Here is a 248,123-nt window from a genome sequence, read left to right on the forward strand (position 1 = left end):
CAACTCGAAAAAGCTGCACACTTTATATTTAGGACCTTTTTCCACAGCACTAACCACTTTTTCTAGTTAAAACCGAGTTTTTTACAGCTGAGGCCAAAAAACGCACGCAATTACGCGACAATCCGCAAAAACACGAAATTCAAAGGCGACTTGATTATTTCACTAAAAACTGATATTTGACAGTTTGAACAGATGTACCTCTCTTTCTTTCACGCACTAAACCAAATCGAACAGACGAAGAGAAAATATTACTGACTTGCCCAATTATTTCCAATGTAATTTGAATGTGAAAATTAAAATTTATGAAGTTTTTAGTAAAACCACTTTAGTTCACTTTAAAATACTGCAAAATGGTTTTAGAAGCATATAAATATCCATTAAAGCTTTTACGAGACGGCTGAGTGGTTCGAACTAGTGCTAGTATTACCCCAACATTAAAATTGACAATTTGCTTACCTTTAAAGCTTTTAGCTGCTAATTATGGTCTTAAGCCTCCAGAAACTACCCAGTAAGGCTTGCGCTAGTTTAAATTTAGAGTTTATCTTGGTTTCGGGTTCAAACCGGCACAACTTACTAGAATAAACAAAAACTATTAGTTTGACACAATTGACAGAAGAACCTTGCCTTCTTTTTTTTTACACGTTTGACAATGCGTTACGTCACGTGTTGTCCCTGCACGCTATGAAACCAAAAAAGAGGCAAAACATTTTGAATTACGACAAGCATTTACTTGTTATAAAGTGTAAAATAAACAATACACTAAACTTCTACAGTCTAATGGCGTGCAACTTCCGGTTAAGATCTTCAAATTTCAAGATTTTTCTTATGAAAAAGTCCCCGTAACGGTGCGCCACTTTCGTGTCAGCAATATGGATCATATCATTATCGATGTAAAAGTCCAACTGAAAGGCAATTTCCAGTTAGTACCGTGCTAAAAAAAATTGAACGAACTTACCTCACTTCCGCTCTGAAATTTTCCATCCAAACCGGACGCTCCCTTCGACCAAACCACATTCTTCATTTTATGTTTGAAGCACAAGAGATGGATCAAAAGCGCCTGCGTTTCTTTGTCCAAGTCCCACTGCACGTCGTTGCGACTGTTTTGCGCCATAAAAGTGGCCAACTTGTTCAAAGGCAACGTGGTGTACAGCTTCAAGTAGCTACGAATAGTGGGGAGCATTCTTTGCTGTTGTACCTCGTCCATAAACACCTGAGTTTGATGTTGGATCGCTTCCTTGGAATAATCGTCCGGTATGGCACCGATGGGGGGCGCACACGGCGATAAAAATTTCGGACAAGCGTACACAAAACTGCTCTCAAATTCCTGAAACCCAGAAAGTTATTTCCAACTGTCAAAAGAACTTAACATCATGGCTGCATCGTTTCCCTCACTCACCTGCAAATCACCATACTGCATCTTGTACATTTTCTCATGGTACGATTTCTCTCTCAAAGTCTGCTGGATGCTCTCATCAATGCACTGAGGATGTAGTACCAGACAAATGGCAAGTAAATGATACATTTGATCAGTTTGCTTATTGATCTGATCATGTTGGTAGGTTTTGGAGGCAAACAGTTGTTTTGTGCGCTGTATGTACAGTAAAATACTGGAAAAAGTACGTATAGCGTCCGAGTATCTACGCATCATCATATAAGCGAATCCCACGTAGTAAGAAGTTGAAATTTGACAGGCTGGAATGTGGGCGTATTGAGATTTTTTGTGCACCTCGATGTTTTCCAGCACTTTAATAGCTTGATAGTAGTCACCGAGCAATGAGTGCAGCCTAAGCAAGCCAACCAGACTGAAGTAACCCAGCATTTTGTAGAGAGAGTGACTGCCAAATTCCCCGGCAACTGAGTCCGGATCCCCTCCATTTGCGTACACCTCCAACTGTTGTTTAATGTTGCTCTTATCTACCAAAGAGTGCAGAACATTGAGCACGCAAAGAACATTCCAAACTTTGTTGTTGGAGTTCAAAGTGTCCAGCTCAGTTTGCGTTTTCTTTTGTAATCGAGCGCGATATTGCGAAAACGACTGAAACTGGTACACAAACTCGTCGATTAACTCCCACAGCCACAGGTCCGGTAATTCGAGAGGCACCGGTTCAGAGGCGCTCAGAATGTAATTGAACAAATCGCAATAGTTGAAAAACGAGTTGAAACGTTGTTCTAAGGTTGGCCCACCTTGAATTCTGGCATAGATGTGCCGGAAGTACAGCTCTTTGTAGAGAATCATAAAAACCTGTCAAAATTGATTTTATTTCATCAACTAATCAAATATTAACTGTGAGTTATGAATTTTTGAGTTGTTTTAATTATTTCACATAACTGTGATAGGTTAAAGGTAAAATGTCACAGTCAAATTAAACAGCCCACTGAGAGTAATTGGGCAGTGTAACTTTACATTACAGGGCAACTCTCATAAAAATAATGTCCTCAAACTTATTAAACAACAAATATTGATTCAAAATGAATAAAAACTTACAGCATCTTTATCCACCAGCTCGGCCACTTCAGCCTCTTCAGGCCAGGGCCTTTTCTCAAAATAGTCCTCAGTCAACTTAGGCCAAGACAGTTCGTAGAGAGACTGCAGCTCAAACACCAAACCCTCATTGATATTATTCCGGAAGTAGATCAGAAAGTTTTTGACGCTTTCTGGCATCGAATGTTGCCGATTGTACTCGGCGTCCTGTACCGGATCACCGGTGTGGCCCCCGTAATCATCGTAATCGTAGCCCTACCATAAACATCAACAAATTAGTTTTTTTTGGCATATACCAAAACGTCAGAGTTGTCGTAGTAATTTTTTAATTTTTGGTGCCTGGATATGGGTTTGGTTCCGGCCAAACATGCTGGTAAGTAGGTTGGAATGAATTCGGGGGGGCTATCGCGTATTGACATAGGAGGTTAGGTTAGCAGGTGCTTCTGGTAGTTTTTTTGAAAAACTTACCTGCTCGTACTCGTCGTTGTACATGGTTCAATCACGTTTTAAAGGTGTTTTGTGGATTTTAATATCAAAAACTACCAAAATGAGGTATTGTTCGGGCACTATTTTATGACTATTTTGGAGTTTTCACTTTTGAGGTTAACTAACTATCAAATGTCAGTTGTCATTTTAACGTTGTTGGAAAGATTTGACAACTTTGTTTTAAAAAGCATTTTTTAACGCTTCTGGTTGTTTTAACACCCAATTTTGCATTGTTGTAGATATCTTAAGGGTTGTTGAAGGGTTTTCAAGCTTACCGTTACTGAAATCAAATAATTAGGGCTTAATTTTTGTGGTTAATTATTTGGTTGGCATACTGACAACTGACAGTTGGGCATGTTGGGATATGTCGGATGATGATGTTTGGGGTGTTCAAAGTTCATCATTCATCACAACAAATTACCCTTTTCCCTACTAAAATAATAAATACCTATGCCAGGCTATTGCCAAAGTGTTGTTTAGTGTAAATTTGTGACAATAGTGCACGTAACATGAGCCTTAACATTAACGTCATCCAAGCAGGGTTTGATGGTAAGCAGGGCCCCTTTTTTTCTTCCTGTTTTAAACTGTAGTTTTCGTTCTAGTATTAAGGAGCTTGCTGACCTCAGACAATCCTCCAAACAAAGTGATTGAGAGCAAATCGGAAAACTATGCTTCGCGTCAGATACATTTGCGTGAAGACGGTCTGGTGCTGTATCTACCACAGAAAAACAACAGCAAAAACAAAACGGACAAGCTGACTTTTGAAATTGTGTTACACCGACCCACTACAGAAACTTTGGTGCAAACTTTTAGGTATTGTACAATCTCTAAATTAGGCAGACTCTGTAGCTGTATTTTTGTTTAGTTTGTACCGAGCTACCAGTTTGGATGAGGCTGAATTGAAGTTTACAATCTATCACGACAAATTGCCTGTATTTATTGAAATAGCCAAAGAGGTTAGTGTGGTAGATTTTTAATCTTAGTCTAGTTTAAAATAATATTTCTATAGTTAGCAGTGAAGTAATGTGATGTTTAGAGGTTAGGTCTGTTACATTTTGTGGTTCTAATAATAGGAACATTAAAGTTACAATTTTTCTGGCTAAGAGCTCATATACACTGTGTGTAAAAAGTCCGGCAACCCTGAATTATTTCGCAAAATATACAACTTATTGAAAAATATCCTATATAAATATTGACGCACTTTAAACGTTTTACCGTTAGGTGACATTCAGGAATATACAGGGTTAGCCACAATATGGCAATGAATTGAGGTTATGTTTTTTCTTATGGAAGGACCATGTTTCAATGACATTTTCTGATTCGCTCTCTTATTCTAATCACATTTCATGTAACATGTTGTATGGTTATCTTAAACAGTTTGGCAGCTATTTAATTAAATAAAAAAAATAAAAAAAATAAAATTAAATTAAATTATTAAATAATATTAAATTAAAATTAAATTAAAATAAATTAAATTAAATAAATTAAATTTAAATTATATTAAATTAAATTTAAATTAAATAAATTAAATTAAATTAAATTAAATTAAATTTTAAATAATTAAATTTAAATTTTATTTTAATTTAGCTCATTGTCAGACAGTTCAAGGGGCACATTTTCAGCATTTAATCAAATAAAAATTTTTTACTTATTTAAAGTGTAGTTTTCTTTAATAATTAAATAGCTGCCAAACTGTTCAAGATAACCATACAACATGTTACATGAAATGTGATCAGAATGAGAGAGCGAATCAGAAAACGTCATTAAAACATGGTCATTCCATAAGAAAAAACATAACCTCAATTCATTGCCATATTGTGGCTCACCCTGTATATTCCTGAATGTCACCTAACGGTAAAACGTTTAAAGTGCGTCAATATTTATATAGGATATTTTTCAATAAGTTGTATATTTTGCGAAATAATTCAGGGTTGCCGGACTTTTTACACACAGTGTACTGGTAATGCTGGAAAACAATGACAATCCAAATATAGGTATACTAAGTAATGTCAACAAACATGAATGAGCACAATAGCCTGAATGGTCTTGAAATCTCCTCATAATAAAAAATAAGGAGTGCTTTCACTAAATGATGAGACATAATTGAGTCACCTGTTATAGATGTGTAACATTAATGGGCTACAAAAAATCTGCGACATATTGGCGGAACATCCCTCTTGGACCCTGGCACATTTGGCGGCATACTTTGCCCTTTACGACTCGTTTAACAACCCGAAAATTAACTGTTTTCTGAATAGTAGCGATAGTGAAAAGGGCGTGTCACCCCTCCAAGTCGCCATAGTGACCAACAATCTTAAAACGGTGCGAATGTTGGTCGCGGCCAATTGTTCTTTAGAACACTTGGACTACGACGGTAATTCGGTGTTTCACTACGCTGCCAGCACAACCAAAGACATTATTCTTGTAAGTTAGCACAAATTTGTGGATTAGGAAGTGGAGGTATGTTATGATTGCAGGCCCTAACGCAAGGCAATGATCCCAAGTGCCTCAATTCGCGCAATAACGCCGGCCACACTCCTCTACACATGGCCTGTCGAGCTGACAAACCTGATTGCATTAAAGCCCTCCTTTTGGCGGGGGCTGACGTAAACAAGGAGGCTGGGACGGGAGATATAAACTACTCCGAACCAGGTTATGTAGGAAACTTTTTACTGGACAACCCAAACACCCTCTATCACGAGGATATGAAAAATGGCGGCACTCCGTTGCATTGGGCCAAGTCCCGGCAAGGAATGGAAGGTCTTCTCGAAGCCAATTGCAACATAAACGCGTTGAATTTCCAGAAAAAGACTGCGCTTCATGTGATGGTGGAGAGAGAGAGGTGGGTGGGATATGGGGCGGTGTGGTTGAAGTGAACAGGGTTTTTTTCCAGGCTGGACTGCGTCGTGACCCTTTTGAGTAGGCAGGCGAACGTCGATCCACCTGATCAGGATGGCAATCGGCCCATTCATTTGGCGGTGAAGCGCGGCAATTTGCCTATTTTACAAGCGCTTATTGTGTTTGGAGCCTCCCTGGATGTGCTGAACAATGAAGGAGAGTCTCCCAGACATTTAGTGACCAAAGGTATGTGACAGAAGCAGGGAAAGTTTGTTAAGGCAATCACTGTTCCAAAGATTTCCTTTCTTAAGTCTAATTGCAAAAATATGTCATTGAAACTGTCTGGAGAGTGATTATCTTGATTATACTTTCTAATATTAAAACTACCAAAAATAAAATAGATTCCAGGGATGCCAAGTGACTTTATAAATGGAGAAATAACTAAACTTAAAACAAAATTAACCTAACTACTCTACTACAGTAACTTTTCCTTTCTGAAACTAACAGGGCAATTGTTTTGCCGTTCAATGACTACTACTAAATGCATGGATCGGATACAAGAAACGAGTTTCTAGATATATGAACTACTGTCTATACAGGGTGTCCCTGAAATGACTATACAAAGCTTAACCACAAATTTCTTGGCCAAAAATATGGCAATCTAGGCAGAAAGTTGCTTAATATGCCGTTACAGGGCGCCAAAGTTCTCAAATTATTTTTTTTTGAACACAAATTATGTTTTTATAACTTTGGATATAGGTAAGTTTGCTTAGATCGTCTTATTTTTGACCAGGAACATTGTGATTAAGCGTTTTACAGTCATTTACAATTTACATTATTTTTTTCAGTTTACGATGAAAAATAAATTATCTTTTATAAAATTCTGATTTGAAACTTCCTTTACGATGTAATTCAGATTACTTTCAAAGACCCAAAACTAACCCAACCCAACTTAAAAATTGTCTTAGAAACAGAAAATTCACTTGAGAAGCTTAAAAAATTTAATTGTAGCTAGTTTTCATAGTTTCCAGACAAACTGAAAGACTTTAGTTTTGAAAATTGACTGAGAAACGATAAAAATTTATTTCAGAAGCTTAAAAATTGTGTTTGTAACCAGTTTTCATGCAAATTGAGAGACTTTAATATTGAAAATTGATTTGTCCTTGTAGACATAAAAACTGCTTTTTCTAGAATTTTTTACTACAAATTCATACCATTTAAACCTTAAAAATTGACTTGAACACCGAAAAGTGACTATGAACTAATGAAAAGTAACATCAGAAGCTTAAAATTTGCATTTGAAGTAAGTTATCATTATTTTAAGACAAATTTCAATATTTTACTTTTGAAAATAGTCTTAGATAGAGGACATTGACATTAGACAATTTTCATGAATCTAATGACTCTTGAAAACTAACTTTTCTTGCTTTTTACTTTGCTTTTAATTTTCTTAGAATTCTGGACTATTTTTAGTGTTTCAAAACTGCTTTATACATATCTTTACCAATTTATTGACACAGCAAATTTAAAAAACAATTTTCACATTCTTCATAGACTTAAAATGGCATTCCAAGCTTTGTCACTATTCAATCGACTTCTAGACACCTCAGTGCTAAAAAATTGAGTTTTTCTTAAAAATCTAGATTGTTTTTAGTGCCTTAAGGCTGTTTTCAGTGCCTCAAATCGAGCTTCAAGACTATCTTTACAAAGTTTTTGACTTATCAGGTCTGAAAGCCAATTTGTACACTGTCCACAGTCTTGAAAATGTTATTTCAAGCTTCTTCACTATTAAATTGACTTCTACACCCATCATAGGTGCAATAAATTGTAGCATCTCTAAGAAATTCAGCCTGTTTTTAGTGCTTTTTAAGACTGAAAAATCGAGTTTAAGAGTGTTCCCTCTTATAAGTCTTGAATGTTCACTTTTACACTATAAAACGATTTTTTTAATTGAAATTTGAAGGACTGTAGGTTCCTTAGATAGTAAATAATTAATAATATTTAATAATAATTAATTGCTCCACCCTGTAGATAGTAAAGTGTCACTTTGCATGTAAAAATTAAAAATACTTATTTAATTTACTGATTTTTAAGTTATTTAACGATTAAACTCTTCATGTTAAACGTCTTACATTGTTTGGCAACGTTGCACATTTCCAGTAGTAAGGGGGAGGAATTTTTCGTAGACTTGGTGTAACCTGACCACTTTCAAAGCGGTTTTTTTACGATTTTTTTCTCAAAAAACCGCTTTTTCCCCTCCTTTTTGGGTTGAACTAAGTTAAACAATCTGACATCAATTTTTTGAATTTTCTTTATACAGATCTAGCGCCAAAAATTCTGTACTATTTGCACGCGGTCGGAGCACGCCGATGTAGAGCGGACATGAAAGGTTGTACGGACGGTTGCGTGCAGCACGGCACTTATGACGGGGTGCCGCCCCCCAAAGTGATCGGGCCGACCAATCGTGACGTGCTCAATCAAATGTTGGCGGTGGCCGGGATGGAGGTGGCGGCCAAAAAGCATAAACGCGGCGAATTTCCGAAAAAGGGGCGGTTGCTCTCGTTGGACGGCGGCGGCATCAGAGGACTGGTGCTGGTACAGATGCTGTTACAACTAGAGACGGTGTTCCAGAAACCGGTTAATACGTTGTTTGATTGGTTGGCCGGTACTAGTACTGGTGGTATTCTGGCTTTAGGTGGGTTTTGATTACTTTTTGATTGGGTGTGTGTTAAAAAAACAATTGACACAGGTATTGCTTCGGGTAAAACGATGAAAGAGTGCCTGTGCCTGTATTTTAGACTGAAGGAAAAGACTTTTATTGGAAGCAGACCGTACTGCAGTGAAAATTTAGAGAATGTGATGAAAGAAACCTTTGGCTCGGAAACTGTCATGTCCGACATTAAACACCCTAAAGTGAGTCCAAATCACCTACTGTTCTCTCGGAGTGAGTTTACCCGTGCGTCACGTAGGCTACGTCATTTATAATCATATGAATCAAATCAAGTTTTCGTCAACAAACCTGTTGTGTTCATATTATAGAAAAGGGGGTGTCTAAAGCTTCGTCACGTTTAAAATTTTGCGTGTATTGTCAGTCAGAAAGTAGAGATCTTTGGCTGCAAATTTGCACTAAAACAACCTTATACCAAAGCAAATCAAAAATATCTTGACCAAAATAACATTTTTTATTTATGAGAAGTCTCCGTTTGGATCATAGAATTCCGTCTAAATTTGAAACCTAATTTATTTACCAAAATTCGCAGAGATGTATCACCAATATTAATAGTATTTCTTTAACTTTTAACTCTTGATTTAAGTTCTGGATGGTTACATGTTTCTCTAAAATAAATACAACGAATTAAAAATTTAATAAGACAGTCTGAGTGATGCTGTAGTATCTCATATCTCATTTTCAGGTTGCAATCCACTTATTTTATTTTAAACCCCCTGGAAAACATTTTAGACGCTTATTTTATTTTTCTATGACTTTATTATTAATATGTTTCAAGAAATTTTTATGAAAAATCTCTAATGCGACCCAAAAATCTCAGTCTCTAGAAACAATGAAATGTTAATAGATGTTTCTTACAAAAGTATATATATTTTGCTATTATTAACATACTATCGTTGTACATATAATGTATTTCGAACATCCATTTTAATACTTTCAGATAAATCAGTGGTCTTGACCCGTCGATAACGTCTCGATTTAGGTTTTCTAGGTGAAGAAATCATAAGATTACTTGCTTGTTTTTTCCGAATCGAATAAACAGTTTTGCGGGAAATTTTCAAAGCAGCTGCAACCTTCTAGTATCAAAAAAAATACATCAGTAAGAATATGTAAGGTCTTAAAATAAAAGCTTCTAAAGGTCCTCCATTGGTTTTTTCCAATTCAAAATATTCACAAAGGTTAAGAATTAACTGCTGGGCTTGTCTGTGGAGAATTTTTCCAGGCATTTTCTAAAAAAATACTGTAATAGTAAGTAATTCCGAATTTAGGAAAAACCAAATGGCTAAATAAAAACCATAATAGACACTCCCACTTTTTTTTCAAAACAGGTTAGTAATTGAGCCAATTTTGGTTAGAACGTGAAAGCCGACATAAAAAAATTAATAATAATATTATGAAAGTACTTACAGAATGTTAAAAGCGTAGAAACAATAGCTCTTAAAAGAACTGTGCTGGTGTGGTAAATAGAAAACTTTATAAATGATTAACAACACAAAGAAACGGAAAAGAATTAATAGTAAACAAATCAAATAAATTTCGATGGTTGTCAAACTGACAATGACTGAAATAGAAGCGCTAATCAGTAAATGTTTTTTTTTTTGGAAGACATTCACTTAGATATTTACCCTTTCTGAAAGTGAACAATAGACAAGGATGAAGTCAATAATGCATGTCTACTTCTGAATCACAGGGGGATGACGCACTGGTAAACTCAGCGAGAACAGTAACAGTGTGGGCTCTGTATGGTTAGTTTGTAGGTTATCGTCACTGGACTGTTAGCGGACAGAAAACCGGCCGAGCTCCATTTGTTTCGTAACTACAACAGTCCCGGCAAATTGTTGGGAGTGAAACACGATTCTCCTTACGAATTGCCACCCCCGCCCGAACAACAGTTCGTGTGGCAAGTAGCCCGGGCGACTGGTGCTGCCCCCACTTATTACAGGTTGTGTACCATTTTTATGAATGGATTCAAATATAAAAGTTTCTAGATTGTTCCAGAGGTATCTGGATGGGGGTCTAATAGCCAACAACCCCACTTTGGACGCCATGACGGAGATTCACGAGCACAGTTTGGCCTTGAAGGCGGTCGGTAGGGAGGATGAGGCCAGCCCTCTTTCGGTCGTAGTTAGCTTGGGAACCGGTAGGTGGCGATGTTGATTTGAACAGTCACGTGACGTTTTTTTCTACAGGTGTCATTCCTGTAACCGAACTGAAAGACATTGACGTGTTTATGCCTGAAAGTCTATGGCAGACCACTAGGGTTGTGATGGGTATCCAGAATTTGGGCACCTTGTTGGTGGATCAGGTACGATAACCCTATTATTCACACTTTAGCGCTGACTGAGTGATCATTTAGGCGACGTGCAGTGACGGTCGTGTGGTGGACCGAGCGAGGGCGTGGTGTTCCTCCCTGGGGATCCCCTACTTCCGGTTCTCGCCGCAGCTGTCCGAAGAGGTGGCCATGGACGAAAAGTCGGACGAGAAACTGTGCAACATGCTGTGGGAAACCAAAGCGTACATGTACGAAAATATGAGCTTGATGCGCGAACTCGCCGATCTGTTGAATCGCGGCTAGCGCCATCTACATTCCCCCCATTCTGAGCGCACAAGCGCCCCCTTTTTTTTCTTGTGCCGTACTTAGTAGTTAATTAAAAACAAAATTACTATTACGTTTGCGGCAATTCCATGACGTTTGTTGTTGTATATTAGGTATATTTATTAAATGAATGTGATTTATTTAGCTTTTAACTAGACATTAATTTTTGTTTTTTAATATTTATATTAGTTTATTCCATCCCCTTTATCTGTTGATTTATAATTAAAATATACAAGTTTTTTTAAAGATTATTTCCTTCCTATCAATTTTGACCAATCGCTATCAAGAATTAGTATAACAAATGTAAATTTTAAGTGGAAAAATCCATTGACAACTGTCAACTTAGCTGTCAGCAGTTTTTCCGGAAAAAATTCGAAAAAATTTCACACTCCTCACAGCAACATAAAGAATAGTGTTACCCTTTCTAGCTTGAAAGTTATTGTTCTTATTGTTTTAATTAAAATAAAATGTTTATTTAACTCAGGAAATAATCTTACCAAATATCCCTCGTGCATACTCGTTTCTAAGTAATTTGTTTTAACAAATAGCATGAGCGAGAGTGGTTTTAAAAATCCTCGACTTAGAAACTCGTTTTTCCGGAAGAATTAAATGCACTAGGGATATTACCCCCGAAAATATGTTTTATGCTTCCATAAATCCTAACACACAGTGGGTAGCAAAAAATAGTAGTATTTGACCAATCACAAACAACCAACAGTGCTGTGATGTACGCCAGTACTGCCATTTGAGGTTCCACGAAGCAAAGCGAAATTGACGTCACGATAACGTAATTTGACAGTTGGTTCGATTAAGACATTGTTACGTCACCGTAACGTCAAATTCGCTCTTGTTTTCTCCTCGAAGCGTTAAAACAAAAAACAGAGGCCACATTCGTTTTCAAGCTCCATGGAGCGAGCAGAGCGTTTTTGACGTCACTATGACGTAATTTGGCAAAACCATAAGTTGACCATTTGTCAAATTACGTCATTGTGACATCAAAAAAGCTCTGCTCGCTCCATGGAGCTTGAAAACGAATGCGGCCAGAGATGATAATTCAAGCAACACTGTATTGCTGTCACTTGTCAGTTACTTGATTCCTTGATTGTGACAAGTGTCTCTCAGGTAAATCAGTTATTTTTACTATAGTTGACAAATTTATTAAAACTATAGGAATAATACAAAAATCATCACAAATACGAATCAGTGCCGAAAGGAAACAACTCCTTACTGTGTGTAAAGTTCAATTCTGAAGAAGTGTCTTCAGGATACTTAATAACTTCTTCCTCTTCCTTCAGCTTGGGACGTCCTTGTTTCCTAACAATTTTATCTCCCTCCACCGTTCCAGCTTCCTCGCTCCCACCATTCAAATCGTCCCGTTCACTTCCCCCTTCCTCTCCCTCTTCCTGCTCCCCCTGTTCTACATCATTAGTCTCCTCTAACTTCCCAAAAATGTTACTTTTCACCAAAGGCAAGTAATGGAAAACTTCGTCGCGTTGATCTACTTTGGGACAAGAAACTTCACTGTCGTCAAGCATAAAATTGTAAAATCTCTCCTGGATGATGGTGGAACCAAGTTCTTCATAGTCTTTCTTAGTCACCAGGTGACTTTTAAAGTCGTGGGTTTTCAACAAAGCGCTCCCACCTTGCCAACTGTAATTAATTGGATCATCTGGTAGGGTGACTTTAACTAGCCACGTGTCCGGTAAGGAAGCGCGCAGCTCTGCATAGATTCGGTCCTTAAAGCCTGGAAACTTACAGTTTCCCCCCGCCAGTATAATATTTCGGGCTAGCGACTGTCGGTACTCTTTGGGGCAACTCATGATTGATTTCACTGCCGCTTCCGCGATTCCCATGCTCTTCATTCCAATATCAGAAGGATGGAATAAAATTTCTGGAACCACAAATCTTTCATTGTTAAGTCGTAAGATTTGGTAGCTGTCATCTACTTTTTTGGAGTTTTCGTCCTGAATGAAGCCACGTCGTATAACGTTAAAGTCAGGGAGGACGTAGTTGCGCACTATTGAGTTAGTTGTGGCAGCCTGGTGGAGTTCTTTGCGCACATCTGGACACACATAACATGTATCTTCTTTAACTTGGTTTATTACATAAGTTTCCTCCATTACATTGTATTGTCTGTAGGAGATGATGTCTTTCAGGTGATTGGTTAAGAGTTTGCCCCCCACATTGAGTCGTCGCACTGCTCTCAGGAACTTGTTCCCCTTAATGTAAGGGATGATATGGGTGAAACTGTAGCCAGTGTCAATCACTAAACAGGCACTTGCTTTGGTGAGTTTATTCTCCCGCGCGTAATGTAGGTATGCTAGATCTGAAGGGACCACCCGAAATAACATAGGGACTTCATATTCCTCGAAAAAAATCTCATCAATACAGTCCTGGATTGATTTGAAGTTAAACAAAGGCTGGGTTAATATTACAGGATAGTCCTCGAGAGGGCACACGGTTTTACTGAAAACCTGGTCCCACACAGGTTTCTGCACCTCCCAACGCGTAATGTACCCTTTTTCACAGGGCAACAAAAAGTACAACCCTGAACAGTCTCGACATTCATCAATTTGCTTCCCTACAAACATACGTTTACGTTCGGATTTCGCTTTCATGATACAGTTGGGTATATTTTGGGGCTGCTCGTCAGTGGAGTGACCCACCTTGATTGTGTGAGCCCCATTGTCCATTATCAGAGCTTTTATTGTATTGGCTGGTTTTGGCTGTTTAGGGGGTGTTTCCCATACCATACCACCACTCCCTCGTCTTTTAATCGTTCTGACCGGTCTGGGTTCCCAAGCTTCCATGATTTCAGTTGGAAAACTCTTTTTTCGGCTTCAAATTTGATTTTTTTTGTCAACACAAACAACAACATAACCTCACCAGACTAACCTAACCTAAGTTTTTCGTTTGACAGCTAGGGATGTGTTAGTAGTTAGTATCAAGGACGTTAAAATAAAATAAAACTTTATTTACTTAAATTTGTATTTTATAGCGTATCAATCAAAATACTTAAATGTTAGTTGTTGCAGCATGCAATTCCATTTATTTTTACGTTTCAAAGGAATGAATGTGACGTCACAATGGCGTAAATTGACTGTTATTCCACCGCCTACTATACTTAAGAAAACCTAGATGCTTGTCAAAATTTCCAATATGGCGAAAATAATGGTGACAGTTTGTGTTGTGAAAATTGTTTTTCTCCGAAAAAAGAGGTGTTTCGTGCAAGAAAAAGCTCCATGGAGCGAGCAGAGCGTTTTTGATGTCACAATGATGTAATTTGACAGTTGGTCAAATTATGGTTTCCCCAAATTACGTCAATAAAGTTTTGCTCGCTCCATGGAGAGTACAAACGAATGCGGCCTTTTCCTAAATTTGAGGAGGACCGTGAGGGTCTGGACCTAGTCGAAGGAGGATCGGGATAGAAAAAGAATCGACTACCAGGTAGATTAAACCAGTTGTTTTTGCAAAAGTGATCATTGTATTGGAAGGGTGTAAAAGTTGCCAAAGCTGCCATTAAAAGTAACATTTTAAGCTTTCTAGTATAGAGGGCGGGGTGTTTTTAGAGCAAGATAGGATTAAATAAAAAAGACCCGTTAAATATGATAATTTTAATTAACAAACCAACAAACATTGAACTTAATTAACCAGTCGTGATTTACGTTCTTTCTCCATATCTTGTGCTTTCCGTAATACATCCCTGCTCAAACTGTTTTTGCCCTCAGACAAACTCAACAACCTCCCCAAAACCAGTAGATTGTGTAAATCCTCCACTTTAACGCTGTGATCTTGCCTCATCCGAACAAACTCCTCCTGCACCAGTTCCTGGATTTCTTCGTTCAACTCGTACTCCACTAATCTGGCCTGGGTCAAATAACGTCGAATGTTCAGCAGCATTTCGGGGTTTAAAAAATGCTTGGCGGCGTCCAGGATCTCTTTAAACGAGTGAACGCACTCTGAATCTGGCTGGAGGGGAATTTGAATGTCGTGGGGCAACAAACTCACTCCTTCGGAGAAGACGATAACAGGCAAATCGCACTCTAATTCGATGGAGTAGAACTTAAAGTCGTAGGGGACTCTTTGGTAACGTATCGCATTTGAGAGGGCTTTCAGATTGTGCAGCCCTAAAGTATCTAGTTTGCCTTCTTGCAATTTGGTTTCGTCCACCACTAAATGTGTGTTTTTGCTCAACTGTAGGACCCCAGTTATTAAACGGTTGTTTTCGTAGTCTTTTTTTGGGGTGAATGTTGCAGTGTTCATGTGGTCTAGGCTTAAAGGAATGTAGCTGCTTTTAGGCAACAATTCTTTGAGAATGTTGTATAGTTCTTGAACATAGTCCAGGTCCATTTCTGGGATTTTAGAGAAGTTTAGGCAGAACTTACCTAAGGGTAAACAGTCCCTTCTTGTGTAAATTTCAGATAGGAGATTGCAAATCAGGTATTCTGCACTCAAAGTGTCCCCTAACAAGAGTTGAGTAAAAAGGATTTGTAGTTCTTTTTTGATTGAACTTATTGGGGTTATGTCAGGGGTTTGTAAGTAAGGGTTTAAGTGGGGTAAAGGGGTGAAATGCACTATATGCAAACAAGGGCTTTGTTGTTCCGTTAGGCTGTCATCCTGGAAACTCAAAAACCCTACAAACTCAAACACTTCATTCAGTTTAATTGAGTCACTGTTTTGGTACACTTTTACTTGACATGCCTTGACCTCCTCAAGTGGGGTGGTTTGACGGGTCACTACCTCCTTTTTTTGAGGTTCCACCGTGAGTTTCTTCCTGTCACTATCCTCTTCAACATCCATCACATCTTCAATCCCCCTTTTTAGCCCGCGAGAAGAATTCTCATTCAAAGGTTCCTTAAGGGCACAGTGCTGACTCACCCATGAGTTTAAACCAGGTACTGACACCACCACGTAACAATAGCGGTCGCCTTTAGGGCTGCACTCCTCAATACACTCGCTGAGGCCCTGGCACTCGATTGTATCACGGTACTTACCACTTTTTGTGACTCGTTCACCAGTGGTATTATTGGTAAAGTGGTACGTTTTCAAATACAACTCGGAACCGTACATGTCCTGCACCATACCTTTGAAACGCACCAGGGCACCTTCGGCATAGTTTTGAGCATCTTTCAGGTTAATTAACGGTACTTGAGCGTAAATTGAGGGACTCAGTAGCTGTTTCAGGTGCTCGTCCTCGTTTGTTAACCAATTTTCTACCGTTATACTGGCAATATCCATGATTATTCACTTGTATTTATTAAGTTATGTGGTAAAGAGGGTTTTTTTTTATGTTTACTCAGTTTGAGGTTAGTTTTGGCGGTAAATTGTTTGATGGCTGTCAAGTGTCAGAAATATTGCACACAGTGTTGCCAAACTTTTAAAGGACGTAAAATTCATCAAATAAATTAATTTCTAATATATAATTCTCTTTAAATTTTTTAATTGATGAATGGGTTATTAAAGTGGACTAGACTGCTATAGATAAAGGCAGCCAATTAATTTTACAGAAAACTGTAAAGTTACATTGAAAACTTCTGGTGGTTTACCAGAATGATGTAGAGATGGCGCCAAAACCTATATTTGATTTTTTTTATATTTTCTGTGGTGTTTCCTTTAACTTGCAATGTGGACATAATAAATGAAGTGAAACTACCAAATGCCTTCCCTTCTCATTTTTCTTGGGGTCTTGAATAATGGAAACTCCATCTACCCTAATAAAACATCGCGGACTTATTCAGGTTAAAAGGGGTTGAAAGAGCACGGGGGAGGGAGGGGTAACGGTCTCTTTCCCCTCCTGTTTAGAGTGTCAGTGTGTCACGTGAGTGAAAGGGTCGTCATGGTTACGGCTCGGCCTAAATTCCCTACCCGGCGCTTATATTGATCCGACTTTTCCCCCCTTCAGCTCTCTTGGTTATGGGGATCACCAACCCCCCCCCCCCCCCTTTTCAGGCTTTATTTGGTACACTCGGAGAGTTTTTTGCTATTTTAAATTAGCCATTACCCAATCTCGTCCATTATTCAGTTAAAATTGCCTGACTCATAAGTAAAAAGTGGTTTTCCTATTAATAGAGATTTCACAGTTTAAATCGTAAAATGACGCGATGAACAACGTGGCAACGTTGCGGACATTTTGATGTTTCACGATGATGAATATTCTCTAGGAAAAACAATAAAAAGAAAACAACGTCCCAGATTCGAAAATATTCGGACAAAGCGAGTGCACACACACAGGAAAGAGATAGATAAAAGCCCATTCTAAACCGCCTAATAATCATCATTACGGTCGAAAGTTGCTTTGAATGTTCGTGGCGGGTCGTTGACATTTCGGCGACCAGTTACGCGACATAGTAGGCCAGTGAAAAACGATTTTTTTGTTGATTTCCCAGTCGGAAAAACAGGAAAAATCGCATTGATCTAGAGGCGGCTCCAGAACAAAGAAAACTGGGAAAAATTTAACCGCGGTGACGTCACTGGTAGGGGTGACCTCATTGGCAAAGCCCGCTGCGCTTAGATAACTGGTCGACGGACGTCAGTCAATTCGTCCCAATCGAAACGACGAAAAACCAGTTTGAACGCTTTTCAAGGTCAACATTAGTTTGTCCCTAAAGAAAGTTTTGATAGCTCGATGGAATCAGTTTTGACATTTGTGACGTCTGTATACTTGAGAAACACGTGACTAGGTTTTATCACATGATCCTGCTAAAATTTAGTTGGATTGAACGAGAGAGAGACAAAGAGAATGTGATTGGTGGGAGATTTAAACCGATAAAAGGCGAAAAACACCATTTAAAAGGTTCCAGGAAGTCACAACCTTGAAAGCTCGTTTATATAATAATATTATATACACATAGAATGAATCGGTTGGGTTTTTGCATCTCCGACTAAAACGTGGGATTATAAGCGAACACCTTCGATCATACCAAGTGCATAGATCAAGCAATCCGCACAAATTGATATAAGGCACGATTGGGCGCTCTACTTCAGCGATGGTCTTAAGATTAGAGGTCCAGAGCAAACCTGTTTGGACCTTACGTAATCGCTATTTGGAAGGTCACATTGTGTGGGGCACGCCACTGGTTTTTCGAATTTGATTATCTCTTAGAGTGTGTTGTTTGGTCCCCCGGAAATATCCGAAAAACGAGGTCACAAACGGGTTTCACAATAAAAATACTATCAAAATTTACTTCCATACAGACAATATTACAGGATGTTTTAATTACTTAAATGTTTACAAAAAATATTACACCCACGACGATAATACAGTTTTTCTGTTTACTTGACCTAATTCTAGCTACTGAGGGTAAAAATAGTGGAAGCGGCAACGTGGTTAAAACAGTGACGTAACGGCAACCAATCACGCTCACCCCTATCCGTCATCCCTGTCGCCCGACCGGAACGGCGTTGCCGGACTGCACTTAACAACCAAATTACGGAAGCTTTTTTGGACTGACCCGGTTCGGTTATTATTATTAGACTTAATAGAAATGTGGGCACTTTCGACCTATAAAACGCACACGGAAACGTTTTCGTTTGACCCGTTGAACTGGACAAGATAACGGGGCAATCAATGTTTGTTGCGTAAAGCAAATTGATACGCAACGTGTGACGTTGCAGTGGATGCTTCTTTAACGGCACTCGGACATGTGTACTGTTAAAACTGGTTTCGGTTACCTAGACGGTGTCCCAAATGTGGGAAATTATAAAATGTCAAACAAGGAGCCAAATTTGACAGTTCTGACTGTCAAAACTCGTCCCATCGAGCTACAAAACTGTCTATTTTAATTAAGGTTGTGTGTGGTTTGTGATACGTTTACGTGTGCAATCATTTGTTTGTAATGTACACGTGAAAACCGCGTAAATCATCGCAATTTTCAACGAACAAACAACCTAAAGCCGGAATTACACTGGTGGAATAGTCGAAGGTCGCTTAATGTGTGTTATCAACAAATAATTTAAGTGGGAACGCAACCGATTTATCATCACACTCTGTAGAGTAAAATGGCTTGTTTTGTGTATCAGGAATGTTAATTTCGAGCTTTCAAAGGCCGATTCAATGAGTGTTTCGATTATCTTTTCAATGGTGCTTGCGTAATGTTGATTAATGTTTTTTAGGTTAAATCACTCGGTAAGGAGTTAGTTACGCTCTTCTGGAATACTCCAGGGGGCCTATTCTTCAAAGCAGGAAACGGAATTTTCAAGAGGTTGATAGAATGTGACAGAAAAAGCTGACAATGAGTCTGTCACATTTTACAGGTCTTTGATAATTTCCTTCCCTCGTTTTAAGAATTGTATTAGTTTAAAAATTTAATTTTTTTTTCCACCCTGTATTACGACAATTGTGCCTTTGGAAAATACCCGAGGAATCACCCTGTAAAATACACCTCGGTATATGATACGTTTTACTCTGAAAACTACTCAAAACCGTTGATACACTGTTGCCAAATTTATGTCTGGGATAATGATAGTAACGTCGTTTTAAGTGACAGGATATTATTTATCATTGGAACTAAAAAAATAAATGAAAAAAATAAGTCAGAAAACGTTACAGTCACGTGAGCATTCAACCAATGAAACTTGACGTTTTTGTGTTGGAAATCAGTTCAGTTGGAAACAGAACAATTAGTTCTGCTGGAAAAACTGAAACTTTGACAACGTCGCATTACTGCTCACATACGAAGTTTTCTGCATTTTTTTAGAAAAGTAGCAATTTGGCAACGTCGTTTACTTTTCCCAGTCTTACGTTACTATACAAACTACAGAAGTTAAAATTTGATTTTCAACCTATTGGATGACGCCATTTTGATTTTTACTATACTTGGAGAGATGGTGAAGGTGACGAAACGTCGGACAGTAAATTTGGAAATTGAAAATCATTTCTGTGTAATTGTTAAAGTAATCTTAAATTAATTGGTATTATTAAAACTAAATTTTTATATTTAAAAAACTTTTTTTTTAAGTTTTTTTTGAAAATCAGTATTTTACAATTTTTAAAGCTTTAAAAAATCCAAAAAAAAGATTTTAAAAATCGTGATTCATTCTAAAAAAAATTGCTAAAAATTTAAAATAAGTAACATTTTTAAAATCACTGTATTCCAAATTTACAACCTAATTAAAACATTTGATTGAAATCTAAATTTGGTACACTCTGTATAGGACAGTGACTCACCCTGTATACCATAAAACCCAATTAACTGAATAAAAAAAAAAACGGTTGCACGGTAATCGGGCTGTTCTAGAATTATTATTAGGTGAAAAGCATAACGAGCGGAATTGACTATCGTCCGCTGTTGCTATGGCGAACTGGTCCGAAAATCCGGCGTTCCCATTGGCCGAAATTCGTTCTCCCCAAATAAAAAAAAAAGCGCGTCACACGACACGAAACGACCGCGTGCAAAAATTCAACCTTGAATGTCGGGACTGCGTTACATCATTTTGCCGCTTCATTGTTTTGTGCGGCCCCAACTGAAACTGGTTTCTGGACGACAAAAAACAGGCAAATAGGAGAGAGAAAAAGACTGACCAGTTTCAAAAAACAGTTAGCCTGAATCGCTCCCCTACTCTCCTATCAATCTCCCCATACACGCACTGTGGTAATCTGTAAAATAATAGAAAAAAAAAAATAAAAATTGTAAAAACGCCACGCAGCTTGATTACATCATCGCTCAAGATGGCGGCCAACGCGGAAGTAGGTCGACGAATAACAAGCGGCACGACTACTACGTTGTTGTTCACGTTGATTCAAAAACCCTTTCAGAAACGACTCAATACATTTCCCCCCAAAAAAAAAAAAATAATTCAAACAGGAAAAAGTTTGAATCAGGAAATCGCGAACGCAGCTGACCGACCAACTGGCACTGTCAAAGTCTACGCGAGGAATGAGAAAATTTTCTGAAATGCGGATCTAGAAGGCCGCGAGGGGAGGGGAAAATGTACCGCGATTGGTCGACGGTCCCCCTGCACGCGGTGACGCAATGCGATAGCCTCATTCCGGGCGCGCACGCGCTGACGTAACTAGGACAAATATGGCCGACCCATTCTCTCTCTTTGCTTACTACACCTAAATAATCAACACTTACCAGTTCAATCACTTTACGAAACCGTAAAAACGATCACACAGCTGACTTGATGAAAATTATGCATAAAAATTAGAGACAGAGGAAAAAATATAAAGAAAAAGCGATTGCGTCACACACACACACACACACAGTTGAAAGCGCGGCAAGCCATGGAATAAAGAGGGAATGATGAGGAATTCGAGGGGAAATCGAGTTGGCCGCGCTTAAATTCAAACCACGTTGCCGTCGTTACTTTTTTCTAATCACACTGACTGACATTGTTACATCAAAATGGAAAATTTCTTAATGTTGACAGCACTATCTGTCAAACGTCAATTTAATGGATGAAACAGAAGAAGAAAGTTGCTAAAACAACAGTGTGAGTGGGAAAGAAAAAGATGAATATAAGAATGAGTGAAATAAAGCATAGAAACAGTGTGCTAGATAGAGAAGGAAAAAATGATAACTTACTAGTGATAAGTCTGTAATGTGCAAATCACAGCACAGTGGTTGGTGGTTTGTGATTAGTCAAAAAATCAGGTTTTTTTTACCAACCACTGTGCTGTGATTTAAAAACAGTCTTGCTGTGAAACTGACTGGAAACATGACAGGACAGCCATTTTGTGTTTAACGCGTGTGTGTGTTTAGTTTGGCAACGTTGCCTAGACGAGCAAACAAAGGAAAAGCGCAGTTCTGTAACTTTCGGTTTATCGATCGCCAGAGGTCGCTGACGATCGTGGATTTCCGTTAGGCGCGAAATTAGGTCAGCACAGTTGTACACGTGCCGAGATGTCGATTGGCCTTGACTCAGTCTTGGAGCCCTGATAAAAGGGGGGAGGGAGAGGGTACAGTGATGATAATGGAGGGAAAAATAAAATTACACCACTGAACCCAAAACTACTGATGATTTAATAATATGGAGGACAAGGATTGTTTCTCTCTCTCACACACACACACTGTGTAAGTGAAATCACTTTACTCACCCTTGAAACGTGCACAATATACACACGACCAGTGAGCTTTAGAGAGTGATAATCAAGTCGCTCTAGAGCCACGCGAACAACTGAAAATCGACATCCTCAAATCGTTTTGGCGCGTAATTATGTGCGCGCACCCTATCGGTCACATTCCCAACCCTCATTCCCCCCACCACTGTTCGGTGTCACGCTCTTTAGACTATAAACAATTTATAGCAGAAATGACGTTTCAATTGTCATTGATGACAGTAGTAGGTCCGCCATATTGTTTATATAGTTTGTTGTTGTGTTTCTCACAAACTACGAAAATTAGTCTAACTTGATTTCAGTATAGTTTTGAGTGACAGTTATGTAAAATGGACGTCACCACTGAATTTAATTAGTTGAAAATCATTCTAACTCCATTTTTTTAACTTAACTAGTGGGGCTGTTTTGTACTCATTTTCTCGACTAATTTGGTGACGGGGAATCCATTTCCGCTGTCATTTTGACAGTACCTTTCACCCAGTGCGAGTAATTCACTAAAATCAAAAATGCGGCTTGTAATAGGGCTCTTACAAATTCACTTGCTACCGCGTGTTGATATTTTTAAAAATACATCACACACAGGGCGTTCACCTTATCCGTTCCAGCTGAGGTGCTTTGTACAGGTTCAAGCACCCGAAATGGTACTTTCACCTGAAACGTACAGCGTGTTGTCTTTTTTCGTGCCCGTTAAGCCTTGTGCCGTACAGTTTTTCGTGGCATTAACGAAATTAGCCCCCCAAACTGATCTGGCCTAGATCCCCCTCCCCCCCTCTCTAAGACCACATAATTTATCGTTGGCGTCCCGGATGGCCCGAAATGGGGTCAGTGGAACGATCGATGCGGATCAGGGAATCGTGCCGCAGTTTTGGGCGCGGTCCTCCCCCCTCCTGACACATTTACCAACCAAAAATTCCACATAGAAACACTCTAAATATAGTTTTTTTGCCATCCTAAAGAAACAAAATCAGCCACCATCTTGAATTTGAATTGTCTACGTGTGATTCAAAATGGCGTTCAAACAGCAAGAAAAAATAGTACTAAATAAGAACAAGCTGAATATTTGGCAAACCACCAAAAATTATGTATCTCATATATTGTTGAAGTGGCACTAGCAATATTTCTGGGCAATTAGCCAGCTTTTAATCATTTCAACACATTCTTCTACTCTTCTTTTATTGTTAAGCTCTTCTTTATTTGTTAAAAGTTGTCATGGCGTGCTATAAAACGTGTTATTTTGTTATTTGGCAACATTGCACTCTGCAAACTTCACTCCTGATCGCAAGATGCTGTCAACCATCAGACAGCCATAGCCAATAAAACTGCCGAAAGTCGTCTACGTCATGTACGCGGCAAAACTGCCAATTTGGATTTACTTATTTCAAAGTCCAGTACATTACCAAAAAAATCTTATTTTTTTGTAAATAAACTGCAAATTCCGACATTTCAGATTCAGACTAAGCTGTCGGATGACCCCATTAGCTAAAAATCTTCTTTATCTTCCGCTCTTCTTTCTTAACAATGACAGAACAAAACTCTTCTCTACAATTTTGTAGATGTTCAGCTGTCATTTTGTCTCTTAAAGTCACGTGATTTGAACATGTGACGAATTCAAAACACTGTTTTGCATTTAATAGATGACTATTATTATATATTTCAAGAATTTCAATCACGTTAACCGCATTTTTTCTGCTTTTCTGCTGCTTTACTTTTATAAATCACGTGATCTCTTGACACGTAAATTTCATCACGTGACTGTTAAAATATTTTCGCAAGAATTTTCAGTCACGTGACCCACTACAAAGTGTTACATTATCACGTGACAATTTTCTGCAACTTTCAACTGACATTTTCTTGATGTTTTTTTTTTTACGTATATTTGCTTGCCTACATTTCGACACTCGCGTAATAACATGGGTCACGTGACAGTTTAAAAAATGGCTGGCACTTTTACCGTGTGTTTCAGTCACGTGACCTATTAGAGAGTTTGACATTGTTACGTGACACTTTATCACATTTTTAGCTGCCATTTTGTTTGTTTCTTAAAGTCACGTGATTTGAACTTGTGACGATTCAAAACATTGTTTTGCATTTATCTGTCATTTTCAAGAATTTCAATCACGTTAACCACATTTTTTGCCATTATGCGGCATTTATGAATCACGTGATCTTTTGACGCGCAAATTTCATCACGTGACCCACTACAAAGTGTTAAATTATCACGTGACAATTTTTTCAATTTTCAACTGACTCTGTTACTCTGACGTTACACTCACGTAATAACATGGGTCACGTGACAATTTAAAAAATGTCTGTCATTTTTACCGTGTGTGTGTGGTCACGTGACCTATTAGAGAGATTGCCATTGTTACGTGACACTTTTTTTGCGCTTTTTTTTTAGGTCACGTGACTGTTTTTTAATATTTGTTTGGTTGACATTTCGACTGAAATTTAGTCTTTTTAGCTGCCATTTTGTAATGTAAATACAAATTGTTAAATTCAGAAGTCATTTTATTGTAGATTCTACTAGTTACTACTACTTAGTTTAATGGGGTTATGAGGCTTTAATGACGTTTCTAATACGTCACAGCGTTGTTCTTTTGTTGTTTTATTATAAAAACTGTTTGGCAGCCACAAAAGTGGGAAAACTAAATCAGGCCAAAAAGTGAAAACTGAGCTTGCTAACCTGTATCGATTGAAGGGGAGGTTAGGGCGCAGGCGTTTCCCACCCCCCCAAAAAGGGGGGAAAACAGATCACGTTCCAAAAGTGGATAACCAGGGCAATTGCGATGAAATATTAAGTTTGAAAACCCCAGTTGGGTTATCTCTCGACACACCACCCCCAACCCCCTAAAACTATCACACCCCACCAATCAAAACCTTGACCTGCCTCACTGTGATTGGCTGACAAAATAGTTACCAGAAAAAGGGTCCTAAAAGTAGGTAAAAGGGACGAACCAATCTCCTTGTAACAGCAGCATCGTAAATCATAGAACAAATGGCGTTTATAGGGGCCCCTCTTCGGAATTCTCCTATCGTTTTTACGATTCTAGTTTCGAAACTATTCGGGCATCTAGGCCAGCGCAGGCCGGGGATTGCATCATCGTAATTATATCCTAACGAGGTCGTGAGAGCGCCCCCCCCACCCAAAATTTTATTAAATTTTCGTTTGTTTCATGTTCCAGCTGCAACGAAGGCCGTTGTTACAAACCAACACATAAATAACTGTGCACAGTATAAATTTTACTGTTTAGGAACCGCCTTGAAGCTATTTTACTTGATCAATGTACCAGGCGCCATCTATTGGGCACAGTTCGAACGCTCAGCACACCTCTTTACAGGTGGCGCCATCTAATTCAATGATCCATTATCTAAGTTAGACAATCCCATTAGGTTTTAATTTACAGTGCCACAAAACACACGCACCTACATTTTCGATTTTATTTTAATCAAAAAAGTGATATTTTTGCCAGGAAACTAAAAATATTTTAAATAGAAGATATATGGCAACGTCGTACAAAAACGACAGTACAACCAGTTGAGATCACGTGATCTGAACACTGCCAGTGAGTTTCAGAGGTTAGATAATGCACTGAATTTTAATAAAGCAGCACAAAAGCGCTATTAATATATACGATAATAATCTAATTTTGTGCGTAAATACTGTAAATCAAACCCTTTAAGTCCGTTAATTTCTCCCACACTCAATTGAGTTTAACTTGGATTACTTACATTATTTCCAATGCAAGCGGAGCGGTTTACTACATTGCCAATCACACCACAGTTTTCACTTTAGTCACCATATAACACTTATACCACAAAAGTAATCATTTTAAACCACAAATTCGCACTAAAATCAACAAAAATAAAAAAAACAATCACTTCTTTGTTGTTGAAATGTCAAATAACAAATTGAAAACGCAAACGTCAACTTGCCGCCGCCGTGTTGCCGGATTGTGCGATATTTGGTTATGATAACACGTCACGTGATAGCCAATCTGATACTAATTATCTATGGGTTTTCCCTAATCAGTGTACATTTTTAATAAAAAAAAGGTAACAAATGAGATAAAATCTATATTGAAAATTGTAACAACCTTTGGTAACCCATCACACTTTATCCTAGTATTGTAAGAATAAACAATAATTAATACTTAAAATGCCAAAAAATCCCTATTTAACGGTATAATTTAATCGGAGAAGGCACCCAAAAAGGCCCTACAATTCGGACAGTAGTGTTTCCTGCTCTGGCACGAGTCCATACAATACGGGATGCAACAACAGGGCCAGCAGCTGTCAAAAAAAAAAAAAAACACTTTACAGGACACACTTAAAAACCACTGGTACCAACCCAAAGACGCATAACAGCAAAGCAAACAAATGGGTCTTGGTATTGGCCTCGGTTTCCATGGTGGTGGTAATGTTGGCGTGACAGTACGGGCACATGGTGATCATGGGTTCCGGTCCGACCATCACCGGTCCCGCTACGGTACCGGTAGTCACAATCACTGGAAAATTACCATAAAAATAATCGATTTTTTTAGTTATCGTAATTTGTATAGAAACCTCTGTGTTGGTGCATTTGAGGGCCTGGCGGCGGCCCAGCGGGCGGCATAAATCCAGGGGCTGGGGGGGGTTGCGCACTGTACGGGGGCGGTGTTTCTTTACTCATATTTTTCTTCTAGTCTGAAACACTCTGGATGTTTTTAGACGAGTTTATCTGGATAATGCTGCCTATCACTAGCTGCTTTATTACACTTGATAAGGTCTTATCAGTGGAAAATTCAACAGCTTAATGCGATAAGCATCAGTTCTTTGAAACAATTTCGCAATAAAAACATCTTGATACGTGGTGAATGCGCCCCAATCATTAATCATACACATTATAAAACAAATATCACCTTTATACTGCGTATTAAAGATTTAATATAAATTAATCGAAATAGCGTTATCATAATACGGTTAATCTTTTAGCAATAATTATTTTTTATTTTAAAATTCGTATTACCCCATAAATTACCTGAACTGACATCTGAGTTAATTGTTTATTATTTATACACTTCTAAGTAATCTAATGATTAAATGGGACATCATGTATAGTTAGTTATCTGGCATATAGAGTGCAATAAAATTCATACTGTTTTCAGTTGACAAAAGTACTTAAATTGTTTATAACTTTACTCTCAATGTAACAACTTTTATGTCCTCTGGTGGCCAAACGGTAAGTAAAGGTAAAGTAAAGGTGCATTAGCATATAATGCATTTATAGTAAATGTTTTAAATAAGCGAGTTATTGTCAAACCAAAAAGTGCCCAAAAATTTCCTCTAAACATGGCTAAAACCTACACATGGGCTCATCCACCAAATATCAAGAAAACTTAAATACAATTTAAAATTCTGGTTTGACGTTTATTTACACAGTTTGAGAAAATCAAAGTGGTTTCTAGAACCACAATAAATTGTAGACAAAAAAACACTATTTTTACATAAAAAAAACGGAAACTTTATATGCAAATTAGTGACAGAAGGTATTTAGTACTGATACACATCCACCAAGTGTCAAGAATTTTTATAACTACAACAATCCCAAAAATTCAGTTTTCGTTGCATAAATTTGGTTTTTCATGGGAATCACCCGGTTACGGTTTTATTTACTCGGAAATTCTGATCCGCACATTTTTGGTTTTGAATTGTACGTACTACATAGAGGAAGTTGAATAATCAATAAGTAACATTGTTTTGATGTAAAATACGGGCGATTCTCTAGAATGTGAATCATTTCAGGTTTTTAGTAATTAATTAGTGATATTAGTAAATCAGTGGTGCTATATTTACTTGATAATTTAAATTAGTAAAATGCAAATATGTCAGGGATTACCCAGATAATTAAAAAAAAAAACAAATAAATGGGTACTAACCTTGATGCAATGTAATTACTAGTACCGCGACAAGTACGACCAAAATTCACTTTAAAACCGGAGAAAATTTGCTGTTGTCGCTGGTTTTGCTTCTCTAACACACTCTCTCTCTCTCTCTGTCCTCACGTCTTATTCCAAAGCAGGACCGTATTGAATTACCACACAGTGACGTATTTTGATAAAATTACCTTCTCAGAATCAAATAATCACAAACTGTGTGTTAAGCTATAGAGCTTAAGCTGCACAATGCTTGCAGTCTGAAAACCCAATAAACTGTGCCCTTGTTTGTTTCCTTATCGTTCAGTGAGTCACATATTACGTTATGTATATCGATTAGTAGCTAAATATGTGGTGGTTTAAATAATAAAGCGACAACAGAAGCTTTGATTGATTGGTTTTGCTGATAATGATGGTAATACCAATAATAATAGTAGCTGCACCCTTTTACTCATCCAGTCCACATGTGTAGCAAATTGCATAAATTACAGATAGAGAGTTATACTGTTGGAAGCTTGTGATTGGTCAAAAAAAGCAGCTTTTAGCTTGCTACTCCTTTTGACCAATCACCAAAGTATAATTCATCAATGATTACAACCCTGTGAGTTTTAGTTTATTTATTTTTTTCAAAACAACTTTTTTATACACTTGACAAGAATATCTAATCGGAGAAAGAGCCCAAATACGCCCTACAGTTGGGACAAAAATGCTTCTTGCTCATGCAGGAATTGATTCTGTACGGAATCAAGCAGGCGCAACAAGGCCACAGTCTGAAACAAAAAACCCAAAAAAAAAACCTTAAAAATTACCCAAAAAATCCACTTACCCCACAAGACAGAGAGTGAGGGCAAACAGATGAGTTTTCGTGTCCGCTTTCTTTTTGATGTTGGTGACGATTTTCTCCTGACAATGCGGACATGTGGTGGGCATTGGCTCGGGCCCCACCATAATAGGCCCCACAATAATCACTGGAAAAACCAATTGGAATTTTTGGGAGTACAAAATTTGAAAAAACCAACCATTTTGGTTCGGGTCTTCCGCCGATTCGGGGGCTGTTTCCACTACTTCCTTTTCTGGTGCGCTGCACGAAGTCGATGGAGTTTCAGCGCTCATCTTGCTTTCCTCGTTACTGATTATTGCAATTTCTTAATTGTTACATTTCTGTTATCTTTTATGTATTTAGGTATCTAATAAGTGTATTACCGCAATAAATAATTCTGGGTATTACAATAATCTATTATAGTAAGATGATTAAAAAATATTTAAAATAAATTATTGACGAGTACGTCCCTGGTTGAAAAATCGCCAGCTCAGAGCTGGTTTAAATGAAACAAAATGGTACTAATTACACCAAAAAGTGGTACCATACAATACCAAACAGTAAATAAGTTTGAAAATCAAGCTCAATTTTGGCTTTTAAAGGAAGCAACTTAGTACCTATCCAGTCGTCTCTAAATATTCTCATTTCATTGACTCACTGTGACAAATGGCTGAATCTTGAAGATAACCATGTGACTACTTATACACCGTTGTATTAAGGATCACGCGCTTGAATTCATTCTTAACCTATTATTTTTTTAGGTTATGTTTGTTTGAGTGGTTTGAATCTTTTATTTACCTTGTAGGAACAAAAAGCTTCTTATCAGAGTTTAGTAGATTAGTTTTAGTTTATAGTATAAATAAGCCCCTTTCTTAATTGGTAAGTTGATTTGTAAATCACTTTGATTTAGTTGTAGTCAATTAGTATAATTCGGTTATGAAGAAAAAAATGAGGGGAACCCCCGAAAAACTTCATGGTAATCATGGGGCAACCTTCTAAGTTGAGTAAATTAATTTAATCAGCTGACAAGTTACAAAATAAACACTATTCAGAAAATAAGTCTCATCATAAAATCCTCTTTGTTTTGCAACAACCAAAGAGGTTATATTTTAGTGGTTATTTTTGAATCGAATCCATTTTAATGCAGCAAAAAAACTGATTTTGGCACTTGCAACCTTGTTTATTTTAAAATCGGCCACAGTTTGTTGCTAGCTAAATGCAAAGTAACTACTTTTAGGAGAATATGGAGAACCTGATTGAATTTGTGCAACAAGTGTGCCCGAATTGCACAAACAACCAAATCATTGAAGTGTTTACCATGATAAGGGATGAAAACCCCTCCATTAATTCTGAAGAACTGGTGGACACAGCAGTTGGCATGTTACTGGGTCAAAGCAATACATTTGTCCCACCTGATGAGGAACAATTGTGGAATGATGAAGAAGGTGCTTCAGGTTTCAACTCCAATGAGCACTTTAACAATCTGATAAGCATATTTCCTGACGCCAAAGAGGAGTTTGTGTGGAATTATTGCCAGCAGCAGGGGAGCAATTTCTATTTGTCTGAGGCTATCGACACTTTTACTAATGGTAATTTTGATGAACTGGTCTGGTAGGGTTGTAATGGTAGCTTTCAGATGGGTACGAGCGTAAAGTGGTGGACGCTGACGCCATCTGGACTAGACTGAAGGAGGCTTTGCCCTTTGCCGATCCAGACTACTTGAAGAAAGAAGCAGAGAAGCTGGTTTATCAGGATCAGAATAGTTTACAAGTATTTGTCAATGCAGCCTTGGAAAATAATGATTTACCCACAATGCAGGATTTTTTAAAGTAAGTTTTTTTTTTGAAGATACCTAATTTTGCAATAAAATTGCAAAATTTATTATGGGAGACTGTTTGGTTAGGTTCAGGGTTGCCAGATCAAGCCAAAAAATATTTTTATAGAATATAATTTGTTATTAGTGGATTTTAATTCATCAGTCTCTCTGTCTTTGCTTCCTTCAAGTTGTCACTTTTCCACTTCCACAATTTTTGCAACAATCTCTGTTGCCAAAAAAACAAAAATTCTGAAAAAATATAGGGATAATCTAGAAAGTCAAGGCTACGTGTAACCAAAAAAAAATCAAGAAGGTGACCTTGAAACTGTCAATTTGGTGTTAAAGTTGGTTTAACCTAGCACTTCCACCATTTTTGCAAAAACCTCCCTCTTCAACCAAAGAAAAGTTCAGGGTTAATCTACAATGTCAAGGCTACCTTGGCTTTCACTAGAAAACCCAGTGACAGCTGTCAGTAAATTGTTCAAAAAGACAGTGTTGTCACTTGTCAGTGGTTCTTTTGTATCAAAATGTTTTGGAATGGTTTTAGGCGTGAACGCGAATCTAAAAAACTAAGCGAATTCACTACGGACTTTGATTGCAAACAATTTTTGGAAATCTTCTCGGACCCGGAGGGCCATTTTGAAGATCCCAACCGGGTGCACCCTTTAAGTGATCCAGACGTGTCGCAAGCCGACCTGGACTACGCCCTCGCGTTCCTCTACAACCAGTACCGAAAAACCCGTAAACGTCACATCCAACAAGTGTTCCGCATGAAACAGCGTCGTCTGTGGCAGTGTTGCCACTACCTCAACCAGTTTCCGGGCGGCATGAGATCGGAACGACCTGAAGAACCCGCCGGTCACAGTCAAAATCTGGAGCTGGTGCAGGAGGTGGCTTATTTGAAACATCGCCGACTGCTCCGAGCCCAAATCAAGTATCGCGATCAGAGCTACGTGGAACTGAAGGAGCAGGCGCGGGCCTGTAATTTGCTGGTCACGTGCGCAGTGTGTCAAACGGAAGAACTGATTCCGGAAGAGTGTTTCTGTTGCCATAAGGGCTGCAGGTTTTGCAAGGAGTGCGTGATGCAGTACGTGCAGGTTAGGATCGGTGATGGTTTCACCAATTTTCCTTGCTGCGTCTGTGACTCTGATTTTGATCTACATACGTTGCAGGTTAGTAATAAGACCTGCTTGAAAATATAGTTTTGTGTTGTGTCTGTTTTTTTTGCTTGTCTAACCTTGTTTGTTTGTCTTGCCTGCAAGAAAATAGTTGACATTTATCACGTGATTGCGCTAATTGTGCATGCAACGCTTTAGTGCTAAAATTAGGACTTTTCTGCTTTATAAATTCTGTTTGGTGTAATATAAAGTTAATTGTAATGAAACAGCTGGTGTTGAGTCACGATCCGGACACGTTTGAGAAACTAGTGCTGAAAATCCAAAGCGACCAATTGCAAAAGGCCCGATTGGACGGTTTGGAATCGTGTCCTTTCTGCGACTACACGGACGTGCCGCCTGTCGAATCGAAAATTTTCATCTGTCAAAATCCGAACTGTGGCAAGAATAGTTGCCGATTGTGCCGGCACGAATCGCACGTGCCACTTCGTTGCAACGAGATCGAGTACGACGAAGACGTACGCAGACGCACCCACATCGAAAATATGATGACCGAGGGTCTGGTGCGCACGTGTCACAAGTGCGGCAAAAAGTTTGTCAAATCGGACGGGTGCAACAAAATGAGGTGCACGTGCGGCTCGCTAATGTGTTATTTGTGCGACCAGCCCATTACTGGTTACGAACACTTTGGCGCCCCGCCCAGGTCAGTACTTTTGGTATTTATGTTGTGTTTACCTGACTGTTGTTATTAGGTGCCAACTGTTTACCAACGACGTGGAAATCAACTTGAACAGGGTGAGAACGCAAGCGCAAAAGGCCAGAAACGAGTTGGGCGACGTGGAGATCAAATTCGATCCCACCGTCAACTTGGAACAGTACTACAAGGTCTAAAGAAATTATTTGCTCAACTTTTTTTACTTTTTATAAAACCTTTAGATTTGTTACCAGAAAATATTTTTCTGCTATTTACCGTTCTTTCTTCATATAATATAATATAAAGTTTGACAAGAAGTTTCAAAAAGTACCACGTGAAAAAAGTTAAATCCAGTTTCCTGGTAGGTAGCCTGGTAAGTATTGGATGATGCTATTAATTCAATGGTAGGAAGCGAGAACCATTACAAATCGATGGGCTAGACAAAGATGGAGAAAAACGTGTTAGTCTGTCAAAGCAAATCTGACGTCATTTTGTCATTCATCTTCTGAATATTAAATCCAGATATCTCAAAAATGACTGCCCAAATAATATACTATTATTGAAAAATAAAATACAGGTGTCATAGGTGGCGCCCTCTACATTTTACACCACAAAAACCTTCTCAGTTGAACTTTTGATACTCTCTGTATCTGCGAAATTATCGACTTTTGGATTGAAGTAAAGTTGAATTATATCGTCATATTTAAGCAATGAGAATTTGTGGTAGCACTTTTCAGGAACGCCCTGTATATTCAGTAGACTCACGCATTTTTGTCTAGCCTTTCTTACCCTTGATTTACTATACTTATATGGGTAATTTTGAATTTTTGTGAAGAACACACAAAAAACCGTTACTACTTTTAATGGAAACTTAAAACACTAGATTTACTCTGTTTCTTTTTATAAACTACAGGAAATTCACTAGCAAATTGATGGTGCATGATTAATGTTGTAGGCGCCTGTAGCAGGACAAGGGGGACACTTCATTTGTCCAGTTTTCCTGTCGTACTCTCCTAGAACATAAATTAAGCTAAATAGTATTCTCAGTGAAAATTTGACTCGTACCGAGAAAAGCTCCGCACCGTTTGCAAAACAACTGAATCTGACTGCTTTCGGGCATCAAAAATGGCAAAAAACACACGGGCCAGCACACCAAAAGACAAAGGGCCCCTAACGGGGAGTAGGCCACCTGTTTGGCGTCAAGTCCAGTGACAATTTGACAGTCGAATTTAAGTTAAACTTACTTCAACTTACTCTGTTTCGTTGCCTTCGGATGCAGGGCCGGTCCAGGTTGTTACAGTGCGGACAGGTTACTCTTAAAGGGCCCGGTTTCCACGTTTCAACTGGAATTTTACGCTTAAGTTGGTTGTTAATTTCTGACTTGACTGTTCTGACCTGTGGTTTTAAAGATGCACTTGGGTGTCGTTTGTTCTGCGGGTATGAAGCTGGAACAGTCGCAGGGCAAACCAGTTTTGGGGCCTGCAAACACCTACTGTAAGGAGGATACTAATACAAAGGCGACTTACAGGGTGGTAGTTTTTTCGAGGTGGCGCTACAGCAACAGCACAAATTGTCGTTTGAAAAATGGGTCATTTCCACGTTGGGGTGTTTCGATAGTAAGTGTTGGCCCAGAGTGCACGGGCATTCTGGGTTAAAAGCGAATTTTTCACCGCATATTTGACAGACCAACGAGGCTTCCATTCATTATGAAGGAACCCTCGAGTTTGTCTTTTCCGATTTTTTTTTTGAGTGACGGTGACTTTCGAGGTTATTACAATCCAGTGTGATTGGTCAAGAAAAACGCTGAAAGCTGCTTTTTTTGACCAATATGACACACAGATGTGTTCAAACTAAATATGGTTTCCTGGCACGTTGTACAATCTACACGCCACTGGTATTAGTTATACAAATTAATGGTCACATATCACTTATTAATCACTTATTCTCATGTGATTAATGGTTTTGAGTGTTTTTGTTTCAGGTGGTGTGTACGCTTATGATGAAAATTCGTCTTTAAGTTGTCGACACGGTTCTCTGAAGATTTGGAGCGTAAATAGCGCGGAAAATCAGTCAAAAGCTCCGTTATCTAATCGAGTTATACGGCAAATGTATCCGACTGGGAGAGACGACAAATTATCTGAATTGCGCCCCATTGTTTTCCCGGGATCGCCTAGTTGATTAGCCTATTCAAAGTCCCTGGATCTGGTTATAGCTAAAGCGGGATTTTTCGTTGATTTAGACGACGCGTCGCCCGCTTTCTCTGGCACGAGACAATATACACGACAAAGCGAGCCCTGACCGAGGAAAAGGCTAAAAATACCCCACGTGGTCTGTGGGAAAATGCGCTATTCAAAGGGGTGGGGGGGGGGCCAGCCAACATTTCCGGCGGCTCAAGCTTTCGTTATAGTTTAGTTAATAATTTTTACATCAAACCTACGCTACACGTTTATTAACGCTGAAACTAAAACAAAAACAGGTAAGCCAACTAAATGACGTCACACCAATTGCATCAAACTGTACGATGACGTATTCAGCAGGCTCTGATCGGAGCAGGATGCTCCTCCGGCCATGGATGGATCAAAACCAGCCCGAGAGAGTCAGAAGGGCAACGTCCTGCATCGGATAAGGGAATTTGAACTTGAGAAGGTACTAACAATTTGAAATATTAAGGTCAAAGTTGAGTTTTTGTTTTGGGAACGTCACTGGCTTTAAAACAAACCGAAATTATGCCAAATTATTTTGTTTAGTTTTTGGACAACGTTCTGATTACACCCAGCTTAATAGTGCATTTTTCTGTGTAATTTACAAAGTAACAATCTATTTCTAGTCATTGTCCAGCCTTTTATATCTAATAGCTTATTATGTACAAAAAGTGTGTTACAGTGTTTACTAATATTGGAATAAGCGTTATTTTGAATGGAACACCCTGTATGTTATTACAATTTTAGATTCCCCTATTTAAAACCTACATTTTGTCATAAATTTGCAGACAACCTAGGAATTTTGAGATATTTAGCAAATTTGTGTTTGTCCTCTAATAGAAAGTGCTTACTTAAGCTTGGTTTAAAGTACGACTGTCTAAAAATGATTTCTATAGGTTAGTTTGGTTGAGGAATTCGACATTTTACAAATAGTCGGTGAAGGATGGTTCGGCAAAATTTTGTTGGTGGAACACAAAGCCACCGACACCGAAATGGTACTCAAAGCGTTACCAAAACCCTACACGGCCCTCAAAGACTTTTACCGCGAGTTTCACTACGGTCTTCACCTGGGGGCGCACAAACACATTGTCAGTGCGTTCGATGTGGCCTTCGAAACCGCCGGCTTCTACGTCTTCTCTCAGGAGTACGCTCCGCTAGGAGACTTGACGTCCAACGTTTCCGACACTGGTATTGGCGAGTTGCACACCAAAAGAGTGGCCAAACAGTTGGCGTCCGCTTTGGAGTACATACACAAGATGGAGCTGGTGCATCGCGACATCAAACTGGACAACGTTTTGGTGTTCAAATCGGACTTTTCCAGGATTAAGTTGTGCGATTTTGGAGAAACGCGACCGGCCGGATCGGTGGTGATGCGCAGAAACGAATGGTTACCCTACGCCGCCCCTGAAATCCTTCAAGTTCCAACCGATGAGAGTTACATGTAAGTTCACACTGATGGACGAGTAGTATTTTTATTGTGTGTTGACAGTTGTAATAGCTGTCAAGACGTTTGGCAGTTTGGCGTGGTGATTTTCGTGTGTTTGACTGGTTGCCTACCTTGGCAGAAGGCGGCCAAAGATGATCCGCGCTACGTCCGGTATTGCACGTGGCACACCAGCACTCTACCCATGATCCGTCAACCCAAACTGTTTAAACTAGTCTCGAGCAAGGCTCAACGATTTTTCAAACACTACTTGGAACCCAAAGAAGAGAGACGTCCCACAAATTTAAAGGATGTCTATAGGTTGGTTCAAATTCCAGTGCAGTGTACCGAAATTTGAAGATTCTTTTGTAGGTATCTGGAAGACCGTTGGATGTCCAAAGGCATGGAAAAAACCAACGAGGAACTGAAAGAAGAGGAAGGACTATGTCCCTCCATGTACAGTTTCCACAGCTCGCCCGAAGAAAAAAACAAACTGTTGCGCTGTCTCACTCAATACGGTCTGGAAACCACCGTAGACCGGGACGCTAAAAAGGACAGAATCAGGAGGTGGATAGAAAACAGCGTGATTGTCGAGGAAGGTGAAGAAGAGGGTGAGGTTGGGGAGGAGGAGGAAGATGAACCGCGGGTGTCTTTAAGAACGCAACAAGAAGAGAAACGCAACAAATCACGACGACGTTCAGGCCGCAGGCGACACCTGGTGGAGGAGAAAACTTATAAACCGCCGGTAGATCCCCGGAAACCACTAACCGAACAAACTAGTGTGGAGGTTAAGAAGATTGTGAACGTGCTTCCGTTCAAAAATGTGTCAGTGGGTAAGGGCGCTTCTGTTACGTCATCGGACAGTGCCTTTAGTAGTGACAGTTCGACGGTGAAACCGGTAACTACCGGTATGAAAGGAGAGGCTAGTTGGAGAGGGAAGTCTGGACATTTCCATGTTAATCACAATAAATAGTTTTCTTTTTTCGTATTTATTCTACATTAAATGGTTGTATTGTTTTTAGTTTGTGATTAGTTTTTTTTTTACCAATCACAAACTAACTAACTGAAGCATCCTAGTATACGTCATTAATAAGTTTGCCACGTTTCTGTCCAATTTAAACGCCGACAAACTTATATAAAAGCTTTTGCTGTTTTTCGTTAATTCAGCCAATCGAGAGTGTCGATAGGAGGGGGTGGACGTCCCTTCCACCCCGGTATAAAATCCCCCCGATAGGAAATCGTGCCCTTATTTCGCAACTATCCACTAGAACGTAAAGATGAGCGGCAAACCGCTACTCGGTCTGTGGCTCTATCGAAGCGGTGAAGAGTGGAACTTTAAAGAGGAGAGCCCCATCGTGCTGAAGAACCAGGTAGCTAAATTAGTACACTCAAAAAAGTAGTGATTTAAGTGGTGTTTTCAGGAAACTAGTTCTAGTAACGAGTCCACGCCGGTACAAACGGAAAAAATTTCTATTATTTTCACCCTTAAAAACCAAGTGGGTGGTTTGGTGAGGGCATTACAATCTTTCCAAGATTTGGGCATCAACGTGCAGCATATTGAGTCGCGTCCAAGTCAAACCGCTGACAGCCAAGTGGATTTTTTGGTGGACGTCGAGACTGACACCAAAAAGCTGGAACAGTTGGGGCGGATGCTCAAGGTTGGTGGAATTTTCCCTTTACAGTGGCAATTAGCAGTAAAACTGTTTTCTGATCGTAATATTTATAATGACCATAAACGTTAATGCATCATATAAATCTATTGTTGTATTAAAGTGGTTTTGGAAAATCATTTTTTTTACAGAGAGAGGTGCTCACCATGGTGATAGGATCTTACGGGAGTGGTACCGAACAGTTTCCCCCTCCCACCCCTTTGAGTGCCACCACAAGCTTTGGTAAGTGATGACGTCAATCCATTCTTCGTAAAACGGTTCTAATCTTTTAGTCTAACTAAAACAGCACACTTAAAGTAAATCATTGAGAAACCGATTCTCGCTGAATTTAATGAATACGGAAGTAAACACTCCACATTCGCTAAGGAGATAAAAGCCTCAACTGGTCATTTATTTGCCCTCTGCTCACCCTCTTTTATTTCAGCCTCGTGAAAAATAATAGTTGTGTTTGACTAGATTTACTTCAGAAGGCCATTCCTTTGATTTTTTAGTTTACTCCAGTTAACATTAATTATGTTGAAGGTATTTTTAGTATACATTTGCACATTTTACTGTTGGTGTAAACATAGCATGGGCATTCTCAGCACAGTGGGTAGTTTGTGATTGTGCTACAATTTACGCAAATGTGGACAATTAACTCGATTTTTTTATTAGGTTTACTCTGAATTAATTGTAATTCTTGACAATTCTTGCATAGACTTTAATTTATTCTGGTGTTAACGTAGTTATTTACAAACCTCTTACAGCAGATTAAATGCTAGGCAACCAACAATACTTCTGCGTCTAGTTTGCTGAAGTTGTCTATGTTTACTCCCAGAGAGGGCTTTTTGTGGTATTTAAACTTTCTGCTGGTATAAACGTAGTCATTTGTAAGACACTTTAATCGCTCTAGTCGTTGGATTTCCATTTTTAGAAATTTACCGGAAAATTACTTTATGATTAAATGAACATTTTCCTTGATAGGGAAAAAAACTGTCAAAATCAAACTTTACAACAAACAACTCAGTTTTAACAGTAAATAACTCAGTTATTCGACGTTTTAAGTAAAAACACTGTACAGGGTGGTCAAAAGAGAATTTCAACGGCTACAAATTGGTATATTGAACCACCCTATAATTGTCAAAATAATCGAGTTATTGACAATACAATGGAATAGTTTACAGGGTGACTGAATTAATTTTTAACATCCTTGTAACTTGTTTAATTTTATTTTATAAAAAAATACCAAATATGAATCTTGTAGATATTTGCATATACTTTATTCCTAGATAATCCATCAGTATACAGGGTGTCCCAAATTTTAAACCAAACTTATAATTTTTTATTCGATTTTTAAAATCTACGTCAAATTCTAGGCCTACTTGATGTAAAAGGTATCGATATTCAATTGTTTTTGCTCTAACAGCCTTACTTTGACTACCCTCCTCGAAAGCAGAAATTCCCAATTTGAGCAAAATTTTGGTGCACTTTTCCAGAAAATCGTCTATAACTCGCTTATTTGAAACACCCTGTATAAAACCACCGTATAACAAAAGAAAGCTAATGAATGGAGCTATCACGTGACGTTGAGCGGGCACGGCTAAGTTGCGCTGTTTAGCCGCTAAAGGGCGTCAAAGTTGACTTTTGTTTTTTGCAGTTTTTGCTCAATATCTCAGGAACTTTTCAGGTTAGAAGTCTGAATTTTTTTACCACAAATGCACCTCGATGGGATGCAACTTTTACCTTCTATACACTTTTTTGGTACCATGCACTGTTTTACCTTAAAAAATTAAAAACTACAATTGTCAAGAATTTTCAAGGGTGCCTCTTTTTTATTTTCAAAATTAACCTCAATTGCTTAAATACCTTTGATACACACTTTTCCAGAAAATTGTCCATAACTCGGTTATTTGAAACTCTCTGTATAAAACCACCGTATAACAAAAGAAAGCTAATAAACGGGGCTATCACGTGACGTTGAGCGGGTACGGCTAAGTTGCCCCGTTTAGCCGCTAGAGGGCGTCAAATTTGACTCTCGTTTTTTGCAGTTTTTGCTCAATATCTCAGGATTTATTACCACTTTTTTTGTACCATGCACTGTTTTACCTTGAAAAATTAAAAACTAGAATTGTCAAGAAATTTCAAGTAACAATTTTTCTTCCTTGTACAGGTATTGTAATGTAAAAATCAAATAATTTTTGAATTTACAGATTTTTCTATTTTTCCGGAAAATGACCCAAATTTTTCCATAAATTTAATTTTCTGGAAATTTTACCTCCCTGGTCGTTGGGATTGACTCAATTTTACATGCGTAAAAGTTAACCTCTGGTTAGCACTTTCAAATTTTAACATTTATTAAGATTTCGACGAGATGCCGTGGTTTCCGAGAAAAATATCTGAGCTCGACAACGCTCAGAACGTTCTGATGTACGGAAGCGAGTTGGACGCCGATCATCCCGGTTTTAAAGATCCTGTGTATCGGAAGAGGAGAGAGCAATTCTTCCGGATCGCTATGAACTATAAACAGTACGTCCATTCTTTTTTGTTTATCACAAAATATTGCATTAATTGCTTTGTGCAGTGGACAACCGATTCCTAAAGTCAAATACACTGAAGAGGAAGTGAAAACTTGGTAAGTGTTGTTCATATCAAATAAGCCGATTTACACTATACTATAATAGGAGTGTGGTGTTTCGCGAGTTGCAAAAACTCTACCAAACGCACGCCTGCAAAGAATACTTGGAAAACTGGCCTCAGCTGGTCAAATACTGTGGTTATCGTGAGGACAACATTCCTCAGTTGCAAGACGTCAGCGTGTTTCTCAAGCGTAAAACCGGCTTTCAACTGAGACCAGTAGCCGGTTATCTCACCCCTCGGGACTTTCTCAGTGGTCTCGCTTTCCGAATTTTCCACTGCACTCAGTATATTCGACACGCCAGCGACCCGTTTTACACTCCAGAACCGTCAGTTTTTTTTTTACGTTCATTTAGTGTAATTTTGACAGAAAGTTTTTGTTAGGGATTGTTGCCATGAGTTGTTAGGTCACATGCCGCTGCTAGCCAATCCGAGCTTCGCTCAGTTCTCCCAGGAACTAGGTCTGGCCAGTTTGGGGGCCTGCGATGAGGACGTCAATAAGCTGGCCACGGTAATTTTTTTAATCACTCACAGAATTTGTCAAAATGGCAGAGCTGTCAAAATTGCAGCTGTACTTTTTCACCGTGGAATTTGGGTTGTGTAAACAAGATGGCGCTCTCAAAGTGTACGGGGCGGGGTTGTTGAGCAGCGTTGCCGAATTGAGACACGCAGTGACCAACGCCGAAACTAAAGTGAAACGTTTCGATCCGGAACTAACGTCACAACAGGAATGCATCATTACCGACTATCAACTCGGGTACTGGTACACGGACAGTTTCGAGGAGGCTAAGGAAAAAATGAGGTTAAACCTTTCCTCACTTGCCGTCTCTTAAAAACTAAGTTAAATTGTTTATCAGGACCTTTGCAGAACAGATTCAACGACCTTTCGGCATCAGATACAATCCCTACACTCAATCCGTAGAGGTGTTGAGCAACGCTCAGAAAATCACCGCAGTCGTGTCTGAGCTGCGTGGTGATCTTTGCATCGTTAACAGCGCTCTGAAGAAGATCAGCGCCAGGGACTCGACCTTGGATATAAATCGTATCACCACTTTACTTCAGATCGGTTTGGCAACGCAGCACACAGCGAATGAGAATGAAGGGGAAACACCGGAAAACAACCCCAAACATGCTTAAATATCTATTTAACCTCAAAGTAAATGTATAAACTTTTGAAAAACATCACAGAGATTACATTGTAATGTGTACAATATTAGGCAACACACAAAACAAGGGCTAAGTTTTTTTTATGTGTAGTGACTAGGTTAGGTTGGTAGTGCTGATTGTCTGACAATGACACTGGTGACGTTTGTCTTGTCAGTATTACCGGTGTCATGGCGGGTGGCGTCTTTTGAATCGGTTGATCTTGCTAAATTTGGTGATTTTAACGGAAAAACTGTACTTTTGGGGTCCCAAAGTAGTGATCAACGTTTACGATATCTGCCTAGTCGTTTTGAGTAACATTTAAACCAGGTAAGTAGTCTCAAACCATTCCTTAATATGCTTCACGAAAAGTTACTTTTGTGGCTTTACATGCATACTTCCTTTGAGTTTGTTTTGCTATGAGAACGTTTTGTGATTCAAACAAGTAGTACAAAGCATAAAATAGCAATAAACTTAAAAAAAACACTAATAAATAACCTAGAAACGTAAACGTTTTTAAAAGCAAGTAGTGCTGCCATCTATAAAGTGATTGACATAGGTTAGGTTACCAGAAAATCCAAACTACACTCATCAGTCTTATAATTCAATAGTACAACAAACTGTTGGCAACTAAACAAAGCTAAAACAGCAACCACAAATCCTCAAACTCCTCATTAAGCCGACTAATCACGTTAATATTGTTTGTGAAAATTAACGCTTCGAAATTCTTGGACAAAGCTTGAGCGGTCAGATTCACGCTGCCAAAAAACACTTTAGCAGCCCCGCCACTCGTTTCATCCACCAGACAGTACTTGTGATGCATCAGTTCATTTTCAGAAAAGCTCACTTTAACCGCGACTCCATTTTTGCGTAAATAGGCCAAATTCGACTGTTGTGAGACGGTTTTGCTCATCCCTTTATCGGTAATCAGTCGTACGGTCACACCGCGTTTATGGGCATTCACCAACTCGGTGGCCACTTGTTTTAGTGTTAGCATGTACATGCACATGCTGATGCTCGTTTTCGCGCTGGCTAGAAAGTGCAACAGTCGTTCTAGGTAGGAAAAGGCGCAGTGCGGTCCGCACTCTTTCTCATTGATCAAATGGGACCGGCATCCGAAGTTTTTATAGTCTACAAAGATACACTCATAGTAGCTTTGATTGTTGATTTCTTTGAGCGATTGTAGACGTTTCTGCTCGCGCTTTTCCAGTATGTAGTGCAGCACTAAGGGGGCTAAGGTTAAACTTACCGAAACCCCTAAAATATAGGGATAAGGCCACATACTGGTTTGTTTACCAATTTGCCGACTTTGTTATGTTTTCAAACATTAAGGTTATATGTCAACTGTCAAATATATATTGACAGTGGATTCGCTTTCTTTAGTCAGAGAGAGAAAACAGTAAGAAATTTTGAAAATATAAAGCCTTTATTATTCTACTACAACCAACTTAATTGAACATTACATAGTCAACCCCTTCGGTCAAATTTAGTGACTGTAAATTCGCCTCAAATTGGCCGCCAGTCAAGTCCTACAACACTAAAAGTCAGCCCTCTTTACAGCTTTGCTGCAACCACCATTACCATTTTCATACAAATCACAAAAGGGGGCGCAGCCTTCTTGAAATGAACAATATCAACTTCCCTTACAAATTTCCGTTCAACCTCGTCAAACTCCCGATATTTGGTTCCAATTTTCAGTGGGTCAACATCACAAAAAGCTTTCACTTTATCCTTGTCTGATGGTGACAGTGACTTGTAAAACTTGCGGCCCTGCCTACCTGCATTCCAAATTGTGAATTTAGGCCATTTGGACAATACCAACCTGGCCAAATGGGAAAAACGAATTTCCCATATAGCCTCCCTGTAATATGGTTGTTATTTCACTCATTTAGTGCCTTAATAACTTAACTCTTTGATTGTGAAAGTGGTTTGATTAGGGTGGAATGTGTAGACTAATAAAACTTCATCAACCCTACAAACTGTTCCACCTAAGTCTAAGTGCTGATAGAAAAACAACAAGTCTTCAGGGCAGCCATGTAGTTTTTCTGTAAATCCCCCAACTCTAGTCAAACAGTGTAAAATGTAGTTCTGTTTATAATTGGAAGAATACCTGTCATAAACTTTTCTATGGCAAAACCAAGTAGGCATTATAACTGTAGGACCATGGGAAGTGAAAATCTGAAGGTGCAACTGCTCAGAACTCAAACTGTTAGCCCACTTTGTGTATCTTGCTGTAGAATCAGGGGGTTCTCTCCTAAATTGACAACCTACCAACTTCCACAGCACTGTCACTCCCCCACTTTACAGCTAATCAGACTTACTGTATACTGTGGTTCTTTCAAAGCCCTCTGATACTGTTTTACAACCCTGTCAGGAAGCATCACATCATCCTAACTCTACACTTTTAATAACAAGTACTTCTAACCAAATACAAAGCAACTCACAATATCTTGGAAACACAAATAGTCCCCAGCACTAAGCCCTACCGCTCTGTTTTTGGAGTAGCCAACTGAAAACAATAATTTGTAGCCAGACCATCAGAATCTGTACAAGCTCACCTCCTCCTTGCATTTGGTTGTGGTTGTGATAAACTTTCAGTGCAACCCCAAAAGATTCGAAGGTGTTTTCCCATTGTTGCAACAGTTGGGGGGTTTGGTCAGTGCTACGGTCGTTACACACGCATATTTCTACGTCCAAAATACCGAGGGCGGTTTGTTTCACGATGCCCTGGAAACATCTGTCTATCCACGGGGCCCCATTATGCACCGGCACTATGATACTCTACAAATTTCAATTTGAATTGGTTACAGTAGTAAAGGTGGTTGAAATACTTACGATAAGGTGTTTGTGTGGCTTCGGACCCGGCATTTTTGCATTTTGTGCTTGTTTTAAACCCTCAAAAACAAATATTGTTATGTTGTTGACATTTTTGCTTATTTGAGGTTAGGTGACTTGAATCAAAGTCCGTAGGTGACAGTGGTCACATGACCGAGTAACGTAAGTGGTATACAGGGTCACGTGCGAATGAAATTTTATATTCTACTGTCATTGATTCTAATTTCTAACCTCCAATTATTAATCTGTGATTCTGTGAGTGAAAAAATGGTGAAATCAAGTGAATTAAAAGACTCCCTTGGCTTATTGATTGTAACGAATGATGGAGACAAAGACAGAAACACTTCTCAGTTTGCTACTTTTAAGGAAGCCAAGTTTTCTACAGTTCAAGCCCTTCAAGGTACCACATAAAATTTGTCAAGTCACCCTACCTACAAGCATTCATTGTAGATTTTACCCCTGGTAGCATAGAACAAGCCTTAGTGGATGTAAATCCTGCCCTTATTACAACCCAAACATGGGCCCAACTATTAAAACTCCTTCAACCCGAAGGACAACTGCACCTAACCAATTTGAGTGATTCTAACACAACTGAATTTAATTTGAAAACAAACGGATTTGTGAATATTTCGGTCAGTGACACTATAACGGCCTCAAAACCCAAATATGCTGTGGGGTCTTCTGTGAAATTGAACCTGAAAAAACCTGCTCCTGTTTGGAAACTTGATGATGATGATGATGAACTTATTGATCCTGATGAGTTACTTGACAGTGACGACTTGGTCAAACCTGACGCGGCAACTTTAAAGGGTAAGCTGCACTTGAACAGTTTCAGTTAAGCTAATGTAGTTATTTCTAGTTTGTTCAACAACCGGAAAACGTAAAGCTTGCAAAGACTGTTCTTGTGGTTTGGCTGAGGAGCTTGCCACTGAAGTTCAAAGTGGTAAAGTTGTAAATACAGGCGAAGCCCCTAAATCTTCATGTGGCAGTGTAAGTCAATGGTCTAAAAGTGAGCTAAGGTTGAAAGTAAAGATTATTTGTTTTAGTGTTACTTGGGGGATGCTTTTCGATGCGCCAGTTGCCCATATTTGGGTATGCCTGCATTTAAACCAGGAGAGAAAATACAGCTTTCTAGTAATCTGTTGAAAAATGATGTTTAAATGTATTGTTTACTGTATTTTTTTCAAAATTGACATCTCTAAAACACCTTGTACAAATTCAAAAAATTAGTGTAATTAAACTCAAAAAACTTAACAAATCAAACAAATTTTTAGTATTTATGCCTTGCAAAATTCTGCTTTGCAATCTCAGGATTGAATTGAGAATTGTATTTCCCTATTCTGCTTTCTGCTGCTACTTTCTTGACTTCTGCCCCGTCCCCTTTAATTCTAGCTAGTAATTGTTCAGCCCTTGCCTTCTCCTCCCTTTCTCTCTTTAACCTTTGTGCTCGCAACACTTCCAGTTTTCTCGTTTTTTCTACCTTCTCCTCATCAGCTTCTGACTCATCACTAGAACTTTTTCTGTGGTGTTTGTGATGTTTTCTCCTTCTCTGTTCTTCTTCATCTGAACTAGACCGTCTTTTCCGTTTCTCGGGACTAAACACCATTTTTTGGTACTCTTTATATTTTTTTGTAGGGTCTTGACTCTTTTCACAGGCTTTCTCATAATGGCTGGTCAATTTTTTGACCAACACTAATGGGTCTTCGCGTTTTTTAGCCTTCAAACCAACCTCAGTCTTGTCATTTTTAGATCGTTCAGGGGCTTGTTCATACCAACTTTTCTTGCCTAGTGCTTCATTGGTGTCCTGACCCAAATAGGTTAGGTAACCAATTTGTTTTTCATACTTTTCCTTTTCTTCTTTAGCTTCTTTGTCGTGTTCCTTGTTAGTTTGCTTCAGATCGGCGTTGCCTTCTTCCAATTCTTCGAAAATGTTGATGTGTTGACTGCTTTGTGCTGTGGTGTCCAAAGGCAGGAAAGTGTCAGTTTTCAGTCTTGAGCGTGATTTTTGCAGCAACAGTTGTCTTCTAGCTTCTTTTTCCTAATGAAATGTGTGTTTGAGTGGAGTGAAAGCGGTTTTTTTTTTAGGTACTTACAGCTAGTTTAGCCCGTTCATCTCTCACTCGCTCTTCTTCTTTGGCTTTGGCCTCATCTCTGCGCACTCTGGCTATGTTTTCGCGTGTTCGAACATGCCACCTGAAATATTTGTTGATTTTAGAATAGCAAAGAGTTTTGATTTTGAAAAGGGTGGGTTTTAGTAAAATAGGTTTTCTTTACTATACTGGAAGTTTAGAAAGGATTTTAGACATTTAAACCATGAAAAGTATAGATTACGTTTTTTTTCACTAGTAAATTAAGCTTTGCTTACCTTTTTTTCGGTAGAATATTCATTTTATTCCTTTATTTTTCAATAAATTAAGCCACAATTCTCTTAATTAAATATGCACCATTGACAAAAAAGAAAACAAACAACATAACCTAGTACTTAATGACAGAAGACAGTGTACCCGTCACTTGTCAAACACGTCAAACGGAACGTCAATGAAAGGTGTTTTTACTTTTTTAGTATGGGAAGTGTTTATCGTCGGGGAAACAGTAGTTTTCATTGTTCGGTAATTAATTAATATGTAGCCCCAAATTTGGGCGAAACAAGACTGCGTAACTGAATCGTGACGATGAGCGTGTTCGGCGACTTCCAGCAAGTGTGGCTGCAACGGTTCCCCGAAAGTCCGTTGCCAGGCGCCTGGGAGGAGGACGTGAGGGCGAACCTGGCCAAACACAAGCAAAAAGTTACCATCCTCAAGGAGGAACTCGAAAAGGAGCAGTTCTACGTCGAGTACCTGGAACGGTTGCTGTCCGACGTGGAGCAACACAAGAGAAAATTGGCCAAGGAAAAGGTGATTAGTGATGATACACCTCAGTCTGACCTGGGTGTCATTTCCAGACTGGGTGGGGAAGATGTCTTATCAAAGGTAAATATTTATGTTAGTTTAGTGTCAGTTTTGTTTATTCTGGGATAATAATGTTGTAACAGGGTCACTTTGTTGTTGCTACTTTAAAAATCATTGTGAATTACACTGAATTCTGGTCAGAAACTGCATTACATGTACTTGACTCTGTAACTTATTTTTTTTTTTGTATGTTGATGTAAAAGTGGTTATCCACCAGGTTTTAACCACATGAGACAATTAAAATTAGTCACCTCAATTAAATGTCAAACTACAGCTGGATGGGCATTTTTCAAACACATACAGAAACCTTTTAATTTGGTTCTTTTGGTAACACAGTGGTTACACTGAGAATTCATCTAGTTAATTGGAAAATGTATTTTTTAAAAGTTTTTTATTGTCTTGAGCTTCTTCACCCATTTATGTTAGAAATAACCCAGAAAAATTGAAATATAGTATCAAGCTTTAAACAGCTGTGGTTTGCAGGTTTAAATGCCTTTAAAGTATTTAAATTGTTTTTTGCATAAATCACTTGTGATTAGTCAAGAAAAAGCAGCAAGCTGAACCAACCAAACTACTCTTACCATAAATCAAAGTTTTAAAATTAAATCTTACTTTAGGACTCACCAACTGACTTGTCCTTACCTCAAGAGGGTAGCACTGCAAACGAATCTTTATCGGCGCATATGTGCGTCAACGAAATTTCCAAACAGATGCGTAAATCATCTGTGGAATCACTGGATGACGGTAAATCCGGCCAGGAACAGGAAACCTCGTTTGTTACTGTGATTGCAGTAAACGGATTGAACAAAAAAGATCCGGTTGTCGTAAAACAACCCCCAAAGTAGGTTTAATTTTTCTTTGTGACAAATTTTTTTTACAAGTTTGTGCAGGGTTCCAGCCCGACCCGACTCAGTCAAAAACTTTGACACTCAAAGAAGTAACAGTGATTCAGTATCGTCTAGTTCAGAAATATTGAATCACCTCGACGAACCGTACTACGACATGGTGGCCCCTGAAGAAGACTACTTGGCGACGCGTAGCGATCATTCGAGTAACGAGAACGTGTTTGGATCGGCGAGCACGCTGCCGATCGACTTGAAAACGCAACATTCCATCGAACCCCAAAGTCCGGGCACGTCGAATTACGTGAACATCGAGTATTTCATTGGATCGTCCAAGAAAAATGGGGAGGATCATAGCAGCAGCGAGGACGAACAAGAAGAGGTGGCAGCACTGCGCAGACCCGCCACTGATGCCAGTTCCTATGCTAGTTCCAGTTCTTTGGAATCGTCAACGCCGAATCCCAAAAGAAAGTTCAGTCATGTAAGTTTTAATTCAAAACTGTCTTTTTTGACTTAATTAGGTCGTAGTATATATTTGTAATTATTTTCTAGGAGGATGACTCAGACAAAATGTACCGGAACATACTGCGTAATATTATTGACCACGAAACCAATTACGTGGAATGGCTGAATGTTTTCTTAAAGGTCTCTTTAATTACTCTTAGGTCTGAAAATTTTATTATTTGATTGTTATATTTATAGTACATGAAAGGCATTCAATCTACTCTTGGTTCGTCGCAACCAATACTAAGTGAGGCGGATTTCAGTACGATTTTTTTCAAAATCCCCGAACTGCACCGGTTACATTCCAATTTTCTGGAAGAGCTCAAAAAGCACGCAGTCAAATGGGACACTAGGATTGGGGATAGTTTCAAACACATGGTAGTTTGTTACGCATTTTTGAGGTTATTTGGAAAGTGATTTGTTTTGTTGGTTTTAAGGCTAACAATCTGGTCCTTTACGGGGCTTTTTTGAGTAATTACGGTCAGGCTTTGGACACTGTAAGGAAATGCAGTTCAAACAGCGCCCATTTCTACCAAATCGCTCGTAATATCATCTGCAAAACCTTATCAGAACAACCTATCACTTTGGAGGACCTCTTACATAAACCGGTGGCCAGGTCGGTACTGCGTTATTTTATAATTTGAATTTAATCCAGGTTGGGTTTTAGGGTGCAACAAAACGCGATGGTTCTGCACGATTTGTTGAATCACGTGAACCAAAACAATCCGGACCATCACAGCCTATCTGAGGCTCTGAACATCACTCAGAACTTTTTGGATCAGTTTAATATGATCCAGACCAAGTCGATGTTTCCTGTAAGTCTATTTCAACTTTTGTCGTGTAAACTAAACTTTGATTTAAACAGGTTACAGACAGGGCTCAGAGGCGTTTGGTGAAAAACTCCTTTATCGTCGAATACGCGGATAATCATCGCAAGTTGAGGCATTTATTTTTGTTTAATGACGTTATAGCTTGTGCCAAATACAAGGTAAGAGTTAAGCTTAGTTCTCATAACTGCGTTTTGCGTCTGATACGTCACTTATTTCCTATTGGTCAACAGTAAATTTTCAGCTGAAGCGAAACTTTTTTCCCTGTTCACAGTAGTTGTCTCTAAACACGATATTTTTAATTGTCACAATTTTTGTTAATATTTTGTTTATTTTTTTAATTTAACTGTTACATTTTTAAATAGGTATTCTGCTATTCAGCTAATTCTGAGGTTAATTCAGCATGTTTTGCAGAAGTGTATTCTTCATTCTTGTCGCCTTGGAAACAAGGATAAATATCTTCTATTCTCAAAGTTCCATGGCAATTGCCACATAAAAACTAAAAATGAATTTGAGATATTAACCTAGTTTTGATATGAATATAAACATAGGGAACCTACCTCATTTGTGGTGCTGTGACTGCCGTGTTCATTCACTTTTTTTTTCGGTTTTGCCATTCAGTTGTACAACTCAGGTAGATTCGACCGTCGAAACGATAATTGCATAGTGTGTGATGCTGTCGTCCAACAAGTCCCCGGACCCGGTCGAATCGTACGGTAGTTTGACTGGAGAAAAATTTATCGTACGACAACGTTTGATATACGACAAGTCGGACTCAATTCGACATAAACTTAAAAAAATAACTTAAAACTCTCGAAAATATGGAGACTAATACATTTTGGACAATTTATTGATCTCTATCGTGAGCAGGTTTGTTTGTAGGATGTGAAATCCAATGAATATGCCAATAAACATAAACTTTTTCCTTTCTTTTCTTTTTCCTAACTTTTCTTTCATCATGAACTAAAGCGACCACTATTGCTGCTGTAATTGTTTTTGACAACGTACGCGGCATGTGCCCTGTGTGCTACAGAAGTTTAAAAAGTACAACAAATCTTCAAGACCGATTGATGCTCAGATTGTTTGTATTTGTGGCCAAAATCCTGTGCAACTTGTCACATAAATTGTATGTTCAATCTATCGTACAACTAATTGTATAATGTATGGGCCGTTTAATGCGTCGTCCAAAATGTCAAAACACTAGAAACAGACGCTAGAAGTTGAAAATTTTCAGCTTATTGCGGGTTGTCATTTTCAAATTTTGCTTCTTCCAATAGGAAATAAGTGACGTCAGACGCAAAACGCGGTTGTGAGAACTAAGCTTTAGGCCCAAATTAACACAGTGATGTTACAATGTGAGATTTACTATGAATAGGAATCAAATATTCTTACAGTAAGTATAGACTAAATGATAAGTATAGACAAACAGTGGCAACGGAACTGAAAATTAATTTAAGTAAGCAGCGTGAGATGGCACCACTAAACGCATATTTGCGTAATTTTAAAGCCAGAGACAGCAATTCCAATCTTTTGACTGTTGGAAAACATCAGTTTTAATGCGGCGTTGTCTAGTTGACAAATCACATTTCTTGTTTTGTTTCTAGGCAAAAAATAACTGGATTTTGTGTGTGTTCTTTAATTATTGTGTTTCACTTTGTTGTATTTTTAGTTTAGTTATTTGCTATTAGTTTATTCTTAATATTCATCAAGGGGGGTTATTTTATACTTAATACATTATGAATTCCATGTTTAATCTCTAACCAGTCACGTGACCATTTGTACCTTAAAATGAGTCAAGAGATTTAGAGTTTAAAACTAAAAAACGGTTACATAATCTTTAAAATTAAATTTAGTTATTGAAATTAGTCACGTGACCCGTCAAATAATATTTTGCCATTTACAGTCACGTGATCTTCAGGGTTCCGTTTTGGCATTAAATAGGAGTCACGTGACCTTTAAAAATAAAATTTGGTTATTGAAAATCGTCATGCGACTTTAGGAACTGTAAAAAGAGTCACGTGACTCTTCAAATAACATTTTGACATTCAAAACTGTCATGTCACATTATAAAATCCATTTTCAATCTTAAAAGAGTCACGTGGACTAAAAAAAATTAAATTTGAGTATTTGAAAATCATTACGTGACCATTTGCACATTAAAAAAGAGTCACGTGACTTTTAAAAAAATGTTTAATTATTGAAAATCGTTATGCGACTTTATAAACTGTAAAAAGAGTCACGTGACCTTTAAAAATATATTTTATTTTTGAAAATCGTCACCATTTACACATTATAAGGAGTCAGGTGACTCTTCAAATAATACTTTGACATCTAAAACAATCACGTCACCTTTAGGTTTTCGTTTTGACGTTAAAATAATTGAAAATTGTCACGTGGCCATTTGCACTGTAAAGAGGGTCACGTGTCTTTAAAAATATCAGTTAAATTGAAAAACGATTACGTGATCCATCAAATGACATTTAAAACTGTCATGTGACATTATAAATTTCATTTTTGTGTTTTTTTTTGTGTGTGTCAGTATAAAAAATAAAAAACGGTCACGTGACCCTCAGGATAGTGTTTTGACGTTAAAAAAGAGTCCTGTGACTTTTAAAATAAATAAAATCTTTATTATCGATACCTTCTTTAGATCTTCGACCGATCTTCTTTAGTTTTCAAAATACGAGTAATTTAACTCAAATTTATTTGAAAAAATCAAGCTTTCTTAGGCAGTTCAGATCGGATAGCAAAAGAAAGCGGATTACAAGAAATGCTGCAAAAGGTGGCAACTATGTCTGCAATGACGAACTGTATTAGCGCCATCTCTTAGAGTTTACCTCTACAACTGAAGCGGCCCAAATACATTAGGAAGCCCTTGAAGCGCAAAAAGGAAGCCGTTTATTCTTTTTGGGTGCCACTTTAATTACATTGCCCTGGTTGTCTGTATTTATCATTTAGTCTATGCAGTAAGTTACAGTTTACTGCTGGTAGTGCAGAAACTGATGTAATTTTAGCAAATACTGCACAAGTGGGCTTACTATTACCCAACCAAAATCAATTTTCTTGGCCTGCTTAAATCAAACATAATAGAATAACGGTTTTTTTGTTATTGACAGTCGTCGGGTCGTAACGAAAAATACACTTTCGAACTGAAATGGTTCATTCCTGTTGAGCACGTCCTGATTCTGGAAGAAAGAACAGCCAACATTCACGAAATTTCCCAGTCCAACATTGTCGCCTTAAAGTCTCAGACCAGCAACATGCGTGATCAGCTGAGACAAGAAGAGAAGCTGAACGAGGAGAAGGTGAGCAAGTGGTGAAACATTGTGATTGGTTGGACCAAAGTTGTATTTTTTTTTAGCGTACTAAATCGAGTCGGGGTTCGGACAAGTTCCGAAAGCGACTGCTCGAACTGGAAAGCCAGTTGGTGCTAGTGTCGCCCAATTTGGTATTCCGGATCAAGCACCGGACCGCCGGACGGACGTATACATTTTTTTTGTCCAGTGACTTTGAACGGACGCAGTGGGTCGAAGCTATACAAACTCTCCAGGTGAGTTTCTGGCTTTTTTTAAGAAAGAGTTATTACGGTTTTTCTTTTAGGCAACCGAACGTACAGGAAAACAACCAAACAACGTGCCGCATTTCAGCATGTTTGAGCTACAAACGTGGATAACAGCTTGTAGACAATTCCTGAAAACCAACATGGGTTCCTACCTACTCCGAAGCGGGAAAGATGAAAGTTTGCTGGTGGGCGATCTTCATTTGTACGTTTACGACATGACTGGACTGGAATTTACCTGTGGTAAGTTAACAATTTCACTCGTTTTCATCGTAACTGGGTAATTTTTGGCGTTGCAGATATCTACGTGTGCGTCGAGGTGGATTTCTACGGCCACTTTTTCCAAAAAGCCAAAACGAAAACGGTGAAAAACACGCAGAATCCGCACTGGAACGAAAACTTTGTCATCGACCTGGAAGGGTGCGAAAACATGCGCATCCTCGTTTACCGGGAGACCGGAACTCCGCATGACGCCCTATTCGGCAAACACACGGTCAAGCTGAGTCGCAGTTGGCTCAACGAGCAACAAATGGTTGACAAAGTGTTTAGAGTAAGTCTCCATTTGTGATTGGTAAAAAATGTTTAATGATATTTTGTAACCATACAAAACATTTTTTTAAGGTTAACGGCGCCACCTTGCGGATGGGTTTGAGGTACCTGCCGTGTGAGGTGAGTTTGCGCAGAGTGCCAGCGGGGAAAGTGGGCTCACTGTTTGGTGAAAAAATCCAGGTCGTGTGCAAGTAAGTAATTAAGTTGCAGTATAAACAGGGTGGTCTAGTAATACTATTTTTTTTAACAGGAAACAGAAACGAAACATTCCATTCATTATAACTGCGTGTATACGAGAGGTGGAGCGACGGGGCATGTGCGAAGTGGGCATATACAGGGTGTCCGGCTCCCAGACCGATATAACCAAACTTAAAAAGTCCTTCGAAACTAGTGAGTTTTTGTTTTTTTTACATAAATCTGAACAAACAACATTTACATTCACTTCAAAGTCAGCTTTGTTATGAAATTGGCAAACATGACATATGGACCTCTAAAGTGACTTTTACATTAAAAATAATTCCAATTTGACTTCAAAGTGCGTCAAGCTGACCAATTTAGTTAATTTACTACATTTTGCGTTTTTCAAGGATTTTTGTCTTTTAAACTTTTGAGGCGTATTTTGGTGGCAGCATTAACTTGAATTTTAAGTTGTTCTAGTAACATAGGCCATCTTTTTTCATCAGAATGAGTTAAAATGAGACAGGCATTGTAAACACTCCAGTAAACACTGACGCCAAAACACGTCTTTGTATTAGATTAACTATACCCTGATTATTATGGCCTCATTCGTTTTCACGCTCCATGGAGCGAGCAGAGCTTTTTTGACGTCACAATGACGTAATTTGACAATTGATCAAACTATGGTTTTGCCAAATTACGTCATCGTGACGTCAAAAACGCTCTGCTCGCTTCATGAAGCTTGAAAACGAATGCGGCCTATAACTTTAGTTGCACGTCATCAAGGTGAAAATGAGCGGCGTTGTCAATGTTATAAAAAACAAACCAAAATTGAAGTATATAAGATTCTACTCTCAAATGTGACATTTAATGTCAGAACCGTTGTTTTGAAATGCATTTACAGAAAGGTCTGAGTGGTTTTTACTGTTTTAATTAACCTTTTGGGGTATTGGGAGCGAGGGAAGCTTAGTTTAAGCTTGTTTAGGAGATCCTAAGTTGAGGGTTTTGAAATCTGATGTTTAATAATGGAGACATGTTTATTTGCGTAAATTTTCACGTAGGAGCTGTAGTATTTAGCAAATTGTAAATAGCGATGCAAATTTGCTTCAGCTTTTCAATGACAAAACTAATGCAAACAGTTACGTTGCTTCTGAACAACCACACATTTTGATTATCTAATTATACAGGATGTGTCAATAAATAAATGATTTTCACCATAGATGAGGTATTGTTCTTGTTGTTTCGGAATATTCAGGAATTATCTAGACACAGTTTAGAAATTAAAAAGACATCTAAAAATCACGACAAGTATGTTAAAAACATTAGTAATAACTGACGTGTATCTTACATTACGTCTATTTTTAATATCAGAATTCAAATTGTTAAAATTCTAGGCAAATTTTGACAGTTTTGACACTAGAAAGAGATGTCACTTGGTGTTTGGAGAATAATTTAGCTAGGCAGAATTGTGACCACGGTCAAAATAACTGTCATAATTCTCGGAAACACGTTTTGTAGCGAATACAGCAAGAAAACTTTTCTAAACCTCGATTTTTGCAACTTTTGAGCACAGTTTGTAGTAGTACAGTAGCTGTAGTTTTTTATCGGTTGAATAAGCTTACTGATGCTAGTAAATGGTAATACTTAGCTTTAGTACTGCAGACACATTTTTAGATCAAACTACAGATGTCAGTAGTCAACTCCATGTCATTGTAAATGGTTAATAGAAAACTGTCAAATTTGAAGTGGACTTGGTAGTGATTGTAAATGTAGCTTTATGGTAGGTGATTCATCACATTTTAACTTTGACACCCTCTAACACCTGAACAATATAACCTATCAATCCATGTTGTGGTTATCTATAGATATTATCGATTAAATACAACGCGTTTTAGATTCGTACGAAGCTGAGCAGTTGTTAAAAGAAGTTGACGTTCATTCGGTGACCGGTATATTAAAGTTATACCTTCGAGAACTCCCCGAAGCGCTGTTCACCGATCAGCTCTATCCGCAATTGCTCGAAGCGTTCAATCAGAGCAACGGGAATCTGAAACGACGCACCGAACTGCTCAAAGAGTGTTTCGATAAGTTGCCGACGCCCAACAAAGAGAGCATCAAGTTTATTTTGGACCACTTGATGAAGTAAGTTTCTTTTGTCGAACCAAAATAGCGCTTGAGTTGACCGTTTAAAAAAAAAAACAGAGTGCACGCCTACGAAGACGATAACAAAATGTCGTTGCACAACTTGGCAACGGTGTTCGGGCCTACGTTGCTACGACCGGCCTTATCAAAAGTGGACGGGACGAAAAAAGACGGCCAGAAACATCGCGAGAGTTTGGCCACCGGCACCGTTGACGTGATGGCCCAGGCCGGAATTCTGTACTGTTACTTGCAGGACCTCAACGGGTCGCAGAAACTTAATCGAAGGTAGTTTGTCCGTTAATTTAATAATTTTTAGTATGTGAAACGATTTTCTTCCATCCATTATTCATGGTTCTAGCAATAAAACCAGTAAGTTATACGTAAACGTCGACATTTATGACTGAATTTGACGCTTTTATACCCCCTATTATATTATGGGCCCTGTATGTATATATTTATAATACACAAAATTTACCAATATATCTTTTTAGGCTGGCTTTACATTATTCGGACGTGGCTATTTTTCATATAAGCCCTTTTTTACCACTTTTTTAGTGTAGATTTACACTGTTTGTAGCGTATACTGTGCGATTGTCGCTTGTTCAATTTCTGGTCATGTATGGATTGTATATAGTTAGTTAAGTTTGTTTACTCTTAGACGTTGACTGACCTACCTGGTGACAGATTGAAGTTTCAGTATTCAAAATGACAGTCTCAGTAAAACGTCACACCACTTTATACATAACAATAATTATAATGTATACACATAAATGTGATTGTACCTTTTTAACGCTTAAGTATTAAATTAATATAACCTGAACAAAATGCCGAAAAGGGGGCGCTTTACGATGTAGTTTTGTTTAAGTGCCCCGACCTTGTATATACGTTATGTACGGTAGTGCAGCACGTATATAAGGGCCGAACAGTGCTTCCCCACTATATACATACATAATATATTTTGTAAACGCGCCATTACTCTTTAAGGATGTTTTATACAATAAACTTGTAAGTACACACCCTAATATTGCTTTTTTTGGTTAGGTTTTTGTGGTCAAGATGATCGTTTAGGTCGGCAAAGAAGAATTGTCGGTGGCTGTCAGTTTTAGAAGAATGTCAAGAAAATGATTCTAGAAGATATTATGGATAAACGTAAGATCACTTTTCAGTTAATTATAATTGCTAAATTGTTTAGGGTCAATTGCACCGGCAAATTTTAGTTTTAATTTGACTGTTTTGGTCACAGTCAAATCTCAATTTTGGAAACAATTTTAATTTTTAGGTTCCAGTAAAACAAAGCATCAACTCCAGACATTTAATTTAAAAAATTACACAGTGTCCTCAATCAAATCCAAATTAACTAAATGTCGAATAGTTGGTCGACCGTGCGGACAATTCCACGGTTGTTCAATGTCGGCCATATGATCGACCAGTTTGCGCATGTCACTTTTAGCCAACGCTCGTCCAATCATCACGCTCTTTCTGCACGCCCTTGAGGCGAACATGTCCCTGATTCGCGATGGTCTGCACGACGTAGCGTTACTAGCGTCCTCTTGTAGCATAAAAATCATTTCTTCTATGTCGCCTTTACCGAACACCATTCGTTCGCTTATCGGCACTGAGGTTAAATAGACTTGCGCCCCATCGGTTTGTAGATTGGTAAATGTGAACCCGTTTTTAGTGAAAATGCGTTCGTATTCTTGTAGAGTACTTTTAGCGGCAGTGGTTAGTTCTAGAAGTTTTGGCGTGACCAGTTTTTGACTGTCCAAAGTTGTAGTTTTTTGTAGTTGCTCAAAATTGTACTTTTCGTCAGTGGCGTGCTGGTCGATTAAAAACAAATCACTGCCCAGTTTAGTGATAATAAAACCCAAATTAAACTGTCCGATTATTTGCATTTCAGTGAAGTTTTGTTGGGTTAAGTGTCGGTTTAATTCTTCTTCAGCTTGCTGATTTAGTGACGGTGTAATTTCGCTAGCTCTAAACTTCACTTTGTTAATAGATTCTTCCGAGTCTTTTGCAACGTCCAGAAGTTGCTTTAAACGTGTCAAATCCAGCTTTAATGGTACTTCATTTCTTTCACGGGACTGACTAAGGTCTTCATTATCAATTGTGACATCCATAACTTCCTCCTCTTGAGTTAGCTGACAGGCCAGAGTCACCAGTTCATCCAGTTTACTGTCAGCCTCCTTCACAGCTTCTTCACTCTTAGATACATCAAAAATTGTCCCGCACTGTGTTTGACGTACTCCCAAAGACTTTTTGCTGGTAACACTCATAAAGCTATCCAAGTTCCTGTCAGCTCCTTGAGACTTGCAACGTTTTTTGAAAGTGTCAAAAATACTCCCACCTACCACTTCCTGGCTTAACGGCCTTTTAAAACTTTGTGAGAGTGTTTGTACCTTTAAAGTGGAAGGGAAAGACTTAAAAGCGTCCATCATGGAAGCCTTGACAGCGGCTAGCAGTAGTTTCTCTTCCTCTACAAACACCTGCCGTTTATCTGGAGTGATATTCACATCCACTAAACATTTTTTAGTAATAACGTTCAGATACACAAAAGGGTATTGTTTACTGTTGAACTGTTTGTACACTTCATTTACTAGTTTAATCAACTTGGACGGTTCACAGGGTCGGTTGTTAATATAGTAAAACTGCCGGTCGGACGAGCTACGGCCACTTCCGTGTGTCGCGGAGGAAATTAGGAATTGCTGGAAGTCAAACGGCAGTTCCTCCTCTACGTAGTCTTTAAGTCCAAATTCTTCACAAATTACCGGTTCAGGCTTAACCAAACTGACGTCAACCAAACTGGCCAATTGTTTCACACCAAACACGCTAACGATATTCTCCTTGACGTCTGCCAGGCCTTGGGTGGCCAGCACCAAAGTGGAGGGGCTCTTTAAAGTGGCATTGGTGCAGTTATACCTCACTCTGTTTGGTAGCAAACAATAGGCGTACAAAAGTCCGCACATTTTCGAATATTCCCTCTTCAAATTCTTCGTAAACTCCTTTTTTCGTACTGGCAACGTGGAGAAGAGGTTCTTCAATCTTACAGTGGTACCAACTCCGCGCGCTGCAACTTCCTGACTGACAATCCTGCCCTCAAAGTCATACCTTTAAGAAAACTGTGAGTTTGTAAACTTAGATCAGATTGAAGTGAAAAAACTGAAAAAGCACCTTAATTTAGTTGCAGTAGGGGCAGAAGTGTGTCTAGTGACCACTTCCACGTCAGCTAAGGCGCACAGTGAACTTAGGGCTTCGCCCCTGAACCCTAAAGTTCCAATACGTTCCAAATCGTCAAACTGCCTCAATTTGGATGTGTAATGTTTCAAGGTCAATTTCTAGAAGCATTTTATTTTCAACTTAAATAAGATGGTTGGAGTGTAAATTACTTGAACTAACCTGAAAATTATCCTCCTGCACCCCAGTACCATTATCGGACACCTCCAACAGTTCAGAGCCATACTCTTTCAAGTGTATATCAATAATACGGGCTCCGGCATCGATAGCGTTCTCCACCAGCTCTTTCATGGCAATGGCCAGACTTAACACCACCTGACCAGAACATATTTGGTGCACTGTGCCTTTGCTTATGGGCTTAATCTCAGTACACTCCTCTTCAACGGGGCTCAAATCCATTTTGTCCATGATGGGACACGGATTTAGTGTTTGTGGGTAAAATACGATTTAGCACGGTTAATTTTGACGAAACACCAGAATATTGTTTAAGATTTTCGAAAAATGTATTCAAGGTTTGAGGTTAGAACGTTGTTTATGTTTATTAGATTTTTTTAAGGTTAGGTAAATATAAATAGTTCAATCCAGGACAGCGTTGCCAAGTCACCTGTATTTCAGGAAATGTAAGTAATATTGCTGACTTTTGTAAGTTTTGCGGGCTTCTGTCTTCATTTAGAATTCCAAATTGCTTTAGAATTATGAAACGTTATTAAATTTAGGTCATGTTGTTCAAAAAATGCTGTTCATTTGGTTTTTAAAACTGGATGAATGATGATATAATAGCTTCAATCAAAGCGTGGCAACACCGCACTGTCATGCCATCTGTCAAAACCATCAAAACAAATGCAGTTTTGTAGGTTAGGACTTTTCTAGTAAATAAACAAAAGTTTTTCTTTGCAATTTTGATCAAGATAACCCATTAAAAAGCGAAAATGGACGATGAGGAAGACATTAAAAATATTGATGACCTTATTGCCAAACACCTAACTGAGGTTTGTATTTTTCCTCTAAAGTGGGGGCTCAGGGGGCTGACTCAATTTAACTCATTTTTAACAGGAAGACTACGATTTTGTCTATGAGGAGTACCCGAGTGACGATGAAGATGCACTTCTCGACTATGAAACCACTGAAGTGAGTCTCAATCATTTTACATAAAAACTTTTGACTAACAATAATTGTTTTAGGTTGGAGAGTTCAATGAAAATAAGGCCTACATTCCAAAAACTGACGTAACTAAACTGGAAACCTTCCCAGATACGGCCCATATAACAGAATATGAAAAATCAATTATCAACTCATGCACGAATCCACAACTTAAACAGTTGCTACTATTAAATCGCCAAAAGAACCTACAACTCAAAGAGATGTACAGCACAGTGAAGGAGTTGTTGTTGCAGTGCCACGCGAACATTGCCGAAAATGAAAACAACATAAAAATTAAAAAAAAGACTGTTATGAAGGTGGGTAGCTAAAATGTGTGGGCTCTGTGAAGTTAAGGGCATGTTTTAGAGGACTTTTGCTCGAGTATGGAAGATGGGGATTCCATATTTTAAAACGGCCGACGGTTTTCCTTGTCCGCACAATCCTGAAGCACTGTCAAAGGCTAATAATGGGGAATTGTTGTTTTATGATATGACGCCAGTTAAGTTTTGGACTTCTCTGGATATCATCAGACTTCTCAAAGGTATGTTAGGTTAGGAGTAAACAGTAGCTATACAAATCCCTACTTGATATGTAAAAATGGTGGTTGGAGGACACACAGTTCATTTAGCTTCTTCCACCTGTAATTCTAGTTTTTTAACGGTAGGTGTTAATTTCTACTATAAAACAAGCAAAGAAACAGAGTTAAAGACACGTTTAGCCGTCTTGGAACAAAACAATGGGGACAAAACAGAAATAAGCAAGTTGTTTGGTCAAATTGAACAGCTAAAAAGCAAGGACACTGTGTTATATCCGGAATTAGGGACTGAAAAAGACTTAAATTGGCAACGGATCGCCTTAAGGTTTCTTAAAGACAAGTAGGTTGCATTTAGGTTTTTTTTTTGGCGTTTACTATTTGGAGGGACATTTTTAGGTATTGTGTTGAGGATTGCCAAATTTTTTGGAAGGTTTTTGTCCATCCTAAAGTAAACAAGGGACTGTGGAGAAAGGAGGAACTTGACAGGTTAAATGATTTAGTTGCTGAGCACCATTGTCAAAATTGGGACCTAATTGCCGAAAAATTAGGTACAGTCAGAGTTTTTTTCTACTCAAGTAGGTTTTTTAAGGATTTTTTTATTGGGCGCAGGCACCGGTCGTTCTGGTTTTATTTTGTGCCGCCATTACCTGTCCAAAGTCAATCCTCCCAAGCTTATTGGCAGATTTACACCAGAAGAAGACCAGAAGTTAATTCAACTGGTTAAAAGGTACTCTGAAGGTGGGTTTTTTTTTTCTAATCATTGAAAGGAATTTAAGGTGTAATTTTCAGGTGGGGTTACTCCTTGGGGTAAAATAGCCCGACAGTTTAAGGGCCGTACTAGAGGGCAACTTTTAAGCCGATACAAGTACTACCTCAATTTAGGGGATAACATTTCGAGAGACAAATTTACGGAAGCGGAGGATATTTTACTTTTAGCGCTAATTGACAGGTAATATAACCACTGTAGGGGCAGTTACGTAATGAAACGTATACAGGTTGATGACGTAACTGTCATTTGTTTTGGTTTTAAGAATAATAAAGTTCTGTTGCATTTAAAAACAGATTTGGACAGACGTATTCAAAGTGCGCGCAGTACTTCCCGAACCGAACCATGCTCCAATTGAAAGCCCGCTTCAATTCCACGTTAAGACTGGGAGTGAAAAAAGGTGGGCAAAATCAAAAAAAATGCGATTGGATCGTGAAATTGGGTAAATTTGCAGGCTATTTTGACGAGAAAGAGGACGAGATGATACTGCAGCACGTGGAAAAACACGGGGAGACTTGGTACCAGCTGGCGCCCATTTTGGGCAGACGGAACGATCAAGTGCGTCAGAGGTACAAGACTTTGGTGCGTTTCATGAAAACGAATCCGTGTGCAACGATTCGTGATGCGCCCAGAAGGAAGTTTCTTGGTGATTCTGGCCAAAATGAATTTGAATGGTTAAAGTAGGTTTATCCTGTAATTTTATTCCTTTACATCACAGAACTGTTAGTTTGTGAGTAACATTTAGGCCGTTTTGTCTTTAGGTTTATGGCTAGTAAATTTAAGAATAGTCCCTCAATTCCCACTCTTAATGACGTGGAGCGTCTACTTGAAATCACACCCAAACAACGCGATTTACTACCTAATCGAGGTGTGGGTTCAACCATTTTGGGCGTGGTCCGAAAAACTGATGAACAGGTTTGCTTGGTTTGTGACGGGTCTGCAAAATAGTATTGACTATAATCTCTGTTACAGGAGGAAACTGCCATCGATCATCCTTCAGTAAATAAATTGGAAGAAGATGAAACGTTGCCCAGTCTGTCTTTTGATGACTTAATCACTGAATACTTTGTTAATTCCTATAAAAACCAGTTTGAAGAGACTTGGTCTGCAGGGGATATTTGGCAAGGGACGGCAGGTAAATGATCGTTTTTAACTGTTAACACTCGAAAATAATCCACAATTTAGCCGCTGTGGGGAACGTTTTGACAACACTGCAAGCCAACCTGTACGTGCCCACCAACTTTGACAAACTAAATCTTGACCAAATCGACCTGAAAATTTTGGAATGTTTGGTGGACGGCACGCCAACCACGAGCAACAACGAGTACGAGTTAAAAAGCGATTCGTTAGAGGTCGAGTGGGCGGTGTCTCCTACTTTAAACACAGTGGTAGGCATGCGCAATTTACTGCTGAAAAATCAGTCGTTTAAATCGGAAAGAACTGTCAAAAAGCAGCATGCAGATCACAAGTGAGTTACTTTTTTGTACAAAATTTGTTTTTTTTTTCGCCGATTGTCAGTAAACCTGTCGTTTTAGTGCCTAACGACAGGCTGTAAACAACCACTTTTACTGCCTGCTCAGTAAAAATTTTGTACTGCCGCTTACCTGGCGCAGGGACAATATAAATATGATATCGTTTATACAACATAAAATTTAACATTTATTAAGAAAAAACACCAAACACTATAACATTTTTGGAGTCAAACATTCAAAAGTATATATAATTATTTATAAACATTAACAGTAAAATGAGAACATCCTTCTATTATTATTATTGATTTGTCGTTCACTTCGTTAGAACTATTTTTCAAATACACCGATGGACTAGAAGTTTCATCTTTTCTCTTCCCACTGTCACTGCAGGTGGGAATATTCGCTAGAATTTTTTCACTAATCACACTTTTGCTTTCGACTGAATTCTCTATGTAGCCTTCAGCAACACTTGTGGACTTCCATCCTCCATGTCTTTTTAGCATTGTGATGAAGAATTAACAAGCCAAGTAGCAGACGTCCTTCTAAAGCAATGTCCATGTGTACTTCTGAGCATTTGGTAGTTTTAAATAAGTTGCTATCTCTTGTGGCATAGCACCAAATTTATGAATTCCAATAACTTGTTTTAATGCTTTACCCCTCCAATATCTGAAGAAAAATCTTCGGCTTTCAAATCCAGAAGGACGATAAGAAGCATATTTTCTATACATGTCCAGGTGTTTTGATACCACAAACGATCTCGGTCTCTTCGTTTTGGTATCAGGAAGGGAAACTAATAGCTTATTTCCCATATCTTCAATATCATCTAATTGCATTCGCACAAGTTCGTCACTTTTACATGCTCCGGCAATCGCAAGAACCGCCGCAACCTAGACAAAAAAACTTGGTTATTCACTTAAAATTCGATCCAAAGTTCTGAAACTTACTTTGGTTGATAAATAGTTGGCATCTGGAGCTTCCGATAAAAATTTAATAACTTCCTCCTTCTCAAACACCTTAGATTTTTTTGGTTGGTATCTTTCTGCCTTTTTAAAAAAGTCCTTAGTTTCAAATACTTTGCCAAATCTACATTATGATGAGTGCTTAAGGTGGATTTGAGCATAGAATATACACTCCACAATGTAGAAGACTTTAGTTTTTGAGACAGCTCAGCAAATTATGCGACGTTTTCTGAAAACGAACCGATGTTCTTCTTCCGGTAATCCATAAATCGGCAGTATGTGTCTTCATATATTTTTTTCGATTTTCCGGTAGGAGATTAATTTCTACATTCCTGGCTGCTTCTCGCACCTCCGGAGGCGTTAGTGGTACATCGTCGTCACTCTCCATAGTCTCCATCATGAAGAAACAACTTATAAATTTGACGAAACTTTTATATGTCAATTTTGGCTTATTTAAGATCGTAATCATAGCATCCAAACAGGTATAATTATTGTTGTAGCTACATCATAGGTGGACAGTTTTCATTATTAGAAATAGGAGAGGTGTATTACTACTTAAATATAAAAAGTTATTCTGATTGACAATAATCGGCGAAAAAATTATGTGTTTGACTCGGCGAAAATGCACATTTACTGCCTCATCTTTCTTCACGGCGCTGCGGCAGTAAATGTGCTACTTTTTCGCTTTGTAAAACAAATAACTATTAATTTGTGATGTTTTTAAGGAAAGAAAAAAGCGAAGAACAAATGTTCTGGTGCATCAACAGTTATTTGACAAGTAGACCGCCACATGTCCAAATCTTGCTAAAAAAAGAGAGACAATTGTTCACTCGTCGCTACTTTTCACTCTTTAAACTGCCGGCGGTGATGTCACTCATCCAACCACATCGCCATCTGACAGAATCCATTTTTGAACCAAGCATAGTACCGGCACCGGTTAGTAAATCACAAAACTTGTTTATTAGTCTTTAAACATTTTTATCTTCTTACAGAGAATGTATGGAAAGAAAAACAAAGTTGCCCCACCAACAACCAAACTAAATAAACCCAGTCTGGCTGAGGAAATGCGACGTAGACTGCACGAAACTTTGAATAATCTCCAACCGAAAAATCGAGCTGGTCGAAGAACGGTTTTTGCAAAGAAAGAAACGACGGCTACTATCACCGACTTAGCTGAAGAAACCACAACAAATGAGCACAGACTGAAAAGAATAGGAAAGCATTCGAAGAAGGAGGTGAAACGAGCCAAAATTGAAGAAGTCCAGGAAGAAAAAAAGCCTTGTATCGTCAACCAACAGGATGTCGAGGACTTAAAGCTGTTGGAAGCGGTTCTCTCAACCAAACCTGAACAGGAGGAGGAGAATTTTGATATTGACTGATAATGTAAGTGTTTCAACTGTGTAACTTTACTTGTTTGATAAACAAAACCTTATATCAATGATTCCAATCAATCTATTAACGAAGAAAGACACTAAACTATAAATTATAAACACACATTTGTATTTCCAATATTAATATGTGACTTATTTACTCTTAACTAACTCTACAATTAATACACTTTATGTAGGGCTTTTTTGCACTTGAACAACTGATTTCCTTATTTATTAAATGTCATCTACTGGCTCTAAAACACGCACACGCACACAATTATAAATATATATCATACAGGGTGAAGTAAAGTAACCCTGTATGTGTTGTAACAAGATGATTGACGTGATATTAGTAAAAGACAAAATCAGTCCTCAAAACTCTTCTTTTTGAAAGAAGTCGCACGATGTAAAAAAATATATAAAATAAATTTGTAAAGTGAGAGATAAAAACAAGATTCATAAAATGAGTAACATTAGATTTAGGATAACGATGATGAGCTGGCAACGATGGCAAGGGCGGCGACCAACACGGACCAAAACAGTAAAGTCGCCTCAAACTTGTTAGCGCCGAAACGGGCAGCGTCCAAGCCTCGTTGCCAAACTTCGTTTAATTCTTCCGGTTTGTTGGAAGGCCACAAGTTTCTAGCTCTCAAATAATCTTCCAAAGCTGGCGAGTCCTTGGAGTAAGGTGGGAAGTACTCGCTCACCCTTTCTCTTATCCACCAAGCAGGTTGAGACCTGATTAAGTTACATCAGCAACTCTGCCACTGTCACATTAACAATCACTTACCGGTGGCTCCAGGTAGGAAATTTGTACTTGTACAGCACACCCCTGATGTATTTGGGTGGTCGGCTGGCAAACGGCGAATGAGCGTGATCAATCAGGGCGGACACTTCAGGCCGCCCAATCAGTAGCCGGTGGACCAGTGAGAGCAGCCACGGCTGTTTGTCGTAAGTGCTTTGAGCCGCCCAGTAAAACTGCCAGTCCAATCTGGGCGAATACGGTGCTGCCCATAAATCAAATTTAAAAAAAATGTTAGTGAAATGCCAAACGTCACTCACCAACAAACGACAAGGAATGATTAACGTTTCCGGGTTTGTACAAGAAATTGTACTCCCTCCAAGGTCCTTCAAGGTTGTCAGCGCCTTCTAGGATAATTTCAGGACGTCCCTCGATTCCCGTAATTGTCGGGAATAAATTGTACTGATTGACTATGCGCGCTTTGTGCAAACGATTGTAGATCGTGTGTTGGATGGAGTGAATTGAGGAGTTTGTTCTAGGATGAACTGACAATAAGGTAGTCTAAAATTGACAATTAAAAATGATGACTTAACCAGAATACTGCGGTCATCTCAAACAACCACTTACCGAACTCCCAAAGAAAATTGCCAAAGCCACAACAGCATAAATGGTGGTTGCAAACACACCAACCACTTTCTGCCTCAAGTGGTGTTGTTTGTACAAAACTTGTATCAGACAAGCCAAAATGGCCACAATCAAGTTAACCAAAAACGCAAAGGTAATATATGGCATGGACAGTTCCACCCAATGATTGAACTGAGTTTTAGTAAAACCTTAAAAAAAAAAGTTTTAACACAGCTTTTAACTGGCAAAAATGAAATTTTTACTGATATCAGCTTGTAAAATTCCTCCGTTGTACTTCAAACCGTACAATTTGACCAGACCATAAATCGCTCCAGCCCATAAAGCTGCATTAAAGATTGTTGCCAAAGTGTCCGTTTTACCGGACTCGTCCTTTTTAGTGTCGTAGAAAAATCGGTCATCCAACAAGGACAACAGTAAGGCCACCATTAAGATGTTGGAATGCCCAAAGTTGCCGGTGGCAACAATGCACGTTTGCAAAAAAAGCTGTACAAAAAAATTAATTTTAACCAACTTTTCCAATGCAACTTACCTCCAAATGGAAGGCTGTTATTCGGGCAGATCTCATTGGCATGAAAAAGAAAAATGGTACAAACAACTCGCAGAAATTTGAATAAACGGCGCCCAATCGTAAAATCCAGGCAGGCAAATGATGCGCGTAGAACGAGAGAGGATTCGGCAAGGGCATAGTCTCAAAAAAGTGTCCCAGACCTGTTAAAAACTGTTTCAGAACCAAAACGGTTGAAAGTGTCAACTAAAATACCTGACAACGTCCACCATTTAGGACAACCGCTCAGTAGCTTGCCTAAACCAGTTGAAAACAACACGCGGAACAACAAAAACCGACACAGCCACAGGCTGATCAGTTCAGTGGTGAGCACTTTGCTTTTTCGCTTAATTGGCAACAGTGGCGCCATAAAAATGGCTAGAAAACCTGCTTCTAGCAACAACTCATCACTGAAATATACACAGTGCTGTAATAACTCAGGCAAAATAACAACTACTTACAAGCCATTGGTTACAAACACCTGTCCAACCTGATACAAGGAAAAGAACAGGGACCACAAAGCAGTAAAGACAGGAATAATGCAAAACTTTTGTGACACAACCCTAAAGTTTAAAAAAAAATAAGACCCTATTGACTTAACCTCATTTGGAAGAGTTCTCACCCACTGAAAGCCAGCAGAACCCCCAGTAGTGCCAAAACATCCACAGCGGCGCTGGTGCTCAGCCCCAAATAAGGCGCCAACCACAACAAAGTAGGCTGATAGTGGATTTTAGCTGAAAGGGTTTTGTGTTTGCTGTTTTCCAGCACGGACCGAGCTGGCAGTACCCCATTATCCCCATACAAACCTGTAATAGCAAAGTACCCTAATTTTACTAAAAATTAGTTAAATTACATAAGTGACTAAAAATAGAGAGAAATAACAATTCCAAACGGTACAGAATAACGGTACCCACCGCTGGTCTACATGGACGCTTACCTGGGGCTTGGAAATACAAGGAAATAAACGCAGACAAGTAGACGGTGCAGAAAGCCCTTAAGAACAGGTTCCGCGTATAGCGGACCGGTACCAAAGGAAGCATTTCCAAATCACTAAAATTTACGCTCCGGCACCACAAGAAAAAAAATCACATAAATCGCATTGGAACCTCTTCAACCTGCCCAGAACCCAAAAGGTAAAAAAGAAATGACGTAAGCCGTAAACAAAAACACGGTGACGTGACGCCAAACAACAATGGCCAGCTGAGCACGTGACAGCTTTTGTTTTTTGCAACTGACTCGTCATGTGACCCAATGAGATCACGAAGAAGCCATGAATTTAAACTTGTAACTGGAAAGGGTACATACATCCCATTTGAGGTTAGGTTATTGTTTCCCTTTTAAACCTTTCAGTAAGTTTTTCTTTAACTGAAAATGTCTGGAGAATCCGATGAAGACGTCCCCCAATTGTCTGCTAGCACGTTCGCGGCCCTTCAACAGTTCTACGACGAACAGGAGCAGCGGGAAACCAAAGAAAGGCAACTGCATCAGTCACTTCTGAAAGGGGACCATACCAGTTTTAATGAAGATTGGGTAAAACCCAGAAAACTACCCCTCAATTATACAAAGTAACCGGTTAATTTTAGCAATTAAGCCAGTTCTGGTATGATCAAAACACCATAGAACAATTGGTTCAGATAGCCATAGATAGAGTGGGGCTCGACGCCCATATAGCCCTAGTGTCCTGTCCGACTTTATACCAGGAAATGAAGAAACGGGCAGGCTCTAACGCTGAAGGTTAATTTAAAAACAACGATTGTAAAATCTATTCACCTTAGATTGTAATTTCAGTGACTTTGTTTGAGTTTGATGAAAGATTTGCAGTGTTTGGCCACGATTTCGTGCTGTACGACTATCGGTCGCCCTTGAACATTCCTAGGGACAAAAGCAGCTACTATGACATAGTACTGGCTGATCCTCCATTTTTATCAGATGACTGTCTCACTAAAACTGCAGTAACTGTTAAATACTTAACCAAAAAAGATATGTTACTTTGCACAGGTTAGTTGGAACCCTTTGTCAAAATAGGGACTGGATGAGTGTGTTTCAGGTGCTGTAATGTCAAGTTTAGCAAAAAAGCTCCTAGATTTGGAGAAAATCAACTTTGAACCCAAACACAACAATAACTTAGCCAATGAGTTTTGGTGTTTTACTAATTTTCCAGTTTTGGATAATAGGTAGCAATGAAATGGTTTGTTAATATTAACATACATAGTTTTATTCTACCTTATGATGTGAAGGGTGCCGTTTCTTAAAAGAGAAACACATTTATAGACTCTTAAATTTGTAATGGCTACTACTAGCAAGGTGCTCTATGTGATGTTGATGCCTAATAATCTAACTATAGACAATTAACTAGGGAGGGTGATAACCTCTAGAGGGGTGACAAACCCCACTTTGGTCCCCTATAATATATACAATATGCTGACCTTCCTGTAATATATTAAAAACTCTGCCACAGTGCAAACTTAACAAAACTAGGCCTGAAACAGAGTGGAATTAAAGCATTTCTGTCGTTAAATGTAATAATGATATGCACCTGGTAACCATCAATGATAATCCCACATCCCCCAGGGCTTTGATTTTACACAACTTATACAATAATAATAATATACAAAAATATACTCTTTGCGGTTATTGTACAGCCAACAACTCGAAATTGACTAAATTATTGCCACTACAACGCATCGTCTAGATATTCGACGTTATCGGTAACGTGTCCAGTTTCTCTCAGCGCCAGCATTGTAAGTCGATCGATTTCGTTCAGAAGATACTGAGTGTCCGTGTCTAGTCCTTCTGAATGAATTGAATTCTGGACGCTGTCCCATTCCAGGCTGTTAGCGGACGAAGAAACGCGAGAACACTCCGAATCTGTCACAACTCCAGTGTGAAAGGGACTCGCGTTTTGGGTTACCAAAGTGTTCTCAGGAAATTTTGATGTAATCCTAATTTACATCAGAATTGCTCAGTTTACTGTCATAAATTATTGTTGGGGCAAATTTGTGAAAAACTCTCTGATAAAGACTAACAAAAGTCAAAGAGCAGTAAGTATTGAAACACCTAGAAACCATTCAGCACATCCAAAACTGTCTGAAGATGCTTTTTCAGTAATGACAGAACCCCAAACCTACCATGAACTGACTGAAGGATCCTGGACCAAAGAACAAGGCAACGTTTCATGTTCCCATTCCAAGTCTAAGGAATTTTCAGGGGTTGAAGCGCGCGTCGACCCTAGAAGAGCCCTAGCATCCAAACATTGCAGTTGAATGTCTTTTTTCTGGTAGGAACTGAAAATTTACCATTTTTTGATTATCTAGAGTACAATAAAATTAAATGCACGCACCTTTGTGGTGTAGAAAATCGTTGTGTTTCGAGTCGTTGGTAGGACATTTGGGGCTTCAGTAAACCTTCCATAAGGCTGGTGGAACCCATCTAGAAAATGTTAACACTTTTTCTAGATTTGGTTCTGTGGGTTTGAAGTGGGGGGGATAATTACCTTTTGGGTATTGCTTCGTTTGGAAAAAAGGCGCAACAAAATATTTCTTTGCCGCATGTAAATTAAACATTAATACACTCCCCTTTTTACAATAATTCCTACTTAGTATAACATCTTACCTGTTTTTGGACTTTCCACTCCCATTCTGTATAGAGTGGATAAGATTATAAATGTAAAGGGAAAATATAGGGGCTAATTATACCTTTTCAAAGAGGTAAGGTGATGAAAGGGTCTTGAAGCCATTGTTGGGCGAACAGGGGGGCAAACAACCGGCGCAACAGTTTCCCATAGTTTAGGCAGCCCCCAAAGGACTGCGTCCGGATTAACCCCCATTTGGGGCTCCGCTGTCCGGTAAATCCGTGATTACTTGCAGATGAACGAACTGAAAACCAGAAAATAACAGGGCACCCCAAAACACTCGAACCTTACCTTGTCAGAGTTCCGGTCCACTTTTTTTGATTAGTAGCACTTTTGGGGCCCCAATTTGAAAGCGTTTTTGTTATTTTAACTTGTTTGTGTATTCTATGGTAGTGGCTTATTTTATATTGTCAAACGTCTCTTTTGACTTTGACAGAGAACATGAATCTGAGGTTAAGTTTCTGGTTCGTTTTCACGCTCCTGATCCTATTTGACGTCACGACAACGTAGTTTAAGAAAACTATAGGTTAACCAACTGTCAAATTACGTCATCGTGACGTCGTTTTGCTCCGCAAGATCAAAACGAACTAAGCTATTGGAATTTAGGTTATGTTTATCTCATCTCGAATAGAATAGAAATAGAGAAAATTTAAACTACCCATTTAAGGTATAATTCCTATTTGTGCACGTTTTCCATTAAAACAGCCCCAAAATGACCGAAGACATACAAAGAAAGCTTCAAAACGAACTAACCAACTTTAAAACTGTTCAAAAAGGTAACCAAACCCATGTCACCTATCAAATGTTGGAATGAACCCACTTTTTGCCATTTCTAGAGCTACAAAAGTCCATTTCGACCAGACAGCAACTAGATGGACAACTGAACGAGAATGAAATAGTTAAAGAAGAGCTAAACTTGTTACCGGAGGATGGGAGAGTGTTTAAATCTGTAGGGCCGGTTTTGATCAAAACCGAGCTGATTGAGGCCAAACAGAATGTGAACAAACGAATAGATTTTATAAATAAAGAGCTGAAAAAGGTGGATGAGGTGATTGGCTCATTGGAGAAAAAGCAGGACACTCATAGGGAAGCTTTGCAAAAGCTACAGCACCAGTTGCAACAAGCCCAAGTAAAGGCAGCCTTACATGCTTGATTATTTAGTACTTAAGATCTTTGAATAAACCCCTTTTCCTTAAAAACTGTTTTATTCACATTATTTAACTGAAATACTAATAATTCTTATTTCATCATATGGTTTGTCAGTTTTTGGATTGGTTTTCACATTACTAATGTTCTGGATCACTTCCATGCCTTTAACGACCCGTCCGAATACACTATGTTTGTTATCCAGCCAAGGAGTGGGAGTTAAAGTAATAAAAAATTGACTTCCATTAGTGTTAGGCCCCGCATTGGCCATTGAGACTGTATAAGGCCTGTCGTGTTTCAAATGGGGCCGAATTTCGTCCTCAAAGTCCCCGCCCCAGATGCTTTCACCGCCAGTTCCATTGCCTGTTGGGTCTCCAGTTTGGATCATGAAGCCTTTGATCACCCTGTCATTTTAATTCAAGTTAGACTGATATCATTGTAATGGGAGCATTTACCTATGAAAAATATGTCCATTGTAGTAGCCATTCTTGCTGTGGACACAAAAGTTCTCCACAGTTTTCGGACAGTCTTTCATGAACAATTTTATGTGAATGTCCCCGAAAACGGTGTGCAAAATAGCGTTTTCGTATAAACGTTGTACTGCAGGATCCTCAGTAGCAGCCATGACGTCTTCCTTTGAAGGTTTCTCATTGAAAATGTCTCTGAAATAATTTTTAATTAAAATTTTTACAGGGAACAAGCTTTTTTAAATACCGATCCTGATCGCCCACCAAATCATCAGGTTCACGTTTGCTAAACAAGTAGAAACGTGACTTTTTATAAGCAGTACACACCAAAGTTGGATCAGGCTGTATAGATTCCAAAGTGGGATTAGTGGAAGCCTCCATTTCCAGTGTGACAGCAGCTTTAGACCTTCTGCTAGAGCCTGTGTGGTAAGTCCCAAAATAACTTATTAACAACCCTTCCAATTTTCTAACTCTCACCTTGATACAAGGATATGTTAAGTAAACGTAAATTCTCGTTTTTCCCAATAATCCTCACCAATTTGTTACTGTACAAATTAATGAGTTTGATGCCTAACAGGGTGGGGTACATGATAAAGTTGCCACTTTCGTCAAAAACAATACTAGACAAATGGAAGGCTTCAGACTTTTCCAAGTCGCGTTCCACAGCCATTCGCCGACCAAATTCCATGTTAGGCAGTTGCTGAGTGCGCTGTTGTAGTTCTGTAAACCTTTAACTCAATATTACTTATCATCAGTTTCAAGGAGTTGAAATCTTACCTTGGTAAAGTTTCATCATAAACTCTGGTCAGTTTGCCTGTTAAAAAATTAAACACCCTGACCCTTCTATCTGTAGAAATGGTTGCAAACTTTTTGCCATCAGGAGAAAAAGCCAATGAGATAGGTTGTGTTTTGTTTTTGGCAAATTCAAATAAGTCAGTGTCTAGTTTTGACTCAAACTGTACATTTTTAGGGAAAGTAAAGTCTCTCTTCATTCCACTCCAATATTCTAGCAGTGTATCAATTAATTATATACATTCATCAAGTTGTATGAGTGAAACTTACCTAAAATCCCACTTTTATCAACTGAAATAGCAGTTTCAAATTTTGGGTTATAACTGATGATTGTAACTGGTTGCAAGTGGGTTTTTTCCAAAACTTTTAAAGGAACATTACTGCCACGTCCGTCGTAAACGTAAATTTTGCTGCTGTCCTGGTCACTAACAGCTAATGTGTGCACAGCATCCCCAGCCCCATGCACCCACTCCACAGTGGCTGGTACATACTCCAACTTAAGCATATTAATCATATCGAAATTAACCACATCGAAAATCTTTAAAGCCTTATCTACACTGGCCGAACACATCAAACTACCCCCGCAATTGCCCGCTATCTTAGTAATGGGGCCCAAATGGCTGCGAAAATGCTTGACAAACTCAATCCCCAACTCGGACTTTTTCCAGAATTTAATGTGACCGTCACAGCTGGCCGTGATTACGAAATCAGTGAGAGTGACCAAAGTGTGCGTGATAATGTCGCGGTGCATGTAACTGCGTTCGTAGGACTCCGCCGAAGGCAAATTGTCGAGATAAAGACGTTCGAAAGGGAGCACTTTGCGTTTTTTCGGTTGGGCCGCCTCGGATAAGGACGGTCCCACCATGTCTGAATCGGAGCTGTCAGAGCTATCATGAGGCCGTTTTTCGGCCTGATTGGGGCCCGTTTCTTCTGATGTACCACTCATCCTGCAAACAAAATCAAAACAAGTTATTGATTTGTTGGTTAGGTTAAGTGTTGACAAACTTCAGACAGTTGACAGTGACCACGTGATTGTCAGAACTCTCCACGTAATAACGCATGCGCTCTGTCAATTGTCAACGTGACAGCGTTGTGTTTTCTTTTCACTGATTCACTGCCACGGTTCTTCCACTTCCGTGATCTTTATCACTCGTGCGGATCGTTTTTCGGCCCCACTGACAAAGACGCAGCCCTAAAACAGCCATGGCCCCCAAACAGAGAATGCGTATCGCTAACGAGAAAGCCAGTAAGATGGTAACAATGAGGGGCAACGTACCCAAAACGTCGGTAAGTGTAAACACACTGTACCATATTGTACCAATTTTTTGAGCCTTTTCTGACTTGAAACTTGTTCTAGAAACAAGAAAAAGAGTCTTCTCCCGTCGGTCCTTGGTTGTTGGCCTTGTTCATTTTTGTCGTTTGCGGTTCTGCAGTTTTCCAGATCATCCAGTCCATCAGGATGGCGTAAAACCCCCCCACGACTTTTAACTCTCTTCAAATATCATGTAAAAGTGTCTTTCTGCTATGTAATATCAATTGGGGGGTGGGGAAACCCTCCAATTAAATAAGTGTAATATATAACCAAGAGTCATGTAAGTGATTTGCATAAGGGGAGATTTCTGTAATCTTGTCATTCCATGTTTGTTTGTACTCCTGTGTTTTTAAAGTTTAAAAATATAATATAATTGGTTATTTTTGAAATTTCAGTTTTATTTTAGGTAAAAACACAAACCCCAGTTGCAATGTTTTTATTCAGAATCACTTTTTAATGGAAATCTTGTACACAGTGGGCACTTCATTAAAGGTGACTGATCGACTTTGTTTGTCCTTATTGTCAGCAGGCATCCTTAGCAAAGGTTTTCGTCCTGTCAAGTTTTTTATACTGTTGCGCAAACTTGTCATCCTGGAAAAATCCATTTATGAATGTAAAGTTTTTTTAATTTGGCTGAAAGTCAGTGGATGTGTAAATCACAGCATTAATAAAGGCAATTCGCAGAGGCTCCATAGAGGGAGCATACTCACCTAGAAAATGGTTTAGGAGCTTCATCTTTGACTTGTTTAAAATAATTACAAGTGATCACCTCGTTTAAGTAATACAAGGTGATTTCAGGCACTTGACTAGGACTGGCGCCTGGATTTCGGTCCAGATAAGTGAGCACCAGCTTCAACACTTTGATTTCTTGGTCTTGGGTGATCTGCACCAACTTCATACATAAGAGATGGGTTGTGTTAACTACTGGCTACACTGACCTTGTTCAAACAGTTCCGAATTTTAATTTCATCTTTGGTGGACATCCAGTGGACCATATGGGGCTTCTTGCTGCACAACCACATGTAATTGTTAGGTTTCCCAAATATGTTTTCTGTGTACTTGATGTGTTGGGTTTCCATTAAAATTTGGATCTAAAAAGGGTTTTTAAAATAACTGTATTGAAGCACTAACTTCGAGTTTACCTGTTCGATGAATTGGGACCTCATGATGGTTGACTAGAGACTGATTTAAGGGGGCCGATAACGTGTTAATGTTTAGTATAGTAATTAGCCACTCCACTATAAAGAGTTAACACAATATTTGTCTAGTCTTTAATTAGAAATGTTTCTAGTTTTTTCTTAGTGGACTTGTCTCACCCAGCCTGACAAGTTCAAGTAGTAAAAGAGATAAATTTCCAACAGGAAATAGAACCATCACAGAGTAATATACAGAAAGTTATCGAATTCTGTATTAATAACGCTTTAATTAGAAATTTATTTACTTTGAGTGACGTTGATATACACACGCGTCTAATAAGGCAATAAAACCAACGCAAACTATTTGAGTTTTATCCTATTATTATTAATATTATTTGATAAGGGTAAAGCAAATAAAAAAGCTGGCACCACGTTTAGTAATACACCAGAAGTTTTCAAACTTTTTTTTCTCTCTACTTCATAAATTGATTTAGTGGGAGCTAAGTTTAACTCATACAACAACTTGATGAATGTATAATTATGATATACTGCTAGAATATTGAAGGGGGATGAAGAGAGATTTTACTTTCCCTAAAAAGGTACAGTCTGAGTCAAAACTAGACTTGTTTGAATTTGCCAAAAACTACCTCATTGGTTTTTTCTCCTGATGGCAAAAAGTTTGCAATCATTTCTACAGGAAAGGTCAGGGTGTTCAATTTTTTAACAAGCAAACTGACCAAAATTTATGAAGAAACTTTACTAAGGTAAGATTTCAACTCCTTGAAACTGATGATAGGTAATATTGAGTTAAAGGTTTACAGAACTACAACAGCGCACTCAGCAACTGCCTAATATGGAATTTGGTCGACGAAGGGCTGTGGAACGCGACTTGGAAAAGTCTGAAGCCTTCCATTTATCTAGTATTGTTTTAGACCAAAATGGCAACTTTATCAGGTACCCCACCCTGTTAGGCAACAAACTTAACAATTTGTACATTAACATTTTAAAAAGGCAAAATTTTGGCGGTTATTATAACTAGAGTCCGGATTTCTAGGAATTTTGCTTTTTTTAAATAATAAAAGCAACCAACGTTTAACAGCTTCCTAGATTGGTCTACAATGTTTTAAATGCCTTTAAGAACAGTCTAGAACCTTCAGGGCTCTTATAAACTGTAAACACTTTCTAAATGCTCCTAAAGTAGTCTAAAAGAGCAATTTTAACTATTTATGGCATGGAGAACACGAATCTGGTGCCCCTGGTGCTGTAACTGCCACCATTTAGTCACTCACTTTGAAATTAGGACATTTTTAACAGATTTCAAGACATGGCACCCTTAAGATTATATTTTGACAATAATGACACTTTACGTCACATTTCTACCATTAACCTAAGGCAGTTAAAGACAATTTTCAAAATTCAAAAATTTGTCATAAAATTTATGGGGTAACCCCCTTTAAAAAATTCAAACCGTTTTCGAGATATTTAGAAAAATGTCCGAAGAAAAGTAATCAAGTCTGACGCCCTCTAGCGGCCAAACGGGGCAAGTTAGCGGTGCCCGCTCAACGTCACGTGATAGCTCTAATCATTAGCCACTTACGATCATTTAATGTGTCTATACGGTACGTTTCAAATAATCAAGTTATTGGCGATTTTTTGGAAAAATGCACCAACATTCTGTCAAAATGAAGGTTTTTCCCGGCCTACTATACTGACTGAATTAAAGTGGTTTTTAGTAAATATTTGGAAAACGGTTAGACTTACATAAAAACTACAAGAGTGCAAAATTCTTCCTAATGGGCCACTGAACCAAACTACTTAACATTTGAACTTCAATACAGTTGCCTATATACAGAGTGTGCACAAAATTGTTAGTGGATCATTAATTTTGCTCATTCTGTACGCATTTTTTTGCTCTACACCACTGAAAAGAGCAGTTCAAGACGATTTGTTTGAGTGGTTGAACCACCCTGAACTCCCAAAAATAACCAAGCTACAGGGTGTTAGTAAGTATTTAACTAATTTTCTGTAAAAAGTGCATCAAAGTAGTTTTTGGAAAATATCTCGAAAACGGTTAGAATTACAAAAAAAAACACTACAGAAACTCCAAAATGCTTCTCAAGCAGTCGAAAGTCTTTCAAAAGAATCTAGAAGTTTCCCAAAGCTTTTAGAACGCTTTAAAGGCTTCCAAATGATCTTCAACTAGTCTAGAAGGTTTTAAAACAGTTCAAAAGTTTCTATAACCGTCTACAAGGTTTCAAATGCCTCTAAAGCATTCCAGAACCTTCAATATGCTCTTTAAACTGTCCAAAAACCTTCCAAATGTCTAAAATATTTCGTATGCTTCTAAAGCAGTTTAAAAGCTTTAAAAACTGTCTAGAACTCAAAAAAAGTCAAAATATTTGCATCTCTAAAAGAGTTTTGTGCTTTTTTACAGATTTGTATGATTTTTTGAAGAAAATAATTTTGCTTATTAAGCGCTTTTTTTCACTATTTTAGTGCTTTTTAATCCAGACTCTAGTTATAACCTTTCTACTTTTTTGATTATAAAATTCAACTTATTCCAAAGTTAAGTTTAACTGCTTAGAATCATAAAGTGGTTCATTAGCTACCGCAAAACCGAGTTTCTTGACAATGAAATGAATTCTTGACACATGGTGAATGAACTGGATTTTTGCATTAGTAATAAAACTATTCCTGGTAATTCAATAAAGTTGAAACTCGGTTTTGCAGTAGCTAATGAACTACTTTAGGATTCCATGCATTATGGGAAATGTTGAATTTTATGATCAGGATGGTTAATACCCTTGCAATTTTTGGAATCAAAATTTTACCTTATCAAAATGCATTTTTAACTGCTTAGAATCATAAAGTGGTTCATTAATTACTGCGAAAAGGAGTTTCTTGACAATGAAATGAAATCTTGACACATGGTGAATGAACTGGATTTTTGCATTAGTAATAAAACTATTCCTGGTAATTCAACAAAGCTGAAACTCGGTTTTGCAGTGGCTAATGAACTACTTTAGGATCCCAGGCAGTTAAAATGCATTTTGGAAAATGGTGAATTTTATGATCAAGAAGGTACCTTTTACCCTTGCAATTTTTGGGATCAAAATTTTACCTTTTCAAAATGCAATTTTAACTGCTTAGAATCACAAATTGGTTCATTAGCTACTACGGAATCCAGTTTCACCTTTACCGCTACCATTGTATAACTAAATTACCCAAAAATTAAAATTTTTGCGATACAGCTTCTTGTGTTTGGTTGAGTTTGTATGCGTGGTTGCATAACTACAATACATTTAATGTTGCACTGGTGGCATACCTACTGTCAAATTTAGGCCTGTTTGGACTAAAAAAAAAACTAGTAAAATGAGTCATCGAATTAAAAATATCGATTTTTATTCAATCAACAAATATAATATTGCAATAAAATAATGCGCCCCGTTTGGCGATTTTGGTCCGGTAATCTGTAAATAATATTTTAAATAAAATTCGTTTTAAAACACTGTTTCACTTAAAAAACTAAACAAACTAAAATTTTAATAAAACTTAAAAAAGAAAAAAACAATAATATCTCTAAGTACTTCGTCGTTCAGAAAACCAACACTTAAAAGCTAATAAGGCACACTGATCAATAAGCACCTTAAAAACTAAACCAATGAGCATTTTCCGTTAATTATAGAGGTAAATTAGGGTTATTTTTCTTTGCCTACAGTCACGTTGGTGACGTTATTACTAGGGCTGAACACCCATTGTTTAAAACTGCTCTCCACTCCACCGTTGGAGGAATTGGTGAGATCCTCACTCCTTCTCGGAGGTATTGGAGGTCTACTCGCTAACGTTGGTAATCCCGAGGGAATTTTCGAGTTATTTCTAATGGAGGTGACTGAAACGTTCACGCTCTTTCCCGGTGGTTTAATCTTGGACACTTGCGACGACATTAATTCTAGAAGTGCCGTGTCGTTTTCGTTCTCCAGGTTTCTAGAGTCGCGTCTTTCAGGGCTCATCGGAGGGGTTTTCATACTAGTGGCTATGGGGATCCTCGATTTGGGGGGAGTGATGCTGCCTCTTCGAGGTGGACTGCCTGAAGCTTTTTCAAAGCTGGAGCGCAACAATTCGAAAGAGTGACGTTTCTCTGGAGGTTTGGACGAGCCGGAACTTTCGTAACTGGAGGTGGTGAACCTCATCTCCGGCAGCGTTTTCAGTTGTTCTTCTGCCAACTCTTGAATTTTACTAACTTGTTTTTCTACGTCACTGAGTTGTTTTTGTAGTATTGGAGGTGCGTCTGGGATTGTGTCTTCCAAGTTGCTTTCAAAAGTGTCCTTTTCAAAGTTTTTAACGTAATTTTCAAAAGCGTTGTCCAGAGGATCGTCATTTTGGTTAACTACTGTTACTTCGGACACGTGGATTTCAGTGACGTAGTTCTTGGGGGGAATGTCTGTTAAAGATAAAGCGGGGCTTTCGTCTTCGATTCCTTTAAAGTCAAAAGTGGAGTACTGGTTTTGAGTGATTTCCACTTCAAAGCTGTCCTCCTTGGGGGTGTCACTCACTAAACTGTTGAAAGTTTCCACGATTCCAACGTTCTTCACAGTAACTCCGTCTGGTTTGGAGAGAATGACGGTGACGTCGTTGCCTTCTTGAGGATTGTTGATGCTCAATTCCAAGCTGTGCAAGTCAGTTTTCTGGGCTGCTTTTATGTCATCCGGGATGTTGATCAAGCCTTCAGAGGCGGCGTTGCGTTCGTTTAAAATAAAATCCTCAGTGACGTTCTGGACTCGTTTAGTCTCGTCAGGGAGATTAGTTTGCACTACAGTGACGTTGTTGTAGCTTTTATTGTAACTTTCCAGCACCTCTTCCATTAAACTACCGGGTGGTGAGGTGTTGTTCAAATTGTCCACTTCCCACTCATCTTTGATCATTTTACAATCACCGTTACGGCCTTTGGCTAGTTGGGAGCACATTTCAGTTATGTGATGCTTTTCGAAATTGGTCACCGGAGGTTTTTCGTTTAAATTTATTACTGTGGCGTCTTTATCTGGGGTGCGTTCCCTTTTAGGAGGGGTGGGTTTCAAGCACTGATACTCCACAGTAGGTTGGGGGATGTCAGTGATTTTCAGTTTGGTTCTTTCAGGTACCGCTGGTTTCAACTCTTCATCATCAGGCCAGAGTTTGTTAACCACCACAGCTTCCTGCTGGACTTTTTTAACGGTTAAATCTCTAGCAACTTCCTCAGGTAACTCAATTTCTTGACTCTCCCGTTTAATTTGTATCACCCGATCCATGACAGCGTTGAATTGAGGTTCGGACTTGCGTCTCTCCTCCTCGTCAGGGCTGAGAATTGCGTCTTCCAGGTTGCCCCACTCTCTAGAGCTTTTGAGACGGTCCTTCTGGAAGGTGTTGAGTCCATCCAGGATTAAGGATAGTCGGGGCTCCCGGTCTATGAGCAGATCTTCACGAGCGTCATACGCCTGGCTTTTTCCTAAACTCGGACCGGAAGTGTCGGTAATATCGAGGCTTTGCGCCCTCTCCAAAGTTCCGGTGTTTGACCTGGTGGTTTTTTTCATTTTAGTTAAATCTCCAGTGCTTGCAGTTTTCCTGGATTTTCGTTCCTCGTCCTCCATTTGGTGCACTACTACGTCACTGGAGTTTAACTCGATAGTGTTTACAGACACGTTGTTTCGTTCATCCTCTGAGTCTGAGGTATACGACTCAGTGCCTAGAACACTCAAGTCTTCGAAAGCTTTTGAAGCTCCCAAAGTGAATTTTACATCCCCTAACCCATTTCTGGTGGGGGCATCTAAATCACTTTTCCGATTTCTTTTCACATAGTTTGAAGCCTCCAGCATGTGTTCAGGGAGTTCTAGGGGAATTCCATTGACGTCACGTCGAATGTCCGAACCGATCCGATTCAGTTCCGGCATTTTCTTTTCGCGTTTCTTCACTTCCGGTTTCTTTCTCAGATCGACCTCATCGATTCCACGGATTTCTTCCACGATTTCGATGTTGGCGTTGTTCTGGTTCTGTTCCACAATTTTCGGACTTTTTTCCATCACCTCTTCGATTGGGAGTTGCAGATGGGCCCTCAAATGCATTTCGGGCGTGGTTTTCTTCGTCGATTTCGGTTGAACGAGTGGGCGGGGCGATTTTGATTCTTTACGTTCCAGGGTGGTCACGTTGCTGCGCGACTTTTGCAAACTGGAGTAGTTGGAGCTGGACGAGTGATCGTCACCAAACAGTTTCTTTTTGCTCGATTTTTCCGGCTGAAAATTAAAAAATTTACTCAATGTTGTTTGTGAATGTCACGTGACCATTTTTACTTGATTAATTGGAATTCCTATAGGTCACGTGACTTTAAAGTCAATGTTGCTTTGAAAATGATTATTTTTACGACTAAAGTAAATTACTTTAGATCACGTGACAGTTTTCCTTCCTATCAAATTCAGTTACGAATGTCAGGTGACTATTTTCAAGCGTCGAATGGAAGCATTCCAGTCACGTGACTATTTCCTTTCAGTATTCTGTTATGATATTTTTAAGGACACTTAGGTTAGGTTAGGTTTGAATTTGACTGTGCCATTTTGCACATTATCTGTCACAGTCAAATCACAACTTAGCCAAAGAAATCCTAAAGTGCCCTTAATTACGTCAGTGCAATCTACCGTTAATCAATTCTTAATCAAACCCATCTTTCCAGATTTAAAATGTCAAACCTACACGATGACGTAATTTGACACTTGGTTCAATTAGGGTCATTGTGACGTCAAATTCGCTCTATAGAGTGTTAAAACAAATGAGGTTTAAAATGAAAACTTACATAAATGTATCCGGTCAAATCCAAAGCGCTCGAACTCCTATAAACCGGATGTACCAGGGGCTGATGGCGCTGACCTGGTGCCACCGTTCCCAATCTACCCCCTTTCGCCTCGATCATGACCTCGTAAGGACTGGCGTAGCTCAGAATGTTCAGAGCGTCCTCGTAGACCATGTGCTCGAAACTGATCGTGACGCTCTGGATCCGATCGCCCGGATTCAATTTGCCCGACTCGAAAGCGGGGCCCCGGTGCAAAATGTCCCTGATGTAGATGCCATCTTTCATGTTGCCGCATATGTTGAACCCCAAACCGGTAAAGTCCTGACTTTTCAACGCCACCACTTTCACCTCGTTGCTCTGAAACACGCGTTATTATTTCAATTCTCTCGACAGAGATAGAAAACCAAAATTGGTGCAAGTTTGTCAGATATGACGTGTCATTTGACAGTTTTTCGTCACGTCACATTTGCTTTAACAGACACTTCTATACAGGATAACTCAAATTAAAGATTGGGGTGTAATTAACGCACCATTAGGGCATGTTTGGTCAGTGACAAATTGGCCACACCAATTTCGTATTCTTCATGCTAAAATTAGTAAAAATGGGCACCTTAACAGGTTTAAAAATGATGAGGGTCGAATTTGAATCACTCTGTAGATAATTTTCAGTTTTCTATACCTGTATAAGGGTTTTTGGACCCTACTATATAATGGGGTTTGTACCTGTAAATCTGAATCGTCTTGTGGTCGTTTTTTCTCGGTTTTCAGGCTGAAAATCGGCGCCCATATCGATGCTTTTGTCGTACTGTCGGGTTTAGTCACTATGAGAGTTGCGTCTGCAACCAAAATCGTTAATTTCAATGTTCCAAAGGTTTTAGAGTGAACAAACCTTTAAAACCAGGATTGTCAAAAGCGTAGTCGGCTTTACCTCCTCGTTCGGGATCAGTCTCCAAAATCAAATGGTTATCTGTAAGAAAAGAGTCTTGTTATCCCATTTTAATGATATTTAATCAATAAGCACTTAAATAGCTTAAAAATGTAATCTTTTTATTGGTTTAAGGGATGAAACAATCAATAAACTATGGGGCAGGCCATTAAAGATTCAAGGCTTTTTGAGAAAGGAATTTATTATTAATTCTACAGCACCATACTAAAATAGTTTTATTGTTCTAATAATATTACCAACATGTAACTGTATAGATTCATAATTATTATGCTAAAATATTCAATGAACCCGTTCTGGTCAACTACACGAAAATAGGCATATGGGAAAGCGGGATCATCTCTCTGGTTTAACTAAATTGTAAGAATTTATGATTATTTCTTAAGTTATTAAATACACACACAAACAAATGAAATAGCCAGAAGGAATCTACATTCAGTGGTTCATTCACATTAACTCAGGGAGCTTTTGTTGATTTATGGCAATCACGTAGGAATGTCACAAACAAGGTGGGGGCTAGCTTAAAAGCTTTTCGATCCTCAGACTAGTTAAGACAAATCCTTCCGGTTAAATTTAACAAGTCACGGATAAATCAGATCTTAATCAAATAAATCAGCCCCGGTTTTTACCTCTCTCCCTGCGACGCTCAAACCACAAGGACGGGTTTTTCGAAAACCGCACTCTTTATAAACATGATTGTTTTATAATTACCTGGTGCGGTAATCTGCTCGACCTTCGAATGCTTCCACTAGATTAACATCTTCATTGTTTCAATGTTTATTACGATAATAAAATCAGTTTAATGTTGTTTTCGACGTATTTTCAAGTTTTCTTCAAATACATAACCAAACTTTTGTTTAACGTAATGGCAAATGTTGCGTCACGTGACAGTGCGTATCACATACATCAAAGTCTGCACGTGATTTCCACCTGATGAAAAAGAGAAACTTTAAAATTTTTAAATGTTAAAAATATACAATTTTCTGTTATTTATACTAATAAAAGAGATGCAACAAAAAATCAAATTATAGTCTCGTTAAACCAAAACAAGAGCTATTCAGTCAAATGTCAAACTCCTTGGAGGACAAGCATATTATTAAAAAAAATTTTTTTTTAATTGACACGGTTTTTAAGAACTCACATGTCACGTGACAGCTGTCAAATTTACACCACTGTTTATATAAGGGTTTCCATAAAAACTCACAATGCGTGTAAATAATTATGTATAACAAATGTATATTTTCTGAGATCAATTTTTTTATTTTCCAGTTTCTCAACATAACACGGAAAAGGCTGACGTTTGACGGACCTGACATTTGGAGGAACAGCGTTGCCATATCATTAGCAAATTGGCGTGTTTATTTCGCACACGCCACTGGCCTATCAAACTTACTTAGAATGTAAACGACGTAACGTCGGTGGAAGTACATACAGAGGCCGACGCCGACGAAGGCGTCCGCAAGCAATAATTCGCCGATCAGAAAAAGGAAATAGCGATGGCCGTAAGATATCTGTGAATGGCATGTACATATAGCCGCCTACGTAAGCGAATTTCACTACAAACACTTATTGGTGTTTTACGCAACTAAAGCTGTCCTTGGCCGAGGGACAAACCAAAATTAGCCTTGAACACGTATAAAAACATAGAAAAGGTACAGTTAGGCGTTGACCCTTTAAATTCCTGAAGAGGCCGCGTCGTGGTATATTTGATTTCCGGACCAGACTTCCGGTCCTGTTCCACTTAAGATCGTTATGGAATCCTAACCGTACTTTTATTAAATATGCAAGTTCAAATGTGAAGAACTCTCTGTTAACTGTTATTAAAAGTTTCTGTATATGGAGCCGGTGACCTAATGAAAGTTTATAGGGCTGCAACTGCTTTGTATTTGAGGTCTAGATTCAAAAAAAGGCAGACTGTGATTTCCATAAAGGCCCGTCCATTTTTCTATTCAAATTTTTTTTATGTAGTTAGTGATTCATGGTAACGACCACGCTTATACGTGCGTGGGGAATAATTACTAGATGCGTTCATATTGTTTGGTCGTCCAACACGAGAATCCAATTAAGTCGATATCAAGGAAAAGTGAAAACGCCATCTACAGAGATTGACTGGTTTCTTTCGTCCAGTGTCCTACTCTGCATTGTTTTCACTATTCCATCACTGATTGAATGATAGGAGATGTTTACACGGACACAGCTGCACCTTTTACGGTTCAGTTTATACAAATAGAAAATATGCACTTACCTCGGTTAGCATCGGCGCGCCGTTTCAAAAAATACAACACCGCGCCCACAAGCACCAATGTGCCTAAAAACGTAAAAATCACCGCCATTGCCATTGAGCCTGCACCGTAACACGTGACCGTTGCAGCATCCTGGGCACGGACCGCACCCGTCATCGCCCATCCAAGCACACCCCATGTCAATGGTCGCGCCGCCATTGTCAAAACGTGCGACAGCTCGTTTACATTTGACAGTCGATTTGGAAAATGGCTTCCGTTCGAGTGGAAAAGGTACGTTTCTAGTCGTATTCAATGAGTTTCCCGGATTTTTTAGTGGTTTTACGGTGTTTTTCCATATCCAGATGAGTTGCCGTTCCGACGTACTGCATAGAGTCCTGCAACAATTACCACCAAAACTTACAAATGTGACAAACAACGGTTAGCTGTGTCGATCAAAGTCACGTGAGTATTGTTAATTTTTTATAACCTAACTTTGAGTTTACTTCACTATTTGAACCCTTCAAATTGTACGTATATTTTGTCTGCTCTAAAAGGTCTCACAACTGTAAACTTAGTAAAGTGTTCTAGTTTAACCCTGAATGTAACGTTTAACTTTAGTTTCTGTTCAAATTATAGTCCAGTGACACAAATGTAGCAAAGCAACGGCTTGTCAAGCTTGGGAATTTGTAAAATGCGCCATTAAGTCTACTTCTATGCATATATTTCCTATATATATTTGTATATTTCTCAATATGAAAGTGACAAGGCGGTAGAATGCATTCAATTACAAAACGATCTGCATATGGTTAGTAAATATTCAAGTGTGACAGTGGCAGCGGCTAAATTATAGTTATTTAACCAAGGAGTGTATTAATCGAAATTATCCTAGAAAGTTTGAAAAAAAAAACAAGATCATAGGCACCCTTAACAATGACAGTGACAGTTAGTTCCAACGTTAATTTAATGGTACATGTCAACTAAATAATGTGGGTCTATTTCTCTCTGTTTAATACAAATAAAGAAAGAAGGAACTACACTTTGTCGCAGCACACAGTGGGTGAATAAAATCAGCTTTTTCTTGACCAATCATGCACAAACTAATCCATTTTTCTACAATAACTGATTTATTCGATTCTGTTAATTAACTGTATTCCACTTCAATCACGTTGTTTTTAATGTGCAGAAATTACAATGCAAATTAAAATCGCATGGACTGAGTTATTCTTCTCCGTTCATTCTGGGCTAACAATACCGTATATTTACTGATAATTCGAAAGATACGACGCCAGTGGTCACCGGCAATTAATGGCACCGATTTCCTTTGCAACTCTGTTCAATTATACCAAACCCATTCAAGGTCCCCAATAATAATAATAATAATAACACCAAACGATTACTAAGGTATACACACCACTATCTCTTGAGTAATTTAGCGACAAATATTTGCGTCGACCGCACCATGTACCGGTCGCGGTACCACATTGCTGCATACGTAATTGAAATTTAAATATTTTAACTTTGTACTAATCGATCTGGTTTTTATTTTCGGGAGGATATCCTCATCTTCACGAAACTCACCTACAAACTTCAGACTGATGTAAATATATAGTGTAAGATAATATCTAATCAGTTTTGTAGGTGAAACAATACACTTTAGTAAACAATATAATAGCTGGGTTATTATCAGGAAATTGTTTAATATAAGTGGGTTTACCTAGTAGTACTTGGGAGGGCAATCCATGAGTCAAAAAACAATCCAAGACGCACTAATTCAAACAATAACACTTAATATGATGGCACTACAAACACAAACACTATAATAGTGCGTAATTGAGGTGGTGAAAGCGATGTGTGACGTCTTCAGCCTATACTAGAAACCCCGGGGGGGTTGGTCGATATATAACTGCGTATTTTCCGGTGCGGTACCTACGACGACACGGTACTCACAGCGACTGTATCTACCTGACGTTCTCCCGTCCACAGGTGGAAAAGTAGTACTACTGTCCTACCAATCAACAGGTGTGCCGCAGGTATGCGTTTCTACGAGGGACGAACCGAACGTTTCAGGTCGTACCGACTCGCTTTTAAACCCACTTACCGATACTGTTTGATGTAACCGGGTAGATGTTATTCGGGGTCCCCTCCATCTTAGCCTGGGGGCTGCGGTTGAACTTGCCACCTCGATTAACCGTTTCGGAGGTTGTTTTTGACGGACCTGTTTTGGGGATTCTTCTTTTTTTGGTTGTTATATGGCCCGGACCAGACCTGTTTTTGATGTCTGCAGTTTTTTTTACTACCCTTAGTTTATGACGTTATATCCACCAAATCATCAATATAGTGTGGAGATGTTTTCTAAAGAGTAAAGTAATAGGAGCTACAAAGGAGATTTCTAGAAGACTGAGAATTTAAAAGAAGTAAAAACCATGCAAGAAGCAATGAAATTAGCAGTCGAAGATTTATGGCTATGAGGGCAAAATTAGAAGAGGAAAACAATGAGATTAAAAAATATAAAAAAAGAGATAAAACTGGAAAATAAACAAAAACAAGTTTGCCTAAAGAGATCAAAACAGAGCAAAAACAAGCAAAAAAGTGAGAGGCAAGGTAGTCAACGAGAAATTACAAAAATTACTTAACAACTCAAAGCAAGACAAAATTGAGGCTACTTATGCCTAGGACAACAAATAATTTATTTAAAGCAAAAACAAACTTGAAACCACTAAAGAACTAGATTTTCCAACCACATTTTATTACTGTATACATCAAACAATTTGAAATAAAGAATATATCTAAGCCAGCACTATCGCTGCAACATTTTTAGTGAGCTGCTGGGACTGCATCCTTATCCTCATAGTCCAGCTGTTCTTCGGGTGTGTGGGGCCAAAAAGTGGGTCTGTTGATAGGATCCAATGCCAGCTCAGGATAGGCATCGCGGAAGTCCTCCATAGTCATTTGATCGTATGGCAACAGGCTGTTTATGTGTGCCAGTTGCTTCTTCAATCTTCAAGAAATATGTCTTGTGTAAGTTTGTCAAAGGGGTGATGGGGTGAAACTTACTGTTCGATGCGCTGGTTGGACGCCGCCTTGAACTGGTCAATTTCTGATTTGATTTCCTTTTCCTGGGCGTCAATTTGGTTGCTGACCGTGTCCGGAGGGTAAGGAATGGTCAAAGATGAGTACTTTTTCTGGAAATCATCCACCATTCCAGCAATAGGTACTCGCTGCTTGTAGTAGTCCCAGTTGATGGCGGGGGCGGTTTCTGGCTGAGCCAACACCCTATAAACCAATGGAATGTAGGTCTGCGCCCCCAAAAACAAAAAACTAGTTACCTTCTCAGATACTGGTCGGATTTGGCTTTGAATGCCAGGAAACTTTGCCTCTGGTTTTCCGGCACACGTTCAGCTATGGCCGCCCAGTTTATGGCGCTTTGGGTGATTCTTTTCGCTGCCATTTCCGCCCAGATTCTATGGGAAAATTGAGAATTCTATTATGCAACTGAGGACAGAGGGTCGAGATGCTGACTGACAGCAGGTTTTTTTTTTGAGGTTAAGTGTGACAGTTTGACACTTGACAGTATTGGATCAGGATGCGACGTTGCCATACGTTTAATTTAAATCCTTTATAGGGTGTTTTTGAGGTTGCATAACCCAGTCAGTTCTTAAACAAAACTAGTGTTTTGACTGTAATAAATATCTCATTGGACTGTTACCGCCATTCTAATGACTATTATAAGCTAGAAATTTGAATGTTCAAAATATCACAGTCAAAACAAAAACCTAACTTAGTTGTTTGTAAACTCAACATGAAAGTCATTCAATTTAAATTACTTTAATTAGCTTTTAATTTAAAAACAATAGCGAAAATGATATAGGATTTTAAAGCAAACACGTTTTTAGGGTTGTTTTTTCTAAATTCAACAAATTTCGTATACAGGGTGGTCCAGTTTTAAGTGTCAATAATTCGCCATTTGATAGCTAATCAAAAAATAAGTTGACTTGCATTATGTCATTTTTCTGAAAAACGTTTCCTAAGGAAGATACAGTCCTCCAAATTTCCATTTAAAAAATCGTTTTATAGTTTAAAACTGAACATCCAAGACTTGTGAAAGTCCAAATTTGTACTGAATAGTCTAAAAACTTTTTTACAACTAGGAAAGGTCTTATGATTCGTTTTCTCAGACTGCCATCCTGGTTGAGTGTCTGAAACGGGCATTCAAGAACTAAAAAAGTCCGAAAATCAAGACAAAGATTGTATTGTGCATGAAACTCATTTTTTACTACTAAAAATAATATTAAAGTTGACTTTTAATGCTAGAACTGACTTTACTAGGACTAAAGAGAGTCCAAAAGTATATTTTCAAGACTTTAATTCGTGTACAACTCAATTTTCTGGACTGGACAACAAGTCTAGAAGTAAATTAAATTTTCGGACTATTTTATTTCTAAAAATTAGTTCTCAAGACTATTATTGTAGCATTTGGTACTAACATTTTTTACTTTTATTACTGAAGAAACTTGACTTTTGGAAATAGTCTTAAACTCGATTTTTCAGTCTTAAAAAGCACTAAAAACAGTCTGAATTTCTTAGAGATGCTACAATTTATTGCACCTATGAGTGTAGAAGTCAATTTAATAGTGAAGAAGCTTGAAATAACATTTTCAAGACTATGGTCACGGGACACACTGGCTTTTAGGCCTGATAAGTCAAAAAATTTGTAAAGATAGTCTTGAAACTCGATTTGAGGCACTGAAAACAGCCTTAAAACACTAAAAACAGTCTAGTTTATTAAGAAATACCCGAATTTTTAGCACTGAGGTGTCTAGAAGTCGATTTAATAGTGACAAAGCTTGGAATGCTATTTTAAGTCTATGAAGAATGTAAATTTTTTTTTTTAAGTTTGCTATGTCAATAACTTGGTAAAGATAGTCTTGAAACTTGATTTTCCAAGCTGAAAGCAGTTTTGAAGCACTAAAAATAGACCAGAATTCGAAGAAAATGAAAAGCAAAGTAAAAAGCACGAAAAGTTAGTTTTCAAGACAATTTTCATGAATCTAATGTCAATGTCCTGCATCTAAGACTATTTTCAAGACTAAAATATTGAAATTTGTCTTCAAATTATGAAAACTTATTTCAAATGCAAATTTTAAGCTTCTGATATCACTTTTCATTAGTTCAGTCACATTTTGGGGTTCAAGTCAATTTTTAAGGTTTAAATGTATGAATTTGTAGTAACAAATTCTTGAAAAAGTAGTTTTTATGTCTACAAGTCAATTTTTAGTATTAAAGTCTCTCGATTTGCATGAAAACTGGTTACAAACACAACTTTTAAGCTTCTGAAATTTTTATCTTTTCTAATTCAATTTTCAAAATTAAAGTCTTTTAGTTTGTCTGGAAACTATGAAAACTGGCTAAAATAGTATATTCTATATTAAGAGCGGAAAGTATATATTTGCCGCTTGCACATGAAATTTGCAGCTTGAGGCGAAGCCGAACGCTGCAATCATGTAAAAGCGGCAAAAGTACTTTTGGCTCGAAATATAGACGATATTTTTTCGACGACTGCTGTGGGGTGGATTAGAAGGACAACTCACATCATTTTCGTCGCTCGAACTCATTGTCACCGATAAATCACTTTGACGGAATGTGGTTATTTCAAACAGGTATGTCAAGCGTTGTTATGGAAACGCCGAAAAAAGTTGGTGAGTAGATTGTTAGTAGAAAGCGAAAACGCTCTAGAGCAGAAAATCTCTCTTTCTGCTCGCGCGCGGCAAATAACCCCTTTCTGCTTCTAAATGGAAGCGTACATGAGGTACTTTCAAAGTAAGTCGTCGAAAAATAATATTTTTTAAACTTCTTAAGTGAATTTTCCGTTTCCAAGACAATTTTTAAGTTGGGTTGGGTTAGTTTTGGGTCTTTGACCGTAATAACGTGTAATAAAGTGCTTGTTCCAAATTTGATCAATATTGCTCCAACGGTCTGACAGTTATGACAAAAAAAAAACGATTTTTTGAACAGAAATATGAAGGACTGTATTTTCCTTAGGAAGCACTTTTCAGGAAAATGACATAATGAATGTCAACTTATTTTTTAATTGGCTATGGATTGGTGAATTATTGACATTTAAAACTGGACCACCCTGTATAACTTAAATAACGTTTTATTAATTTATTTACAAAACACATTCAAATAGGAGTGTAAGATGTATCCAACTTAGAACTACCTAAATAAAAAAAAATCACATAAAATTAAATTTTACTTCTCAACTAAACAAAATAAAAAATTCTCATTTACAACACGGTCAATGTACAAGTCAGTCTTTCGTCCTGGTTACTATATTAATAAGAGTTTCACTCGGGATGAGAATAGAAAATATGCGAACTATATGCGGCCTCGGTACCAAATCGTTTTTTACAAAAAGGACACGGAAACCTGGAACCTTCGCACTGGTTCTTCTTATGAAAATACAAGTGGGACTTGTTGGAAAACGCTTCCCAACAGCTCGAACATTTGTAGGATTTGTTGTCATCGTTTGGCATTAGATTTGATGAAACGGTTATGTATCCCGTCTGCGCCTCTGGTCGTAATTGCTGATTTCCAGGGGCGTACGGGCCTTGGTACCCTCCAGCGTTCTTGATTATGTTACCTCCTTGTGTTCTTTGGTTCAATGCCTCTCCGTTTGTCGGTTTTGGTGTTGGTTTTTTGGACACCAAACTAATGTTCGGATTATTTTGAACCAGTTTCAAAATGCTCGGATTCAGGGCGGGTTTTTTAACTATCGGAGTGAGGGATACTTCACCGCCGCTCAGTTCGCGTGGTACTATCGCTGGCGGCAGTGATGGTGGAGATGGTGAACGCTCGTGACCTTCGTGAATCTCCACCATTGGCTCGAAACTATCCACCGGCTCCTCTTTCACCTGTTTTAATTCATACATGTAACCATAAGATAACTATATTCGTCGTAATCAAAAACACTCACCCTAACTTCGTTGTACTGTCCCATTTGTTGTCCAATGCGCTGTTGCATTTGTTTCTGGCGTTGTTGCAAAGCCGCCTTCTGCATTTGGAACGTGTGCTGCTGTTGCTGTTGCAGCCGTTGCTTCAGGATGGTTTGTTGAGCGATCATTTGGGGACTGGCCCCATTGGCCATGCCCTCTCCTTTGTGGATACGCATGTGACTGTTGCGGGAATAAATGGTGGGGAAGGGAGTGCCGCAGATGTGACAGATGAAACTTTGTTGCGGACCGGGTACCGTTTCGTTCAGGATTTGTTTTGGAATGTAGACTTCGTCCTTTTTGGAAACGTATTAAAAATTGACCAGTACATTTTGCCAAAAAACTTACCTTGTACGGTCCAATATCTTTAGCGCAATTCCGTAAAGGTCGTCCAGCATTAGAAATGTCACCTCCATTGGCACGCCGTTCTAGACCTGGTTCCTGTTTGATTTTTATGGGCCCTTTAACAGCCTGATTGTTGGCTCCTGGTGAGCCCTGGCTCAAGCGGGCATTATTGGGGCTGTAGTTGCTATAGTCGCAGTTTTTGCTGTGCGCGTTGAACTCATCCAGTTTGAAGAATACTTTGTAGCACTTCCGACAGAAGTAAGCTTGATTTTGGGTTTTGTTGGCGCCTCCGAAATTGTCCTTGGGCTCCTCCTTCACCTTAACTGCTTGGAAGGTTGTCTGTCCAGGACTGTTGTAACGATTTCTTTGGTCGAAGCCACCTTTAGTAATTACTGGAGGAGTGGAGTAGTCTCCCAGGTTGATCTGCAATTATTTTTAATCCCATTTAACACTAATTGATGAAAATTTATTGGAGTGACAAACCTCACGAGGTTTTTCCGGTTCTCCCGGCACTACACGCTTGACTTTATCCGGTTGGATAACTTTAGGCAGAATGTTGTTCACTTTGCTTGCAGTGTAAATCTTCTCAGACAGTTTGTCCTCTTTCTTTATGTGCTCGTTGGTGTGCTCCTCGAACCGGTGCCGTTGCTTGTTGAATCTCATTCCACAGTATCGACAGGTATAATAACAGGCAAACGAGAAATAGTGGCTCTCAATAGCCCAGTTGTCCTTAAAACAGTACCGACACAAAGGACAGAATCGTTTGGTCTGTCCACCTATTCTCATGCACTGGTAGAACACTTTACGTTCTTCTTTGCTGTAGTCTCCCAAATATACTCCGTTAACAACCGGTTTCATATTAACCAGCACCACTTCATCTTTCTTGGATACCTCCACAGTTTTTTCTAGGTCTTGGATAAGCAGCTCACGTGGGTTATCCTCTGGATTATTATCGTGAACTGATACATCTCCATCTTCGTCTTCTTCTTCAGGCCTGAATAAACGATTTACGGGTTAGCATTTACAAAATTGTCATACTGAAATGTCAATAACTTACCCACTCTCATCAAAGAAGGTGAGCCACTTGTTTCGAATCTTGGCATAAGGCCGATTGCCGGGCCACGGCTCGGGGTTGTCAATTTTCTCCTCAAACTCCACCTCCATGTGTTGGGGTTCGTGCAATGCCAGAATTTTCACATTTTGAAACTCTTCGCCGCAAATCTTGCACTGGCACTTGGTCGATTGTTTTTTGTACGGCTGCGCCTCAAAGTCGGGCATGTTTTGCTTGTTGATACAGTTCAGTACTATTTCCATCAACGATAGAGGCTCATACCTGGATTTACAAAGTTTTACAGTAGCTCAGATTTTTAGTTAAATATATTACTCACACCACGCTGGGTTCTTCCTTGAATATTTCCTCACACTTGGCTTTGATCGACTCGACTCTTTGGATTTCAGCTTGTTTCTCTTCTTCTAAGCGGTCTTTGGTTTCGTCGTCCACTTCACTAGGTTCCCTTGAATGATGTTCACTCGCCGATGATTGTTCCTCCTCTTCATCTTCGTCACTAGAGGCTTGCTGACTCTTCCTCAAAGATTCGTTTATCTCATCTTGGATTTGCTCGGAAGAGTCCAACTTTCTTCGTTTGGCCGGACGTTCGTCTTCTTCATTCGATTCTTCTGATTCTTGTTCGCTTTCTTGCTCTTCATCCACTGTAATTATTAAGAGATTCTTGTTAGATAGAGATTTTGCCGACTACTGATTGAAATAGCAAAGTCTACAATCTACACCACAGCGAGAACATTTTACCTGCTGCGGGTAGATCGGTTAAACTGCTACACAAAGAGTCGTCCAGTTCTTGGTAAAGTGGTCGGACTTTGCGACTCCGTAGCGACTTTTCCGAATCGCCTGATGGAAGCACGGTTACGTTAGGTACACGTCACATATAAAAGGGTTAACTAACTTATAGAAAAGGACCTACCTGGAAGAGCGCGATTTTTCCTAAGGGACTCTCGGATAATTTCGTGCAACTCCCCGGCCAGTTCCACATCCCCGTTGACGGTACTCGCGTCCAAAATGGCCGTTTTACAATTGGCGCACAATACGGTCAAGTCTTCTGTTGATGTGGCTTCGTCTTTCAGTTCTTCTTCTTCGTCTTCTTCTTCATCATCGCCATTTTCAACCAGCTGAAAAGTGTTAAATTTGCTTTTTTAACTCCATCTTGTGTGTACAGGATTGGTCCCTTGAAGTATGAATTATTAAAGGGGCTCCAAGCGATTTTGACGTCGCAATGACGTAATTTCACAAAACAGTATATTAGCTCTTGATAGTTATGGCATTTGTCACGTGACATAAACAAAATATAAAAGTATTCTTTACCGTTCCAAATGTTAAATTTGGCTCGATGCAGCTTCAAACACAACTTTCAATGCAATTCCCCAATTAAACAACTATTTGTGATTTTTATAATTCACGACAGTGGTAAACGGGTTTTGACAGTTAGGACATCTGGAAGGTTAGGAAATCACCTCTAAAACCCCCTTGGAGTGAGAAAATGACTGTTTTAAGCACATTTTTAGAATCCTCATTAAATTTCCTATCAAATGACATAAAAAGATACTACAAAATTTAGTACAGTCAGAAAGAAAAATGGTGTAAAAGTTTGAACTGCCAAAAACACAAATTTGTAGAGACAGTCAGCGACAAAATCGCCTGTAAAACCCACTTGGAGTGAGAAAATGACTGTTTTAAGCACATTTTTGGAATCCTCATTAAATTTCCTATTAAATGACATAAAAAAATACTTCAAAATTTAGTACAGTCAGGAAGAAAAATGGTGTAAAAATTTGAACTGCCAAAAACACAAATTTGAAGAGACAGTCAGGGACAAAATCGCCTGTAAAACCCACTTGGAGTGAGAAAATTACTGTTTTAAGCACATTTTCGGAATCCTCATTAAATTTCCTATCAAATGACATAAAAAAATACTTCAAAATTTAGTACAGTCAGGAAGAAAAATAGTGTAAAAGTTTGAACTGCCAAAAACACAATTTGTAGAGACAGTCAGGGACAAAATCGCCTGTAAAACTCACTTGGAGTGAGAAAATGACTGTTTTAAGCACATTTTTAGAATCCCAAGTGTCAAATTACGTCATCGTGACATCAAATGTAACAACTGTGATTTTAAACAAAAGAGACAATTTTTACATCCCATTAACTTGAAAACGGCTTAACTAAATGTCAATATATTTTATATTTTTGTAATCAGAAGAAAAAGATCTATTAACTAATCATAAAATATACAGGGTGTTTCATTAAAGCGTTATCAAGTTTGTAATTTTTTTCCACTTTGCCATGCTGGTGTATTATTTTATTAAATAACGTTTTCAGGTGATTTAAGAGACGCCCTATAATTTTTGTATTACCAGTTACAGCCACCACAAGCTGTCTAAAAATAGGGACCAACCCTGTACAGTGTTTGTGTAAATCACAGCATTGTTGGTAGTTTGTGATTGGTCAAAAAAGCAGCTTGTTGCTTTTTTTGACCAATCAGTGCTATAATTCACTCAATTACTGTGCATTGAGACTTACTATCTGGCTTCATTAATCACATCAAAAAATGGAGGAGTGGAGAGGTTTTTAAAATGGACAAAACTTAAAAAACGCCATCTAGCGCCGGTTGTGGTTGTTGTAATTATCACAATGAGTCTGTTGATATTTTGCAATTTGAACTAAAAAACGCTTGAAAAAGAAATATGATATGCAATTTTAACATTGGGCAACATTTTTGCATTTAAGGCTTTTATGGCGGATTGCACCGACGTATTTAAAAGCACCCTAAGTGCTACCTATAGGTTAAGTTGTGATGTGACTGTGACATTTTGAACATGACCTATCACAGTCAAATCACAACTTAGGTGAGTCTTAAATACGACGGTGCAATACGCCATTAACTGTTAATTTCTTAACAATCCAGTAATGTCAAGAATATGATATGACAATTGTAGGTTAAACTGCCAGTCATTTCACTAACTAGATTAATACAGAATTCTTTAATCTAGATTATCATTATTATAATAAAATCATTCAAAGTAAACATTTTGGTAAAACTAACCTTACTTCCGGTGCATCCAAGAAACAACAAAACATTCTTATCAGTGGTGTCCCCCTGATTTTTCAGCTTTTCCACGTATTTTTCTTGAGTTTTCCGGCTCAACTTCTTCAAACTGCTGATAATTTGCAAGTTGGAGACGCATTTTTCGCACACTCGTTTGCTCAAAGGATCAGTTTTGTACAGCTGCACAGATTAGCAAATTGGGTTTTCCAAGCATTTAAAAGGAAGGGTTGCAACACTTACCACAATGGGAAGGTTTTCCTTGATCAGCCCTATGAGTTGGTAACCTTCAGGGTTGTCGTCGAAAATATTGAACATTTTATCGGCAACATTGTCGCAAAGCCGACAAGGTTCCGGTTCTTCGGGCTCCGCTACAACCCCGTTCACCGCGGCCATTTTCAAAAAGTTACTACCACCGGCGTTTGTTTTAAAATGTGCGCGCACCTACGTCACGACGCGATCCAGTCCGCCATCTTTGCCTACCCCCTCCCACTCATACACTCACTAATTTCCACTCTAGTATCAATTAATTCAACTTCAGAATGTAAAGTTTCTAATTTGGCGTCACCACAACTAACTTCACTATGATAAAGAGGGCGCCAGGTGTGCGCGGGGTGCGCGTCAAAACAAAGGAGCAATGTGACTATGGCGGAACGGGTTCACAACGCGAGTGGTACCATCGGACAAACTGGAAGTTGTTGAGAGTGAAGCAGCGGGCAAACTGTGATCGATAGTTGAGCGCGCATGAGTTGGATCCCCTTTGCCCGAGGACAAAAAGGAGGTCTCAGCAGGTTGACGGAGAGAGGGGGGCCTTTGGTTGGTTTCTCTCCTCTGCGGGCCTGAGCCGATCGATCGTTGTTGTCGCTTTTTATGTGAGGATCCGAGACTCTCTCGATGATGGGTCGGCGTTCGCTCGCTTTACTATACTAGCCAAGCCAAAATGTTGCCGGGTTTATTATCGCCTGCCTCGCCGTTTGCTTTCTGTCCTGGAACGTTATTTCGACCTCGCGAGGGGCCGAGCGGGGAGCTTCTATCTCTCTCTCTTGTGTACTGGTCTTTCCTGGAAGGACCGCTTGCTTTACCACATTGGCGTACCAGCACCAACTCTCTCGGTTCACCTTGAATTACTCACAAAATATACTATTCTACAATGTGGTCACGTGATCTTCAATTTGGTCCACCAGAATCTCAAAACACTCGAAAAAAAAAATTCCACTTTAATAACTGAAATCGCCAAGATTTATTTTATTTCAAGTAAAACTTGCACATCTCGTGGTCACGTGATCAAACAGTTACATTTCATCCAAAATACGCTGTCAGGATACAAAACCGTAGGCAAGCAAATAACGGAGTTTGGTTCTAACAAAATGATTTATGAAGAAATTTTTACACTGTAACTTGGAAAAGTGACGGTTATAAGCGTAATTCCTGAAGTATGTTATTGTGACGTTGTTTTTACATAGCTCAAAGCGATAGAACATTCAAAACAGGTTGATTACGATTAGAGAGGGAATTATCATGCCTTATGCACTTTCAGTGAGTTGAATTGCAACCAAATGAAAGTATAATAGTGTTAGTGATACAGTCAAAAACAGTACCAATGAACCATACAGGGTGGTTCATCACGAAAAGTCATGATTACTATCTTACTTATTATGTTCTCTACGACAAATTCTAGATATTTCATTATTTATAATGTCGTATATGCCGTTTCTGAGATATTTATGTGAAATTTGACATTTGCAATTGTAATTTGCCAGAAAACGGTTTTTTCTTGGTTTTTCGTGTTTATCAAGGTTGGTACCAAGAGCAGAAAAACGTCTTGAAAAATGATAACATAAAAAGTGCAAAAAAAGTTTTTAAAATAATTTTTGAATGTTTTTTTATAATTTTATTTTGTTCCCCGATATACACGTAAAATAGTTTTGCCTGAATAGCACCAAAGTAGGCGGTGCAAACTTGACGTCACGATGACGTAATCGAACAAAATAGTATATTGACCAACTGTCAAATTACGTTATCGTGACGTCAGATTCGCTCAGCACACTTGATGGTGAGTCAAAATGATATGCATGCACAGCCTACTTTACCATTAACATTTACGAAACTCCATCTTAGACGTTTCTATCCGTAGATACTTAAAGTTGGAGCAACTTCCTTATTTTAAATGGATCACCCTGTATATTATTCTATTTTTAGATTCTTCTAACGATTTCAAGTATGTTTCTTCCTCAATCCGATCTGAGAGACTTATATCGGGCTAAAAATGAAAAAAACCAAGATGGCGTCTCTAGATGGCTCTAATAACGTTTTATTTTCAAAACTTTCCCCACTTACCGACACTGTGGATTTGGAATAAACCGTATTTTGATTGTTACGTCTAGACTGTGAATGTTTGAATAGCATGCTCCGCAGTGATTATCACAGTCTAAACTTCACCTATTAGATATTCTTCTAAGTTTTACCATATGAAACATTGATGCTAATTGAGTAATTTCATCAAGAAATTTGTGATGAATTAGTTCCAAAATCTCTTGGAAGTCAGAAAACTTCTTGGTCAATTAGTGGAGGTTACATCACCGCAACGTAGTTTTTACGTCAAATTGAAAAACATGCTTGGTCCTAACTTTAAGAAGTTTAATGTAACAAACATGGAAATTGAGTTGATTAGTGTGATCCAGTTGCAGTTCTAATCCAGGAACTGAATGCAGATATTGCGGAAGAGAAACCTGAAAGATTGTAAATCCCATTTCCCCTGATGAAAATTGGCCAGAAAACCGGGGGGGGATGAGGAAACTTTATACGATGGAGTCACGCCAAGTCTTGATGTTCTTGTAGTATTGATTTTCGTAGAGGAACAGCCCCCTTAGGGGGTTCGTCCCACTGACAAAGGGTCAGTTGGACCCTTTTATCCGGGCCTTGCCACTTTCGTAGGAACTTTGTCAGAACGGATCAGTGTAAATCGCATTTAGTTCGTATTTTATACGAATCCAAGCGTCACGTAGACAAGGACAGAACGATATCTGCGGGCTCCACAACGACACAGACAAATATTCCGTTTCGTGTACTGGCTGCGGTCTATCGAGCTGTTGTGCATGACGAAAACGGGTAGAGAGGTTAATTCTGCTTTCCATGGAAGGTCGAAGCCCACTTTAGGCAGACAGTGGCGTCCGTCATCAAAACACTGTGTGTAGCTATCGAACGGACAAAAACCGGAAACTTTCTATTGTTACTTCAACTTTTTACCTGATTGGGGTCTCCCTACAGTCCTAGTTCCACTGGCGTCACACAGACGAGAAGCAAAATTACCTTCACTATTCCACAAAATGGATTCGTATAACATTTTCACTCAAAAAGGTTGTGCACACACCCAGCTTCGTGTGTATTGATTTTCCTGTCCGATGTTAACTATTTAACGGTAGAATTCAGCTTGTGCTTGCAATTACTGAATATCCAATTCAATAAGCGGGGAATCAACCTTACCGCTGGCCAGATTTAGAGCATACTGATTTTTTTTTCAACTTAGTTATAGAGATGTTATTAATTATCAGTTGAATCCTGAAGATGCAATGAAACGTTGTTAAGAAGAACAATTTTTAACTGAGATGCAATAATCTCCTACCTACACCAGGTACAGATTACCTTAACCCAGGAAATTTGTATAGGGTGATCACATTTTACTGGTATCTCAGTAGCAAAGCATTTTTTTCTGAATAATCGCGTTAGTTTAGTTTGCGCTAGTGAATATAACCAATATGTTACAAAGAGGGTTTTCAACATTTGACACTTAATCACGTGGTGTTATTGGCATTTTGTAGGACACTGTCAAATGACGTCACGGTGTCCATTCCCACCATCGATTCGATTGTTGATAAGCAGTTTTCTTTTTGTGATTTCTTCCTTATTGACACTGTACCATTTACGGTTTTTACCCAAAGAGTGCTTTGGATAAAATATCACATTATCATTCTGTTTACAAATGGCAATAATATCACGTGGATTAGTGACCGATCGAAGAATGCAAGCATCAGACTTAAATTTGACAATTGTCACATGACACTTTACGTGTCCGGATTAGCTCAGTCACGTGATAACTGTCAGATTATCATCTAAATGGTGAAATCAAACTTAGTTTTTGTCTTATTGGACTTTAAACTGTTATATAGAGAATTCTTCAATATATTGTGGATTAGTTTTCCAAACAGTCCAAATCTAATTATTTCATTCTTGTTTAATAGGAAACAAGTTGTCACATGACTCTGATATTTAAGTCAAACATGTGGTGGTACCCCCTTAATGCTTATAAATGAAACATTTGGAGTTGATGACGTGACACATGGGTAATAGTACTGTTCATTGTATTCAACTGTACTAGAGGGCAATAAAATTACAAGACCCACGTGCACCACAATAGATTGGCCACCATTGCTTGGTGGTACCGTTCGCAGACAATTCGACAAGAAAGAAAATTTTGCCCGAATGGTACAGCAAATTCTGACCTTAAAACGAGCAGTTAAGTTTACAGCGTAGGTAGTACCATTTGACTGGTACTCCAAGACTGTTACTATACAAAGCAGCCATGTTTACACCCATTTTAAAGACTAGCTTACGTTGACTCAGCCAACGTGATTATTCAGCAACCTGTTAATGTCTGAGTCATTATAGTAAGCATCAGCAAGTCGTACGTTGCGCGAACGTAACCAAACGCTAATTAGGCTCCAAAAACAATTGAAATTCCACAAAGAAGTCTTTAAAACCGAACAAAAGTTCTCGTTCCCAAGCAAGCAAAGCAAAACCGACGGGTGCAACATTATCTCCAAAGCAAGCCAAGTCGGATGAGTGGTTTCTATTTTCTAAATGACACGCCACAACCGCCCAGTTGAACAGTGCACGAGTCGGCCGCGCCTCGAGCTACCATTAACCGGCTGGCCGACCGTTTTGGATGTACTCCCCAGCTGTTTCAGGCGTGTGAGGGTTTTAAGTGGTTAGAATGTGATTCGCGCCACCCGACCCGGCACAGTCTGAGCGCTTGGGATCGACAGCCGGAAAGGGGAGCGAAACGGCAGGAGATAGAAAAGGACGAACGATTTACGTGTAGGCTAAATGGAATGTTGTCGTTTGGTGTCGGTTCGTTCTAGAGAGTTCGTTTTATGTTAGCGTAAAAGGACTTCTCAAGGGCGTTTTCGTGACGCGGTTTGTTCGACTGTTTTGAGACGCTCTCGGAGGATTTTCACCCGTACAGAAGCTTTGTTACGTTAATGCTACGTTAAGTTGACCTGGATAATACTCACAAACACAATAATAACGGCCTGAGTTACATAAAAGTTACGTTACGGTAGAAACATTACTGAAATTTCACACTGAACTTTAAATGTTTCTGGACCACAAATTTGTCCCTTTAGGAAGGAAGGTTAAAATGGCGTCCAAACTGATATTCATTGGCCATATAAACAAAATGGCCACGCCTGAATGTCATATTTCAAAAAATGCACTAAAGCACTAAAGAAAACAAAATGGCACTATCCATAGAGTTACTTGATGTATCTGCTCAACCAATCACACCAATCCGGGCTTGACCTCATCATTGTGAAACCTTTTGATGTGCGAAATTGTTGTGATTGGTCGCTGAACTGTGCCATTGTCTGCCACGACCATTGAACCTGATGATGCAACCGTTGAGGTTGAAATGTCGACACTTTAGACAGCTTTGGGTGGGACGCTATTATAGAATGCCAGAATTAGACGGACAGTGTCACCATCTATGAGCTGCAAACACATTAGTTCACAGGGCGCCACCTGTTGACAGTTCCTTCAACAATCCTCTAACAGTGTACTGTAAATTGGGGTGCAATGTTGGTTGCCTACACTCGCACATAGTAATAAAATTTTTATTTACAAATTACACGTTATTATAAAATCATCTGTAAGAAACTGGTTTTTTCGTTATTCTAGTACTTTCCGGACTGAACCGAATACTTAATTTTACCCTGGTCGTCGACGCTGGAGGAACTGGAAGAGAAGGCGGCGTTGGGGCCTTGGGCCTGCCCTGACACGTGCACCCCCGTCCCTTGGGCTTCCCCGAATCTCGAAAACAGCACAGGTCTGTATTAAAAAAATTGTTTGTTTAGATAACGTCACACGGTCACACCTGATACGGAAATTCCCATTTAATTATTTTTAACGATGGATCCGAATATGTTAATGAACAATTTAAATACTGATTTTACCATAAACCGCAAATTGTTGTTTATACCAGTTTCAAAGAAATTCCGCTTTTGTTTTGCTAGTCTCGGATGTTGTTACTAATTCAAATGATTCATTTAAGTCTGGTTTAGTTATAATTGAAATTAAAAAACCTTCTGGTAACTTTAACCGACAGTTTTGGCTAAGCAGTTCTAGTGACGTAATATTACAAGCTAAAAGATTCACAGATCAGCTGAATGTTAATAATTAATCAAAGTCACTATACTATTCTGGTAACTTGTATGTTCACATTTGCGTAAATCTTAGTGCAGTCAGTTGTGATTGGTCCAAAAAAGCAGCTTTCAGCTTGCTGCTTTTTCTTGACCAATCATAAGCTGCTCAAACACTGTTGTGATTATATTTACTTTATTTTTAGTTAAGTTTTAACCAGTGGATAACTTTAACCGAAACTTACCCTTGATATCCGGCCTGTTGTCCGGCGCCTAATCCTCCTGAACTGTGTCCACTAGCCGGCCCACCTGAAACAAATTGAGGTAAGAAATCCACCATTTTGAATGTATAGTCAGGGGGTGAAAGTGTCTTGCTTACCGGGGATGTTGTTGATTAGATTTTGCACTTGTCCTAAAATATGTTCTGGGTTGGCCAAGTTGGCGATTTGATCTTCTGAAAATATTTATGATAGTTTACAAGGACACTCTGTATATTCTATATTTACTACTCAAGTGTGAATTTACAGTTTGATCTAGAAATCTAAATTCTAGAAACGTTTTGTGTGTGGGAATCGTACATTTACAGTAAAATCGCCAAAACGTGACTGAAAATTCAATTAAAAATATTTGAATTTTGTTACTTACCGTTGAAGTAAACGGGAGCGCCTGCGCCTGCACCCGCATTGGCGCTACTTCCGGCCGAGGCGTAACTTCCGGAGGAAGCGGAACCACCTCCACCCCTTTTCACTCGAAACAGGGGGATGATGTTCATCAGGTCTCTTTTGCTTCGCACGTAGACTGGTTGCGATTGGTGACCAAAGTGGTCGATGACGTAGTACGACTTGGGGACGTAATCACCCCCACCTATAATCAAACCACTGTTAAGGGTGAGTTTTTTTAGTGTTGAAACACGTACCATAAACGCAGGAAGCGGTGACAACGACCAAAACAAACACTAGAACAAACTTGGCGGTTACCATGATGACAATGAGTATACAGAGTCGGTTCGACTGGTTTTTAAGTGCTAAACGCGTGGACTGAAATAGGTGATGATCGATGCGGGACGAAGATTAATTTCCCCTACCAATGGATTTACGACGACCAAAAAAAAAGAGGAATTACCGATTTTCTATTGTTTACTTATATTCAGCGTGTGAGTCGTTTTGTCCAAGACTTAAGTCCACTTTTTGACCTTTCTTTGTATTGTTAATTTGAGGAAGTTTCCTAGTGGAAACTGTGGCTTTCCAAGGTCGCCAAGACGCCTCAAAATATGTTTGTACATCTGAAAAGACTTCTTGGAACTAGCCGGGTACATGATGATCAGACACAAATCTAAACAATCGATTTTGAGATCTAATTAAATCGGCGGACCTTGTCACGGTTATATAATTATAAAAAAAAGTCCCGTCTGGTTATCTGCAAGGTTTATGATGGTGGTTCCGGTTTTCCAGATATTGCCATTGCCCACCACACAAAATTTTATAAAAAAAAACCGGGACGCAAGAAAATCTGTATAATATGTTTTGATTTACACATATCTTAGCGTAATTGACTTTTGTAAGTACCCAAATGGTCTTAATAATGAAACATGCAAAATATTAATTAGTTTCTGAGAAAAAACCCTCTAACTCAGACAAGTGTAAAACTGCGAAAGCGCTTACACTCCTATGAAACGTCATTAGACTCTCTCTTTCTACTCTCACAAGGTAGACAAAGATCGCACGTTTAGTTGTCAACTGTCAATTTGAGTTAACCTAGTTTTCTAACCTTACTTAATTTTCCATGTTAACATTTAGCTGTAAATGTTTAAAAAAGTGTTTTTGTTACTGTAAATACGTAATTGCCCTGAAATGCCTTTAATAATAATGACGGGAGTGCCTAGTAGCGGTAAAACCACCCGGTCATTGGAGCTAAAATCGTTCTTTGAAGCCCAGGGCAAAGAAGTGCTCCTAGTCAGTGAGTATGAGCAAATAACCAAGGCAGGATTGGACAAAAATGCTGTATACTTGGACTCAAACAAGGAAAAACTTATCCGAGGCTTACTTAAAAGCGAAGCGTTGCGTTTGATCACTCCCAGCAATGTAGTTATTTTGGACGGGTTGAACTACATTAAAGGGTACAGATATGAGCTGTATTGCGGCACTAAAGCAAACAGGAACACTCAGTGTACTGTGCACACTGAGATTAATCGCGATCAAGCCTGGGAATTTAATGACAGCAGATCTGACCCTTTAGAGAAATACTCACGTGAGACATTTGATTCTCTAGTTATGAGGTAAGTTCGCACTTAACCCTTTATTAAGGAGAGCTAAAACTGTTAATGCAGATATGAGGATCCTCACGGAAAAAACCGCTGGGATAGCCCACTTTACACTACCTACCCAGAAGCAACCCTTGACCTAGCTACCATCTATGCAAGTTTGTTCAAGAAGGCTCCACCTAAACCTAACCAAAGCACTGAGAATCCACCATTGAGCTCCACAAATTTCCTGTATGACTTGGACCGTATCACAAAAAGCATTACAGACAGACTAATTGAGGCTCAGAAAGTAGGAGAGAGTGAAATTGATGTGGTTGGGTGTAGTGAAGGGGTTGCAGTACCTCAGGTCAGTGTGCAAGAATTAATGATGTTGCGTAGACAGTATATCACATACTCAAAAATGCACACACCTGAAATTGATAAGATTCCAGAGTTGTTTGTGCAGTATTTGAGGACTAGTTTGAACAAGTTTTAAATCTTTAAAAGTTAAGTGTGTAAAACAAAACAGGAAAATTGGTTTTTAAAGCTGTATATTTGTCTTACAAGCATTTGGAGAATTTGAATCACTCTTTTTTGTAAAACAGAGTATCTTTAAGAAGATTCCAATTTTTAAAACTAAATTTCTTTGATATCACCTCCAGGAAACTTTTGGTGTCTGTAAGGAACTGTTAAATCTTAATTTCTAACTTAACTTAGTCTTTACCACTTTTAAATAGCTTCTTTAGAAGAAATCTGTCATTTACATTTGAAAACTGTTAAATACATCCAAGAATTTTGCTTTATTATAGTATAACCATAAAATTAACTATTAGATTGAAAATTGTTCATTTCCATCCAACTGTTGATAGGGTATAAATCGTGATCGGTGTTTGCGCAAGTTTACTATCACTTCGTGCAACTCAATAATCAAAATCAACAACCCAGTTATAGTTAACAATCCCAGGAAGCATTTAAAGTAAAAATAATTGAGTACAATATATTCCTGGCTGTCCATGGTGAAGGTCATTTGGTACATATCCACTTCGTTAATGTTCGTCTGTAAAAGTACCCACGTCCTGCAGATTGGTGTCAAATTGCCGTCCAGTCCTTCCACCACCAGAACCTCAAAACTTTTGGTTAATGGTTGGGAAATTATCAGTTCCAGTTGTACGATTTTCTTGTAGGGGTGATCGGTATCGACTAGGTGGGTTTGGAAGTCCGCGAAATTACCTATTTAAATAAATAATTTAGAAGCTTGATTGGGTGGGGGGAGTGAGTTGTTTTACCAGAGCTAATCACTATGTACATTTCGTCTAGGAAATTGTTGATCGTTATTGGACCGTCCAGAAACAGTAATGTGTTGTTAGGGCTCAAACTTGCTTGGTATAAAGGCTTCTCAAATGTGGGTGGTGCAGGATAATTATCCACTGGGAGAAAATTCTAAAGTCAGGATTAAATATTGCTATTAGCATTATTAGAAGTAGGTCTACTAAACAAAACTTTGATTCTCTCACTTTAATACTGTTTGTAAATACTTCCAACCTAATCTGTTCCTTTTAAGCACATTTGCATGATTTTAATACTTACCATAAAGTTTAATTGTTTGTGTGTTGAACTTTTTGCATTTGTCACCGAACAAAGTGTGAACAACGTAACAATAACAAGTTTAAACAACATTTTTGCTTTAAATTTAAGAATTTGAGTAATTTTCGCTTAAATATTTTAACTTAATAGTAGCTTTTAAAACGTTACATTTATTTCACGAATCTTATTGACATTATCTATTTTAGTAATCTTATCTGAGATAACCCAACAAATAAGTTTGAATGCAAGTATTAGTGTATATGTACCAAATGAAGTGATTAGATAATGATGACTGGAACTAGCTCAAATATGTGGGAAAATGCAGGTCGATGAGAGCATAATCTGATTTGACAGAATCTGGGCAGTAATTGTGCTCTTGATGAACGTTTTGAAACGAAATTCAATATGTTGGACAGATATATTTAACTATTTACGTCATCTTAAGGATTACAGTTTTGGTTCGACCCTTATTAACCACCCCAATTTCCAGTGCGTTGCGAGACGAACTGAAATTGTACAATTCGGCTGGTTTCTGCACTGGTATTCCGTTCACGTGGGTAATAACGTCACCAGCTTCCAGACCGCATCTGTACAAAAAAAAAAAAATTCAAACTACACTGGGCATCATCAACCGTTCTGACTCACTCATGCGCTGGTGTGCCTGGTATCACTTTCCACACCAACAGGCCTTGAGTGACACCTCTGAAAATGTTGGGATTCTCTTTGCCCAAATCTGTTAGCAGTTCGGGGGTGACTGAAATGGTAGTCAGACCGTAGAGGGCTTTGGAGTTGTTTTTCGGTTGTTTTTGTAGACGGAATTTTGAGTTTTCCAGGAATTTCTTGGCGTATTCTAGAAGTGTTGTGTGCAATAAGTATGCAACGTAAAAATAAACTCACCTGCAGGTATGGCAAAGGAAATTCCAGAGGTTAATCTCAAATTGTTGATTCCAATTACATTACCATCAAGGTTAACCAAAGGACCTCCGGAATTACCAAAGGTAATGCTGGCGTCTGTTTGTATATAAGTCATTGAGTAGTTTTTCAGACCCAATTCTTCGGCTGGTCTGTCCACACTGCTGATCTGAATTAGTTTTGCAATTATGTGAGTTCATTCTGAGACAGTAAACTTACAATTCCTACGGTTACTGAGTTGCTGAGCGACAGAGGACTTCCAAGTGCCACCACCCACTCTCCCACTGCCGTATCTCCAGCTTCACCAAACTGCAGACTGGAGAGTTTCTCTCCGGTTTCCAATTTCAGCAATGCTAAGTCGATGTTCATGTCAGCATCCTCTACTTTAACGTTGTAACTTGTTCCTACAAAGGAAAGACAGGGTTTCTGAGTTTTGATTGAAAGGTTGAGTGTAAAGTACCATCGCGCATAATTGCTGTGATGGTGCTCTGAGGCTTGTTGAGGACGACATGCGCATTGGTGAGAGCCCAACCGTCCTCACTGATCACAAAGCCTGATCCGTTAGAGGTGACCATTGCCTGTCCAGTCTCGGGGTCTTTAATGTTCGGGTCACGTAACTCGAGGTAAAAAACCGCTCCTGCACAGTCGTTGACTACTTTTCTGATGAAATTGTATTGTTCCCTAAAACACCCACTTATTAAAGCCCCATCCTGATTAGTGGGCTCTGCCCACCTTAAGTGCTCCTCCTTCGGGTCACCTTTTACCAACAAACCCAGTTCAGGGAGTCTGGTGGGCGTGGCAGGCACTAACAACTTCAAATCTTCGTTCTTCTTTCCATGGCTGCGCCTTACAATAAGATAGGAGGCTAGAAGTGCTGAAGCAATTCCCAACGTCCCCAAAATGTTCACTCTATTCAACGTTGCGGACGAAGGGCTCGATGGACGGTCTTTTCCCGGTTTGTCTTGACTGGCATACGACCTGGAGCTCAGGGCTTTAGGGAGGTTTTTGCTCAGATGACCTGGCGGCAGTTTGAAGACGTTAACCGCCATTTCGGGGGTACACTGGAAATTTTGAGGGATAGGGCCCGGAAGGGTTGTCAAGTTTGACAACCTTAAAAAACTGAAAGGGTATGTTCAGTGTGTTGCACGCCATATTTTGTTTATTTGTCAGTTCTGGTTTTAGTAAGTGGAACGGCCCGCGCCTCTGCGCTATTTTAAAACTGCACGCCGAAGAGGTGAATGTCGGTTGCATCCTGGAATAAGTGTATTGTAGTATTTTTGGTGCGGTGTTGCCGGTTTTTTATGGAAGAAGATGGGTGAGTCCATATAAAAAATTCTGGTACAGTTTGTAGTTTTGTTGCTTTTCTTGACCGATCAGAAATCTGAGGGATCACACTGAAGGTAAAATGTTCTTAACAAACTTGTTTACTAGGTTAAATTACTCCTTCATTTTTAAGTCTGTAAATAACAGAGTTGACGGTCACAAACAATCAACAAACCTAAACAGTAGCGTGGGATAAAGCAACAATTAAGCGGCAACACCGACGGCGTCGTCTCCCGGCAGGGACGTCGGCGTCGAGACGCTCGCTTACACAAACCAGTCAGTTTCCGTCATGACGGACGACAGACCGCAACGCGTTCCGCGCTCAAAAGGCCGATCGGCCTCGATTTGCGCCACCGGTGCCAGTTCCAGCATGGAGGCGATACCGGCGGGACCGCCGCCCCCGGGGGCGACCGATGATACGCCCACCGTGCAAAGAAGACGCAGGCCCGCCGCTCGTTCCCAGAGCGCCCGTCTGACCAATCGCAGAAGTGTAAGAAACAGAACGGCTGCCCAAGGTACAAATTTTGCTTTAATTTTTAGTACTAAGATACCACAAAACTATACTTTTCTCTATTAGTAATACACATAACAATGTTGTGACTGTTTTGTTTGCTTTGTAGCTCAAACGGACAAATCACAGTCAAACAGCGAACCAAAGCTGACAGAAGACTCCACCCCCGACGTTTCTCCCAATATAAGGAGGAAAGGTTCTCAAAGGAGAGGAACATCGGTCTATCAACGAAAATCCACAGCGTTTTTGGACGTCCCCGAAACCAAGAAAACCACCGCCAGTCACAGCAACACCGAAGGTGAGGAGGACGAGGACAGCTACAGATTGAGGAGTTTCAGTTTTACCTCAAAAGGTAAAGTCACGCTCTAGATTATTTATTTGTGGATGATATAACAAAACAAAACGACGATCGGTTTTGTTTACCACGGCGATTTTTAGTTGTACGCGAACGACGTTCTATTTTTACCGTTTAATTGGGTCGACAGTTGTAAACAGTTGTCACGTTATAAAAATTTGATTGAGGATGGTCTAGGAACTGAAACGTTTTGCTTCTTGCACTCAAAACTACCAAGTACAACTAGAGGTGGACTTTCTCTTGAAACCACATCGCAAATCGAGTTTAACGACGTAAACACCCGGTCGATAAATTTAACCGACGGTTTATTTTTTCGACGGTGGCCTAACGGCTTCGCACACTAGATGAAACTCATCCATTGTCCGTTTATTTTTTCTGATGCAAAAATAGCACTTTTTTACTATTTTCCAGTGTTTGTTTACCTAATGTAAACTACTAGTGACGCCACTGTTCAAAAATTAATCATGTGACACCACTTAATTGTGATTGGATAAAATGTCAGTACAAAAATGTCACAAATTAATTACATTTTTATGTCAAATTTGACACTTTTAAGGCCTAAAGTACAGTCTGATGAAAGTTTTTAACGATTTAAGTCGGAAGAAACGTTGTAAGGTCAACTTTGACGGTTTTAGCCAGACATTTCATTCTATAATGGCCGCATTCGTTTTCACGCACCATGGAGCGAGCAGAGCTTTTTTGACGTCACAATGACGTAATTTGATAGGTGGTCAAACTATGGTTTTGCTAAATTACGTCATCGTGACGTCAAAAACGCTCTGCTGGCTCCATGGAGCTTAAAACGAATGCAGCCAATGTTAATTTTGAATAATTTGACAGCAATTACAATCTAAAGCCAATTTACATTTAATGACGTTAAAGACATTACATTCTACGTCAATTTTGACAGATTTAAATTAGTATAGTTTATTCAGGATATTTTGGATCTTTTTGTGACGTTAATATTGACTTTTCGAAAAAAAATTGTCTTTTTAGACGTTTGATTACTATTTTAAGGTTTAGTAGCATAAAAGTAAGGCATTTCTGAGAAAATTCTTTGCCTTAATATACAGGTGCGGTAAATCCAAAACCGACCATAGGAAAACCGCGTAACGGACAGAGAAACGTACATTATTGCATGCGCGGGACAAAGACAGAAAACGAAAAAAATATCAAGTAGGCCATATTTTCAGCGCGCTGTTGCCAAGCGCCAAGTTATTTTGTCGACGGTATTTGAGTGATACTTGGCGTTTGGCAACAACGCGCTGAAAATATGGCCTACTTGATATCTTTTTCGTTTTCTGTCTTAGTCCCGCGCATGCAATAATGTACGTTTCTCTGTCCGTTACGCGGTTTTCCTATGGTCGGTTTTGGATTTACCACACCTGTATAATCTGTTCCACAGAACTTGGACGTATAGTGTATTCCCGGTTTTCAGTCAAACGTGACTGTCATTAGTATAGTCTATACCATCCATCTTGGGAGGCAAAGAAATACTTTTAGTATACTTTGCTCCATCAGTTTTGTGAGTATGAGCGTCCGAGTTCCCCACGCTTTTAGTCGAAATTGGGATACTCTGTAAGTGGTTAAATAGTCCTCTAAAGTAACTAATAAAGTACATTTTTAATTAATTTGTAGAAGAAAACTAGTTGTCAAAATGGATAGATACTTTCGGGGGCGTGTCTCTTTTCTAGTCTAGTTGCGTGTGATTGGTCAGTAGGCGTGGCCATGCCTAGACCATCCTTCACTATTTTAATTGCTGGTCAACGTTCTTTCCTTTTTATGTTGAATCAAATGTTTGACATTGTTGTCGACCCAATTTTCCCGCAATCGTGTATTTGGGAACGAACCAAACGTTTTACCTTGACATTTATACAAAAAATCGAGGTTTCCTTGAACAATCAGGATTTGCCCGAGCTATTTTGAGAGTCGCGTAGTAAATATCCTTTAAAACGATTCAGTTATGTAGATTTGGGCTTTTTTTGTACTTGTTCGGAAGGCGCTGTTGCTATTTTGAGGAAGCCTCTGAACTAATTTTCTCGGGCTGCATGGAAACGCAATTTGTCGCCGTTTTAATTAGTTGCTTGTTTTTTCCTATTCCGAAGCGCTTTTCCGCATATTTTACTTCAAATTCGTGAAACGTGAAAAATTAAAGCCAGTTCAAATAAGATCTTAATGTTTATCCACGTCTCGTAATAAATATGAAAGTTATGAACTGGAGACGCTCTTTACTTTTGATAAAAATAATATCCGAATGAGTCATAATTTAAGTAACCAATACTAGAGGGCGGGTACGTGTAGAGGGGGCGTGGTAATTGGTCAGTGGGCTGTGGTCACGCCCTGTCGGCGTTGCACAGCTTCATTGATTGGTCAGAGGGGCAGAGCCCCATCAAAACCTATAATTGTCAAATAATTTAAACTGTTTTTTCTTTGTAGGAATATTCTCGAAACAAAGCGGTAAGTTTTCGCGAATTGAGTGTGCGTGTATTTTTTGTTTTTTTTTGTTCTGTCCGGCTTGAAAGCTTTTCCAAATACAACGTTTTCGAGTGGCTAGTTGAATTATAAATGAAGCTGTTTTACCCTTGTCCGATGTGTTCTAACTTTAAGAGTACGTTTTGTGCATCGAATTAGAATTACTAGGAAGTCGTTTAAATTGGACGCACACGTCGCTTTCCTCGAAGGCAATTTTCGACTTTCTGTCCTATTTCAAGTGATTGATTACTTGAAAATCTCCCACTTGTACAGTGGTGTTTGCCTAATTCACACCACACTGTTCTTAACTTGCGATTGGTTTTTGACCAATCACAAACTACCACCCACTGTGCTGGGATTTACGCAAATGCTGCACCTGTGGACTTGACAGAATGACACTTTAAATGTTAACTGTCAGTTGTCATTTTGTTGTTCATTTTAACATGTGCGTAAATCCCAGCACAGTGGGTAGTAATTTGTGAGCTGGCTGCTTTTTTTTACCAATCACCATAATCACCAACCCAATGTTGCCAGGTCTACCGTTAACACGGCATATCTACCAGTTTTTGTAGTATTTCTATCGTTCTCCTGTTTTTTGTATATTCTACCGTTTTTAATTACGTTATTGCCATTATGTGGTTTTGTTTCAATTTATTGAATAGGAAATTTAATATATTGTCAAAATTTTACTAGAATTTGCAAGAATTACGTTTTAACACAGTTTTCGAAACAAGACGATTTTCTGAGATTTAACAGTTAATTTGACAATTGTCACTTCATAGTCTAGCTAAATAGTCTTCTGAAATCACGTGACAACTGTCATTAACGCAAAAACTGTCAAACCATGCTCAAAAGTTGCAAAAATCAGGATTTAAAAACGATTTCTTGGAGTATATATAATGTATATATATGATATAAAACGTGTTTCTGAGATTTATGACAGTTTTTTTGATAATTATCACGTGACAGTCTAGCTAAATAGTGTTCTACAATCACGTGACAACTGTCACTAACGTCAAAACTGCCAAACCATGCTCTACAGTTGCAAAAATCAGGATTTTAAAAACGATTTCTTGGAGTATTTGATATAAAACGTGTTTTTGAGAATTATGACAGTTATTTTGCCAATTGTCACGTGACTGTTTAGTTAAATAGTGTTCTACAATCACGTGACAACTGTCACTAACGTCAAAACTGGCGCTAACATCAAAACTACCAAACCATGTTCAAAAGTTGCAAAAATCAGGGTTTGGAAACGTTTTCTTGCAGTATTAGATATAAAACGTGTTTCTGAGATTTATGACAGTTATTTTGATAATTATCACGTGACAGTCTAGCTAAATAGTGTTCTACAATCACGTGACAACTGTCACTCACGTCAAAACTGTCAAACCATGCTCATAAATTGCAAAAATCAGGATTTAGAAACGTTTTCTTGCAGCATTTGATATAAAACGTGTTTCTGAGATTTATGACAGTTATTTTGAAAATTGTCATGTCACCGTCTAACTGAATAGTGTTTTACAATCACGTGACAACTGTCACTAACGTCAAAACTGTCAAACCATGCTCTACAGTTGCAAAAATCAGGATTTAAAGATGTTTTCTGGCAGTATTCGATTAAAAGAGTGTTTTTGAGATTTATGATTTTTGACTATGGTCACGTGACTGCCTAGCTAAATTATCCTTTAAAACCACGTGACATCTGTCACTAATGTCATAACTTAATTTTGACTTACGTCATTTGTTAAAAATCCAAAACGTTTACATCACAAACAAATTTTCGTGGCAGATCCAAATATTGTAAATAAAAATTTAGAGGGCCGTTTTTGCTCTATTGAGTTTTAGAGCCTTTTAGGAGGGCATTGAAATAAAAAAAAAAACAATAAAACCGGCTCCTGCCCTTGAGGGAAATGGCTACGTTTACCCCGCATAAAGTTAGTCTCGTTTTATTACACCTAAATGTAATAAAAAGTTTCCTTTAAGACCCGTTAAAACTTCATTCTTCAGCCCAGCTTTGCAGGTAAACTTATTAATGGGTTTATTAAGCCGCTAACCGGAGATTACAACTTTTTTTAAAGTAAAATGGCGCTCAACTTCCTTGATAAAGGGAAGTTTTCGGTGTAAATCCAGCTAGTTAGTCAGTCTAGTAGTTTGTTCGAAATTATCCAAACTCAAAACAGCTTAACCAGTCCCATTTACAATAAAGCCTCAAATTAGGATAGTTTTGATGGAATATAAATTGTGACGACAACTTTTCGACCTGACTTCGTACATTGTCGGGCTAATTGAGGACGAAGTCGAGTGGTTTTAGTAATAATTAAACGGCAAACAGGAACTTTGAGTTTGTTAAGGTTGGAGTAAGAGAGAAGCAAACAAGAGTGTACAAGGGTGATTCAAAAACTGTACTCTAGAAATATTTTGATTAGAGGAACATAACCTATACTGAAAATCAAAGTATATTAGAATGACGTCACGGATGTAAAAATGGACATTGTTGGCAAAGTGCAAGGGCGACAAGAAGACGAATTGAAAGTAGAAAAACTAAAATAAGACAAACAATTAGGCACTCCAGCAAATCAGCTGTTTACGTGATATGTCATTTTTGGAAGAACTAACACAGGATATGCTATCCTTAGTTTCATTTTGGAGATCGCTGCTATATGACGTTTTTCCTTTATTTCGTGGATAATTAGTAGTGGATTGTCACTGAATTGTGAATTTTACTAGGCAATCCAATGAAATGTCAAAAACAGCTGATTGAAACTTTTGAAAGCTCAAACACTGCCATTAAAATACACTTTCTTGAGCATTTGGTAGGGATTTTATGAAATATCAACTGAAAGTCTTTAGAAAATCGCTAATTTTAAAAAAACACTTTTTCCAAAAGTTTCAATCAGCTGTTTTTGACATTTCATTGGAGTGCCTAATTTTGTGTCAAAAATTGTGAAGTCCTAACCATAAAATTGTGTCCTATTCTAGAAAGAAGTCACGTGCTTCTTCCCTAATTCGGACACGTGACCTGACTTTCCTCCTGAAGGAAATAATAATTCTAAATTAGAAAAAAGTACACGTGTGTTCGAGTTATGCCGAAATCTAAATTTGTCGACGCGCTTTGCAATCGATTCGATTGTCGAATGCCTTTGCGATGACAGTGAGGTCAATAACTGACCGATTAGTGGACGAAACGTAGAAAGTTGTGCGGTTTTTAATCGAGAAATCTGTTCGAACTTAATCGAGTTTCCTTATAGTTTAGTTCGGTTGCAACCGAACTTTCGAAAGCGTCAAGACGCTGTCGAAACTTTATTAATTTTGCCACCGGGGACGTGCAGAACGATAATGTGAAATTGAATAAGTTTGCCTCAAAAGTGTTCTGGAACTAATTTTGCTCATTTATGAGATATCGATGTTTTAGCTCAAAAACTTGGATTTTAAATCACTCCGTAGTAGGTCAAAAAATAGTTGTTATTTTTGACCAATCACGTGCTTCGATACTGCTTGACTGCTTACACTTAGCGTTGCTATTGGATGTCATAATTTTGACGTTCCAATTTTTGGTTAGGTTTGTTGTAGAGCTAGGTTTACAACTGGTACACGTCAAAGGCTTATTACGTCATACTGGTGGGCTTTTTAATCACAGTACTAATTTTTTTCTTGTTATTTGACTCGATTTACATAGTAGGTTTTAATAGAATCCTCGTCCCACGGTGAGCAATTCAAGCGACCGGATTTACATAGCGTAAATGTAAACACTTGCCATCCATAATTTAGCAAACGAACGAGCAATGTTGATTTCCATATAAGCCATGAATAGAGTAAAACCAGCTTTATACAGGGTGGTCCAGTTTTAAGTGTCAATAATTCACCATTTGATAGCCAATCAAAAAATAAGTTAACTTGCTCATTTTTCTGAAAAACGTTTCCTAAGGAAGATACAGTCCTCCAAATTTCAATTTAAAAAATCGTTTTATAGTTTAAAACTGAACATTCAAGACTTGTGAAAGTCCAAATTTGTACTGAATAGTCTAAAAACTTTTTTACTACTAGGAATGGTCTTATGATTCGCTTTCTCAGACTGCCATCCTGGTTGAGTGTCTGAAACTGGCATTCAAGAACTAAAAAAAGTCCGGAAATCAAGACAAAGATTGTATTGTGCATGAAACTCATTTTTTACTACTAAAAATAATATAAAAGTTGACTTTTAATGCTAGAACTGACTTTACTAGGACTACAGAGAGTCCAAAAGTATATTTTCAAGACTTTAATTGGTGTACAACTCAATTTTCTGGACTGGACAACAAGTCTAGAAGTAAATTAAATTTTCAGACTATTTTATTTCTAAAAATTAGTTCTCAAGACTATTATTGTAGCATTTGGTACCAAAAAATTTTTACTTTTATTACTGAAGAAACTTGATTTTTGGAAATAGTCTTAAACTCGATTTTTCAGTCTTAAAAAGCACTAAAAACAGTCTGAATTTCTTAGAGATGCTACAATTTATTACACCTATGAGTGTAGAAGTCAATTTAATAGTGAAGAAGCTTGAAATAACATTTTCAAGACTATGGTCAGTGGACACACTGGCTTTTAGGCTTGATAAGTCAAAAAATTTGTAAAGATAGTCTTGAAACTCGATTTGAGGCACTGAAAACAGCCTTAAAACACTAAAAACAGTCTAGTTTATTAAGAAATACCCGAATTTTTAGCACTGAGGTGTCTAGAAGTCGATTTAATAGTGACAAAGCTTCAAATACCATTTTAAGTCTATGAAGAATGTAAAAATTGTTTTTTAAGTTTGCTATGTCAATAACTTGGTGAAGATAGTCTTAAAACTCGATTTTCCAAGTTGAAAGCAGTTTTGAAGCACCAAAAATAATCCAGAATTCGAAGAAAATGAAAAACAAAGTAAAAAACACGAAAAGTTCGTTTTCAAGACAATTTTCATGAATCTAATGTCAATGTCCTGCCTCTAAGACTATTTTCAAGACTAAAATATTGAAATTTGTCTTCAAATTATGAAAACTTACTTCAAATGCAAATTTTAAGCTTCTAATGTCACTTTTCATTAATTCAGTCATATTTTGGGGTTCAAGTCAATTTTTAAGGTTTAAATGTATGAATTTGTAGTAACAAATTCTTGAAAAAGTAGTTTTTATGTCTACAAGTCAATTTTTAGTATTAAAGTCTCTCGATTTGCATGAAAACTGGTTACAAACACAATTTTTATCTTTTCTAATTCAATTTTGAAAACTAAAGTCTTTTAGTTTGTCTGGTAACTATGAAAACTGACTACAATAATATTTTTTAAACTTCTTAAGTGAATTTTCCGTTTCCAACACAATTTTTAAGTTAGGTTGGGTTAGTTTTGGGTCTTTGGCCGTAATAACGTGTAATAAAGTGCTTGTTCCAAATTTGATCAATATTGCTCCAACGGTCTGACAGTTATTACAAAAAAACGATTTTTTAAACAGAAATTTGAAGGACTGTATTTTCCTTAGGAAGCACTTTTCAGGAAAATGACATAATGAATGTCAACTTATTTTTTAATTGGCTATGGATTGCTGAATTATTGACATTTAAAACTGGACCACCCTGTATAATGAAGCAATCGAGAAGTATGTAAAGTTTTAGAGCCACTTGGGGCAAAAGCGGAGAAAAATCAATTTTTCCTGATTTTTAAAACAAAAACTAGATAACGTCGCGCGTGATCGCAGAGAGGAAAGTTGCACCTGGAAAATGGACTTTTTCACCGTAATAACCTCAATTATCCGGGTAAAGAGAAAGGGAAGCCATTTTGCTTAATTGGCAATTTTAAGGCCGGGGAAAAATTATATTAATGACTTAATGTGGTCCTGGTATTAAATTGGGTCACTCTGTATCTGATGATTATACTGACAAGAAAGTTGAGAAAAACAGTTAAAGCGTTTTTAGTGAATAACTTGGAAACTACTAGAGTAAACTTCATGGCTCATCAAGATCGTAAATATACGGGGGATGAGAAAAAGTGTGTGGTGTCACAGTTTTTGCCTCACTCTGTACATTTACTGACTGAGAGTATTTTCAATTATACCAAAAGAAAGAGGAAATTGAGAGGCTTCAAGCATTTTGAGATCCCCAAAATAACCGAGATATTGACATTTTGAAATTTGATGTGTTTGATGGTCAATAACTCGGAAACTATTAAAAATACAAGAATCAGAATTTTGTGAAAATTAAATGTCATGACTCGTTTAATAGGCCTTTTAGCGAAATCAACGCAATTCCCGCACGCAAAACCGACAATCCCATTCGATTATGTTTCCCGAAAATTATCGGCAATTATCCCTGCTGTGCCATTTCCAAGTCCAGCTGTCGCTTCCATCGATCCCGTTTCCTCCTCTGACAAAGGTCCCCCAGGAAGTCATTTGGAAAAATCACCTTCTTGTCTTCTTCCCGCTTTAATTAGTTATACCGAAACCAACCGGATTTGGTCTGAAATTCGTTATTACTTCCCTTTTTGCCACTTAAATCCATTAAAACTTCCACGTACGTGGGCTCGTGTAATTGAACTGTTTCCCTGCATCGGGTTAGATAATTTGCTGGCTGGCAAATATAATAACAAACTTTAATAGGATTGCTTCAGTTGGATTTTGAGTGAAAATCCATTTACAATGACCACAAGGTTATTGTAACAACGGCCATGTTGACAGGGTGTCAAGATGATTCAGTTTTGCTTTAATTGACTATATTTTTCAGGTATTGTGAACAGGGGCGATTCGTTCAGGAGACGACGTTCTCGCAGCAATTCGTTATGTCCGCCCCAAATGGGCGGCACGCAGACACCCTCGCCAGTGATGGATGACCACCCGACCGAAGTAGCCAGCTATACGGTCGCCCTTTTGGGCGCCCAGGGCGTCGGCAAAACGGCCCTAATCAGTCAATTCATGACGTCCGAGTGCATCAATGCGTACGAAAGACAAAAGGGTAAGTTTGGTTGGAAGCGGGCGGAGTAAACGCGCTCTCTTATAACGTCAAAACAAAAGACACTAGCTCAATTGTCTAGGCTAAGTTGTCGTCGAGTTTGGATGCGTTTACACCGGAAGAAACGGTTCGGCGTGTACACTCCGAATTTTAATTGATTCCCATTGGGAGTATGCGCCCGATTTAACAATGGCCGAGAGCCCCATACACACTGAATCAAAAGTTCATTGTTCACTGCTCGTGTAATCGCGTTACACGGCCAGGAAATTTTGAATGCCTTTTTCACAGAACTTTAATTGAAAATGGATTGTCATAGTTTATTTTTTCCAAAATCTCCGACTAAATTTGGCTGACATCTTGTTTCACTAACATTTGCCATTTTGGCTGCAGCGGCTCGTGACCCGTTTTCCAGATAACCGTAATCCTAAGCGAAAACAATTAGATTTGGCTTACGAAGCAATTTCTGATAAACTTTACGACCTTATTGCTGCCAAAACGCCCCGAGCCGATAATAATTACTTATCGAGTAACGAGCATTTGTAACCATTTATATTTGGAATTTGCCTAACGGAACGCGTCAGAATAGGCATCAGTTGCACTATACACTATATTGACCCCGTTTACATCGTTCACACTCGATGCTATATTTAGTCAGTGACACATACGTCAAGTGTCTGTCAGCAGAAACCATTTTGCTTCAATTTCAAGTAAGCAGCTTTTTTTTGACCAATCACAAACGCAAATATTAAATCAGTATTTCAGGCACGTCCACCAAACAGGGACGGTTAATCAAATTTCGGGAGCGCTCTCCAGGAATCGAACAATACACGGGAGAATTCCGTTAATAAGCGCCGCCGTCTTGATCGATGATACTTTCGTCACGTGCCCCATGACAATCCAATTAATCCTGTCAGTTTCATTACGATTTCTGTTCGTTTTATGCCTTAAACAAGTAAACGACAACCATCTTGTTTCGCCGCCAGTTTGAAGTATTAGTGTATGAATACGCATTAAAAAAACCGCCATTTTGATTTTTTATACGAATTAGAAATATGTTTGACTGAAATTTGTGCGTCAGAAAAACTGGCGTTTTTTCACTCTTTTTCGTTATCAGTTTTCGTCGTCAGTTTGCGGCGCTAGATGGCGCTTTTTAAGGTTTGCCCATTTTGAAAACTCCTCTAAATATTTAAGTGAAATAAAAACATTCTAAAGGCACTTTTTTGATGTGATTCCAGTGGCGTGCTTGCTTTTTTGCTAACGTCTTCCGTTTTCTCAAAAATTTACCTCGTCATCGGTACGTCCTAACTGTCAAACTTGCCTCCATCGGACTTTAAACGCAAGTTTCAGTGTAATTCCTCAAATTAGCAACTGTTTCTTACTTTAGAGATTTAGGTCATTGGTGAATCGGTTTCGAAAGTTGTAACAACTGTCACGTGACGCAAGAAAAGTGTTATTTAACGTCAAAACTATCAAATTTGTCTTCTTGGTGCTGTAAACACCACTTACAATGAAGTTTCTCAAAAGAACACATCTATTTGACATTTTATACATTCAGGTCACTGATGAGTGAGTTTTGACAGTTATGACAGCTGTCACGTGACCCAAGAAAAGTGTAAAAGTGTCACTTAACGTCAAAACTATCAAATTTGGCTTCTTGGTGCTGTAAACGCCACTGACAATGAAGTTCCTTAAAATAACACATCTATGTGGCATTTTATACTTTCAGGTCTACTGGTGAGTGATTTTTGACGGTTATGACAGTTGTCACGTGACGCAAGAAATAGTAATAATGTGTTTCTTAACGCCCTAACTGTCAAACTTGCCTCCATTGGCCATCAGGCTATAACTTTAATAAAATATCCATTTTATGTCGTTTACTACAATGCTAGTATACCGGGTGACCCAATAAGACTGTTCCTCGACCATATCTCGGGAACCGTTCGTCGTATCATTTTGGGGTAAAATTTTTTTTTAGGTAAATCGGCTATGATGAATCGCTGGAAAATATTTTCAAGTTCTAAAAATGACCACCAGAGGCCGTAACTGCCATCTTAAATTTTTACATTGCATTTTCTATAAATTTTGCGCAATAAACTAGAGTTTTTTTTCTCATTTTTAAAGCGAACCAATTTATCCACCATTTTCGTAAAAAACAAATTTCTGTTATTTCAAAAACCAAGATGGCGTGAGGTGTTCAATTGTTTTTGCAATATCCTGCTTTAACTTCTTAACGGTTTGACCAATTTTCATAAATTCGGTATTGTTGAAAAGAGCATTTCTTGGGCAATAAGAATCAACCAAAATATAGTTAATATAGTTGAATCTTTCTGCGCCAGGGGGCTACTTATGACACCATGACTCAAATTCCAAAAAAAATAAAAAAACAAATGGAATGATATGACTTTTTCTTTATGAAAAAGTAGCCAAATAACATACAAATAGGCCAGTGAAAACCGTTTTTCAAATTTTCGTTCCTAACCTGAAATATTGAGAAAATGAGATTATGAGATAGGAACAGTCTTATTGGGTCACCCGGTACAGTTAATACAGTTAATCTTAAAAATAACGAAGATATTGTTTTTGATTTTTATTCAAGTTGGCTTTGACTCAGGTTTTGACATCAGCTGTCAAAAGTGACGTTTATTTCTTGTTTCTACGACAACACTTGAATTCTTAAAACTACTGCGTTTTTAGCTTTGGAGTTAAATTTTTTTTTTTTTATTTTGTTTTATTTTTAGTTATTTTTTACTATTAATTTAAAAATTAGTATTTTAGTCGTTAGTTACTTTAACGTGTGTGAAAATTGAGGCGAAAATACTTAGAATATGTGAAAATGTTTGAAAGTAGACATTTTTTAAAAGTTATATTTGCAAATGTCAATTATTGTGGAAACGGAAGATAGCAGCCAAAAACTAAGCACGCCACTGGAATCACATCAAAAAAGTGCCTTAAAAATGTATCACTTCGATATTTTTATAAACAAAAACGAGTTTTCAAAATGGTCGAAATTCGAAAAACGCGTCGCAAGTTAACAACATATCAAAGTATGGTTTTTAAATATTAAATTTAATTGCCATTAATCTTTCTTCAGAAATTGAGCTCCAGACATGTAAACTATTTTTTTTCCGGACACCCTGTACGTTCATAAAAATGTTTCTTGATCAAACAATTATGGTGACTTGATTGTTTTAAAACCCACTTTTTGTATGTACATTTTAAAAAACTTTAACATTTTTGGCCTAATTAACGATGTAAACGTATTCGTTGGGCGTGTTTTTCACCAGGCCGTAAATCATCGTAGTGAATCGCAAAATAAATCGAACCGTCGTCGGTTTTTCCGGCTTGTCGTACAAACAAATCAAAGCGGGCGCTAAAAGTTTCATCAGTCAAACTTTGGTATAATAAACAAAAAATTCGTTTTTTTTCAAAAAATTTAAAAACCGTTGTCACGGCCATTTCGTCAGTATTGTGACGTAAACGCCGGCTTACGCTACTCGATCGCGGCCGGTAAATATGTCAGCAATGTGGATAATGAAAGTGTTTGCTTATAGATAAATTGCCAATAAATGTTGTCGGCTTCCGATGCAGAAGACAAACAGATAAAACCCAAATGTTGTTTAGAAAGAGGGGTTAAGGCACAAAACGTACGCACTAAATCAGACGAAGGAATAATAAATATGGCCGCTTTTGTATATTATTTAAGTGATTTAAAGTCGTTTTTTGACGTCAAACCGTGGCGTTTCCTAACTCTCAACTTTTTACGAGAGCAATTAGTTTTTTGAAACCACTGGAAATTCCAATAACCCCCACCGATCGGTTTGGGTTCGGACCGCACCCCCCTGCCGATTTTCTACAGTGACGTACGCGTACATGTTTAGCTTTAAATTGATTATTGTAAACCGACCTAATTTTAGAATGATACACCGAGAGTGTTAAGTGTCCAGACACGCTCGGAGTGGCTTTTAAATCTGGATTTTCTTTGCAGATATGATGATTAAAACGCAAACGGTGTCCATTATGCTCAACGGAGAGGAATCCGAACTGACCTTCCAGAATTTATCAAATTCGAAGGTGAGTTTCGTGTCATTACCGAGAAAATACACAGTACGGCAACGTCGATTCGTTTTTCTGTCATGGTAAGTCCACAAGTGCTGGTTTGGTTCACTGATGTAAAATTTCAGGAAAATTACATTTTTCCAGAAAATGTTCGGTAATTTTCAGAAAAAATGGGAAAATCTGAAAATTAAAAAAAATTTTTTTCCTTTTTTGTACTATTAACTTAGTTGAGGGATTAATTTTAAAAATAGAAAATTTTCAGTTGAAATTTCTTGACAATTCTAGTTTTTAATTTTTCAAGGTCAAACCAGACCATTTTGGATTTTGGATTTTTATTTGAAGGTATTTAAGAAGTTAAGGTCAATTTTGAAATAAAAAAATTTTCGGAAAAAAATTAGAAGGTATATCACCCTTGAAAATTCTTGACAATTTTAGTTTTTAATTTTTCAAGGTCAAATGGTGCATGGTATCAAAAAAGTGTATAGAAAGTAAAAGTTGCGTCCCATAAGAGGTGCATTTGTGGTAAAAATTACAGACCTCTAACCTGAAACGTTTCTGAGATATTTAGCAAAAACTGCAAAAAACGAAAGTCAAATTTGACACCCTCTAGCGGCTAAACAGGGCAACTTAGCCGTGCCCGCTCGACGTCACGTGATAGCCCGGTTCATTAGCTTTCTTTTGTTATACGCTGGTTTTTTACAGGGCGTTTTAAATAAACGAGTTATGGACGATTTTCTGGAAAAGTGTACCAAAATTTCGCCAAAATTAGGAATTTCTGTTCTTAAGGAGGGTGATCAAAGTAAGGCTGCTAGAGCAAAAACAATTGAATATCGATACAAACATTTTACATCAAGTAGGCCTAGAATTTGACGTAGATTCCAAAAATCTAATAAAAATATAAAAGTTTGGTTAGTTGCTCAAATTTAGGACACCCTGTATACTGATGGATTATCTAGGAATAAAATCAAAAAATATCTACATATTCATTCATATTTGGTATTTTTTTTTATAAAATGAAAATTAAATAAGTTACAAGGATGTTAAAAATTCAATGAATCACTCTGTAAACTACTCTATTGTATTGTCAATAATTCGGTTATTTTGACAAGTATAGGGCGGTTCAATATACCAATTGGTAGCCATTGAAATTATCTATTGACCGCCCTGTATAGCGTTTTTACCTAAAACGTCTAATAACTGAGTCATTTACTATTAAAACTGAGTTGTTTGATTTTAATAGTTTTTACTGTGACAGCTCATAACTCTGTTATTTTGACAGTTACAGGGTGGTTCAATATACCAATTTGTAGCCCTTGAAATTGTCTTTTGATCACTTTGTATACCATATATAGTAGGAATGTCACGTTACCGTTGTGTTGACAGGCATGGTTGGTTGCGTCCAACAATTAAAAACCATTGAAATAAAGTAAATTTATAGTAGATCCATTAAATGACGTTTGGTAAAAATTGCCAATGAAAAACGGCATATTAGAGGCGGAACAAGCACCCTCTGTGACGTCACAGAGGGTGCCTAACTTGTATTTTTGTTGTTCTTAAATGAGACAGGAATCAAGTGACCCGCGGTTAAATGTCACGGAAAGCGCTTTAAGCGTCACTCCAAACACGCTTTAAGCGCTTAACAACGTTGCCAAACGTATCAAAAAAGAGTTAGTAGTAAATTAGTATTTATTTTTCAAAGTTAAACCATTTAATATGTATTAGTTTATTTTAATAACTTGTTTTCTTGCTTGAAATTTCTTTTGCTTGGTTAATCGGAGACTTGCCATCCGCAATAGCTGACGAATAAAGTGGGCCACAAATTGCACGCTAATGCACCGAAATTTCTAATAATACGTCGATGAATTATTGCATTGCATTGACAGGTTGCGTCAGTAGGCTATTTCGAGCTTTTTGGCGATCGAGAATAAACATAACGCACGAATCAAATACTGATCGGAAGTGGCAACAAATGATTGCTACTACCGTGATTTATCTATTTTGTTTATATGTTTGCTCCAGCAGACATTGTGACATGATTGATGGTACTCTATATTTCTGTTACTGCTGTACGAAGCAAACGAGTCTCGTAATTGGGACAAGATCAATCGGGGGGGGCCAAAGTTTCTTGACTTGCGACATTATGTGGTACTAAAATTAGTACCGCCGACGATCTTCTTCGCAAACATTTTGGAAATCTCTATTTACGTCCGATCTGTGTTACGTGTGTTGCGTGGAAATAGGCAAAAGTCAATGCACTCGACCGTTTTCAATCAGAAATTGCAATGGTACCAGTAGTTCAGTCAAACTTTGGCAACCCTGCTTAAATTATCTCCATGGTTTCGGTTTCCGAAAAAAACCGAAATTTTGGAAATTACTTTTTTACTTTTTTACTAATTTATTTGATAATTGAAAACAAAAGACACTTTACCATTGTCACTTTTCCTCCTCTACAACGAGGCATTATCATTTTTGATATTCGACGTTTCGTTTTTTAGTTACCATCATCAACTTTCATTTTTCTTATGGGCGCCATATTGAATTTTTGTATATTTGAATAGAGTCTATTTTTCTGATTACGGTGATGTACCATATGTTATGGTTCAGTCTTGGAATTTCCGAAAAATCACGAAAATTATGTTATTGCAAAGAACGCCTTGAAAATCTTAAAAATCCATTTATCGGTCAAATGACACTACCCACGTGATTTTACGGTGATTTCCAAAATAATGATCATGTGATGATGGTTGTCAAGAACTGAGACTTTTTATGTCATATTAATGCTGCGTTATAAAAAGACAAAAATTGACAGTTTTCATTGTTTTCATTTTAGATATCTCATCAAATAAATTAGAAAAGACCCAGAAGAGTGCGATAAAATAACATCAATCAACAATTGATTCCGTGACGTCACTAAACAGTGTCACATGCTCATTGGTTTGAAAATGTCAATGATGTCACGTGAAGTAGTTTCTCAGCGCTTAATTAAAACATAATTTTCGTTATTTTCAATAAACTGTAATCAGAAAAAATAGCCCTAAGACAAATTAAAGTTGATGATGGTAAGTAAAAACCGAAACGTCGGAACTGAAACTTGATATGACGTTGTGGAGGAGGAAAAGTGACTTTGGTTTTCAGTTATCAAAAAAATTAGTAAAAAAAAACTAATTTCCAAAATTTCTGTTTTTTTTTTTTTGGATATCTCAGAAAGTAGTAAGAATTTTTAAATTTTTAAAGCGGCATTTTAAAGTGTCATTATCACTCGTAATAGTCTCTGTAGGTGTCGTGTCTATCAACGTGTTGGACTTAATTGCGTGTGATCGATTCCGTTAAAATCGGCCGGAATACTTAAAGTAGCCACGCTGATCGATTTAGGACACCGTGTAACTGGAAATTGGCCCGCGTCCTGCTGTTTTTCGCGCATAAAAACGTCGTCGTTCTCTAAAGACAGCCTGTCTCCATTAAAATCACACACACACACACAGTTGTGGGCTTAAATATGTTTCGACTGGTCGGAAAATAAAATTTTTCACGAAAAACAAGAAAATTAGGACGTTTTCAGTGTATTTATAAATAAGCTGCGTTGCCATTTATCGGTTTAAATCTTTGACTTCAGGATATCGACAGATCGAACCCGCCCGATGCTTTTGTGGTTCTGTACTCCGTGGTTGATAAGGCTAGTTTCTTGAAAGCGGAGGCCGAGCTGAATCGATTGCACGACTTTGATTTGCTGCGAGGTAGGCCTGCCATTTTGGTAGCCAATAAGATTGATTTGGCCCGGAGTAGGGCGGTATCAACTCAAGGTAAGACGTACAACAGGGGCGTGACTTGAACTAACTGATGGGCGTGTTTAGATGGAAAGTGTCTGGCGTGCACCACCCGCTCCAAGTTTATCGAAATATCCGTGGGAATCAACCACAACGTGGACGAGCTCCTAGTGGGCATCCTGACCCAAATTAGACTGAAAATGCTCAATTACGACGAGCACGCGCGACAGCAACAGTGGTAAGTGGTGGGCGTGACTTAAGCTCCTCCTACGGACCAATCAAATGATTTTCTCTCAGGTACAAAAGCCGAGGAGTGATAAAAGCAAGTATGAAGGCTCGACAAATGTTCACGTGGCTGTTCGGCAAGGAAGACTCGAAATTTAAAAATTGCGAAAATTTGCACATACTGTAGAGAGCGTCACAATCAAAGTCACAGAGGGCCAAATATTTCTCTTATGGGCCAATAACCGTATACAGGGTTCTTAATTCAAGGTCGTAGCGTGGTTTTTTGCCACTCTATATACACATACAATTAAACACACGCATGTCCTTCCTCTTTTTCTATATATATTAATTATGTTATACATATGAGTAACTATTACAGAATTATATAAACGTCTAGTAGTTACTTAGGTTAGATTGTAAGTTTCTATTTTTGATCGTTATTATCTTCGGTAGACTTTAAACACTATTTAGATTTGTAAGGAGGTATTTTAAATGTTTTACTATTTACCTTTTGTACACAACTTTTTCTCTGGATGTGGGGGACGTAGCTTAGGACGTTCTCCTACCGCCGTCGACAATAATAAATGTTGTATATGTTGTATAAATAAAATGATTTAAAAGTAAAATGTTGTTGCTTTTTTTCTTGACAATAGGCGAATTAACCAAATATTAGTAACCACTCTCCTGATCATATTACCCGATTTTCTGTAAAATTTGAATCTTGTATCAGGAACACAGAAATAGCACAAGGTAAATTTAATATTTTTAGTAATTGGTGAATTATTAACTAAATTTTACCTCATTGCGTTTCTGCTCTCCTGATCATATTAACCGATTTTCTGTAAAATTTGAATCTTGTATCAGGAGCACAGAAATAGCACAAGGTAAATTTAATATTTTTGGTGATTAACTAAATTTTACCTCATTGCGTTTCTGCTCTCCTGATCATATTAACCGATTTTCTGTAAAATTTGAATCTTGTATCAGGAGCACAGAAATAGCACAAGGTAAATTTAATATTTTTGGTGATTAACTAAATTTTACCTCATTGCGTTTCTGCTCTCCTGATAATATGCTCGATTTTCTGGGAAAAATTTTGTTTTCTATCAGGAGCACAGAAGTAGCCCAAGGTAAATTTAGTTTTCTTGACAATTGGCGAATGAAGAAGAAAGTATTTAAAAAACTGTTGTCTTTTAGAGCATTTTATTTCATATTAAAATAATTGTTCACATTAATATAATAAATCATGATACGTTCAACAGTAAAGGCATTATGGCACAAAATAAAAAAACGTTTTTTTTTTTATATTATGTCATAATGGTCCTTACTTTTGAAATACCCATCGTATATTTGATATATTGATTACAAAAACGTCATCAGTACATAAAAAAGTATACAGTCTGCATGTTGTACATAAAAAATTACGAAAAAATATAAAAATAAAACATACAATTAAAAAAAACTATAGAAAGTGTAAAAAACACATACGCACAAATTAATATCGGAGCAGTCACTTTTAACACTTAAGTGTTGTCATCAGATTACATTACATTATATTAGAGAAGTTACTTCAAATCGAAACAGAAATGAAAGTGGGGCGGATCAGGCGGTACAATGGGCGGATCCTGGGGAATCGTCACGCCCTCGGCGTCAAGCAGCCGCAATTTAATTTCCATACTAAGCAACGTGTCTAAATCCTTTTCGGTTTCTTTGCTCGTCATGCGTTGCCCTAGCAACGCATTAATACCGTCCGTCCAGTAGGCCAAAGTGAGTTCGTCAGGGGCGACACAGTCCAAACTTTGCAAGTCAACACCTTCTAGAGCCAATGAGAAGGCCAACTGCGTTTGGCTCGCTTTGCGACCGCGCATATGCGGACATTCTTTGCCCACCAAAAGGGCGCGTACGTCACTCACCGCCAACTTTGACGGTAACTCTTCAGCGGTGGGGGTGGATTTCTCATCGCAGTCGCCGTAGTGTAGAACCTTGTGATTGGGTGACAGGCGCATGTACCAGAACTTGTCTTTGATGCGTTGTCCGCGAGGTGAATATTTAGTAAAACGAGTGCCTGCAAATTATACAAACAAGTCAAGTTTCAGTGGTGAAATCAAAAAATCACGTGGTAAACCTTCAATCAAGTAGCCTAAGCGTTGTTGCCGGATTAGTCCCAAAATATCAGGCGTGATTAGCTCACGCAGTTCCACCACCGGTTTAGCATGGCTTTCCCATTCTTCTCTGCTATTCCTATTGATTCACTTGTCATCTCTCTCTCTCTCTCTCTCATCTAAAAACATACCTTTCCTGTTGCCACAACTGCGTGATTTCTGAATAAGTGAGTGACTGCAACTTGGTTCTGAGTTGGTCCAGCGAGGCCGGAGACACATCCAAAGCTCGACTAATCTGCTCGCGCACCACGCTGGCAACTTTACCAAAGTCCTCAGCGGTCGCCCTCATTTCCTTCCACGTTTTGTTCAAGAGCAGTATACAGATACAGTAGCACTCCTCAAAGGGATGATCGTGCGTGAAAAACAGCGGCTGGTACGTCACACACTGCTCAGATGGCGCTTCACCTGTAACCCTTTCAATTAGTGGTTTTCAAAGAAATTAGGTTAACTTACCAATTTTGAGTAAGTCGCAAAGAATGCGCACTAACTCGACACTGGCTCGTCCAAAAGGGCATTCGTGCTCGTCTGCGCGGCAACTGTTTTCCAGCACCAGCTTTGTGTAGCTTTCGGTGTGATTGCGCGCAAAATAGACCATACAATCAAGTGCTAATAGACCAGGGGGCGTTTCTGTGAAGTCCAAAGCAGGGTTAATGTCATTTTTAAAGCCAAGTTTCTTATAATCCCGCGTAAAACCTTGGGCGTTGCGCTGCCCTGCCCCTTCACTATCAAAAGCGCTCCGCCGTAATTCCTTGATTTTATCATGTCCGTCTTGATCCTTGAAAATTAAAAATTGCAATATGGGCTATTCCACAAGGGCAACTAACCTGTAAGTCCATTTTAGTTGACATACGCTGCTCCAGAAGTCCTAGAATTAGAGTTTGCAGAACATACAGCTGATGGGCCATTTCAGCCCCACTGGACGCTCCAGTTTGTAGAATATCATTCTGTATAACCACTCTAACCTGTTTAGAGGTTAGAGTGTCTACTAGGGTGCGTCTTTTAACCAAATCAGCCCGCGACAACAATGCATTTATCAGTGCTACAGCATTCTGCTGTACAACTGGAGTGGCCATTAAGTGTGGAATTAGAGAGGTTATGGGAACCTCACGCTCCACCTGACCATACCCTTCAGTACTATTAAGTATCACATTCTCCAAAATAGATAAAGCTGCCTGAATGATTTGAGCCTCTTGTGGAGGGTTGTTAACAAAGTTTGCCACTCTACTGATAAACTCACCAGTTAAAACATCCCAGGACACAATCCCAGGCTCCATTAATTCCACAAAAGACAATAAGGTATGTGCCAACACTGTCCCTTTACATGCTCCTTTCTCAATTTGTTTGATAACCAGAGTGAGCCCCTGTTTGTTGATAAATTCCAAAGCAAAAGTCATGTCAGCACTCAACACCGCCAACTTGGCCATGGCCCCAGTTTTCTCCTCAACACTGCCGCTATTCAACTTGTGCAAAATGTCTTGGGCGGTCTTTGCAGCTGAGAAATTCAATCTCAAAACTGAACCATTCTTAATCTCATTACGGTTCTTTTCAGTAATGTAATTGTTGTTGTTGCTTTCGTTGAACTGCAGGGCGTACTGGTCGGGCTCCGTAAGGCTCCAGCCGTTGCATAGTTCCTGTATAATGGCCGCGAGGGGCTGTTTCTGGTTGAACTCGATCAGTTGAGGGACCTGATCGGTCATTTCCACCGCGATTTTTACGATACACGAGTCCTTCATGGTTGCAGCTGAGAGTTCTTGAGGACAACTTAATTTATTTTTTGTTGTACATTGTTGTTAATTGAGCTAATTAACAATAAACAAAATTATTTGCTTATTTACATTAAGTTGACAACCCGACTTACCCAACCCCAAAAATTTGACATTTGACATCTTTCTTGTAGTGATCTCTCTCAAACACAGTATGACAGACAGAATACAGTACAGATTTTGACAGTTGACAGTAGTAACTGATAGGTGACACTGCCAAACACCGAAACTAGGTTAGAAATCATTAGCTCACTTTTAAAGTTTATAACAAAAAAAAAAAACAGTTAAACCACAATGACCTCGCGTCTATTAAGCTGCGGTTGCCTTACACGTACTGTCCTGCGAAGGACTTATTCCTCGGACTACAAAATCGTAGCCACCCCAGACGGATCCACCCTGGTAGCTTGGCACCCCAAACAGGACTTTCCCTATGAGTGCACCAAACCCCTGCCCGAGGCTAAAGCAGAGGAGAGCCCTTCAGTGTTAAAAACCCAATTAACCCCTGAACTTATGTCAGTGTTCAATAGGAAAACCCCAGAACAAGCCAGAGCTGAACTAATGAGTATTACTCACACCACTAAGCATCGGTGGTTTGGCCGTGCTAGGGACAAGAAAGCCAAGAAGACCCCAATGGATAGAGAATATTTATAATTTAGTTTAGTGACTACTATCAGGAAAGAGTTTATTTGATAAAATAAAATTTAAAAACACACTAGTTTGTCAATGAGATTAGGGCGTTAACCACATTACCGTGGTTCTCCCGCAAGGTTCTTTCAGCTTTAATCCTAGAAATCTCCATTTCACGAACAATCAAGTCAACGTCCTCCTTCCTAATAGATACTTTGAGCAGTTCCTTTTCCCGGGCTTGTTTCTCCAAAGCCGCTTGGTTTCTGCGGTCACCAATAGCCGAAATAGCATTGGCTACGTCCTGCGTCGAAATTTCTTTCTCCTCGGCGTAATCGGTAACCTTCTCCAAGTCGGCAGCCCCACTGTCGTATTTGGCTTGTTTTTTCTGTTGGGATTTTTCACTGTTCTCGTCTGAGGTTCCGTTTACCGGCTCTTCGTCTGCCATTTTGTTAATCCCGAATAACGATGTTCAGTTCAGTTTAAATTGCTCTAAAAGGGGCCCTACTTTGTGACTACTGGTTAACGACAGTCAAAACACAATTTTGATTTGAGGTTAGAGCTACAATTTGACATTTTCTTCTTTAGAGAGTTAAGTTAAATGACGTATGACACTGACAGCCACAAAACAGCTAACTTCGCACGTAAACACAATTTGAAGCCCTCTCAATTTCAGGGAAAGTAAAACGAGCCCCCCAAGATGTTGGCAACGCAAAATATGAACCAATCGGGGATCCCGGATAAAATGTGGCAACCCCCTTTTGTCCAGTTTGAAACAACGTAAGTAACCTTCCCTTTAAAGCTATAAAAAGTGTTAACAGTAACTGACTTGCAGTATGGGGGAGTTTGTTGTAGAGCTGTACTGGAAACACGCTCCCCAAACTTGCCGGAACTTTGCCGAACTAGCTAGAAGAGGTTACTACAACAATACAATTTTTCACAGAGTGATCAGTGACTTTATGATTCAAGGGGGTGACCCTACAGGTTTCTAGGCCCTACTATTTGAATTTGTAACACTCATTTTGGTAATCTTACAGGCACGGGCAAGGGAGGTATGTCAATCTACGGTCATTCTTTTAAAGATGAAATCCATCCTGAGCTAAAGCACAGTGGGGCTGGTATTTTATCTATGGCCAATTCAGGCCCGGATAGTAATGGAAGTCAGTTTTTCATCACTTTAGCTCCTACACAGTGGCTTGATGGAAAACATGCCATTTTTGGAAGAATACATTCAGGTACTATTTTTTTATTCTTTTGAGTATTAATTTTGACAGTTTGAGGGTTTAGGAATGCAAGTAGTGAAAAGGATTGGACTGGTTGAGACTGACAAGAATGATAGACCGGTGGATGAGGTGAAAATTCTGAGAGGCAAAGTCCTCAAAAGCTGATGGGGTTTTATTAAAAAAAATATATTTTATTACTTCTTAACTTTAAGTCATTATAACAATAAAACTGTTATGAAGTTTCTCTGAACTCTGTGTCTATCAACCTGAACTGGAGAAACTAGGATAATAGTGGAAAAAAATCTATTTCTACGCCTTTTTTTTGTTTCAACTTATTACAATAATTAACTTGAAAATTTATGGATGTAATTAATCAATAAGGTACATTCGAGAATAGGTAAGAGACGCTCTCCCCATTATGCGTACGCCTTACGGCCTCAGCGAACATCATCGATACGTCTATGCACTATAAAAACGGTAAAAAGTCGATTGTAGTTAATCGATAAAAATTGCCCATCCCTATTAGTATCAAAACATTAAACAAGACAATCCCAATAATAAGGATGGGCTAAAAAAAAATTGATAATCAAAACACTCACCTGCACTTTACAACACTGTTTCATGTGTTCATCCTGCGGAATGGTGTTGGTAACCACCACCGCCTCGAAACAGGCATTATTAATCCGACTGATGGCCGGGCCGGAAAAAATGCCGTGCGTCAAGATGGCGTACGTTTTGGTCGCGCCTGCCTCCATCAATTTCTCGGCCGCGTGACAAATGGTGCCGCACGTGTCCGCCATATCGTCGACCAAGATGGCAACGCGATCCTTGACGTCACCGACCAGCACCATGCTCGCCACTTCGTTGGCTTTTTTTCTAGAATTTACCACGTTTTCAAAACCACGCCCACAGGATTGTCAGATTAGGGGATTTTTCCCAAAAAATAAAAAAAAATTTCCCCGGGGGATAGTTTCAGTTTATGAGGAACTACTTTCAAAATCTGTGGAAGAGATTATGCTTTGACGTACACAATAGTGATTTCTAGGCCAGTTTTCTTCCATAAAAACTCTGCCTTGAACAATTGACTGGATAAGAGAAAATGAGCTGCTACATTTGACGTTTGAACAAATCTTCCAGCTGTCATACTAACTAAGTTATAAACCGTCAATTGTGACACCTTTACTATTTCTAAGGGGTGAGCAATAATTGTTATGGTCAGGTCGCCTATGGATGGCAATTGTCCCAAAAGCATATGTCTTAGATATGACAGCTGTCAATCCGCTGGAACCACAGCCAACCATAACAATTATTGAACACCACTTCATGTGAAGAAATCTCAATTATTTATAATTTTAACCAAAGTTTTCATGATTAGAAAACCAAATCTCACAAATATTGATTTTCAACAAAATCTAACTCTCCAACTTAAAACTGGAATTGCCTAAAATCTACTAGAAAATCTAGACATTCAAAACAAAATCAAATTGCATTAAGATGCCCTCACAATATTCAAAACTTTGTACCAACACAATCAATCACAAAAAAGCACAATTTGTATGAAAATAAAGTTGATTTGACCAAAAATTTCCTTACCGTTCCTTGTGGATAAGAGCAAACTCGATGTTGAGCCGATCTGCAATCGAGGTGACCCTTTTAGCCCCTCCGGCATCCGGCGACACTATAATGCTGTTCCGCCACTCTGCAATGTTTTCCTTAATCCATTTGAGTACTGCCGGTTCCGCGTACCTACATAACCCAACTCCGTGTTACACACAACGTTTCCCCGCTTCATCATCGGGAACTTACAGATTATCCACCGGAATGTCAAAGAAACCCTGAATCTGAGAAGCGTGCAGATCCATGGTGATGATGTGATCCGCCCCCGCCACAGATAACATGTTGGCCACCAGTTTAGCGGATATCGGAGCCCGGCTCTAACAAAGAAACAAACACAACCAAAAAATAGTTTTTGATATCAAGTCAGTTTTGCATTGGTGTTAGTTTTTATGACATGCTTTGGATTGCATAAGATACAGTGTTAGTTGGTAAATTGACCCCCCTGCCCAAGGGGGGTCTTGTTTTTGCAGATAAGGATGAATAAACAAGTTTTATCACTGTCCAGACATAACGTAACGACAAGCCCGGGTCAGACATAGAGCGCCCCCTGTTATTAAGATATTTTACCCTAAATTTCCATTCGATGGCTTTCCACTTTTCAATGTGGCGCTCCTTGTCGCTCTCCATGTTCTAGAAAAATCACATTTCTTGATTACCGTTTGCTTGGAATTTAGAATAAAATACTCGCGTTTCTGGTTGTAAGGGGAGGTCCCACCACCTCAAAAACTACCATTTCAAACTACTCTACTAACCTTGTCTTTCTTGTCCTGTCGAGCGTATGGGAAACAGGGAATGACTGCAGTGACTCTACTAGCTGAAGCAATTTTACAGGCATTGATCATGATTAGCATCTCCATAAGGTTGTCGTTGACTTCCCCACTGCCTGATTGAACAATGTAGACATCCTCACCTCGTACCGATTCTCCAATCTCCACACTGTAAAGATAAAATTAATGCAGACTTAAAATTTGGATTTACTAGGATAACAGTGAAAAGTTGATTTACGACCATACCACACTACTAAACGTGGTACCAGCACGATGGTACCAAAACACTCACCAGGTTTCTAGATTGGAGAACTTTTTGGTGACTACTTTGCCGATATCGATCCCCAAACGGTCCACGATCCGTTGAGCGAGGTCCGGATGGCTGGTGCCCGAAAACACTTTGATGTTCGGCATCCTCTTAACCAAATTATTCCTACGCAGCTCCTTCGCACTGTCTTGTAAGATGCTTTTTGCTGGGCAAGATTGTGATGAGGCGCCGGGCATCCCTACACCACACACATAAATAACAAATCAAGTTGATCGATCTACGACCAATCGAAACGCTGCTAGCGCTGACATACGTCACGCACGTCATCGTCGAGGTCAAATGTCAGTTGACGGCAACAAAGATAATAATTGTTATTTATTGGCTAATAATTATTGTCTGCAGGGGGGGGCTTGACGGTGTAGCAACGATTCAATTCGTCTAGTTTGTTTAGATCAGCATACTTTTGTTTAGTTTAATAAGTAATAACAATAATTGTCGCAATTGTTTGTTGCAGTGTTGCCAAACCAATGACGTAACAAAAAAGGTTATCAGGCTCAGGAACTCAATGTTGTCATAGTTTTGCAAAGTGTGTAGTTGTAATCAAGAAACCTGACCCAATCAACCAATGGTACCATCAAACCAAGGATATTAAACAGTACAGGATTGCTCGATCGGCCGATTTTGTTTCCCGGCGGCGAATGAATTCTGACGTCACAGTGGGCCTTCGGGTGCACAATACGCTAAATATTCGCCCGAGATGCTATGTACGAGATCATGTTCGTGAATGATCGACTGCAATCGCGCATCGCGCAAAACAATCGCGCAAACGCGAGAGACCCATGGTGACGTAAAAATCGTCACCGGCCCGAGCCGATACCGGCAAGATTGCGCTTATGGGATTAAGCACTCCTGTACTGTTTACCGTCCTTGCCATCAAACGTCTATACACCCGACAGAACCAAATAATTCTCAGATATGGCAACATCGCCTTAAAACCAATCTACAGGATATTTAGGGGAAGATTCCTATTTTTTTTCATCAAAGGGTATGCTTCTGTGACATCATGGTGGAGCACAATACAAAAAGCCACAAATGTGACTCCTTGCCTATCACAAAAGACCAAAATTTTCCTTTTCAAATAATAATGACAAATGGTAGTTGGAAATCAGACCACGTTGCCAATTCAGCCATCTCGCTAGTTTAGTACGGTTCTGAACTATTTCCAACGTTGGTTTCATCATCGACCGGTACGACAAAAAAAAACTCACATAGCGGCATTAACTTTCTAATTAAAATAATTCTTAACTAACAAATTTCTATTAGTTGTTTTGTTCTGGAATTAAACAATCAGGTATTTGCAATATCATTGTTGTAATTGGCAACGTGGTCGGCCGATGCAGCTGACTGTCACCTTTCTAACCAATAAGAGCGCAGCGGACACGTCACAACTGTCACCTTAATCATATTTTGATAGCTTGACAGTGACAGTTCAGTAAAACAGTCCCTCTACACAAGAGACGAATTTTTTATTTAGGGGCCGAAAAATTGAAAAAAAAAAACCTGTAAAATTTTTAGTGCTGAATAAGAAAGAAGACCGGGAACGAGTCCAGGGCCCATGATACAGTAAGGTTGGGATGCACAAGCAGCCGACGGCGGTAAACCGACTGAGATAATGGCGAACATAGCAGCCCAAAGAATCAAGCGCGAATTCAGAGAGGTTATTAAAAGCGAAGAGGTGAGTTTTTTGGCTAACGCAAAACGAAATAACTAACTAGGTCAGAACTTATTTTTACTCCAATCTTACCTTCCTTATTTTGCTCAGTCATTTTGAGGTTAGCACTTTAAAAGGGGGTTGAACAGTTCCCTATCTACACAAGTTTGTGGGCTTATTTTGGTTGTCAGGGTGAAGGGGGGGAGGCTATCGTCATATCGCTGTTTGGCCTCTGGCCCTGGTAAAAACAAATTATAACTTGTTGTTGTTTTGACATTTGCAGGTGGCGAAATGCGCCATCAAACTAGAACTGGTAGACAACAATTACACGGAACTGCGAGGGGAAATAGCGGGCCCCCCGGACACCGCCTACGAGGGTGGCAATTTCGTCCTGGAAATCAAAGTTCCCGAGACCTACCCATTTAACCCTCCTAAAGTGCGATTTATAACAAAAATTTGGCACCCCAACATTTCCTCAGTCACTGGTGCCATATGCCTGGACATTCTTAAAGACCAGTGGTAAGCCCTTATTTATGTTGTTTATTTAAGTTTGAATTAAGAACAAACTGAGTTTAGGGCCGCAGCTATGACCCTACGCACAGTACTACTGTCCCTGCAAGCCTTACTGTCAGCGGCGGAGCCTGACGATCCCCAAGACGCAGTAGTTGCCAGGCAATACAAAGAGAACTTAGAAATGTTTAAATTAACCGCGCGGCATTGGACTAACGCTTACGCGGGAGGCCCCAATGTTAATCCAGAGTGTGATGAGAAAATCAAGCGTTTGGTTGATATGGGGATTGAGGAGCACCAGGCCCGCGTGGCTCTCTCCTCGTATAATTGGGACTTGGAACGAGCCACCGAACAGCTGTTTAGTTAGTGAATTTTTACCTTTACACCCACCCTTATTTTAGTTACATAGTGAGAGGATGTTTTATGATTAAATCCGGATTTGACGTGCTCAACTTGGGGGTGTGTATAAATAAAAAAATGCTTTAACTGGGGGTGAACCTTAACCCCCTTTGTATAGCAATTGTATCAATGATTAAAATTCTGTTTTTCCCTTATAACTGTATATACAATAATAGGAATAGTGTGGAAGGTCTCGAAGCAGGTCAGGCTGGCACAGTTTTTCTGTCTGATATTAATTTAAATTTATTGCATCTGTGAGGATATTTCGTAAATAAAGTTTTGAGAAAAGCTGTGATTGTGTTGGTTTTTTCTTAAAAAGAAAAACTGCATCAAATCTATTGATACCACAAAATATACTAATAAAATGCATTCACCATCTGTCCAGATTGCACCGAATGACATCAAAAAAAAATTGACCGCAGTCTCGGCGTGATGCTACTACAAAAACATTTTAGTAAATAACGCCAACTGAAAAAAAAAAGGGAAAAAATCAAGGGTAATGACGTCGCACGTGACCGCTCATGTAAAGAATTTGGGTCGCAACAGTCGCAGTATAAATTCGTTAGGATGAGACGAATTCTATTCGATAGAAGGCACAAAAAAACACGAAAGTGCAATAATTGTTTATGGTGTTTTTTAATACACATGGCCGATTCGATGATTGATGGTTCTCATCAGGTCTGTTCGCAGAAAGAATGGGCCTGTCCCACAATTTTTTTTTATTTCATAACTACAAAGACGGATTGAAAATATTATACCCGTATTTTTTTGTTTTCAAAAATATTAAGTCTAAATAGAAAAAAAATGATGATAAAAACTACATTAATCTCATGTTTTAAACGCCCGCCGCCGGTGACGTACTACTCTATCAACCAATCAGCGACAAGAAGTGAAACAGTTGGCGTGCAACAGCCAATAAAATCGCCCAGAATTACGTACGTCACATGCGCGCCAAAACAGATCTTTTAAATTTAATGGACAAATTCAAACTAATGTAGGAACATTTACGACCATAATTTTTTCTTCAAGAATATGAAAAATTAGTTTTTTGATCCTATTCTTTCGATTCCAGTCATTAAAACAAAAATTTATGATATGTGGGATAGGCCCATTCCCAACTAATAATCAGAGAAACATGTCCACCTATTGGCCATTAGCCAGAAAATGTCAATGTCACGTGAGCATTTAACCAATAAAAGCCCACATTTTCCGATTATTAGTTGGAAATTGCCTCTACGAACAGACCTATTACCTACTTTAACGCCATTTTTGTTTAGTTTAGTTTTACCATTCCTATACCATGACTGTCATAAATGACAACTGACAGTTTGTATAGTTTTAGGGTTTGTTAAATTAATCATGTTATATAAGGGCAACACTTAATCCAGACGTAAATTTAAAAAAAAAACAACATGACAACTTATACAGGGTGGTCCAGTTTTAAGTGTCAATAATTCACTATTTGATAGCTAATCAAAAAATAAGTTGACTTGCATTATGTCATTTTTCTGAAAAACGTTTCCTAAGGAAGATACAGTCCTCCAAATTTCAATTTAAAAAATCGTTTTATAGTTTAAAACTGAACATTCAAGACTTGTGAAAGTCCAAATTTGTACTGAATAGTCTAAAAACTTTTTTACTACTAGGAATGGTCTTATGATTCGCTTTCTCAGACTGCCATCCTGGTTGAGTGTCTGAAACTGGCATTCAAGAACTAAAAAAAGTCCGGAAATCAAGACAAAGATTGTATTGTGCATGAAACTTATTTTTTACTACTAAAAATAGTATAAAAGTTGACTTTTAATGCTAGAACGGACCTTACTAGGACTAAAGTGAGTCCAAAAGTATATTTTCAAGACTTTAATTGGTGTACAACTCAATTTTCTGGTCTGGACAACAAGTCTAGAAGTAAATTAAATTTTCGGACTATTTTATTTCTAAAAATTAGTTCTCAAGACTATTATTTTAGCATTTGGAACCAAAATTTTTTACTTTTATTACTGAAGACTTGACTTTTGGAAAGTTAAACGCAATTTTTCAGTCTTAAAAAGCACTAAACCCAGTCTGAATTTCTTAGAGATGCTACAATTTATTGCACCTATGAGTGTAGAAGTCAATTTAATAGTGAAGAAGCTTGAAATAACATTTTCAAGACTATGGTCAGTGGACAAACTGGCTTTTAGGCCTGATAAGTCAAAAACTTTGTAAAGATAGTCTTGAAACTCGATTTGAGGCACTGAAAACAGCCTTAAAACACTAAAAACAGTCTAGTTTATTAAGAAATACCCGAATTTTTAGCACTGAGGTGTCTAGAAGTCGATTTAATAGTGACAAAGCTTGGAATGCTATTTTAAGTCTATGAAGAATGTAAAAATTGTTTTTTAAGTTTGCTATGTCAATAACTTGGTGAAGATAGTCTTGAAACTCGATTTTCCAAGCTGAAAGCAGTTTTGAAGCACTAAAAATAGTCCAGAATTCGAAGAAAATTAAAAGCAAAGTAAAAAGCACGAAAAGTTCGTTTTCAAGACAATTTTCATGAATCTAATGTTAATGTCCTGCATCTAAGACTATTTTCAAGACTAAAATATTGGAAATTTGTCTTCAAATTATGAAAACTTACTTCAAATGCAAATTTTAAGCTTCTGATGTCACTTTTCATTAGTTCAGTCACATTTTGGGGTTCAAGTCAATTTTTAAGATTTAAATGTATGAATTTGTAGTAACAAATTCTTGAAAAGTTTTTATGTCTACAAGTCAATTTTTAGTATTAAAGTCTCTCGATTTGCATGAAAACTGGTTATAAACACAACTTTTAAGCTTCTGAAATTTTTATCTTTTTTAATTCAATTTTCAAAACTAAAATCTTTTAGTTTGTCTGGAAACTATGAAAACTGGCTACAATAATATTTTTTAAACTTCTTAAGTGAATTTTCCGTTTGCAAGACAATTTTTAAGTTGGGTTGGGTTAGTTTTGGGTCTTTGACCATAATAACGTGTAATAAAGTGCTTGTTCCAAATTTGATCTCCAACGGTCTGACAGTTATGACAAAAAAACCGATTTTTTAAACAGAAATTTGAAGGATTGTATTTTCCTTAGGAAGCACTTTTCAGGAAAATGACATAATGAATGTAAACTTTTAATTGGCTATGGATTGGTGAATTATTGACATTTAAAACTGGACCACCCTGTATACTATTACACCTGACAGCTGATGTTAATTTTTCTGATGAAGCGTGTAACAGTAAAGTATCATAAACAAAAAAAATCAATTGATATGCAAACAGTCTTCTAATCGTGCAAAAGGTGGTACTCTAGTTAAACGTAACGGTACCACTCGGCCTAGTAGAGTATTTGTACTCTTTTTATCAGTTCGGGACGTCCTTGCTAATACCGTTACAGGTTAAAAGAATCGTCATTGATTGAATTTCCTTCAGAGTGGTACCGTACCAGTGGTACTGTATAGACAATACGAATGCCCGACCGGGGCAATTAACACGCTATCGTTACGATATATTATTAATTAAAACGACTTTGAAGTCAACGAGCTGTGTTAATAATATTATTTCACATACACACCGCACATCCCCTAGATGCATCCATTACCATATCATCAAACCAAAGAACCACCGGTGGTACCATATTTTTTTTTTTGAGTAACTTCCCGCGCTTCCTTTTGTGCGATTTAATTATCCGCCTAATCTTCGTCATTAATCATTTCAGTTAAAAGGTCGTCTGAAGCAACCATTTTCCACTTATTACAATCATATTTTTGATGTCCAAGTTAGATAATTTCGTGCAATTACATTTATGGTACCCGTTTATAGGTAGGTACCCACAACATATCAAATTATAAATGGTGCAATAGTATTTCTGGATTATGCTTGTTTTTTCGTAACCAATATGGTTTTCAACTTTGATCTGTCAAACCTGTCACTTTCTCAAGATGGCCTCCTTGTCATACATACAATTGTTCCATAAATTATCCGATTTCTTGTGGTATTCGGTCCATGTTGTAGTAGGTCGGCGGTATATGCGTTTTCGGGGTAATGGATCCCAAAAAAGGTGGCGTTGCCAAAAAAAATTGCTGGTCGCTCCAGTTCGCACCGTTACGGTCTTGCGAGGGCGTTTCTATCGCGCGGATTCCGTCATCAGGAACGCCCCATAGCCCAGATTTAATAAAACGGGCAAAAAAAATAAAGTACCGGCTACTTACGCACGTAAATTGCCTCTCGAATGTTTGTAATTAATCCACCAGATATCGGGCATTGCACTTTTCACTCCGTAATTCTTAATTTATATTGTTACACACATGCAGGAGCGTAATCTCCGTTTCCTAGTGTTTTGCAATTGGGATAGGCGAGGCTTTAATCAATTTTTTTACCAACTTAATAATTGTCTTAATAGATTTTTTGGCTCCATATAAGGGGTGCGAATTTTAATAGGAGAAAGCCGCGCCGTGCGTAATACACAATTTTCCCAACATACCAAAACACTCTTACAGATGTTTGATGCGGGCCTAACAGAAACAATTCCTCGTCAGTGACATATGCCCGGCGTGTACCAATATCTAACAGTACCCACACTTACCGCCATCAAAAGCTTTTTGTACATCAGGAAGGTCAAGTCGGTCGAGGTTAACCACCGCAGAGTAAAACGGCCTTAAGCCGTAAACCAAGGAAATTATATAAGAAAATTGCTCTAGATAGAAAGTACCCGCAAAACGATTAATCATTCAATTACGATTAATGCACCAGCAAGATTGACTATGCACCATAGGGGTACTTGCTGATAAACCAATGAAAGCTGAGAAAGTTTTTGAAAAAATGACTATTTTGAATCTTAACCAAAACTCTTATTTTAACAGACAATTTACAGAACTACTGAATTACAGAACTGCAATTTTTGGACCACCCTGTACACCATGTTATTATATGCGAATTTATGAATGCACCATTAGAAAGAGCAAAACTAGGGAGATTCATCAGAAGTTTGGATGTAGTTAAGAAAAAAGTAGGAGTAGAACTTTAGAGGAATAAAAATGATAAAATAGGATTGAAGAATGGCAATTTGTATTGAATTGATAGAGCAACAATATACAGGATGTCCAAACAATTTGCATTTTCCCTAGGAACGTCTTCAATTACTTCCCACGCCATCAAACCGATATAAACCGTCTCACTTGCCCTTTTCCCGCACTAAATTCAGCTGACAAAGAGAGAAAGTGTTTTGTAAAATTTTCCAATAACAACCAGAGCGATTTTTTACCACTTTGGTGTGATTAATCGAAGATCCATCATTTTTTAATCGAGAAAGCGAACTTAAATCAATTTTTAGGCTACCTAAACTAGAGAGAGAAGCGGGGGAAGGACTTTCTCGAATTTGGCTACCACCACTAAAAAAACCAACGCATTCCTCCTCTTTCTTCGTCTTCTGTTTCTTTTCCACCTGCTACGTCACCGTCACAGGTGTCTTGCGGCTCAGAAAGTACTGCCCGGAAAGTAGACCGACGGCGCTTCAGTTCGGAAGAAACGTCGGTCGAACGAAGAACGAAGAGAAAATTGCCGGTCTACCGAAAGTGGAACGCGGCTCATTGTGATATGCGGTGGTCGACGACAGCGCCCCCCACGAGGGGTGGTTACTACCGGACTTTTTTGATCGGATTATTCACCCTGTATAGTGTCAACAACGGTAAGTTTCGCAGAATCAAGTCGGTTTGATTGCTCGAAATGCCGTTACGTTTAATTGGTGTTTTCGAAGAAAGTCAAGCGGATCTAGGTCTGGTCGCCACGGGGTCCCCATACCCCTAATCACTCAAACTTACATAAATAATTAGTGCCTTGAGAGGTTTTCAGCAATACTTAGAGGCATCTGATCATTTTACAATGATTCTACAGGCTTTTAGCAAGGTTTAACATTTTTTGAATGGTTTAGAACAGTTGTAGAGACACCAGGCAATTTTTGAGAAGTTTTCAGCAATACTTAGAGGCCTCTGGTCATTCTATACAGGCTTTTGGCAAGGTTTACAATTTTTTGGATGGTTTAGGACAGTTGTAGAGTCACCAGGCATGTTTTGAGAGATTTTCTGTAATACTTAGAGGCCTCTGGCTATTCCCCAATGTCTCTACAACCCTTTGGCAAGGTTTAAAAATGTTTGGATAGTTTAGGAGAGTTGTAGAGACACCAGATAATTTTTGAGAGGTTTTCAGCAATACTTAGAGGCATCTGGTCATTCTACAATGATTCTACAGGCCTTTGGCAAAGTTAATAACAAGCATTTTAGATTATTGAGTACTTTGAGTTTTTCCCGGTACTGTCTTTTTCACTATATTTTCCAATACAAAATCGGGCTTTCTACTGAACTCTCTTGAGTTAAAATTACTACCTTTTCGACTATTTTTGTCCAGTTCTTCCAGTGTATTACCAGAAGTAAAAGTATTGAGTACGTGCATGTGGTTGGTACTGTATAGTTTCCAAAATACAGGGTGTTAAATGATAAAAATTCATTCAGTTTTTAGATTCAAATTTGAGTCTTAAAGTAGTCTTAATAACAACGAAAATCGGTGACACGATAATAAGCTGGGTAAACGCGTTAATGCACAAAATCGATTGTCTTAATCGATAGTTACAACAAAAGCCAGTCCGAGGGACCTAAATCTGTTATACACGAGCACATTCCTATATCAATCTATGTAGATGTTATACAGTTGTTGCGGCCGCACAGGCAAACGACTTGTCAGGTGTAATCATCCTTTCAAGATTGATTAGTACCGCTAACATCAAGAAGAAAACCGAACCGAAACGGTGAATCGAGAGACGAGGCGGAATTAATCGATTTATATTATAATATTATCTGTGCGTGTGTGGAACAGATTTTTGTCTGGCAACAGCGCGTTTTTGATGATTGTCAATGTCAACAGTAATAAGTTTGGTGGGTAACACACACGCAGACTTGTGACCCTCGATTGACAGTCTGTCAAATGTCACATTTTCTCACTTACTCCAAATAAACCAAAATGGCCGTGTTCGGATTGTGTTTGTACTTATAAAACATGATTACGCGAGGGAATTTGTCACGGCCGCGTGCCTTTTCCGTCACTTCCTCTTTGAATAAAATTATCTTTTTACATAGCGACTTTATTGTGCCGCTTGCGCTAGTGACCTACAAAAGCGCCCCCCCAAGTAAATTCCCACACTCTGCACACATTAATATAGGGAAATATGTGAGTTTTTTTTAGGTTAGAATAGGAGGGTTAATCGCGCGAAAACAATGATTTCCTCGGTGAATTGTCGCCCAAATTGCAATCGATTACAAGATGGCGGAAGTTGCACCAAACCGGAACTGGGTAACCGAAATCAATCGGGCGCTGTTCCCTCCAATCCATTTAACATGCCTCAAACCGTTTTATTGGTTGAATGCCTATATAATTATGTCGTGACAAGTTCCCACACTTTAAAAAACCTTCCAAAGGAAACCAAATCCGGTCAAAACGGGGGTTAGTGTGTGTGTTACAGTAGAACCATCAAATTTGACGTTATTTTACCCACCCAACTTACAGACAAAATTGAAATAGTTATTTACCTTCTGAGTGGCCTGATTGTCCAGCTGTCTTGTGTAGTTTTCACTTTGTCCTTAAAGCAGGTCATATACGTAGAGGGGCCATCATACAGTGAATCTAGAAAATGTATTAAATTTTATTGATCAAGCTTTTCAAACTAAAATCCCTGCAGGTCTTGTAGGAACAAGAAATATTACACCTTAAATAAACTGAAACGTAAATCAACCATACTAATCACTTTTTTTTATGGCGCGCCCATAAAACCGATAATGCCCACTTAACAAATTCCTGTCTGACCCTCGTTTAAAAAACAGGTAAATCACGTGCCTGATATGACTAAACAAGAGAAAATTTCCAGGTCCGGCATCGGCGCAAGAAACAGCGAACGGTTGTAAGTTTCCCGGCAGTCCGGCCCATTCCAACGTGGAATTTTCGGACGCGGCCATGGGGCCCGGCTCGGTGGTCACCTACTCGTGCGAAAGGGGCTTCGAACTGTTGGGCCCCAATCGTAGGATATGCGAGAATGGCGTCTGGTTGCCCGAGGGAATTCCTTTTTGCGGTAAGTGAGTTGACTATAAAACAAGAACGTTTTCTCTCTATTTTTGCAACATATATCAAAGATTTTAAGGAGGCCTAACCAAAACGAAAGTGCGCCAATAGTAAAGTGCACTGGGAAATATCGCGAATAAATGAAAACGCGGGCACCCACGGTCAACGACCATTAAAAGGAATGCAGAAGTAACGTTGGCTACCGCTAGAAAGAAATGGCGGAAAGTAGAAGAAAAGGTTCAACAAGAACCACCAAACTAAAAAGAAAAATTGTAAAATTTCTTATTGAACTAATTTGGGTTAGGAAAACGTCTAATCATGATAATTATGAGAATCGGACGCTAATAATGAGGTGATTGTGAAATATGCCCTCCAGATAAGTGGAACGCCATTTTGATCAGGGTTCCAGTTCTCAAGCTCATCCATATTATCTTAAACTAGATTACAAGGTTTTCTTATATTGTTAATCAATTAAATGACCTACAAAAAAATCACAGAATATTAGCTGCAATTAACTGATTTAAATCAAGTAATTGTGCAGTATCTGTTAAGTAGGTAGTTACGTTTTGACAGCTGACAGTGATTTTGTTTCCTCTGTCTTTCACACTCTTTTTCTAAGTTTTCCCACCTTGTCACTTCTACTGCTACTCCCTCTCAATTTATTTCACTCTAGCGTATTTCAGGTTTACTTACTTTTGGAGGTTTTCCTCCTCTCTGTTTCACTCACTCCTTTTTGTGCGTTAATCCTTCCATTTTATTGGTTATCTAAGGTGTTCACAACTCATTCTTCTCTTACGCAGGCCAGCAACCTACAAAATAGTAATTTTTTGTCTCAAAATACATCTAAACAAACGAGACAAACAAAAACAGTCCTAACATTTTCACTGACAGTTACGCCACCGCCCTCTGTACAAGAAAGCCAAGAAGGTGCCTGCCAAAAATGCCAATATGGCCGAAATAGTGGTTGACAGTTTGTATTGTGGAAATTGAGTTTTTCGACGATTAAATTAATTTTTAAGGTTTAAAGTCAAGACTTGGGATTGCTTGCCAAAGTAATTTTTGTTTGCTATTATATATTGTTGTTTATATGTTTATTGTTCTAGTGAAAGTGTGGTTTGTGTTCATTTTATTGTGTTATCACTATTGTTATTGTTCTATAATTTGTTGATGGTTTTTTAACTTAAATTCTATTGCTTCTACAATATGCCGTCCACTTGTTGGTTGCCAAATTGTAAAAGCAATTTGGTGAAAGGCCCAAAAGTGTCAGTCTTTTACTTTTCAAAAGACCCTGCTCGAACCCAACAGTGGTTGACGGCTTTGAACTGGAATGATTTTACTCCAACACAATACTCATTTTGAGAGCAACAAAAGTTTACTCTGAAGAAACAGGACAGCTTTTAGAAGTTCCATTGGCACATTTACATTTTAAAAGAAAGGTCTTGGTAATAATATAAAACCCATTTACCAGTTTGGCTTACCTAGCTTCAAGGATTTCCAAATTTTCTTTGATTGAGCAGTTTTCACATTAGTTTGTTGTACTTTCCAGGACAAAGGGTTCTAACCAAACTTGCTTTGGCTGGACTTTATTGGGTATAAAAAGCCATATCTATACATATCTGGATCAGGAATGAAGCGTTCTTTGATTTTTCACTCACAACTTCTAATCAACTACACGAAAAAATTTAAAAAAACATATTTTCTACTGCATGTGCATGAGTTTGTGTACAAAACGAAAACCGCTAACGCCGCCATTAAAAGTGACATTCTAGGCTTTCTTGTACAGAGGGCCCATATAAATGACACTCCTGACAGGGTTACAAAATCATGACAGATGTGACAGCTGACAGCTAACTCGACCTACGCGACCTTGCGGATCGGAATTTTGACGCGGCTGATTAACAGATCCGCTTGGATGAATCGTTAATTCAAGAATATTGGCCGATGACCGAGATTCACGGGCGCATTCCGTTACGGTCGGCCAACTTTTCGACGACGACGACTCTTTTTTGTTATTGAACACATTACCGTACACGGGGACGTCGGTAATATTTGAAGAAGTGAAATCTTCCTCTTTGTCATTGTGATTCGAGGCCGGATGAGTCAGTCGCCATTTTGAAAACGTTTACACCAAACATGAAAAAGTGAAACCGTAACTCAATTAATCAAAGTGCGAAAAATAAATGTAAACGAGGCGAATGAATATTTGTAGCGGTATTAGGAGGGGGAGGGGGTAAAAGTGATTAATAACATTACGCCGGTTGAGAAAGTTTCTAATAGATTGACGTATATAGAAAGTGATCTGATTTTGATTATACACACGCCGGCTAATTGGTTCGTCATGCGAAATATTATGATTATTAGGTTTATTTCGAGCCAGTGTTGCCAATACCACACTAGCTGAATGTAAACAAAGCCACAAGTAGGTCAAGTGATGATCAACCTAACCTAACTTAACAGGACTGACACTGACGGTTTGCTGAACATCAAAATGGCTGCCCTCCCGAGTATTAAAAGTTTTTTACTGTCTTTTAAACAAAATATTGAAGTGAAAGTAACCGGTCATTTTGTTGTTTGATTATAATGCGTTCATGTAAATGAATTATTAAGCGCCATCTGGTGTGCTAAACCTAGACTATTTTCACTACATGGTTTCTGCATTCCTTGTAAACGGGGAGAGTGAAACACACGGAAAAAAAGTGACGGAAATGCGCCAAAAACACACAACGAGACGAGAAACCGGCTCACATCCTCGACCCAGTGCCGCTTAACTTTTCAACCTTGGCCTTGCCCCGATGTGGTAGGTACCTGTCCGACCACGAATTTCAATTAAACGAGTCGCGCTCAACTAGCCAAGTTGGGTTCGTAGACACGACCAGACGTTTCACTTGCGTGCATGTGGGTCGTGTCAAACATTTTACTCTTCTATGGTTTACAGTTTGAACCACCCTGTATATGCAATTTGTTTTGAAACTAAACTGAGCATTTATCAAAATTGTAGTGTTAAACGTGGCAGCCGGTAAAGCCCCGATGCAAGTGTCCACCGACTCGGGTGGGATACCTCAAAAAGCAATAGATGGCAGCACCAGCGCCTTTTTTAGCGCTGACACCTGTACTCTCACCAAGCCCGAAAAGATGCCTTGGTGGTACGTGAACCTTCTCGAACCTTACATGGTGCAACTGGTCCGTCTGGATTTTGGAAAACCTTGTTGCGGTAAAATTCCCCATCTCGCCGTTCTAATCCGTTTTTAACTCCTCCCCTATCCAACAGGACCCAATAAGGCCACCATAGTAGTGAGGGTGGGAAACAACCGACCCGATTTAGGAACCAATCCCATTTGTAATATCTTCAGTGGATTTTTGGAAGAGGGACAACCCCTATTCCTGCCCTGCAACCCCCCCATGCCTGGGGCGTTTGTTAGTGTACACCTGGAGGTTCCCACCACCAATCAGCTGTCAATTTGCGAAGCTTTCGTGTACACCGATCAGGCTCTGCCTATCGAGAGGTGTCCCCAATTTAGGGACCAACCTCCTGGCAGTACCGCCACCTATAACGGAAAATGCTATGTGTTCTACAATAGAAGCCCTAATACGTTCAGGGAGGCGCTGCAGTTTTGCAGAAGTCGCGGTGGTACTTTGGTGGATGAGAGTAATCCTGCTCTTCAAGGTAGTGGTAGACGTAATTTGACAAATTTAACCTGAAAGTGATGGTTTTGTAGGATTCATAAGTTGGGAATTATGGAGGAGACATCGTAGTGATTCACAAGGACAGTATTGGATGGGGTCTATCAGGGACCAACAACTCGGTAAATGAAACGTGCAATCACTCAATTTCAGTTGGAAAAAATGTAATTTTTAGGGAGTTGGAAGTGGTTAAATGGAGACGAAGTCACAGTGTCGTTCTGGAATTTACCGGTAGGAAGTGGCAACTGCGCCAGGTATGATGGTACTAAAGGGTGGTTGTGGTCCGACACCGACTGCACCATGAAACTCAACTACATCTGTCAACACCGTAAGTCACTCTGCTTACGCAAAACAATTGAAACTTAATTGGGTGGGGGATTGCAGAACCTAAAGCGTGCGGCCGCCCAGAACAACCGCCCAATTCCACCATGTTGGCACCCGATTTCAATGTAGGATCGGTAGTGGAGTACAGTTGTGATGAAGGTCATTTACTAGTAGGGCCTACTATGAGAACCTGCCTTGAAACTGGATTTTACAATGAATTTCCCCCGGTTTGTAAACGTAAGTTTTTAATAGTATATCATAAACCTAGGGACTAAAGTGGTTCTTTTAATCCCGCGGCGAAAGATTTGTACAATTCACTAAGGGATTAAAAGACACTTTAGTCACGAGGTTTATATACTATTTTATGCACTTTAGAATGCGAGAAACTAAAAATAAAAAAAATTACAAAACTAACAGTAGTTACAACGGTACTCTCGTATTACTGATTGTTGTTGGCATGGTGGATTCACTTAAAATTTATTGTGCCCTGGAAGTGTTGCTATTGTTGTTATCAAATGGTGAGTCCAGAAAAATCGTATTTTTTGAAAATGAACATTGAAGAGGCCGTTCAAGAGGCCTTCTTCCAGAAAAATCTCGCGAGGCTTACAAAAAACAGTTTCTTGTTTACCAAAAATGGTGCGTTGAACAGAATGCAGAAAATTTTACGGATGAAAAGGTGCTCCTGGCTTACTTCCTGCAGAAGTCTAAGAAGCTCAAGGCATCTTCTCTATGGAGCCAATATTCCATGATCAAAGCCACGTTAAGATCTGAAGCAAACGTCGACATCAGCAAATACAGTAAACTCCAGGCATTTCTAAAGAGACAGAATGACCATTATAAGCCGAAGAAGTCCGAGACATTGGATTTCGACCATATAAGAGATGCGGGATTAAAAGTGTCTTTTTTAATCCCTAAAATGCATAAAAACTTTTCTGAAGGTTTAAAACTTTAAAAATGGTATTTCCGCAGGAATTCAGTGTGGTTACCCAGCGGACATTCCCAATGGAGAATACACCCTGGTGAACGACTCGGTAGGGTATCTCAGTAGGGTGATTTACCGCTGTTTTGAAGGATATGAAATGATTGGAAGGGCCCAATTGGCTTGCGACATTGACGAACGTTGGAACGGACCCCCACCTAGATGTGATCGTAAGTCTCTACTGTCCATCCTTTTTCCACTTTTAAAATCTTAATGCACAGCGGTGGAGTGTGAACGACCTGATCCAATCCCTAATGGGGTGGTGGAGATCCCTAATAACGAAACTTTCTATTCTGTGGAGGTGACGTATCGATGTAATCCAGGTTTTAGCTTGAAAGGACCTTCCAAAGTCACGTGCATGGCCAATGGCCAATATGACGCTCTTCCTCCTAGTTGTGAAGGTTTTGCCTCCATTACAGTGTTAACAACTTTCCGACTAAACTGTTTATCCACTGATAGAAGATCCATCAGTAGGTTCTACTGCACCAACCCAACCACCCACCGTGGCGTCCTCAACAACCACCACAACCAGTAGAACCAGACAGCGCGTCACCAGACCACCCCCCACCACCATCAAGGCAAACAGTGACCCAGTCACTAAAATTACTCCAAGAACACGGAAACCTGTTGGAAGTAAAACGGCCTCCACCACCATCACCACCTCCAACAAACCATCCATTATTATTGCGGGACATCCTCAAGACAACGAAATTTCAGGTAAATTTTCCAGACTTTCTAAACTTTCAAAAGTTTAAACTGCGTTTTTAAGGTTACGTGACTGTTTTTGACAGGTGTCAACTGGCTTTTACAGTGATGCAAGCTCGAAATTGTATTATAAACGTCACGTAACGTGTATTTGACAATTTCAGCTTTTACAACAGTCTACATTTAATTTACCAAATGATCAACATTTAAATTACATTTTAGAGTCACGTGTGACTGTTTTTGATAGTCAGTTGGCTTTGCCAGTGTTGCAAACTCTAAAAATGACATAATCAAGGTCACGTGATGTGTCTCTTGCAATTTCAGCTTTTACAACTGTCTAAATGTAATTTACCAAATTTTCAACCTAAAAACTACATTTTTAAGGTCACGTGACTGTTTTTTGACACATGTCAACTTACATTTACAGTGTTGCAAGCTCTAAAATTGCATAATCAAAATCACGTGATGAGTCTCTTGTCATTTCAACTTTTGCAACTGTCTAAATGTAATTTACCAAATTTTCAACCTAAAAACTACATTTTTAAGGTCACGTGACTGTTTTTTGACAGATATCAATTGGCTTTTACAGCGTTGCAAGCTCAAAAATGTATTATTAACGTCACGTGATGCGTATCTTGCAATTTCAGCTTTTGCAACTGTCTAAATGTAATTTACCAAATTTTCCCGGTATAAACTACATTTTTAAAGTCACGTGACTGTTTTTGACAGGTGTCAACTGGCTTTTACAGTGATGCAAGCTCGAAATTGTATTATAAACGTCACGTAACGTGTATTTGACAATTTCAGCTTTTACAACAGTCTACATTTAATTTACCAAAGGATCAACATTTAAATTACATTTTAGAGTCACGTGTGACTGTTTTTGATAGTCAGTTGGCTTTGCCAGTGTTGCAAACTCTAAAATGACATAATCAAGGTCACGTGATGTGTCTCTTGCAATTTCAGCTTTTACAACTGTCTAAATGTAATTTACCAAATTTTCAACCTAAAAACTACATTTTTAAGGTCACGTGACTGTTTTTTTGACACATGTCAACTTACATTTACAGTGTTGCAAGCTCAAAAATGTATTATTAACGTCACGTGATGTGTATTTTACAATTTCAGCTCTTGCAACTGTCTAAATGTAATTTACCAAATTTTCAACCTAAAAACTACATTTTTAAGGTCACGTGACTGTTTTTGACAGGTGTCAACTGGCTTTTACAGGGTTGCAAGCTCAAAAATGTATTATTAACGTCACGTGATGTGTATTTTGCAATTTCAGCTTTGACAACTGTCTAAATGTAATTTATCAAATTTTCAACGTATAAACTACATTTTTAAGGTCACGTGACGGTTTTTGACAGTAGTCAACTTACATTTACAGTGTTGCAAGCTCTAAAATTGCATAATCAAAATCACGTGATGAGTCTCTTGTCATTTCAACTTTTGCAACTGTCTAAATGTAATTTACCAAATTTTCAACCTAAAAACTACATTTTTAAGGTCACGTGACTGTTTTTTGACAGATGTCAATTGGCTTTTACAGCGTTGCAAGCTCAAAAATGTATTATTAACGTCACGTGATGTCTATCTTGCAATTTCAGCTTTTGCAACTGTCTAAATGTAATTTACCAAATTTTCCCGGTATAAACTACATTTTTAAAGTCACGTGACTGTTTTTGACAGGTGTCAACTGGCTTTTACAGTGATGCAAGCTCGAAATTGTATTATAAACGTCACGTAACGTGTATTTAACAATTTCAGCTTTTATAACAGTCTACATTTAATTTACCAAATGATCAACATTTAAATTACATTTTAGAGTCACGTGTGACTGTTTTTGATAGTCAGTTGGCTTTGCCAGTGTTGCAAATGATGTGTCTCTTGCAATTTCAGCTTTTACAACTGTCTAAATGTAATTTACCAAAGTTTTTTAATTTCCTGAGGCAACTTAAATAATTTAAAGACATTTGGATGTATTTCAAGGCAGTTTGAGGCATTTTAGGCAGGTTTAAGGCATTATCACTATGAGGCATTTCGAGCAATAATGACAGAATATAATTTATTGCTTTCTAATTGAACTGCGTAGGTTCTTCCAACAATATCAGACATGGTGAAGGCCCCAACGTGAACGTTCCCCTGTCAGTGGACGCAGACCGCAGAGAACCATTTGGAGCCAGGTTAAACGTGGGCGCCATTATTGCGTTGGGTGCATTCGGTGCCTTCATCTTCCTAGCGGCCATTGTCACCACCGTGGTGATCCTAGTGCGGAGGTAAGACAAGCCCAGTGACCAAACAACCACATTTTCATTTGTCGTGTGCGCGCGTGCAGTGCGGGTGCATCGAGACGTTCCTCTCATCGTCTCCCCTCCCCCAATGCGATGCCCTCCAGATGGTACACCCTGCTGGCTCTCCCGTTCCCCGATCAGCAGATCGGGAGGAGAGAGTTCAGTCGCAGTTACCGGTCGCATCGGGCCGGTTATTTCAGCAATCCGATGTGACCCGAGTGCCATTTTTATTCCACGTAAGCGTGCACGCTTTTCCTCCAACCGAGTTTGACCACCATGACAACCTCTCACGACAATTGTCAATGAAAAAAGTTGGGTGAGGAGTTGTCAAATGTCAACAAAACAAACATCTACACGCCAAACGAAAAAGGGCTCTACAGTAGCAGACATACGGTGCAAATCTGCATGGGGTGGAAACTTTCTATAACCCGTACTCTTTTGTGTGTTTCGACACCCGCACTGCATGTTCTAACTTGTAAGTCGCTTCATACATCCAGCACCAGCACTCAACTAGCCCCCCCTTTCTTAAAGGGGCGAAAAACTGATGTTTTTATTTGAAATAACGGTGTTTGACCCATGTAACGTAATCCGTGCGACTAAATTTGCAGGAATCAAAGTGCCAAACATTATCGACATCGAGCCTCTCCCGATTGCAACACGGTGGCCTCCTTCGACTCCTCCAGTTCGGAATCGCGCAACGGCGGCCTGAATCGGTACTACAGACAGGCGTGGCAAAATCTGCACGAATCAACTGGTCCGAAATCGTCCAATCATTCGCCGCTACGTCGCAAAGAAACAATGGACGAACCGTACCGTAAAGAGGGCACTGAACGGACACGTGACACCTCCGAAATGGTGGTGAGCGATGGCGCTAGGGGTGGGGCCGAGAAGAAACGTCACCATCACCACCATCACCATCACAAAGAGTGGAATCGACCGCCCAAAAGGTACTGACAACCGTGCATGGTCATCACAGTGCAGTTTGAGGGCTGATTTATTTTTTTTTTGTGTCGCGTTACCTTTTTGTAGTTTTAAAGTGGACCGGACTTTTTTTTTTCTTTCTGTCACTTTTGGAGGTGTTAAGTTGTATATACGTATAAGCGCACTGACAGCAATAATCTGCACTTTTTTTTGTATTAACGGGACTTTGTGGTGTATGTGTGTGTGCGTTTTAAGCAGACGGTGCACTATCGGGACGAAACTGTTTTAAGGGACGTTCTAGTGCCATTTAAACGCGGGCGACATACTTTTGTTTCGTACGCAAGCGTGCACTGGACTTTTACTTTTGTATTATGTATATTTAGAATGTGTACCTTTGTAAATGTTTTAAGCAAAGAATCAAATAGAGTTTATTTATTTTTACCTGTAAAGCTGTTTTTATTGGCCACTGGCTACTTTTAGCTAAGCTCCATCTGCTTTAACTCAGTTCATTTAGCCTTCACAATATACTTCAATCTAATAAAATTTCTATTAAACTCACCATTCTATTAAAGTTAGCAAATACCTTACCTTTTTAGTTGTACTCCAGTATTAAGCATTACATCACGCTGTTTAGCCCTTGAAACCTTCCTGGTTTAGTCATTAAATAATGCTGAACTGAAAAATAAACTTAGTTTAAAGACTTGGGGTTAAAAGAGTGTCAAAGTGAGTTCAAGTAGTTTAGGTTAGGTGGTTTTACCTGTTAAAGACAGGTTAACAGCTCAAAGGGGGCTCTTAATGAGAACAAATAAAAGAACGTTAATTATTCTCACTGGCACCATCTGTATACACCACTGCATACCCATCAACCATTCTGATGCCTTTTGGGAACCTGTTCAGGACTGTCTGGGGTGGGTTTTCTCCTTTCTGGCAGGTCAGATTTGCAGTCTTGATGATTGCGTCAGTTCTCGAATCTGCTGGTGCAAATCCTGGATTTGTCTACTTTTCAAATATGGCAAATAGGAATCTATTGTTGTGGCAGTACTTACATGACCATTGTGACAGGCTGGGACTTTTTAACAACTCTGAACCCGCTTTGCGGTACCTGATACAATTTCCACCCCATTCTTTTAGGTAACATTATCAAAGTTATATTAAAAATAATACTTTTTCAATGTATTATTTACCATTCACTATTCACACAACAAAACAACTCAGGATTAAGGATTAAGGTTAAGGATCAAAATATTCAAAATTGACATTTGACATATAAATAAATATGAAGTAGGACACATTTAGTTTTCTCACTCTTTTTCTGCATACGCAATGTAAAAAAGAGAGACAGATAATCACAATGTCAACAATTGTCATATGAGAAAGTAGGGTTAAGTTTAGGTATACCAAACTAAAACCAAACAAAAAGTAAAAATTATTTTGTTTGTTTTTTTTTGTGCAAATTTCTAACTGTTCTTGAATGTTCCTAATGTACGTTTTTTTAAACTAACGTCTCACCAGCATTGCAAAGTATTCGTAGTTTAAATCACATACTATCGGTCGAAATGGAGCAGAACAACCTAAACAATGGAATGACCCAAGGAAATGGCATCTCTCATTCTCCAGAGCCCATGGATCTGGACAACTGCACCCAGTAAGCCTAGTGCTTTCTTGAACTTTTGCTTTGTTCATCCTATAAGTTAATTTATAGGGCCCCCACCAACCAACCTACAGAGGACAATGAGTCCATAACTTCAGAGTTTGAACCTAATGACAGACAGGAACACTTTGAGCTGTGGAGCTCTGATGTGACTAGTCCAGATGAGGATGTCGTGGTAATTATCCACATTTTCTGGATCTACCATTTTCCTGATTTGTAACTGATAGGAAGCGTCGGTCAAGTCAAAACACCATCACCAGTGGAGCGAGACAGTCCTGAAGGAGAACATCCAAAATATAGAGTTTACCGGTGAGTCAGGAATCATAGGATTGGATCCAAACAGGAAATACACAGCTTTGGAGTGTTTCAAGTTGTTTGTGGACGATGATTTAATCAAGTTAATGGTAACTGAAACTAACAGGTGAGTTTTCTTGACTTAGTTTGTTTTTTGCTTCTATGGGGGCATAAAAATGTAGGAATGCACGTGCCAAATTTGTACGCTACGGCTATCATGAAGAGTTCTTGTCTGGATGGTTGGATGTGGATTTCAAGGAAATGACCCAGTTTCTTGGTTTGATCATTTTCATGGCCTTTAAACGTTTACCAGGTAATGGGAATCTGTTTCTGATATTCTTCTGTAGTCCTACTTGACTTATTAAGAGTCTGAGCTCACTTATTAAGCTTCTTGATGTATATATTTTAGTTAGGAGCTTTTTTATTTTTCTAATTCATAAATGCAAATTTTTTGGTTCTAACCAGAAACTATGTCCTATTGGAGCACTGAGAGGATCTATTTCAACACAGTTGCATGCCGAGTGTTCACACAAACAAGATTCCACCGTATTTTAGCCTTCTGGCATTTCGGTACTGATGGTACTGACAGTGTTTACGCTAAAGTAAACCCAGTCATCAATCACCTGAATAACAATTTTAGGTAAGAATTTTTGATGACTGATTTGAGTGGTTATTTACCCCTTTGTATAGAAAGTATAAGGTACCCGGAAGTATCCTCTACATTGGAAGGAGTACCGTTCATTTAAGAAACAAATACATTTTTGAGGCGCAACCGGTTAATACAGCTAAAAAAGGCTCGAAAATTTTGAAAGTTATGGATCAGGATGTTTATACCTACAAACTGAAAATCCTGTCGCCCAGTACCGGGCGGAATTGGGCGCAACGCAACAGCGACATTCTGGAACTGCTCGATGGATTCCTGGATCAGGGCCGACTGTTTAACTTCCATAACTTGTGGGTGTCGGTGGATTTGTTTGAACAGCTGCTAAAACGCAATTGTCATTCGATTGGAATGATTAAAAGGCACTCTAGGGGCACGCCCAAGGAATTAGAAACCAAGAAAATTCAAGACGGCGAATTAATCGGTTTTCAAGACCCCAACGGGGTCACTGTGATCAAATGGCAGTTACTTGGTAAGTATACAGGTGTGGTAAATCCAAAACCGACCATAGGAAAACCCGCGTAACGGACAGAGAAACGTAGGTAATTGCATGCGCGGGACTAAGACAGAACACGAAAAAAATATCAAGTAGGCCATATTTTCAGCGCGCTGTTGCCAAACGCCAAGTGTCACTCAAATACCGTCGACAAAATAACTTGGCGTTTGGCAACAGCGCGCTGAAAATATGGCCTACTTGATATTTTTTTCGTTTTCTGTCTTAGTCCCGCGCATGCAATAATGTACGTTTCTCTGTCCGTTACGCGGGTTTTCCTATGGTCGGTTTTGGATTTACCACATTATATGCGTGGACTTACCGTCAATGCGTCAAGTTGTCTGAAATCAGCTAAATTGATCAATTTAGGAGAGCCAAATTACGGTATCACGACCTGTCACACCCTAGAAACAGTACCAATTCCTAAAAAAAGCAAATTTCAAGTAAATTCTTTATCGGGAGAGGAACCAGTCCAGGACAACGTCCCTAAATTCCTTAGAGACATATCGCAAAGCGAACGAATTTTTGACGCTCACGACAAGTACAGTATCAACACTTCACCGGTGAACGAACACGTAAAATGGTCAGTATATCCCTTGGAAAGCTTTTTCTGGACTTATTAGAGTTGGTATTTACGTTTTTTTTGGGGGATTATTTAGGTACCAACGTTTGGCTTGCGATGCTATCGTAAACACGGCCACTATTAACGCCCTAGTGTTGTACAAGAAACTGAACAACGACAAAAGTCGAATGTGGAGTTTCCGCGACAAATTGTTTAGGGAACTGGTCGATATTAAACAGTTGCCGAACATATCGAGCGATGAGGAAACTGAAGAACCCGATTTGGACGAGTGATAAGTTTGAACCAGTTAAAAAAAAAAAATTGTCAAATTCCGTTATATTTTTTGTATACTATTTACACACACACATTATAATATAACGTAAGTATTATGTATAAACTTAAAATATAAAGAGCAGTGCGTATACCACCAATTTTTAAATTATCTCAGTATAACCTTTATTATACACGGTGCCTGCGGTTTTTATAGCCATAAAAACGGAGACCCTGTAGTATATTATGTATAAAATAAAGAAGAATAATAATAATTTGTATCACAGACATTTGTTATATATAAAGTGTTTGAAAAAAAAATAGAGTATAACATAAAGTAGGTATTAAAAATTGCTGATACTACTCGTATGTACAGTAATTATTATTTCCATATTAAATAATATAAGATCCTAATATGTACATGTACAAAGCTCTTCGTAATGATTATAAAAACGTAATAAATATTTCCGCGTTTACCTACAAATTTACTAGGGAGGAGTCACCTTCGAGACTGCCAAATAATTTACTACTGAACCAATCGGGATAAAAATGGTATAGAGTAAACTTACCCAGAAAAAAATAGGGACGAAACGCAACCGGGCAACTCAAAGACAACTTTCGCTTCGTCCACGCTTTTTCAGCTCTTCGGCAAACCGCTCCCTCCAATCCTCTTCGCTACTGAAACAAACCCAGTGTTGCCAAGTCAAAATATTTAATGGCGGTAGAATAATCAGTCAAAAAACGGTAGATCAAAACAAATTCATTAATTTTACATTATTATACAGGGTGTCTTAATAGTCGGCAAAAATTTTAATAATTAATTCTTGCTATAAAAACCGTTCTTAAAAATACATTTTTTTCATTAATAATTGTTTTTTTAAGTTTTGACATTAGTGACAGATATCACGTGGTTTTAAAGGATAATTTTTAGCTAGGCAGTCACGTTATATCGAATATGGCAAGAAAACGTTTCTAATTCTTGATTTTTTGCAACTTTTGAGCATCATTTGACAATTTTGACGTTAGTAGCAGTTGTCACGTGATTTCAGAAGACTATCTAGCTATACTATGAAGTGACAATTATCAAAATAACTGTCATAATTCTCAGAAACACGTTTTATATCAAATACAGCAAGAAAACGTTTCTAAATCTTGATTTTTGCAACTTTTGAGCATGGTTTGACAGTTTTGACGTTTTTGACAATTGTCACGTGATTGTAGAACACTATTTAGTTAGACGGTCACGTTACAATTGGCAAAATAACGCTCATAAATCTCCGAAACACGTTTTATATCAAATACTGCAAGAAAACGTTCCTAAAACCCTGATTTTGCAACTTTTGAGCATGGTTTGACAGTTTTGACTTTAGTGACAGTTGTCACGTGATTTCAAAAGACTATTTAGCTAGACTATGAAGTGACAATTGTCAAAATAACTGTTAAATCTCAGAAAATCGTCTTGTTTCGAAAACTGTGTTAAAATTTGGACTTGCAAATTCTACTGAAATTTTGACAATTGTGACAGGTATCACGTGGTTTAGAGAATAATTTGGAGTAAGAAAATGACTGTTTTAAGCGCATTTTTAGAATCCCGTTTAAATTTCCTATTCAATAAACTGAAAAAGTATCTAAAAAGTTTTACAACCAACATAATGGCAATAACGTAATTAAAAACGGTAGATTATATACAAAAAACAGTTGAACGGTAGAAGAACTAGAAAAACGGTAGATATACCGTTTTAACGGTAGACCTGGCAACATTGGAAACGAACATACACGTTACATCACTGACTACGTTTATATCGTAGGTTGTTAATCTGATCGACAAAGCGGATTGAGATTAATAGTACACACACTGTCAAGTTAATAATGTTTACATCGGACATCCATGGCATTGACGTCATTGTTTCAATCGGATAGAATCAGATTGACCAGTCAATCCAAATTGTTAGCAGAGCTCGGGCAAGCTACTGAAATAAAGTAGCCAGCTACAGCTACAAGCTACAATTTGGATAGCTACCTTCTGAAAAAAGTAGTTAAGCTACAAAGTAACTAAAGCTCCAGTTGGTTTAATCTAGTTACTTGTTACAAATTATAGTATAATACAGGGTGACCCAGGGGTGCGTAATTAGTCCATAACTAGTCATTCCATCGACACGGATTTCACCAACCACTGGGTAACCCTCTGTATGTATAACCAAATTTCTAAGCAACTTAATAGTTGTGAGAATTGTATCTTTTAAAATGGTACTTATGTCTTATTTATCTTATTTTGTTAAAGTATACTATTTGAAATATGAAAAAAACTTAAACAATCTATGTAGCTAAAGCTACTTAAATATCTAAGCTACTATTCTGTATTCTACTTCAGTAACTTAAGTTACTTCAAATGTAGCTTTATGAATATCAATGCAGAAAGCTACAGCTACTTAGTTGAAAAAGTAACTAGAATACAACTACAAACTACTCAAATTGTAGCTAAGTTAGTAGCTAGCTACTGCCCAAATTGAAGAAACCGTTCTGAAGCTCAAACAGCAAATTTGCAAGTACACCACAAACATAGAATCAAGTGAACAATCTCTCATAACTGAATCAGAAGCTCAGAAGAAGCCAATCACAAATACTGCTTCTGGGTACCTGGACGCTGACTCAGAAACCCTTATGGATATCTTAACTGTAAAATCAGAATTATCGGAAGAGTCTGAAGAACTCAAGAACGTCATCCAAGAAATTGTTTCAGAAATCGTGGAAAGAGTTGCTGAACTCTGCAAAACTTTGGACTTATCAATTACCAAAGACTCAGGGGTTTTAACCGCACCACTAGAAAATTTAAGTGAATCCTCCCACAATCAAAAACCACTGTCAACACCTCACAGCTCAGAAACAGGCAAAAAATCTGCGCAAAACACCCAATCACCATCAGAATTGCCAGGGAATAAGAGAAAACCATCTGATTCTTCTACACCTCATAATTATTCGTTTAAAAGCATTGTCGATCTTCTGAATTTAGATACACCTGATTCAGTTGTAGACGGACTATCCGAATCATTCGATAACGTACAACCTGTAGAAAATTCGACAAATCCAGAGGTTTCTGATTTTGATCAGAATTTAGCACCCACCAGTACTGAAGTACCCAGTACCTTGGAAGCAGCAGTAGACTCAGAAAGTATTACTGCAGAGCAACAGATTAATGAAGAACAGTTGAACAACGCAGAGTTGGATGAACAACAAGACTCAGAGATTGTACCTTCAGCATCAGACGAGGATTCTGAATCCTGCGAGGGAAACATGACCAATGCAGAACCAGAGTTTAAACACGTGACTGCAGAGTGTGATGACACCGTGAATTTTTTACAATACGATACTCTGCACTCCGAACTTTCCGCTGTAGAAAAGGCTACTGAACCATCTACGGTGACACCAGAACGCAATCAACAGCAGGAAAACTTAGAAAGTGTATCCCTAGCTGTAGACAACGCTTCTGAGTGTGCGGGAACTTTATTAGAACGGCTCAATGCACAGAAGAAGACAGAGTCTTCTGGCAACTTGGAAGATGTAGTTTCATGCACTTCTGTGCCTTCTAAATCCTTGTTAGACTAGTTTTGAAACTGAAGAATGTTTAGCCGCAAATTCGGACAGCGCTACTGAATCTTCTGAGCCACTAGAAAATGCACAAAAACCTGCTCAAGAAGAAGACTCAATGAGCTTTTCTGAAATTTCAGAACTCACGAGCTCAGAAAATAGCATGCACCCCATCGAATGTTTAGTGCCCGACTTTGACAATGAGCTTCTGATCACCGATGACAGCATGTTTCAAGATCCTCTGAAGATCAGCGACGTCCTGAACGAAGTTGAAGTGTCCTCGGTAGTACTAAACGAAGACACTGTTTGGATCCCGAAGGTGCAGGTTGAATTTCTTCCTCAAATTCCCTACGAAGTTCGAACGGAGCAATTTGAAGAAGTAAAACCATTACAACCCATTCACAAGGTGGAGGAAGGGTTGAAAGCTGGTAAGGAGCTTCAATTACCTTCACCCAACAACTCGAGAAACAAGAAGAAGAGAAGGAGGTCTGAAGATAGACAAGACCGCAGGCGTGAAGACAGCAGGAGAGCTGACAAGGATTGCAAAGACAGGAAGTCTGAGAAAAAAGAGGCGTCAAGTAAGGAACAAACAGAGAAAAAGTCTTCAAGAAGCGAGCATAAGAAAGACAGGGAAGTTAAAAGAGATAGCAGCAAAACAAAGGAGAGCTTCAAGGAATTAAAGAAATCACGATCAAACGACAAACTTGACACGTCAAAAACGGAAGAGGTATCAAAGAAAATTGATGGTCACGCCCACGACAATAAAAGGAAAAAGGAAGATCCGGAAAGGTCGGACAGATCAGATTCCAAGAAAGCTAAAACATCAAGCAGTAGAGACTCCAAAGAAGTGAAGAAATCTGCAGAACATCAGGATTCTGCAAAGAAGTCCAGCAACAAGGAGCATAGATCTTCAAAGTCGAACAGCAAAGAGGTTCAGAAGAAGTTGAGGAAGCGATCATAAAAAAGACAGGGAAGTGGGAATGTGTTCTCCGCTTGAATAAGCGGATTCAATTTGCGCGATATAAACGTAGTCTGACTGAAAATTACTTGACTACCATGACTACACTCACCTCTGTTTCTGATTCGTGGCGGTTTTGTGCGCGTTTAGCTGATTGGGTTTGTTCGCCAGCAACGGTTTGGACGTGGCATCGCTGCTAGTGTACGGTTTTCTGTTTGAACGTAACAAACCAGTTTACTAATTTGATTTATTCGGTTATTGACATCGTTTGACAGTTGATCCGCTGTCAGATGACGTCACCGAGACCTACAACTTACTCGACGACAGGAGGTGCTGGTTGGTCGCGCCCTTGCGACGCCCTTAGACGTTCCTCGAAACTGGGGTTGATTAGACCGTTCTTCAGGAGATCGAACGCGTCCACGATTGGTGGCGTTTTGATCGGTTCTGGGGCTGGTGGTACCTGACGTTTCTGGCGTGGTTTTAACGTCTGATCCCAATTAGATGACGCTAATAATAGGCAGTAATAAGTAATAATAATACAACAAATAAACCACAAACATCATCAAAAATACTTACCATTATCAGTGGCCCCGCTAATTTTAACGTGTGCAGTCCTCGTACCAAACCGGGGTTTAACACTAACTGGCTCATCAACAGTCAACGTGGGCATCGATTTGACTGTAGTCCCTCGAGGGCTGCCTTTGGGTGACTTCCTGGTCCTAGTCTTCACCAACTCACTAGCTCCGGAAGCGTCCTCAACGAGTGGTGACATGTACGAGTTCATGCTTCGATGCACTCTGGGACTATTTGGTTGAATATGTGGGCTGGTCACTTTTTTCTTTGGTGGAGGTGGGCAGGGTTTGGTTTTTTCCGACACTCGAACTGGCACAGTCAAAACTGGTGGGGTTTTCGGCTGTACCGGTTTAGGCTGAGGCCGTTTACGTCCTGAAGGGTTCTTGGGGGTTGTTGAAGGGGAGACTTGGGTGTTAAAGTGACGTTTGTGAGGGCCGGAATCCAGGACGAAACCAATTTCCGGGACTGAGCAACTGGATTCTGAGGTGTTGGAGTCTTCCATGTAGTTGTCGGGTATTTTACTGGTTTTTTTGGTTATCAAGTCCTGTAGAGGGCGCACGCTTATCTGTTTGTGAGGGATGTTTCTAGTTGACATTCTTAAAGGTGCAGTGACACATGTGACTTGAGATTTTACGGGTTTAGGGGTCAGTTCTTTTGGCTGCTCGAATGTCACTATATCTATGGGGGTAAAAGGTTCGTTTCTTTGTACATTCTTTTGCGGGAGCCCTATTTCAAAGTCGTCTTTGTCAATACCCATTACTTGTACAAACTTCTCCACTTGAATGAACATATCACTGTTTTTTTCCGCCTCCAACTCGTCCTCCAGACTGAAGTTCTCCAACACTGAATACTTAGAAGTGGAGTTTTCCATGTAGTTTTCTAGAGTTTTCAAGTCCAAACCTTCCGACCAGTTATTTTCATACTCCATATCGCCATTGTCACCCATGTTGATGGTAACCTTCTCCAACACATCCTCAGCCGACGGCTGGAGCAAACCAATCAATTGATCCATGGAGGGTTTAGAGTCAATGTCAGGAGATGTCATCTTCTTGGCGTTCACTTCACTCAAATTGTCCTGGGACTTGACCGCATCAGCGTACGAGTGATCGCTAGACGCTTTGAAGACGTCAAATTCAGTATTGGGGTTTTGAGACAACGTGGTGGTCACAAAGTTGGTAATTTCGCACTCTCCCAAAGGGTTGTGCGGTGTATACGATTCCGATGAGGTGTCAGTTGTCACGTGATCGAAGGCAAAGTCCACGAACGGCACTGAAGACGACGCCACTGTTTCCGTGATTCCCGAGAAGGAACAACCGTTTTCGTCAAGGAAAAGGTAACTCTGTAAACAATCGTCTTCCATCAGTATTTTGGTGTCATCCAAACAAGGTTGGTTGGACTGAGTGCTTTTTAGGTCTGTGATATACTCGGAAGAAAGACCCACGCATTCATTTGATTGCAGTTCTTCATTAGGTTTAACCTTTTTGATTGAAGAAGTTTCCAAGCTTTCAGTACATTTTCTTTTGGCAGGTGTAATTGGAATATCCATTAAATCTCCAGGTGAAATCATGGTTGCTCCAACTGGATCTTTTGCAATATCACAATGGTCTGTGACCAGGTTCGCTGGTTTGATAATTGTGTGATTGATGATGTTTATTCTCCCCTGAACTACATCAGGACAATCAAATTTTAGGTCTTCCAAAGGATCCAACTGATCTATAGTAGCAGTTTCTGGGAAATCATTACTACCTAGAGGAGTTTGAGGTTCTTCTTGAACAGTGAATTGATTTAGACCAGACTGCTGACACTCAACCTTATTGTCTTTAACTGGGTGATATTCTGCTTCATCTCGTTCCATGGTTGCTCCTTCAGCACAAACTGGAGAAAACCCTTCTTGAACATCTATAGGATGATCTGCTACAATGTCTTCCTTAACAAGAACTTTGGCTGAAACATCTAAAGTAACTTGAGTTTCCTTTTTAGCTGGATTTGGTGATTCTATTTCAATTTTCTCTCTAACCAAAGAATCTTCCTGCTTCATCTCTTCAATTTGTGCAGCTGACTGGTCTAAACTACTTTCCGGTTGTGGGTCTTCTGAAGTACTTTTCCTTCCATCTGCCACTTTAGTGTTTGTATCATCCAGAATATTTCCAACAGCAGTAATTCCTTTCAGAATTTCAGTTTTCGGGACCTTTTCTTTTGTACAAAGTTTCACTTTTGGTTTACCAGACTTTGGTTCGTCGCGTTTATCACGTTTCTTCTGAACCTCTTTGCTGTTCGACTTTGAAGATCTATGCTCCTTGTTGCTGGACTTCTTTGCAGACTCCTGATGCTCTGCAGATTTCTTCACTTCTTTGGAGTCTCTACTGCTTGATGTTTTAGCTTTCTTGGAATCTGATCTGTCCGACCTTTCCGGATCTTCCTTCTTCCTTTTCCTTTGATTGTCGTGGGGGTGACTATCAATTTTTTTTGATACCTCTTCCGTTTTTGACGTGTCAAGTTTGTCGCTTGATCGTGATTTCTTTAATTCCTTGAAGCTCTCCTTTGTTTTGCTGCTATCTCTTTTAACTTCCCTATCTTTCTTATGCTCGCTTCTTGAAGACTTTTTCTCTGTTTGTTCCTTACTTGACTCCTCTTTTTTCTCAGACTTCCTGTCTTTGCAATCCTTGTCAGCTCTCCTGCTGTCTTCACGCCTGCGGTCTTGTCTATCTTCAGACCTCCTTCTCTTCTTCTTTTTTCTCGAGTTGTTGGGTGAAGGTAATTGAAGCTCCTTACCAGCTTTCAACCCTTCCTCCACCTTGTGAATGGGTTGTAATGGTTTTACTTCTTCAAATTGCTCCGTTCGAACTTCGTAGGGAATTTGAGGAAGAAATTCAACCTGCACCTTCGGGATCCAAACAGTGTCTTCGTTTAGTACTACCGAGGACACTTCAACTTCGTTCAGGACGTCGCTGATCTTCAGAGGATCTTGAGACATGCTGTCATCGGTGATCAGAAGCTCATTGTCAAAGTCGGGCACTAAACATTCGATGGGGTGCATGCTATTTTCTGAGCTCGTGAGTTCTGAAATTTCGGAAAAGCTCATTGAGTCTTCCTCTTGAGCAGGTTTTTGTGCATTTTCTAGTGGCTCAGAAGATTCAGTAGCGCTGTCCGGATTTGCGGCTAAACATTCAAAACTGTCACTAGTTTTCTCTACTTTTTCATTAGTAGCGTCTTTGAGCTGGTCTAACAAGGATTTAGAAGGCACAGAAGTGCATGAAACTACAACTTCCAAGTTACCAGAAGACTCTGTCTTCTTCTGTGCATTGAGCCGTTCTAATGAAGTTCCCGCACACTCAGAAGCGTTGTCTACAGCTAGGGATGCACTTTCTAAGTTTTCCTGCTGTTGATTGCGTTCTGATGTCACCGTAGATGGTTCATTAGCCTTTTCTACAGCGGAGAGTTCTGAGTGTAGAGTATCGTATTGTAAAAAATTCACGGTGTCATCACACTCTGCAGTCACGTGTTTAAACTCTGGTTCTGCATTGGTCATGTTTCTCTCGCAGGATTCAGAATCATCGTCTGATGCTGAAGGTACAATCTCTGAGTCTTGTTGTTCATCCAACTCTGCGTTCTTCAACTGTTCTTCCTTAACCTGTTGCTGTGCAGTAATACTTTCTGAGTCTACTGCTGCTTCCAAGGTACTGGGTACTTCAGTACTTGTGGGTGCTAAATTCTGATCAAAGTCAAAAACCTCTGGATTTGTCGAATTTTCTACAGGTTGCACGTTATCGAAAGATTGGGTTAGTCCGTCTACAACTGAATCAGGTGTATCTAACTTCAGAAGATCCACAATGCTTTTAAACGAATAATTATTAGGTGTAGAAGAATCAGATGATTTTCTCTTATTCCCTGGCAATTCTGATGGTGATTGGGTGTTTTGCGCAGAATTTGTGTCTGTTTCTGAGCTGTGAGGTGTTGACAGTGGTTTTTGATTGTGGGAGGATTCACTTAAATTTTCTAGTGGTGCGGTTAAAACCCCTGAGTCTTTGATAATTGATAAGTCCAAAGTTTTGCAGAGTTCAGCAACTCTTTCCACGATTTCTGAAACAATTTCTTGGATGACGTTCTTGAGTTCTTCAGACTCTTCCGATAATTGTGATTTTACAGTTGAGATATCCATAAGGGTTTCTGAGTCAGCGTCCAGGGCCTCAGAAGCAGTATTTGTGATTGGCTTCTTGTGAGCTTCTGATTCAGTTATGAGAGACTGTTCACTTGATTCTATGTTTGTGGTGTTCTTGCAAATTTGCTGTTTGAGCTTCAGAACGGTTTCTTCAATGCTGGGCTTCTTAGTCGTTTTGGGGAGAGATTCCGGCAGTCCTAATTTGGAAGAAGCACTCAAACTGAGGGGTTTTGATGCTTCTGATGGCCCCTCCAAAGTGTCCACACTTAATTGAGCAACTTCTAATGTATGAAGTTTTGGAGAAATCTTTGTCTTGGTTGGTGACTGATTTTCAGTGGACTTCACAACGGACAAGTCCATGGGCACACTACTGGGTTCTACTATTTCTTCAGTGACGTAGTCAATGTCTTCAAACACAGGTTGCCAGATTTCTCCAGAAGGTTTTACCTGAGAAGTTTCTGATTGTTCGGGGTTTTGCTTTGTTGTCGATGGTTCTTGGTATTTGGAAGTTGGAGGTTGCTTTAATGACTCTTCCAAGGTCTTTTCAAGACCACTGATTCTGGTTAGGCCTTCAAATGAGGGTCGTCTATGGGAGGAGTTGAGAGACAACGTAGTACTTGAGAGTTCATCACTTCCCTCGTCCTTCTCAGGTGTTCTGGAATCTAGCTTAACAATTTCCTCCTTAGTTGTTGAACTCTTCAAAATCGACGTTTCTACAGTTTGGCTAGTTGAAATGCTGAATTCATCCAGTTTGCTAGGAGACACTTTTGAGGTGGTTTCCATCAGGATTATATTACTGGACAGGTCTATTTCAGTTTCTATTTGACAGTGTGGGACTTCTTCTTTACTCCAGTTGTCTTCCTTTAATTTGGAGTGGTCTCTATGCAATTCATCTTTGATTTTTCGAGACTTTTTAATAGGCACAACTGGTTTGGAATCTTCTGTGTTTAAAGATTTTTTCTTTGAATCTAGAAGAGCACTGGATTCGTTTGGCATTTCAAAGAGTTTCATGATTGGGTCTTCCTTTACTCTTCTAGATTTTTTATTTTGCTCTGTAGGTTCGGATTTACTTAATGAGTTCAACACACTAATTGCCTCAATTTTTACCTCAAGCAGTCTTTTTGATTTCTTATTGGATGCTTCAAGCTGTTTTGACTCAAGTTTAGTCTCTATTTGGTTTTCTTCTTGTGTTATAACGTTATTCACCTCTTTAGGTTTGTTGAGAACCTCAGGTTGGTTAGTTTGGACTTCTGGCTCACTTGTCAAGGATTCTACAGCATCAGCTTGGTTGTTTGGCGCCTCTTTCAACTGTTTTGAAACATTTTGTGTATCTTCAATGTGGACCAACCATTTCTTTGGACAGTTCAACGTCTCTTTCTTAGGAGAGAAGTAAAGCTGTTCTGTCTGGTCTTCTAAAGCTACCACTATCTCTTTAACTTTTTTAGGTTCTGTAAACTGTTTGGAGAGTGTTAGATTCTCTTCAGTTGAGCGGTTGTTTGGTGTTTCCTCCGGCTTTTTTGAGGTTGTGATTGAGCCCTCCAACAGTTCAGAGACTGTTTCACCCTCTTGACTGTTTGACGTTTCTTCGGTTTTCACTTCTAGAGTTTCCTTGACTTTTTTCGATTTCTTTTTAGACTTAGATCGTGAGACATTTTCTTCTGACTTTAAATTACAGTCTTCAACTTCTTTGATGATTGGAATATTGCTTTCTTCTTTTCTTGTACTATTCAAAGTGTCTTGGTTTTCCTCTGGTGACACTTTTTTTGAACTCTTGGGAATTTCTTCAACTGGTGTAGACTCCTTACCAGACAACTCAAGCTGCTTTGACTGTGAACAATCTTCTTTAGTCGTGGGAGGGATGTTTGCTGGCTCTTCTGCCTCTTTGGTTGGGCTTTTCAGCTGTCCAGACTGAGATTCTGCAACTACAACGCTAGAATCTTCCTTCTCTCCTTTGCACTCCTTTGAGCTTTTTGAACGGTCTTTCCGTCTTGTAGATTTCTTCTTACGAACTGCAAGCTCTTTGGAGGGTTCTTCAGTTGTTACAGACTCTTCAGAACTTTTGGTTGCTTGAGTTTTTGCAATTGCAATGCTAGAATCTTCCTTCTCCTGTTTACTCTCATCTAACTGAACTTCTGGAGTAATTGTGGTATTCAACAACTCCTTTGAGCTTTTTGAATTGTCCTTCACTTTTGTAGATTTCTTCTTACGAACTGCAAGCTCTTTGGAGGGTTCTTCAGTTGTTACAGACTCTTCAGAACTTTTAGTTGCTTTTGCAAGGCTAGAATCTTCCTTCGCCTGCATATTCTCATCTAATTGGACTTCTGGAGTAATTGCAGTATTCAACAACTCCTTTGAGCTTTTTGAATTGTCCTTCACTTTTGTAGATTTCTTCTTACGAACTGCAAGCTCTTTGGAGTGTTCTTCAGTTGTTACAGATTCTTCAGAACTTTTGGTTGCTTCTTGTCCAGACTGAGTTTTTGCAATTGCAAGGCTAGAATCTTCCTTCTCCTGCATATTCTCATCTAATTGGACTTCTGGAGTAATTGTGGTATTCAACAACTCCTTTAAGCTTTTTGAATTGTCTTTCACTTTTGTAGATTTCTTCTTACGAATTGCAGGCTCTTTGGAGTGTTCTTCAGTTGTTACAGACCCCTCAGAACTTTTGGTTGCTTGAGATTTTGCAATTGCTAGGCTAGAATCTTCCTTTTCCTGCATATTCTCATCTAATTGGACTTCTGGAGTAATTGCAGTATTCAACAACTCCTTTGAGCTTTTTGAATTGTCCTTCACTTTTGTAGATTTCTTCTTACGAACTGCAAGCTCTTTGGAGTGTTCTTCAGTTGTTACAGACTCTTCAGAACTTTTAGTTGCTTTTGCAAGGCTAGAATCTTCCTTCTCCTGTTTACTCTCATCTAACTGGACTTCTGGAGTAATTGCAGTATTCAACCACTCCTTTGAGCTTTTTGAATTGTCTTTTACTTTTGTAGATTTCTTCTTACGAACTGCAAGCTCTTTGGAGGGTTCTTCAGTTGTTACAGACTCTTCAGAACTTTTGGTTGCTTGAGATTTTGCAATTGCTAGGCTAGAATCTTCCTTCTCCTGCATATCCTCATCTAACTGGACTTCTGGAGTAATTGTGGTATTCAACAACTCCTTTGAGCTTTTGGAATTGTCTTTCACTTTTGTAGATTTCTTCTTACGTACTGCAAGCTCTTTGGAGTGTTCTTCAGTTGTTACAAACTCTTCAGAACTTTTGGTTGCTTCTTGCCCAGACTGAGTTTTTGCAATTGCAGGGCTAGAATCTTCCTTCTCCTGTTTACTCTCATCTAACTGGACTTCTGGAGTAATTGCAGTATTCAACAACTCCTTTAAGCTTTTTGAATTGTCTTTCACTTTTGTAGATTTCTTCTTACGAACTACAAGCTCTTTGGAGTGTTCTTCAGTTGTTACAGACTCTTCAGAACTTTTAGTTGCTTTTGCAAGGCTAGAATCTTCCTTCTCCTGCATATCCTCATCTAACTGGACTTCTGGAGTAATTGTGGTATTCAACAACTCCTTTGAGCTTGTTGAATTGTCTTTCACTTTTGTAGATTTCTTCTTACGAACTGCAAGCTCTTTGGAGGGTTCTTCAGTTGTTACAGACTCTTCAGAACTTTTGGTTGCTTGAGATTTTGCAATTGCTAGGCTAGAATCTTCCTTCTCCTGCATATCCTCATCTAACTGGACTTCTGGAGTAATTGTGGTATTCAACAACTCCTTTGAGCTTTTGGAATTGTCTTTCACTTTTGTAGATTTCTTCTTACGTACTGCAAGCTCTTTGGAGTGTTCTTCAGTTGTTACAAACTCTTCAGAACTTTTGGTTGCTTCTTGCCCAGACTGAGTTTTTGCAATTGCAGGGCTAGAATCTTCCTTCTCCTGTTTACTCTCATCTAACTGGACTTCTGGAGTAATTGCAGTATTCAACAACTCCTTTGAGCTTTTTGAATTGTCTTTCACTTTTGTCGATTTCTTCTTACGAACTGCAAGCTCTTTGGAGGGTTCTTCAGTTGTTACAGACTCTTCAGAACTTTTAGTTGCTTTTGCAAGGCTAGAATCTTCCTTCTCCTGCATATCCTCATCTAACTGGACTTCTGGAGTAATTGTGGTATTCAACAACTCCTTTGAGCTTGTTGAATTGTCTTTCACTTTTGTAGATTTCTTCTTACGAACTGCAAGCTCTTTGGAGTGTTCTTCAGTTGTTACAGATTTTTCAGAACTTTTAATTGCTTCTTGCCCAGACTGAGTTGTTGCAATTGCAAGGCTAGAATCTTCCTTCTCCTGCATATCCTCATCTAACTGGACTTCTGGAGTAATTGTAGTATTCAACAACTCCTTTGAGCTTTTTGAATTGTCCTTCATTTTAGTAGATTTCTTCTTACGAACTGTAAGCTCTTTGGAGTGTTCTTCAGTTGTTACAGACTCTTCAGAACTTTTAGTTGCTTTTGCAAGGCTAGAATCTTCCTTCTCCTGTTTACTTTCATCTACCTGGACTTCTGGAGTAATTGCAGTATTCAACAACTCCTTTGAGCTTTTTGAATTGTCCTTCACTTTTGTAGATTTCTTCTTGAAACTATCAGATTTTTTGGAACGTGATAACTCTTCTTCAGTTGATAGATGGATGTCGGGTATTTCTTCTGAACCTTTGGTTGAGTCATCCAACTGCCCAGATTGAACTTCGGCACATGCAACTCTAGATTCGTCCATTTTTTTATTGTTTGTTGTGTCCTTTTCACTTAACTGGACTTCTGCAATAACTGCGCTGGTCTGCAACTCCCTCTTCACTCTTGTAGGCTTCTTTTTGGGAACCTCCTCTTCAGCCTTCAGATGAGAAATATTTGGCGTTTTTTCTGACTCTTTGGAAGTTCTGGTTGAGTCAAAACTGGTTTCTTCATCCAAAATGTTGCTTTTTCTTGGACCGTCCAAAAGGTCATCCTTCTGGACACTTGTTGACTTTTCCAGTGAAAGTTTCGGGACTTCTTCAATCTGTAGAGGGATGTTCGGAATTTCTTCTGACCTTCCGGTAAGGTCTTCCAACTGTTCTACAACTGTAACGTTAGACTCTTCCTTCCTTTGGGTGTTTTTGTTTTGTTCTTCCGTTTCTTCCACTACAGCACTAGTCAACGCAATGACTCTTGTAGCATCGATCTCTAGAGGAACATTTGGTGGCTCTTCAGGGGTTCTAGTCAAGTCCTTCAACTGTTCAGAGCTAATTTCTGAATCTTCTTCTTTTGTATCACCTTTCAAAGCGTCTTTCTCTCCTAACTCAGCTTCTGGAGTTTTTAATACCTCTGAGCTCTTTGAAGCCTCATTGACGTTTGTATGCAGTTCCGGTTTCTTACATGTTAAGTCCTCCAACTGTTCAAATCTAATTTCTTCAACGTTGTGACTTTTTAAAGAGTCACCGACCGTCTTTTCTGACTGTACGTCTGGAGTTTCTACAGTTTCGAACTGGTCTGAACACTCAACAACTGTTGTAGTCATCTTTTCAGATACATCAAGTGGTTTTGAGTGTTCTTCTAGCAAATTAGAGCTATTGTTGCTCTGATTCTCTTGAGACTGTACTTCACAACCCTTCACCTCTTTACTTCTTCTCGATTTCTTATTAGCCACATCAAGTTTTGGTTCCTCCTCAATTTTTGCTGTATCATCTGACTTTCTTTCTGCAGCTTCTTTGTTTGAAGTGTTCCTGGATTTCTTAACTGATCCATGCACTTTTGAGTGGACTTCTTGAGTATTTTTAGATCCATCTAGAGGTTTGGCTATGTCATCTTCTTTGTTTTTCTTAGACTTTTTAACAGGCGCTAAATCTTCTTTTGTGTCTGATGCAGCTCGCTTTGAGCTTTTGCTTCTAGAACATTTGGACTGTTTAGCTTTCACGGTTTCAGTTTTTGAAGCATTCTTGAGCTCTGTGGACTTCTTTGAAGTGACTTTTGTGTCACTAACTATTCTCGTCAATTCTTCATCAGTAGAATTTATAACTGTATGTTCTTTGCTTCTTTTAGACTTTTTGTTAGATGTATCCAGCAATTCTTTGTTGATTTTCTGTTTTTCTGCTAACAATTCTCCATTAGACCAATTTAATGACTCATCACTTTGTTTGAAGTCACAGGAAGGTTTCACTCGATTCTTGGAGCTTACGTCAGGTTTGATTTTCTTGCCAGATAAATCCAGTTCTGGCAACTCAAAGTGTACAGTCAAATTGTTTAAAGACTTTCTGGATTTCTTCAAACATTGATCAGGCACAGAAGCTTCCAAGCCCGAGTTGTTTTCAGGTTTGTTATCAAAAATTTGATTAGTTGAAACCTCTTTCACTTGTCTAAAGTTGCTTGTAGAAGCCTCCTGACCATCCAAAGTGGTTTTCTTTGAAGACTCTTTCAATTCAGATCTTTCAAAGTGTTTGCTAGATCTTCTAGACTTTTTCGTTCGTTCGTTGGGTACATTTTGATTTAAAGGCTTCTTGGACTGCTTCGAACCCACCTCCTGATTTATGTCGCTTTCAGGAGGCTCTAAGGACGCTTTTTTATGGTTTGCTGTTTTAGGAGTTTGCACTCTACTTTTTCCCTGTTCTTTCTCCATAAGAGTGTCTGCAGATCTTTCGGACTTATTCTTCAAAGTCTCCCCCAACTGCAACAAGCTGCTTTCAGTAGTCTCCACATCTAAGGTTTGTTTTTTGGAAGCTTTGGACTCGCTAGAATTTCTGGCACTTTTTGTATCTTCATAAGCTTTTGAATGACTTTCCAAGTCAGTTGGAGAGTCGCTTATGGTTTTCTCAGGTGCACTTTCCTTAATTTGACTGTTTGAAGATTTATCCTCTGAGTTGATTTCAGAAGAATCCAGCTTGTTTGAGGTTCTGAAAGGTTGCATTTGACTGGGAGACTTCCGAGAAACCTTTTCAGGTTTGTAGTCCATACTTTGATTGTTTGAAGGCCTCCTGGACTTCTTCGAGGTCTTCTCAAGATGTTTCAAGCTGGTTTCTGTAGTCTTCAAGTCTACGGTTGAGTTGTTTGACAGAATGGAAGGTTCCATCTCGATTGAAGTCTTTACAAGCTCCTTTTCCTCAATTTGTTTGCTTGAGGACTTTTTGGATTTGTTTGAGTTTGTATTAGAAGTTCCTTCCTGTTCTACAGATTCCATTTCTATAGACTGACAGTTTGAAGTTCTTCTTAACTTCTTTGAACCTTCCAAATTCATACTTTCTGACTTGCTAGAAATAGTTGCAACTTTATTCTCTATAGTAAGACTGTTTGATCTTCTGGGCCTCCTTGAAGATGACTCCTCTGGCAAGGTTAGGGCAAGAAGAGAGGGACTGGTACTTCTTATCGATTCCTGCTCAACAATTTGGTTAGTTGAAGACCTTCTGGATTTCAAAGTATTCTCCAGATCCTTAATTTTCGAACACTCTATAGTTAAGTCGTTTGAGCCTCTTCTGGACTTCTCCAAAAGTTTTACGCTGCTTTTAGAAGCTTCTAAGTCTAGAGATTGCATCCGGTTAGGAGATTTACTGGAACTCCTTGAAGAACCTGGGAGAACTAGTGTTGGAGATTTGGTCAAACTCTTATCACGTTCATTGTCTACAATTTGATTGTTTGAAGATTTGCTCGACTTCTTCAGTGCCTCATCTAGCTTGCTGGAACTTTTGGACAACTTAATTTTCTCAGCTGAATGATCATCCGTCTCCTTTGTTGGCTTGTTCGTTAATTCCTCCACCTGCTTTGAGTTTATGCCAGAAGCATCCAAGTCCAAGTTGACTGAAGATCTGGGGGACTTCACAAGTTGACTGTCTGGAGATCTCTTGGTCTTAAAAGCCTCATCCAGCTTCTTTGAGTGGTTATATGCTTGTTGCTCGTCTGTGAGTGAACTTTTCACAGTTTCAGTAGTCAAAACTTCATTGTTTGCGCCATTTTTCGATTTTTTTAAACTCTTATAGAGTGCTTTTGAGGTGTCCTCCCCATCCAGTATTGATATGGTCAAAGCTTTGGGGGATTGCATTCTTGAAGGAGATTTGCTTGAAGTTCTTGGGGGTTTAATTTTCTGGCTTACTTGATCTGGTTTGTCGGTAAAATCGTCCAAGTGTTTTGAGGTGATCACTGAATCCAGGTTTTTTGTCGCTATTTGACTATGCAAAGCTTTTTTGGACTTTTTCCCAGTCCCATCCAGTTCAGATGCTATGCAGAAGCTATCTGCAGAATCGTTTTTTTGGCTTTTTGAAGACTTCTTGGTCTTTTTCCCACCAAGCTGTTTGGAACTTGAATCAGGATGCAAAAATTCCACCTTGCCACTATTCTTAGGGGATTTAATTTTTTGACTTAACTTGGATTTTTCAGGCACCTCAGGCGTCTTTTTCAAACTCACACACTCTTCACTAGGTTGTACCTCAAATTCTTTACTGCTGCGCAGCACTCTGTCGTTCCCTTCCGCCTTCTTATCACTCATCACAATTTCAACTTCCTGCTGAACCTCCAGAATTTTCGCACTGTCGAAGGTAAACATTTCCTCCTCCTCGAGCACTCCTTGACGTTCTTTCAAACGTTTGGTGGTGTCGTCCAGGAGTTTGTTCATCTTACGCAACAACGCCATCCGTTTCTTTGGAGGAGTGGTGGCTAAATTTAACGTGGCGCAAGATTCCTCCACCAGAAGGGTTTTGGAGGTCACCAAGACCGTTTCGATTAACGTGGTCGGTTCTGGAGGGTTAGAAACCGGTGGTGGAACTTTTTTGGGTCTTCCTCTAGGTTTGGCAGGTGCCACATTTTCCAAACTGGACGGTTCCTCCTCCTTGCTGGTGGATTGCGATCTAGAGCGCAACTTGGAGGTGTAGTGTTGCGATTCTGTTTTTCTCCTTGCAGAACCATTCCTCTTGCGTCCTCTTGGAGATGATGAAGGTCTACGGTTTCGTGGTTTTCTGCAAACAATTCTGAAATTTAATTGGTAAACTTGAGGATTATTTAAATGCACTCACGTGCCCTTGTGGAACTTTAAAGGGATATCATCGTCTGATTCATCACTCTGGATCCCTTGCTTCATTTCGGCTTTAGTGCGGTACGGTCGTACGGGGGTCACCAGAGGGTGTTCGGGACTGCTGTTGCCCCTCTCGTCGATTTTTAATCGGATCTCCGAGTCACTAGAGTCGGTGGTTTCAGGTCTTTGTGCCTCTCCAGACTCGTAGCGCAGCAACGAAAAACCGGGATTGGGCAGTAGTTTGTTTTCAGTGGGACTTTGGATGTACGTTTCCGGTACTTTGGCTGGTTTCAGAGTGGAGATGTCCGTAGGGGGGAGGATATTCTCGGACGGTTCTTTGCTTCGGTAGAATTCGGTTTCACTGGTATTCTGGACTGTTTCTTCTACCTCTATTTCTTGAGAGTAAACCACGTCTTCGGGGGCTAATATCGTGTCAGATGAGACCATTTCTATTTATTATGATTATTGATAAGTGTTTGGTTAGAGTTTAAATAACAACAGCAAAATAACTAATATAATTTTGGTGTTGATTACTTTTTTATGGTCAAAAAGCGTTACAAAATTAACTGTGAAAACAACCATCTTGTAAATTAAGGATAAAATTAACTAAAAACCCCACACCAAAAACGAAAACTTTATTAAACAAAAACTAACACATCACATGCAAAACTCACCAGGATGAACAAATGCCGACATTTGGTCCTCTTTGGCGGCTTCTTCAGGCTCGGGGACGGTGGAGGATAAAATTACGTTTGAAAACCACAACAGATTGTTCCTTGCTTCGGGCAGTTCGGGCGGCGCTCCTTCTGGAAATTCTGTTTGATCTGGTGCATACACTGTTTCGCTTTGAATTTCTGGTGGTGGTGGTACGATCACTGTTTGGTTGAGCGGCTCCACCACTGGTTCCACAGTTTCTTCAACAATCTGAGCTTCTGGTTCGTTTTCTTCTTGGACTGCCGTCTTGATTACTACATCCTGTATGATTAACACTCCCGGCTCTTTCGGTTGTGATTCTTCATTGGTGGGTGGTTCAGGTTGTTGAGGGATGTCTTCCAGCAAGGCATCTTCATCCACTTCAGTTTCACTGTAACCGTCCGAAGGGTCGGACAACAACAACAAATCTTCGTCCGGTGGTTTTTCTTCCGGTTTCTGTACCACTTGTTCCGGTTCCTTATCTGGTTGTTTGCACGTTTGTGTCGTTTTTTCTGGTGGTGGAGAGTCCATTTTCTCGTCCTTATCCTCCTTTTCAATGATTAACGGTTTATGGTCGGGTACTCCGAGTAAGTCGGGTGACTCCACGTGTTGTCGGCCGTAGGACCAATAGGGTGCCGGGTAAGAATCAATAAAGTTGCCCACTCGGTGCACCGCAGATTCAATTATGGGATAGGGCTGAAACCACTGAGGCGGGGGGCCCATCGGGTTCCTCCAAGGGTCCAATAAAGGTCGTGGGTAGGCCCTTCCGTCTCCCGGGTGATACCCGAACCAACTTTGCATTGTTTGAAAGGGAGGCGCGTAACAGTAGGGCCATATGAGGGTGCGCTGAGGGCATTCCGGCTCTTCTACAGGGCTTCTGCTGCTTTCTGAGCTTGCAGACTCGGGCGATTGAATTTGAATGCGCACCTCGTCCTTTTGTACTTTGATGGTCATCTGAAATTTAGATTTTTATGGTGGAACATTATGGAAAAACACACAAAAACACAAGTTACTTCTCGATTGCTGTATTTTGTCAAAAGATCGGTGGCCTCGGAGATGGCTTCCTTGATATTCCGTTCCGACGTTTGATTTCTTTCAGCCTCAACATCAATAACATCGTTCTCATCATCAGAGATACAAATCACCGTATTCCGTTTGAGATTGGTTCTAGTGATGAGACCATTGCGGCGCGGTAGCTTCCTCTGCGCCTCCAGGTCGTTTCGTAGCTTCTTCAGCCGATCCAATGCCGCTTGGTACTTGAGATCTTCCGGAGTTTCGGTGGAATCATCTGCGGTTAAATCTACTACAGTCACGGTGGACACTTGGCTTGGTTTCAAGCAAAAGCAGGGCACGTTTTGGTATTTGGCTGCGTCAACAGTTGCCGCCTTAAGGAATTTCCTGTGGAGCAATGCAATTGGTTAATCTGCGGATAGAATTTTTAAGAACAAACTTTTCGATTTCGACGAAGTAATTCTTCAAATGGGACGAGGTGGTTCTGATGCTTTGTAGGAACTTTAAGATCAGTCTGCAAACTCCCAACGAGTTGTATACTCCGGTCTGGTATCGAAAGTAGGTGCAGTACACGATCCAGAGCAATCTCGTCACTTTAGTTTGAGCGGTTTCCCGATGTAAGGCCACATATTTGGCTAGGATTTGGCGCACGTTGAAGTCCAGCAAATACACTTTGGTTTCCTGTTCAATCTTAGTGTTTAAACCGAAAATTTTGTTTTGTTTAATTTTACCTCTGCCACGTTTGATAGAAACCAGTGTAGACATAACAGTTGCTCCTGGAGCAGCTCAAAAAACTCCACACTGTTTTGCACTGACAGCGGCAACGCAGATATAAAGCTGTAAAGTGGCAAAATTGACAAAAAACCCACAAAAACCAGTGCAAACATAATTTATTCAATCACACTAAATTTTCCTGTTATTTTAAATGGTTCCTCAGGGTTCTTGGCAGTGTCTTCTTTCTTCTTTTCTTCAGGTTTAATTACTATTAAACAACCACATAAAACATTTCTAAAGTTTAAATTGTAAATTACTACATTTCAGCTTCATCTTCATTGGTCTTCTTGGCAGCTTCCTTTCTTTGAATCTTCTATCTTCATGCAGTCTTCTACCTGTATTTCTGACTTTATAATATGAGACAAACTGTTCAAATTACTATAGTAATCTTAATAAAATATTATTCAATCTGGAACTGAAGACCTTGGGGAAATAATTATAAAACTAAATTAGACTTTTTCAACTCAAAAAGTTGGGGAAATATAAGGTTAGATTAGCCCAGAGCTCCTCGAGTTTTCTACATTAGAGTAGTTCAAGTGGACTAACAACAGAACTGTAATTATTCATGGTTTAGACTGTGATCAGTGTCTAAATAGTGAGACTTTTGTAACCAATGATTGCTGAACTTCTGCTCTAATATTCTATTTTAGAAAACTACCAGCAGCTCCTGGCTTAATTAACCTTCCAAACTTAAAATAAAGTAGAACAACCAAACTTACCTAAACAATTCACTAGAAAGTAGCTCAGCATTCTGTAAAGTGTACTCTCCAGCCACATCAATAAATACCGACTGGACTGCACTTAAACCTACACCAAAAACTAATTAAAACCTACCTTATTCAACACTAAACAACATTGCTTACCCCGCAAGTGTTGCAACCTGCTGACAACGCTTTTCTTGTAACATTTAGCCCTACAGTCGGTCCCTAATGCGGTGGTGTCGTCCAACATTTTGTCTGTAGTCAATCGGGCCTAATTGGAGTGGCCAGACCTAGTTGGATTGTTGCAAAAAATCGTTGAGGACAAAAATAATTCCCAGGTACAAAAGTGGAACACACACACATAATAAACACCACGCCGTATTTACACTGAAGTGTTTTTACGTTGAGTGAGGGTGGTTTGAGTCACGAAAAAACGGTTTACGCGGTCACCGCAAAGGGATAAAGCCCATTTTTATGTTTGTAGGGATTTTTACGGAATTTCTAATTTGATATTATTAAGCAGATATGGAAAAAAAGAATTAAAGAGAAATGTCAGTGATTGACATTGTTGTGTGTTGAACGTGACGTTATTAGGAGGAGTGAGAAAGATACACGTGGTGAGACACGCGGGTGAGAGAGTACGAATACTTTCAGTGCGGACAGGGAGGGGTAATACCAACTGATTTGTCATCTGTTAGTTGGAAGAGTCTAGTTTGACGTTCTGTCCAAATAGCCATAAATAGCAATGATTAGTTAATTTTAGACCAATTAAAGAGTAAAACAGTACAAACTATTCTTTGCTCGAGTGTTGAAATCTCAAAATATTGAAAATTTAGATGTTTTGTTATTTTTGTATTACAAAGTTGGTGCTGCTGTACGTCAAATTAGCGACCAATCAGAGGTTAGGAAAATTAAGGAGCATTTACCTTAGACGCAGCGTTGCCGTTGTTACTCCTAACCTGCATTGCGACTTTTTCCATGCCTTTTAGAGACGTTGTTGAAGGTTTTCTTTGAATTAATTCGGTTACATTTTTAAAGAGCGGATTGTTAGTAAAATGTTGTGTTTAGGAGGGTTGGGTACGAAATCCGGATTAGATAGTTATCCCTAAAAGGATGCGGCAACGTTGCCTTCAGCTGAAAACTGTTCCCCTATGTGACATGGCGTCTAATGGGAAAGTCTGTTTCTAGGCGGTTTAGGCGAGTTTTTCCACAAATTTTATGACTTCACATTGCGCCAGGGCTTGTCGTAAAAGCCGCGGACATTTACTCGATTCTTGCATTGATGGTAATGCATGCAAGGAAAACGCAACGGATGAGCGATGGGTAGGCATCCGCCGTCCATTTCCTTATCCGAGTTGTCAACTGGCTCGGATCTTTGTTCGATCGTCATTTTAACGTTGTTTTCTGTCTGTTTAGGTACTTCGAGAAGCACCAAACCCATCCCTATCAGGTAATTATAGCGGCCCCCAACAAAACCACCAAAAAGACTGCGGTGTCCCTTTAAAATTACCGTAGGGTGCGCGGGCACCCCCTTTTTTTCGTAAAAACACCCCAACCATCCCTTTTTCAACCTAAAACAGCCTGAAACACACGTTTTGGTGTACATTTCAGAATTCCAAGTACAGTTCATCAAAAAACTACAGTGGGGCCAACAGTGAGCGCTATGAAAAGTTCAGAGACTCTCCTAACGGTACTTATCGCTCCGATAGCCCTGAGTCGCAGTCGCCCCGCGACCGGGACCGTTCCTACCAGTCCAAGACCTACCTACAGAAAATTCGTGAGAAGGAGAGAGAGAACAGAGACTACAAACCATCACGGGATAAATACTCTGGTAAGTCCAGTCCATTGTACTCAGAACAGTCTTGAGGAAGGTTTTCTGATACCTCTTCACATGTCTTGTCAATGTTGATGATTGTTGACACTGAAACTTGATTGTTTACAATGTATAACACTAAACTTGTATAGTGTTTGGTGTCTTACAGTGTTTGCCAAGATTTTCCCTGGTTAAGTCACATTTTTAACACAAAAAAGGGAACTTCTCCTAGCACTTGAGGTTGCTGTATGCCCAATTTGTCCAAAATGTTTGTGTTGACCCTTTTTTCAACCTTAAATACAAATCCTAGTTCACAATGCCCAATTTACCGAATTTTAATGCTAGACAGTTGCCCAAGCCAACCAAATGATGTCTTAGTTACGTTTCCACCTTTCAGATAAATCAGGGTTATTAGAAAAGGTTTAGTTTGAAGTTACAGTTTTATAGATCACTTTTTGTTTTGTAAATGAACATTTTAGTGCTTCAAAGTAGTATTGACTGACCTAATTTCCTTCCTTGGCATTCACTGATATCTTCTTAGCAAAAATTCAGCATTTTACCAAGCAATAATGTTTAAATTTATGTAGTATTAATGTATATTTTGTCTTTAACCAACTGATATTTGTGTTATTCAAACAACCCTCTATTAATTGATCTCTCTCTCTCTCTGATTATTGTAGATTTGTCAAGGTCCCCAAAGGAGAAAAGAAGTAGAGAATCCGACCATCGGATCGAGGACAAAAGCATTTTGCACCCGTTAAAAGTGGGACAGTTGTCCTCGCGCGATCGTAAGCCCATGCATAACAATTGCGTGGATAAGGTACCGCTTGAATGGCATCCTTTAGGACCTTCTTCTGAATGTGTGTAATTGTAGAGGGACGACCGAGACAGGGTACTGAAAGTCGGGGATTGGTCGGAGCACGTCAGTTCCTCGGGCAAAAAGTATTATTACAACTGTAAGACGGAGGTGTCGCAGTGGGAGAAACCGAGAGAATGGATCGAGAGGGAGAGGGAAAGGGACAGGTTTCGGAATAGAGACCGCGAACGGGACGATCGGTATAGGGATGGGTCGAGTAGGTCTAGTATTCGTAAGTTGTTTCAGCTTAAATGTCAGCGGTTTGCAAAGGTTTTTTTTTTTGACAGGACACGACAAACATTCCAATTCGAGGGGATCAAATGGTAGTGGCAGTAGTAAAGACGCCCCACGGCATTGGACCAGTAATAGTGGATCTAGTAAAGAGGCTCCTGAAGGGCCCATTAAAGAATCTTCATCTGATTGGTAAGTATACTTGAAAATGTCCCAAATAGCGATTAAATTTCATCCAGAAATCATTTTAATTACAACAGTACATTCTTAATAAAATATTATCTTAATAATTATTATTCTTATTTGTAAGGAAAGGTAAAAAATGACCTAAACATGTCATGTGTGTATTTGCTTGAGAACTTTTAAAGTACCTGATGTTTAGAGAGGATAATGTATACCCAGAAAGGGGTTTGGAGCATAACCGTATTCTTCTTAGGTTTTCAGTACTGCCTCCGGCTGTACCGAGGAATTACTCTCGTTTCTCTTTCTTGTTAGAGCGGGTATCGTTTAATATTCCTGGTAGTTAGATATCAACCAACTATTTTATTTGCGAGGTCCAACATCCTATTCCAAGACCCTCTACACAAAGCCTGTTAACATTCAATAAGTCCGGGGACCAACTAAGAAAAACAATTATTTTTCATGAAATTCGTCTTTATTCATCAATATAGTTCCTTTCTAGAGTGATACAATCATTCCAACTTTTCTATACCATGTTTATAGAACGATTTTTCCTTGGCCTCAAAATACGCTTCAGTTTCAGCGATGACTTCCTCATTTGATTGATATTTCTTTCCCTGGAGCATTTTTTTGAGGTCTGAAAACAGCCAGTAGTCGCTGGGGGCCAGGTCTGGACTATACGGTGGGTGGGGAAGCAATTCGAAACCCAATTCGTTGAATTTGACCCTCGTTTTTATGGACTTGTGACACGGTGCATTGTCTTGATGAAAGAGAATCTTTTTCATCCTTCAATCGGTCGAATAATGCACAATAATAGTCGCTGTTGATTGTTTTTCCCTTTTCCAAATAGTCAATGAACAATATACCGTGTGTATCCCAGAATACAGAGGCCATAACCTTGCCAGCCGATTGTTGCGTTTTTGGTCGCTTTGGACGGCTTTCGCCGGGTCTAGTCCACTCAGATGACTGCCGTTTTGATCCAGGTGTGTAGTGGTGGATCCAGGTTTCGTCCATGGTCACATATCGACGCAAAAAATCCTTTTTATTACGGTTAAACAGCGCTCTGAATCGTCAATTCCCCCATTTCGAAAGCAGCTTTCGCATACCCAAATGTTCATGCAAAATTGTTAACACACTACCTTCTGATATCTTTGAGGCCTCAGCTATCACACTCACTTTCAGTTTACGATCAGACAATATCATTTTGTGGATTTTTTTGATGTTTTCTGGAACAACAGCCGAATTTGGGCGTCCAGACCGTTCAGCGTCATTTGTGTCTGTACGACCGCGTTTAAAATCAGCACACCACCTACAAATCGTTGTTTTCGATGGAGAAGAGTCCCCGTAACATTTTTCAAGCCGTTGTTCTGTTTGGACGGTGTTTTTTCCCATCAGGAAACACTGTTTAATCAGCACACGAAAATCACTTTTTTCCATGTTTTAAAAAAACTCAAAAATTGTTCACTTCAAAAAATTCTCACAAACAAAATATTGGAGGGCAGGATTTGACAGCTGTCGTTTGAAAGATGGTACTTCAAGGGAAAAATATAAAAATGCGATTTTTTGTAGTGCCACCTGTGGGTTAGTCCCGGGACTTATGGAATGATGTGTTACAACTAAAACTGTGTAGCAGCTAATTCAGATATTTTTTGCGTCTTTGTTGCACAGGTTTCGCTCGTTCTCTGGCTTTTCCCCCCTAAATCCTATTGTCCGCCTGTTGGAAATAAACGACTTTATTATTATTATTGGCTGTAAATTGATTGGGTTTCGTTAGGCCGTCGAGTTCCAGAAGACACTCGAATCCTGACAATTCAGTGCAATCGGCCGCATCTTCGGTCGCCCAGGACATGGACATTTCCCCTGGCGATAGCACGCCCACTTCTGAGGTAAAACTCGTTGCCCGTTGGGCGTGGCTTTAGCCGTAATCTCCCTTTAAACGCTGCAGGTGTCGTACGGGACCGGTTCCGCCCATTTGACACCCGTGGTGGTGGAACAGGCGGTGACGGGCCCGGTGTTGTTAGCAAACGCGCTGCCGCGACTTTCATCTCATCCAACGACCACTTTGTCGACCGCTACCACCCTCCCCGCCCAACTAATGGGCGCTGTTTCCTTATTGGGTGCGGCGTCACCCGGTGACTTGTCGCAGGCGGGCGGATCGAATGCGCCAGGACCGCCGGATGCAAAAAAGTCACCGCTGACCGTTGATACAAGTCAAGCGGGCGGTGAAGGTCCGCCCACTCCAACGCATTCCGAGGTGCCGGAGTGTTCCAAAGGTGACACAGATTATTTACGTCACAACGAATTGGCTTATGGTGGTTTTATTGCAGTGGTTGCGCCTCCTCCCACTGGCAGTCCGCCCACCGGTAGTCTGCCACCCATGCAAGGTGTGTCTAGTTCTTTGCAAGCGTTACGCCCTCAGGGACCGACGATCACGCCCTCGTTAGCTAACCACTACAGGGACGATCTCGTCAATCACGTAAGGGGATGGCCTGCTGAAATCTTAGAGAAACAGGTGGGTGGATTACCGTTTTGTTAATAAATGTTTAAAAATTATTATTAACGCACATTTTACACTGTCGTACTTTAAGCCCTAAGTGTAGTCCAGACTGTGACTTGTTTTACTTATACAGGGCTACAAAGATGATACACCACCATTTTTTCTAATGGATCGATAATGATTTTAATCAATTTTTTTTCAAAATTTCTTGGATCAACCAGTTTTGTTTTATTCAGGCAGTTTCGAGAAATCTGAGTTAAAAACTTTGAACAAAGAACAACAGGTTTGATTGTTGACTAGAATACCTGATAACAAGTATTTTTTCGTGAAGTTACCATAACATACCGGTATGCTGATGGTAACTTACGTCATGTTATGAGCTGACAAGAAAATTACAGGTCAACATAACAACTAACAACATAACATCAATCCTCAATTCATTTAATTATGTTTTGTTTAGATTCTTTTATCATTTTTAGTTTTTGGCTTTGGTGGCCTCTTCATCAATGGCTGAAGGTTTTCCCTTATGGCACCAGACCTCTGTTGTCTGTATTTTAGTGTTTTGAGACAAAAAAAAATTGGTTCAATCCTGGTAATGGTTAATGTCGACAAGTCTTCCTTTGTTAAGAAGCTTATTTGTCCATTTCTAATTTCATTGGAGATAAATTCTATGAGAGCTATATCATCTAAAAAAAAAAGAAAATTACTCCAATGTAATCTGAGAAGCAAAAACTTGAAAAGATTGAAAATTGTGATATCAATCCTTGGAATTATAATTGTGCAAATGTCATAAGTATTTACTACTTAATCGTCACTGGAACCCCATTTAAATAAGTTTGTAATTCATCCATCATGATATCTATTTAAATCTCAAATTCAAATAAGGAATGTTCTAATCATCATTCTAACCTAACAAAACAAATAACCTTAGGAGTTTGAGTCAATTTTCTGTTTCTTTTCATCTCATTATGACTACACCATTTTCACATGTAGTTTAGAAAATATCACTTGGATTTTAAAAATATAAGTTGGATTTCAGAATCTACAGTGTGACCCATTTAGAATGGAAACACCCCTATAAAATTTTAGGTTATTAACCGATTTCAATGATTTTTTTTTTGAAATAATTAGGAATGAAATGTCTATTATGGGAGAAAATTTTAAATATTTATTTCAGTTTTCAGGTCATATTACGAGACTTTTTCTTGATAGAAAATGGAGAATTTTTATTAGCGATTTTTTTATTGAAAAAATTACTACGCCACTGGATCTATAGTGCTTTCAAATAGCTGTGACCAAATTTTTTTTTTTTTTTTTTTTTTTTTTTTTTGATTTTTTTTTTTGATTTTTTTTTAATTTTTTTTTTTTGATTTTTTTTTTTTTATTTTTTTTTTTAGAAATTAATTTATTAATAAGTAATAATAAACAAGTAAATAGTAACACCATTTCTATGGCAACAGTTGATGCAGGGTGTTCTTTTGTGACCGTTAGCTTAGAGGATTTTTGAATTTTAATTTGTCATAACTTTGTTATTAATGAATGGATTTTCATGAAATTTTGGTCACAGCTATTTGAAAGCACTATAGATCCAGTGGCGTAGTAATTTTTTCAATAAAAAAATCGCTAATAAAAATTCTCCATTTTCTATCAAGAAAAAGTATCGTAATATGACCTGAAAACTGAAATAAATATTTAAAATTTTCTCCCGTAATAGACATTTCATTCCTAATTATTTCAAAAAAAAAATCATTGAAATCGGTTAATAACCTAAAATTTTATAGGGGTGTTTCCATTCTAAATGGGTCACACTGTATAACTTGTATTTCATTATCGTAAGTTTGGTTTTAGAAAACGTAAGTTGTATTTCAGATTCGTCCCTTGTATTTCAGAAACACTTGTATTTTAGAACGCGTTATTTCAATTTCAGATTTTTTTGTGTTTCTATGTGGTTATTAGTTTATTATTATTTTTTTTAATATCACTTAAGCTTTTTTAAGCAAAAAAACCCGCCCATCGAGAGTATTAATTTATATAAAATATACAGGGTGTCCCTTAACTATATGACAATCTCTTGGGGGGCATGCAGGGGAGGTCAAAATAATACGATTTGTTCATATAATTTTTTTTTAAAGTCACTCTTAAGGGAAATATTGAGCCCCAAAGAACTGCCTTCCAATTAACGTTTTTGACCGTAACTTTTGAAACACTTTGTATATTGTAATGATTATTGGGTTTAATGTTTTATCGAAAGAGACCTTCTATTTGACATGAAAACCAGGTATCTCGTCTTCGAAAGGCAGGAATTAACTGGACCTAAGACACAATTTGCTTAAACTTTGACAGCTGTCATTATTTTCAGCTACAAACGCCATTAATGAATACTCTTGACATTTTTATCGAAAAATTGTACTCTTTTATTTCGATAAAATGAACGGTTTTCGAGATAAATCGATTTTTCATTGAACTGCTTAAACCACAATGTTATTAAAAATATTCGTTAAACTATTTACTTTTTTGCTCAATTTTAATTTTCCAAATTACAAATGACCACGTCTAAAATCCAACTGCTCTTTTCTATAATACAAATGACTAATCTGAAATAGAAATTGCAATTTCGAAAATCAAAGTTATTATTCTTAAATTGAAAGTACCTTTTCTGAAATACAAGTGATATTTTTTAAATCCATCTTATGGTTTCTAAAATTTAGCTGACGCTTTCTAAACTACATGTGTAAATGGTGTAGAGTGAAGCAGATGACTCTAACCAACTTTAACAGATTGTTACATGGTATGGTATGTTTTACGTCATTGTAAGGTATAGTAAGTAAAGAAAACAAGGTTACAGGTAATCATGTTAGTTGGTATGTTTTCGGTTACCTCAAGAAAAAATGCCTAACGTCAAATTAGAAGGTGAATTAGAGATGAGAAATGTATACGGTAGATGGAGATACGAGTTTTCGATCACAGGGAAAGTATTATTGAATATTTCTTGTGTTTGGTGATGTGAACGTCTGCTGTCATCGTATCTGACCATCACGAGTACTGTTCTTTTATGTAATTGAACCATTTTCTATTCAACTTGTATTGTAACTTGACAACATTATAAATGTTTGACACGAAATGTCAACCTAAGTCATCCCTAATCCACTTTCTAATTAGATATTAACAGGTTTTTTAGTCAACTATGCAAACTGTTGTTCTTTCTTCATAATTTAAACTCAGATTTATCAAAACTGGCTGGATAAAACTTTGCTAAACCTTAGCTGCTGATTATAGGAATTTTGGTAGAAAGTTAAGTATCCGAAATACCTAAACTTGAATATCATTGATCGAGAAGTAGGTTTACTCATTGTTGATTTACACTCAAAATGGAAATCTTTTGATTCTGTATCTAGTTTTAAAGCTAAAAAAGTACATATCAACATAAATCATAGCTTGGTAATTAACATGTTTGACTTTTACTAACATTACTGACTTTCCTGTCTGAAATAGTTTTCTGTGGGTATTTATAATTACTGGTCTATTTCCATTCAAAACCAATGGTTTGCATCATATTTTGCAAGACAGAAATGGCACTGAAAGTTTTTAAGTCAAGTCAAGTCTGTTTTTTAACAGGCTTGAACTTACCAAGTCCATTTGAAGCCCTTAGAACAAGAAGACAATGCGTTGTATACGGATTGTGAAGTTTTTAAATGACATTTGGCTTCTTTCTCTGTCGATTTGTATTATGAACAAGGCTTAAATCTTTGATTAAGCCTACGATGTATAGGGGGTCATAATAAATATAATGACACTGTCTCTTCATATTTATGAAACCAGTGATACCAAAATCAACATTTACCAACGTAGAAATGACAGCTGGAATTGTTAATTTCTTGCTCACACTGTTTGAATCCTCTGGCCACTTTTTCACTTGGGTTAAGTACTGTCCTTCATTTGATCCAATTAAATGATGAGTTGCTTCATTGTCCACTATAAATTGTATCTCATTACTAGTCTCACTTGCCATTGCTTCACTATTTTCATTAAAACTACAAAAAGCTACTTCTTCCTCTGCAATATTACGTTTTCCTTGTTTGAATTTCAGTTTCCTGCATTGATTTTTTGTGTTCTTTTATACCACAATAATGACACTCGATGGTCGTTTGTTTATTGGCTGACTTCTTGGATGTCTATATCCTTTTCCAAAATGTCCATCTTCATTCTCCCCTTTTGCCTTTTCTTGTCTTGATTTCTCCATAAGTAATTTGTTCTTTACAAAGTGAAGAAAGATGTTACTTTCATCTTGACAAAAAATAATATCAATTGCAGTGGTAACTATTTGATAGTTCTCTGGCATTGCAGACAATATCTGTGTCATTTATGTTTCCACCACAGTTTTTTAACTCTGAGATTGTTTTCTCCAATTCAAAAAGAAATTCACTGAGTTTTTTATTTCCAAAGTATTCCATGTTTCTTAATTTCTTCTGCAAATGTACCTGGTTTGCTATTTCTTGCTTTTGAAAAGTACCTTTCAACTCATTCATGGTTTTCACCATTCCAAGAACATTATCAGCCAATAACTGAACAATTAAATTCCGAGATTTTATATCGTTTTTATTCGGATTTTAAGTCTATCAGGTCAATTTTACACAGTAAAGCCTTGAAACTGGTTTTACAATCATGAAAATTGGCTTGAAAAGCAAATTTTAGGCCTTCAAATCAGTTGTCTACCTTCAAAAGTTTGAAATCAGTTCAAAAATCTTGAAAAAGCTCTCAGAAGTTGGATTTTAAGCATTTCAAGTCAACTTTCCACAGTAAAGTCTTGAAACTTGTTTGAAAATTATGGAAACTATCTTGAAAATCAAAGTTTAAGCTTTCAAATCAGTTGTATACCTTCTAAGGGAAGAACTCAGTTCAAAAATCTTAAAAAAACGCTCTTAGAAGTTGGATATAAACAGTTCTGGTCATTTTCTAACAGTACAGTCGTGAAACTGATCTGAAAATCAATTCAACTGCAAGTTCATTTGTGGCTGTTGATTCCGGAGCATCTTTCTCCAACATTTCCAAAACACCTTGTTGCTCAAGACACAATCTTACTTGAAACTCCCAATTTGAGAAGCCGTTTCCATCAAATGGCTTTACAATTAAGTTACTTGGGATTGTCGCCATAATTTGTCTTTCAGGTTTTCAAAATACGTTTCACAACAGGATAATTACTGCTTACTTTTCTGGTTTTCCTGGACTGGGCCCATAACCTGTTAATTTCGACAGCTTCCTTTATCCCTTTATAAACTGGTCAAAGAGATGCCCGAAACAGTTTTCAAAATTGATCACCAGAGGGAGTATCTATTGTCTGGAAACGCCAGTTAGACCGTTTCGAAACATTTGGAATACCCTGTATAATTAGTTCAATTCTCACTTTTTCATGATTGTTTCAGGCACAAAAACTAGCAGAAGAGGCGCACATAATGGGCAGCATCCAGTGTTCGAAGGTGTCGGCCGAATTAAAGTCGGCGCGATCGATAGTCCGCCTAACCGAGATCCAGGCAACGTTACAAGAGCAGAGGTATGTGAAATTACGTGCGTTTATCCGGCTGTCGAATTGACGCGGAACCATTGTTGTTGCAGAATATTGTTTTTACGTCAGCAGATTAAAGAGCTGGAAGAACTGAAGTCTCAAAACTCGTTCATGTCCGACGATCCTTAGTGTGTATGTTTGTGTGTATCAGTGCGCGCGTACGCCAAATCTAGCGTGTATAAAATTGAGACTTGATTGTGACGTCTTAAGAGCGACATTATTGTCGAATCAATTTTTTAAGGTCACTTATCAAATGGGTCAAACTAAAATGGCCCATTTGAATCATTGACGATGTGACTTTTGGCTTCAAACCTCCATTTGGAGAAGGTATAACGAATCAATTATGACCGTTGGCAGACGTGAGTCGTCATGACATTTCTCTGTTGTCTACGTCACTAAAGCTCTTTTAAATTTTAACAGAACGGCGCAGCTAGAACGAATTTGATTGTATAAATTTCTTATTTTCGCGTAATTTATTTCCTGCGTCATAGAAAGTGCGTGTCCACCGCCAAGGTAATTGTTTATTGTGTACAGCTAACCCACCGAAGACTATGTAGGTACATTATTGTTGATTGAAGATTAGTTCACAGCCGTCTCGAGTTTTACCCAGTCTCAAAAAAATAGCACAAAATTTCATTCGAGACAAAACAGAGACGGCACACGGGAAAAGAAGCGACTAAGTGTATTATATTCGGTTTTATGTTTAGTCTCTAGGTAAAATGATAACTACAATATAGAAGCATAGATTTTGTTACTGTGTATATTTTTTCATTTTAGCGGCGTCCCTTTGATTACCTCCTTTTCCCTTGTCTGTCCTGGCAATTTTTTTCTACTTATAAATACCTAAAAGCGTCGTTTTTTTTTACAGTCGCACTTTTTAAGGGTTTCTGTTTAGTTAAGAGTCTATCTGTGTATAGTTTTCCTTTTTTTTTCTCTTACTATCTGTAATTACTTTATTGTTAAATATATTTTTTCTATTTACATTCCGACGGTGGTTTCGTTTTTGCCGTACCCCCCCCCCGTACCGTTCTGAGGACACCTGATTTTTTGGTTAATTATGAAAAATTACTTTATTCAACAACAATATAACAAATAACTGCAAAACGTTGCATTTTGGTAATATTCACTACATACGAAATACTTTTATTGTTACAAGAGCCAAAAACGACTCTTCAAAAAAAACCTTCAAAGTTAGTCTAAAGAAAATTTGGCAACACTGTGCGCAAAAAAAACACACCTGCAAGCTGCAATTGACGGTGAAAATAAAAAGTTAAAAAGACATACCAATAACATAACTAAGCCGGACAATGCCTCAAAAATTCCGTGTCAAAGTAGACGATTGTCACGGTGATGTCGTCCCTAAAGACGCGCACCACGTCTTCGGGTAACGTGAGCAACTGTGAGATCTTCGTGTGATCGATACCGTACTCGGTGCCGCCCAACGCGTTTCTGATAATGTGGGTGGCCGCGTTCGAGTCTTTTGGTTTGATTTTCAAACCTTCCTTGCGCTGCAGTAACATTTCGTTTATTTCGCTCAGAGTCATGTTTTTACGGGGTAGTTTCAGGGGATGGAGGGTTACTTTTCCTTTCATGTGTTCACCAACTAGCCTAACCGCCTGTGAACCACCAATCGTTTGTTCAATTAAACTGCTCGTCAAAAAGAATGGGACAGCAAAATTTTTGCTCTTTTTTGAGCGGCTGCTTCTTCAAATTGATTTACTTGATTCTAATAATTTTTTTGAGGATTAAAAGGTATTTTCTTCATTCTTTCTTTTGACCTAAATGATCTTTTTGAAAGGTGCCACGGATTAGTCAAAAAATGAAAAATTCGGTAAAACGCCATTTCTCGCAAAAAAAATTTTTTCTACGAATGTTTGCAAATAAGCTACTTTGCATACGTAAAAGTGTGTGCAAAGTGGCACTTTCCCGCACACTATGCGGGAAAAATTTTTTCCCGCACACTTTTTAAAATGCTGATTATACCTTGCAATGGTTTTATATAGACTATTATACATAAAATCTGCTTAGAATTTTGCGTAGAATTCAAAAATGTAATAATATTCAGGGGTTTCATATGAAAAACACGACTTTATTCACATTATTCTTCCGTACAGTTTAGGTAAATAAACCACCTTGTCTCTATCTTTGAAAATGAGGCTTGTTTCCTTAGAAACCAAAGCTTATTGTCAAACAACGCATTTATATGCAATTTAAAGTCTACAACAGTGTTTATTCTTACTTATTTAAGTTAAAAAAACTATTTTAATAATGGATATCACTGAAGATGAACTTCCGGAAGATGTTCTAAAAGCCGCCAACATGGCTAGTTTGCAATTGCTGCCTCTCAAATCGCGAGAAAAATACGAGAAACAGTACGAGTTGTTTACCCAATGGTGCGAACAAAAGGGGATAAAAACCTTAAAGGAAGAGGTACTTTTAGCGTATTTTGTTACTTTAAGCAAAGAATTCAAACCTAACACAATGTGGTCAAAGTATTCAATGCTCAAAAATGTAATAAAAATAAAAAGAGACATCGATATCGGTGAATTTTATAAGCTCACTGCATTTCTGAAAAAGCAGAATGTTGGTTTTAAACCTAAAAAGGCGAAAATTTTTACGTTTTATGAACTCCGCACCAGATGAAATTTACCTGTTAATTAAAGTTGCCACTATATTTGGACTTGCTGGGTGCATGTCGAAGGGAAGAGCTAGCCAATTTAACCACTACAGATATTGAAGACAAAGGAAACCTCATAATTGTTAAAATTAGGGATTCCAAAAATCATACAGCAAGAAACTTTATAATATCAGAAGAAGTTCATAACGGAACCTACCTGCAACTGTACAGAAGATACACCGGCCTACGTCCAAAAAAGTCAAACAATCGTTTTTTCCTAGTTTACAGAAAGGGTAAATGTTTTTCGCAAAGTGTTGGAGTAAACAGTTTTGGAAAAATGCCTTCTGAAATAGCTATTTTTTTGAAGTTGCCAAATCCAGAACTCTACACAGGGCACAGTTATCGTCGACCATCGGCAACGTTCCTGGCCGATTCTGGAGAAGGAATCACTGACATAAAACGCTTGGGGGGTTGGAAATCGACTACGGTAGCTGAAGAATACATTGATGAATCCACAAGTTATAAAAAAGGATTAAGTAACAAAATTCTGACCTTCAATCCTAAAGAAAGTGAAGCAGTTCCAAGTACCAGTATTTTACCTTCAGTTGCTCAATCTGCGATCAATTTAAAAAACGCGACCAACTGTACATTTAACATTAATGTTGTTAATAACAATAAATAGTTATAAGTTGTTGTTTTTAATATCAATAAAAATTAAAAACAAAATGTATAGATATTTCATTCGTAGAAAAAATATTGTTCCTAACACGTGTGCAAAGTAGTTTTCCCGCACTTGAAGCTTATCCTGCTAACTGCTTTCGCGTGTGGGAAAACATAATGTTACGATTTTCCCGTGGGTTTACACAAAGTCAACTTAACTGAACAATTAATAAATTTATTAACACTTTAAAACACTCCGTACAATAATTAACACAGCTACTAAAAACACTACTACAATTCCACAATTATTCCACTATTTAAACTTAACCGCGTTCCCAAATTCACTACTACAACACTACTCTCTGTCGTCGAGGCCGCTTCTTTTATATTCGCAAACCACGTTCTAGAATGACCGCGAAACGCTAACTGTGGCCTACTTTAATACGCGCCCGGCCAGATATTGCGGCGCATCGGTTTCATCCTGACTCGAGTATAGTAGGCCCAAACCGTAACACTGCCCCCCTCTTAAAGCTGATCGTCCCGATCCGCTTCAACTAATCCCTGGTATTTCTTGAGTCTGTCCAGATGGACAATTTTCATCTTGCCTTTGGGGCTGCGTTGGACTCTGTATGCGACGTCGTTTAACCTTTTTACCACATTGTAAGGTCCCTCCCAGTGTCGTTGCCATCTTTGACTTAATCCTTTGCTCCTCCTGGGTTGAAACATCCACACGGCATCACCTTCCTTATAATTGCCACCAGTTGGTCTGTGCTCCAGTGTCATCTTCATACGGTTGTTGTTTGGTTTCATCTTCTCTCTCTCAAGTTCCCGAATTGTGATGGATCCCTTCTGTAATGAACACTGGTCACACCGTTTACACCATTCCTCAACGTCCTTTCTGAAGTTAATCCAGTAAAACCGATCTCTTATTCTAGCCAAAGTCTGGTTTACTCCAAAGTGTCCTCCTCCGCGACTGTCATGTAGTTCTCGCAGCACATTCTCTTTGCAGGAATTGGGCACTATTGTTTGGTAAACAAAGCGTTTTCCGTCTGGACTTTCCCATTTGCGAGTAATTAAGTCATCTCGCAGTCGAAGCGAATTCCACTGCAACCAGTAACCCCTTACTGTTGGTCCATATCTGGAAATCTGTGGCCAATCCGGTTTCAAATCCTTCTCCAACCATCTTCTGATTACTTCCAAATCAGAGTCTGAGCGCTGTCCTTTTATTATGTCCTCCTTAGAAACGCAGCTCTTCATTCTTTTTGTAGCCCCTTTATCTGTCACCATCGCGATTTGACCAATCCTCCAACCATTATGAATTTGTCCTTTCCGGTACCTTAGGTCACTATCCAAAGCTTGACGATCCTCTACATATCGCGGTAAATGTCCTTCCGGGTTCTTAATTTCCTGCTCCTGGTTACGCCAATTCTGCGGGATCGGTAAACGCGACTGCTTTCTGCAATTCCATTGGTAATGTCCTTTACGTCCACAAATATAACATGTAATGTTTCTTTTAACGGAAGAGTTCCGGTGATTTGTTCTAATGTTCTGATTTCGTCGGCACTGCGGGTGTGGAGAACAAGACCGCTGTCTGCAATTCCTTCTAATGTGTCCCGTACGTCCGCATCGATAACACTCCACTCTCGTGATCGGACGTGACCGTTCTAACTGTCTGGACTGACCATTTCCTAATGCTGCCATTTGTTGCACTAATTGGCCGAACATTGATTTAATTTCATCTATTAATGTAGCAACATGATCGGCTGGCGGTACTCTTTTCTCTTGAATAGGCTCTGGCTTTAAATCATTGCACGCAGCTTCAATTTCCAGCGCTCGAATCAGTAATTCGCTGTTGTTGCTCCCTTTGAACATCTTCAGCCATTTCTTTACCTCCGGATCTCGAATCCCATCTACAAAATACTGTGCCACAAGTTCTTCTTGGATTTCATCCGGGACGGCTGGGTAAGCCAGATGCACAAGGCGACGAATTTCGGTTTCAAACTCTTCTAGATTTTCACCAGTTTCCTGCTGTCTTGCCACTAATTGCGTTCGATACAGTCCTTTCTTATGTTGATCCCCATAACGTCGTTCTAATGCAGCTACTAATGCTTCATAGTTGCTTCGTTGGGCGATAGGCAGAGTCTGTAACAGCTCCAATGCAGGTCCTCGTAATGCCACTATTAGTGCTACAGCCATTTCCTCGTTACTCCATCCATTTGCATTTGCAGCGGCCTCAAATTGGAGTTGGTACATTGCCCATGAAGTTTGACCATCGTATGTGGGGGGCTTGATCTTGTTGAGCCCGTTTCCGGTGATCACTGTAGAGTTGAGTCCTCTGCTGTCAATTTTCTGCTCTAAGTCGCGTAGCTTTATCTCAACATCATTCTGAATTTTATTAATGTCGTCCCGAACATCCTTTAATTTTTCCTCAACATCACACTCCATCTTTTTAAGACTATCGGATACATACTCTTGGATTTCTGTCTTGTTCCGTGCTAGAACGTTCAATATTTCTACGTTACGTTTTTCTTGCCGCTCTCTATCTTCTTGACGCATTTCTATATCTTGTTGTAGCATTCTTTCTTGTTGTTGTCGAATCCTTTCTTGTTCTTCCTTCTCTTGTTGTCGAATCCTTTCTTGTTCTTCCTTCTCTTGTTGTCGAATCCTTTCTTGTTCTTCCTTCTCTTGTTGTCGAATCCTTTCTTGTTCTTCTTTGTCTTGCTGTCGAATCTCTTCTTGTTTTCCAAGCATTGCCATAATAGCTGCAAGTTGGGCCTCCATGTTTGCACTTTGACGTCTTGTTATTGGCATAAAATAAATTTAACACACCACTGTTCCGAAAATCTCTAGTCCGGTTCTGAACACAAGTCTTTAACCCGAAGTTTAGTTCAAATTCACGTCGCACTAAAGTCTGATCGCACTTCTGACACCAATTGTTACGATTTTCCCGTGGGTTTACACAAAGTCAACTTAACTGAACAATTAATAAATTTATTAACACTTTAAAACACTCCGTACAATAATTAACACAGTTACTAAAAACACTACTACAATGGGCCTATCCCACATATCATAAATTTTTGTTTTAATGACTGGAATCGAAAGAATAGGATCAAAAAACTAATTTTTCACATTCTTGAGGAAAAAATTATGGTCGTAAATGTTCCTACATTAGTTTGAATTTGTCCATTAAATTTAAAAGATCTGTTTTGGCGCGCATGTGACGTACGTAATTCTGGGCGATTTTATTGGCTGTTGCACGCCAACTGTTTCACTTCTTGTCGCTGATTGGTTGATAGTGTAGTACGTCACCGGCGGCGGGCGTTTAAAACATGAGATTAATGTAGTTTTTATCATCATTTTTTTTCTATTTAGACTTAATATTTTTGAAAACAAAAAAATCAAAAAAAAAAATGTCCTGGATTACAACTCGAATTGTATGCATTCTAACGGTTATAATGCCTATAATACAAGAAATAGCAAGAAATCAACCAATTGGGCACAATACAATAGCTAATTATTCCCAAAAAATTGCTACTTTTATGAATTTAGAGAACTCGAAAGGCTTTACAGGCCACGCTCTAAGAAGAACCGCCGCTACGTTACGTGCCAACAGTGGAGCAAATGTACTCCAATTAAAAAGGCTGGGAGGATGGAAATCTAGTACTGTGGCAGAAGGTTATGTGGATAGCTCAATGGAGAATAAAACCAAAACTGCCGTTATGCTGTCCCAACGTGCCATGTCTTCTGAAGCTGTTGCAAGTAGTTCACAAACCTCAGTCATTCAGCAGCAAATTAATTTGTCGACCAAAGAGACAACTGTTGGAGACGCCAGTGCTGGTACTGGCCTAAATATTTCTATAAACACTTATAATAATTCAAATGTAACCATTAATTTCAATAAGTAGTTTGTTTTAGTTTGGATCATGTTAATTTTAGAATTGTAATGTATTATAGGCATTATAACCCTTAGAATGCATACAATTCGAGTTGTAATCCAGGACATTTTTCTCAATTTATTATTTGCGAACTGAATATCGATCCGACTTTATCTGACATTTAAAAAATTTGATTCAATCATCTTTTTTTTTTAAAAAAATATTAACAATCACACAATTTTAGAGGGCGGGAAGTAGAGGTGCGCAATATGATACTTCCTAACCTTCAATGACGTTAGTAATGACAGCATTACATGTATGGTTGTAAATAAATAATGATATTGGATTGAGAAGCACACTATTTGTTTAGTAATCCAATTCATATCTCTAGACGTTTTCGCCAGTTTGGCGATTAAGGGCCGTTTACAATATTTATTGATTTTTTTTTAAATGTGGTTATTTTTAATTCCCTTGTTTTAAATTTAACAATTTATTTCTTTAGATCTTTTTCGGATGAAATACGAGATTAGAAAAATTACACTTAAAACTACCCAATTTAAGTAAAAACTTATAAACTGCGTTCATACAGAGTTCAATTTGTATGAATCTGACGGGCGATTATTGGTATGGAGAGAAAGAAATGAACGATATATGGAAGAATGCATTTAGTCATTTTGATTGATCGTTGTTCCCTTTTCTCGAAACTTTGGGAACGGTTTTATCTTAATTGACGACAATGCTCGTCCACATCGAGCCAGAATCGTACAAGAAATTTTGATTGGCCTGCAAGGTCACCGGATATGAACGTAATAGAGCACGTATGGAGTAGAATGAAATTGAGAATAAATGGCTCAGAGCATGAATTTCAAAATTTGACTGAGTTGGCAGAAATGGTGACGGTTGAATGGGAGGCAATTCCCCAAAATTTTATCGCAAAGTTGGTGGATAGCATGCCAAGAAGGGTTGCGGAGTTGCAACAAACTGCTGGGGGACCGACAAGGTATTAAGGGCATCGGTAAAGCAAAACGTCTTATGGGAGATTCAATGCATTTTATGACAATCTTTTAACCCAAATTAAAAAAAAACTAGGCTAATTATTGCTGTTTTTTAAACGGCATATGAAAGAAGACACTTGCTAGAATGTGCGAAAGTCAATATAATTTTAATAGTACGTCAATTAAAATATTTAGAAGCATTTTAACAAAATGCTAAAATTACCATAATTTTCAAGTCACTATTATTCCTACCTGCAAAACTTTTTTAGTGGCAAAAATAACTTTCGCACATTCCCTAAACCTTTAGCTATTTAATAAAAAAAAATCACGCAAATAAGTTAAAAATTAAAGTCGTAATTTGGGTTAAAAGATAGGACTAAAAAGTTGCTCGAATTTCGGAGCGGAAATCTTGCATCTTTGTTCCATATCACTCTAGGAGCATCGTCGCTTAAACAGTAATGTCTGCGTTAATACTGCCGTAGTTTTATCGACAGAAACAAAGAACGAACACTGTTTTTTATATATTTTTCTACACGTAGGCCAAGCATCGCGATCGAAAAACGTAAAGTCTTTACCGATCCCCTTAAGAACAAATGGGTTTGTAGCCCGCAAAGTCATCGGATATGAATGTTGTGGACTTGGTTTTTTTTAAATTAAAAACCACTATTTTCGATTAAATTTACCGAATAAAGATACATGTTTTATTTGTATGGTAAAACATTTGATTTATCTTTTGTATGATTTTTTAACCCACTCTGTTTATAAAGGTTCGCGGTTTATAAATGTTCACCTAAAATGGGTGAATTGAAATGTAATTTTGCTAATCTTGTGTTAAATTCAATACTTTCGAATTTAAAACAAGAGAATTAAAAAGAACCATTTTTTTTTTTAATTAGTAAATATCGTAAACGCCCCTTAATCGCCAAACTGGCGAAAACGTCTAGAGATATGAATTGGATTACTAAACAAATAGTGTGCTTCTCTATCCAATATCATTATTTTCCATTAAAATAACTAAACATGCTAAATTTATGATTTTCTTTTCAAATTTTTTTTTGGGTCACCCTGTATCCCGCAGGGTATGTTTTTTACTTAAATTGGGTAGTTTTAAGTGTAAACTTGCTAATCCCGCTCTTCTTCCACAAAAGATCTAAAGAAATTGTTTAATTTTAAACAAGAGAATCAAAAGTAACCATATTTAAAAAATTTTGCAATAAATTTTGTAAACGGCCTTTAATCGCCAAACTGGCGAAAACCTTTAGAGTTATTGACCGCAAGACGTAAAAATTTTTTTGGCGAGAAATTGCGTTAGACCGAATTTTTAATTTTTTGACTACACCTAAGTCACACCCTGTATACGCGGATCCGTCGCACCTTTCAAAAAGATCATTTAGGTCAAAAGAAAGATGAAGAAAATACCTTTTAATCCTCAAAAAAATTATTAGAATCAAGTAAATCAATTTGAAGAAGCAGCCGCTCAAAAAAGTGCAAACATTTTGCTGTCCCATTATTTTTGACGACAGTTGAATAACCAAAACTGACCTGCAAAGGCGTTAAACAGTCCCATAAACCATCTGAGGCGATAATTAGGAACTTGTCTCTAGCCGTTAATCGGTGATATTTGACATCCGGCCTCGCTGTCAAATAGGGAGGAGTGTAGTAGTGAGGGGGGATCATTTGATCCCCAAAATTTCTCGCTACCAAATCGGTCATAATATCCTAAACAAGTTGTAACCTAAGACAATTTTAGTTAACATTTTTCATACTCACTTTGCTCCACTTAAACCTAAAATCACCCATGGCCCTTAAGGGAGCCAACTGTCCCAGTAGCCTATCCATTTTGATCACAGTTTGTTTTTCACGGGTCGGATGTTCCGAGTAAATTCGTTCAAGTTCGGCTTGATTGTACGTGTTGTGCTCTTCGGACAGTTTATGTGCCAACCACGTGTTTGTTTCCGATAACGAGCCTAAAATGTTGGATAAAGCCCTTGAAAGTACAGTTAGTTAGGCAATATATATTTTCATATTTGTTACATAAAGAGATAACAAAAAGAAACTTCGTCAATAGGCCCATAACAGGCCACATACAAGATGTTTTACGTGTTTGTACAAAATGTTACACTAGCTATATACAGGGTGGTCCAGTTTTAAGTGTCAATAATTCACCATTTGATAGCCAATCAAAAAATAAGTTGACTTGCATTGTGTCATTTTTCTGAAAAACGTTTCCTAAGGAAGATACAGTCCTCCAAATTTCAATTTAAAAAATCGTTTTATACTTTAAAACTGAACATTCAAGACTGCCATCCTGGTTGAGTGTCTGAAACTGGCATTCAAGAACTAAAAAAAGTCCGGAAATCAAGACAAAGATTGTATTGTGCATGAAACTGATTTTTTACTACTAAAAATAATATAAAAGTTGACTTTTAATGCTAGAACTGACTTTACTAGGACTAAAGAGAGTCCAAAAGTATATTTTCAAGACTTTAATTGGTGTACAACTGAATTTTCTGGACTGGACAACAAGTCTAGAAGTAAATTAAATTTTCGGACTATTTTATTTCTAAAAATTAGTTCTCAAGACTATTATTGTAGCATTTGGTACCAAAATTTTTTACTTTTATTACTGAAGAAACTTGACTTTTGGAAATAGTCTTAAACTCGATTTTTCAGTCTTAAAAAGCACTAAAAACAGTCTGAATTTCTTAGAGATGCTACAATTTATTGCACCTATGAGTGTAGAAGTGGACAAACTGGCTTTTAGGCCTGATAAGTCAAAAACTTTGTAAATATAGTCTTGAAACTCGATTTGAGGCACTGAAAACAGCCTTAAAACACTAAAAATAGTCTAGTTTATTAAGAAATACCTGAATTTTTAGCACTGAGGTGTCTAGAAGTCAATTTAATAGTGACAAAGCTTCGAATGCCATTTTAAGTCTATGAAGAATGTAAAAATTGTTTTTTAAGTTTGCTATGTCAATAACTTGGTGAAGATAGTCTTGAAACTCGATTTTCCAAGCTGGAAGCAGTTTTGAAGCACTAAAAACAGTCCAGAATTCGAAGAAAATGAAAAGCAAAGTAAAAAGCACGAAAAGTTAGTTTTCAAGACAATTTTCATGAATCTAATGTCAATGTCCTGCATCTAAGACTATTTTCAAGACTAAAATATTGAAATTTGTCTTCAAATTATGAAAACTTACTTCAAATGCAAATTTTAAGCTTCTGATGTCACTTTTCATTAGTTCAGTTACATTTTGGGGTTCAAGTCAATTTTTAATGTTTAAATGTATGAATTTGTAGTAACAAATTCTTGAAAAAGTACTTAGTTTTTATGTCTACAAGTCAATTTTCAGTATTAAAGTCTCTCGATTTGCATGAAAAGTCAATTTTCAAAACTAAAGTCTTTCAGTTTGTCTGGAAACTATGAAAACTGGCTACAATAATATTTTTTAAACTTCTTAAGGGAATTTTCCGTTTCCAAGACAATTTTTAAGTTGGGTTGGGTTAGTTTTGGGTCTTTGACCGTAATAACGTGTAATAAAGTGCTTGTTCCAAATTTGATCAATATTGCTCCAACGGTCTGACAGTTATGACAAAAAAAAACGATTTTTTAAACAGAAATTTGAAGGACTGTATTTTCCTTAAGAAGCACTTTTCAGTAAAATGACATAACGAATGTCAACTTATTTTTTAATTGGCTATGGATTGGTGAATTATTGACATTTAAAACTGGACCACCCTGTATATACATTGTTAAAATCATATTAATAATAATAAAAAAGTTCTAAAGTTAACTATAGGTATTTATCTGACTCCGGTAGTTTTTCAGCCTCCTTTGGTACACTGGGCAGTTAATGTCACGTGCTGAATGTTAGCTTTCTTCTGCTTTGTATTTCATTTTAATACAGTTAATGCATTTTAATCGTATTGACCGGCAATCACTGCCTGAATGCTCGTATTCTCCGCATTTATGGCAACACAGCCTTTCCTTGCAGTATTTTCCAACCTGTCCAAAACCGCAACATATCAAAATTGACGGTTTCGGCTTTGAAAAACCACTTAGCTATTGCTGGTTGAGCTTGTAGAATCCAATTTTTTTGATTTCCATCTTTAGGTTTGAAATATTCAGATCGGTTTCGATGGTGTCGTTCATTCTGATCAATTCTTCAATAAATTCGGTTTCTGAGTAGCCCTTTAGAATGCCAGTTATCATAAACATTGGATTTATTATCCCACTTTCTTTAATTTTTATGTTGTCCTTCTTTTCCAGTGTGTTTTTTAATATCTTTTGTTGCGCTTCGTTCCGGCTTTCAAAAACTATTGCCCCATCTTTCAAATGCTTGATATTTTTCAATCCTCCTTCTATCCCAGATCTTTCAATTTCTTTTTTAAGTTGACACATTGCTTCTTTTGGGTCTGAGACATCATTGATTTTAACGAGTGTTTCTAATTTCTTTGAAACTTGATCATTGTTTGTTTTTGAAGGATTAATCTCTTGTACTACAGCTGCGTATGTTTTTTTCTTTTGGCACAATGGATTCTTGATTACTGGCTTTCAATAGGGGGTGTGTATTTGAGTCATTTTCTATCTTCAAGGTTGCCAATTCTAATTCATGTGCAATGGACATTTTTTCTTGCTCTGGTTGTCCCATTTTTAGGGTGATAAGAGTCAAGTTCTTGTACATAACAGTAGTTGATTTTCTTAACCTTTCTTGATTGTACCTAATTATAGCTGGACTGTCATTTACTTCTTCACTTGTGTAAAATTCAATTTCTCCTAGTGCTTTAAATGTATCATTTAGAATGCTGCCTATTTGTAGTTCTTTTTGTTTTTCTGTTTCCGAGATATTCGACTTTTTTTTTGGAACTACATCAAATTTTTGAAAATTTTGTATCTTCGCCCGTTTTTGAGATATTCGACTTTAATTACATTTTCTTTCTTTTGCAACGCACAAACGCGACTGTAAAAAACTAGAAATAATTGCCTTGAAAACAAATGGAAAAACCGTTAAATTTGAAATAAACTTCTGACCGCGTTTACTCGGTTCTAAGTGCGTGTAAACGTAATCTACTAGGTTCAGAAAGTTATTGTCCTGCGCCCAATTTCCTTCAAACTCCAACCACTTAATTTTTTTTTGCTAATTGCATTCAAATTTTGAAAATTCCTTTTCTCCGCCATTTTTGGGGTTTCAGCGAATGTAAAAAACTCCATATGTTTGTCTTGAATTGGTTTGTCACCTTGTGCTGACCGCAATATGATTGAACATATACAGAGTGATCAAAAAACAACGTTAGGTTGTCTTTTAACCTAACGAGGATCTCTGGTATTTGTCTGCTATTAGTATTATCTTCGATATTGGAAGCGATACCAATGTTATCTTTATATTGGAAGGTTTGTTTAGTTGACTGTGTCCTTATCAGCTTCGCTGCTGTTTTTTCCTGGTACCCGTGAATAATTTTATTTATTTCTGACTTTGTTGAAAAACGTTGTTGAACCCATTGAATTGGATCGGTGTTTCCGTGGAAATTTTTCACCAAATTTGATCATTTTTTTGTCAGTGTCAATCACAAATGCAAAGTTAAGTTGTCACTACTTTGTAAGTAAAAAGCACTTTATTGAAGAGCAAACAAAATGTAAACTGACTTGTACCGAATCTGTTACAGTTGAATTAATGATGAACTTACCTAAAACGGCACAACAATCTCCGACATTGGCAACATGTAAATGTGGTCCGTCAATGTGCGCGATACAACTGACAGCACCGCTCATGGCCACTGACATAGTTTTCCGATTTAGTGCACCATCTTTGGGTAACGCCTCTTTGCTCAAGTCGTCGTCCAATCGCAAAAAAGCCCGTTCAATAGCCCTACTCATGTCGAAGTTTGATTTGGATTCTTCCTAAAACTTTACCGATGATAATCTCGCGGTGTTTGTAGGCTCCCCCTAATAATTACCTTGGACAATTCCCCCACAAATTCTAGGAAACTTTGTTCGTAAATCCCGCGAACATCTTCCACAAATTGCACTTTATCATTGTAGGTTTGTATTAGGTCTGGTGGTTTGCCCGCCGTATTAGACACGGATAACGCGTATTGTTGCAAACTGTCTGAGGGTAACAAACAGGCTGTGACGTAGTTGAACAACCGTTTGGCCACCACTTGGGCGCAAGCACCACCCCCATGCCCGTCAAAAACTCCCACCAAAAAACCTAATTAGAATAAAAGTTTTACAAGACTAAAACACGGTTTGTCATCCTTTGACTACCATTGGTGAGAAGGCAAGAAGCTTCAGATCGGGTGTCTTCGATAGGATTATTGGACGGCAATTGATTGGAATCGTAGGATTTTACCGATCCATCCACGCTAAATTCGTGAGTGTACTCATTGGCTCTCAGTATACTATCTACCTGAAGCAAACCATAATTTGAAGTTTGAAGCATTGCAAAATTATTATTAGAACACCAAAACATGATATTCTTAATAACTTTATAGTTGTGTAATAACAATTTTGGTTACACTTCACTGTTTTGGACAAGGACAAGGTTAAAGACAATTTAGGTTCCTCTAAAGCACTGACTAGTGAAAATTAGATGGTCATTGAGTTTAAAATGTACAAGGCAACTTGGCGCTGCATGATCTTAACATGCTTTCTAGTAAGTACAATGATAAAGTGTCGAATTTAGCTGCATTGAAGATAATTTTTTAGGTAATTTTTGTTATGTGTGGTGATAATGACAATACAGAAAATAAAGTGGGAAGCTGCCCTCTGGATTTCTTCTCCACAATACGCCGGGCAGTCACCAAATTACTGCAACAGCCTTCAAAACGTTTGAAAAGGTCTGACGATGAAGCAAATATCAATTTGGAGTTTTCTTCCGAGTCTGAATCAGCAGATAACGACACGGTACACTTCAGAGCAACCATAACCAACAACACTCTAGTGTTTATACAAAAAAGCGTTCTAGACCCCCTTTTAACCACTTTGGACATTTTAATATGGACTCCTATAGTGCACACTAGCTGGCCTTTACTCATAATTTTCTTGGTAGTGCGTACAGTGTTGGCTATTATTGAAGGGGCTTTAGTGTACGTTTTAGATGAAGGTGTGGATTCTGAACACATACAACATTTAGTGACAGTGGTGAATGAACTGTTTAACACTTCAAAAAGTGTGTGAACTTACTTCTTGTGGTGATAGTTTGGTAACTACAGATCGAGTGGTCTCTTTGGAAAAGTGCAGGCCTCGGCAAGCCAACAACGGCACTAAACGCTTAATATACGTTGTTTTGGCGGGATCACGGCCAAAATTATTATTAGATTGGACTGTGGAAAACTTGGACCTGGATAATGTCATACGTTTTCCAGTTTTCAGTAAATGACGGCCGCTGCCGCTCACAACCATCTTTCTGCACTGAATTTAGCCACTTTGATATTGTTTCTTTAACTAGTTTTAGTCCGCATTATTCCCAGAAAATTTAATAAAAATATTTTGCCCAGAAATATTACCAAAGAGTCACTTAACAATCAATGACAGCTGAATGAGGTTAGGTTGTCAGTTAACAGATTACTCTTCTTCAGGCGTTTGCTACATATGTGGCAATTGCACGATCACGTCAGTATCACCTTTATTTCGATTAAATAAACGCAACAAAAACACCCTATATATTTTTCTAATATAATTTCTTAAGCTTATAATCGTCATTGACGCAAAATGTTTCTTGGCTTTCAATTTTTAATGCGAAATTAAATAATATAATACACGGAATAACAAAAAAACAAAATTGAATTCAGCGATATTTGATGAGTAAATATTAAAATTTTGAATCTTGTAATCTTTTCCCCGTCAAGGATCTTCGTGTTTTTCGTTTACTTAACGTGTATTTTAAATAACAATAATTTTTCTCTTATAAAATACGCATCAGTTGAAATTTGAATAATTTTACTTCGGACAGGTACCAACATGAAGTCAGTACACGTGTTAATAACGGTTTTACTGGTAAGTTACGCCAACTAGCTTAAATTGTACTTAACGAGACAGCATTACAGATTGTGCCTACAGCACTAGCAGCTCAAATATCTCCCCTAGGAGCCTCTGTGAATAACATCCAGCAACTTCTAAACGAACAAATCCAAAAAAGCATCAACACCCCTAACTCCCCACCATCCCAACTGCTTTCCATTCTCAATAAGCAGCCAAGCAACGTTCAGGTACAGTCTACAGCACTCACCAAGGACCTGTCAGACCTAAGTTCAGGCCTGAGCTCAATCCAAACAGCCCTTGACGAAGTGTTTTCAATCGTTGAAAACGGCCTCGTTTCAGCAAACCTTACAGCCGATGTGCTTCAAGAGAGCGTCATCAGTCCGCTGCTGACTTTAATAAACGCTTTGTCGGGAATGTCATTGGTACAGTCCGTTGATTCGGTGTACGCGGCTGTATTGGTAGTACAGACGGTACTGACCGTAGCTAATACTTCGTTGGCTACTTTTGTATCTCTTGCCAATAGTGGTACCAGTATAATTGATACCGTACAGGGTGTAGTCGATCAGATATTTACTATTGTATTAGCATTCTTACCTTCTAGTTGAAAAACAATTGTAGAGTGTAATAAATATTTGATTTGAGTTACAAAGTTCTTTAAATACAGAAAGACACTAGGCCATTTTAACAAGAAGGAAACAATTACTTGTTTATATTTTTTATTCAAATGGCTGTGCTTTAGAGCACATTCCTACTTAGATTATCAATTACCATATGATTTTATTTGCCCATTACTAATTCTCGAAACTTCAAAACTGTCAAACGTTAACCTAACCTCAATTCCTAGCGGCGTGTTTGCCGTCTTGGTGTTTGTTGGTTAGCGTCGTATACAAAGTGCACGTGCCCCAAATAAGTCTTAAATATGGAAAATACAGGTAATAACTAGCAAACTTGTGCTAATTAAACATTTCGGCATTACAATGGAGTTTGATTTGAAAGGTTCCGAAAAGAAAAAGAAGAAAAACGGTACGGAAAAACTGGCGGAAATCCAAAGAAGTGAAACATTTCAACTGGAAAGTTCGGATAAAGCCGCTAAGTTGGACACTTCACAATGGCCCCTACTGCTCAAGGTAAGACCTTTTTGTTACTTTTTCAGTTTCAGACTTGAATTAGGCCATTTAAATAGCAAAAACATGTAGGTTAGGTCAAAGTAACTCTAGTACTTTTAACACAGAATTTCGACCGTATGAACGTCCGTACCAACCATTACACCCCCATAGCGGCCGGTTCGAGCCCCCTTAAGCGCGAACTGTCTGAATACATAAAGTCAGGTTATATCAATCTGGACAAACCCAGCAATCCCAGTTCGCACGAAGTGGTCGCCTGGATCAAACGCATTTTAAGAGTGGAGAAAACTGGCCATTCTGGCACTCTAGACCCCAAAACCACTGGTTGCTTGATTGTTTGCATTGAGAGAGCCACTCGACTGGTTAAGTCACAACAGGCAGCTGGTATTACCTCTACACTTCCCATTAACAGTTTTACTTCAGTTGCTCAATTTAGGTAAGGAGTATGTGACAGTTTTCAAGTTGCACGCCCCTATCGAGGATGGAGTGAAGAAAATCAAGCAGGGCTTGGAGAAACTGAAGGGAGCATTGTTTCAGCGACCCCCTTTAATTTCAGCTGTCAAAAGACAGTTGAGAGTGCGGACCGTTTATGACAGTTTGTTGTGTGACTATGATGAAACTAGGAATATTGGTGAGTTGTATGATTTGCAAACTTTTCAGTCATTTTGTATGTTATTTTAGTGTTTTTAAATTTAAATAATTTCTTTAAATATTTAAAAGAGCAAAACTGGGAACTTGTCTATAAAATACCAAAGAACAAAGTAAACATGCAGTGGTGCACCTATTTAAATGATTTTATCAGAATATTTAATTTCTGTTTTCCTTTAAAATTAGTAAATACCGATCAAAAATATAAAATCAAACACAAGAATCCCAGAATCAGTGAATGTAAAAATAGATTGGACTTACTGTTGTCTTTGTCCAGAGTTAATAATGATTTTAAAGAGAGCTACAACAAAACTAAAAAAGAATATGACCAAATATTAAAAGCAGTGCGGTCTGAGGAATATGAACATAAGCTAAGATTATCAGACAACAAGAATAAATGTATGCGGAGGATTTGCAGAGAGATAACTGGACAGAATAATAATTTTCCTGAAACTGCAATTAAGGGTGATCCAGAAGATATTCCCAACGAATATAATAAATACTTGCTTTCAATTGTTCCAGATATTTTAAAACAATTAAACACCATCCCCTTTAACTGCAGCATCAAACCAGTTATTCGGGTTGTTAAAGATGTGCTTTGCCATATAATTAATAATTCTTTCAAACAAGGTATATTTCCAGAGCAATTAAAGATAGCGTTGATTAACCCTTTATTTAAAAAAGGAAATGCGGATTTAATGGAAAACTACAGGCCTATTAGTTTGTTACCGGCTTTTTCAAAAATTTTTGAATTACGTATGTGTAAAGGGTTGATAGATTTTTTCAAGCATTGTAATTTATTGAGCTTAAATCAGCATGGTCTGCCTGGAAAGTCCACGCAGACTGCAATATTTAACTTTACAAAACGGATATTAGAAAGTATGGAAAAAGGTAATGTGTTGACCCAGATATGTTGCTTACGGTGTACGAGGTCAAACATTACATTTGTTTTCATCATATTTAACTAATAGGCAACAAAAAGTTAAAATATCAAAAAATGGACACAATTATTTCTCAAGTCTGAAGGAAAATAAAATTGGAATTGCACAGGGAAGCATATTGGGACCTATTTTATTCATTGTATTTCTTAATGACCTGAGCAACATTCTGCTTTCAAAAAATGAGCATGTGACTTGTTATGCCGATGATACGAATTTATTGACAGGGGGAAGACTATCGGGAGAAAACTTATTTTGCAGAGCACAAGATTGGTTTAAAAGTAACAGATTATTACTTAATAATAATAAAACAAAGGTTCTACTGTTTAGAACAAAACAATTTAAAATTGAAAAACCTGGAACACTAACTTTTGGACAATCAAATACAGAGCTCCTAGAACATACTAAATTTCTTGGAATTGACTTGGATGAATTCCTAAACTGGTCAAATCATATTTTAGAGTTAAACAAAAAGCTTAGTTAAAATACATGAATGAAAGAACATTAAAAATCCTATATTACGCAAACTTTGAATCTGTGCTCAAGTATGGGATAATATTTTGGGGTTCTAATAGCTTAATGGAAAAAAATTTTGTTTTACAAAAACAAGCACTTAGAATAGTGAAGAAAATGGGATACAGGGAGAGCTGCAGGGGGGTTTTTGAAAGCTAATGGCATTCTGACGGTGTGGGGACTATACAGTGCGTTTTTTTTAACGCGCAACATAGGATTTTACGTGTTAAATTTTTAAGCCCATGTCAGAACATGTTATTTTAGAAGTACAAGTATAAAACTTGACGGGTGGCTGTTTCGTACCCTGAAGCTTAAGCAAGTTTACCAATTGGGCCTAAAAAGTGATTAAAAACTGGCAAAAAATCATCTATATAGGTGCTTGTTGTTTTTGATACTGGCACGGCAGGTAGCAGGTAAATTTTGGCGTAGAAAGTAAAACAGGGTGATCATTATCTTTATATCAAGAAAGTTAAGAACAAAAGAGGTATTTTTATAAGTGAATTGTTCAAAGTGACCTCAGTTTGAAGCCAAATAGTATTCCAAACAATCATAAAATGCCCTTTTGACGTTCAAAAGATGTCGGGCCATGATGCAGTCAAAATATGTCACTCTACCTGCTACCTGCCCTGTCGATATCAAAAACAAAAAAGAACAATGCATACAGGGAGTATAAAACGATAAAATCTTTTCGAAAAAAAAAATGATTTTTTGCCAGTTTTTAATCACTTTTTAGACCAAATTGGTAAACTTACTTAAGCTTCAGGGTACTAAAGACACACTCGTCAAGTTTTAGAGCTGCAGTTCCAAAATAACATGGTCTAACATGGGCTTAAAAATTTAACACGTAAAATCCTATGTTGCGCGTTAAAAAAAACGCACTGTATATTTATGAATGTATTTTCAAAAACAAAAGTAGTTATAACACTCGAAGCGTAAATGTAAATTATCCGATACACAGATTAACTATAACCGAAAAAAATCCATATTATGCCTGTTTGAAGCTTTTTAATACATTACAAAATGATTTAAAATTAGAAAGAATAAATGAGAAACTTTTTAAAAGGAAGGTAAAACAGATGTTAATTAATTTAGAGCCATATTGTATCAGGGATTATGTAAGAGACTATTAGGTGTAGGCTCATCTTAAAATGACGCTGTTTCTTTTTGTGTTTTCATGTATGTTTTTTGTAGTTACAGGAAATGTATTGTGACCATAATTAGAAATAAAGAAGACTAACTAACTAACTAAATTGTGATGTTCATAAACAAAATTTAACTTTAACTGTATATTTAGCTGTAACTGCTGACCTTGGTTTTACATAAAATTCTAAATTTTCTTACAGCTAATACTAAAGTTAAATCTCCAATGTTTAAACTTCCTCTTAAGATTGAATTTTTGCTTTATTTATGAAATTTCTTAACAGAAATTCAAAGAATATAGTTTTGCTACTGATTTAGTGCAGTAATGTGGCATTAGGCAGCAAAACTTGAAAAAAATAACATTAAAGTTAGGTTACCTTTCAGAAAACTGTATGGTTAAATTAAGGGTTTTATAAACACCCTTTTTTTTAAATTTATTACTAGAGTCCGGATTAAAAAGCACTAAAATCGTGAAAAAAAGCGCTTAAAAAGCAAAATAATTTTCCTCCAAAAATGCATAAAAATCTGTAAAAAAGCTTTAAAAAAGCACAAAACTCTTTCAGAGATACAATTTTTTTTACTATTTTTGAGTTCAACTTCTAAAAGTTTTCAAACTGCTTTAGAAGCATACGGAAGATTATAATTTGGAAGGTTTTTGAACTGTTTTGAACTGTAAAGAGCATATTGAAGGTTCTGGAAGGCTTTAGAGGCATTTGGAAACTCTTACACGGTTGTAGGATTTTTTGGAAGCTTCTAGACTGTTTTAAAAGACTTCCGAATGCTCTGGAGTTTCTGTAATGTTTTGAAATCTTTTTAGACTACTTTCGGAGAATTGAAGTCTGGACTGCTTTTAAGACATTTTACTTTGAACTTTTGGAAGCTTTTAAACTGCTCTTGAAGCATGCGGAGCTTTTAGATTGCCTTGCAACTTTTTGAGAGCTTCTAGACTAGTTGAAGATTATTTGGAATGCTTTAGACTGCTTGAGAAGCATTTTGGAGTTTCTCTAGTGTTTTAAAACCTTTTTAGACTAATTTAGGAGCATTTGTAAGGTGTTTGGACAGTTTCAAGAGCCTTGAAGGTGCTGGACTGCCTTTAAGGCATTTGAAACCTTGTAGACGTTTGAAGCTGTTAAACTGCTCTAGAAGTATACGGAAGCTTTTAGACTGTCTTGAAATATTCTGAGAGCTTTTAGATAAATTGAAAAGCATTTGTTAGTGTTCTAAAAGCTTTTGGAAGCTTCTAGGCTGTTTTGTAAGCTTTTGCAAGGCATTTTAGAGCTTCTATAGAGTTTTGGAATATTTTTACATTTTTTTAGACTACTTTAGGAGCATTTGGAAATTTTTTGGTCAGTTTAAATTTGTAAATTGATACTTATACATTTTGCAGCTTGTTTTTGTCGTTTCAATACAGCAAAAGTCAATATTACCACTTGGCCCAATGGCCTACTGTGCGACGTTACAGAACCAATAAGATTACGTCAAAACTCCTGCGATTTTTTGTCAAAGCAGTTATTAGTTTATTTTTAAAAACTTGAAAACTTGTTAAAACCTAGTTAAACCATAGAAAAATAGCAGTAAATAAGCACAAAAAACTAAAATAAGCACAAAAAGAAGAAAAAAGCAAAAAAAGCATGAACAAAATCTGTCAAATGACGTGTTTTTGTATAAATCGTTCACATTAGATGTCAAAAGTTGGTTGCTTTTATTATTTACAAAAAGTTAAATTTCTAGAAATCCGGACTCTATTTATTACTAATGCTAAATTTATTACTAAAGTTAAAATTTCTTTTATAAACCAGGCTTTACAAACATATTTTTTTTCAGGTGTTTTTTGGGTTAAGTGTGAAGCAGGCTCTTATATTCGTACCATGTGTGTGCATTTAGGTCTAGTTTTAGGAGTGGGTAAGATAATCCAAGTGGTTCCTTGTATTTTTTTATCTTTAACTGGTTGTGGGCTTTAAGGGGGTCAAATGTTGGAATTGCGACGAGTACGTTCGGGAATTACAAGCGAAATGGACGACACGGCCACTTTGCATGACGTTCTGGACGCGCAATGGATGTATGACAATCACAAAGACGAGACATACTTAAGACGGGTTATTAAGCCATTGGAAGGGCTCTTGATTAATCATAAAAGAATTATCATGAAAGACAGTTCAGTGAGTTTTTTTTATCTTTAAAGATTGTTTTAATTACCCCAAAAAAAAACAGGTTAATGCTGTGTGCTACGGTGCGAAAATTTTGCTTCCCGGCATTTTACGGTATGATGACAACATTGAACTGAATGAAGAAATTGTGATTGTTACCACTAAAGGTGAAGCTGTCGCTTTAGCGATCGCTTTAATGACCACAGCCACTATAGGTAAGTAGTGGGAAGGTTTGCGTTTTGTGAGTTTTAATGGAATCTTTACTTAGCATCGTGTGATCACGGCGTGGTGGCTAAAATCAAAAGGGTGATAATGGAAAGAGACACGTACCCCCGTAAATGGGGTTTAGGGCAAAAGGCCAGCCAGAAGAAGGTTCTGATCGCCAAAGGACAGCTGGACAAGTACGGCAGACCGAACGAGAACACGCCCACGTCTTGGTTGCACAGCTACGTTGATCTTGCTGCGTAAGTTTTAAGGTTTAAATTTCCGGTTTTTAAAACCAAAAAAAAAACATGGCATGACGGCTTGGCTTTTGTTTCAGTAAAGGGGAAATTAAAAAGGAGGCCGTCGACGGCCAAACAGAGGACGATGAGTCCAAAAAGGTGCGTTTTTAATTCACTGAGTACAAAGTTCAATTTTTTGTGAGAGAACAATTATTTTGTGTGTTTAGCGTAAAATTAGCACTTCGGCGGACACGTCACAAGAAGCGGTGGAACCGGAAGCGGACACTCCCACTAAAAAACCCAAAAAGAAGAAGCACAAAAAGGACTCTGAATCGTTGGGCGACAGCCAAACTGAACCTGAGGTAAGACTCTTTTTTCTTCATCATGACTGTACTTTTCATTTTTTTTTTCTTTCAATAGGGTTCCGTAGTGTCCGGAGATAGTACAGAAACGGTGAAGAAACACAAAAAAAAGAAGGACAGTGAAGCAAGCCAGTTGGATGAAAGTACTGCCGGAGATGTGGAGGTAAGTTATTTATGATGCAAAGTGTACATTTACATAAATCTTGTCAAGCAGACGCCTTCCAAGGAGAAAAAGAAGAAGAAAAAGAAGTCCAAAGACCGCGAAGAGGAGACCGAATAAAAGTGCAAACTACATGTGATTGCAATATATCGGCGTTAATATGTTGACTTATTTTTTTAAGTCGGTGAAGATAGGATTATATATTATGGTTCAGTTTACTGCGAACGGATAACATTGGATCGAAAATTCAATTTTAATTTTTGATCTTCAGAAGTTTCCAAATACAAATTTTTATAATAAAACCAAGTTTTGTTTATTATTTTGACTCCATGTACAGGGTGGTCCAGTTTTAAATGTCAATAATTCACCAATCCATAGCCAATTAAAAAATAAGTTGGCATTCATTATGTCATTTTCCTGAAAAGTGCTTCCTAAGGAAAATACAATCTTTCAAATTTCTGTTTAAAAAATCGTTTTTTTTGTCATAACTGTCAGACCGTTGGAGCAATATTGATCAAATTTAGAACAAGCACTTTATTACACGTTATTACGGTCAAAGACCCAAAACTAACCCAACCCAACTTAAAAATTGTCTTGGAAACGGAAAATTCACTTAAGAAGTTTCAAAAAATATTATTGTAGCCAGTTTTCATAGTTTCCAGACAAACTAAAAGACTTTAGTTTTGAAAATTGATTTAGAAAAGATAAAAATTTCAGAAGCTTAAAAATTGTGTTTGTAACCAGTTTTCATGCAAATCGAGAGACTTTAATACTGAAAATTGACTTGTAGACATAAAAACTACTTTTTCAAGAATTTGTTACTACAAATTCATACATTTAAACCTTAAAAATTGACTTGAACCCCAAAATGTGACTGAACTAATGAAAAGTGACATCAGAAGCTTAAAATTTGCATGTGAAGTAAGTTTTCATAATTTGAAGACAAATTTCAATATTTTAGTCTTGAAAATAGTCTTAGATGCAGGACATTGACATTAGATTCATGAAAATTGTCTTGAAAACGAACTTTTCGTGCTTTTTACTTTGCTTTTCATTTTCTTCGAATTCTGGACTGTTTTTAGTGCTTCAAAACTGCTTCCAGCTTGGAAAATCGAGTTTCAAAACTATCTTCACCAAGTTATTGACATAGCAAACTTAAAAAACAACTTTTACATTCTTCATAGACTTAAAATGGCATTCCAAGCTTTGTCACTATTAAATCGACTTCTAGACACCTTAGTGCTAAAAATTCGGGTATTTCTTAATAAACTAGACTGTTTTTAGTGTTTTAAGGCTGTTTTCAGTGCCTCAAATCGAATTTCAAGAGTATCTTTACAAAGTTTTTGACTTATCAGGCCTAAAAACCAGTTTGTCCACTGACCATAGTCTTGAAAATGTTATTTCAAGCGTCTTCACTATTAAATTGACTTCTACACTCATAGGTGCAATAAATTGTAGCATCTCTAAACAATTCAGACTGTTTTTAGTGCGTTTTAAGACTGAAAAATCGAGTTTAAGACTATTTCCAAAAGTCAAGTTTCTTCAGTAATAAAAGTAAAAAATGTTGGTACCAAATGCTACAATAATAGTCTTGAGAACTAATTTTTAGAAATAAAATAGTCCGAAAATTTAATTTACTTCTTGACTTGTTGAAAGTTGAAGAAAATTGAGTTGTACACCAATTAAAGTCTTGAAAATATACTTTTTCTAATTTTGGCATATAAAGTGACACTTTTCAAAACTGATTAGAGTGACAAAACGTTTTACTTTATGTAACTAGTTACATAAAGTATCACTTTATGTAACTAGTTATGAAAAGTTCATTTCATCACTCCCTGTTTTTATGCATTTCCGTAGAAACATATGGGCGACATCCATCATAACATGTCGTTGTCACTGTTTATACAAGATGCTATAAAAGTGAATATTTGTGTTAAATCACTTTAAAAGATGGTTTTTACCGCTTTTTGATCAAAATTAGAAAAAATTATGTATGCAACACGTTTCGAAAATGTCTTATTGTGTAACTCATTCAAGTTGTAGGATCTCGCTGCGCTCGCCCTACAAACATTCATTCGTTACACAAAATCGATCTTTTCGTAACTGGTTACATAAATAGCTATTTTAAGTTTGCTATGTCAAAAACTTGGTAAAGATAACCCTAATAGGTACTTGATTTTCCAAGCTGAAAGCAGTTTTAAAGCCCTAAAAATAGTCCAGAATTCTAAGAAAATAAAAAGCAAAGTAAGAAAACTTGAAAAGTTAGTCTTCAAGTCAATTTTCATGAATCTAATGTCAATAGTACTGGGTGACGCAAATTTTGAGATAGAACAAAAAACTAAGTTTTTGGGAATGATCTTAGATGGCAGCCTCTCCTGGCAGCCCCATGTAGACAGTATTGTGAGTAAACTGCATACGATATGTTATTCGATGCGCGTCTTAACCGGATATCTGTCGTTACAGACTAAGAAAATGATTTACCACGCCAATTTTGAGTCGCGTATCAGATATGGTATTATTTTTTATGGGCAAAGTACTGATATTGGAAGGGTTTTTGTTTGTCAGAAAAGAGTACTTAGGATCATATTACAAATGAAAGTAAACGAAACATGTAGGGGAAAATTTAAAACAAATAACTTAATGACGGTTCATGCCATTTGCATACAGGAGTGCATTTTATATTTTTTTAAAAATAAGTTAACGTTCCAGCAACATATGCCACAGAATAATTATGTAACGCGAAATCTCGAATACTCTTTTCCTAGGCACAGGCTTACGCTATACGAGCATGGACCTTACTACAATGCTATAAAATGTTATAATAAATTACCAAGAGACATTAAACTTATTACGCAACTGAAACCATTTAAAACAGCCGTATATAAATTCCTGGTACACCTAGAACCATATTCTTTAAAAGAGTACTTAGACTAAAAGTAGAATGTTCATTGTGTTGTTTTAGCAACTAGGCGTAGGTATAATAGAAAACAGTGTCTTTTCTGTTGTTTTTGACGTTATTTCCTTTTATGTTAACATAATTCGAAATAAAGATATTTATTATTATTATAATATCCTGTATTTAAGACTATTTTCAAGACTAAAATATTGAAATGTATTTTCAAATTATGAAAACTTGCTTTAAGTGCAAATTTTAAGATTTTTATGTCACTTTTCATTGGTACAGAGTCACTTTTTGGTGTCCAAGTCAATTTTCAAAGTTGAAATGTGTGAATTTGTAGTCAAAAATTCTAAATAAAGTAGTTTTTCATGGCTACAAGTCAAATTTACTACTACAGTTTTTCAACTTATCTGAAAACTATAACGACCGACTACAAAGACTTTTCTTTTTTTCAAAGTAAATTTCAAAGTAAATTTACTGGTTTCTAAGTCAATTTTCGAAACTAAAGTCTTTCAATTTGTTGGGAAACTATGAAAACTATGTCCAAAGACGTTTTTTAAGCTTCTTAAGTGAATTTTTACTGTTTTCAAGACAACTTTTAAGTTGGGTTGGGTTTGTTTTGAACGTATTAACTCAATTATCTCGTAAACAAAGTTTCAAATCAGAATTTTATAAGAGATACTTATTTTGTAAATTGAACAAGTAAAAAAATATTTTTGAAAAATATACAGTGACGTAGAAAATGAAGCAGAAACATGAAAACCATCTTTCTGTATTTACACCACTGCACAGTTTCGACAAACGTCATTAACATCACATAATGAGTATTAATTGCACATATATTTGTTGTATAAATTTGATTAAAATATTGCTCCAGCGGTCTGACAGTTATGACAAGTAACCGATTTTTTAAACTAAACTTTTATGGACTGTATATTTTCCTTGGGAAGCATTTTTCAGGAAAATGACAAATATGTATGTTAACTTATTTTTTGATGGGCTATCGAATGGTGAATTATTGACATTTAAAACTGGACCACCCTGTATGTTTTATTTTTGAAAATTGTCACGTGACCATTTGCACATTATAAGAAGTCAGGTGACTCTTCAAATAATACTTTGACATCTAAAACAGTCACGTGATCTTTAGGATTTCGTTTTGACGTTAAAATAATTAAAAATTGTCACGTGGCCATTTGGGTGGTTTTTGGTGGCACCTTTTTGGGTGCCACTTTAACTACATTGCGCTGGTTGTCTATACTTACTATTTAGTCTATGCTATTACGATTTAATAGAAGCTTTAAATATCACTTAAAGAGCTACAGTGGTTAAATTTAGACCTTTGTAACTAAAAAATGTTACTATTTACTAAAACACTCTAGAGCTTTCCGAAGCTGAGACGATCAAAGACAACATAAAAATCCGAGCACAAAGCGAGTGCGTTTACACGATGGCAAAATAGAGCTGCACGAATAATTAGGGATTAGTTGCCTGCATAGCGAGGGCAGCTTACCATTTTGCCTCGGTTTACACACACACTAACGGGTAAAAGCTTTAATGCGTGCTTTTGCGTCCGAAACAATTCCGATTGGAATTTCATCAATATGTAAGACGACTTACCTTTCTCTCGCCCTTCATTTGTTTCTCAGACGGTAAGATTTGTGTGCCAGTCAAGTGTGCTGACGGCCGGGGCGAATCCTTGAATAATCCAAACGGGGAGGGTTTACATAGTTGATGAACGGCTAAACGGCCCGGTTAAACGTCACAACTTTTTTGGACTCGATAGGGGTAAAACACTGAAACAAATTAGAAAATTGTGTTTTTTTTTGTACAACATACTGTAGGGTGGTAGGTCAAAAAAGCAGCTTTTAAACACACCTACAGAGAGTGTGCTGTGATTTTTTGTTTACTTCAAAACTATTACATCTTTAAGGGTTAATTAAATTACTGTTAAGCCAGTTTATAGGGTACATTTTAGGTGGGATACAAAAAAAAATCCATTTACTCCCCCCTCCTCTTTGTTTTCCCGGCACAATCCGAACGTAATCTAATACTAGTAAAGCTGGTAAGCATATCGGGGAATGGGAATAACACTGATCCAGAATCGCTTACAAAGACGCCAAAAATGAACATCCCCTCTGATATACACACCCCTCCCCCCCTTTCTACCAGCAAACCCTCTTTTTTCAGATTCTCCTGGGATGTTAAAGTACAAGAAGGGGGGCGGCTGCGCGTCTATATATAGGAAACTTTAGCTATGATCATACAACGGTTCGGCTGTCAACCGTAAAATCTGGATCTTTTCAGATTATCTCTATACACACACGACTTTATAGGAGGAGGGGGCGTGAAAGCTTGTTTTCTTATAACCCCCTGTAATGGTTTTTCTTTCAATTTTCGTTAAGGGGTGACATTAGGTCTGTTCAGCTAATCCATGTCCAGCTATTGGCTATTACCCTTAAAATGTCAATGTCACGTGTGAGCATTCAACCATAACTCTTAAGAAGCTTAATACTGACCTGAATTAATTCAATTTTAAAAACACACATATTACTCATTAACTTAATCGGGCCCTGTATTATGCATTTAATGGTTGCCTATAATTTATCAAATCAGTAACTGACATATTGACTACCTCTGTGGCACTTTTATGGTTTTCATCCTTAACCAACAATGTAAATTAAAAAAAAAACATGTAGAAAACATCAAATCAAAATCAACGGTTTAGAATGTAACTTATTAATTGAAAACGAAAATCGTACGCGCATTTTCCGCGTGCGTCTTCAATTTTTCCGTCTCGGAGTTTTCCCGACCGTTGTAGGTAATTTTCAGGTTTTATTTCCGGCCTGCAATATTGATGAGGCCTTAAATGTGTATCCGCAGTTAGAAAGGAACCGTGGAGCGCCCCCCCAACGGGCCCGAGCCATAACGCTTAAAGTGTAAATTGGAAGCTATTGAAAAGATCTCGTTTTTCGGCCTCATCAGACCTAGAGGCAATTCCATTAAACTAATGCCGCTATCTAGCCAAGTTTAGGAACACTTTTTGCTCCGGTACGGCCCTGTACTCGATTTCACAAAGTCGTAACTGGTTTAGATTAAGAGTAATTTTTTAATTATCCAAAACGGTCCTGTATTTAGTTTTGTCTATCTTTGACTTACTTTTGGTGTGAAAATTGTAAGTTGTTTAGAATGTAACGTTTTGTGGGTTTATAGCCTATTATTACCAAATTGCTCGTACGCCACTGTGTAGACTTAATGGAAATTTTAAACAGTGGTTAGTTGGTGATTGGTCAAAAAAGCAGCTTTCAGCTTGCTGCTTTTTTTGACCAATCACAAACTATACTCACTGTGTTGATGGTAACCTCATATTAAATTAGTCACTTACAACGTGTTGCAACAACCTGTCAAACAGGCAGAACCAAAAGATCTGGAGGCCTATTCTTGAAAGCAAGGAAGGAAAGAAGTGCTCTGAGAATGTGACAGAAGAAGCTGACAATGGGGGGCTCCTGTCACATTCTACAGGTCTTTCTCTTGATAACTCACACGTTCCTCGTTTCAAGAATACGCACCCTGGCTGGTCCTTCACCCAAAGAGGGAGAGGAATTTTTAAGAGAAGTGTTGATAGAATGTGACAGAAGAAACTGGCAATGTCTAGTTTCTGTCACATTCTTTCTCTTGATAACTCACTTTCCTCACTTCAAGAATACGCACCCCTAGGTAAAGTAATGGGAAAGAATGAATATAAAGCATTTATTTACTGGTTTTTGCGTTATTTTCTAAAACAACCCAAAATGAACCTTTTGGAAGTTATACAAAATTCTAATACAAATAAAAAATGTCACTAAAATGATTTTAGAATATAAAGAAGAAAAAACGTTACTTTTTGATCTGCTGTATCTCAAAAACCAGCCAAGTTATAGACAAGCAAACTTTTTAGGTACTTTAACAAAAAAATGGTGGTTCTGATCTGAAAAGTACACAGAATAAAAATTGGGTGAAAAGACTGAAGAAAACTGATTGGGGACATTAAACCGACCAATTCTCACTGAAACTGCATACAGGATGGCCAAACTTTAACAACATTCTGTACACTAAGGTGATTTGGGAGCACTTTGTTTTGAACCAGATTGACTTTTAATCGGATAGACAAACAATGATGCTAATTTGTGTTTTTAAAACGGTTTCCATACAATTTGATACACTAGTGCAAAGAGGGAATAAAGGGCCCCAATTCGAGGGTATCACGGAATGCGAAAGATAAGTGGACCCTTTTAAAAGTATTCATGCGTACGATATCTACATATGGTTGTACAAACAGACTGGATGGCTCGGGAAAAGTTCAGAAGTTGTTATTGTTGTACTTTAGTCCCGGGCTCGTGTATCTTTCGCCCTTGTTTCACTCACTCTCTACGCCGCCCTTCTGTCACATTTGAGAGGGCGATACCGTGGGGAGCCCTTTTATATGGACAAATTATATACAAATATGAACTGCTGATTGCGGAGGTCGCAGTTACAAAGGGCCCTTCAAAATGTTGTGTTTTACGGCTCGTTTGCCGTGAAAAGATTTTTTCTACATTTGTCTTGAGTCAACTGACATTTGGTCTTAGTAGGAACCTGTATTTAAGTGATTTTTTTGACTAAACGCTCTTTACATCGTTGATTTTACTCTTCCAACCAAAATTACCTATTTAAATTGTTTAGAATGTGAGTTATTTCATAATTGTCGTAGTCGGACTGCAATTCTTGTACTAGTCATAACACTAGTGGATTTCTGACCTACTATGATCCTGTTTGACCTGATTTCTTAATGGACATCTAGTACAGGGTTAGACAGTACGTATATTTAGACAGGTTGTGACGATTTCTAAAATTCTCCTTCATTTCTCTCCCTCTTAAATGACCAGAACATGATGATAACACCCTGTATATTTTATGATCTTTTTCTGGTGATTCCAAAAATGTATAAAATGTTGACATTTAAAATTCAAATTAATGGAATATCGTTTTCATGCTCCATATGGAGCGAACAGAACCAATGAACAAACTTGCACTGGGGCTAACCAATAGAACGTCAAAATCAGGGCAGTACTGAAACATTTTTCAAAAAATCTTGTTAAATTGGTGATGGATAACTGGAATAAGATTTGACCGATAATTTTTTTCATTTTGGCAAAACCATAACTGTCAAATTACGTCATTGTGTACACGCAATAAACCATCAATTTCCTCATATTTATCAGTAGATTGGAAAGGGTTGAGGCCCTTATACTTCAAGGGCCTATCCAAACTTCCTGACCGGAAGTACACAGGTGTTTACCCCTCAATGGGGTAACCCTTCGTGTTGACTTGGACTGACCAGTGGCGTTTCTACCATTTTTTTTTTGGTTTTCATTGTGATTATTTTCGATTTGGCTAGCACATCCCTATCACGACCCTATTCACCAGTGACGTTCAATTACTGTGCAATTGATCGTTATAATTAAGCTTTAAATATTTAACGACAATCATGTTACTATATTCACTTGAGGTCTGACTATACTGTGCCAGTTAATGAGTTTTCAAAGAAAATCGTCTGTAATTACCTCAAGGTTTAGATTTTGGTTTTTTTTTGTCAGATTCAATTGGCTCGGGTTTTTAATAATAGAGCAAAATGCATTTTTGATGTAAAAAGTACTGCAATCAAGCATTTTAATTTTTTTTTATTACTCCCTTATTTGACAAGTTACGTCAAAATATCATAGAAAGCAAACGATAGAGCAGATTTTAAGCTTTCCAAAAATATCCCCACAAAAGTTGATTGATTACACTGTTTGGCCGCTAGAGGGCGTCAAAATTCCTTCACCATAAAATCACATATTTTGAGACACACCTTGCTTTGACCCTAAATTACTTCCTTTCTTGACAAGATACGTTAAAATGTCATAGAAAACAAAAGATAGAGCAGATTTCAGGCTTTTCAAAAATACCCCTACATGACTTGATTGATCATACCGTTTAGCCGCTAGAGGGCGTCAAAATTCCTTCAGCATAAAATCACATATTTTGAGACACGTTGCTTTGACCCTAAAATACTTTCTTACTTGACAAGATACGTCAAAATGTCATAGAAAACAAAAGATAGAGCAGATTTGAAGCTTTTCAAAAATATCCCCCCAAGAGTTGATTGATTACGCCATTTGGCCGCTAGAGGGCGTCAAAATTCCTTCACCATATAATCACATATTCTGAGACACACGTTGCTTTGACTCTAAATTACTACCTCTTATTTGACAAGTTATGTCAAAATGTCATAGAAAACAAAAGATAGAGCAGATCTTAAGCTTTTCAAAAATATTCCTACATGACTTGATTGATCACACCGTTTGGCCGCTAGAGGGCGTCAAAATTCCTTCACCATAAAATCACATATTTTTTGACACACCTTGCTTTGACCCTAAATTACTCCCTTATTTGACAAGTTACGTCAAAATGTCATATAAAACAAAAGATAGAGCAGATTTTAAGCTTTTCAAAAATATCCCTACATGACTTGATTGATCATACCGTTTAGCCGCTAGAGGGCGTCAAAATTCCTTCAGCATAAAATCACATATTTTGAGACACGTTGCTTTGACCCTAAAATACTTTCTTACTTGACAAGATACGTCAAAATGTCATAGAAAACAAAAGATAGAGCAGATTTAAAGCTTTTCAAAAATATCCCCCCAAGAGTTGATTGATCACACCGTTTGGCCGCTAGAGGACGTCAAAATTCCTTCACCATAAAATCACAAATTTTTTGACACACGTTGCTTTGACTCTAAATTACTACCTTATCTGACAAGTTACGTCAAAATGTCATAGACAACAAAAGATAGAGCAGATTTTAAGCTTTTCAAAAATATCCCTACATGACTTGATTGATCACACCGTTTGGCCGCTAGAGGGCGTCAAAATTCCTTCACCATAAAATCACAAATTTTTTGACACACGTTGCTTTGACTCTAAATTACTACCTTATCTGACAAGATACGTCAAAATGTCATAGAAAACCAAAGATAGAGCAGATTTCAGGCTTTTCAAAAATATCCCCCCATGACTTGATTGATCACACCGTTTGGCCGCTAGAGGGCGTCAAAATTCCTTCACCATATAAAATCACATATTTTTTGACACACTTTGCTTTGACTCTAAATTACTACCTTATCCGACAAGTTACGTCAAAATGTCATAGAAAACAAAAGATAGAGCAGATTTCAGGCTTTTCAAAAATATCCCCAGATGAGTTGATTGATCACACCGTTTGCTTGCTTAAAAGTCTTACAGAAAGGTTTTAAGGGCTAAAAAAAGACACAAATTTTAACGGTGCATTTCACCCTCCCGGTATCATATAATAAACCCTCCCGATTCGAACTCTATTGAAAACAGATTAACGACAAACGCAGGGGGCGGAGGGCGGTAATTTGATAATGCACTCGCCAGTCCCCAAGGGGACAGGGGGTGGGTTGAAACGGCCCTCAGGGGACCGCAGAGGGGGGGTGGTACGCCCTTTGATTTACACTAATTTTAAACATAACATCTGATCTAACCTTATTAAAAATTAATCTGCGAACATAGTGACAAAGGGTCGCCGGAGAATTAACCCCTTTTCGTAAAAAGGGCCCCCAAGTCGTGACTTTGAAAGGCTTTTGCGAGTGAATTTCGACAAGAAAAAGGAGAGACTTTTTGCTGCCATGTCCATTTCTATGTGGGCGGTAAAATTGGGGGTGGCAGGGGGATGCTTTTAAAGGATTTTATTTAAAACTGTACAATACTCAAACAACAGATAGAAAGACACAGAAAACCTTTATTTTTCTAAGAACTAAACTCCCTAGGGAATTCCGTGAAAACGCATCGGTCGTCTCGGGGTAATTGTTTAAGAGTTTCCCTATATATCCCCCGGTAATTACAAGTAAAAGTAAAATAAACCGACCGTTATTTCGAAATGACTTTTTTAAGCCCTTTGGGGATCTCCTAAGTAAATTCAATTATTACTTTCTAAGTCAAGCAGTATGTTTGATAATGCATAGGGGCATAACCTCTCCTCCCTTTCGCCACCATTTGCATCACCTCCCCAGCCTTTATCATGTAGCAGGCGTGTAAACACTAATGCAACTTCTCTATAGCCTTTGTCTTAAATGAATCCCTGAGGCAATGTAAAGGAGGCCTTGTCCTGTGAATAATTTCAATTTGAGTATCGATACTATTATTAGCGTCGATAGTAGGTATTTCGATAGATGGTAGTGTTTTTGAGATATTACAGTTCAAACCTCCTACTTTTATATGATTGCACTGCAATTTTTTAGGTCTTAAGTAAGAAAATTTGAGTTTCCTGCTTCTAAATATTTCTAGCTTCAAGTAGGTTAGGTTAGGGCTCTTAAAAACTTCTGGATTGTTTTAGAAATTTCAAGTAGCTTTTAAAATATTCCAGAACAATCTGGATTATTTTAGAAGCTACCAGTAACTTCCGAAAGTTCCTAGAATGTTCCAAATCTTTCTAGTACCCTATGGAAAGTTATAAATTCTTCCATAACATTCTACAAGCTTTCAAATGCTTCTACAAACTTGTAAAACTGTTAAAAATTTCTGAATTGTTCTACAAGCTTCAAGTAGGTACTTTCAAAAAGTTGCCAAAAGTTTCCAAATGTTTCAAGGGCAATTCGGCAATTTCTAAACGCTTCCAGAACTTTTTAGAAGCTTTCAAAAGTTTCTGGATTGTTTTAGAAACTTCAAGTAGCTTTCAAAAGCTTCTAAAATCATCCAAAACAATCTGGATTACTTTTGAAACTACCAGTAACTTCCGAAAATTCCTAGAATGTTCCAAATGTCTCTACTACGCCATGGAAAGTTATAAATTCTTCCATAACATTCTACAAGCTTTCAAATGCTTCTACAAACTTTTAGAAACTGTTAAAAGCTTATGAAATGTTCTACAAGCCTTCTGAATGCAGTGCAGGAACGCTGCAAACACTTGTCAACTGTCAAAAACTAATATTGACGTTTCGGTGATTCAGTCATGACTTTGATGGAATAAAAAGTAGAAAAAAACAAACAAAACTTTTTTAAACATTTTTTGTTTGTTTGGGATCCCCTGAGTATGAATTTGAACTTTTTTTAGGGGTTGTTACTGAAATTATTACATTGTGTGATCAAATTTTCAAAAATAAAACGAGTTTAGTGGCGTTTGGGAGGTAAAAGTTAAATAAGTGATAAAGGGCGGGCGAAAAACAGCCCTAGCGGGAACCGGTTAATTTTCTAATTTAGTACTTAAGTTGGTAACGGGGGACGGCCGTGAATTTCAAATCAGAAAAGAAGAATTACTTTGCAAATTGTTGGCTGGTACGTTGTTTTTAAACTCGTTGAATTTTTCACGCGCGCCCGATTTTATGCAACTTAAATTGCACGGTTTTAATGGCGCCGCCCTTCCTTAAAAAGGGCATGAAACATTCATTCGTTTACGCTAATTATCGTTCCATTGACAGCGTAATTTTTCATGCTTGATTAATACGTTCCGTACGCGTCAGAAATGTGTAATTACCGTGTTTTTACCTGTTTGTTTTAGTACGTAACCAACTCGGTTAACTGGCGGTTGAGTGACGTAAAAAGCCCTTTTACACACCGGTTATTTGAGTTTTTTTGCCCCACTGGACCACGCCCCTTCTCTTCTTTTAAAACACCACCATTAAGTTTAAAACTTCATTTTCACCATGCTTAGTAATAAACTCAAAAAAACCTACACAAAAGTTAACTTGAGTTTATGTAAAAGACCTTAAAACTGCCTGTATTCGACTTCATAGCTAACCTTAACTAACAGTTAACTGAAACACAAGTAGATTAACCTTAAACCAGTAAGTTTGATTCATGTAGTTAGTGATCATTGTCACAATCACAACTCACAAAACTTAGTTTCTTCTGTGCGGGTTCAATTCAATATATTAGACAGACGAGGAAAGAGAATACTAAAAAAAGCAACTAATACTGTTATTATACTCTAAGGCAAAGTTTTACAATGTTCAGTAATCGTAACTGATAGATAACTCAACCTAACCTTATTGGAACAATACAAAACTTAGTAAAGAACTGTAACTGGAAGGTAACTTAAACATAACTGGTCTGACCTTAAAATATAATAAGTATATATTTAATAATTAATATTTAGCTCAATTTATGCAAAAAAAATTAGGATTTGAAGATAACTAATAAATTAAGGCATATTTTCACAAAGTCCAGTTAACTGTAGCAGATAATGTCTGAATCTAGATGTATTATTTGTTAAAACATACCGAAATGCCATAATAATTTAAGGCATATTTTGACAAAGTCCAGTAGTCCTTAACTGGAAGACAATTTAAACCTGAATGAAGAGTTAACTTTATTTGATGAAAACGACAAAAAAAAAATTCTAAACCTTGATTTTTCCTCCTTATAGTACAGTTTGACGTTAGTGACAATTATCACGTGGTTTTAGTATACTATTTAGCTAAACGGTCACGTGGTAATTGTTAAAATAACTGTCATAAATCTAAGAAACACGTCTCACAAGTTTGGTTTTAGAGGATAATTTAGGTAATCACGTGACACACAAAAAATGACATTTTGTTTTAAGTATATTTTTTGAATTCTCATTAGATTTCCTATTCAATAACCCGAAAAAACACTACAAAATTTGGTACAGTCAGGTAGAAAAGCGGTGTCACAGTCTGAACTGCCAAATTTTGACTTGGGGATTAAATTGCCTGTAAAACCCACTTGGAGTGAGAAAATGACAGTTTTAAGCACTTTTTTGGAATCCTCATTCAATTTCCTATCCAATGACATAAAAAAAACTACGAGATTTGGTACAGGCAGGGAGAAAAGCGGTGTCAAAGTTTGAACTGACAGAAACACAGTTTGAAAAGACAGTCAAGGACAAAACCACTAGTATAACCCACTTGAAACAAGAAAAAGACTGTTTTAAGCACATTTTCGGAATTCTTATTAAATTTCCTATCCAATGACATAAAAAAACTACGAGATTTGGTACAATTAGGGAGAAAAGCGGTGTCAAAGTTTGAACTGACAAAAACACAGTTTGAAAGGACAGTCAATAACAAAATCACTGGTAAAACCCACTTGAAATAAGAAAAAGATTGTTTTAAGCACATTTTTGGAATTCTTATTAAATTTCCTATCCAATGACATAAAAAAAACTGCGAGATTTGGTACAGTCAGGGAGAAAAGCGGTGTCAAAGTTTAAACTGACAGTAACACAGTTTGAAAGGACAGTCAAGGACAAAATCACTGGTATAACCCTCTTGAAAAAAGAAAAAGACTGTTTTAAGCACATTTTCGGAATTCTTATTAAATTTCCTATCCAATAACATAAAAAAAACTAAGAGATTTGGCACAGTCAGGGAGAAAAGCGGTGTCAAAGTTTGAACTGACAGAAACACAGTCTGAAAGGACAGTCAAGCACAAAATCACTGGTATAACCCACTTGAAACAAGAAAAAGACTTTTTTAAGCACATTTTCGGAATTCTTATTAGATTTCATATTAAATAACATAAAAAAAACTACGAGATTTGGTACAATCAGCGAGAAAAGCGGTGTCAAAGTTTGAACTGACAGAAACAGAGTTTAAAAGGACAGTCAAGGACAAAATCACTGGTAAAACCCACTTGAAATAAGAAAAAGACTGTTTTAAGCACATTTTTGGAATTCTTATTAAATTTCCTATCCAATGACATAAAAAAAACTAAGAGATTTGGTACAGTCAGGGAGAAAAGCGGTATCAAAGTTTGAACTGCCTGTTAAAAACGGTAGATTAAAACAAAAATAAAATAAAAACAGGAAAACAAACATTGTTTACCAAACTAAAGCCAAATTAAACCTAACCTTAAAAAACCTGCTTTAAGTGATCGCTAACCGGAAGGACATTAAGGTCCAAATTAGCTTGAAGCAAATCACAATTATAATGAAAGTGCCTATAATAACGCAACTTACGATAAGCAAAAATAGACCTTATCAATAATTTAAAATACACGTTCCGGTCATTGTCACAACTCTACGTTAAAGGACATTTTTACCAGGATCAGTTAAGAATAGCCGTAAGATTAAAAAAATGCGAGACAAAATCAAAAACATTGATTGATGAATTTTTCAACTAGAAAGCACCTAATGGGTCACGAAAAAGTTTTAAGACCAATCACACCTTCATCAAGTCTTTGACAGCTGTCAAATATTTGTGTGTAATTCGGCACCCTTTCGAGTAAAACATCGCCACTTTTAGGGCCAAAAAAAAAAAAAATTAGCCGCCCCCGTTTTCCTGCCGGAAATATCGTAGGGCTTCCTTCACGCACCGTTCCCGGAGTGCAGAAAGCCCTTCGCAGTGGCACGATGCGAATTTGTACCAATCTGTGCTTAGAGTGGAGCGATTGTAGTTACGTCATTGTTAGAACCCGCCCCATCTATTATTCATGAAGGGCGCGGGGAAGTACGGGGGGGACGGCGTAGGGGAGTTGCTGTTGCAAAGGGCGGCCGATTTGCAACCCCCGCCGATACGCTTTTGTGAAAAACAACACTTGCAAACTTTAAACAAAAATCTTTGAGTTAACAATTGGCGCAGTCGACAGGATGACACCTATCACGCGAAACATTGAAACCTGGAAAGGTCCGGGGGAAATAACTGGAGGCAAAAGGGACCTTTCGTGTCAGTGTCATGCACCAGGACAATTTGAACGGAACAGGAGCACCGAAAAACCATTTCGGCAACCATGTTTGCTCATTTGGCCCATCATTCGTCCCTTGCAGCATGTTAGGATCTGCTTTCGCAATCAATTATGTATCAGGTTCATACCTTTCGGTTTCCGATATAAAAAAAAACTTGTGTTTGACTGAAAACAACGAGCTTGGAAGGAGAAAAATTAATTTTTCGGTGGTGTCTTAAATTCTTACCTTTAGCGACAGTTAAACTGGGAAAAAATGTCTTTTAAAGCTTCCCGCCCTTGGGCCGTAAAGTGCCCTTAATTTTTCGGGGGGGGTGGGGGGTAATTAAAAAAGTTGTTTTGTGGCACTGTGGGGACGCATTAAAACCTCCGGTCCATATTAAAAGTGGCAAAGTCCCTTTCGATATACCTTTACGCTTGCTAATGTTTTCAGGCAAATTGTTTGCAGCCCTGCAAATTCGCTGTTAAAACAATTAAAAATATAATTGGACGCCTCTGGTAGGTTCAATTAGATTTTTTATTAACTGTACAAGAAAAATTCCTGAATAAGGGAACATTCCTACCAGCAAAAGTAGAAAAAGAGGCTACTAAATTCCAGGGCAGGTTTTTGCAAATTTTGGCAATTTGTTATTTTGCTCTGGAAGGGTTCCAATGCACAGCAAAGGGCATGTTTATACCAAAGGACCTTAAATTAGGTGAAATAAATACAAAAAAAACTTTTCCATTTTTCAAAAATTTTAATGAATGGAGAGGTGTTTTTTTCTATACAGGGTGGTCCAGTTTTAAATGTCAATAATTCACCAATCCATAGCCAACTAAAAAATAAGTTGACATTCATTTTGTCATTTTCCTGAAAAGTGCTTCCTAAGGAAAATACAGTATTTCAAATTTCTGTTTAAAATATAGGTTTTTTGTCATAACTGTCAGACCGTTGGAGCAATATTGATCAAATTTGGAACAAGCACTTTATTACACGTTATTACGGTCAAAGACCCAAAACTAACCCAACCCAACTTAAAAATTGTCTTGGAAACGGAAAATTCACTTAAGAAGTTTAAAAAATATTATTGTAGCCAGTTTTCATAGTTTCCAGACAAACTAAAAGACTTTAGTTTTGAAAATTGAATTAGAAAAGATAAAATTTTCAGAAGCTTAAAAATTGTGTTTGTAACCAGTTTTCATGCAAATCGAGAGACTTTAATACTAAAAATTGACTTGTAGACATAAAAACTATTTTTTCAAGAACTTGTTACTACAAATTCATACATTTAAACCTTAAAAATTGGCTTGAACTCCAAAATGACTGAACTAATGAAAAGTGACATCAGAAGCTTAAAATTTGCATTTGAAGTAAGTTTTCATAATTTGAATACAAATTTCAATATTTTAGTCTTGAAAATAGTCTTAGATGCAGGACATTGACATTAGATTCATGAAATTTGTCTTGAAAACGAACTTTTCGTGCTTTTTACTTTGCTTTTCATTTTCTTCGAATTCTGGACTATTTTTAGTGCTTCAAAACTGCTTTCAGCTTGGAAAATCGAGTTTCAAGACTATCTTCACCAAGTTATTGACATAGCAAACTTAAAAAACAATTTTTACTTAGCTTTGTCACTATTAAATCGACTTCTAGACACCTCAGTGCTAAAAATTCAGGTATTTCTTAATAAACTAGACTGTTTTTAGTGTTTTAAGGCTGTTTTCAGTGCCTCAAATCGAGTTTCAAGACTATCTTTACAAAGTTTTTGACTTATCAGCCCTAAAACCCAGTGTGTCCACTGACTATAGTCTTGAAAATGTTATTTCAAGCTTCTTCACTATTAAATTGACTTTTACACTCATAGGTGCTATAAATTGTAGCACCTCTAAGAAATTCAGACTGTTTTTAGTGCTTTTTAAGACTCAAAAATCGAGTTTAAGACTATTTCGAAAAGTCAAGTTTCTTCAGTAATAAAAGTAAAAAATGTTGGTACCAAATGCTACAATAATAGTCTTGAGAACTAATTTTTAGAAATAAAATAGTCCGAAAATTTAATTTACTTCTAGACTTGTTGTCCAGTCCAGGAAATTCAGTTGTACACCAATTAGAGTCTTGAAAATATACTTTTGGACTCTCTTTAGTCCTAGTAAAGTCAGTTCTAGCATTAAAAGTCAACTTTTATATTATTTTTAGTAGTAAAATATGAGTTTCATGCCCAATACAATCTTTGTCTTGATTTCCGGAGTTTTTTTTGTTCTTGAATGCCAGTTTCAGACAGTCAACCAGGATGGCAGTCTGAGAAAGCGAATCATAAGACCATTCCTAGTAGTAAAAAAGTTTTTAGACTATTCAGTACAAATTTGGACTTTCAAAAGTCTTGGATGTTCAGTTTTAAACTATAAAACGATTTTTTAACTGTATCTTCCTTAGGAACCCTTTTTCAGAAAAATGACATAATGCAAGTCAACTTATTTTTTGATTAGCTATCAAATGGTGAATTATTGACACTTAAAACTGGACCACCCTGTATTTTTGAAATTCAATATCTCGGTAACATGAAAAGCTAGAGAGGCCAGTTTTGGCTCATTTTGTAGTATTTTTTATCCATTTTCTAATGGCGTTTTTGTAACTTTTTTTATTTAAACTCTTATAGATTTCACTTCACGATACGGTATGTTTAAGTGCATTTTGAGAATCGAATTATTCCCTACAACACTCAGTTTCTATGGTTTGATGATGTTAGGATTTATGAATTTTTAGTGGTTTTTTGCAAAAACGGCATTTTTTCAATTTTTGAATGATTGTAACTTTTTTATTTAAACTCTTATAGATTTCACTATCATTCAAAAATTGAAAAATCCTAACATCATCAAACCATAGAAACTGAGTGTTGCAGGGAATAATTGGATTCTCAAAATGCACTTAAACATACCGTATCGTGCGACATGTAAGAATTGAAGGCAGGTCGTCAAAACAAACTGACCGCACTGTAAGTCACGTGAATCAATAATTCAGCCCTTTTTGAACTTTAATTTGTATTTCAATTGTTTCGACATGTTAGCGTGATAGCGCGGTGGCCCAAACACGAGCCAGAAATTTTCCGAGCGATCAAACTTAATCCCTTCGCGGAAGGGTTTTGACAAAGTGACAGGCGCCCTTTTTGTGTTCCGCCAAAATAAAAACCATCCCCGATAATCCCGTGGATTAACGTATAAGAACGACACGCAAATTTCAAGTGTTTAATGTAAGCACAATAGCGCTAAGCTGGATAAAGCACTCAGGATTCCTTTTGTGAACACTATAAAGGGCCCATTATGTTTAGCATTATAAGGGATGATTTCCAGTTTAGTGCGGGTCTCGATGGTAGCCACCTTTGATGTTTTGTGCCACCCTAATGATGCTTTTTTCTTTATACGTTCTAATAAAAACTAAATTAACTGTAACCGTTACGGCCCTGTAACTAGATTGTGTTACAAGTAGGATCATGTATTTAACCTGAATTTTCGAAAAATTTGTCTAAATTTCAGCACAAATTAAGACAGTGACAACATTTGGAAATTCAAGTGAGAAATCTTTTCAATTTTTTTTTTTTGTAAATACTGTCCTGGAATTTGCAACCTGCGTAACAACAGTACTAAACTGCTGGTCAAAAAAAAGAGACAGCTAAATTTTTGTTTTTTTTTTTTGGTAATTTTTCAGATATAATTTTTTACTCTACACCACTGGAAAGAGGAGCTCCAGATGGTTAATTTGGATGGTTTAACTTCCATGAACTCCCAAAAATAACTGAGTTACAAGGTGTTCAAATTTCAAAACCATAACTTCAACTGATTTGAAAATGTGTTGCACCAAACCAGATTTTCCTAAGAAACTCAAAAACGGTGAAAGTTACAAAAAATTTGCAAGAGACCAAAAACGTTCCTAATTAACTCCTTAACGTAACACCGTAAGTTTGCAGGACAATTTTGACTTGCAGTATACAGGGTGTGTATGAAAATTATGGTGATTGACTGTTTTTGCTCACCCTGTACGCAATTTTTCAGATAGACATTTTTTACTCTACACCACTGGAAAGAGGAGCTCAAGACGGTTAATTTGGATGGTTTAACTTCCCCGAATTCCCAAAAATAACTGAGTTACAGGGTGTTCAAATTTCAAAACTACAGCTTGAACTGATTTGAAAATTTGTTTCCTTACTCTGAATTACATTTGGATTTGATGTAAACTTCTGCCAATTTTTCAGTCTTTGATAATCGTAATAAGTTTTTGGAGGGTGTAAGACATTTTTAGAGGCTTCTGCCAGTTTTCCGGTAATATTTAAAGGCCTGTGGAACTTTAAAACAAGCCTTGAAAGGTTTACAACACTTTTAGAGGCCTCTGGCAATTTTATAATGATTTTTAAGACACTTATACAAGCTTCTGGCAATTTTTTAGTAGTGTTTAAAGGTTTCTAGCAAATTTTAAAAAGTTTTTGAGTAATTCAAGACATTTTTAGAGTTTGTAGTAGTATTTAGAATCCTCTGACAATTTTACAACATTTTTTACACTTGTATAGTAGTTTTTTTTAAATAACTCGAAAACGCTTACAGCTACAGCCTTGATTTTTTTGCCCAATTAGACCTTATTTACTGACCTCTCCAGTGAAGTATTGCAATTTAGCATCGAAATTCGTTTTAGTTACCTACAGGGCGGTCAAAAGTCAAAAAAACACCAAAAACTAAGAAAGCTCTTAAATAGCCAAGTTGTAGTTTTTTTTAAATAACTCGAAAACGCTTACAGCTACTGCCTTGATTTTTTCACCAAATTACATCTTATTTAATGAACTTTCTAGTGATGTATTGCAATTTAGCATCAAAATGCGTTTTAGGTGTTTACAGGACGGTCAAAAGTGAAAAAACACCAAAAACTAAGAAAACTCTTAAATAGCGAAGTTGTAGTTTTTTTTAAATAACTCGAAAAGGCTTACAGCTACAACCTTGATTTTTTTGCTCAATTACACCCTTTTTAATGCCCTTTCCAGTGATGTATGGCAACGTGGCCTCAAAATCCGTTTTAGGTGCCTACAAGACGGTCAAAAGTAAAAAAAAAAACCAAAAACTAAGAAAACTCTTAAATAGCAAAGTTGTAGTTTTTTTTTTTAACTTGAAAACACTTACAGCAACAGCCTTGATTTTTTTGCCCAATTACACCTTATTTAATGACCTTTCCAGTGATGTATTACAATTTAGCATTGAAATGCGTTTTAGGTGCCTACAGGGCGGTCAAAAGTAAAAAAAAAAACAAAAAATAAGAAAACCCTTAAAAAGCCAAGTTTAGTTTTTTTTAAATAACTCGAAAACGCTTACAGCTACAGCCTTGATTTTTTCACCAAATTACATCTTATTTAATGAACTTTCTAGTTATGTATTGCAATTTAGCATCAAAATGTGTTTTAGGTGTTTACAGGACGATCAAAAGTGAAAAAACTAAGAAAACTCTTAAATAGCCAAGTTGTAGTTTTTTTTAAATAACTCGAAAACGCTTACAGCTACAGTCTTGATTTTTTTGCCTAATTACACCTTATTTAATGACCTTCCCAGCGATGTATTGCAATTTAGCATCGAAATGCGTTTTAGGTGCCTACAGGACGGTCAAAAGTGAAAAAAAACCAAAAACTAACAAGACTACTTTTGGCACTTTTTAGGAGGTTTCCAGTAGTATTTAGAGGCCTTTGGCATTTCCAAATTGATTCTAAAGGCCTCCGAAAATGTTCAGATAATCTTTATACAGAGTGTCCCACCTACCAGGTATCCATTTTTATGGAACTGCTTTTTAACAGCCTGAAATTTACAGGGGGAGGTGTCATAGTGATAGGATCTTACAAGAATGGTACTATGCAGTTTCTCCCTCTTACCCCTTTGAGCGCCACCACGGTAAATGAGTGAACTTTGGTAAGTGACGTCAGTTAAGGTGATCTGCAACTTAGAGTTTTATCTTGAAGAATATTTTGACAACTTTGTTAGTTCTTGTGGCTGTGACGTTATCTTAATATTGTTTGCTTTTTCGATTGCACACTTGTAAAAGTATAAGTCTGTTTGCACTTGGTAATATTGCACTTCTGATCTAAAAATCACATGACATCATGATTATAGAATCATATAGAGGTCACGTGACTTTTGAATCATAACGCGTTTGGATCCGAAATTACAAACCAAAAGAAAAGGGCTCAAATTAAGTGTCAAATAAATGACAATGAGGCAAAGTATCCAGAGCAAGCTCAAACTGTTCTTTCAATTGAATCTCATTTTCAATGTTACTTTGTCGATTAGTGCTCTGACATCCCACTCCAGGGGCGTAACTGTTTGGTAAAAAAATGCCAATTTTGAATTTTTTTTGGACAAGATCACAACAAAGCGAGTACGGGAGAAGGAAATGGCGTTTGTTGTATATCTTTTGCACGTCCGACAAACCCATAAAGTCAGACCGGGCGGAATTAAAGAAAGGAACGGCCAGGCTATACTTGTCCCACGAGCCTATAAACATGGTCTCATAAATTTGATGCCCTTTGCGAAGAGGCAGCGCATCCACTCGAATATTGATGTAACTACTGTGCTACATCACCCCAAAAACTTTACACCGAGTATTATAAACTATGGTTAAAACGGGGCGGAATTGTGAAATACCGGGGCCATCTCCTTTTCTTCGGGACAATTTGTCTTGATGTCGACTTTGTGTGTGTGCTCCTTTTATTTCCTCTTACCCCCGCAATAAAGCTGGAACGCGATTCGTCTTTATTTCTCGTCTACGAAAATGACCAGCAGCACTATATGATTCCAGAAATTCTCTTGTTTTAAGGTACGCCACTGGAGTTTTCTATACAGTGCCAGAATCTTCTACAAGTGTCTTAAACCTTCTCTCAGAATTGTTTTAATTTGCCAGAGGCCTATCTTGTACTAAGACACGAAGAAAAAAAGAGCACACGGAATCAAAAACAACAGCTTGTCCTGATGAAGCAAAAATAAACTTTGCGAAACGTTAGCTTTACTGTGTTGTAGTTTGATTTCAAAACATTGATGATCCAACCTTCTCAGAATTATTTTAATCTGCCAGAGGCCTCTAGGACCATTTTGAAAGTTCCATAGACCTCTAAATACCATTGAAAACTTTCTAAAGAGTTTTAGAGGCCTCCACAAGTGTTTTAAACCATCTTAGAGCTGTTGTAATGTGCCAGAGGCCTCTAAGACCATTTTGAAAGTTCCATAGATCTCTAAATGCCATTGAAAACCTTCTAAAAAGTATCAGAGGCCTCCACAAGTGTCTCAAACTATCTTAGAACTGTTTTAATCTACCAGAGGCCTCTAGGACCATTTTGAAAGTTCCATAGACCTCTAAATGCTACTGAGAAGCTTCTTAAGAGTGCCAAAGGTCTCTACAAGTGTCTCAAACTATCTTAGAACTGTTTTAATCTGCCAGAGGCCTCTAGAACCATTTTGAAAGTTCCATAGATCTCTAAATGCTACTGAGAAGCTTCTTAAGAGTGCCAAAGGTCTCTACAAGTGTCTCAAACTATCTTAGAACTGTTTTAATCTGCCAGAGGCCTCTAGGACCATTTTGAAAGTTCCATAGACCTCTAAATGCTACTGAGAAGCTTCTTAAGAGTGCCAAAGGTCTCTACAAGTGTCTCAAACTATCTTAGAACTGTTTTAATCTGCCAGAGGCCTCTAGAACCATTTTGAAAGTTCCATAGATCTCTAAATGCTACTGAGAAGCTTCTTAAGAGTGCCAAAGGTCTCTACAAGTGTCTCAAACTATCTTAGAACTGTTTTAATCTGCCAGAGGCCTCTAGGACCATTTTGAAAGTTCCATAGACCTCTAAATGCTACTGAGAAGCTTCTAAAAAGTGCCAGAATCTTCTACAAGTGTCTTAAACTTTCCCAGAGCTGTTTTAATTTGCCAGAGGCCTCTAGGACCATTTTGAAAGTTGCATAGACCTCTAAATGCTACTGAGAAGCTTCTTAAGAGTGCCAAAGGTCTCTACAAGTGTCTCAAACTATCTTAGAACTGTTTTAATCTGCCAGAGGCCTCTAGGACCATTTTGAAAGTTCCATAGACCTCTAAATGCTACTGAGAAGCTTCTAAAAAGTGCCAGAATCTTCTACAAGTGTCTTAAACTTTCCCAGAGCTGTTTTAATTTGCCAGAGGCCTCTAGGACCATTTTGAAAGTTCCATAGACCTCTAAATGCTACTGAGAAGCTTCTTAAGAGTGCCAAAGGTCTCTACAAGTGTCTCAAACTATCTTAGAACTGTTTTAATCTGCCAGAGGCCTCTAGAACCATTTTGAAAGTTCCATAGATCTCTAAATGCTATTGAGAAGCTTCTTAAGAGTGCCAGAATCTTCTACAAGTGTCTTAAACCTTCTCAGAATTGTTTTAATCTGCCAGAGGCCTCTAGGACCATTTTGAAAGTTTCATAGACCTCTAAATGCTACTGAGAAGCTTCTTAAGAGTGCCAAAGGTCTCTACAAGTGTCTCAAACTATCTTAGAATTGCTTTAATCTGCCAGAGGCCTCTAGAACCATTTTGAAAGTTCCATAGATCTCTAAATGCTACTGAGAATCTTCTAAAAAGTATCAGAGGCCTCCACAACTGTTTTAAACCATCTTAGAGCTGTTTTAATTTGCCAGAGGCCTCTAGGACCATTTTGAAAGTTCCATAGACCTCTAAATGCTACTGAGAAGCTTCTTAAGAGTACCAAAGGTCTCTCAAAATGGTTCTAGAGGCCTCTGGCAGATTAAAACAGTTCTAAGATAGTTTGAGACACTTGTAAAGTTCCATAGACCTCTAAATGCTACTGGGAATCTTCTAAAAAGTGCCAGAGGCCTATTTACCCATTGTAGCCCCTGCCTTGGGTTGGTTGGGTTGTGTTCTGTCACCATTATTGTTTAACGTACATGGAGAATATATCATAAGGAAAGCCTTGGACGGCTGGGAAGGAAGAGTTGTCATAGCTGGCAGAAGGATGGATAATCTTCGCTACGCTGATGACACCACATTTATCGCCAAAGATGAGCAGGAAATAACTTATCTAGGTGCCCACATCAGCAGAAATGGCGGATCAAGTCAAGAAATCAGAAGACGGATAGCTCTTGCCAAAACGGCCATGACAAAATTTGGAAAGATCGGCATATAACAACCACAACAAAATGCAAATTAGTAAACACCCTCGTTTTTCCAACAGCAGAATCCTGGACCTTAAAAGCCACAGACATCGCCAAGTTGGATGCGTTTGAGATGTGGGTCTGGAGAAGACTACTGAGGATTCCCTGGACATACTGCAGAACTAACGTATCCATACTCGAAGAACTTAACATCCAAGTCAGATTGTCAACTGATTCTCAAGTATTTTGTACATATCAGCAGGAGGAAAGATGACAATCTCGAAAAACTTATGGTCCAGGGGAAGGTAGAGGGAACACGACCTAGAGGACGTTCTCCAAAACGATGGCTGAACCAGGGGAAGCAGTTTACAAGAAAATCTTTCATTCAATTTAATCACCGACATACGTTTTTGACTGATGATTGTGACGCAACAGATTTTTACTTTGATTTCAGTTAAATTAACTAGAATCGCCATTTTTGATTCAAAACAGTTGATTGAGGCGGCCATTTTTGCCATAAATCCGACAAATGGCGGCCGCCCACCATTTTTTATTGCATCCCCCCTCGATCGAGGCCCGAGAGAAGAGAAACCTTCGCGAAGCGTTTTCTCTAATTTCGGCAAGATTTTCGCGCAACAGACTATACCGTCGAAAACGCAAAAAGGAGGAAATTGATTTCCCTGGAGTTCAGCCACAATACCGGGCCGTCCCGATTCCCGCAAAACTACCCAGCATTTGCAGTTTCTGGAAATGGGTGTTTGTTATCCCGCACGCCATTCCACAGTTGGACCAAAACCGGTTTTTCACGGAAAAAGTTCCGCTAAATTGCCCGCCGTTTTCCCTCGAAACGTTTTCCGGAAATTGGTTGTCCGAAATATTTTTCAAACAATAAAACTAACCTAACCTAAATGTTTAAGTATTCAAAATGGCGGTTATTAAAACGTAACACCATGATGATGAGCAACACAGAGAGAACCAAAATTGTGACACGTATAGTAGTTTGTGATTGGTTAAAAAAAGCTGCTTTTTTTGACCAATCAACACTCTGCTTTTCATCTAGCAGGTGAATTTTTTGGTACTTTCCACAGTTTCTAGTTGAGGGTGGAGAAATACTTTTTGGCCCCCGTACTAAACTGTTTGGATATAATACGATGTCGTTACCAGCAAATAATATCGGGCGCTTTTATCTGGCGTCCCATCCCTAATTGGTTTTAAGTGAAATAGCAGCCTTATGTTTAGATATTCGCTAAATTTGGGGGGTGGGCCCTTTAATGCCCTTATTCCGCTGTACAGCTTTAAGGCCCCATTCTTGGTATTAGGCTTTTACCGCAGCTAAAATCGAAATGTAAAGCAAACAAACTATATAACGTTTTCGCCTCATTTAATAATTGAATTTCCCTCGTATAGTTGCGTAAATTTATATGATTTGCAACACTAAAAGTCCTTCTTTAAAAAAAATCATTGGCACTAACATGTCAAATGTCAAAATTCACACATTCGTGACGTCATATTGAAGAATGTACTGGCACACCGCCCTCTATACTAGAAAGCCTAAAATGTCACTTTTAATGGCGGCTTTAGCGGTTTTCGTTTTATACACAAACTGATGCAGATGCAGTAAGAAATATGTTTTTTTTAATTGTTTCGTGTAGTTGATTGCAAGTTGTGAGTGAAAAATCAAAAAAAGGTTCATTCCTGCTCCAGATATGTATAGATATGGTTTTTTATACCCAATAAAGTCCAGCCAAAGCAAGTTTGGTTAGAACCCTTTGTCCTGGAAAGTACAACAAACTAATGTGAAAACTGCTCAATCAAAGAAAATTTGGAAATCCTTGAAGCTGGGTAAGCAAAACTGGTAAATGGGTTTCATATTATTATCAAGACCTTTCTTTTAAATGTAAATGTGCCAAAGGAACTTGAAGCTAAAAGCTGTCCTGTTTCTTCAGAGTAAACCTTTGTTGCTCTCAAAATGCAGGCGGCCTCAAAATGTAACTCACATACCTATATGTATGTAAGAGACAATGAGTTTACTGAATGAGAAAGCATATTATACCACTGAGTATTGTGTTGAGTAAAATCATTCCAGTTCAAATCTTTCAACCACTGTTGGGTTCCAGCAGGGTCTTTTGGAAAGTAAAAGACTGACATTTTTGGGCCTTTCACCAAATTGGTTTTACAATTTGGCAAACAACAAGTGGACGGCATATTTTAGGGGCAATTGAATTTAAGTTAAAAAACCAACAACAAATTATAGAACAATGAAGGAACAATAACAATAGTGATAACACAATAAAATGAATACAAACTACACTTTCACTAGAACAATAAACATATAAGTAATCCCAAGTCTTGACTTTAAACCTTAAAAATTAATTTAATCCTCAAAAAACTCAATTTCCACAATACAAACAAATGCAAACTGTCAACCACTATTTCGGCCATATTGGAATTTTTGACAAGCACCTTCTAGGCTTTCTAGTATAGTAGGCGGTGACTGGCAACACAGGAGGTTTCTGTCAGAAGGTTTTTGTTTTGACAAATCAAAATGGAGCCCTGGCCGCCATCTTTGATGCTCCATCTTAACCAAGTAGGCCTTGTTGCGGCTAATAGTTATTGTGACATCTGATTTGAACAAATATGACTTCTCTTGTGATTGGCAGTTCGAAAGCAATAAGACGGAATTTCTCGTTCGAAAGTTTTTTTCTATTTTTCTAATTTAGAAAATGGCGACCAGTCTACGACTCCAGAGGCAATATCCGGGAGTGTAGCGGCGGTCATTTTGAGAAAATATGCCCTTTCAACTGACCAAGGCCCGGCCGAGTAATGAGGTAATTTGAAATGCAGATCTACGGCCGGCGATTCGCCTAAGATGTGTACAGATGGCCGAACCTTCATGATTTGTTGGACCGCTAACGGAGTCTCGGGGGCCCCCGCGGCCGTTATATCGTCCGGAATAACCCCGGAGCCCCTTTTCTCATCATTATTAAAACGGTCATGAATAAGTACCGAGCGAAATTAACTGGGAAAATAACCCTTTCGCACTTGTACGCTTTATTAAAATTCGGTTTTCTGTCCGAGTTCGTTTACCGAATTAGGTTGCTCGTTTGTTTTCCGAAAAGGAATGTTTTATTGCAGTGGCGTTCCCTATATTTTTTAAGTAACAAAACTACAAAAAAAAAACATCACCCAGCCCCATCAAAAATCGCGTGATTGCAAGATTACTAAGAAAACAACCTTTCATATCGAATCATCGGTAAAATCGAATTTTACGGCCGTTACCCGCAAACCCAAATGTTACACGTTATATCAGTATAATAAGAACAGTAAAACATGCAATCCATAATATACAGAAAGGTCGGAATTTATTAAAAAATTTACTTTAACAAGTTGGGTTTAGTTGAACTACATCACACAAAACTTGTACAGGGTGGCCTAATTTGTTCTTGTTTTTATATGGAAATTGCCAAAAACTTTGAGATATTTAAAAATCAAAAAGGCGTTGCTGAAATTGTCAAATTTTGACATTTTTTAAAATTTGACAATTACAAGAGAACAAAAGACGAACTTACCTGGAAAAAAGACCCCGACAACGCCTTTTTGATTTTTAAATTTTTTAAGAAAAGACGCAAAAATTTGACACAAAAAATGCTAAACCGTATCGCATTTGTACCGAATTTGACAGCTGACAACCCGCTCAACCCTAACCCAAAAATGTTTGACAGTTAAAGTTAAAGTTTTGACAGGAGCTACCATAATGTGCAGCATTTGGGTAAATATCAGCGCAGTGGGTAGTAATGGTAGTAGTTTGTGATTGGTCAAAAAAGCGACTTTGGCTACTTTTTTGGATCATTCACACTGTGCTGCTATACACTTAGCCAGGGAGGTAAAATTTCCGAAAAATGTATGGAAATTTTTACAGAAATTTTTGGAAAATATGAAAATTCAAAAATAATTAGTTTTTTACATTTTTGTACCATTAACTTGAAAGTATTTAGGCAGTTGAGGTTAATTTTAAAAATAAAAAATTTTCTGAAAAAAATCAGTTCTTGACAATTCTAGTTTAAAATTTTTAAAGGTCAAACGGTGCACAGTACCAAAAAAGTGTATAGAAGGTAAAAGTTGCATCCCATAAGAGGTGCATTTATGGTACAAATTTCAGACCTCTAACCTGAAACGTTTCTGAGATATTGAGCAAAAACTGCAAAAAACGAGAGTCAAATTTGACGCCCTCTAACAGCTAAACGAGGCAATTTAGCCATGCCCGCTCCACGTCACGTGGTAGCCTCCTTCATTGGCTTTCTTTTGTTGTACGGTGGTTTTATACAGAGTGTTTCAAATAAGTGAGTTATGGACGATTTTCTGGAAAAGTGCACAAAAATCTAATCTAAATTAGGGATTTTTTGGGCCTACTATACTAACGGCGACCATTTTGGATTTTCTTCAATCAAAGTGATTTTTTAACTAATTTGAACCTGGGGAACACAAATCTGACGTCCATTTTGCTCTAACCGGCACCGTTTCGGAGATGACCTTGAAATTATGTCAATTATGACACTTTAGGGCGTGGCACCATTGCAAAATGACATTTTGACAAATTACACTTTAAGTCATTTTTGTACTATTAACCTGAAGGTATTTAAGCAGTTGAGGTTAATTTTGAAAATAAAAAATTTTCTGAAAAAAATCAGAAGGTTGAAAATTCTTGACAATTCTAGTTTTTAATTTTTCAAGGTCAAACGGTGCATGGTACCAAAAAAGTGTGTAGAAGGTAAAAGTTACATCCCCTCGAGGTGCATTTGTCACACATATTTCAGACCTCTAACCTGAAACGTTTCTGAGATATTGAGCAAAAACTGCAAAAAACGAGAGTCAAATTTAACGCCCTCTAACGGCTAAACGGGACAACTTAGCCGTATCTACTCAACTTCACGTGATAGCTCCATTCATTAGCTTTCTTTCGTTATACTGTGTGTTTATACAAGGTGTTTCAAATAAGCGAGTTATGGACAATTTTCTGGAAAAGTGCACCAAAATTTGGGAGCTGGAATTGGGAATTTCTGCTTTCGAGGAGGGTGGTCAAAGTAAGGCTGTCAGAGCAAAAACAATTGAATATCGATACAAACATTTTACATCAAGTAGGCCTAGAATTTGACATAGATTCCAAAAATCGAATAAAAAATTATAAGTTTGGTTTCAAATTTGGGACACCCTGTATACTGATGGATTATCTAGGAATAAAGTATATGCAAATATTTACAAGATTCATATTTGGTATTTTTTTATAAAATAAAATTAAACAAGTTACAAGGATGTTAAAAATTCATTGAATCGGTTATTTTGACAATTATAGGGTGGTTCAATATTCTAATTTGTAGCCATGGAAATTCTCTTTTGACCACCCTGTATAGCGTTTTTATCTAAAACCTCGAATAAGTGAGTTAATTTACTGTTTTAACTGAGTTGTTTGTTGTAAAGTTTGATTTTGACAGTTTTGTGACAGCCCATAACTCTGTTATTTTGACAGTTACAGGGTGGTTCAATATACCAATTTGTAGCCCTTGAAATTGTTTTTTGATCCTTGTATACCATATACATATAGTAGAAATGTCACGATTTTGACAGCTGACAAATATAGATAAACGTATCTTTGGATATTGCCAGAGAAAGATAAAAGGTAATTAAAATTTGTGCAACGGTAACTTGAGAGGCTCCCGAAAATCGCCTCTTTTCATGTTTTGGGGGGAGGGGGCGGTTATACGATTACGGGGGGCGGCGGCGTATAATCTATATAGGGCTCCGACGGAAGGGTTGTTTTAACCCTGCGTTATGATTGCCACCGTGAATATTTAATCGAGTAATTAATGCAAGAAATTACCTATTATGTGGATGATTCGAGTCGCTCTAATAATTGTGAAATATGAGCTGGATCGCGGATGCTAAGGGGCGGATTTAATTCAACCCCTTCTCTATTATTTTTTTCCAAATATGTGATCGTTTTAGTCTGACAGACATTTTTCCCCTTCACCACCTCAGATTTTCCGCAAAGCTGATTATAGGTGTAGTCCGGAAATGCGGTAAAAAAATCAAAAAAATACATGAAATTTCCCTTGCGGTTTGGGATTAATTCCTCGTTAAAACGAGTCGTTTTCGCCTTTTGGACTAACACAATAAATTTCCCGCTGACAAGATACAAAAGCAGGACACGGAGAGGGTAATTTACGATGATAATCAGCCAACTGGACGATGATTAACTGTATGAATAGCAGATTCGGGTACGAAATTGCTTATTTGCATTCAGCGGGAATAATTCCCGGTCCGAGTCGGGAATAAATCCCGTTTTGGCTAAAAGCTGGACCGTTGCAGGAGAAACGAGCGGCTTATGTGTGGATTTCATTAAAACCGTCATAAATTTCATACTCCAACTACTGCACACCCTGTTAATAAATTGTTTCGATTGACCAACAAAAAAAACTACTGAATTCATTCGACCAGAAACCATATACAGAGTGACCTTTGTTTACTACTTTTTGAAATTCAATATCTCGGTAACATGCAGAGCTAGAGAGGCCAGTTTTGGCTCATTTTGTAGTATTTTTTATCTTCTTTCTAACGGCGTTTTGGTGAAATCTATAAGAGTTTAAATAAAAAAGTTACAATCGTTCAAAAATTGAAAAGATGCTATTTTTGTAAAAAAGTGCAATTTTTTATTTTGCTCCAGGAGGGTTCCAATGCACAGAAACACACACCATTTTCCTTGACAGGAAAATTACAATGGAATTTGATAATTGGTCAATTTGCCAAATTACGTCATCGTGACGTCAAAAAACGTTCTGCTCGTTCTATTGGCGTTTCAATGACAGCTGGAATGCCCGAATCTGTTTTCATAACTGATCACCAGAGGGAGTATCTCCTTGAAACGCAAATGGAGCTCGAAAACTTCAATGCAGGCTGAACCTCACTTGCCAATAACCAGATTACAACACTTACACACTCACGTGACTATGTGGTATGGTGTTTATGCCGTTATTACCTTAACCGATACAAATTTCACTCACTTTGTATAGTAAAAAGCGAAAATCCAAGAAACATTCTAGGTGCGCAAA

General features: G+C 38.1%; 45 protein-coding genes and 5 long non-coding RNA genes across 69 annotated transcripts; 22 read left to right on the forward strand and 28 right to left on the reverse strand.

Annotated features, from left to right (window-relative positions):
- Nucleotides 1-706: 706 nt before the first annotated feature.
- eIF3l (eukaryotic translation initiation factor 3 subunit l) lies at nt 707-13,091 on the reverse strand. The gene is made up of 6 exons (XM_081984065.1): nt 13,079-13,091; nt 2,951-3,051; nt 2,486-2,737; nt 1,397-2,242; nt 956-1,324; nt 707-902 (listed from the first exon to the last, which is right to left on the reverse strand). Exons 2-6 carry the CDS (start codon nt 2,972-2,974, stop codon nt 768-770), a joined length of 1,626 nt encoding a protein of 541 aa, XP_081840191.1. The 5' UTR covers nt 2,975-3,051; nt 13,079-13,091; the 3' UTR covers nt 707-767.
- iPLA2-VIA (calcium-independent phospholipase A2 VIA) lies at nt 3,145-11,381 on the forward strand. Its single transcript, XM_081984064.1, has 12 exons — nt 3,145-3,517; nt 3,571-3,781; nt 3,834-3,924; nt 5,090-5,392; nt 5,446-5,810; nt 5,862-6,052; nt 8,127-8,501; nt 8,556-8,719; nt 10,292-10,476; nt 10,523-10,674; nt 10,724-10,839; nt 10,891-11,381. Exons 1-12 carry the CDS (start codon nt 3,478-3,480, stop codon nt 11,107-11,109), a joined length of 2,412 nt encoding a protein of 803 aa, XP_081840190.1. The 5' UTR covers nt 3,145-3,477; the 3' UTR covers nt 11,110-11,381.
- Nucleotides 12,262-14,032, reverse strand: Arp6 (Actin-related protein 6). The gene has a single exon (XM_081984066.1). The coding sequence runs from the start codon at nt 13,938-13,940 to the stop codon at nt 12,318-12,320; it is 1,623 nt and encodes a 540-aa protein (XP_081840192.1). The 5' UTR covers nt 13,941-14,032; the 3' UTR covers nt 12,262-12,317.
- A 697-nt stretch (nt 14,033-14,729) lies between these two features.
- Nucleotides 14,730-16,457, reverse strand: LOC145732044 (mini-chromosome maintenance complex-binding protein). Its single transcript, XM_081984067.1, has one exon. It carries the CDS (start codon nt 16,366-16,368, stop codon nt 14,773-14,775), a length of 1,596 nt encoding a protein of 531 aa, XP_081840193.1. The 5' UTR covers nt 16,369-16,457; the 3' UTR covers nt 14,730-14,772.
- A 1,848-nt stretch (nt 16,458-18,305) lies between these two features.
- LOC145732047 (uncharacterized) lies at nt 18,306-21,517 on the reverse strand. The gene is made up of 2 exons (XR_014178932.1): nt 20,785-21,517; nt 18,306-20,725 (listed from the first exon to the last, which is right to left on the reverse strand). It is a non-coding gene; the product is annotated as an uncharacterized LOC145732047 (long non-coding RNA).
- A 4,733-nt stretch (nt 21,518-26,250) lies between these two features.
- On the reverse strand, nt 26,251-28,315 carry LOC145731596 (lipopolysaccharide-induced tumor necrosis factor-alpha factor homolog). Of its 2 annotated transcripts, XM_081983447.1 has the most exons (4): nt 28,105-28,315; nt 26,753-26,872; nt 26,538-26,694; nt 26,251-26,479 (listed from the first exon to the last, which is right to left on the reverse strand). In XM_081983447.1, exons 2-4 carry the CDS (start codon nt 26,856-26,858, stop codon nt 26,377-26,379), a joined length of 366 nt encoding a protein of 121 aa, XP_081839573.1. In that variant the 5' UTR covers nt 26,859-26,872; nt 28,105-28,315; the 3' UTR covers nt 26,251-26,376. The 2 variants fall into 2 exon arrangements, with proteins under 2 accessions (XP_081839573.1, XP_081839574.1); XM_081983448.1 differs by lacking the exon at nt 28,105-28,315 and having other exon boundaries at nt 26,753-26,891.
- LOC145731577 (uncharacterized) lies at nt 26,920-32,863 on the forward strand. 2 transcript variants are annotated; one of them, XM_081983420.1, is made up of 6 exons: nt 26,920-27,407; nt 30,159-30,510; nt 30,558-30,750; nt 31,285-31,909; nt 32,125-32,555; nt 32,605-32,863. In XM_081983420.1, exons 1-6 carry the CDS (start codon nt 27,387-27,389, stop codon nt 32,741-32,743), a joined length of 1,761 nt encoding a protein of 586 aa, XP_081839546.1. In that variant the 5' UTR covers nt 26,920-27,386; the 3' UTR covers nt 32,744-32,863. The 2 variants fall into 2 exon arrangements, with proteins under 2 accessions (XP_081839546.1, XP_081839547.1); XM_081983421.1 differs by lacking the exon at nt 26,920-27,407 and adding an exon at nt 29,644-29,800.
- LOC145731597 (lipopolysaccharide-induced tumor necrosis factor-alpha factor homolog) lies at nt 28,704-29,280 on the reverse strand. The gene is made up of 3 exons (XM_081983449.1): nt 29,121-29,280; nt 28,928-29,069; nt 28,704-28,871 (listed from the first exon to the last, which is right to left on the reverse strand). Exons 1-3 carry the CDS (start codon nt 29,212-29,214, stop codon nt 28,763-28,765), a joined length of 345 nt encoding a protein of 114 aa, XP_081839575.1. The 5' UTR covers nt 29,215-29,280; the 3' UTR covers nt 28,704-28,762.
- A 529-nt stretch (nt 32,864-33,392) lies between the features above and the next one.
- On the reverse strand, nt 33,393-34,435 carry LOC145731592 (uncharacterized). The gene is made up of 5 exons (XM_081983442.1): nt 34,073-34,435; nt 33,942-34,025; nt 33,801-33,889; nt 33,612-33,735; nt 33,393-33,559 (listed from the first exon to the last, which is right to left on the reverse strand). Exons 1-5 carry the CDS (start codon nt 34,245-34,247, stop codon nt 33,468-33,470), a joined length of 564 nt encoding a protein of 187 aa, XP_081839568.1. The 5' UTR covers nt 34,248-34,435; the 3' UTR covers nt 33,393-33,467.
- A 446-nt stretch (nt 34,436-34,881) lies between these two features.
- Nucleotides 34,882-37,191, forward strand: LOC145731579 (serine/threonine-protein kinase SBK1-like). Of its 2 annotated transcripts, none has more exons than XM_081983423.1 (5): nt 34,882-35,022; nt 35,081-35,192; nt 35,644-36,188; nt 36,237-36,491; nt 36,543-37,191. In XM_081983423.1, the coding sequence occupies exons 2-5, from the start codon at nt 35,115-35,117 to the stop codon at nt 37,141-37,143; spliced, it is 1,479 nt and encodes a 492-aa protein (XP_081839549.1). In that variant the 5' UTR covers nt 34,882-35,022; nt 35,081-35,114; the 3' UTR covers nt 37,144-37,191. The 2 variants fall into 2 exon arrangements, with proteins under 2 accessions (XP_081839549.1, XP_081839550.1); XM_081983424.1 differs by having other exon boundaries at nt 34,907-35,022; nt 35,084-35,192.
- A 54-nt stretch (nt 37,192-37,245) lies between these two features.
- Trhn (tryptophan hydroxylase) lies at nt 37,246-41,687 on the forward strand. Its single transcript, XM_081983422.1, has 9 exons — nt 37,246-37,540; nt 37,592-37,828; nt 37,972-38,062; nt 40,180-40,345; nt 40,401-40,451; nt 40,501-40,782; nt 40,838-40,964; nt 41,023-41,255; nt 41,311-41,687. Exons 1-9 carry the CDS (start codon nt 37,448-37,450, stop codon nt 41,588-41,590), a joined length of 1,560 nt encoding a protein of 519 aa, XP_081839548.1. The 5' UTR covers nt 37,246-37,447; the 3' UTR covers nt 41,591-41,687.
- Nucleotides 41,688-41,797: 110 nt separating this feature from the next.
- Nucleotides 41,798-57,858, forward strand: RhoGAP1A (Rho GTPase activating protein at 1A). Of its 3 annotated transcripts, none has more exons than XM_081983410.1 (18): nt 41,798-41,926; nt 47,060-47,400; nt 47,997-48,220; nt 48,270-48,702; nt 48,774-48,866; nt 48,924-49,103; nt 49,163-49,341; nt 49,393-49,540; nt 49,591-49,713; nt 52,669-52,857; nt 52,914-53,102; nt 53,153-53,354; nt 53,411-53,661; nt 53,733-53,851; nt 53,911-54,050; nt 55,733-55,979; nt 56,040-56,264; nt 57,021-57,281. In XM_081983410.1, exons 2-18 carry the CDS (start codon nt 47,104-47,106, stop codon nt 57,037-57,039), a joined length of 3,258 nt encoding a protein of 1,085 aa, XP_081839536.1. In that variant the 5' UTR covers nt 41,798-41,926; nt 47,060-47,103; the 3' UTR covers nt 57,040-57,281. The 3 variants fall into 3 exon arrangements, 2 of the variants coding, with proteins under 2 accessions (XP_081839536.1, XP_081839535.1); XR_014178829.1 differs by lacking the exon at nt 41,798-41,926 and having other exon boundaries at nt 46,947-47,400; nt 57,021-57,128; nt 57,259-57,858; XM_081983409.1 differs by lacking the exon at nt 41,798-41,926 and having other exon boundaries at nt 46,947-47,400.
- LOC145731590 (mitochondrial cardiolipin hydrolase-like) lies at nt 42,180-42,938 on the reverse strand. The gene has a single exon (XM_081983439.1). It carries the CDS (start codon nt 42,876-42,878, stop codon nt 42,237-42,239), a length of 642 nt encoding a protein of 213 aa, XP_081839565.1. The 5' UTR covers nt 42,879-42,938; the 3' UTR covers nt 42,180-42,236.
- Nucleotides 43,004-44,567, reverse strand: LOC145731583 (queuosine-tRNA galactosyltransferase-like). Of its 2 annotated transcripts, XM_081983429.1 has the most exons (8): nt 44,432-44,567; nt 44,155-44,377; nt 44,041-44,105; nt 43,918-43,986; nt 43,707-43,870; nt 43,506-43,658; nt 43,178-43,457; nt 43,004-43,125 (listed from the first exon to the last, which is right to left on the reverse strand). In XM_081983429.1, the coding sequence occupies exons 1-8, from the start codon at nt 44,462-44,464 to the stop codon at nt 43,045-43,047; spliced, it is 1,068 nt and encodes a 355-aa protein (XP_081839555.1). In that variant the 5' UTR covers nt 44,465-44,567; the 3' UTR covers nt 43,004-43,044. The 2 variants fall into 2 exon arrangements, with proteins under 2 accessions (XP_081839555.1, XP_081839556.1); XM_081983430.1 differs by lacking the exon at nt 43,506-43,658.
- Nucleotides 44,653-45,698, forward strand: CIAPIN1 (cytokine induced apoptosis inhibitor 1). Its single transcript, XM_081983433.1, has 4 exons — nt 44,653-44,831; nt 44,882-45,241; nt 45,291-45,421; nt 45,478-45,698. The coding sequence occupies exons 1-4, from the start codon at nt 44,699-44,701 to the stop codon at nt 45,589-45,591; spliced, it is 738 nt and encodes a 245-aa protein (XP_081839559.1). The 5' UTR covers nt 44,653-44,698; the 3' UTR covers nt 45,592-45,698.
- LOC145731584 (leukocyte receptor cluster member 1 homolog) lies at nt 45,582-46,936 on the reverse strand. The gene is made up of 3 exons (XM_081983431.1): nt 46,797-46,936; nt 46,525-46,624; nt 45,582-46,469 (listed from the first exon to the last, which is right to left on the reverse strand). The coding sequence occupies exons 1-3, from the start codon at nt 46,817-46,819 to the stop codon at nt 45,702-45,704; spliced, it is 891 nt and encodes a 296-aa protein (XP_081839557.1). The 5' UTR covers nt 46,820-46,936; the 3' UTR covers nt 45,582-45,701.
- Pms2 (mismatch repair endonuclease PMS2) lies at nt 57,278-59,618 on the reverse strand. The gene is made up of 3 exons (XM_081983417.1): nt 59,373-59,618; nt 59,148-59,311; nt 57,278-59,084 (listed from the first exon to the last, which is right to left on the reverse strand). The coding sequence occupies exons 1-3, from the start codon at nt 59,616-59,618 to the stop codon at nt 57,305-57,307; spliced, it is 2,190 nt and encodes a 729-aa protein (XP_081839543.1). The 3' UTR covers nt 57,278-57,304.
- Nucleotides 59,619-59,693: 75 nt separating this feature from the next.
- Nucleotides 59,694-66,460, forward strand: Pbp95 (proximal sequence element A Pbp95). Of its 2 annotated transcripts, XM_081983415.1 has the most exons (16): nt 59,694-59,830; nt 60,119-60,199; nt 60,264-60,338; nt 60,392-60,667; nt 60,717-60,891; nt 61,015-61,225; nt 61,282-61,433; nt 61,495-61,623; nt 61,675-61,834; nt 61,948-62,051; nt 62,106-62,331; nt 62,413-62,566; nt 62,624-62,786; nt 62,837-63,119; nt 64,808-65,018; nt 65,075-66,460. In XM_081983415.1, the coding sequence occupies exons 2-16, from the start codon at nt 60,140-60,142 to the stop codon at nt 65,459-65,461; spliced, it is 2,766 nt and encodes a 921-aa protein (XP_081839541.1). In that variant the 5' UTR covers nt 59,694-59,830; nt 60,119-60,139; the 3' UTR covers nt 65,462-66,460. The 2 variants fall into 2 exon arrangements, with proteins under 2 accessions (XP_081839541.1, XP_081839540.1); XM_081983414.1 differs by lacking the exon at nt 59,694-59,830 and having other exon boundaries at nt 59,858-60,199.
- Nucleotides 63,287-64,287, reverse strand: LOC145731600 (uncharacterized). The gene is made up of 2 exons (XR_014178831.1): nt 64,068-64,287; nt 63,287-64,010 (listed from the first exon to the last, which is right to left on the reverse strand). It is a non-coding gene; the product is annotated as an uncharacterized LOC145731600 (long non-coding RNA).
- LOC145731575 (lipase maturation factor 2-like) lies at nt 65,560-68,510 on the reverse strand. The gene is made up of 10 exons (XM_081983418.1): nt 68,321-68,510; nt 68,006-68,189; nt 67,845-67,946; nt 67,600-67,793; nt 67,369-67,547; nt 67,082-67,322; nt 66,822-67,027; nt 66,515-66,755; nt 66,243-66,459; nt 65,560-66,190 (listed from the first exon to the last, which is right to left on the reverse strand). The coding sequence occupies exons 1-10, from the start codon at nt 68,421-68,423 to the stop codon at nt 65,932-65,934; spliced, it is 1,926 nt and encodes a 641-aa protein (XP_081839544.1). The 5' UTR covers nt 68,424-68,510; the 3' UTR covers nt 65,560-65,931.
- LOC145731588 (EEF1A lysine methyltransferase 1) lies at nt 68,507-69,586 on the forward strand. The gene is made up of 4 exons (XM_081983437.1): nt 68,507-68,913; nt 68,967-69,117; nt 69,172-69,381; nt 69,431-69,586. Exons 1-4 carry the CDS (start codon nt 68,755-68,757, stop codon nt 69,559-69,561), a joined length of 651 nt encoding a protein of 216 aa, XP_081839563.1. The 5' UTR covers nt 68,507-68,754; the 3' UTR covers nt 69,562-69,586.
- LOC145731587 (uncharacterized) lies at nt 69,573-71,466 on the reverse strand. 2 transcript variants are annotated; one of them, XM_081983434.1, is made up of 7 exons: nt 71,306-71,466; nt 71,079-71,258; nt 70,996-71,021; nt 70,877-70,922; nt 70,724-70,812; nt 70,512-70,667; nt 69,573-70,325 (listed from the first exon to the last, which is right to left on the reverse strand). In XM_081983434.1, exons 2-7 carry the CDS (start codon nt 71,163-71,165, stop codon nt 70,058-70,060), a joined length of 672 nt encoding a protein of 223 aa, XP_081839560.1. In that variant the 5' UTR covers nt 71,166-71,258; nt 71,306-71,466; the 3' UTR covers nt 69,573-70,057. The 2 variants fall into 2 exon arrangements, with proteins under 2 accessions (XP_081839560.1, XP_081839561.1); XM_081983435.1 differs by lacking the exons at nt 70,877-70,922; nt 70,996-71,021.
- Nucleotides 71,467-71,603: 137 nt separating this feature from the next.
- Pfdn6 (prefoldin 6) lies at nt 71,604-72,213 on the forward strand. The gene is made up of 2 exons (XM_081983446.1): nt 71,604-71,790; nt 71,851-72,213. The coding sequence occupies exons 1-2, from the start codon at nt 71,727-71,729 to the stop codon at nt 72,165-72,167; spliced, it is 381 nt and encodes a 126-aa protein (XP_081839572.1). The 5' UTR covers nt 71,604-71,726; the 3' UTR covers nt 72,168-72,213.
- LOC145731576 (peptidylprolyl isomerase domain and WD repeat-containing protein 1) lies at nt 72,201-74,519 on the reverse strand. Its single transcript, XM_081983419.1, has 6 exons — nt 73,690-74,519; nt 73,405-73,633; nt 73,105-73,355; nt 72,875-73,046; nt 72,616-72,822; nt 72,201-72,564 (listed from the first exon to the last, which is right to left on the reverse strand). The coding sequence occupies exons 1-6, from the start codon at nt 74,363-74,365 to the stop codon at nt 72,228-72,230; spliced, it is 1,872 nt and encodes a 623-aa protein (XP_081839545.1). The 5' UTR covers nt 74,366-74,519; the 3' UTR covers nt 72,201-72,227.
- Nucleotides 74,520-74,562: 43 nt separating this feature from the next.
- LOC145731598 (stress-associated endoplasmic reticulum protein 2) lies at nt 74,563-75,120 on the forward strand. The gene is made up of 2 exons (XM_081983450.1): nt 74,563-74,706; nt 74,777-75,120. Exons 1-2 carry the CDS (start codon nt 74,623-74,625, stop codon nt 74,885-74,887), a joined length of 195 nt encoding a protein of 64 aa, XP_081839576.1. The 5' UTR covers nt 74,563-74,622; the 3' UTR covers nt 74,888-75,120.
- A 32-nt stretch (nt 75,121-75,152) lies between these two features.
- On the reverse strand, nt 75,153-76,187 carry LOC145731594 (uncharacterized). Its single transcript, XM_081983445.1, has 4 exons — nt 75,874-76,187; nt 75,670-75,822; nt 75,442-75,614; nt 75,153-75,322 (listed from the first exon to the last, which is right to left on the reverse strand). The coding sequence occupies exons 1-4, from the start codon at nt 75,895-75,897 to the stop codon at nt 75,178-75,180; spliced, it is 495 nt and encodes a 164-aa protein (XP_081839571.1). The 5' UTR covers nt 75,898-76,187; the 3' UTR covers nt 75,153-75,177.
- Nucleotides 76,188-79,240: 3,053 nt separating this feature from the next.
- Nucleotides 79,241-86,065, reverse strand: LOC145731570 (uncharacterized). Of its 2 annotated transcripts, none has more exons than XM_081983407.1 (5): nt 85,870-86,065; nt 83,571-83,648; nt 83,405-83,517; nt 82,685-83,038; nt 79,241-82,130 (listed from the first exon to the last, which is right to left on the reverse strand). In XM_081983407.1, exons 1-5 carry the CDS (start codon nt 86,063-86,065, stop codon nt 79,566-79,568), a joined length of 3,306 nt encoding a protein of 1,101 aa, XP_081839533.1. In that variant the 3' UTR covers nt 79,241-79,565. The 2 variants fall into 2 exon arrangements, with proteins under 2 accessions (XP_081839533.1, XP_081839534.1); XM_081983408.1 differs by lacking the exon at nt 85,870-86,065 and adding an exon at nt 84,336-84,416.
- LOC145731599 (uncharacterized) lies at nt 85,998-89,318 on the forward strand. Its single transcript, XR_014178830.1, has 2 exons — nt 85,998-86,137; nt 86,209-89,318. It is a non-coding gene; the product is annotated as an uncharacterized LOC145731599 (long non-coding RNA).
- On the reverse strand, nt 88,572-89,376 carry ATPsynD (ATP synthase, subunit D). The gene is made up of 3 exons (XM_081983443.1): nt 89,173-89,376; nt 88,901-89,119; nt 88,572-88,844 (listed from the first exon to the last, which is right to left on the reverse strand). Exons 1-3 carry the CDS (start codon nt 89,292-89,294, stop codon nt 88,661-88,663), a joined length of 525 nt encoding a protein of 174 aa, XP_081839569.1. The 5' UTR covers nt 89,295-89,376; the 3' UTR covers nt 88,572-88,660.
- Nucleotides 89,377-91,984: 2,608 nt separating this feature from the next.
- LOC145731572 (uncharacterized) lies at nt 91,985-98,585 on the reverse strand. Of its 2 annotated transcripts, XM_081983412.1 has the most exons (10): nt 97,536-98,585; nt 97,293-97,475; nt 95,160-95,364; nt 94,988-95,086; nt 94,569-94,890; nt 94,238-94,513; nt 93,664-94,174; nt 93,184-93,603; nt 92,820-93,131; nt 91,985-92,757 (listed from the first exon to the last, which is right to left on the reverse strand). In XM_081983412.1, exons 1-10 carry the CDS (start codon nt 97,686-97,688, stop codon nt 92,191-92,193), a joined length of 3,048 nt encoding a protein of 1,015 aa, XP_081839538.1. In that variant the 5' UTR covers nt 97,689-98,585; the 3' UTR covers nt 91,985-92,190. The 2 variants fall into 2 exon arrangements, with proteins under 2 accessions (XP_081839538.1, XP_081839539.1); XM_081983413.1 differs by lacking the exon at nt 94,988-95,086 and having other exon boundaries at nt 97,536-98,580.
- A 2,894-nt stretch (nt 98,586-101,479) lies between these two features.
- On the forward strand, nt 101,480-103,376 carry LOC145731601 (uncharacterized). Its single transcript, XR_014178832.1, has 2 exons — nt 101,480-102,627; nt 102,695-103,376. It is a non-coding gene; the product is annotated as an uncharacterized LOC145731601 (long non-coding RNA).
- hui (hase und igel) lies at nt 103,167-104,756 on the reverse strand. 2 transcript variants are annotated; one of them, XM_081983441.1, is made up of 5 exons: nt 104,622-104,756; nt 104,351-104,569; nt 104,085-104,156; nt 103,951-104,014; nt 103,167-103,394 (listed from the first exon to the last, which is right to left on the reverse strand). In XM_081983441.1, exons 1-5 carry the CDS (start codon nt 104,683-104,685, stop codon nt 103,241-103,243), a joined length of 573 nt encoding a protein of 190 aa, XP_081839567.1. In that variant the 5' UTR covers nt 104,686-104,756; the 3' UTR covers nt 103,167-103,240. The 2 variants fall into 2 exon arrangements, with proteins under 2 accessions (XP_081839567.1, XP_081839566.1); XM_081983440.1 differs by having other exon boundaries at nt 104,085-104,159.
- Nucleotides 104,729-106,785, forward strand: LOC145731585 (protein KTI12 homolog). Its single transcript, XM_081983432.1, has 3 exons — nt 104,729-104,862; nt 104,922-105,980; nt 106,032-106,785. Exons 2-3 carry the CDS (start codon nt 105,556-105,558, stop codon nt 106,438-106,440), a joined length of 834 nt encoding a protein of 277 aa, XP_081839558.1. The 5' UTR covers nt 104,729-104,862; nt 104,922-105,555; the 3' UTR covers nt 106,441-106,785.
- LOC145731589 (uncharacterized) lies at nt 106,479-107,729 on the reverse strand. Its single transcript, XM_081983438.1, has 3 exons — nt 107,532-107,729; nt 107,231-107,384; nt 106,479-107,174 (listed from the first exon to the last, which is right to left on the reverse strand). Exons 1-3 carry the CDS (start codon nt 107,619-107,621, stop codon nt 106,774-106,776), a joined length of 645 nt encoding a protein of 214 aa, XP_081839564.1. The 5' UTR covers nt 107,622-107,729; the 3' UTR covers nt 106,479-106,773.
- A 203-nt stretch (nt 107,730-107,932) lies between these two features.
- LOC145731581 (serine protease HTRA2, mitochondrial-like) lies at nt 107,933-109,489 on the reverse strand. The gene is made up of 6 exons (XM_081983425.1): nt 109,173-109,489; nt 108,901-109,121; nt 108,660-108,844; nt 108,426-108,609; nt 108,174-108,378; nt 107,933-108,115 (listed from the first exon to the last, which is right to left on the reverse strand). Exons 1-6 carry the CDS (start codon nt 109,487-109,489, stop codon nt 107,959-107,961), a joined length of 1,269 nt encoding a protein of 422 aa, XP_081839551.1. The 3' UTR covers nt 107,933-107,958.
- Rgk3 (Rad, Gem/Kir family member 3) lies at nt 109,426-128,732 on the forward strand. Of its 2 annotated transcripts, XM_081983426.1 has the most exons (11): nt 109,426-109,567; nt 109,623-109,755; nt 109,818-109,840; nt 109,897-110,278; nt 110,384-110,626; nt 113,066-113,086; nt 119,837-120,064; nt 124,047-124,132; nt 127,731-127,917; nt 127,969-128,119; nt 128,179-128,732. In XM_081983426.1, the coding sequence occupies exons 4-11, from the start codon at nt 110,053-110,055 to the stop codon at nt 128,291-128,293; spliced, it is 1,257 nt and encodes a 418-aa protein (XP_081839552.1). In that variant the 5' UTR covers nt 109,426-109,567; nt 109,623-109,755; nt 109,818-109,840; nt 109,897-110,052; the 3' UTR covers nt 128,294-128,732. The 2 variants fall into 2 exon arrangements, with proteins under 2 accessions (XP_081839552.1, XP_081839553.1); XM_081983427.1 differs by lacking the exon at nt 113,066-113,086 and having other exon boundaries at nt 109,623-109,840.
- A 560-nt stretch (nt 128,733-129,292) lies between these two features.
- On the reverse strand, nt 129,293-132,269 carry Ced-12 (engulfment and cell motility Ced-12). The gene is made up of 6 exons (XM_081983545.1): nt 132,127-132,269; nt 131,093-132,067; nt 130,722-131,043; nt 130,400-130,673; nt 130,232-130,347; nt 129,293-130,171 (listed from the first exon to the last, which is right to left on the reverse strand). Exons 2-6 carry the CDS (start codon nt 131,999-132,001, stop codon nt 129,672-129,674), a joined length of 2,121 nt encoding a protein of 706 aa, XP_081839671.1. The 5' UTR covers nt 132,002-132,067; nt 132,127-132,269; the 3' UTR covers nt 129,293-129,671.
- Nucleotides 132,270-132,325: 56 nt separating this feature from the next.
- Nucleotides 132,326-132,743, forward strand: mRpL42 (mitochondrial ribosomal protein L42). Its single transcript, XM_081983556.1, has one exon. It carries the CDS (start codon nt 132,326-132,328, stop codon nt 132,680-132,682), a length of 357 nt encoding a protein of 118 aa, XP_081839682.1. The 3' UTR covers nt 132,683-132,743.
- On the reverse strand, nt 132,665-133,255 carry LOC145731667 (huntingtin-interacting protein K). The gene has a single exon (XM_081983555.1). It carries the CDS (start codon nt 133,101-133,103, stop codon nt 132,744-132,746), a length of 360 nt encoding a protein of 119 aa, XP_081839681.1. The 5' UTR covers nt 133,104-133,255; the 3' UTR covers nt 132,665-132,743.
- A 37-nt stretch (nt 133,256-133,292) lies between these two features.
- Nucleotides 133,293-134,128, forward strand: Cypl (peptidyl-prolyl cis-trans isomerase-like 1 Cypl). Its single transcript, XM_081983554.1, has 4 exons — nt 133,293-133,435; nt 133,491-133,639; nt 133,693-133,890; nt 133,943-134,128. Exons 1-4 carry the CDS (start codon nt 133,356-133,358, stop codon nt 134,041-134,043), a joined length of 528 nt encoding a protein of 175 aa, XP_081839680.1. The 5' UTR covers nt 133,293-133,355; the 3' UTR covers nt 134,044-134,128.
- Nucleotides 134,129-134,166: 38 nt separating this feature from the next.
- Prps (phosphoribosyl pyrophosphate synthetase) lies at nt 134,167-138,481 on the reverse strand. 2 transcript variants are annotated; one of them, XM_081983549.1, is made up of 8 exons: nt 138,335-138,481; nt 136,555-136,768; nt 136,248-136,431; nt 136,063-136,125; nt 135,685-135,812; nt 135,472-135,624; nt 134,478-134,754; nt 134,167-134,344 (listed from the first exon to the last, which is right to left on the reverse strand). In XM_081983549.1, exons 1-8 carry the CDS (start codon nt 138,354-138,356, stop codon nt 134,252-134,254), a joined length of 1,134 nt encoding a protein of 377 aa, XP_081839675.1. In that variant the 5' UTR covers nt 138,357-138,481; the 3' UTR covers nt 134,167-134,251. The 2 variants fall into 2 exon arrangements, with proteins under 2 accessions (XP_081839675.1, XP_081839676.1); XM_081983550.1 differs by lacking the exon at nt 136,063-136,125 and having other exon boundaries at nt 138,335-138,479.
- Ubc4 (ubiquitin conjugating enzyme 4) lies at nt 138,004-139,438 on the forward strand. The gene is made up of 3 exons (XM_081983551.1): nt 138,004-138,265; nt 138,525-138,760; nt 138,818-139,438. The coding sequence occupies exons 1-3, from the start codon at nt 138,203-138,205 to the stop codon at nt 139,116-139,118; spliced, it is 600 nt and encodes a 199-aa protein (XP_081839677.1). The 5' UTR covers nt 138,004-138,202; the 3' UTR covers nt 139,119-139,438.
- A 5,266-nt stretch (nt 139,439-144,704) lies between these two features.
- LOC145731655 (uncharacterized) lies at nt 144,705-156,601 on the forward strand. 2 transcript variants are annotated; one of them, XM_081983543.1, is made up of 12 exons: nt 144,705-144,839; nt 147,066-147,266; nt 150,255-150,467; nt 150,525-150,920; nt 150,973-151,059; nt 151,113-151,265; nt 151,322-151,498; nt 152,231-152,410; nt 152,462-152,641; nt 152,700-152,957; nt 155,041-155,224; nt 155,848-156,601. In XM_081983543.1, exons 1-12 carry the CDS (start codon nt 144,749-144,751, stop codon nt 156,191-156,193), a joined length of 2,466 nt encoding a protein of 821 aa, XP_081839669.1. In that variant the 5' UTR covers nt 144,705-144,748; the 3' UTR covers nt 156,194-156,601. The 2 variants fall into 2 exon arrangements, with proteins under 2 accessions (XP_081839669.1, XP_081839670.1); XM_081983544.1 differs by lacking the exons at nt 144,705-144,839; nt 147,066-147,266 and adding an exon at nt 149,495-150,053.
- LOC145731669 (uncharacterized) lies at nt 146,839-157,552 on the reverse strand. Its single transcript, XR_014178849.1, has 6 exons — nt 157,207-157,552; nt 156,918-157,156; nt 156,749-156,835; nt 156,603-156,694; nt 147,950-148,065; nt 146,839-147,279 (listed from the first exon to the last, which is right to left on the reverse strand). It is a non-coding gene; the product is annotated as an uncharacterized LOC145731669 (long non-coding RNA).
- Nucleotides 157,553-160,142: 2,590 nt separating this feature from the next.
- LOC145731654 (uncharacterized) lies at nt 160,143-182,600 on the reverse strand. 6 transcript variants are annotated; one of them, XM_081983539.1, is made up of 12 exons: nt 182,466-182,600; nt 181,702-181,829; nt 181,558-181,645; nt 180,796-180,901; nt 180,504-180,745; nt 180,067-180,451; nt 179,035-180,007; nt 178,362-178,809; nt 165,211-178,304; nt 164,952-165,141; nt 164,747-164,845; nt 160,143-160,769 (listed from the first exon to the last, which is right to left on the reverse strand). In XM_081983539.1, exons 2-12 carry the CDS (start codon nt 181,787-181,789, stop codon nt 160,697-160,699), a joined length of 15,786 nt encoding a protein of 5,261 aa, XP_081839665.1. In that variant the 5' UTR covers nt 181,790-181,829; nt 182,466-182,600; the 3' UTR covers nt 160,143-160,696. The 6 variants fall into 6 exon arrangements, with proteins under 6 accessions (XP_081839665.1, XP_081839667.1, XP_081839668.1 ...); XM_081983541.1 differs by lacking the exon at nt 182,466-182,600 and having other exon boundaries at nt 160,143-160,602; nt 160,661-160,766; nt 181,702-182,440; XM_081983542.1 differs by lacking the exon at nt 182,466-182,600 and having other exon boundaries at nt 165,211-174,137; nt 174,177-178,304; nt 181,702-182,439.
- Nucleotides 182,601-182,722: 122 nt separating this feature from the next.
- On the forward strand, nt 182,723-193,427 carry wcy (WW domain-containing adapter protein with coiled-coil wacky). Its single transcript, XM_081983546.1, has 11 exons — nt 182,723-182,862; nt 182,956-182,989; nt 183,151-183,370; nt 184,033-184,172; nt 184,227-184,440; nt 184,496-184,631; nt 186,394-186,505; nt 186,565-186,892; nt 186,947-187,131; nt 192,537-192,664; nt 192,727-193,427. Exons 1-11 carry the CDS (start codon nt 182,822-182,824, stop codon nt 192,803-192,805), a joined length of 1,617 nt encoding a protein of 538 aa, XP_081839672.1. The 5' UTR covers nt 182,723-182,821; the 3' UTR covers nt 192,806-193,427.
- A 292-nt stretch (nt 193,428-193,719) lies between these two features.
- Pdp (pyruvate dehydrogenase [acetyl-transferring]-phosphatase 1-like protein, mitochondrial) lies at nt 193,720-208,367 on the reverse strand. Its single transcript, XM_081983548.1, has 7 exons — nt 208,010-208,367; nt 207,092-207,233; nt 206,782-207,035; nt 206,512-206,725; nt 202,597-202,793; nt 202,369-202,545; nt 193,720-194,292 (listed from the first exon to the last, which is right to left on the reverse strand). The coding sequence occupies exons 1-7, from the start codon at nt 208,226-208,228 to the stop codon at nt 193,972-193,974; spliced, it is 1,524 nt and encodes a 507-aa protein (XP_081839674.1). The 5' UTR covers nt 208,229-208,367; the 3' UTR covers nt 193,720-193,971.
- LOC145731664 (uncharacterized) lies at nt 207,242-208,018 on the forward strand. Its single transcript, XM_081983553.1, has 2 exons — nt 207,242-207,479; nt 207,533-208,018. The coding sequence occupies exons 1-2, from the start codon at nt 207,417-207,419 to the stop codon at nt 208,001-208,003; spliced, it is 534 nt and encodes a 177-aa protein (XP_081839679.1). The 5' UTR covers nt 207,242-207,416; the 3' UTR covers nt 208,004-208,018.
- A 294-nt stretch (nt 208,368-208,661) lies between the features above and the next one.
- Nucleotides 208,662-209,459, forward strand: LOC145731663 (uncharacterized). Its single transcript, XM_081983552.1, has 2 exons — nt 208,662-208,822; nt 208,873-209,459. The coding sequence occupies exons 1-2, from the start codon at nt 208,787-208,789 to the stop codon at nt 209,410-209,412; spliced, it is 576 nt and encodes a 191-aa protein (XP_081839678.1). The 5' UTR covers nt 208,662-208,786; the 3' UTR covers nt 209,413-209,459.
- A 138-nt stretch (nt 209,460-209,597) lies between these two features.
- Nop60B (dyskerin pseudouridine synthase 1 Nop60B) lies at nt 209,598-216,588 on the forward strand. Its single transcript, XM_081983547.1, has 12 exons — nt 209,598-209,739; nt 209,804-209,934; nt 210,039-210,315; nt 210,368-210,562; nt 214,995-215,072; nt 215,133-215,329; nt 215,382-215,532; nt 215,586-215,781; nt 215,859-215,919; nt 215,988-216,122; nt 216,181-216,285; nt 216,337-216,588. The coding sequence occupies exons 1-12, from the start codon at nt 209,727-209,729 to the stop codon at nt 216,400-216,402; spliced, it is 1,605 nt and encodes a 534-aa protein (XP_081839673.1). The 5' UTR covers nt 209,598-209,726; the 3' UTR covers nt 216,403-216,588.
- The last annotated feature ends 31,535 nt before the right edge of the window (nt 216,589-248,123 follow it).

The sequence above is a fragment of the Ips typographus genome, linkage group LG7 (assembly GCF_016097725.1).
Source record: "Ips typographus isolate SLU linkage group LG7, UJ_Ityp_2.0, whole genome shotgun sequence".
Lineage (NCBI taxonomy): Eukaryota > Metazoa > Arthropoda > Insecta > Coleoptera > Curculionidae > Ips > Ips typographus.

Coding starts and splice junctions, on each gene's coding strand:
- Ubc4 (XM_081983551.1), top strand. CDS start 138,203: ATGGCGAACATAGCAGCCCAAAGAATCAAGCGCGAATTCAGAGAGGTT. Junction 138,266..138,524: donor AGGTTATTAAAAGCGAAGAG/GTGAGTTTTTTG, acceptor TGACATTTGCAG/GTGGCGAAATGCGCCATCAA. Junction 138,761..138,817: donor GACATTCTTAAAGACCAGTG/GTAAGCCCTTAT, acceptor AACTGAGTTTAG/GGCCGCAGCTATGACCCTAC.
- Pbp95 (XM_081983415.1), top strand. CDS start 60,140: ATGGACGATGAGGAAGACATTAAAAATATTGATGACCTTATTGCCAAA. Junction 60,892..61,014: donor TATCATCAGACTTCTCAAAG/GTATGTTAGGTT, acceptor TTTTAACGGTAG/GTGTTAATTTCTACTATAAA. Junction 61,226..61,281: donor TTAAGGTTTCTTAAAGACAA/GTAGGTTGCATT, acceptor GGACATTTTTAG/GTATTGTGTTGAGGATTGCC.
- LOC145731577 (XM_081983420.1), top strand. CDS start 27,387: ATGTCCTCTGGTGGCCAAACG. Junction 27,408..30,158: donor TGTCCTCTGGTGGCCAAACG/GTAAGTAAAGGT, acceptor AACTACTTTTAG/GAGAATATGGAGAACCTGAT. Junction 30,751..31,284: donor ACAATGCAGGATTTTTTAAA/GTAAGTTTTTTT, acceptor GAATGGTTTTAG/GCGTGAACGCGAATCTAAAA.
- LOC145731579 (XM_081983423.1), top strand. CDS start 35,115: ATGGATGGATCAAAACCAGCCCGAGAGAGTCAGAAGGGCAACGTCCTG. Junction 35,193..35,643: donor GGGAATTTGAACTTGAGAAG/GTACTAACAATT, acceptor TGATTTCTATAG/GTTAGTTTGGTTGAGGAATT. Junction 36,189..36,236: donor CCAACCGATGAGAGTTACAT/GTAAGTTCACAC, acceptor GTGTGTTGACAG/TTGTAATAGCTGTCAAGACG.
- RhoGAP1A (XM_081983410.1), top strand. CDS start 47,104: ATGAGCGTGTTCGGCGACTTCCAGCAAGTGTGGCTGCAACGGTTCCCC. Junction 48,867..48,923: donor GGCTGAATGTTTTCTTAAAG/GTCTCTTTAATT, acceptor TTATATTTATAG/TACATGAAAGGCATTCAATC. Junction 53,662..53,732: donor TGGTTGACAAAGTGTTTAGA/GTAAGTCTCCAT, acceptor CATTTTTTTAAG/GTTAACGGCGCCACCTTGCG.
- Prps (XM_081983549.1), bottom strand. CDS start 138,356: ATGACTGAGCAAAATAAGGAAG. Junction 136,769..138,334: donor GACTGAGCAAAATAAGGAAG/GTAAGATTGGAG, acceptor TGTGTGGTGTAG/GGATGCCCGGCGCCTCATCA. Junction 135,625..135,684: donor GACATTCCGGTGGATAATCT/GTAAGTTCCCGA, acceptor TGGGTTATGTAG/GTACGCGGAACCGGCAGTAC.
- ATPsynD (XM_081983443.1), bottom strand. CDS start 89,294: ATGGCAGCGAAAAGAATCACCCAAAGCGCCATAAACTGGGCGGCCATA. Junction 89,120..89,172: donor TCCGACCAGTATCTGAGAAG/GTAACTAGTTTT, acceptor ATTGGTTTATAG/GGTGTTGGCTCAGCCAGAAA. Junction 88,845..88,900: donor TCCAACCAGCGCATCGAACA/GTAAGTTTCACC, acceptor TATTTCTTGAAG/ATTGAAGAAGCAACTGGCAC.
- LOC145731583 (XM_081983429.1), bottom strand. CDS start 44,464: ATGCCGGGTCCGAAGCCACACAAACACCTTATC. Junction 43,659..43,706: donor CATAGAAAAGTTTATGACAG/GTATTCTTCCAA, acceptor CTGTTTGACTAG/AGTTGGGGGATTTACAGAAA. Junction 43,458..43,505: donor ACCACTTTCACAATCAAAGA/GTTAAGTTATTA, acceptor ACCATATTACAG/GGAGGCTATATGGGAAATTC.
- CIAPIN1 (XM_081983433.1), top strand. CDS start 44,699: ATGGTGAAATCAAGTGAATTAAAAGACTCCCTTGGCTTATTGATTGTA. Junction 44,832..44,881: donor TACAGTTCAAGCCCTTCAAG/GTACCACATAAA, acceptor CATTCATTGTAG/ATTTTACCCCTGGTAGCATA. Junction 45,422..45,477: donor CTAAATCTTCATGTGGCAGT/GTAAGTCAATGG, acceptor TATTTGTTTTAG/TGTTACTTGGGGGATGCTTT.
- LOC145731584 (XM_081983431.1), bottom strand. CDS start 46,819: ATGAATATTCTACCGAAAAAAAG. Junction 46,625..46,796: donor AATATTCTACCGAAAAAAAG/GTAAGCAAAGCT, acceptor CAAATATTTCAG/GTGGCATGTTCGAACACGCG. Junction 46,470..46,524: donor ATGAACGGGCTAAACTAGCT/GTAAGTACCTAA, acceptor ACATTTCATTAG/GAAAAAGAAGCTAGAAGACA.
- Nop60B (XM_081983547.1), top strand. Junction 209,935..210,038: donor AATGGCCCCTACTGCTCAAG/GTAAGACCTTTT, acceptor CTTTTAACACAG/AATTTCGACCGTATGAACGT. Junction 215,533..215,585: donor AATGACCACAGCCACTATAG/GTAAGTAGTGGG, acceptor ATCTTTACTTAG/CATCGTGTGATCACGGCGTG.
- eIF3l (XM_081984065.1), bottom strand. CDS start 2,974: ATGTACAACGACGAGTACGAGCAG. Junction 1,325..1,396: donor TGCAGTATGGTGATTTGCAG/GTGAGTGAGGGA, acceptor TCTGGGTTTCAG/GAATTTGAGAGCAGTTTTGT. Junction 903..955: donor AATTTCAGAGCGGAAGTGAG/GTAAGTTCGTTC, acceptor ATTGCCTTTCAG/TTGGACTTTTACATCGATAA.
- Ced-12 (XM_081983545.1), bottom strand. CDS start 132,001: ATGAAGGACTCGTGTATCGTAAAAATCGCGGTGGAAATGACCGATCAG. Junction 131,044..131,092: donor CAACTAAAATGGACTTACAG/GTTAGTTGCCCT, acceptor TTAATTTTCAAG/GATCAAGACGGACATGATAA. Junction 130,172..130,231: donor CTTAGGCTACTTGATTGAAG/GTTTACCACGTG, acceptor TATAATTTGCAG/GCACTCGTTTTACTAAATAT.
- mRpL42 (XM_081983556.1), top strand. CDS start 132,326: ATGACCTCGCGTCTATTAAGCTGCGGTTGCCTTACACGTACTGTCCTG.
- Pms2 (XM_081983417.1), bottom strand. CDS start 59,618: ATGGACAAAATGGATTTGAGCCCCGTTGAAGAGGAGTGTACTGAGATT. Junction 59,312..59,372: donor TGCAGGAGGATAATTTTCAG/GTTAGTTCAAGT, acceptor AAATGCTTCTAG/AAATTGACCTTGAAACATTA. Junction 59,085..59,147: donor CCTACTGCAACTAAATTAAG/GTGCTTTTTCAG, acceptor GTTTTCTTAAAG/GTATGACTTTGAGGGCAGGA.
- Rgk3 (XM_081983426.1), top strand. CDS start 110,053: ATGACGGACGACAGACCGCAACGCGTTCCGCGCTCAAAAGGCCGATCG. Junction 120,065..124,046: donor TGCGTACGAAAGACAAAAGG/GTAAGTTTGGTT, acceptor TTTTCTTTGCAG/ATATGATGATTAAAACGCAA. Junction 124,133..127,730: donor AGAATTTATCAAATTCGAAG/GTGAGTTTCGTG, acceptor CTTTGACTTCAG/GATATCGACAGATCGAACCC.
- LOC145731598 (XM_081983450.1), top strand. CDS start 74,623: ATGGCCCCCAAACAGAGAATGCGTATCGCTAACGAGAAAGCCAGTAAG. Junction 74,707..74,776: donor GCAACGTACCCAAAACGTCG/GTAAGTGTAAAC, acceptor AACTTGTTCTAG/AAACAAGAAAAAGAGTCTTC.
- LOC145731585 (XM_081983432.1), top strand. CDS start 105,556: ATGCCTTTAATAATAATGACGGGAGTGCCTAGTAGCGGTAAAACCACC. Junction 105,981..106,031: donor TTTGATTCTCTAGTTATGAG/GTAAGTTCGCAC, acceptor CTGTTAATGCAG/ATATGAGGATCCTCACGGAA.
- iPLA2-VIA (XM_081984064.1), top strand. CDS start 3,478: ATGAGCCTTAACATTAACGTCATCCAAGCAGGGTTTGATG. Junction 8,502..8,555: donor TGGTGGTATTCTGGCTTTAG/GTGGGTTTTGAT, acceptor CAATTGACACAG/GTATTGCTTCGGGTAAAACG. Junction 10,675..10,723: donor CGTAGTTAGCTTGGGAACCG/GTAGGTGGCGAT, acceptor TTTTTTCTACAG/GTGTCATTCCTGTAACCGAA.
- LOC145731597 (XM_081983449.1), bottom strand. CDS start 29,214: ATGAGCGCTGAAACTCCATCGACTTCGTGCAGCGCACCAGAAAAGGAA. Junction 29,070..29,120: donor GGAAGACCCGAACCAAAATG/GTTGGTTTTTTC, acceptor TGGTTTTTCCAG/TGATTATTGTGGGGCCTATT. Junction 28,872..28,927: donor CTCACTCTCTGTCTTGTGGG/GTAAGTGGATTT, acceptor TTTTTGTTTCAG/ACTGTGGCCTTGTTGCGCCT.
- LOC145731590 (XM_081983439.1), bottom strand. CDS start 42,878: ATGTGGCCTTATCCCTATATTTTAGGGGTTTCGGTAAGTTTAACCTTA.
- LOC145731575 (XM_081983418.1), bottom strand. CDS start 68,423: ATGCTTCCTTTGGTACCGGTCCGCTATACGCGGAACCTGTTCTTAAGG. Junction 67,794..67,844: donor GTGTTTGTAACCAATGGCTT/GTAAGTAGTTGT, acceptor TGTATATTTCAG/TGATGAGTTGTTGCTAGAAG. Junction 67,323..67,368: donor TAACAGCCTTCCATTTGGAG/GTAAGTTGCATT, acceptor TTTTTTGTACAG/CTTTTTTTGCAAACGTGCAT.
- LOC145731664 (XM_081983553.1), top strand. CDS start 207,417: ATGGTCATTGAGTTTAAAATGTACAAGGCAACTTGGCGCTGCATGATC. Junction 207,480..207,532: donor TGATCTTAACATGCTTTCTA/GTAAGTACAATG, acceptor ATAATTTTTTAG/GTAATTTTTGTTATGTGTGG.
- LOC145731592 (XM_081983442.1), bottom strand. CDS start 34,247: ATGGAAGCCTCGTTGGTCTGTCAAATATGCGGTGAAAAATTCGCTTTT. Junction 33,736..33,800: donor TCCGAAGGCAACGAAACAGA/GTAAGTTGAAGT, acceptor GACGCCAAACAG/GTGGCCTACTCCCCGTTAGG. Junction 33,560..33,611: donor ACGGTGCGGAGCTTTTCTCG/GTACGAGTCAAA, acceptor TTTATGTTCTAG/GAGAGTACGACAGGAAAACT.
- LOC145731663 (XM_081983552.1), top strand. CDS start 208,787: ATGAAGTCAGTACACGTGTTAATAACGGTTTTACTG. Junction 208,823..208,872: donor TGTTAATAACGGTTTTACTG/GTAAGTTACGCC, acceptor ACAGCATTACAG/ATTGTGCCTACAGCACTAGC.
- LOC145731667 (XM_081983555.1), bottom strand. CDS start 133,103: ATGGCAGACGAAGAGCCGGTAAACGGAACCTCAGACGAGAACAGTGAA.
- LOC145731587 (XM_081983434.1), bottom strand. CDS start 71,165: ATGGGAAACTGTTGCGCCGGTTGTTTGCCCCCCTGTTCGCCCAACAAT. Junction 70,813..70,876: donor AACGAAGCAATACCCAAAAG/GTAATTATCCCC, acceptor AACATTTTCTAG/ATGGGTTCCACCAGCCTTAT. Junction 70,668..70,723: donor CGATTTTCTACACCACAAAG/GTGCGTGCATTT, acceptor GTAAATTTTCAG/TTCCTACCAGAAAAAAGACA.
- Cypl (XM_081983554.1), top strand. CDS start 133,356: ATGTTGGCAACGCAAAATATGAACCAATCGGGGATCCCGGATAAAATG. Junction 133,436..133,490: donor TTTGTCCAGTTTGAAACAAC/GTAAGTAACCTT, acceptor ACTGACTTGCAG/TATGGGGGAGTTTGTTGTAG. Junction 133,640..133,692: donor TCAAGGGGGTGACCCTACAG/GTTTCTAGGCCC, acceptor GTAATCTTACAG/GCACGGGCAAGGGAGGTATG.
- hui (XM_081983440.1), bottom strand. CDS start 104,685: ATGGTAACCGCCAAGTTTGTTCTAGTGTTTGTTTTGGTCGTTGTCACC. Junction 104,160..104,350: donor CGCTCCCGTTTACTTCAACG/GTAAGTAACAAA, acceptor AAATATTTTCAG/AAGATCAAATCGCCAACTTG. Junction 104,015..104,084: donor TCTAATCAACAACATCCCCG/GTAAGCAAGACA, acceptor AATTTGTTTCAG/GTGGGCCGGCTAGTGGACAC.
- wcy (XM_081983546.1), top strand. CDS start 182,822: ATGGTAATGCATGCAAGGAAAACGCAACGGATGAGCGATGG. Junction 184,441..184,495: donor GTCGAGTAGGTCTAGTATTC/GTAAGTTGTTTC, acceptor TTTTTTTGACAG/GACACGACAAACATTCCAAT. Junction 186,506..186,564: donor ATAGCACGCCCACTTCTGAG/GTAAAACTCGTT, acceptor TAAACGCTGCAG/GTGTCGTACGGGACCGGTTC.
- LOC145731589 (XM_081983438.1), bottom strand. CDS start 107,621: ATGTTGTTTAAACTTGTTATTGTTACGTTGTTCACACTTTGTTCGGTG. Junction 107,385..107,531: donor ACAAACAATTAAACTTTATG/GTAAGTATTAAA, acceptor TCCTGACTTTAG/AATTTTCTCCCAGTGGATAA. Junction 107,175..107,230: donor GTACATAGTGATTAGCTCTG/GTAAAACAACTC, acceptor TTATTTAAATAG/GTAATTTCGCGGACTTCCAA.
- Pdp (XM_081983548.1), bottom strand. CDS start 208,228: ATGGTTGTGAGCGGCAGCGGCCGTCATTTACTGAAAACTGGAAAACGT. Junction 207,234..208,009: donor CCAAACTATCACCACAAGAA/GTAAGTTCACAC, acceptor GGTTTGCTTCAG/GTAGATAGTATACTGAGAGC. Junction 206,726..206,781: donor TTGTGGGGGAATTGTCCAAG/GTAATTATTAGG, acceptor GTAAAGTTTTAG/GAAGAATCCAAATCAAACTT.
- LOC145731572 (XM_081983412.1), bottom strand. CDS start 97,688: ATGGCCGCGGTGAACGGGGTTGTAGCGGAGCCCGAAGAACCGGAACCT. Junction 95,365..97,292: donor TTGGATGCACCGGAAGTAAG/GTTAGTTTTACC, acceptor AACACTTTTCAG/CTGGTTGAAAATGGCGATGA. Junction 94,175..94,237: donor ACCTTCTTTGATGAGAGTGG/GTAAGTTATTGA, acceptor TCGTTTATTCAG/GCCTGAAGAAGAAGACGAAG.
- LOC145731581 (XM_081983425.1), bottom strand. CDS start 109,489: ATGGCGGTTAACGTCTTCAAACTGCCGCCAGGTCATCTGAGCAAAAAC. Junction 108,610..108,659: donor ACTCAGTAACCGTAGGAATT/GTAAGTTTACTG, acceptor AAACTAATTCAG/ATCAGCAGTGTGGACAGACC. Junction 108,116..108,173: donor CCAGGCACACCAGCGCATGA/GTGAGTCAGAAC, acceptor TTTTTTGTACAG/ATGCGGTCTGGAAGCTGGTG.
- LOC145731576 (XM_081983419.1), bottom strand. CDS start 74,365: ATGAGTGGTACATCAGAAGAAACGGGCCCCAATCAGGCCGAAAAACGG. Junction 73,634..73,689: donor TGATAAAAGTGGGATTTTAG/GTAAGTTTCACT, acceptor ATACACTGCTAG/AATATTGGAGTGGAATGAAG. Junction 72,565..72,615: donor AATGGACATATTTTTCATAG/GTAAATGCTCCC, acceptor TTAAAATGACAG/GGTGATCAAAGGCTTCATGA.
- LOC145731654 (XM_081983539.1), bottom strand. CDS start 181,789: ATGTTGGACGACACCACCGCATTAGGGACCGACTGTAGGGCTAAATGT. Junction 180,452..180,503: donor TACTTCGTCGAAATCGAAAA/GTTTGTTCTTAA, acceptor ATTGCTCCACAG/GAAATTCCTTAAGGCGGCAA. Junction 160,770..164,746: donor GCCACGAATCAGAAACAGAG/GTGAGTGTAGTC, acceptor GGTTTGTTTCAG/TAGCGAAGAGGATTGGAGGG.
- LOC145731655 (XM_081983543.1), top strand. CDS start 144,749: ATGCGGTGGTCGACGACAGCGCCCCCCACGAGGGGTGGTTACTACCGG. Junction 151,266..151,321: donor CAACTACATCTGTCAACACC/GTAAGTCACTCT, acceptor GGGGGATTGCAG/AACCTAAAGCGTGCGGCCGC. Junction 155,225..155,847: donor GTGGTGATCCTAGTGCGGAG/GTAAGACAAGCC, acceptor CTAAATTTGCAG/GAATCAAAGTGCCAAACATT.
- Pfdn6 (XM_081983446.1), top strand. CDS start 71,727: ATGACCGAAGACATACAAAGAAAGCTTCAAAACGAACTAACCAACTTT. Junction 71,791..71,850: donor CTTTAAAACTGTTCAAAAAG/GTAACCAAACCC, acceptor TGCCATTTCTAG/AGCTACAAAAGTCCATTTCG.
- LOC145731594 (XM_081983445.1), bottom strand. CDS start 75,897: ATGAGGTCCCAATTCATCGAACAG. Junction 75,823..75,873: donor GGTCCCAATTCATCGAACAG/GTAAACTCGAAG, acceptor AACCCTTTTTAG/ATCCAAATTTTAATGGAAAC. Junction 75,615..75,669: donor TTCGGAACTGTTTGAACAAG/GTCAGTGTAGCC, acceptor AAGTTGGTGCAG/ATCACCCAAGACCAAGAAAT.
- Trhn (XM_081983422.1), top strand. CDS start 37,448: ATGAGCGGCAAACCGCTACTCGGTCTGTGGCTCTATCGAAGCGGTGAA. Junction 38,063..40,179: donor GAGTGCCACCACAAGCTTTG/GTAAGTGATGAC, acceptor ACATTTATTAAG/ATTTCGACGAGATGCCGTGG. Junction 40,783..40,837: donor CCGTTTTACACTCCAGAACC/GTCAGTTTTTTT, acceptor AGTTTTTGTTAG/GGATTGTTGCCATGAGTTGT.
- Arp6 (XM_081984066.1), bottom strand. CDS start 13,940: ATGGAAGCTTGGGAACCCAGACCGGTCAGAACGATTAAAAGACGAGGG.
- LOC145732044 (XM_081984067.1), bottom strand. CDS start 16,368: ATGGATATTGCCAGTATAACGGTAGAAAATTGGTTAACAAACGAGGAC.
- LOC145731570 (XM_081983407.1), bottom strand. CDS start 86,065: ATGGCGGCGCGACCATTGACATGGGGTGTGCTTGGATGGGCGATGACG. Junction 83,039..83,404: donor AAGACGATTCAGATTTACAG/GTACAAACCCCA, acceptor CGCGTGTTTCAG/AGCAACGAGGTGAAAGTGGT. Junction 82,131..82,684: donor ATTTGACCGGATACATTTAT/GTAAGTTTTCAT, acceptor TTTAATTTTCAG/CCGGAAAAATCGAGCAAAAA.
- LOC145731596 (XM_081983447.1), bottom strand. CDS start 26,858: ATGAGTAAAGAAACACCGCCCCCGTACAGTGCGCAACCCCCCCCAGCC. Junction 26,695..26,752: donor TCAAATGCACCAACACAGAG/GTTTCTATACAA, acceptor GTAATTTTCCAG/TGATTGTGACTACCGGTACC. Junction 26,480..26,537: donor TTGCTGTTATGCGTCTTTGG/GTTGGTACCAGT, acceptor TTTTTTTGACAG/CTGCTGGCCCTGTTGTTGCA.
- LOC145731588 (XM_081983437.1), top strand. CDS start 68,755: ATGTCTGGAGAATCCGATGAAGACGTCCCCCAATTGTCTGCTAGCACG. Junction 68,914..68,966: donor CCAGTTTTAATGAAGATTGG/GTAAAACCCAGA, acceptor GGTTAATTTTAG/CAATTAAGCCAGTTCTGGTA. Junction 69,118..69,171: donor GGCAGGCTCTAACGCTGAAG/GTTAATTTAAAA, acceptor TTGTAATTTCAG/TGACTTTGTTTGAGTTTGAT.